This window comes from Felis catus, chromosome D4, assembly GCF_018350175.1.
Source record: "Felis catus isolate Fca126 chromosome D4, F.catus_Fca126_mat1.0, whole genome shotgun sequence".
Taxonomy (NCBI): domain Eukaryota; kingdom Metazoa; phylum Chordata; class Mammalia; order Carnivora; family Felidae; genus Felis; species Felis catus.
Genome location: NC_058380.1, coordinates 65,091,116 through 65,347,022, shown reverse-complemented (window position 1 = coordinate 65,347,022; position 255,907 = coordinate 65,091,116). Strand labels below are relative to the sequence as shown.

Genomic DNA, 255,907 nt, shown 5'->3' with positions numbered 1-255,907 from the left:
GGTAGTAAGTAATCATCGATCCTTTATTGTCTTTCAAATCACATTTGCACTGTTTAGATTTTATATTTATTTTATAAGCATGTGTTATGTAACTCCTATGATTGTTACTCTATGAAAAATCTCTGGAATGTTTTTTTACATACATTTATATCAAGTTGGAGATACAGGCATTTGAAGTATATAGGGGAAGAGAACAAAGACAGGATAGGGGCAATGTTAAGTGAGTGCAAAAGAGCAAATTGTTAAGTGCCAAGTTTCTATGTTTGAAGCTGGACAGGACAAAATTGTACCCTCTATAAGTATACTTGAAAATACTGTTCTGATCTGAGATATATGGAAGAGCTAGATAAAGAAAAGTGAATGTTACATTACTGTTTTTAAACCTACTTCTTGACTTCCATTCGCCTTCCCATTTAAGACCCTGCTATTTACATTTAATTTTTCCCAATATGTAGACCACGAATCTTTATGTGCTTAGGATAAATTATAATGAACTGAAAGCTGATATCACTGCCCCTTGAAATCAGAAGCCATGCTCTTCTGGTATTCTGTACACTCTCTTCCCAGTTAATGATGATTTATGGTGATAATTATAATAAATTGTACCTCTAATGCATCTTACAGCTTATAAAGCAAGTTTACATACACTATTAAGGTTATTTCCACAACATTCTCATGAGATAGGTTCAGAAGTTTTAATAAAAAGATTCCCATATCATAGATAGAGACATTGAGGCAGAAAGAAGTAAAATAATTCAATTATACTTGTAGTTATTCATAGCTGTGAACAAACCACCTTGAAATGGTGGCTTAAAATAATGACACTCATTTAGTTTGCTCATCTGAGGGATGACTAGGCTTAGCTAGTCAATCCTCACTTGGGGTCATGCAGTGGTAGTTAGGTGATCACTGGGGCTGAGGTCACCTTAAAACTTTTACTCACATATTTGATGCCTGGGCTGGGAAGACTCAAACATCCAGCATGAGAAGTGTTGGGGGCTGCTGAGGCCTAGCTCTCTCTGTGGTCTGTAAACAGTCTCTCCACTTTGGATGTGGGCCACCCCAGGAACGGTTGTGAGCTTAGCAAACATGCTTGTCTGCAGTGGAAGCAATCCCTGAAGGTGGTGACAGCTGAAGACTGTCTGCCAATAGGACATCCAGCAGCTGAGGCAACATGTTCTTCATTCAAGGAGAATTACCTCACTTTGGCTCCAAATCCAGTACTCTCCTATTATACCACACTGTCTCCACTAATATAACATCACTATCCTGGAGACAGTAATAAATGTTGTGAATTACTCATACAGTGAAAACACACAATCGCACTGGGACACTTCGTTACATAATTACACGCAACACTTTGCATGTGCATCTATTACCAGAACACACCATACCTTACTAATTTGTAGGTATCAATGAGATCACATGAGAGTTAGCACTCAAATCTTGCTCCCTTCGAGTTCCCACGTGCTCCTCAAACAATTCCAGCTCCTTTCCTTTCAGAGCAAACATCCTTGAACATATGTGGGAATACCCCTAGACGGGATATAAGGACTACAAGTCAGTCCAGGGAGCCGCTGGCTGTCAGCCTTTACTTACTGCTCCAGGCTGCACTACCAATGTTCTTAGCCCTAATTTCAGGCTTTCTGCAGTGGAGATTCATTGCTGTGATCCAACTGGTTAATCCTTTATCCAACTGGTTAATCAATGTTTCCATGCAAGTCAACGTCTCAAAATTTACTTACCCAAAATCAAACATTGATTTTGCCCACTGAAACCCCAGCACTCTGTGTTTCAGTAAACAGCATAATGGTTCTCCAAAACCTAGAAGTCATCCTGGATTCCGTTCTTTTGCATCCTGGGTGTAAACACCTGAAATTACATTATTTATTTACTCATCTATTTATTTTCTGTTTCTTCCTCCTAAAATTATAGCTCCATAAGAAAAGAAAATTCATTTCATTCCTATGTGTCCAGCACCTGCAAAAACTTAGGACTATGATAAATAAATTGGTAAAGAAGTTAACTTCTAATTAAATTCTTTTAACTAATTCAGGATTCCACAGCCACCACCAGCCTTACCAATTCTACGGAGATGCTGCCCCAAGAAGATGGATCTGCCCTAAGAAGAGATAGCTCTTGGTGGCCTTAGAATCAGGCCATCTCTATCACCACTATTTATTGAATACCAGCTACTCTTAAGATTTGCTGATGTCACAGCCAGGATCACTAACATGATGGAGATTTCCCAGCTTCTGGCCTCCAAAACTGTTTTGTCTTTATTTTAATGGCACCATGTCCAGTGGCCTATGGTGGCAAAAGCCAGCATTACTACCGCCACTACGCTAATGCCTCTGCACTGGTGAAGTATGTTATGTTCAGTTGTAAAGTGAAGCATTCCACAGCAGAGATGTTGGAGTCCCAAATCATTACTGAGTCTAGTGAAACAGACCTTTCAACTGACACACAGCCCCTTTTATTCTCCCTGGACCTATACACAATCATAGCTGGGTTAGGATGGATACAGATAAAAACTTAACACTGAAAGCAGCCAGATTCCTTTCAGACTAATTCCTGCCATTCTTAAAGAGAATTCTCTTGACTGAAGCCCTATTGTCCATTACAATAGCCTATTTCCAATTTAACGCAATCCATCCTTCATTCCCTCTCCCTCTTTCTCCTTTCTACTTTAACAAATATTCACAGAGCACCTATTCTATTAAATACTGGGGAAACAAAGATGAATTACAGTCTGCAATCCCAAGATACAGGTACCTCCTTGGAAAAGTGCAAAAAAAAATGGTTTCAGCTTCATGATAAATATATTTATGTTCAAGCCACAGTGGGTCACAAAGATAGGAGAGGTCAATTCTTGGTAATTAATAAGATCTCAAATCAGGAGGAGAAACAAGTTGTACCTGGAGATACGGTTAAATTTTCTTCTTTAAGGTGATGCTGGAATGTTGGAGGCAAAAGGAGAAGAGGGGATACAGGCAGTTGCAGCAGCACAGCCAAAGCCATGAAGAGGCAGCCTAACTCATGACATAAAGTATTCTGTCAGTCATGTATTGAAGTATTATATCAATTTGGACACCTGCAGACTTGTCTTTGTCTTCCATTAAAAAATGTATTGGGGTGCCTGGGTTGACGCAGTCAGTTAAGTGTCTGACTCTTGATTTCAGCTCAGGTCATGATCTCACAGCTGGTGAGACTAAGCCCCACATGAAACTGCTGGAGATTCTCTCCCTCTCTCTCTGCCACTCCTCTGCTCCTGCTCACTCTCTCTGTCAAATAAGTAAACATTAAAAAAGTATTATGTTTCAGATGTAAACAATTAACAGAGGGGAGAAGACATCCCTTTACTTTTCTTTTATGAATTTTCTTATTATAAAAGTACCATAATTCATACTGGGAATTCAGAAAATGTAGAAAAGTACATGATAACATTCTGGCATATTTTCTCCTAATTTAAATATATGTTTGTGTATTATACACATATTCTTCATATTAATATAAGTCATATTTTATAGACCTTGTCACTTTTTTCTGATCTGTAATGCACATATAAATCTAACTGCTCAAGAGGAAGTTGTGGTTTGGTGTGTGATGTAAATGCTTCCACTGAACTGATTGTCTTTCCCACGACATAATTACTTTTTGGGTGTGGCTTAGCAGGAAGCCAGTTCCTAAGGTAAAATTGTGTCAACATAATCAAGTTTTTGATTGATCTGATAGCTTGCTTTATAAAAAAGGAAAGAGAGGGGTGCCTGGGTGGCTCAGCTGGTAAAGTGTCCGACTCTTGATTTCAGCGCAGGTCATGATCTCAAGGTTTGTGGGATTGAGCCCCACATGGGGATCTGTGCTGACAGCACTGAGCCTGCTTGGGATTCTCTTTCTCCCTCTCTTTTTCCCCCTCCCCCACTTGCACTTGTGCTCTCTCGCTCAAAATAAATAAATAAACTTTAAGAAAATAAAGGGAGAAACACACAGCACATTGAAAAATATAGAGTACTCTATGTAAAACTATGTGTATACAACCAAATAAAATACACATGAAATATAAAAATATCTTTCCTATCGTAATGAAGCACAATCTACGTTTTCACTTAGAATAAGAGTTAGGCTTTATCTAGCACTGATAATTGGCAGATATTGTTCTCAGTTTCTAATGTATTACATCTAATCCTCAAAACTATTTCCCTGTATTTACAGATGGGGAAACTGAGGCTCGGGGAGATTAAATAATTTGCTCAAGACATTTTAATAAATGCCTAGACTGAAATCAAACCCAAGAGGATTATGATAATTATTATGGTGTTAAGTAAATACCCAATTTAGTTATCTATTCTCCTGTTAATGCTTCCTTCAGTTGGAGAGACAGACAATGATATTTTAATAGTTATCTCTGTTTGGTAGGATTTTGTGGTTTAGTTTTACTCTTTCTTTACTGTTAGAATAAGGAAAAATTAATATGACTATGGCTCTGCATGTTTCTAGCAGACACCCTCTTCCCATATTTAATTTTACCAGATGTCTGGGTGGCTCAGTCAGTCAAGAATCTGACTCTTGGTCTCAGCTCAAGTCTTGATCTCAAGCCTGTGAGCTCAAGCCCTGTGTTGGGCTCTGTGCTCGGTGTGAAGCCTACTAAAAAAAAAAAAAAAAAAAAAAATATATATATATATATATATATATATATACATTTATATATATATGTATATATATACGTGTGTGTGTGTGTGTACGTGTGTGTATACATATATATATGCATATATATGTGTATATATATGCGTGTATATATATATATACATATATATGCATATATATATATATATATATATATATATATAGGGTTTTTTGAGGATCTTTTTGAGGATCCCTTCTTGCTCTGAAATTCTGTGTCTTGTACGACTTGACAGGAGACAGAATACTGTATGCAGAGGGTCTATATAATACTGAGTCTAAAGTTCATGCTTATATATCATTTCTAGAAATATATCATAAAACCCAATTTTCTCTAGAAAATACAAAAAAAAAAAAAAGACACAAAAAACACCCACCTCAGAGGACAAACTAGAGAAACTGAAGGGAATCATTTTGGAAAAATGGTATAGTAGAAAAAACATTTTTTCTAAGAAGCAGGACTGAGTTACATTTCAGGATTTGCTACATTCCGGCTGTGTTGAGAAAATGCTTTCCCTCTGATTCCCAACTCTCCCTCTGATTCTCCTATCATCAATGAGGCAGTTAGGAAGTGAAGAGGTTAATGTCTTGCTGTAATATAAGGCAAACTCGATGCTACCTGGAACATCAGAATGAGAGCACTAGGCAAAAGAGGTTTATCACTTTCTGGGGGATGGAGGAAGGATGGGGAAATTTGCTCACTCCTGGATGGTCACACAATGCATACCAAAGGTGCCTCATTCCAAAGACAAAATGAGCTTTTTAATATAAATCTTTCTAGGAGAATCTGGGGGTGAAGGAGTAAGGATGTTTAGTGATTCCCAGGCTACACAATTCCATGAGTCTTGTCCTGTGAAATCTGTATGTTTATTTGCAGAGGACTCACTTGGAGATAGTCAATCTTTAATCACACATTCCCTCCGTATGGAAGCAGGGAGAGGTGCCCCTTTTCAAAATTCCTGATATCTTCCTCCCACAGAATGAAACCAACCTCTCTTGCTGCAAACCATGGTGGAGGAACGGATATAGTTCTTCCCTACTGTGTAATGATGATCCATGATCTTGATGAAGAAAGTGTCTGGCAGCTACGTAGCCAAGTATACCCTGAGGTCAAAGAGGAGAAAGGGATCACAGTATGTTACTTTATGACAAGAAAGCATGTAACTTACTTTAAGGAAAAAAATGTGGATAAAGGGAACTCTCATATGCAGTGAATGAGCTGTAAATTGGTAATGTCTAGTGAAGTTGAAGGTGTATATTCCCTACAACTCAGCATCTTCTTTTCTGGCAGAGAATTTCTTCCATGTGTATACGAAGAGAAATGTTCAAGATTTTACAGCAGCACAGCACTGGTTGAAAATGGAAAGAATTAGAAATAATTGAAATGTCCATCAATAAGAGAAACAATACATTGTGGGATACAGTCACAAAATAGAATGCTATAAACATATAACAGTCAAAATAAACAAACCAGAGCAACACATACGTTAATACAGGTGATGCTCACAAACATAATGTTAAGTAAAACAAAGCAATTTGCAAAATAATACCTGTAATAGGATATCATTTATATCAAGCTTAAAATTCTGCAAAATTAAATTATATGTCATTAGAGATAAATGCAAGTATGGAAATATTAGAAAACCTAACTATAAATGATAAACATTGAATTAATGAGACCAGATTACCTCTGAGAAGGAGCAAAGGTAATAGAAATACCAAGGATTTTAGAGAGAACCCTAACTACAACAAAAGCAAATATGGAATAATGTGAAAGTATGAAAAAACCAGGTCCTGAGCATATGATTTTTATGTTATTCAGTATTGTCTGACTTTTTGAACTACTTAATCTTGAAACATTAACTTAAAAATCTTAAACATTATATGTAGCACATTCAAGCTTGTGTATTTTTTAATGGGTATAAAAACCTGCCTTTGACATGTATAAAAGATGAGATGCCAATCAAATGTTAGAAACAATGAATTACCACCTCAGGATTCTGTAGAAACATATGAACCTGTAAAAGGAGATAAATTAGGGAAATTATGGGTTTCATTATGATAGAAGATTTTATTCTCTTATTGAATGAGAGAAATTTTATCCATTTGTAGGACTCATATTCCAGCTCTGAGTTTTACTACATATATAAACACAGGTATTTCAATGTTCTCTAATTTACCCATTTCTAAAATTGACATATTGGTTTGTTTGTTTTTTTTTTCAGATTATTGTTGCAAAGCTCTTTGACAAGAAAAGGTAGCTTCTAAAATCGTAAGTAAAGTCAGCATATTTGTTTGGCTACTAAACCCTATGTGTGCTTTATTTCAGCAAGTAAAACTCACAGGAATGCATTCTCACCATGTCTGTCTGAGACACATTGAGGCAGTGAAGTTCGAAGGTGTTATGTTCCTGTAGATTTCTATTATAGTAAAAATCCTTGAAGCATGAGAAGTGTGTAGCCATACTGATTTTCTCCCAGCGTGCGATGCAGAATTTATATACTCTATTTCACTCCCATAAAAGAAAATCTATTGCCAAAAATAATGGTCCTGCACAAATTATATATTGAAAATGATCAAATACCTCCTTTTAAAATTCCCACTTTTTATATGACATAAAAATATGAATTAGGAAACAAGAGTTTAAGGAAAAATGGTTAAAATTGTCATGCTTTTAGGATCAGTTTTTATTTTGCTAGGTATTTTACATAACTTGAATTAAATATAATTTTGAGACAATAATGTGTCTATTTAATTGCGTATTTTTATTAAAATATTTTTTCAACTTTTCAAAATTTATTAAAACATTTTTTCAAGTCTTCTAAATTATAGATTTCTATAATCCATTCATTTGGTACTTCTTGTAGACTTACCATGTGCAGGAGGTGGGGACCAAGATGTATAAGGAACACATAATTTAGCATGTGTTGAATTTATATATTCAAAGGATTTGCCAAGTACTTTTTACTCATATACCTTATTTTATAGTAGCTCTGAAATGTAGATATTCCCATTACACTGATTTTGGCAGCTCCTCCCATCAAGTAGAGTTAATTTCCCAGGACTTGAATGTGAACTTTCCTTTTGATTAGTTTTGGTCAATAGAATGCAGTAGAATCGACTGTCATTTCTGAGCTCCGCTCTAAGAAGTCTTCCACTTACTTTCTCTTGGCATTCTCACCTCCGTGTGGGAAAAGCTGAAGCTAGCTTCCTGGAGGATGAGAAATTGTGTGGAAAGAACCAGTTGTCCTGAGAGGTTATCCTAGATCATCTTATTGCCAGCCAACTACCAAACATGGAAAGGAACCCAACCAAGATCAGTAAAGTTGCACCCTTGATATAAGTCTCATTGCAGATGTAGAAATAAGCCCAGCTAGCCCATAAGCCACCTAGCTTACTCATAGATTTAAGAGAACTAGAACTATCAGTTAATTATAAGACTATAATTAATAATACTGGGGGTAGCTGGGTGGCTCAGTGGGTTAAGCGTCTGACTTTGGCTTGGGTCACGACCTCAGGGTTCATGATTTCAAGCGGGATCACTGCTGTCAGTGCAGATCTGCTTTGGATCTTCTGCCCCCGCCCCCTCTGCCCCTCTCCCACTTGCACTCTCTCAAAAATAAACATTTAAAAACTGCAATTAAAAATACTGACTATAGGGGCACCTGGGTGGCACAGTCGGTTAAGCCTCTGACTTCAGCCAGGTCACGATCTCATGGTCCGTGAGTTCGAGCCCCGCGTCAGGCTCTGGGCTGATGGCTCAGAGCCTGGAGCCTGTTTCCGATTCTGTGTCTCCCTCTCTCTCTGCCCCTCCCCCGTTCATGCTCTGTCTTTCTCTGTCCCAAAAATAAATAAACGTTGAAAAAAAAATTAAAAAAAAATACTGACGATATATTTGACAGTTGCTAAGAGTAAATCTTAAAAGTTCTCATTTTCTAAAAAAAAAAAAGCATTCAGAAATGCTCATTGTCTTAAGCCACTGGATTTTGGAGTGATTTGTTACATAGCAATAGTTAACTGAAACACTGATCTTTAAAAAGTGATATAATTTAGATTAGAGGTGAATATTTAATCACACCTGTAAAAGTTCAAAGCTCACGTTCTTTCCATACACTGCATGGGATATAAATAATGGAGAAGTGTTATCGGCTAAAGTAGTATGGCTATTCCAAAGAGGGAAGACTAACTTTGATTGACATGATTTAAAAACCTATTACAAGGAAGATATTCTTTGGATTGTGCCCTTAATAGTGGGAGAAGGAGGCTTGCAGTTGAAAATGAACTAAGATACAAAAGCAGGAAGGTGAAAATCATGTTCAAAGACTAGGCAATGAGGCTGTTACCCACAAAGCACAGTTGTCAGAAAAGAGCACTGGGAGATAAGGCTCCCAAAGTGGTTTTTATTTATACTAGTTCTTTTTTTCATTCATATGGAAAGAAGTTTTTATTAGTTTATAAGCAGAAATAATAACTGGTTGAGTGTTTTGATTACTTTGGTTAGAATTTCATCATGTTTTGAATTAAAATATACAAATGTCAAAGTGTTATTTATAATAAAAAATAGGTGTTTAGAGAAGAAAATATACTTTTAAATGACTTCAATATAAATGAAAGGTTATAGATGTTAGAGAGACAACATTGGATGTGAAATTCAGCTTAGCCATTTCCTGCTTGCACCTGGACAACACCCTTAACATCCCTGAGTCCTTTTTTCCTACCCTGCACAGTGGGGACAATGAATGTGTATTTCATAGGATTGTTGGGAAAATTAGATATAAGGTATATAGAAATATCTAGCATGTAGTCAGCATGTGGTACATAGCAGTTATTTTGACAAAATTTCATAATTTAAAAACATTTCAACATTTCATGTGTTAAAAAAAATCCCTGGGGTGCCTGGGTGGCTCAGTGGGTTAAGCATCCCACTCCTGATTTCAGCTCAGGTCGAGGTCTCATAGTTCGTGAGTTCAAGCCCCACAAGGAGCTCTGTGCTGCCAGTGCAGAGTCTGGTTGGGATTCTCTCTCTCTGCCTCGCTCTCGGCTCCTCCCCACCCCCCACCCCCGCTTGTGCATACATGTGCATGCTCTCTTTCTCTGCCAAAAATAAATAAAACTAAAAAAATTAAATCTTAAAAAAATAAATCCCCTTAGAATCAAAGTGTCAATAGTGATCTCAAAGATGGACACAATCATGAATAATTTCGGTGGTGCTCATAAGTGCAGGGATTCTTCTTATTTTGCTTCTGTAATTTTAGATTATATGTCAAACAGAAATACGTACACTATTATGCAATTATGGAGCCTGCAGAAACTCATCTTAATCCCTACTTCCTCTACAAGATGAAGTGCAAAATGATATATATCATGTTCCAACATCAGAAAATACTGAATTGGTGATTTTGTGGTAAGAATAAAGTGTAATATGAGTCCCTATCACACACACTTAAAGAATGAACCAGCAAATTGGAAAGGGGTAAATTAGGGGTGGGATCACTTTCCCTTCAGAGGATTATCAGCTGCCCTTGTAAACTTGTCATTGTCTTAAGAGTTCTTATATCAGGGGGCTACAATCTACAAAGGGATAATGAGTCCACACACCAACAATCGCATACAGAACAAAACTAATGTGACTATTTATTAAAGGAGTAAAATCCAGTGCTGTATCTTTTCACAACTATTAGCAAATATATGCGAGTTTATGTTGAAACCAGTGTGCTAATGCACACCACTGAGAGTATAAATTGTAGTCATTTTTTGAACACAAAGTAGCAAAAATCTTGAAAATTTTCAAGCTTTTTGACCTGCTGTTGCTATTGTTGACACTCGGTATTATTTTAAGGAAAAAGTATTATTTTAAGGAAAAAGTAAAAATCACATGCAAAAGTACTCATTGCTAACTTATTTATAACAGTGACAATCTGAAAGCAGTTTAATGGTTCAGTAAATACTAGGATATCAATTTGTAGACTAGAAACCATGCAGTAAAAAGTATTAATGTGGGGGTGCCTGGGTGGCTCAGTAGGTTAGGCATCCGACTTCTGCTCAGGTCATGATCTCATGGCTTGTGGGTTCGAGCCCTGTATCAGGCTCTGTGTTGACAACTCAGAGCCGGGAGCCTGCTTTGGATTCTGTGTCTCCCTTTCTCTCTGCCCCTCCTCTGCTTGTGCTCTCTCTCTCTCTCTCTCTCTCTCTCTCTCTCTCAAAAATAAATAAACATTAAAAAAAGTATTATTGTGAAGAAGAACAACATATAAAAATGTTTATAACATAATGTCAAGTGCAAAAAAAATTAAAAAAAATTAAAATGTACACTATCCTTCCAAACACACAAAATTGTTTTCCTTTGATCAAGAGAACACAAAATGTGAAAACACAGGATTTGTTAGTGAGGTGGGATTGTAAGAGATTTTCCTTTTTATTTATTTCTTCCATTATTAGTATAATGCCTTTAGTGCTACAAATAGAAGACAGAATTAGAAATTAATAAAATGGAACTAATTACTCCTATGTCAGATCTTAGAGGCACCTATAAGTTGATTCTTTACAGTTTACCAATATCAGTGTAATTTCCTATTTCCAGAAATGCTTCATCTCCTTTCTTCAACAGTTCAATTAAATGTTCTTGTAGCTGTAAATTGACATCAACCTGAAATAAATACCACAGGAATAATAGGCTTGAATTTATGTAGTCTGCACTGTGTAGAGTTTAGAATGAATGATGAAACAATTACTCACCTCAACGCTTCACTACATCTTGGATTGGGAAAAAGGAAAAAAAAAAGAATTCTTAAAAATGGTATTTTCAATATCTTTTGGCCATGTTTTGAAAAAATGAGAACACCCTTTTTTAGCTGTGTGAATTTTAGCTGATTACATCATTCACATTCCACATTAAGATATATAATTCTTTTCTTCTAAGCTTTTTAAAAGATTTATTTATTTTGAGAAAGAGAGAGAGCAGGGGAGGGGCAGAAAGAAAGGGACAGAGAGAATCCCAAGCAGGCTTCATGCTCTGCGCTGAGCCTCACAAATGTGAGATCATGACCCGAGCCAAAATCGAGAGTCAGATGCTTAACTGACTGAGCCACAGAGGCACCCTATAATTCTTTATATGAAATACAGAGCTCTTTCTTTTTCTATTCACATCACAGAAGGAACCATCATAATATTGAACATTTGAAAGCATCATCTTTGTGTGTTGAATGCTGACTTTTAGGAGATTTCTATCTGAAAGCTAGCACTAACTTCTAAAAGAGATATTACTTGCTTTGAGCTTCAATGATCTTATTTGTAAGCTGAGAGCAATTTCTCTTTTTCTTCTGCTTCTCAGGAAAAGTTATAACAAACGATAAATTAATGAAAAGAAGTGTCAATTCACTGGAAAACATAAAATAAAATTGTATTTGCTACCCCTTAGAGAGGTATTAATAAATATTGAAAACATTCTATTATAAAAAGAAAAAAATTATATTACTCTATTCTACATATCAATTCCTTGGTCATGCAATAAATATTAATTTGGGGCCTACAGTCCCTGTGCTAGATACATGCAATACGACCATAAAAATGGCAAAGATCTTGTTCTGCAGTCCAACAGGAAGGCAGAAAAGTGAATAGGTAGCAACAGTAGAATTTGACAAACTTTATGGTAGGGTAGTATGGTAGTGCTATGGATTGAATGTTTCTATGCTCTCAAAATTCCTATGTTGACTTCCTAATCACCAATGTGATGGTATTGAGAGGTAGGGCCTTTAGGAAGTAATTAGGTTTACATGAGGTCATAGGAGCGGAAACCCCACGATGGGAGATAGAACTAAGATGGAAATAGGTACCAAGAACTGGGGTTCCACTGGAATGAATACCTAGAAATGTAGATAGAAGTGTCTTTGGAAGTAGATAGTGGGCAGAGACTAGCAGAGTTTTGAGGTAAATGCTAGCAAAATCCAATATTGTTGTAAAAGGATTTTAAAAGGCAATTAAAATTGCCCTGGTGAGTGCTCACAATGGAAAGAGGAAAGCTATAGAGGAAGCTTCTATCTTCTTAAAAATACATTAATAATCATGTACAGAATATTGGTACAAATACAGATGGTAAAGGCCATTCTGATGAGGTCCCAGATGGAGATGAGGAACATGTTGCTGGACAATAGAGAAAAGGTAATCCCTATTATAAAGTAGCAAAGAACTCCACCGAATTATGTTTGTGTCCTAGTGTTTTCTGGAAGATAGAACTTACAAACAATAAGATTGTATTTTTAGCTGAGATTTCTAAGCTAAGTATTGAAGGAGTGGCTTGGGTCCTCCTGACTACTTATGTTAAAATATTACAGGCGAGAGATAAATTGAAGATGGAATTGGTTAGCAAAAAGAAATCAGAACATGCAGCTTTGTAAAATTCTCAGCCTGTTCATATTACAAAAAAAAAAAAAAAAAAGAGAGAGAGAGAGAACACCAAGGGTTTGTCATTTTTTTAAGGAGATTAAATATGGGCATGAGCCACAGATCTTATTAGTCATCTTAAGAAAAGAGTAGAAGGGGCGCCTGGGTGGTGCAGTCGATTAAGCGTCCGACTTCAGCCAGGTCACAATCTCGCGGTCCGTGAGTTCGAGCCCCGTGTCAGGCTCTGGGCTGATGGCTCAGAGCCTGGAGCCTGTTTCCAATTCTGTGTCTCCCTCTCTCTTTGCCCCTCCCCCGTTCATGCTCTGTCTCTCTCTGTCCCCCAAAAAATAAATAAATGTTGAAAAAAAAATTAAAAAAAAAAGAAAAGAGTAGAAATAGAACAGGGATGACATGGGGCGCCTGGGTGACTCAGTCGGTTAAGCGTCCAACTTCAGCTCAAGTCATGATCTCGCGGTTTGATTTCGAGCCCCACGTCAGGTTCTGTGCTGACAGCTCAGAGCCCAGAGCCTGCTTTGGATTCCGTGTCTCCCTCTTTCTCTCTGCCCCTCCTGCACTCATGCTCTGTCTTTCCCTCTCTCTCAAAGATAAATAAACATTAAAAAAATTTTTTTTTAAAAAAGAACAGGGATGACATTATACCAGAGAAGACACTGCCAGTTTGAACTTAAGAGGACAGAGAAAGTGGGATGAAATGAAGGAAAGTTGCTGGACTTTTTAATCCCACAGAACTGGACCATAGAGCTATTTAGCTGTGAACTTGTGCTGTCCTTCAAAACAAACAAACAAACAAACAAAAGAGAGAGAGAGAGAGAGAGAGAGAGAGAGAGAGAGAGAGAGGACTCCAAGAGTGATCCAGAGATCATTAGGATGACCACCTCAACAGGCCAGATGGCCTCCAACCAAATTCTTGTTGCCATCCCAGTGGGTCTGGAGGGAAGAGCTTCAAACCAAAGAGGATTATTTTTGAGCCTTAAGGTTTAATGGAGTTTGCCTTACTGGGTTTTGGACTTAACTTGAAATCTGTCACTCCTTTATTCTTTCCCCTTTCTCCCTTTTGGAATGGGAACGTCTGGCCTATGTGTGTCCCATCATTGCTGGCATTTTGAAATGATTGCCTTCTATATATAGACCTTGTATCCTATGACCTTGTTAAACTCACTCAATTATTTGAGCTACTTTTGTGGATTCTTTGGAATTTTCTAAATAAACCAACATGTCTTCTGTGCATACATTTTTTCTATCTAGGCTACCAGTCTTTTCTATATCTTGCTTTATTGCACTAGTCAGAACTTCTAGTTTTGTGTTGATTAGGGGTAGTAAGAGTACATCCTTGTCTTCTCAATCTTAGAGGAAAAGCACTCAGTCTCTCACCATTAAGTATAATAGTAACTACAGGTTTAGATTTCGATGTTGTTTATCCTGTTAAGGAAATTCTTCTCTTTTTTAAGGTTATTTATTCATTTCGAGAGAAAAAGACAGAGAACAAGTGGGAGAGGGGCAGAGAGAAGGAGAGAGAGAATCCCAGGCAGTCTCTGCACTGTCAGCACAGAGCCCAATAGAGGGCTCAAACTCACAAACCATGAGATCATGACCTGAGCCAAAGTCGGATGCTTAACCAACTGAGCCACCCAGGAAATTCCTTTCTATTCCAGTTTTTTTTTTAAGATTTTATTTTTAAACAATCTCTATACCCAACATGGGGCTTGAACTCACAATCCCAGGATGTTCCAGAAAATTCCTTTCTATTCCAGTTTTATTTTTTTAAAGATTTTATTTTTAAATAATCTCTATACCCAACATGGGGCTTGAACTCACAATCCCAAGATTAAGTCATACACTCTACTGACTAAACCAGCCAGGCGCCCCTATTCCTAGATTCTTATAGAATGTTAAAGTTTGGCAAGTGCTTTTTCTACTGAGATAATCATGTAGGTTTTCTTAGTCTATTTATATGGCCGCTTAATTGCACGTGATGTCTTATCCTTTTTATATGTTTATGGGTATTTTACATATTGTTAGATTTGCTAATGTTTTGTAGTCTTCTGATAGCAGGTCTGATACTAGAATTTGTGCTGGGGCACAAATTTTTTTTTAATTTCTTGAGAGTCCAGTAATATTTTAAAGAGCATATATACATACAATATCTATCTTGTTTAGTATTTAGAAGTCCCTTCAGAATGAAGTCTCCTGATCAGTTGAGTCAGAAGTACACACCCTGCCACGTTTTGATAAGAAAACTGAGAATAAAGATGATATATAATCTGCTCACAATCCTCTAACTAGGAAGTATTATACATAGGATAATATTTTTGTATCTGCACCAAAGTCCACATTGTCTTCATAAAACCATCTTCCCATCTTCTGTTGGGTACATATAATGGGAAATATGAAGCCTTATGACATTCTTCATTCTTGCATGTGTTTTCACATTATCTTATTTGCAGGAAACCACTTGTTGATTTTATTAGGAAATCAGAATATTTTGTCTGAGCACTCAACCATAGCTTTTACTATTACCTCTGCTTACTCTTTCTTTCATACTAACCACATTTAGATTTGCAACAGCAAGAGTTTCTACTTCTCTGTCAGGATTCCATGGCTGCTGTATTCTGGTTGTAGTCATTTTTGTAGTCATTCATGTGCTCAGCAACTAGAGAATCTAGTTTTGGTTTCCTCAAACCTATCCTGAAACCACTAGTACTTTCCTGTAATTGGCGTACATTAACATTAAAGATATGATTTGAAGGCTAGGATGAAAGATTTTTAGGCAGAGATTTTTTTCTCCTCATACCCATTTTGTCATTCAAACATCTGAGCATGTTGCATTATTGTGTGCTATTTTTTTTTAAGTAATAAAAATCCACACCTAATTTGACATGATTTCTTTGGCAGTTAATAAGAACACATTATACAGTTTAATGAATCTGCAAACTAAATAATGGTTGTAGTGGGTGTGAAAATAGGGATATTTAAATGCATAAGGAAATTTAGCACACATCCCAGTGGCCATGTAAATAGACTTCTGATTCTTTTATAAATTGCAAATACTTTCTTGTGCAGAAACACACTGAAAAATATAGTCCTGCATCCATACATAGAGCTCATTATCATACCTCAGAATGCTTACTGCATGTCTATTATCCACTTCAAAGCCCCATTAAAACAGCCACTCTGTTTCAGCAGCAGCTAAACAAGTCAAAAACTAAGCCTCATTTGTCACTATTTATCCCCAGAGATTAAAGACAGCTGTATTGATGAGGTGTATTTAAGATTACATCTTCAGTTATTTTGATAAAAAGCTTTCAAATATGACCTTGTGTCATAAAAAATCAGTATTCAAAAGCTCATTATCAGCATAAATTCTAGAATAGACAGAGCCAAGAGGAATGTACATGAAAAAAAATGATTGTGGGTAATGGACATTTGGTAGATTATACTGTTAACTTGCTATAAGAAACGTAAGCCTTTTGGTGTAATAGTTATTTATTGTTATTTACAATGTACGTGTGCACGGATATCTAACATGTTCAATGCTTTACATGAAAATAAAATAATTAACAAGATAATACATTGCTGAGAAATAGAAATTGGGCTCCAGCTTAGGACCAAGTAAAGAAAACATAACACAGAGGCTACTGACATTCAGAATGTGTCATACAACGCATTTTGAAACCTGTGGTTTTAAAAGACTGTGATAGTCTCTTCTCTTCATTTGGCTCCATCTACCCTTTATTTGGAAACCATGGACCATTGCTGTGAGGCCTATAAATGAGCAGATGGGAGCAATAGAGACGCAAATCAGAATGTGTTAGATTAAGCTTCTAGAATGAATATGAAGAGTGACAGTCATATGGAGATCAAATAATTTTTTGAATGCACTATGCCTGACCTTTGGATGAATGACATGAGGTGAACTGTATGATGTCTATTTAGATGAGCATAGATCTAACCCCGTGTGTGCACATGTGCTTTCCCATGTTTAAATATAAAAATGTATCACTATCTTGATCCATTCCTCTGTATCTTTATGCAAATATAATTATTGGGAATTCAATGCACATATTTTCCAGCAATATAAAAAACTTTATCAGAATGAGTGTTGAAAGAACCTTCCTAAAAAAAAGGTGCATGTCACTGTTTAACCGGTGTATTTAAGCATTTCTTTCTCTTTATTTATTTTTTAAATTTGGAAGAAAGTTACCATCTTGCCTTTTCTTTTTATTTATTTATTTATTTATTTATTTATTTATTTATTCATTTAAATATATGAAGTTTATTGTCAAATTGGTTTCCATACAACACTCAGTGCTCATCCCAAAAGGTGCCCTCCTCAATACCCATCACCCACCCTCCCCACCCTCCCACCCCCCCATCAACCCTCAGTTTGTTCTCAGTTTTTAAGAGTCTCTTATGCTTTGGCTCTCTTCCACTCTAAACTCTTTTTTTTTTCCTTCCCCTCCCCCATGGGTTTCTGTTAAGTTTCTCAGGATCCACATAAGAGTGAAACCATATGGTATCTGTCTTCCTCTGTATGGCTTATTTCACTTAGCATAACACTCTCCAGTTCCATCCATGTTGCTACAAAGGGCCATATTTCATTCTTTCTCATTGCCATGTAGTACTCCATTGTGTATATAAACCACCATTTCTTTATCCATTCATCAGCTGATGGACATTTAGGCTCTTTCCATAATTTGGCTATTGTTGAGAGTGCTGCTACAAACATTGGGGTACAAGTGCCCCTATGCATCAGTACTCCTGTATCCCTTGAGTAAATTCCTAGCAGTGCTATTGCTGGGTCATAGGGTAGGTCTATTTTTAATTTTTTGAGGAACCTCCACACTGGTTTCCACAGTGGCTGCACCAACAGTGCAAGAGAGTTCCCGTTTCTCCACATCCTCACCAGCATCTATAGTCTCCTGATTTGTTCATTTTGGCCACTCTGACTGGCGTGAGGTGATATCTGAGTGTGGTTTTGATTTGTATTTCCCTGATGAGGAGCGACATTGAGCATCTTTTCATGTGCCTGTTGGCCATCCGGATGTCTTCTTTAGAGAAGTGTCTATTCATTTTTTCTGCCCATTTCTTCACTGGGTTATTTGTTTTTTGGGTGTGGAGTTTGGTGAGCTCTTTATAGATTTTGGATACTAGCCCTTTGTCCGATATGTCATTTGCAAATATCTTTTCCCATTCCTTTGGTTGCCTTTTAGTTTTGTTGGCTTGTTTGTTTCCTTTGCTGTGCAGAAGCTTTTTATCTTCATAAGGTCCCAGTAGTTCATTTTTGCTTTTAATTCCCTTGCCTTTAGGGATGTGTCAAGTAAGAAATTGCTGCGGCTGAGGTCAGAGAGGTCTTTTCCTGCTTTCTCTCCTAGAGTTTTGATGGTTTCCGTCTCATATTCAGGTCCTTTATCCATTTTGAGTTTATTTTTGTGAATGGTGTGAGAAAGTGGTCTAGTTTCAACCTTCTGCATGTTGCTGTCCAGTTCTCCCAGCACCATTTGTTAAAGAGGCTGTCTTTTTTCCTTTGGATGTTCTTTCCTGCTTTGTCAAAGATTAGTTGGCCATACGTTTGTGGGTCTAGTTCTGGGGTTTCTATTCTATTCCATTGGTCTATGTGTCTGTTTTTGTGCCAATACCATGCTGTCTTGATGATTACAGCTTTGTAGTAGAGGCTAAAGTCTGGGATTGTGATGCCTCCTGCTTTGGTCTTCTTCAAAATTACTTTGGCTATTCGGGGCCTTCTGTGGTTCCATATGAATTTTAGGATTGCTTGTTCTAGTTTCGAAAACAATGCTGGTGCAATTTTGATTGGGATTGCATTGAATGGGTAGATAGCTTTGGGTAGGATTGACATTTTGACAATATTTATTCTTCCAATCCATGAGCACGGAATGTTTTTCCATTTCTTTATATCTTCTTCAATTTCCTTCATAAGCTTTCTATAGTTTTCAGCATACAGATCTTGTACATATTTCGTTAGATTTATTCCTAGGTATTTTATGCTTCTTGGTGCAATTGTGAATGGGATCAGTTTCTTTATTTGTCTTCCTGTTGCTTCATTATTAGTGTATAAGAATGCAACTGATTTCTGTACATTGATTTTGTATCCTGAAACTTTGCTAAATTCATGTATCAGTTGTAGCAGACTTCTGGTGGAGTCTATTGGATTTTCCATGTATGATATCATGTCATCTGCAAAAAGTGAAAGCTTAACTTCATCTTTGCCAATTTTGATGCCTTTGATTTCCTTTTGTTGTCTGATTACTGATGCTAGAACTTCCAACACTATGTTAAACAGCAGCGGTGAGAATGGACATCCCTGTTGTGTTCCTGATTTCAGGGAAAAAGCTCTCAGTTTTTCCCCATTGAGGATGATGTTAGCTGTGGGCTTTTCATAAATGGCTTTTATGATCTTTAAGTATGTTCCTTCTATCCCGACTTTCTCAAGGGTTTTTATTAAGAAACGTTGCTGGATTTTGTCAAATGCCTTTTCTGCATTGATTGACAGGATCATATGGTTCTTATCTTTTCTTTTGTTAATGTGATGTATCACGTTGATTGATTTGCGAATGTTGAACCAGCCCTGCATCCCAGGAATGAATCCCACTTGATCATGGTGAATAATTCTTTTTATATGCTGTTGAATAAGATTTGCTAGTATCTTATTGAGAATTTTTGCATCCATATTCATCAGGGATATTGGCCTGTAGTTCTCTTTTTTTACTGGGTCTCTGTCTGGTTTAGGAATCAAAGTGATACTGGCTTCATAGAATGAGTCTGGAAGTTTTCCTTCCCTTTCTATTTCTTGGAATAGCTTGAGAAGGATAGGTATTATCTCTGCTTTAAACGTCTGGTAGAACTCCCCTGGGAAGCCATCTGGTCCTGGACTCTTATTTGTTGGGAGATTTTTGATGACTGATTCAATTTCTTCGCTGGTTATGGGTCTGTGCAAGCTTTCTATTTCCTCCTGATTGAGTTTTGGAAGAGTGTGGGTGTTTAGGAATTTGTCCATTTCTTCCAGGTTGTCCAATTTGTTGGCATACAATTTTTCATAGTATTCCCTGATAATTGCTTGTATCTCTGAGGGATTGGTTGTAATAATTCCATTTTCATTCATGATTTTATCTATTTGGGTCATCTCCCTTTTCTTTTTGAGAAGCCTGGCTAGAGGTTTATCAATTTTGTTTATTTTTTCAAAAAACCAACTCTTGGTTTCGTTGATCTGCTCTACAGTTTTTTTAGAATCGATATTGTTTATTTCTGCTCTGATCTTTAGTATTTCTCTTCTTCTGCTGGGTTTAGGCTGCCTTTGCTGTTCTGCTTCTAGTACCTTTAGGTGTGCTGTTAGATTTTGTATTTGGGATTTTTCTTGTTTCTTGAGATAGGCCTGGATTGCAATGTATTTTCCTCTCAGGACTGCCTTTGCTGCATCCCAAAGCGTTTGGATTGTTGTATTTTCATTTTCATTTGTTATCATGTATTTTTTAATTTCTGCTCGAATTGCCTGGTTGACCCATTCATTCTTTAGTAGGATGTTCTTTAACCTTCATGCTTTTGGAGGTTTTCCAGACTTTTTTCTGTGGTTGATTTCAAGCTTCATAGCATTGTGGTATGAAAGTATGCATGGTATGATTTCAATTCTTGTATACTTATGAAGGGCTTTTTTGTGACTCAGTATGTGATCTATCTTGGAGAATGTTCCATGTGCACTCGAGAAGAAACTATATTCTGTTGCTTTGGGATGCGGAGTTCTAAATATATCTGTCAAGTCCATCTGATCCAATGTATCATTCAGGGCCCTTGTTTCTTTATTGACAGTGTGTCTACATGATCTATCCATTTCTGTAAGTGGACTGTTAAAGTCCCCTGCAATTACCACATTCTTATCAATAAGGTTGCTTATGTTTCTGAGTAATTGTTTTATATATTTGGGGGCTCCCGTATTCGGCACATAGACATTTATAATTGTTAGCTCTTCCTGATGGATAGACCCTGTGATTATTATATAATGCCCTTCTTCATCTCTTGTTACAGCCTTTAATTTAAAGTCTAGTTTGTCTGATATAAATATGGCTACTCCAGCTTTCTGGAGCCACTTCCAGTGGCATGATAAATAGTTCTCCATCCCCTCACTCTCAATCTGAAGGTGTCCTCAGGTCTAAAATGAGTCTCTTGGGGCGCCTGGGTGGCGCAGTCGGTTAAACGTCCGACTTCAGCCAGGTCACGATCTCGCGGTCCATGAGTTCGAGCCCCGCGTCAGGCTCTGGGCTGATGGCTCGGAGCCTGGAGCCTGTTTCCGATTCTGTGTCTCCCTCTCTCTCTGCCCTTCCCCCGTTCATGCTCTGTCTCTCTCTGTCCCAAAAATAAATAAACATTGAAAAATAAAATAAAATAAAATGAGTCTCTTGTAGACAGCAAACAGATCGGTCTTGTTTCTTTATGCATTCTGATACCCTATGTCTTTTGGTTGGCGCATTTAATCCATTTACATTCAGTGTTATTATAGAAAGATATGGGTTTAGAGTCATTGTGATGTCCATAGGTTTCATGCTTGTAGCGATGTCTCTGGTACTTTGTCTCACAGGATCCCCCTTGGATCTCTTGTAGGGCTGGTTTAATGGTGATGAATTCCTTCAGTTTTTGTTTGTTTCGGAAGACCTTTATCTCTCCTAAATGACAGACTTGCTGGATAAAGGATTCTCGGCTGCATATTTTTTCTGTCTAGCACCCTGAAAATCTCGTGCCAATTCTTTCTGGCCTGCCAAGTTTCAAAAGAGAGATCAGTCACGAGTCTTATAGGTCTCCCTTTATATGTGAGGGCACGTTTACCCCTTGCTGCTTTCAGAATTTTCTCTTTATCCTTGTATTTTGCCAGTTTCACTATGATATGTCATGCGGAAGATTGATTCAAGTTACGTCTGAAGGGAGTTCTCTGTGTCTCTTGGATTTCAATGTCTTTTTCCTTCTCCAGATCCGGGAAGTTCTCAGCTATTATTTCTTCAAGTACCCCTTCAGCACCTTTCCCTCTCTCTTCCTCCTCTGGAATACCAATTATGCGTATATTATTTCTGTTTAGTGCATCACTTAGTTCTCTAATTTTCCCCTCATACTCCTGGATATTTTTATCTCTGTTTTTCTCAGATTCTTCTTTTTCCATAATTTTATCTTCTAGTTCACCTGTTCTCTCCTCTGCCTCTTCATTCTGAGCCGTAGTTGTCTCCATTTTATTTTGCAGTTCATTGACAGCATTTTTTAGCTCCTCCTGGCTGTTTTTCAGTCCCTTGATCTCTGTAGCAAGAGATTCTCTGCTGTCCTTTATACTGTTTTCAAGCCCAGCGATTAATTTTATGACTATTATTCTAAATTCACTTTCTGTTATATTGTTTAAATCGTTTTTGATCAGTTCGTTAGCTGTTGTTATTTCCCGGACGTTTTTCTGAGGGGAATTCTTCCATTTCATCATTTTGGATAGTCCCTGGAGTGGTGCAAGACTGCAGGGCACTTCCCCTGTGCTGTCTTGAATAACTTGCATTGCTGAGCGGGGCCGCAGTCAGACCTGATATCTGCCCTCAGCCCACCGCTGGGGCCACAGTCAGACTGGTGTGTGCCTTCTCTTCCCCTCTCCTAGGGGCGGGATTCACTGTGGGGTGGCATGGCCGTCTGGGCTACTTGCACACTGCCAGTCTTGTGGTGCTGGGGATCTGGCGTATTAGCTGGGGTGGATCGGTAGGGTGCACAGGGGCGGGAGGGGTAGGCTCAGCTCGCTTTTCCTTCAGAGATCCGCTTCGGGAGGGGCCCCTCTTCCGTGGGCCTCTCGTCTGCGCTTGGCCCCGGAGCCTCCATTCTGCTAGTCTTCTGGTGGTTTTCTGGGTTATTTAGGCAGGTGTAGGTGGAATCTAAGTGATCAGCAGGACGCGTGGTGAGCCCAGCGTCCTCTTATGCTGCCATCTTCCCAGGATCCTCAAGATCAGTTTTGATGGCAAAATGTAGGAAGAACAGCATTTCACAAATTTACTTCATCTTCTAACATATTTTCATTTAACCTCCATATATATCCTTGTGAAATCTCATTCTATGTCCATTTAGAGTCAGCAACTCTTTATCAGTTCTTACTGGGTAGTGGAATATAGTGATCAGATGTCCGAGTTTGGTTCATAGAACAGCACTGGATTAATGGCCTCCATTTTTTGGTCAGGGCGGGCCTGCCTTGCAAAGGACCATCAGGTGCAGCCGACTCCTCCCCCCATCTTGCTTTTTCTTGATTTCCGGATGCAGCAGGTGTTGGTTGTCTATAAACCATCATCCTTATCCACACACCTTTTTCTCCTTTCATTTAAAAAAGCCTGGTTTATGTCATGGGTAACATGCTAAGTTCATAAAACTAAGCATGAATAATCTACACTATCATTTCCCTATGTTAGTGGATGGTGAAGGAGTGAACACCTGACCTGGTTCTGGTCAATAATGTGCTTGGAAGAGTACAGTCCCTACAAGGGAATCTGCCCCCTGATAAAAGGAGAGAAAGCAAGGTGTCTCTTTCCTGCCTCAAAGGGATTTTGTGGGGACCTGATGCCATGTTGGAGCAATGTTATTATCATGTCCCCTCCGTGCTAGTGCAGTGGATGGATTGGAGGGAAGAAGATGCATTAATGAGTAAAAAGTTATTCTGGGAGTGTTAACCAAAGAAATGGCAGTGGAGAGAGAGTGGATGGAATAGGTTCCAGAGTTATCTGAGAAGTAGAATGGACAGGAATTGGTGATGGATTTGATATGAGTGAGAGAGCAGGAGTTGTTGAAGAGGACATGAGATTTCTGGCTTGGAAACCCAGGAGTGGTAGTTCTATTAACCAGGAAGATAAAATGTAAGATTTAATAAGCCTTTAAATGTCAAGGTAGTGTTCTCCAGAAAATAGTTAAGTAAGGATCCCAGCTCAGGTTAGATTATAAGGATTAGAGCTAGAGTTATAAATTTGGAATTGTTGGTTTATAAGTATTAGTAAAAGTCGTGGATATAAATGAAGTCAAAAGAAATGGGAATCTTCCTTAAATTATTGTTCATTATAATTCCTTCCTGCTTGTTATTTATTTTCTATCTTTGTGTGTCAACAATCCTAATCCATTTCTCATATATCCAACTGCCACTGAATATCTTTTTACTTGTCAACTTATAGGCACAGAATATCTAAACAGAACATCTAAAATCAAACTTGCACCTTTACCAAATTTAATCCCTCTTTTCTATTTTTTTATCTCCAAGAAAAATAAAAACATCCTCCCAATCACAGAATTTGTGAGTCACTTAGAATTCTACTTTTTAGTTACTCCATATTTAATCATTCTACTTCCTTAGTGTATCTTCAGCTTATTACTCTTTCTCCATTTCATTGACTAGTTTAGCTAATAAACATAGCATTTGTTGGCTGTATTATGGAAACAGTCACCAAATCAACTTACTTCTAATTTCGGCCCTTCCTCCATCCCAATGGTTGTTGGAGTGGAAAGCTTAAAGTGCAAAGCTAATTGTGGAATCTCTCTGCCTAAAATCTCTCAGTGGCCATTAATGTCATTCAGGATAAAATTTAAATTTCTTAGCTTGACATACCAGACACTTCACTATCTTCTACCTCACTGCACACTCACCTTTCCTCCCTTTAGTTTTCCCTATATGTACTATTCGTTTTTTAATGCTGCCAAAGAATTAGTACAAATTTAAGGGTACCTGGGCAGTTCAGTCAGTTAAGCATCCAACTGTGGCTCAGGTTATTATCTCATAGTTCATGAGTTCCAGCCCTGCATTGGGCTCTCTATTGTCTGCACAGAACCCGCTTTAGATCCCGTGTCCCCTCTCTCTCTCTGCCCCTACCCCACTCACGCCCTCTCTCTCTCAAAATAAACACACATAAAAAAAAAATTACTACAAATGCAGTGGCTTAAAACAACACAAATTCATTGTCTTACAATTTCTCTCTGTCGCCCTCTCTCTGCCTCCCCCCACTCTGCTAGCTCATGCTCTCTCTCTCTCAAAAATAAATATTAAAAAAAATACTACATATTTAGTGGCTTAAAACAATACATATTTATTGTCTTACAATTTCTGAAGGTCAGAAGTCCAAAATGGGTCAGTAGGGCACATTTCTTCTGGAGGCTCAAGGGAATCCATTTCCTTGACTTTTCTAGCTCCTAGATGCCACCTGCATTCCTGGGTTTATGACCCATTCCTCCATGTTCAAACCCAGGAGTGTGCTTTCCTCAAATCTTGATTCTCTCTGACTTCTGCTTCTGGTCATCTTCTCTGATCTTCCCTTTTCTACACCCCCCCCTTTTTTTTTTTACCTTTTAATCACCTTGTGATTAGATTGGATCCACCTGAATAACTCAGGATACTCCCCTCATCTGAAGATCCTTAAGTTAATCACACCTGCAAAGTCCCTTCTGCCATGTAAGGTATATTCTGGTGATTAAGATATGGAGGTGACAGCCAACAGACACATGAAAATATGCTCATCATCACTTATCATCAGGGAAATACAAATCAAAACTACAATGAGATACTACCTATGAGAATGGCTACAATCAACAACGCAAGAAACAACAGGTATTGGCAAGGATGTGGAGAAAGAGGAACCCTCTTACATTGTTCATGGGAATGTAGACTGTGGAAAACAGTATGGAGGGTCCTCAAAAAGTTAAAAAGAGAACTATGTTATGATCCAGCAATTGCATTACTGGGTAGTTACCCAAAGAATACAAGAACAGTAATTCAAAGATATATGTGCACCCCTATGTTTGTAGCAGCATTATTTACAATAGCCAAAATGTGAAAGTAGCCCAAGTGTCCACTGATTGAAGAATGAAAAAGATGATGTGATATATATATATATATATATATATATATATATACACACACACACATATACATATACACAATGGAATATTATTCAGCCATGAAAAAGAATGAAATCTTGCCATTTGCAAAAAGCTAGAGTTTATAATGAATATACTCCACATATACTCATATATATACTTGTGAAGCTGGAGTATATGATGCTAAGTGAAACAGCTCAGTCAGAAAGACAAATACCATGATTCCACGAATGTGAAACTTACGAAACAAAACAAACAAGCAAAGGAAAAAAAATAATACAGAAAAAGACAAAGCAAGAAACAGACTCTTAATTATGGGGAACAAACTGATGGTTGGGAGGAGGGGATGGGTTAAATATGGGATGGGGATTAAGGTGTGCATTCATTGTGATGAGCACAGGGTGATGTATGGAACTGTTGAATCACTATATTGTACACTTGAAATTAATATAACACTATATGTTAATAAACTGGAATTAAAATAAAAACGTAAATAAATTTAAAAAATAAATATAAGATAGGTATGACAATATTCTGCTACCACAATTACACCTGACAGTAGCTAGAAACTGTGTTATTGCCTTTTTCCTGGAATGCCATTCCCCTCACTCCTGTTTCACCTAACACCTAATTTCAGGTGTTTCTAAGAAAGAATGCTCAACTTCAGGTTTCAATTCCCTTTCCTTATGAAAACCACAAGCAATAAGGAGAATAAGAGACAGAAATACATACTCTAAACACATAGTCTAGATAATTTCTCTAACTCTAAGGTCAAACGTAGGAACATGGAAATGGGAGTGGAGTAGCACCTGATGTAACAGAATGAAAAATTTCAAATCTAAGAGTTTGCAGAGAGATACCGTGAGAACAAGATTACTGCTTTCTCCATAGCATTCTGGAAAGGCGTAAAGAATCAGAAGCATCACTTACCACTTACAAAAGGTCAGGAAGGATGAAGTGGGTAGGGTAAATGAAAATGTTTATGAAAATGTTATGAAGAACTTCCTCTACACCCTGTAGGAGACAAGAAAATATTGTTACTGAAGAAACAGATCCAGGGAGTCTCTGAATCAGTGTAGGAGTCTCAGTGTGGATCTAACAGAGAAGAGTTTAAGCCAAGCAGAACACCTAAATTGTCTTACTCAGTTGTTTAGTTGATGCTGAAGCTAATTTGGGCACAGACACAACCGATCAGCCCTGTGTAAGCCTCACACTCCTCTAATTTCACCAGTGTCCCAGTCAGTAATTATCCTCAGCATGTCTGTTTCCCACCCATCTTTGGTTTGTAAGTTTTCTTTGTAGAATTAAAAAAAAATGTGACCAAAGAGAAATTGGTATGAATAACTCTTCATAGAAGAACTCATTCACTGAATCTATATACCAAAGGGTAGTGTTATATACAATCATACCATAGAGTTAAAAACAAAAACTAAAAGCATCGCACTGATTACTAGGAAATACACTAAAGACATGTTTTTTCAAATTCTTTTTGAAAACAATTTCATGTGAAGTAGATACATAAAGACAGCTTCTGGCTAAAGTAGAGACAGAACCATAACTGGAGGGAGGAAAACAGCCACACCATATTCATAAGAGATGCCTTTTAGCACTTGTAATTATTAAGATAAAAAGACATTAGAGATTGCAGTGTGAAAGAGGAAATGGAAACATCAATGGTCAGACAATGAAGACACTTGCAGCAAGTCATCAAAGGGCGGTAACATTTTACGTGTTTCATTCTTCACCAACTAAAGGCACAGCATTCCATCAAAGGATTGCTTTTCATAGTTTTGGCCGCCCCCTGCTGTGCTGTAGTCCACCAGGGGACTCCGCAGCAGCTGGCTTAAATAAAATCCACTCAGTGCTTTTCCTTTCTTTTCACACAACTCTATAAAATCTGGAATTGCTTGATGTCTAGATTTACCACTGGGCTTTGACATTTTTATCTGATGATGTTGCATCATCACTGGTGAATCCACTGTTGGCAAACCTCATTAATTGGGTGGAAGCATAATCGGTGACAAATCGAAATTATTGAAAATTTAAAAACCCACTTGTTTTACTTTCGAGGAAACTAGATGATAGAATATGAAAATGCAGTTTAAGAGAATGCTTTAGGGAAACAGTTTCAATGAAGAAATAAAAACTATTGTAATTAGCTTATTACCCCAGGTATTTACATGTAAATGATGTTTCTAAAGTATTCGAGGTTGCTTAAAATTTCTTCCTTGAATTAGTTATAAACTTTACGCATTCTGTTCACAATGGTTTTCCTCTATTAATTTGCTTAATAAACCATTTCTTCATCATTAGCACAAAGGTAAACGGCAATGTAATTAAGAAAATTTCCAAATTATGGTGCTCTATATAAGTGGATTTCATTTTGCCAAGGTGAAGCAGGTGTAAACTTGATGTCAGAAATGGACATGGGCTATGACTAAACATATATTACGTCTGTCTGATCTCCAAGAACGAGCATATGTATCAGTTTCTAGCCAAGAGATAATCTTGCTTGTAAGACTGCTTAGAACACAAAATCAAAAGACAGTGTCCACATCTAAAGCCTTTGTATCTCACAGTTCCACCCAGTGTGGGAGGAAAATCCTCTGACATATTAGGGCAGAAGAGTGAGTCCCAGGGAAAGCAGACTCCTGAGTTTAGTAGTGATGTTAAGGGCACTATTGAGTGAGTGCGAGCTGCCAAGTAGAATCAGCTCCTGTAACGATGCTCTCAGTTTAAAGAAGTAAATGCAAGGCTGCAAGAGAAATAACTTCTCAGCACAGAAGCCTACAGGCCCTTGAGGATAGATGATGCCAGAAAAATGTGAGATTATCATGCCTACTGGAGTATATTAATACTATAAATACAGATAATTTCCTGAGGAAAAAGATCCTTGAAAAGATGCTGCATATCACGTTAAAACAGCAGACACAGAGTGGTAAGCAAGCTTAGATTGCCGCCCTTCTCCCTTCCTCAGGGTACTGAAACAAGACTGGGATGTCTCACAGGTATGTTGGATTCAAACGGGTCCCACACTAAATACATTAATTTTTTCCTCATGCTCCCTTCTCTTTCCAGATTCTCCATCTTCATTAAAGTTAGAGATAGGCATCCAGTAGCTCAAGAGCTGAATGATAAGGTTGATTCTTTCACTCAATGAATATTTATTAAACAGCTAAGTGCTGGGCACTGTTCTAAGTATTTAGGATACATTAGTGAGCAAAACAGACAAACATCCCTGCCTTCTTGGATCTTACATGCTAGTGAAGGTGAGTAGTATGGACAGTAAGCAATAAATATAACAAACAAATAATTTGTATCGTGTATTAATGATTGCTGTAGAAAACCAGTACATCAAATAAGTGGGGAGGAGTCAGGATTGTGGTAAGGAATGGCAGGAAGGGTGGGAGGCAATTTTAAATTGGGAGGTCAGGGTAGACTGAAATTGAACAAAACTCAACTATACTTTCTTCTGCTTCTCTTTCTCACCATACCTAGCAGAGTTAAATTCTACCCATCCTTCAATGCCCCTGTTTAGAAGTCATCTTCTCTGTGATGTCTCCCTGATTCCCTCAATATTCCTTAAACATGCTCTCCTTGACATTCCCACATGTGGCTGTACTGTTGCTCACCCCATCCGTCTCTGAGGAGCAGAAAGGTCCTATGCCTGTGCATGGGTGCAGTCTGACAGGTTCCCACCTCCAGTGCTTGCATCTCTGACTCTCTGCCTTAGGGCTTTCTCCAGTGCCAGTGCTCAGAAAGCAAGGAAGCCCAGAAGTGCTGGGAATTTAACACCTCCCTGGGATAATCCTCACACAAGGAGAGAAGAGAGTGGGTAGGTAACTATGCCAGCTTCCCTATCTGCTAGCAGAGTAATTTTGAAGTGCATTCCACACAATTCCTCAGAGGCTCCCAGTGAGATTAAGCACTAGTAGCTCGTAGTATTTGTTTATTAATGCACCATTTACAGATGTTTTGCCCTTCCCTGTCTCCCTTTGCATTCTTTCACTTGTGCTTTCTGTGCTCACTTTATAAATAACCTATCCAACCCAATCCTTCAGGGGAATCTAAATTCAGATACCTTAGCATTTCAGGTTTGAACTCCTATGGTCTTACTGGATTTTTCTTTATATTACTTGTGAACATTTGCCTCTTTTACTAACTTGTGAGTTCCTCAACTTATATCCTAAAAATTCTTTATTGCTAAACATAGCTTTTGACCTTAAATCCAAAATATTGGGTTACCTATATATTTGGTAAAGTTGGCCTGGCTTTAGTTAATCAATTACCTGAATTCAAATCCTGGCTCTATTATTTGACAACTATATTTGTGGGCACTATTCTGTGCCTCAAATTTCTCATTCGTAAACTGGAGATAAAAAAACCTAAGTCATAGGATTGGGATTCATAGGATTGGGATTCTCAGGATGAAATAAGAAAATGCACCCAAAGTTCCTAACATAGTGCCTGGCACATATTAGGCACTCATTCAGTGTTAAGTTCTTTCCTGTCCCCTGCCTTTATCTCTCTTACTAAATTCAGTATTTTAAAATAAAGGAACTGGTGTCTTTTAAGACTGATTTTGACCTAAGCATATGTAATGCTAAGTATAATGCATTAATTGCGAACAAACAAACTGAAACATATATAGTAGAATTTCAAGTCTCTTTAAAATATTAACATGCTAAATCAGAGGCATTTCATCTGAGTAAGATGCGGAACCATAAACTGATACATGTTTCTGTATTTTCTCCTGTCCCTTTTAATTCAATAAAGAAGTTGGCACCATGTATGGCAAGATTCCATTTATCTCTTTAAAGTGTCTGATATATATTGTAGAAATATACTGCCAATAAAAGAATCACTTTGGCCAATTAGTTACCTAGGCAGGTATGTGCAAAAGAAGTACTACGTTATTTGTAGCAAGTTTCTGCAATCAAAAAATGCGTTAATCATTAGATACTCATTTTTTTCCTATTCTGCATTTTACGATAGTGATTTGAGGGCAGAGACCCAAGTATTCTAAGTGTGGTGCCTTGCAAATTATAAGAAAATATTACTTAACTCACTAATAACTACAGATAGTGCAATATTTTCAGAATTTCAATTTAAGAAATATTTCCTGCGTATGGAAAATCCTGTGTCAGGTGTTTAAAGTTTACAGAGAAGAATAAGAGTAGGGGGAAGATTTAGGATTGTACGTAATAGGATGGGGTCAAACTTGGGGGATGAAAGATGTATGAACTCACTGCAACATAGGTTCAAAAGAGAGAAAGATAAGGACCATTTCAGCAATCAAGAAATGTTCTTGAGGAGATAATATCTGAGATGAACTGCTCTAAGGACATTAGTATGCAGAAATGAACAGAGGGTATTTCTGAAATGTGGGGCAGCCTACACAAAGACTGGTCAAAGGAAATAAAAAATATTTTCAAAAAGAGACTGTAGTCTTTCAATGTGGTTTAAAAAATGAAGTGTATTGGAATAGGTTGTAGTAAGTAGGGGTGGGAGAGGGGAGACAGGCCATAAGGTGAAGGGTCATGAAAATGAGAGAGAGAGAGAGAGAGAGAGAGACAGACAGACAGATTTGCATCAAATGGGAATGCAAGTAACTGAAAATGCTGTCATAACTCATTTGAACAATAAACAAAATATATTACCTCACACAATCAGAAGACTACCTTCCTTTTGGATACAGGGTACCCCAGGTTTGGTTGATTCAGTATCTCAATGATTTAATCAAAGAATCAAGTTGTTTTCATCTTTCTGCTGAAGCCAGGACATCAGCTTTGTCTCCTGCCAGCCACCTCATCATCACAAGTTGCCCACTGTGGCTCCAGGCATCAAATATCCAGACAAGATATCAGCCAGCAGAAGAATAAGAACTGTCTTTATATGTGTATAGAAACATCTTTCAGAAATCGCTCTCCCTGAAGCAGCTACCTCTCACATTTCACAGGCTAAAATTCATCACATGCTCCTTCCTAAAGCAATTACTAACAAAAGGAATGGAATGTTCATGTTGGCTCAGATGATTCAATTTATATCACTGAATTATGTTGATGGAGTGGATGTCAGAAAAAACAGTTTTTCTTCCAGAAAGAAGAAAGGCATGACACTCCCCAGGAAGTTAAGGTGACCACATATCCTGCTTTGCTTGTTGAATTCTGGTTCATACCTGCTGTCCCAATGTAATTAATGACAGTGCCCTTTCACTTTCAAAGTGTCCTGTTTGGACAATAAATTATATGGTCACTGCAGCTAAAATAAATCATTTTAGACATTTGAAGATTTGAGTACGAGAGCTATAATGTAGAGTGATTAATTAGTAAATAATGTGATAAAAAAAAAAAAAAAGCACTCGCAGGTGAAGACCAAGACAGTAGTTAAAAGATGACTAAAATACCTCAAACAAAAAATTCTGAACTGGTGTGCTGGCAATGGGAATGAAAAGAAAGAGACAAAGCGTCCTTACAGAAGTAATAATTTAATATTGGCATCTGTTGATGTAAGACATTACAGTAAGGGAGTAGAATAAAAGGTGAAAAGCTTTAAATACTGAAATTCACATTACTGAGAGGATACATTGTTCTAATGGAGGCAGTAAAGCCAGAAAGACTTGTTTCAGTGGGTAGAATGATGAGTTCAGTTTTGATACGCTGAATTTAGTTCTGTGGGAAAATTAGGTGGAAGAATAAGGAGGTATATTAGGGCTAGCTTCTGTGATAATTTAATTAGAAATCTAATTTTTTTTTTTTTTGGTGGGCTCTCATGGACTGGAAGCGTATTACTCAGCAAAAGTAAACAAATACACAAAGAACTTTAATTCATCATTTACTCAGTAAATAATTACTAAGCGCCAGGCACAGTTCTAAGAGTTGAGGAGTGAGCAGTAAACAAAACAGATCAAATCTTTGACCTCTTGGAGTTTATATTCTAATGGAGAGAATCATGACAAACACACAAATGTAGTATTATGACACAGTGTGATAAAGGTTATAAAAGAAAAATAAAAGTATTGGGGTTGATCGTGGAAGTCTTTTCTAATAAGGTGACATTTGAGTAAAGAGCTGGAAGAAATGAGCCCTACAACTTGTTGGGACGAGCACTGGGTGTTGTATGGAAACCAATTTGACAATAAATTATATTAAAAAAAAAAAAAGGAATGAGCCCTACAGATATCCAGGAAATGAATGTTCTAGTCTGAGAGGACAGCAGGTATAAAAGTTTTTATTGAAGTGTTCTTAGAACCTGCAGGAACATCAGTGGGACCAGTGTGTCTGGAGCCTAGAGAATGAGGGAGACGGTGGAAGATAACTAGGTCAGATAGACAGCTAGGGGCCAGGTTGATATGGCCTAACGGGTCCTAGTGATCACTTTGAATTTTCCACTGAATGAGGCAGAAAGCCAAGAGGATTTTTAATGCTGGTGAGTGGAGAATAGATTGCTGTCAGGCAAGGGTGGAGTGGGGATACTAGTGAGGAGGTTATTGCAAAAATTTTGATAAGAAATTATAGTGCTTTAAATAGGAAAGCAGCAGGCAAGATGGTAAAAAGTAGTCAGATTCAGGATATACTTTGAAGGTGGGATTAAAAAACAGATTCGCTGATGGATTAGATATGAGGTGTCAAAGCAAGAGAATAATCAAGTAACTCCAAGGTTTTGGCCAGAGACATGGGGAAGACTTTTGGAGGAGCATGTGTGAAAGAGAGGTGGTAAATCAAATATTCATTTTCAAAATATTAAGTTTGAGGTGCTTATTTAGACACTGGAATGAAGATGTTAACAAGGCAGTTAGATAGATGAAATGTGAGGTTCAGCAGAGCAATCAAAGCTAGAGATAAAAATGTTGGAGAAATTTTTATCAAATAAGGAGACGACATTTAAAACCATGGGTCTGGATAAAATCCCCTGGAAAATGAGTATAGATTAAAAAAAAATTAAAAAACAAAACAAAACAACCTGGAATAGGTCTGAACTGATAACCCTGGGGCATTCCAATGTTGAAAGATCAGGAATATGCTTTTGCAAGGCAGGAGAAGAACTAAAGGAGCAATGTCCCAGAGTTGACACCGTGACCATAAATGTTTAACAAAAAGCTATCTAAAATTAAAAGCCCTGATATCTAATGCTTACCAATTTCTGTGGCATAACTTCTACCATGGCCAACTTTACGCTATGTATTATTATTCAACAATAGGCTTGCAAAATTCCAAACAATTAACAGTTGTCTCTTGCAAAACAAACTCCAGTATACCCCTGCCAGAAAGCAAAGTAAGATGTTTTAAGAAAGAGGGACTGAAAAGCTGTGCCAAATGTTGTCGGTAGAACGAGTAAGAAGAAGATTCAGAAACAACCAATGGATTGGCAACATGGATGAATTTGTTGTTTCTGATGAATTTGTTGTTTTTTTTTTCATTCTTTTTTTTTAAATATATGAAATTTATTGTCAAATTAGTTTCCATACAACACCCAGTGCTCATCCCAACAGGTGCCTTCCTCAATACCCATCACCCACCCTCCCCTCCCTCCCACCCCCCATCAGCCCTCAGTTTGTTCTGTTTTTAAGAGTCTCTTATGCTTTGGCTCTCTCCCACTCTAACCTCTTTTTTTTTTTTTCCTTCCCCTCCCCCATGGGTTCCTGATGAATTTGACCAATGAATATGACAGACAAAAAAGTTGCTTTCAAGAGTGTTTTTCCTACTTAGTAATGTGGGTAATGTTTAAATTTTCTCAGAAAGCAGTTTGAGAACGTGAAGCATTTAACTACATAAACAGTGAGGGAGAACATTCCAAGGAGAGAAAGGCCCCATAACAGGAATGATTTTCATGGCTTCATGAATTGAGAGAACACCTATGTGTTGCAGTATAGTGGGTAAGGCAGGAAATGGCCAGAGATTAGCTGGAGATGTAAATAAGATCAAAATGTTACTTGTAGGCTATCAAAAGCAATTTATATTCATTATAAATAATATGGAATTATGTAGAAGGGTTCTAAGCAGAGGAGTCTCATAATCTGATTGGGATTTTACAAAAGATTACTGGCCAGTGTATAAATAATGCATTGGGAATTAGGGGAAAAATAAGAAAGTGTAGTGTCCCAGTAGGAGACTTGTTACAGTTGTTCAGGTGGAAGGAAGATAATGGTGACCTGGTGTCAGATGCTGGCAGGAAAGAAGGAAAGGAAGGGATACAATTTCAAGGTATATAAATCCTTTGTTGATAAACATAAACAAGAAGGCGGCATTAAAAATGTTTAGATTTGTGGCTTGGGCACTTGGGTAGGATGTCATGCCACTTACTGAAATTAAAGGGAAAAATAAATCTTAAAAGAAAAAAACACATGTATTTCATTTTTTGTATGTTAAATGGATTTAGCTTCATGAGGTTTGAGATGAGAAGAAAGATTTGGGTCACTGATATACACTGGGGACTTGTTGGCACATGTATGATATTCAAAGTCCTAGAAATGAATGAGATCACCCAGTGAAAGAGAGTAGAGAGAAAGGGAAGTTGTAGCATGGAGGAACATCTCTGAGAAGGAGAATGCAGAGAGAGGAGAAAAGTTAGAGTGAAGTGGTATTGTAGATTCCAAGAAAGAAAAGTAATTTGTGAGGGGACGGTCCATGGTTGAAGGTCCAGTGAGAGCAGAAAGCATGGGGGTCACTGGACACCTTGACAAGAATAATTTTAGAGAAATGGTGGGGACGGCAGCTAAATAGCAGGGGATTGAAGAGTGACCCTCTGGGAGAAGTATGGACAGTTTGTGTTGACAACCCTTGTAAGAAGTTTGGCTAGGAAAGTAAGCAGAAAAATGGGGACCAGGTAAAGAGGATGTAAGGAGATATTGTTTAAAGATGTGTGCTGGGGGTCGACCTTTGTATGCCAGCAGGAATAATTTATTACAGAGGGAAAGACTGATGATGTGGAAGACGGGGGGAATAATCAGGAAGCTCAGCCCTTTCAAAGTGAGTGGCAAAGGGACATGGAGTGAAGGAATGACTTCAGCTGGGTAGGGAGCTTCTCCCTCACAACTGAAGGGTAGAAATAGAGAAGTGCAGTGTCAGACAAGTTTGTTGACTTAGTGATAGGAAGAGGGGGTGCTTCCCATATCATGGCTTCTGTTTATCTGTGATTTATCAGGCAAGGTCAGCATAATAAAGTGGTGGTGGGAGGGGGCGTGCAAAGTAATAAAAAGTGATTATTTGACTAAAGAATAGAAAAATAAGCTTCTTGGAGAAACAGAGTAGCATTGCATGTTGTACATGAGTATCTAATAAAGGCTGGTGATCACAATGTGAATTTAAAGGGACGCTAATTACATCAATTTCCTCAGTAGTGTGATTTTCTCGATAATTCTATTATGTTGTGATTAGAAACTGAAATTATGTCACGTATGTACATATCATAAAAATGAAATTTATAATGTTGAAGTGGATAAAAGTTATCAGTTTCCCTTCAACTGGCACTTATTAATAAGCACATGCTACATGTCATGCAGTGAAGATTCAAGGACAAAAGTCATGGTCCCTGCTGTGAGAAACCCACAATACAGTAGTGCCGTAGGCAATTACAGAAGAACTACGGTCCACTCACATCAGCATGTAAGAACATACTGGTCTAGGACACATCAATACAGGTTTATATTGAGTGTATGTGAGGTCTCCCAGCTTAAAGCGTTCATAATAACCCTATGATTAAAAAACAAAAAGCAGGGCTGCCTGGGTGGCTCAGTCCGTTAAGCATCCAGCTCTTGATTTCAGCTCAGGTCATGATCTCACAGTCTGTGGGATCGAGCCCCGCAACAGGCTCTGTGCTGGCAGCATGGAGCCTGCTTGGGATTATCTCTCCCCACCCCCTCTGCCTCTCCCTGCTCACACACTCTCTCTCTCAAAATAAATAAATAAACTTAAAAACTCCAAAAAGCAGTATTATCTGGTATTTTGTCAATCATAGGATTATACAAACTAGCATTTTTGATGTTCTCTTCCCTTCCAGAAACACAAATATTGGCCATACTTATCTAAAATAATTGCCAGAACAGCCTGGTATCCTATATCCTGCATGAGTCAGAATCTCTGAAGGTAAATTGCACGTGTCCTGAAAAATTAAATACTAATTCTGTTATATGTACGCATTCTGCCTCAAATAATAAGTGCTAGATACTGTGCTGAGCACTAACACACTATCTCATTTTAGCATCAAATATACAACAAAAAAAGTAGATGTCATTACTAATATTTTTTCAGGTAAGGAAATTTGGTCTAAGAGAAGTAGTAAACTAGGCTTTACATCTAATCTGTCTACCTCAGTCTGTACTTTTATCACCTTTTTAATTCGATTTTTGATAAATATTTTAAGGATTGTTTTAAATGTTTAAACGTTCTTTACTTAGATCCTCCCCCCACCTCCTGCCCCCATGCCAAGCAAGGCAAACATTCTCTCTTTTTTAAAGATTTTATTGTTTTATTTTATTTTATTTGCTATTCATCTCTGAATAAATTTCTACTGTGCTCTTCATCCTCATCAAAATGTGCTTAAACTGTGTCCTCCCTTAGAATTTCTGAGGGCAGACATCACGTGTTAATCCTTCATTTATCTCTTAGTTCAGTTCCTGGCACACAGTTAGGGTTCAGAAATACATGTTTATCTGAACTAAAGATGGGGTTTGATACCACAGTGGGAGCTTGAGTGGTCATGGCTCCAGGCTTAGAGCACAATGACATCTTTAAGCTGTGACCAAAAGCCTCAGCAATGCCTGGTGATTTGTGGAGAGGGATGCTGTGGACACACACATTGTCTCCAGGATATTCTAATGACAGTGAGCATTTCATGTTAGAAAATGGTGAGCTCGATGCATATAGGTTTTTCTCTGACTAACATTCAGAGTCAGGACCTTCTGAGGAGCAGGGGTCAGGTAAAGTAAGGCAGAAGCTCTTTTGTGCTTGTATAGCCTGGTGATTCCACCACTATTCCGGCTCTTATCTCCATCATAGTTTCAGAAGGAGAGACAGAGACAGACACAGACAGAGAAAGAGACTGAGGTTCACAGCCTCCTGTTATTGCCTAGGTCTAGAGCCTTCAGGAAGTAAGTTGTGTGAATTTCACATTCCTTATAGTGTGTTTTCCTTCCAAGGTTAATAAGAGATTTAAATGACAAAATATTTATGTACATTGTGAGAAAACCTGGCCTTCTTCCCATTATGTAGAAAATGTTGAATAATTGATAGCTGTTGACATTGTGACATTTTTAGACTGACCTCTTTGAAGCCAGGAGTTATGCCATGTCTATCTTTATGGCCCTGATGACAAAGCCAAGTCCAGCTTAGAGGAGTGAATTGAGAAAGAATTAATAAAAGTAATAGCATTTTTCTATTCTTTTGTCTAAAGGCCCTTGACCTTTAGGAAGCTGAGGTCATACATCAGCAGATTTTTCTGATCACCTATTGAAATCATTGAGACAAACTCTACAGGAAATATAGTTAAGCAATTACTAGACACACATTTGTATTTTTAATTATTAATCACATACTTTATTTGAATTGACTCTTTTATTTACCACTTTGTCTAAGTGATAGTAAACATAATCATTCTCATTATAAACTAATTTGAAAGGTAATTTTCCAATTAATAAATATATACCAATGCAAATTGTGTTTCCCTGATAAAATAATTATAATAGCTGCCAACAACTCTGGAAAGAAAACAAAGGCATTTATTTGTTAGTGGCAACACCTAATGAAAGATTTGATGGGCTAAACTAGAAAAATTGACAGGCGCAATTCCCCCCACAAGAACAATTTGTTACTGATGATGAAACTGAGAAATAACCAGAATGAAGGTTGTGAGATTCACAGTGAAAGCCCTCAGGGTAAAATTAATTTCTTTATAACACAGTTTAAAGGCACACACAAGGAAATTGCTTGTGCCAGATGGGATAGGAAAGGCATTGTGAATAAAAATGAGCATCTCTTTTCTGCTTACAAATATTTAAATTAAGATGATACCAGCATGTCTAGTTAATGGAATAACAATATTGATGGTTGCACAACTTTCTAAAGATTTTCTTGTTCTTTTTAAATGGACTTGTCCACGCACCGAAATATTTTAAGCAATATATTAAACCTGGCTCTTGTTACCAGAGCACATGCTATTCTCTTTGAATGATTGTTGCAGGCAGAACAGGAAGAAACAATGGCTAAGGGGCTGGATTTAGAGTCAGAGAACCCAAGCAGCTCTTGTTCAGGCTCTGACATGGAGTGGAAGGAGGCTAGGCAAGTCACAGTCCTCCAAGGGACAGTTTCCTCCATTAGTAGGAAGGGAAGGTGTTCCCATCCTCATTCATCAACCAAGTTCCATGAGGATTAAATGAGACAGATAACAAAGGCAAACATCTCCTGAAACCCATAAAGCATTATGTGTGTAGACTCTGATTTTGTGGCTTATTTTTCTGGAAATGGTCTGGAAATGATCTCCAGTGTTCAGATCCTGTATCTGATCTGAACTGTTGGTTGACAGCTGCTAGCTTTCTTCCTGTTATAATCTCATGCATTTTTATACATAACATTTTAAATCTAATCATTGAGGATTTATCTGATGGTGAGCTCTCTCTGCTCTAAAGCACCTCTAATAGTTACTTAGTATTTCTCGTATACCACCATTTATCTTCCTATTCATGTGCCCTCTCCACTTGGCTGTGACATCAACTCTTGAATATTAACACTCCTACTACTAATAGCTTACACTTATTGTTTACTATATGCCAGGCACTGTGCTAAGCATTTTAAGTAGATGATGACATTTAACAAGTAGCAGAAAATGCATCCTATTTTTCAGCAGGGTCGCATCATACATCTGCTATTTAATGTGAATTAACATTTCACACTCATCAGCTCCCATTCTCCAAAAAATGAGAGATGAAAGCTATAGAAATTTAAATTTATATGAACATTTTCCTTCCATTTCACTCAGTTAGCCTATGCCCCAGAGTGAGAGGGGAGAGGTGAATATGCTCTTTCCCCAGCTGAAGTCACTTCTCACACAGCCTTCACAGTGTGAGCACCTAGCTGTCGATTATAATGACTAAAGACTGTGAATGTAGTCTATATACTTTAGCGGATACTAACCTAAGGGAATTTCCAATGCCAGAGCAGAAACTGGTTGTATTAGACTTCTTAAGAGAAGACGTGTCAGTCTCCAATGTGAAACTTCCCAAGGAATTTTCAAGGCTAATTTGACAGTATGCAGTTTTTGCCATATATGTTGACTTATCAATGAAGTGAGAGAGAAGAGCCTCAGAAGTTAAAGAAAGGGCTTTTAAATTTCAAGCAGAAAGGAGGAAAATATGTGAAATGGTTAGTAGTATGGAAGAGTAAGGGAGTATATAAATTAAGGAAATGTTGTAGAGTTGTCCAGAAATGGTAAAAATCGGCTATGCATTTGTGATTTTGACTTCAAAGTGTGACAAATGAGTCTGTGGACATACCAACTTGAATGTGCCCAATCTTGTCTGATCTTGGAAGCTAAGCAGACTCTAGCCTGGTTAGTACTTGGATGGGAGACTGCCTGGGAAGTTCAGGTGCTGAAGGCTTTAAAAAAAGTGTGACAAATGAGCATGATTATGCTTTTTCTCCCAATACAATTAGCAACTAAAGTACAGAGGAAGAAGTAGGTAGAAAATTGTGATTAATAGAAGGTGGAGAGGGGGAAAGGGATGTATGGGTATATACAAGAGGGTTATTTTAATGCTAGGCATGGAATCTGAGCTGGGTAAAAAGAAAGTGAGGACATGGATTGAGAGAGTGAATAATGAAAAAAAATAGTGGGGTGAATGTACTGAAAGTCCCAGTGTAGTCAAATAATCTTGGATTAACCACAAATTTGCTATGCTCATCAGCTCTTTTTTCTTTTTCAATTAATGGTGCCATCTTCTTCCAATCTTGGAAGGAAGAATCCTAGGACCAATACTCTATTTCTACATCTTACTCAACCCCTTCCACCTCATGATACTCACTTAATAACCAAAAACAGTAGCTTCAATATTCTGATGTTTCATATCTGTATTATCTAGAAGACTCATAGCTTCTCTCTGCCTTGTATAAGCCATTGCCACCCTATCCCTTTCTACCACCTACATTATTTCCAGGATGACTTGGTGACAGGAAAATTATGCCATGGCTTCCAACAGATTTTGGGGTTAAGAGAACATAAAGGCCTTCATGACCTGGCCTTTGCCCATGTTTCATCACCACATTCCCTCTCCCAGTTGCATTGCCACACACCCATTCGTTGCTCCAGCCACACCTGCAGTTTCCACAATCAGTCCATAATTTTTTTCTGTTTCTCTCTGGCCTTTTCCATGAAACTACATCTAACAGCCTCAGTCTTCAACACATGTCTACTAGGATGAATTCCTTGAACAAAACTTTTGGAATGTAATTATTTGTTAATCACCTTCCATTTCAAAAGGTGACATATGATTTTCTAGTCTCTTAAAGTAGATTATAAGGATTCTGAGATAGGCATTGCATATTGTATGTAATATTCTATTCCTTATAGCACCTAACGTAGTTTTAAATACAAAGGAAGTACTAAAAAGTGCTTGCTGGAAAAAATACATAAATAATTGAATACATGAATAAATGAAAAAACTTCTTTGAAGCAAACCTCCACTTTTAAAATATTTTTTAAATTTAAATTCAAGTTAGTTAACATACAGTGCAGTGTTAGTTTCAGAAGTAGAACCCAGTGATTCTTCACTTACATATAACACCCAGTGCTCATCCCAGAAAGTGCCCTCCTTAATGCCTATCACCCATTTAGCCCACACCCCCACCCATAACCCTTCCAGTAACCCTGTTTGTTCTCTGTATTTAAGAGCCTCTTATGCTTTGCCTCCCTCTCTGCTTTTATCTTATTTTGTTTTCCTTCCCTTCTCCTCTGTTCACCTGTTTTGTTTCTTAAATTCCACATATGAGGGGCGCCTGGGTGGCGCAGTCAGTTAAGCGTCCTACTTCAGCCAGGTCACGATCTCGCGGTCCATGAGTTTGAGCCCCGCATTGGGCTCTGGGCTGATGGCTCAGAGCCTGGAGCCTGTTTCCGATTCTGTGTCTCCCTCTCTCTCTGTCCCTCCCCCGTTCATGCTCTGTCTCTCTCTGTCCCAAAAATAAATAAACGTTGAAAAAAAAATTAAAAAAAAAATTCCACATATGAGTGAAATCATGTTACTTATCTTTATCTGACTGACTTATTTTGCTTAGTATAATGCATCCTAGTTCCATCTACATTGTTGCAAATGGCAAGATTTCATCCTTTCTGATAGCCAAGTAATATTTCATTGTATACATGTACCACATCTTCATCCATTTGTCAGTTGATGGACATTTGGGTTCTTTCCATACTTGGCTATTGTTGATAGTGCTGCTATAAACATTGGGGTGCATATGCCCCTTTGAATCAGCATTTTTGTATCTTTTGGATAAGTATCTAGTAGTGCAATTGCTGAGTCATAGGGTAGTTCTATTTTTAATTTTTTGAGGAACTTCCATACTGTTTTCCAGAGTGGCTGCAACAGTTTGCATTCCCACCAGTAGGGCAAATGGGTTCCCTTTTCTCTGCACCCTCACCAACATCTCTTAGTTCCAGAGTTGTTCATTTTAGCCATTCTTTCAGGTGTGAGGTAGTATTCATTGTGGTTTTGATCTGTATTTCTCTGATGATGAGTGATGTTGAGCATCTTTTCATATGTCTGTAGCCATCTGGATGTCTTCCTTGGAAACCTGTCTATTCGTGTCTTCTGCCCATTTTTTACTGGATTATTTGTTTTTTTTTTGGGGGGGGGTGTTGAATTTGATACGTTCTTTATAGATTTGGGACACTAACTCTTTATCTGTTATGTCATTTGCAAATATCTTCTCTATTTCATCAGTTGCCTTTTAGTTTTGTTGATTGTTTCCTTAGCTGTGCAGAAGCTTTTTATCTTGATGAGGTCCCAGTAGTATATTTTTTGCTTTTGTTTCCTTTGCCTCTGGAGACATGTCAAGTAAGAAGTTGCAGCGGCCAAGGTCAAAGAGGTTGCTGCCTGTTTTCTCCTCTAGGATTTGGATGGTTTCGTGTCCTACCTTTAGGTCTTTCCTTCATTTTGAGTTTATTTTTGTGTATGTTATAAAAAAGTGGTCTGGTTTCATTCTTCTGCATGCCACTGTCCAGTTTTCCAGGCACCATTTGCTGCAAAGACTATCTTTTTTCCATTGGGTATTCTTTCCTGCTTTGTCAAAGATGATTTGGCCATACATTTGTGGGTCCACGTCTGGGTTCTTTATCCTGTTCCATTGATCCATGTGTCTGTTTTTTGAAGCAAAGCTCCACTTTTGTGATTTGACAGTGATTATTTTCCTCTCATGAGTAAAAATATGAATTATGGCTCAGCAGAAGGACATTTTATTTTATTATTTTAAAATTTTCTTTAACTTTATTTATTTTCAGAGAGAGAGAGAGAGCAGTGGAGGGGCAGAGAGAGAGAGGGAGAAAGAGATAATCCTAAGCAGGCTCCACACTGCCAGTACAGAGCCCCATGTGCAGCTAGAACTCACAAACTGTGACATCACGACCTGAGTTGAAATCAGGAGTTGGATGCTTAACAGACTGAGCCACCCTGGCACCCCAGAAGAGCATTCTAAATATCTTGTGAACTTGCATGATATTTCACCATAAATAGTCTGGAGAGAAAGTCTTCTTAAAATACTTGAAAAACTATAGATTTGGAAGTTCAGATTCACTTTGATAGTTTGCTGTTTTTTGGATATTATTTCATTGATATTGGAGAGGATGACTTCGTTAATTCATTCATAAAATATTACTGAATGTTAATAATAAACTAGACATATGGGAAATGCTGCAGATTACAATGGTTAGCCAAAACAGACAGTCATGCTCCAATGAAATGTACAATCTTGTAGAGAAGACAAATTTAATATTTAACTATTCACACAAATAAATGCAATTTGTAAATGTTATAACCCTATGAAGAAGAAGAACATGGTCCTGTAAACACTCATAAAGGAGAGTTGAATTAGTGTGGCTGTAGAGGAAGTTGGTTTGTTTGTTTGTTTTTAACTTTTTAAACATTTATTTATTTTTGAGAGACAGAGATAGAGCATGAGCAAGGGAGGGGCAGACAGAGAGGGAGACACAGAATCTAAAGCAGGCTCCAGGCTCTGAGCTGTCAGCACCAAGCCTGATGCAGGGCTCAAACTCATGAACCATGAGATCATGACCTGAGTTGAAGTCAGACGCTTAACCGACTGAGCCACCCAGGCGCCCCAAAGAAGTGGTTCTTGAACAGGGATATTCTTTGCCTCCCTGAAGCCTCAGTTTCTTCATCTCTAGAGTGGAAATAGAGAACTGCCATGGAGTTTGAATAAAATAATAACTATGAAAGGGCTCTACAACTATATATCGTTATTTCCATTGCATTTATACCTAATCTAGATATCATTTTTCTTCTTTTCCAAAAAAGAGGAAGACTTTCTTGTAATAAAAGTTCAAAGCCTCAGAAAGCCTTTGTTTTGTTCAGTGAATTATTTTATTTTTACTTTTTGAAGTAAAATAAATATACCGCCTACGCTTTTCAAGCCTTCAGGTTTTTTTAACCTCTCGCTTCAAATTTTCCAGAGATTGATCGCAGATCATCATTGCATAAATTCTGATCAGATAAATCAGCAGAAATAGGTAGCAAATCAATGGATTCAGTAAACATTGGCACATCCTGTCCCATCTTAGATAATACCTGTTTAGGGGCCAGAAGAAGGTTATGTCGAGCCTCTCTGTCACCACCTTACCTCATAACTGGGGCTTCTTGGGCATCTTGCTCTGTTTCATTGTAGTTTCCCTCAGAGTCTCGAGCATGGAAGCATGGCTAGCTGGGCTCTTACATGAGAACTCAGAGCTGCAAGGGTTCATGTCCTGAAAGAAAGAGAAAGCCAGGCAGAAACTTTTCATAGCCTAGCCTTGCAAGTCATGTAACAGTCTAGTCATCCAAATTTGATTATGCATTCCAATGTTGGTAAATACTACATAAGTATAATTCTTGGTGTTATTTTTTCTTCAACATAAGTTATTTTAGAGTCATTCCCAATAGAAGGAATAGCTTTATTTCCTTAATTCTAAATGGGGGCATACGCATTACAAATGACATTTTCTTCTTAGTTATATTTTTGCATATAGTGTCACAAAAAGAAACAACTTAATTACATTTAATACTACACTTAATAATTGATCTTTTTTGAAAGAATACATGAAATTTGGATGCTTTTGCTAATCACACCAAAAGATTCTCCTGAAAATTAAAATTAGCTTTGTAGGAGGAAGAAAATACTAAGGATATGAGCAGACATAGTAAATTGACTGAACAGTATAAGAGCCTCAGATTAACTTTTAAAATCTCAAAGTAATTCCTTTCTACAACTAAAGAAAAATTTCAAAATTTCATGGGAAGATGCAGATTATCTTCCAAAATATTACTTAATGATTAAACATAGAAAAATATGACTTCAGAAGAATGGGGACATATTCGTTTATTATAACTTCAAAAAAACCTAATTTTTGTGATCCCAGAAAATACGATTAAATGATGAGTTTTGGTAGAAATGAGCACTAATTGTGTGTAGAAATATCAATTCTTTCCTTTTTACTTAGTTACAGAAACTCCAATTTGAAACTTGAAATAATGTTTACATTCCAGGGACTCGTTTACATCTAGGTATGGCCACGGGACTAAGCAAAACATGCAACTTTAGGAAAACTTGGCTAATGGAAGAAGGCATGCTTTTCCTTGTCCAGTACTCCCAAAGAACGGTTAGAATATGAACTTGGTGAGGGAGCCTCTGAACAGCCACCCCGATGCATGTGGCGCCATATTACCAGGGGCAGGTCGATGCGAGTGAATGAGCTAGGGTTGCTGATGGTTGTGGGACCCCCAACGCTAGAGCTGTCCTGCCTGCGCAAGCTTTCATGTGCGAGAGAAATAAATATCTACTTTGTTTAAGCCACTGTTATTTTGGTTTTTTCAGTTATCTTCAGCAAAACCTATTCCTGATAATAAAGATGTTCTTTAAGCACATGTTTAAGCATATGTTCTCTCTCTCTCTCTCTCTCTCTCTCCTCCCTGCTTCTCAGGTGGAAACACTCTTCGATCTCTACCTTAACTCTCTTATTTATCTCATCTTTTTTTTTCTTTTGCCTGTTTCCCCTCCTTCCCTTAAATATCAATAATAGTAATAAATGTATTTTTGTTGTTGTTGAATCATCCCATTACAAGAAGAATTAAAAGATACAGGTTTTATGTTTCCTGTGCTTACTTTTTAAAGCCAGGATATATCATATTTTATATTTTTCCTGAAAACAAATACAAAAAACACCTCATCACATGAAATCTTTTCTTGGCTGTGATATTCCACTGAAGGTTTTTACCTTCCAGTGAGTCAGTGTTTCATGATTGACCAATGTTTTCCCATCCTGGCTAAGGTCACACAAAGGCTACATTTAATGCCTCAAAAGTTTCAACAAATCAATGTTTCCTTACGTTTATGATTTAAAACTCCCTGCCTCAAGGGTCTGTTCTGGAGTGGGAAGCTCTTAAATGTAAGTCATGGCCTGGGAGTGAAACTCTGTTAAAAACAAACATAAAACTCTTCACAGCTGGGAGTTGCCCTTTCATTTTTAGAAATTCATTCTTGTTTCCATAATGTAATAAAGACTTAGCCTCTGATCTCTGGTCATATCTCACAGGTTTTTGCTAAAAAGTGGCTGGCAGAAAATCCACTCTTTATAATTTCAGCTACATTAAATTGTCATTTTAAGGTATTCAAAATGCAATAAACAGAATGTAATAAACTGGAGTACTTAACATCCATCCCTACTGAACACTTAGCCATTATCCTAGAACTAGCCCAGATTCCTGTTTTGCATCTCTATTAAAAGACTACTTCAAACACACAGTCAGGTAATGTACTAAATCTAATTGTACAGGGACCTCTTTAGAGAACAGAATTTGATGCTATCTCTGAATTTTCTAAAATTTGGTTTTTTTCTTTTTCCCCAATAATTAATTTGGTGTAAAGTCACATTTAACATTTTTTGTAGATGTGACTGAAACTCCTTTGATATCTTTAGAAAAGATTAAAAAGCAATGTATGTTTCACTCTTCTGGGCTTTTTTAAAAATGGCTATGGATTTTAGTTTGTGAGGACTCTGGCTATAACCAAGAAATCTGTTTAATTATATAAAAACAAGGTTTAATTCTATGACATGACTCTGAGATTCTGCCTTTATATATATATAGATCTATCTATATCTATATCTATATCTATATCTATATCTATATCTATCTATATCTATATCTATATATCTCATACCCCATCACTTAACCCTTAAACATAGCTATTATACAAAATGTTATACTAAATCTTCTCTTATTTTTGGATGTTGCAGGACAAACTAGCCTTAATTGCTGTACCTGTAAAATGGGAGATTAAAAAAAAAAAGTGTGTGCTGTTCTGAAAGTTAAATAATGTACAATGCACTATGAAATGCAGTGTAAGATCATTGAAGGCTTATCGCGATCTCCCCTGCTTCCAGTGTCTGCATGATACCTGAGGTATTGGGATTTCATATAACTCTATCCCAAATATTTTCTGTAGGAAAATCAAAGGCGATTTACTTTGTAAATATTGAAAATCCTAAATAAATCTATTTCCTTCAGGCTTCCTTTTTATTATTGTGACTCCTTCTGCTGGCTGCCTTTCTTGATCCCATGGTCTTTGTTCATTTTGTCCAAAGACAGTGGTGGCAATAATAGGATAATTAGAATTATGGATTCTTGGTATTTTTCCCTGATCAAATGAGTAGGAAATAGAGTGCAAAAATGCAAAGACAAAAACAAACTAAAACCCCCCATGAGATAAGGCTGTTATAAAATCACAATCCAGGGGCGTCTGGGTGGCTCAGTTGGTTAAGGATCCAATTGTTGGTTTTGGCTCAAGTCATGATCTTGTGGTTCCTGAGTTCAAGCCCCACATTGGGCTCTGCACTAACAGTGTGGAGCCTGTTTGGGATTCTATCTCTCCCTCTCTCTCTGCTCCTCCCCTGCTCGTCCTCACTCTTTCTATCAAAATAAATAAACTTAAAAAAAAAAAGATCAGCATCCAGTTATCAAGCAAATCTTCCATTGAATCAATTAACAGAATTTGCATTACTGACTGCTAGATGATGAGGAAATATCACCCACTCAATCACAGTCTAGCACCTGATGGAGCACAAGTTTCTTTATATTTTTTTCTCTTGGCTTACTCCAAGGAGAGAAGGGGCAGAAGGAAGAGAGGATGCAGGAAAGTATGGAACTCTGTCCTAAATTTTCTTCTTTTCTATACTCTCTCCCTAGGTGATAGCATTTATTACTATGACTTTTAAAGCTGTGTACATGCCATTGACTCCAGAATGTATATCTTTACTTCAGATCTGAAACTCAGGCTTATTTATCCAATGAACTACCTGGCATCTCCTCTGAGAGGTCTTATAGACATGCCAAGATGAGGATGCCCCAAATGAAACCTATCACCACTTTCCTACTCTATTCTAACAATTCCCCTCAATCTTCTTATCGAGTTAAATATCATAATCCACTTAGATGTTCGTGCCAAAAACCTGAGAACCATTTTTAAACATTCTACTCTCTTATCATGTTCATTCTGTTTGTCAATTCTATCTTCAAAATACATCCAGAACCTGGCCCCCACTTGCCACCTTTGCAGATATCATCTCCATCCTTTCTCACGCAGAGTACTGCATAGTCTCTTACCTGTTTTTTCTCTTGCCCACCTTCCTTTTCTCCACATACAGTTTATTCTATACATGGAAGCCAAAGTGATATTTCAAAAATGCAAATCAGGGTGCCTGGGTGGCTCAGTTGCTTAAGCATCTGACTCTTGACTTCAGCTCAGGTTATGATCTCACGGTCATGAGATTGAGCCTTGTGTCAGGCTCCACACTGGCATGGAGCCTGCATAAGATTCTCTCTCTCCCTCTCCCTCTGCACCTTCACCCTGTGCATGTGTGTGCTCTCTCTCTCAATAAATACATATATACATACATACACACATACATACATACATACATAAAATAAAGTGGTGCCTGGGTGGCTCAGTCGGTTAAGCATCCAACTCTTGGTTTCAGCTCAGGTCATGATCTTATGGTTAGTGAGCTTGAGTCCTGCATTGGGCTCCATGCTGATAGTGTGGAGCCTGCTTGGGATTCTCTCTTCTTCCTTTCTCTCTGCCCCTCCTACGTGTGTTCTCTCTCTCCCAAAATAAATAAATAAACTTAGAAAAAATAAAGAAAATAAAAGATGCAAATCAGATTATTTTGCCCTGATTAAAACCTCCCCACAACCATGTCTTCAACTTAGTGTTATACTGTTTTTACTCTTGCTCATTATATTTCTGCCATCCTGGTCTTTCCTATTCTTCAAATGCATCAAGTGCTCTCCTACTTTGGGACCTCTGTTCTCTGCCTGGAATGTTCTCCACAGCCCACTCTTCACCTGGCTGGCTGGATTTACCCTTCCAGTCTCTGTTTACATGTTGTTTTTTCAGAGACACTTCCACTAACTATGGTGTTATTTTCTCTCATGATAGCCTTTACTTTCCCTAAGAGATTTACAAAAGTTCAGAGCCAAGATCATGACAGTTAGAGGCAATGTTGGACCACTTGTAAGCTTATTAATTCCAGGATACCCTTACCCCTTTGCCTCTCCTTTTTCCTGCTGGGACACAGGCAGGTTGTACTCTCACTGTTCTTCTTCCTGTGTCAAGCTATGGACTAAGATAGCTTCATGAATTATTTAATTTTGTTTGAGAATGTTCTTTCATTAGATACAAAATCTATTCTATTACCTAATGTTTCTTCCCTAGTTATGCCTTCTGAATGCTCCAAGCAAATGCTCTCGGGTGTTTGTGTTTTCTAAGACAGAATATCTATTTCTCAGGTTTAAGACAAATGGAAACTTAAAAAAGAAACTAAACTCCTGCATTATCAAAATCAAAGTGGTTGCCTGTGGGACAGGCATTTTGACCCTATTTATTCGAATCTGTTTGTCTGCCCTCCACATCATTCAATGAAAGACTTAAGGTGTACTACAACAATAATTCTATGAAATTATAATGAAATAGAAAAAATTAGAGGGGTGGGAAAGAAAAGACAAATATGCCTACAGTGAAGGCCTAAATATTTCCTGCAGTTGTATTCCAAGTTGGGTTCTGAGTTTTTTTGGAAGAAAAGATGAGAGACTACATGTGTTACATATTTCTTATGATCAGAGAGAAGAAAACAAAATTATGTGGTTCCTTAGAATAATCAAAGCTTTTTCTTGCCCTAATTTCATGTTCCTGTTTCTAATAATGACCTTATTGCTGAAAGCCCCACATAAAAAAACAAAAAAATATATAACCATAAAACAACAATAACAACAGTAATAACAGCAATAAAACCAATGCAGTGGCATTGATTCTATAGAAGGCTAAGGTAATGAGTTTAAAAAAATATAAGCTGGTGAAAATGATTCATTTCTCCAGGTCACACACAAAGACATATTCAATTATTGCATTCGGTGGTAGTAAACTTTTGACCAACTCTCAGCAATCTATGATGTGTGCAATGGGAGTGCTTAATAAATGCTGAGCCAAGCTTTCAAAGCTCCCAGGCTCCTCCTGGATTGTAAGTATTGCACTTTTGAAGGCTGCTATCTAATAATCTGGTACTTCATTGTGCTTAGTCTGATTCAGTATTGATTAAGTTTTCAGCCCTTTTGAGTTCACCACTCTTTTCTGTCAGTTGAAGATGATTGCCTCCATTTCTGTGCCTTTTCCTGGGAAATGTATCCCTTTCAAAATGCTGCCTGAACCAATTTCTTAGTATTTGAAGGCAGATCAAAGGTATGCTATAATGAAAAAGGGATCATCTACAACACAATTTCTTTAAGTCAAACAAGAACATGTGGATTTATAGATTTCAGGTGGAGAAAACCAATAAGTGAAATTTGCCATAGAAAAATTATACCCGAAGCCATAACAAAAATTCAGTTGCTGTTATAATCCATGATCAGAAATTACATTAATCTCTGTACTCAACTTCTTGCCTCTTACACTGAAGTAAGGAAAAGAACAAAACAACTACATTACTTTTATTCTAGTTGTAGGATCATTGGATTTGAAATTGGTACAGTCAGATTTTAGAAGAGTCAGTTTCTCTAAATAGCTGTGGTTTCTTAGGTAAATATATTTAAAATATTCACTATGAACCTAATTTATACAAAAAATAACCAAAGAGATTGGACTAGATCACTGGTTCTCAGCTCTATCAGGGCCAGCATCCCTTTTATAACAAATATTTCAATGCCTTCTTTGTTATCCTGAAATGAAGTTTATGTATAATATAATCTACTACAGATATAATTGCCCGCAAAATAGGTATAATACCCTAACTATAGAGATGAATTTAAAAGAAAGTAACTCATCAGGGCGCCCGGGTGGCTCAGCTGGTTGGGTGACTGGTTTGGCTTAGGTCCTGATCTCACAGTTTCCAACAGTGCAAGAGGGTTCCCATTTCTCCACATCCTCACCAGCATCTATAGTCTCCTGATTTGTTCATTTTAGCCACTCTGACTGGCATGAGGTGATATCTGAGTGTGGTTTTGATTTGTATTTCCCTGATGAGGAGCGACGTTGAGCATCTTTTCATGTGCCTGTTGGCTATCTGGATGTCTTCTTTAGAGAAGTGTCTATTCATGTTTTCTGCCCATTTCTTCACTGGATTATTTGTTTCTCGGGTGTGGAGTTTGGTGAGTTCTTTATAGATTTTGGATACTAGCCCTTTGTCTGATATGTCATTGCAAATATCTTTTCCCATTCCTGATGGAATGGAGTCATTTTTAAACTCTGCCAGCTCTGAGAGAGATTTTGTATCAGCAGTTCAGTGAGAGCTTAACTACCTTCCTCCTCCCCAGCCCCAGACTGCTTCTCTTTCCTCTCTCTGCTCTGAACTCAGAAGGCCAGGAAAAGGAATAGTGGCTGCTCTTTAAGTCTGCTGAGTCTTCAGGGTGACTGTTAGTGACATATGGTTCCTTTCCTGAGTAATGTAAGTGGGTTGGGGCACCTGGGTGGCTCAGTCTTTTAAATGTCTGACTACGGCTCAGGTCATGATCTCACAGTTCATGGGTTCGAGCCCCATGTCGGGCTCTGTGCTGACAGCTCAGAGCCTGGAGCCTGCTTCCGATTCTGTGTCTCCCTCTCTCTCTACCTCTCTCCCACATGTCTCTCTGTCTCTCTGCCTCTCAAACATAAAGCAAACTAATAAAAAAAATTTTAAAAGAAAGTAACTCATAACAAAATAGTATGTATGTTTCAGTAGGCAAATGTTCAGTTATGGCCTTACAGAAGGACATATTGAAGTGGTCAGAGAACTGCACTTCCTTATGATGAATGTTTGGATTTATTTCATGCCAGGTGGTCTGGAAACATTCCACAGAAGAAATATAGGAAAATAAGAGACAAGAGTGCACATTTAAATAAGAAAAATAGTGTCAGAGTCAAATAAAAAAGATCAGACTTATTTGTATATGGTAGGAAAAGGAGAGAAATAACCTTAACTGAAAACAAGCTAACATGCCAAGACAAAGTGGCGATGGAGGAGTAGATACAAGGAGGGCACATATTATAATTGCAAGTGAAGTGCATCCTATTTTCAAGTGTAATATCCAAATAATTATTTTGTGACATGGGAAAAGGTAGCAATAGAAAAAAACAGTTATGCCTTATGTTGAAATCTTTCCATGGGTCTGTAATACTTGAAGGGACCTTAGAAACTGTATCTTTTGACACGTGGTGGGGAATGGACTGGGAAAGTAAACAGTAATGAAGAGGATGTCGAGGAGATGTGTAATAGACCTCTGAGAACAATATTAGAATAAGATAAAAAACCAGCTGAGGCACCTGGGTGGCTCAGTTGGTTGAGCATCCAACTCTTGATTTCGGCTCAGGTCATGCTCTCAGGCTTGTGGGTTTGAGCCCTGCTTCGGCTCCCTGCTGACCGTGGAGCCTGCTTAAGATTCTGTCTGTCTGTCTGTCTGTCTTTCTCTCTCTCTGCCCTTCTCCCCTGCTCATGCTCTTTCTCTCTCAAATAAAAACTGAAATAAAAAAACAAAAGATTAAAAACCAACTTGCATACTCAAAACAAATTAATGATTTTAATATGTAATTTTTACATCTGTGTTATAATAGGTTGGCTGTTTTATATCTGTGCTGCTCTAGGGTGTTTATAAATATTTTGAAATAACATATTAGTGAAATATGGAGAAATCTGTGGTTTCTGAGCTCTTTACTGATTTAATAATATTTAGTTCTAAGTTTGTTATAAGAAGTTTCAAATCTCCTTTGTTACATATTTACATGCAAAAGCTGTAGGTGCAGGCTGGTAGAGGTTTGTGGTATGGGTGCTGTCATTGGCATTGGTGATGACTAATTTAGGTGATAGGATTTTCTGAAATCCTCTCTGAAAGCCTAAACACAACAAAATTTAAATCTCTTAAGTTATATGGTAGCTGCAGTACTAAAATATTCAGTGTATATTAAAACCATGCAACAACTGCTATTTAAAAAAATCTTTTTAATGTATGTTTATTTATTTATTTATTTATTTATTTATTTATTTTTTGAGAGAGAGACAGACAGCAAGCAGGGGAGGGGCAGAGAGAGAGGAAGACACAGAATCTGAAGGAGGCTCTAGGCTCTGAGTTGTCAATACAGAGCCCGATGCGGGACTCCAACCCACAAACCGTGAGATCATGACCCCAGCTGAAGTCAGATGCTCAACTGACTGAGCCACCCAGATGCCCCCCCAAAATAGCCATTTATATGTAAAATAAATCTAGTTTCCTGACTCAGAACTATAAATAGATTTCCTACCTAGAAGACTACCCATCTAGACCTATAGGTCTCGAAGTGTGGTCCCTGGACCAGCAGCATCAGCATCGCCTAGGAATTTGTTAGAAATGCACATTCTCTGGCCCCATTCTAAGGCACACTGAATCAAAATTGGGGGTGAGGGGTGGGGACCACCACTCTGTGCTTTAATAGGCCCTCCAAGTGATGCAGGCTGAAGTTTGAGAACCACTGATCTTCAAAGGATATTTGCAAATCACCTAGGATGTGAGGTGAGTCTTCATTTTGGGTAGCTGTCCCACACATTACAGGGCATCTCTGACTCCCACACACTACATACGAGTCAGATTCTCAGTAACTGCAACAATCAAAACATACACCCACAAATTTCTCAAATGTTCCCCAGAAAGCGCTACTATTCCTATTGAGAACCCCTGGGTTAGATAATGGCTGTAGTCCTGGCCTATGATTCCATTACTTTCATGGAGGCAGCAGGAACCTAAAAGACAACACAAGTCAGAGCTAATAAGCTCACGACTCAAAACAGTTAGTGAGATTGCAATAGGACATGGATCCAGAGGCTGGACTTGTGCTCATATGGAGGTACTGCTGGGTCTCATTCTTCGAGGTACTTTTAAATCGTCACTTAGCAGGCAGGAGCAGAAGGGCAAAAAATTAAGCAGAAATAAATTCTGGCTCTAAATGTCCCAGATTCTTGGTTCATCTACTTCAGATTTCTCCTGAAGGTCCTAGAATATGGCTGGTTCACACTACTAGTTAGTTACAATTGAGCAGACCTCTAATTTGCATGATAGGGATTTGAGGGGCCCAAGAGGAAGGATCTGTCAGCCCTTAATGCTTTGTCAGTTTTCTGTGAACCCAAACTACAGAATACCTCAATCCTGCCTAATGTAAGAACTTTAGAGAGTTTTTTAGTGAGACCCATGACAAATACTGAAAGACCCAATCAAGATCTCATAAGCATTCCATTATTAGCAGAAATTTAAACTAGCAATTACCACAAACAGAGCTTAAGATAGCTAAAAGTAGTATATATTGAGAATCAGAACTATGTCCCAGACTATGTTTATCATATTAGTCAGGGTATAGATTTACAATTGGAGTTTGAGGTATAATATTAATGAAAGCCCAATTTGAATTCTTGATAAATAACAGAAATAAGTGGCATTTGTAGTTTCAATGATTAGTCCATACTTAGTTTCTTTATACAATTTCTTCTTAATTTTAGTTAATTTCCTCCTCTCTGCAGTCAAATGCTCTACCCTGGAGCTATACCTCCCATCCCCTCTGGAAAATTAACAAAGGACGAAACACAGTCTTGTGACTTTAATGCTAATCAAACAATTTGCTGATAAGAGCAGTCTAGCTTTAAGATAAATTGCTGGTGTGACAGCTCTCTAATTGATCAACTGACCTCTTGACAGAATCCATGGAAGAAAGATACCCTCCTTCAAATATGTGATCAGAGTTTCCATGCCATTTCCTGAAGCCTTCGCTTTATGAATGTTCAATAAATTTGTGTGCAAATTCTGAAATCAATGTCAGTTTTCCTTTTCTTTTGCCTCTCCTTTTTAGTGTTTATCAATATTGACAATTCCCATTTAAAGTGCAAACTCCTCAATTAACCAAAAATCTTGTTTTGCATAAATGATCTAAACTCAGGGTCCTGTGTCTTTTTTTATGCAATCACAAGAACTGAGCAGCTAACTGGGATAATCTCAATGCTAGTGGTTGTTGATACAAAGATAAGGAGGACACAGCAAGATTAGAAATAAGACAAAACCACCAGTGTAATGACATCTAAGTGCAGAGCATAGATGAAGCACATAGGAGGATGATTTTGATTCATTTTGAGTGATAATCAGTGAAGAGGCGACATTTATGTATGGATGAAGAACAAATGTATTTTACCCAGATGAGAAAGGAATAAATATACTAAAATTAAGAAGTAGCAGAGCATATTATATGATTAACCTTCCATATCATTGCCAGATTGATGTAACCTGAGTGTTTTTTCCCAGTGTTAAATATTTTTTGAAATTCTGATTTTTAGTAACTGACAGTAATTCACAATATATCATCATTTACTTGATTGCGAGTCTCTATTTAAATGTTTAGGATGTTTCGATTTTTTCATTTTATAAAATCTGTGTATGGCTTTGTTAAAGTTCTGCTTACAATAATCTCACCTTGGAAAGTGAGAAAAAGAAAACACGTTGGTGTAAAGAACTGCATATAGAATATTGTGTATTATCATGACACATTGGAAAAGAGCTAATATCACACAGAATATGTGTTGTGAGAGGATATACAGAGACCGAGTTATTTTCTATCCAATATTCAATTTTATAGTGGGTAAGGCTATTTATAACAAATATAAATATATTTGCTTTCTTACAACTAATTTACTCTTTGTTGTACAGTGACACAATTACGAAGTCCACAGACTTTGGATGACAAAATAGGGAGATTAGGTGTCATGTTTATAATTAAATTTAATCTCTATTTAAAGCTACTGTTTAACCTGATGTCAGAGAAACTTGATTTGGGCAATTCTAGCTAAACCAGTGAATTCAGGTTTGTTCTTAGTCATTTCAGTGTGATTCCCTCAAATGGATATTTCCTCCCTTCCACTTCTTCCTGCAATTGCATCCCAATGCAGGGGGAATGTTGGGTGTAGGGTAAGGCAACTACATGGCATCAGGATAACAGAACACATGACCTGCATCCATGAAATGCAGATGCCATTTCCATTCCTTCATCTAGTAACTGCTGTGGTGTTCATGTTTGCATTTGGGAGTACTCTGCATCTAGGAAACCTCATAGAAGGTCTACAGCTGTCTATTCCCAGATAACTTCCTTGTTAATCTCAGGGGCTGGAAGGTATGAGGCCTCCCTGGGGCCATGGGGAATAAGCGGGGCTGCTTTAGGTAATTTAGTACCGAAATCCTAGGCAACCAGCTCTACTGTGCCTATCTTATGGTAGGCTGGGAAACTCCTGCTATGGTCTCTCAAGGTTCCATCTTGATTACAATTACTGTTATTTTTGAAGGGGATCGTCTAGCTCTCCTCTATGACTGGGTCACCAAACATGTTGAGGGTCTCCTGCCACCCTGTCTTGTAATGCCAACTGGATGTGAGTTCAGAATTCCATCTTAGAGACTTCCTTCAGCACCATCTGTTTGGCTGCTCTTCAGCTCATCTTCCACCCACAGTCCAGAAGGATTCTCATTTTTAAAAATGTCTTCTTAGGTAAGAAATATAGTTCAACAACCACTCTCTCATTTTAGTCCTTACCTTGATCATACCTACAAAGATTCTATCTCCAAACAAGGTTACATTCTAAGGTTATGAGTGTACATTAATTTTATTTTTATTTTTTATTTTTATTTTTATTTATTTTTATTTTTATTCTTTATATAGAGAAAAAGCACAAGTGGGGGAGAGGGGCAGAAGGAGAGAGAGAGAGAGAGAGAGAGAGAGAGAGAGAGAGAGAGAGAGAGAAACTTAAACAGTTCTATGTTCAGCACAGAGCCCAACATGACCCTGGGATCATGACTTGAGCCAAAATCAAGAGTTGGATGCTCAACCAAGTAAGCCATCCTAATGCCCTTGATTTTATTTTTAGAGCACACTATTTAACTATACTACAGTTGATATAGAGAGTTACAGTGTATGGGGGAAAAAAGGAAACAATATTACAACTTTCAGAGTCTAAATGTATACATGTATGTATCACAAAAATAAAGTACCTTTCCCTGAAAAGTATCTTCTGGCTCAATTAAGGTCTGGATTTGACTTATTAAATAATATAAACAATCAAAAATCATATGGAAAGGGAGAAATAGGGTGCGGGACATAAGTGGGATTACTAGGCAACACATCTTACACATGCTCATAATACATATGTATTCTGCCTTAGATAACTGGCATTTGTAAATTTCATTTGTTCCCTTTCATGTTTGTATGCAACTCTAGGGAAAAGAGCCCACCTCATTCATCTTTGCCTAGAATGAAATTTTACACTCTTGAAGTTCTCAAAAAAATATGCCTTTGAAATTTGTACTAACAAGACCAGAATATACTAGAACACGTGTAATACAGCCTTGAATTTATGTTAAAATAGAAAAGATATATACACTGATGGTTTCAACTATAGAGAAATCTGCTTCCATCAGCTTAATTTGAAATGCCTTCATTATTATTTTCTTAATTCCCATTACAGAAAGCAGAGAGGTAGAACAAGTTTTGACACTGACTGATACAAAGGCTCAATGATTTCATTAAGGGTTTATGTTCTTTCTTTCCACTCTGTTATCTACAGGGCAACTGCATCTTAAGGCTGATTACCCTTGTGGTTGGCAGATAACTGCCAGGAGCAATTGATAAAGGCTTCTTAGGAACTTCTCTCAGCCGTCTCTTCTTACAGGCAAGGTAACTTGTCCCCAAAGAAATGAACTATCTGACTCAGAGTAACAATGACACAAAGCTGCTCATGTAAAGCAATGATTCTACCCATGATTAATTTGGAAAACAAGCTCATTCACCAATGTATCATCACATGACCAACCTAAGTCCTCCAGCAAACCAAACAAAAACAACGAAACACATTTTCGGGGAACAAACCTGAAGGAGCAACAAGTTGGTTTATTGTTTTGTTTGTTTCCACAGCAGCATCCATTCATCTATGCACATCTATGATTCTATATGAGTACTTCATTTCTTTCTTTAATGAAGAAAGCACCATAAAGAGGTAAAGAGAAATAGAACAGAAGTCAAGAGACAGCACCCAGTCTCAGTGAGGCCTTCTTTTATTTGTGTGACATTGGGCAAGTCAGGCAGATCTTTAATGTGACCTTATAATATGTCCCGTTTCCTACTTTGTTTTTCCTCATGCCACGTTTCCTTTGGTTTACTTTTAAGCTATTTCACTTAACTCTCCTCCATTCTTGGAAAAGGTTAACATCTTTCCAAACTGAAGCCTTCCTGAAGGCCTGCCTAGCCCAGTCTTCCTTGTATTTTTGCCCAGATAACTCCCAATCATCTCTGTGGTGTCACCTTCAATGTCCCTTCTTCAGAGAAGGCTTTCCTGACCTTCTCATCTAAATTAAACCATCTTGTTGTTATCTTTGCTCACACCCTTTTATTTTCTTCATATAATTTGTCATAATTAACAATATAACATATTTAAGCCCTGTCTCCTCTACTAGATTTAAGACTCATGGGGATAGAATCTATATCCACTATATTGATAAGCTATACCCTTAGTGCCTTTCCTATCCAACACACCCAGGTAATTCTCAATAAGACTTGATAAATAGGGCACATGGGTGGCTCAGTTGATTGAATGTCCAACTCTTGATTTGGCTCAGGTCATGATCCCAGGGACATGGGATTGTGGAGCTTGCATGGGATTCTCTCTCTCTCTCTCTCTCTCTCTCTCTCTCTCTTTCTCCCTCTGTCCCTCTCTCCAACTCTCTCTCTCACTCTAAAAAAAGAAAAAAGAAAAGAGAAAAGAGAAAGAAAAAATTCATAAATAAACTATCAAGGTCTTGATTTCCTCCTCTGTAAATCATGAATAATCATCACAGGACTGTTATAACCAATATGAATTAATATATATTTGGCCAATAGCAATCTGGTATAAGGTATTATTTAAATAAAACTAGCTTTCATTAGTAATAAGTGAGTGTGTCTCAACATAAAAGTTTACAGAGACTTTTTATAAACATGCTTTGCTACCATTACAAATACATTTTAAAAATAGCCTGGACAATGTGTGATTCAAAGCTTTGGATTTGAAGTAGGCCTGCTAAAACATGCCAATTTCCTGGGGGAATGTTATCAGTCTTCCAGTTGTGGTCCTGATGGAGAATGCTGCAGTTGGAAGAAATGGTTTGCAAAAACAAGAGAATGCTAGTTGAACTGTGACGGGTGGACTTATCATGTGGGGCAGGAATCAAGGTTATCTGCATCCAGGAAACAGATGGCATTCCAATTCAACAGTGCAAACCCATGGGCTGCTCATGAAAGAAATGAATTCAGGAGATTATAAAGTCAAACCATTTACTTTTGAGGGGAAATTATTGGCTGAGTTTCCAATAATTTGGCTTGTCATCCCCAACATCTGTTGCCTTTGCTGTTACACCACTTTGCTCCTGATGACAAATTGAACAAGATCACAGTAGTGCATGATAACTAATAAACATCTTCATGGGTAAAATCAGTCAACATTAAATGCAGGACAGAGGCATCACAGAATGCAGCTCCCTAGTAGAAGCTTCTCCATTTTTACCTTCTTTGCAGAATTCTTGTACTCCTCATGGATCCCTTATTTTAACCATCCCTCCCAGAAAAGACCTTAATTCTCATACCTTGCTTGGGAAAGTAGCCCTCAAAAAAACACATGTATAATATAACTGCAAGGCTAGCTGATGCATGTCTTGTGAATTATTATCACAGATAGATAGAATTATCTATCACAGTCCTATCTGTAATGAAACAAACAAACAAAAAAAAAACTACACTGAAAAGAATAGAAAATGATTTCGTTCTGCCTTCTGCTTGGCCCATCTGCTGTTATTTTTTTCTCCCTACTGGCAAAATGTTAGACAATATTTCAACTTCCCATCTCATAGGCACTCGCACAACAGAATAGATACACTATATTAATGTTCCATTTATTTTTTAACTCTGTATACTATTTTGTTTTCCCCCTAGTTAATAGCAAGGCTAAGTAGATCACCATGCTTTCATCTCCTAGTAAAAGTCATATTACATATCTAGCTTTCCTTTATGCCATGTAGTGGATAAATAGTAGTTCAATGATACTACTGCTCCACGGGTGAAAAAAATGTATAGACTTGTGGTGGATTCTGGGTTAAGGACAAAGGCTCAGGAATAAAATCTAGAATATGTGCCAGTGACTGAAGTAAGCTTTTAAAATAATTAACTCCTGTATGAAACAGACCTTCAGTGACATGAGTTCATAATTTCCTGCAAAGGATAGACCTGGTACTGAAAATAAAACCTGCATTTTGGTAATATCAAAAAAACTCCGACCTCCGTCCCAACATGTATTTATTATTGATTCATTAATTGAATCTTTTATTTAACCTGAATGACCTGAGGCCTCATCAGCTTTGGGTAAGTGTAAGGTTGCATGAACTTTAACACTAACTTTCTCATGACTCCTAGTTCAATTTGCACAATGGCAGAACCTCCGTCTGCTTGATTCTTCTGGAATAAACACAACTATTTCTGAGAAGCCCCAAAAGGGAGTTTATATGAGTTCTGAATAAATTTTTTCATGTTCTTCTGCTATGATATATTTGCCAAAGTTCTGATGACCAAAAACCTCTTGAGAGGAGGCCCTCTGCACCTGTATGACCACTGAGACTTTAGGTAAGAGTGAAGATTTTGCTGGGTGCCATAATTTCCCCTATTACTTGGTCATAACAGAGATTTTTCATGGGTCACTGCTCCAAACCCTCTCATCCTACAGACTATGGTAGGGTAGGACAATTACTCTGCATCTACTTCTGTCAAATTCTGCTCTGGGGACCTCTAAAATAGCACTTATTCTCTAAAGTTTTACAACATTACTTCTTGTAATCCCTTTAGCTTTTTCCAGTTGTTGCTCTTTCCATCCACATCAGACCTAGCTCTTAGGCTGGATCACAACAGGTGTATCCTGTCTTCCACTTTCTCATTTTATCTCTCCAAACATCAGTGTAAAAAAAAAAAGTAAATGTAAGAACCTCTTCTTTCTTTTTATTTGTCAATCTACCCCCAAACAAAATTGAACATGCATATCAATACTAGTAAGTTGATTCCCAGGTGTCAGTAACACGCTGTTCTGCCAAGAGCCAGTCTGAGTCCCAGTTTTACTCAGAAGAAAAAGGTTTTGAGCCATGAGCTAGGGCTAGATTAAGCACTTGGTCAGAAAAAAATAAAAAAATAAAAATGAGACTCGGTCCCTGCCTTCTTCAATGAGCTCATAGTTTGGGAAATAGCATACAATGATAACAAGTAATAGAAAACAATGTCATAGATGCAATAATAAAAAAAGAACTAGGGATTGTTGGGGACATACATGGGAATGACTAGTTTGGTAGGGTACAGCATTTGGAGAAAAGATACTTGGAGGAATTGACAAGGGGAATTTCATAGAGTTGGTGGGTGTATTAAAAGGCTGACTTGAATCCCACTAGGTTAAGAAAAAGATTAAGTGCACTCAGCAATACAATGAGTAAAGTCAAAGCATCCTCAAATGCTCACAGATCTCACTGGGAAATTTGTACAAAGTTTTGTGTGGCTGGGGTGTAATGCATACAAAACTTTGTACAAAGTTTTATATGGCTGGGATTGAAAGAAGTCTGCAGTAAGTTATTGAAAGGATTTTGATTGCCAGATTGAGGTGTATGGCACCTGTTAGATGATGAGTGGTTATGACCTTAAACAAGGGTCTGACACATAACTGTGTGTTAAGTTATAACTCTGGAAGAACTTTGCAAAATGGATCGGGGCAGGGAGAAACTGTTGGCATGAAGTTGAGTTTGGATGCCTTTGAAACAATCCATGCAAAAAATTAAAAGAGCCTGAATTTAGGATGCAAATGGGACAGAGACGGAAAGTTTTGAGATGTTTTAGAGTTTGGATATGAGAAAGAATGAGAGGGAGAAGTCACTGCTGCTTTTGAAATTTCCAATATGGGATATCAGGAGAAACATTCTATGAAGACCTGTTTAGCAAATAGAATAATGGCCCCTCTATGATGCCACCATCCTAATCTCTAGAAACTATAAATATGTTACCTGGTAAAAGGGACTCTGCAGATGTCACTAAATCAAGAATTTTGCAATGAGGAGATTATCCTGGATTACTCACGTAGGTTCATTGTAGTAACAAGGGTCCTGTTAATAGGGAAGAAAGATAATTGGGAGCAGGGAGAGGGGGTGTGATGATGGAAGTAGAGTCAGAGTGATGTGCTTTAGAGATGGAAGAAGAGACACTAAGGTGAGGATGGCAGGTGGCCCTTAGGAACTAGGAAAAGTAAGGAAACAGATCATCCCTGAGAGCCTCAGAGGGAATGCAGCTCTGAAGACACCTTGACTGTAACCCAGTGGGACGCATGTCTGACTTCTGAAATTTAGGACCAAAAGATAATTTTTGTTGCTTTAAGCCATGAAGGTTTTGGCTACAGTCTGATATGTCCAGATGATCTCTGTGCACATTATTGGGAGAACTTCAATATTTTTCCTCAGTGGAACAGACATAAAACTCTTCAGCATCATTAATATTTTTATTTGTGTCTCAGATCCTTTTAGGAAGAGATGGGAGTGTTCCACATAGAGTCAATCGCCTGTGCAAAGGCCCACATTCTAAAGGCCCAAGAAGGAATCTCTGCTGAGGGTACTTTTTAGTTGCTTTTTGCCAACATTGTTGGCATTCATCATGTCTGTTCACTAGTTCTACCCGTCTGAGAGAAGTTAAAGCCCCATTGTAGGCAATGGCTACCACTTCTGTTCCTGGGTCATTTGACTGTAATTCCTATACCTTCTCTGTAACCCTTGCTCTGATGATCCATTCTGGACCCTCTTTTCTTTAAATCAGCAATACTGATTTTGTCTCTTGCAAGCTGTGTGAACTTGGTCAATACATAAATCTCTATAAAGTATCTGGGTCAGTTACTTATCCATAAAATGGGAATAATACTCACAACCTCACTAGGTCAGGATTTGAGATTGCCTTTTGACTTACTGATGCAAGGCAGTAACAGGTTAGAGACACCTAACCTCAGGATACACATAAGAGCCAGCTTCTTCTAACCTCCTTGCCAAAGGGACCCAGTCTACATGGCTTCTTATCGCTATTTATTCTCCCCACAGGGTTTCATATTTGACTGGAGTTTAAGACCCATATTTCTTCCAGATGTATGAGTGGGCGGACACTAAGGGGATGAAGTGAGTTTCTGTTATAAGGTTCTGGGTACAGTTGGTGTTTGAAAGACTTCCTAAGGACAGGTCGTATCATAAATCACAGCTAATTACAGGGGCTGAAACAGATGGCACCAGAGTTCAAAGCCTATATATTTTCAGATGTTTCAATTCACTTGTGGATGGGTACGAATTTTCTGGATACACCCTTTCACCTTCCTTTTTATTCCCTCTTCCTATTTCAACCGCCCCATCCCGCAAACTGACTTAAAGATCTAAGTAGGCGAATGATATGATTTGTACAGAAGATTTTCTTCTCCCCCCCTCCAAATTAATGACATAGTGGCAATATATAGTATAAGGAATATCAACATTTTTGTATCAACATAGAGGAAAATGGACTCAACTAATATCTACTGAGTACTTGATATATGACAGACACTGTGCTAGGTATTTTATATACTTTCTTGGTTAGAACTCCTATCAACTTTAAGATATTGATGTTAATGTCTCCATTTTACACATGATTAACTGATAATTTGATACTTAATGAGACTTGTATAGTGCCAAGGTGCACACAGCTAGCAAGTGATAGTGTTGAGATTAGAATTTAGGTCTATTTTAGAATACCACTTGATTTCACTAATATGTGGGATCTGAAAAAACAAATAAATAGGGGCATGTAGGTGGCTCCGTTGGTTAAGCACCTGACTCTTGATTTCAGCTCAAGTCATGATCTCATGCTTTGTGGCAGTGAGCCCCGCATCTGGCTCTGTCTGGCCATGCAGAGCCTGCTTAGGATTCTCTCTCTCTCTCTCTCTCTCTCTCTCTCTCTCTGCCCCTCCTGTGCACTCTCACTCTCTCTCTCTCTCTCTCAAAATAAATAAATAAACTTAAAAAAATAAACAAACAAAAAGCAAAACCAGAGCTATAAACAGAAGAAACTGTCAGTTGCCAGAGGAGATGGAGTGGGGGAATGGGCAAAATGAGTGAAGGGGAGGGGGGAGATGCAGGCTTCCAGTTATGGAATGAGTAAGTTATGGGAATAAAAGGCGTAGCATAGAGAATATAGTCAATGATATTGTAATAGTGTTGTATGGTGACAGATGGTAGCTACACTTGTGATGAGCATAGCATAACATATAGAGAAGCTGAATCACCTGAAACTCATGTAACGTCGTCTGTCAACTATACAAAAAAATAAAAACAATTTTTAAAAAAGGATTTTGGTCTGCTTAATTCCAAAGTTGATGTTCTTCTCTTTGCCCCATGCAGAGAATTAAGAGCACTGGGAATTATTTTATAAGCTGTCATATGGGGTCTAGTGCCAGAAATCCTAGAAGCAGAAGTGGGAAGATCCGGATGTGTACAAAATTGTCTGTGGACTAGCTGTAGGAATTTGGATGAGTTGTTTTTTCATCTCTTTGCCATTCATTACTCCTGGTGCCATCACATGCGTGATGGAGAGTGGCAATAGCACTTGACTAAAAACGAGGTGTTTCCAGTTTGGGTTCCAGCTCTGCAATTAATTAGCTGTGTGGTTTGGAGGATTTCATTTAACCAATCTAAATCTCAGTTTTCATTTGTTTGTGTTATTGTTTTTTAATATCTAAAATGAGAGGAATGTGGACAGCTTAATTCCTTCATGTCTGAAATTTTATTACATAAGGGTTTTCGTTTCAATAACGATCGTTTCACCCAGACAGCTAGTGGGAGCAACTCTAACAGTTCACTACTACACACACAAACTTCTTTGAGCAATGAGATACTATCCTGGATAGCCTGGGCTCCAACCAGATATATTTGCAGAACATCCTTTAGCTTGAAACAGAAGTGTACTGCTCAACCATCTGTCACAATTAAGAAAAGGTTTGAAATGTTTTCTATGTGTTTGACTAATCATGTTTTAGGGCCCTGAGGGTACTTTACAAATTACATGCCTTCCCTTCTTTTTGGCGTCATTAAAAATCTGGGATCTGTTTCCAAAATTTACCGCTCTCTCTCTCTCTCTCTCTCTCTCTCTCTCTCTCTCTCTCTTATTATTTTCTCTGTTCTATTTTTTCTAAGAAACTAGTTCAGTCTCAAGTGAAACAAAGTAAGCAAATATGCTTCAAGATAAAGTTTATTCTATAGCAAAGTAAGCATTTGCAATTTGCATTCATTGGACAATAACCTGACTGGTATCAGCCCTGAGGAGTTAAGCCATTAAGATCCATCTACTAAGTGGAATCTCTGGTTTCTCCCACTAAGAAAAAAATGATACGATATGATGCTGTTCAACCCCTTAATCAAAAATGACCTACCCATGTGGCCAGTACTAAGAAGAAAGTACAGTTGACCCTTGAAAAACATAGGTTTGAATGGTGCTGGTCCACTTATATGCTTATATACTTATATATACTTGTATACTTACATGATTTTTTTATACAGCACTATAAATGTATTTTCTCTTCCTTACGATTTTAATAAAATTTTCTGTTTTCAAGCTTTATTGTAAGAATATAGTATATAATGCACATAAGATACAAAATATCTGTTAAACAATTATTTATGTTATCAGAAATGCTTCCAATCAACAGTAGGCTATTAGTTAGGCTTTTGGGGAGTCAAAAATTATACAGATTTTTGACTGTGCAGGGGGGTCACCGTCCCTAACCCCTGTGTTGTTCAAAGGTGAACTGTATTTCATGGGGTGGTGGGGGGAAGTTCTGGAAACTTCATGCCCCATTCTACCTTTCAACTCTGTTATCTCTTACTTTGTCTCTGTGTTTCATCCCATACTTTCACTCAAGGAGGTAAGATGTAGGAATTAGCACTTGGACTCTGTTCCATTTATACTTCATAATTTGCCCCGTTCTCTCTCCTAGTCAAGGGAATGCTCCTTTTTTTTCTGTAGTGGGAGAGATGAAGTCTTCTTATAAGGTGCTACTCTTAGAAACATTCTCAACTGCTTCTGTCAGATTTATTGCCATGGAATGGTGAGGTTCTTTCTTCCCACCTCTATCTCATATGTGTCCATCTTCTGTGTCCACAATTTCTGCACTTGTAACAGGGAAGCTTACATATTTCCTGGGAGGCAGGCTATTTATCAGATGATCCTCACATCACTATTACTGATAAATAATGATCTAAGATGGGATCCCACTCATAGACGGCTTGTTCTTTGGGTCCTTTCCACTGTACTTCTACAACCTCTAGAGCAGTCTTTTTCAATCTTCTTATCCTGGAGGAACTACTGAAATAATTGTGGGTTCTCTGGGAACCTCTACATAAAAATTATTATAGCAGTCATTCACGGTGCCTTAGGATTATCAGGAAGTAGATGTAATAATCTTATAATAGTTGCCAGTGTTCTTTTGAGCACAGAATGATATTTTCCTGTGGATCTATTTATTTGGTCAAATTATTAGACAATTTTTTTATAGTTCCCCTTCTCCACACAAGAAATAAACTTCATGCAAGTCAGTAGTGTTGATAAAGAAAAGTTTGAGTGTTCCCTTTCTTAAATTTCTTACTTGATTTTAGGGGTGCCTGGGTGACTCCGTCAGTTAAGCATCCGACTCTTGACTTTAGCTCAGGTCATGATTTCAGAGTTTGTTGAGTTCAAGCCCCACATCCAGCTGCTGATAGCACACAGCCTGCTTGAGATTCTCTCTCTCTCCTTCTCTCTGCTCCTCCCCTGCTGGTGCTCTCTCTCTCTCTCTCTCTCTCTCAAAATAAATAAATAAACTTTAAATAAAAATTTCTTACTTGGTTTTTAAAAATTTTATCCTTGGACCTAAAAGTCTTTGCATAAAATTTTATTTTTATTTATTATTTTAAAATAATTTATTTTAATGTTTATTTATTTTTGACAGACAGAGCATGAGTGAGGGAGAGGCAGATAGAGAGGGAGACACAGAATCAGAAGCAGGCTCCAGGCTCTGAGCTGTCAGCAAAGAGCCTGACATGGAGCTTGAACTCAACGAACCATGAGATCATGACCTGAATTGAAGTTAGACACTTAACTGACTGAGTCACCAAGGCACCCCCAATTTTTATTATTCAAGCTACTAATCAGGTCTTTCTCCATTTAAACCAAGAATGACTCTATAGCCAAACTTCTTGGGGATGGGGGGTGGTGAGGGAGAAACCAACCAGACTGTTAAACTTAGCTTAGCTTTTTTCTTAAGTTTTCAAGGATCTGAAGACTCTTTAGGTAACCATAATAAACTTCTGTTAAATAAGGGTCAATAACCTCTTTCCATAAAGGGCAGATGATAGATATTTTAGGCTTTGGAAGCCATGTTGCAACTATTCTGTTGCAACTATTCAATTCTGCTGCTGAAAGCAAAAGCAGCCATGGAAAGTACATACGGGAATGGATATGGCTGTCTTCCAATAAAACTTTATTGGTGAAAACATTTCATATAGTCCAAATTTAGCCTGTGGGCTATAGTTTGCCTGTGTTAAGTAAATATCTTTTTTTTTTTTTTTTAAATTTTTTTTTCAACTTTTATTTATTTTTGGGGCAGAGAGAGAGAGAGAGAGCATGAATGGGGGAGGGGCAGAGAGAGAGGGAGACACAGAATCGGAAGCAGGCTCCAGGCTCCGAGCCATCAGCCCAGAGCCTGACGCGGGGCTCGAACTCACAGACCGCGAGATCGTGACCTGGCTGAAGTCGGACGCTCAACCGACTGCGCCACCCAGGCGCCCCGAATATCTTAAGTGAAAATGGGATTTACTTCCTCTAAAGGTAGGCTCAGTAAATTTAATTTAAATAAAGATATGTGTTACTTTAAGTAATGTGGGTTACAATATGAAAATTTGTTCACAATATTGAATACAGTAAATTTATTAAAACCATAAGACAATATAATACAATAAAATATATATCCTGAAACAATTTCATGCAAGCCTTTGATAATTTTTAACTGAGGGACATATCATGTCCACTTTAATCCTAGTTCTATTTTATTTTTTTTTTTAATTTTTTTTTCAACGTTTATTTATTTTTGGGACAGAGAGAGACAGAGCATGAACAGGCGAGGGGCAGAGAGAGAGGGAGACACAGAATCGGAAACAGGCTCCAGGCTCTGAGCCATCAGCCCAGAGCCCGACGCGGGGCTCGAACTCACGGACCGTGAGATCGTGACCTGGCTGAAGTCAGACGCCCAACCGACTGCGCCACCCAGGCGCCCCAATCCTAGTTCTATTTTAATTCTAGCAGTTGCAAAATTATTATACACATGTGTTGGTTTATTGCTCTTTTACAGATTTATATATACATAAAGGCATTATTTTTGAAACTAGAAATAAAGAATCATTTTATCTTTTAATGTGGAATCTGTGTTTCATTTTCACTGCACAAATTCTCCATTCTGGATGAAGCTTGAGATAAGCACACACAAATTTCATGTTCAACAGAAATATAATTTCTGTCCTCGCTCTTAATGATTGCTAACTGAATAAGCTTGCTCACTCATTCAAAACTGGAAAACTTCAGTACAGTGTTCATTGCTTTCCAATGAATCGCAGGGTACTCTTTATTCACAGAAACCTAGAAGTGATCTAAGGTCAGTGAATAAATATCACCTTGAGTATTAAATCAGTCTGTGGCTCACAGAGTTCTTTTCTTCAAAGTTCTCAGGCTGGGCAGGAGGTTCAGAGAAAGGGTCATTCCCAGTCATATGTATGTGTTAAAGGGAGAAAAAAAGAAAAACTGCTAATTTTTCTATTCTGCAGTTTTCCTAAGTGGTTTTCAATATAACTTGATTCCCTTCCTATATTCTCAAATTCTGGCAGCAGTGGAAACATTAAAAGACTTTCTTTTGAAACATGAAATTCTTTCCCCCCAAAATTCAGTTTCCTTTTAAGTCCAAGAATCTTTCAGTTGTGTCCAACCAGTTCACATGAAGAAAAATAGCTCTTAAGCAGGCTAGTTTCTGTAGCATTCTTCTCCTTCAAACCACTCAGCAAAATCCAGCTACTACTCTTTTTTAATCCTAGTACTCCTACAATATATAATTTAGTTCAAACACCATATTGAGAATTCTTCTCTGCTAAGCTGCCAGATTTCTGCATTTAGAAGAAATTTATATGCTCTTTATTCAGGTTTGCACAGGTTTTAAAACATTTTCAAGTAAACTTCTTGTTGCTTAATAAAGCTAATTACTTTTGTAGCATCAACCAGAATGTAATTTACTTCATCTTCGCCTCTTGCAAAGAAATCAGTGCGTGGATACAATGTTAGAATTTTCTTTTTTAGCAATTACAGAAAGAAACCTTCTCACAGAGCCAACCATTGATGGGGCACCATCAGGACGGAAGGCAATGTAATTTCTCTAAGACACATCTTTATTTTTCTCCAAGTAGAAAAAAAAAAGTTAAATATATCTTTACCTCTGTTTGTTCTGGGCAACTTACTGCAGCAGTAAAATCTTTCTTAAAATTTTCCATCATTTGCAAATTTTACAAATGCTATAGCATTTATAGGTGATACTTGTTTCTTCATCAACCTGGACAGAAAAGCTCTTGTTTTTCAGTTTATTACACAAAATTCCATTTGATATTATGTGACACATCATCTCTGTATTGACATATTTTTTCAAGGGTGAAATCTTTTCAATTTCTCCTGCTGAATCTTATTTTACTCACTATAGACAGGCATTTTTCTCACCAACTGTGTAACTTTTTTTCTTCCAGGCAATGTTTTGTTGCTCAGTAACTTGATTTTGAGCCTCTTCAATGAGTATGACAAAAGCTTTTCTTGACAAAAGCTTTACTCTGTTTTGAGACTCTAATCATCACCTTTCCTTTCCAAATGGAGGTGATTTGCAGTTAAGTGTCTTTCCAAGATTTCTGGAGGCAGTGCAGCACTTTAACTTGCCTGCCATAGGGGCACCTGGTTGACTCAGCCAGTGGAGCAAGAGACTCTGATCTCAGGGTTGTAGTTTTGAGCCCCAGGTTGGGAGTAGATATTACTTAAAAAATAAAAAAATAAATCTTTAACTTGCCTGCCATAAACAACATGCAACAGATCAAGACAGCTTGGATTATCAGGTCATGTAAAGTCCATGGAAAACTAGCCTCACTGGTAAGAGAAGAATTTACTCTTTGTCTCCCTGTACCAATGCAGTGAAACAACCAAGAAGATTAGAATTCTTCATAACTAACTGGATGGGAATTGTTCATAGGCCTAACTCTAGAACCTTCCTTTTCCATCTCACATCCTGTCTTCAAAGATGCTCCACACTGGACAATCAGACTTGCTTGTAAAACACAAATATTAATAAAATATAAAACAAAAGGGCATATGAAATAACTAAGTGAGACATTTCAGAAATAAAAACCTTGTAATCATAATGCAACTTTAACTTACACAATCCATGTTTTGCAATATTTCTGAAAACAGCAAAGCAACAGCAGGACAGTTAGGTTGTGGCACATAAAAATTCCTTTTTTATAATGAAAAATATCCTCTGATTGTCTGTTACATCAGGTGATTTGTTACAGACTTGTGGGAGGCATGCATGGTCATCAGTATAGGAAAAATTTAAAAGAGTTAGGGGAGTGGACATGCCAGAGTGGATATATCATGTGTGGCCAGAAGATCCATCAGTTTTGATGGGAAGCTTTAGGAAACACATCATTCACTAAGGCCTTCGGAGATGAGCACAAGCTTGGTTTGTTAATATAATGCAGATGATGAGGTCCCAAAGCTGCAGCAAGGAGATTGCAATTATTGTAATGATGGACAAGTTCAGAAGGGCAGCTGAGTATGCTTAGAGATGATTAATAGAATACGGTATCCCCAGCAGTAACATAGATTAGCAGCCAACAAGAGTGTTGCTTAATATATGCAATCAAAAGAAGGTAAGGATGCATATTCAAGAGACTGTGGATGGGCCACTTTAATCGAAAGTCATGATCTTTTGCCAAATTCTTAACTTGAGCCAGTTTTCAGAGCTAGAACATTATGACTAAAGAGGTGGTTAGTCCCTTCCTGGGGAGGAAGGACCAGGCAACCCCATGGCAGATTTAGACTATAATGTTTTCCCTTAAAACACCTATAGTCATTTATGCAGATCACTGTGTTTCAGGGATAGAATAATATGATAACATGATAACTGCAGCTTCAAAGCGTTATCAAGGATCTTATTAGAGGGAGAGCCTACAGTGAACAAGTAATAAATAGAGTCTTGTTAAAGGTAGATTTGCAGCAGAACTATTGGTCCTGTGAGTCCACCCAATATTACTGGTCTTGTAAAGATAGAACACTTGATCGTAGGGCACCAAGTGACCATGCATCTAGAACTCTACATGAAGAGCTGGATTCTGTCACACTTACCAGGTCAATAAAGTCATATAAGCCCAATAATAGTCCACTGTAAAATGGAAATGGCCACCTCTCAGGTCCTTGAATATATATAATTGGAATTGACCTATTCAGTGGTTGATGAAAGCCCCACCATTTCCCTCCCCACCAAAATATAACTAATCAATACAATATGGCACTCCAGGGGGACAGGAGAGATTAGTTCTATTCTTAAGGATATAAAGGTGGTAGTCATTATTATATCACCATTAAATTTTGAAGTCTTGTCCCTCCAGAAAATATATATATTCTGGAGAATGACTTTATTTTATTATTTAAAAAGATTTTTTTTTCTAAATTTTTTTTTCAACGTTTACTTATTTTTGGGACAGAGAGAGACAGAGCATGAACGGGCAAGGGGCAGAGAGAGAGGGAGACACAGAATCGGAAACAGGCTCCAGGCTCTGAGCCATCAGCCCAGAGCCCAACGCGGGGCTCTAACTGTGACCATTGTGGGGACAGATGCAGCAACTCTAGCTTGAGAAGGATAGGATCACTTTGGGAATGTGGATTACAGTGACACCCTGATTTAAGTCACTGACACAAGCAGAGAATGGATATCTAGAATGGATAGTGGAGGAGGGATGCCAACTACTGTACTTTGTCCCATTAATCTCTGGCTTCTAAGTTTCTCCACAGAAAGAGGTCAATTGGAACCTGAACATGTATGGAAAAGTAGATTCGTGCGGCATAAGAGGTGGAATGTGGCAGCCACGGAGGTGTGCTGCTCAGATTTCAAGAGAGAATTTGCTGGTCAGCTGCGAGGATACTGCACTGCAGTGTTTGAACCAAGGCCATGTTCTTCCCAGGCAGCCCATAATGAACGACTGAGTGTGGCTGGGTAGCAGGGTTTGATAATTTAGGTCCAACGAGAGACTTTTTGGGATATCTTTGTATGCCAGTAACCTGTTCAGCTGCTTGACTTTGTCCACAAACTGCACTGTCATCTTAAAATCTGCCAACCTGATTTCCTTTCTTTCCTTACCCTCTCACAGATGTCAGATCAGCATTCCAGTGTAAAGGCTTCCCCTGCCTACTTCTGTTCTTTCTTCATCTTTCATAGGAATTTCCCCCAGTACTTCTCTTTCATTTCTAACTCTGTCTTGGCAGCTACACCTGGAAGATCCAACCAACACAGCTTCCGGGAAGGTGGGTTTTAGAAGGATGAAGCCTGTCATCGGCTCCTCAATTCAATACCATGCTCATCAATTACCATCAGCCTCTTTTATCTCGTGTCAAACACCGAGAATAGACTCAATCAAGTGAACACAATCCTTCTGCGTGCTGCCATTTGGGTTAAAAGACATCTGATGAGATCACAAGCAAGGCTGCATGTTGGCTGTTGTCTACCACTCTAAGTGCTAGCGTTCCACAGAGCACTAAGTTCCAAAAACCATGTATCACTTATTTTTCTCACAGTCTCTCAAGGAACCCCTAGTGGCGTCATGTGGAAACCTAGGTTTCTGAAGAACCCCGCTTAAGAAACTCTGCTCTAGAAGTTTTGTCCTCATTCTCCTACCCATGTTCCCCTCATTCTTCCTATGATCACTCATCTCCTATTTAAGTTGCCATTTTTCCTCCCCTCTGCTGTCTGTCAGTTTGAACCTTACATGGTTTCTGTGAGGAGGGAAAGCATCCCGGAAAGTAAGCCTATGAGCTTTTAATTTTTACTTCTGTTTTGGAGTATACTGAAGGAGAGAAAATGACACCCAATCGTCTATTTAGAAGAGGAGAAAAAACAAACAAAAACACCCCACAATATTAACACTGTGGTATATAACCATGCCACATGTCTTTTTAGCAAAGAACTTTGAAGGCCTAAAAACATTAAGACAGCCCTCAATTAAGACATTGAATTTAAGTAAACAAGACTTTATAACCCTCCCAAACTTTTATCAACTCCCTCTCCCTGCCCAAATTCACATGAATCTGTCTTATTATTTTTTTTTTTTTCCCTGACAGGTAGGGGATGTTTTATCCTATAGAAAAAGAACCACAACTGTTTATTTGGTTGATTCTTCCACAGTCCCTACTTCCTAGTTTGCTGATTTAATGTAAAGTGTAGTTCTAGTCTGCAGTGTTTTCCATTTGTGTTATACCAATTTATGATTTAAATTATTACAAATTATCAAATATTTCTATCAGTGAGTTGAGGAAAAGCAAAAAGCACATGCTGGCAGACAAACAGGTGAATATTTTGAGGACAGCAATAGATACCAGTGGAAACAGTCTTGTGATCGGGTTAGAAGACTGTCAGTTCACAATGTGCTTCACGGGACCACACATTTCTCACCAGCTTCAAGATATTTCTATGTCAGAATGATGACCAGGCAGATCTGAGTATCAGATCTGAAGTGGAGGGTATTAAAGATCTTTTCTCATTACTTTTGTTCTCCTTTAGCTGGTATATCCCAGGAAATAGGTGTTTCACAAAACTTATTTCCCATTAATTGTAATAATCCCTTTTAAGTGACAGTTCACTTTTAATCTTATTTTTAGTGGAAATATATCAAAACAGCATTACACATTTTTCTGGCTTTCTAAACTATTTGCATTTGAATGTTTAAACTTTGGGTAAGATGACGTGGGGGTCCCTATCAATTGTGGAAGCAACTTACCATCCTGCATCATGCTCACTACCCTCAAGTTCCTGAAACACAACCGGCAAGGGAGGTTTCTCACCTCAAATATACCTTTTATTTATGGACAGAGGTTCTGTTCTGAGTTTCTGCCATTTTCAATGCCTTGGTGGGTTAGGGTAAAGAACATGAAAGAAACCCTAAATCCTCCTTTTACTTCTCATCTGAGGTCAATTCCTGAGGTCTGCAAAACTGGCAAGCCTTCTGAGTGAACTTGGTCTTTTCTCAGGGCGAGATGCCCTAGGGAAATGTGAATCCCTAGGAAGTTGACATTTCCCTCTTCTGAGATTTTCTTAAGGAAATCTCAGTCCCTCATATAAATATTTTAGTTCCAACCTTTCAGTTCTATAAGCAGGCAGGAACATGTCTGACTGAACTCTGGGCTGAAACAGCTAGGCTACACATGGGATTCTTGGCTTAAATGCATTCATAAATAAAGAGTCTCGAGAGACTGTTCGTTTTCACTTACATTCTTTTTCTTTCAAACTATATATGCGCCATGCATTTGAGTGGTTTTCAGAACAAAAGGCATAATGGTCCTTGGGCAGCTAGAACAAAATAGTTGTGAGGGCTCAAAAATGGCAGCCAGGACAGCCATGCGGATTTTCGAACACTTATAGAGGTATTTCTACCATATTTAGTCTTTCTTCACCCCAGCTAAGAATTACTCATGCATGGGCACTGGAAGCACATGCTTTGTTGAAAATAACTGGGTTGAATACACCATAGTTTTATATTCAGGAGCCCTGGGATCTTGTCCTGGTTCTGCTGCTCATTAGCTTTATTAGACCTAATTATTTTACATTTATCATTTTACATTTATCATCCTCACGTTTCTTACCTGTAAGAGACATTAATGTATAACAACCAAATTTTGTTGAAGATTATATGATAACGATGTATGTGAAACTTTGATTATTATAGATTGTTATAAAAATGTCAAGTTGGGGGTGCCTGAGTGGCTCAGTCAGTTAAGCATCCAACTTTGGCTCAGGTCATGATCTCACATGAGATCAAGCCCTGCATGGGGATCTGTGCTGTCAGTGCAGAGCCTGCTTTAGACCCTTGGTCCTCCTCTCTCTCTCTGCCCCTCCCTTGCTCACACACTCTCTCTCTCAAAAATAACTAAACACAAAAAAATCATTAAAGAAAATTAAAGTTGTATGACTAGCAGGGAGAAGGGGAGTGGAGGTTTGTAGGAAAGGTAGCAGGAGGAAACACCCATGGCCATTTTGTCTAGCCATCTTTCTAAAGCCTTCTCATGAGACAGGGGATTACTAAACTGTTCAAAGCCTGAGACATTCACTGAAATGACATTTGAATGAAATGACATTTGAATGAAATGACATTTGAATGAAAATGAAATGAAACTAAATGACATTCATTTTATTGTGGTGTGGGGTTACTATATATAAAATATAGGATCTCAAGTAATACATCCTCTCTTATCCTCCCCGAACTTATTTGGGTGGTGTCCCTGGCAAGGCTTCCTTCAGCAGGCCCAGCTGTCATCTGGTTCTCCACGTTCTGTGACTGAGGTAGGTAAAATGGGTACCATCCTCAGGCATAATTACGGACCCTAGGCGAGGAGTATAGAGAAAAAAGCCTATGCTAATGAACTCCAGGAGAGCACTTTTAGCAAAGGAGATAAACTACATAAATAGTTACAACATCACTAACCTAAAGTGGTAAGAAAGTGCAAACTGTATTTTCCTGCAATCAGGTCTAGAAAGCTCAGGAAGGTTTCCAGGATGGTGTGATGCTTGAGTTGAGTCTTAGAAGACAAGCACCAGTAAGGGGGAGAGAATTAGATGCTGTTCTAGGTACAGGGAGAAGCGTGAGTAAATGCGTAGGGTTGTGTAAGTAAAAAATTTAATTAGTAGCTTGAAATTGTTGGAGCCAACAGTGCAAGGAAGGAAGTAACGAGAGACACAGCCAGCACACAGGGCAGAGGATGCATAATGAAGGGTGTAGCCCACCTTAGAAACTTCAGTTTTATCCTGGAGTCGAAAGGGAACTACTGAAGAGGGTTTTGTGTCGGTTTTTTTTTAATGTTTATTTATTATTTTGAGAGAGAGAGAGAGAGCGTGGGGTGAGGGGCAGAGAGAGAGGGAGACAGAGGATCTGAAGCAGGGTCTGTGCTGATGCAGGGATCAAACTCATGAACCGTGAGATCATGACCAGAGCCGCAATCAAGAGTAGGATGCTTTACTGACTGAACCACCAAGGCGCCCCCTATTGAAGAGTTTTGAATAGATAACGTGGCACAGTCATATTTGCATTTTTGAAAACAAATGTTCAAAAAAAATTTTTAAAGAAACCAAGTCATGCACTTGGTAAATTTGAGGGGAATGTGACTGGAAACCTGTTAGGAGGCTCTTTGAGTAATAATTTAGGTCAAACATTGAATTTAGGAATTTAGCATTATAAACATACATAAAAGTATCTGTAATGTATATATTGCATATAAATATAATAATTATTATATATTATCATAGGTGTAATTACTTTATGTGATCATATATCACATTATATGTTTATGATCTGCATATTAAATGTATTATATAATGCATGATGTGTTACAATATGTATCATATATAATCTGTATTATATGTTTGTGATATATGCATTATATTGTAACATATTCCATAATACTACCTATATTATGATATATAAATATATAAAAGTTATATTTATATCATTTTTAGGCAGAGGCTTATTTTCTCCCATTATGCATATAGAGAGTGTTTTCAAATAGAGTTCCTTTGGAAGCTGGATCAAGAAATCTGGATAGACTAAAAAATGGCTAAAGGGACAGTCATAAAGTTTTGGGAACACTACAGAGATATTTTTAACATATTTAGTCATCATGTCACCCACTTGAAAACCATTCATGCACAGGCACTTGAAGTATTCTTTTTTTTTTTTAATTTTTTTTTCAACGTTTATTTATTTTTGGGATGGAGAGAGACAGAGCATGAACGGGGGAGGGGCAGAGAGAGAGGGAGACACAGAATTGGAAACAGGCTCCAGGCTCTGAGCCATCAGCCCAGAGCCTGACGCGGGGCTCGAACTCACGGACTGTGAGATCGTGACCTGGCTGAAGTCGGATACTTAACTGACTGCGCCACCCAGGTGCCCCGCAGTATTCTTGGTTGCAAATTGCTAGGTTGAAAATATTATAGCATTTTATACCAAAATCTTTCTCATTGTTATTGACATCTTAGAATATGATGATTTTTTATTATGATGATAAACAACAGTTTACTTTTCTTCTACTAGAGAAAATGAATTGAAACCTGCAGGACAGTATTAGCATGGGTTTGTTCACAAGTTTCTCTAAAGTGAATTCTTCAATTAAATGATTAATAATTTCAATTGCTACTCATCCAAGAAACATCATGCTTGACTACACTTTTTTTTTTTAATTTTTTTTTTCAACGTTTATTTATTTTTGGGACAGAGAGAGACAGAGCATGAACAGGGGAGGGGCAGAAAGAGAGGGAGACACAGAATCGGAAACAGAATCAGAAACAGAATCGGAAACAGGCTCCAGGCTCTGAGCCATCAGCCCAGAGCCTGACGCGGGGCTCGAACTCACGGACCGCAAGATCGTGACCTGGCTGAAGCCGGACGCTTAACCGACTGCGCCACCCAGGCGCCCCTTGACTACACTTTTAGTATGACATAGTCATTACTTATGACTAGGGATTTCTCCTTCACGAAACAAAATTTATGATGTTTACTCAGGTGTACTCCAGCATGCAGGTAAAGTCAGCAAAGGTACCAAGGTAAGTGAGAAAGTCAAGTAGCTACTGTTTTCAAAGTGTCCCCCTGGGCACCTGATACATACTTTCCGAGTTGTAATGTTTCACATTTTCCTTGTAAGTGATAACCTCAACCTGCCTCCATGCTTTTCTATATGTCATTGTATCATATTAACTGAAAAAAATTTGAATATGATTGTAAAAAGGGTAACACAAGTGTCCCATCTTCAGAATAGATGGGTATTAAACAGTAATTCTGGGAATGATTTAGTGGAGAGACATGATGCTATACTGATCTGGAATCGACTCCTAGCTCAACTACTTCTTGGCAATGTGACCTAGGGCAAGAATTTAGTCTGCAAGGACATTGATTTCCTCCTACAAACTGTGAGTAATAAAACTTACCTCACAGAGTTATTTTGATAAAAGTATTTAAAGTGTCTCACTTGGCAAATAACAGACATTCTACAATTATTACTATCTTTTTATTCTTTGCTGTCACTTTCTGATAATTGGTATTTTTTCCCCTTTCATCACTGGCTACTCTTCCTCAATTTTCTTTGTCATCTCTTCCTTGCTAACTGCTGGAGTACTAGAAATATGTGATCTGGGACAACCTTTGTTTTCTATCTATAGTGCTACATGGCCTCACTCAGTTCCAGGAACATTCTCAGTATGCTTATGACTTCCAAATCTTTATCTCCAGCCATGGCTTCCTCCAGTCAATCTGGACTGCCTACTTGAAATCACTACATGGATGCCTAATAGGCATTTTCCATAGTAAATAAATATTATGTTGTTATTACTATAAATGTTATTACTATAGTTATAGATGCTGAAGACATATCAATAGGAAAAACAAATGGAATTCCTCTCCATACATTTATGCTCTGGAAATACTATATCAAAATAAATAAATTATATGGTATGATAGTAATAAGTGCTATGGAGAAAAATAAAACAAGTGAAATAGATTATTTTTTTTTTACTGCTTCATGGATTATCCCATATTTAGTACCTTAGAACAATGCATATTTGTTATCTCCCAGTTTCTGAAAGTCAGGAATACAGGCATTGTTTAGCTGGGCAGTTCTGGCTTAGGGTCTTTTATGAGATTTCACTGGAGATATTCATCAGGCCTATAGTCATCCAAAGACTCATTTGAGACTAGAGGATCCGTTTCCAAGATGGTTTTTTCATGTGCCTTCCGACAGGAGGTTCCACTCCTAGAGAGCCTACTTCAAGAAAGTGGGGACCTTCTGAATCATAATGCATGTACAAGGTCCAGAGCAACATTCTTCATAATATCCAACTGTTCATCAAAGTAAATGGTATATTACTTGGGGTTCCACAGAGAAACAGAATCAATAGGATATGTATATGTATATGCAGATGTATATGTATATGTATGAGGAGATTTACTATAGGAATTGGTTCCCGTAATTTGGAGCCTGAGAAGTCCCACCATCTGCCATCTGCAAGCTGGAAAACCAGGAAAGCTTGTAGCATGGTCCAAGTCCAAAGGCCTGAGAATCAGGAACACTAATGTCCAGGGCAGAATATGGATGTTCCAGCTCAAACAGAGAGTAAATTCTCCCTTCCTCTGCTTTTTTGTTCTAGTCTGTCCCTCAGTGGATTAGATCATGCTCACTGCATTGGTGAGGGCAATCTTTACTTAGTCTACATATTCAAATGCTAATCTCTTCCAGAAACATCCTTACAGAGACACCCAGAAACAATGTTTTCCTGCTACCTGAGGATCCCTTAGCTCAGTCAAGTTGACACATAAAATTAACCACCACAAATGGATAATTTTGGCATATTTATAAATAGATTTCTTTAAAGCAGTGAAAAATGAGCCAGCTTTAGCTACGTGCAACAACATAGAGGAGTCTCACTCTTGGGTTAAAAGAGGAAAATGCAAAAATATATACAGTATTGATTTATATTTAGTTCAAAACCAGGCAAAAAATCTACATTTTTTAGGGCTGCATTCATGGGTGGTAAAATTTAAAGAAAAATCAAGGTCATGACTTTCACCAGAATCAGGATGATAATCACTTTGATAATCAGAAACTATTAGCCAGAGATTGAGAATTTTAATCCAGAATGAGCACATGGGAATATTTGGGGATTCTAGTAATTTTATAATTCTTTTTCTAATGTTTATTTTATTTATTTTGAGAGAGACAGGCAGAAAGAGAAGGAGAGAGAGAATCCCAAGTAGGTTCTGCACTGTCAGCGCAGAGCCCGATGTGGGCTTGAACTCATGAACTGTGAGATCATGACCTGAGCTGAAATCAAGAGTCAGATGCTTCACCGACTGAGCCACCCAGGTGCCCCTTTTATGATTCTTAATCTAGACGGTGATTAACAGACATATGCTTATAATTTTTATTATACTCTACATGTTTAAGTCACTTATCTATATGGGCTTTATATTTTACAATTAAAAGGAAAAAAGATTGTGCGGTCACAGTAGGCCACAGTAGGCCACTCAGTGATATACAAAAGAGATATGAAAAAGGTAAAGAAGAGAGTTCTCTTCAAAAAAAAAAAAAAAAAAAGAAAGGAGGAAGAAAAATTATGCAATGGACTATTCTGGACCTTTAAAGGGGAATATTTGTTCCCAGTTCCTGACATCTCCCTCTATGTGGAAGGACCTTCATTAGGGTGCTGCTCCTGGCAAGTATCTACTCTCCATTATTCTTTCCCTGAGGGGGCAGTTAGAGGGATGGAGAGGGAAATGACATACCTAGTTGATGAGTTTTGGAGAAAAACTAGAGCATTAACAGCTCAGGCACTTTCTCTTTTTTTTTTTTTTTTTCTTTTGTGAGTGAGCTAATTGCTGGGAACACATGTTAGTTTCTGTTCCTCTAAATATAGGTACCATCTAGTGAGGTCTACTCTGAATCTAACCATAAATGGGTCAATAAGGTTTTCCCATTCAGGAGTTAAGTATGAGGAAGCTTACTTGCTCACAAAAGAAGCCACATTCTCAAATTTCTGCCTTGTTAGTAACAAACATAAGTAATTTGATATTCATCTGCTGACTTCTGGCCTTATTCTTTTGATTGATATAAAACCTAAGTGGGTGGAAAATAACCTTATTTATCCCCCTGTGCCTTTCTACAGTCTTGGGCTATTGTCAGCTCATTTTAATGAGGACTTTATCTAGCTCCTAAATTTGTCCTGCTCTAGTACTGTGAATGGTATTATGGCACTCCTTGTGACTTAGAGGTTTAAAAGTAATTTTATCTTCCTTGTTGTTTTCCAGATCAAGACTAAAATAGGGCTTTTATGATCAGCTTACAGTTATGGACCCATTTTGGAAGCAGGCCCTCAAGATGTCATGACAACAATGCCAATCAATAAGCAAAGCTAATTCGAGGATGTACACATGAGAAAAACAATATAGGAGTAAAAGCTAATAGCACAAAAAACATGGAACAAAGCTACATAAACATAAGCTAATATATAAACTAATAAGCATCTCCCTTCTGATGTGCCTTTGCTGCATGAAACAAAGTAAGATTAGAACACAGATGTCTTCAATTTCAATGAGCCAAGAGGCATATTGTATCTATTTTCGAAGCATAGGGTAAGACAAAGAGCATGTACGGTACAATGAAAACTCTAACAGCTCAATAAAATAATTATTGTTTATAATAAAAATATTATTAACAGTAATATGTGTAAGGTCTCTATGAATTGGTAGCTGTTACTGCTAGCTATTAAGAGTACTGCTGGTGTCGGGAATCAGAGTGAGAAAGAGGGGGATTATGAAAACCCCAAAGAAAAGTCTAAGATCTATTTGTTTCCATATGTATCTTCCTCATTACCTCATCCTCCTTCCAGATTTACTTAATTCCTTCCTGTCTGCCCAACTATTGAAGGAATCTGTGGTCTGCAGGGACAATAAAGACTGTTTCCTTACAGTTGAGTCTATGACTGCTCTTTAAGAAACTGACATTTGTAGTAAAAACGAATAAATAAAATAGAGAAAAGGGGGTGTATTTTGGCAGCTGTGAAGTAAAGAGGCCCATGAGGCCTAAGGAAAATTCTAAGCTCTCATGAGAGATCAACATAATATTCTAAATTCAAATTGAAGAGAAGCATAGCCAATGTGGGGTTCAGGATGTGACCAGAAAAAGATGACTTAGCTGTCTTTCACCAGGCTTTTTACTAGGTGCCATTATCTTGGTGAATTTGTCCAAGTCCAGGCTATGATCATCAGCTTTGCAGTCTTAGAAATCTGAAAGGTTTTTTTTGTTTGTTTGTTTCCAACACAAGTGGAATCACAGTAATTAAGCTCATCAAAATGATGTAGAAAATCGGAATATTAATATGTTAATTTAAAAAGAAGAGTGAAACTTTTACATAAAGTAGCACTCTTTTTACTGGCATTTCTAGAAAGTGGTTATTAAGTACACAGGCAAGTTAAAGTCTGAAGAATGCTTGGTGAGTACAGAAACAGAACAAGCCCCCCATTATCCCACATGTTCACCTCTTCAGTAAACTTCAGATCTGGGTTCACAGATACTCTTCTTTCCTTCTTTTTTTTAAATTTTGTTTAATTTTTATTCATTTTTGAGAGACAGAGGGAGGCAGAGCATGAGCAGGGAAGGGGCAGAGAGAAGGAGACACAGAATCTGAAGCAGGCTCCAGGTTCTGAGCTGTCAGCACAGAGCCCGACACGGGGCTCAAACTCATGAACTGCGAGATCACGACCTGAGCCAAAGTTGGACACTCAACCGACTGAGTCGCCCAGGCACTCCACACTCTTCTTTCCTTTATCAGAGAAGCCATAGTGGAGTTCTTTAAAAAATGCAAAATAGTACAATTTGTCCCTGTGTAAAACTCTTCAACTGCTTGCTATCACAGACAGAAACCCTAAGCCTTTTGCATTGCCTGAAAGTCTCTGTATATCATGACCCCAGTTTACCCCTAGAGAATTTAATCAGAGATGCTTAACTTTTAGAGCAATATTTCCAGGCTTACAAACACAATTAATGAAATTCCTGTCAGAAAAATTATTTTTATTGGGACTTTGGAAGTATCTACCTCATATTCCTCTTTTCTTCCCAGAAGTTTGTTTTTATAACTTATTTTTAATAATGTGGTGTTAAATTAATTAATTAAGGAGGCCACTGACTGCTATGGCTCTAATGCCATGGCTGTCTATGTAAGCAAATCAAAATCAAAGCCTGTAAGTGACTCAAGATTATGAAAGCAAACCACTAACTAAGGACACTCAATCCCAAACAGTCAACTAGGCTTAAGTTATAGCCAATCACATTTTTTCCTTTCTTTCCTTCTCCACTTTTTCTGTGTAGGTGTTTTCCCTGGTAGGGAAAACCTCCTGGTAGGGGTGGGAGCAGGGCGGAACATCCCTAACCACTTCAGTTTAGCACTGCCTGGTTGAAAGTGATACATGCTCAAATAAACTCTCCAAAGTTTTTTTTTTTTTTTTTTCAACGTTTATTTATTTTTGGGACAGAGAGAGACAGAGCATGAATGGCGGAGGGGCAGAGAGAGAGGGAGACACAGAATCGGAAACAGGCTCCAGGCTCTGAGCCATCAGCACAGAGCCCGACGCGGGGCTTGAACTCTTGGACCGCGAGATCGTGACCTGGCTGAAGTCGGACGCTCAACCGACTGCGCCACCCAGGCGCCCCAACTCTCCAAAGTTTTTAATATGCCTCAGTTTATCTTTTAACAACAGGTTTATTTTTGGTGAAACATCTTACTTTGAAAATCAACTGTTACCAAAATGGGCATTATCTCGATCAATGATTTATTACAACATCTAACGTCAGTCACAGGGATTTAGGAAGTGTCAGAGGACCTTGCTTATTCATTCATTTAAGAGTCATAAAGCACCCTCTAACTATCCTACTGTCTTGGGTGTGGAGCAAGAAAGCAACAACAAATTAGATTTCCTGCTTTTTCATAGGGCTTAATATTAGGTGGAGGGGGATATAGATATCAGACAGACCCAAGATGCATGCAGAAAATTAAAAGAGGGTAGAAGGATACAGAATGATTATATTGTAAGGAATGGAAGAGAAACCTTAGCCACTGTAACTGGACAAATACAATCCAAAAGGAGATTTATATAGATAGTTAACATATGAAAAATTTCCTGTGGCTTAGAGTAGAACTTAATAATTTATATGCAAAATCATTACTAGGAACATGAGCTCTGTTTATCTAAATACTAATATGTTACATTTGGATGGGACCTCAGATTCTATATTGCCCGATAGGATTCCAAGTGAATTCTTTTGTGTATTGGAAAGGACTTGCAAGAGGGAACAAGCTGGTTCAGATAACTATGCACATTTTAAGGTACTTTAAATTCTTGAGAACTCTCAAGAATGCTTAAATGTGGTTCATAGGAACAAACTACTTGCTATTAAATACTTTAGTGGATCTGATTATCTTCTTTAGCAAACAGTTCTGCTACTCTCAGCCAGCTGTTTCACCAGATAAACTATGAGGATTGCTAAAAGGCCACGGGGGTATTTCGGAAAGTATGGTTAACTTGAGACATCTCTTTTAGGAAGATACATTAAAACCTGTACCTGAACTATTATGAAATGTCAAGCTACTTAGGTGATGAAAAAAAATATTCAGAAGACATCATTCCAGTTTAATCTTTTTTGAAGATTTGGGAAGGGTAGGTGAGCCAAAAGCCAACATAGTGATTATTTCATAGAAAAATGAAGTATGACAGTAGATACTGACCATGAAAAATATTGTTGAACAGCTTTATTCTCCAGTTTTGATTTCCAGAAAATATATTCATGACAATTAAATTTATCTCCTAAAGCAATTAGAAAGAGAATCCAGGGGCACCTGGGTGGCTCAGTCGGTTGGGCATCCGACTTTGGCTCAGATCATGATCTCTCAGTTCATGGGTTCGAGCCCCATGTCAAGCTCTGTGCTGAGAGCTCAGAGCCTGGAGCCTGCTTCGGATTCTGTGTCTCCCTCTCTCTCTGTGCCTCCCCGGCTCATGCTTTGCCTCAATCTCTCAAAAATAAAATAAACATAAAAAAAAAAGAGAATCTGGCAAGACAAAATCCTCAACATTTGGAAAAAGAGAGCAAGAAAGAGGCATGACTTTGGAAATTTGGTCTGTAATAAAATTTACCTCAGTAGTTCTATCAGGAAAAATTGTAAAATGGTAGTACCCTTAAAAAGTTCAGAATTAGAAATACCAAATACTGGCAGTGTTTAAATGTTTTAAGATGGCAACTGTTAACATGGAGTTATTTTTGGGGGCGACTGGGTAGCTCAGTTGATTAAGTGTCCGAGTCTTGGTTTCAGGCTCATGGCTTCATGTGGGGCCTGCTTGAGATTCTCTCTCTCTCTCTCTCTCTCTCTCTCTCTCTCTCTCTCTCTCTCATCTCTCTCTCTCATCCCCTGCTCACACTCTCTGTCTCTCTGTCTTCTCAAGATAAATAAATAAACTTAAAAAAAAGATAGAATTATTTTTAATGGCTTTGGAAAGGAAACTAGCTATATGGCAAAAAAACTGTACTTAAATCTTTTCTCTATATTTACCATGTCTATATATCCCTGGTAAGTTATTTTCTTTATCACTTTTTTTCTATCTTTCTCTGTCTGTCTGTCTCTATATATGTATGTATCATACATATGTACACATATGTACATATAAATATATACTTAGGTTTATATGTACATACTTATGTATATGTATATACTTACATATTTATTAACTAAGGTATATACTGAAAGTTACTATATGTTATCTTATTTCATCTCTATGGCAATGAGCCAATGACATAGGTAGTATCAATATTCATATTTTTCAGACCAGGAAACTGATGATTACAGTTGCTATGAATCTTCCGTCAGGTCATGCATTAACATATTAAGTCTGTCTGAGACTAAAACTTGAGACTCTAACCCCTGTGTACTACAGACTCAGTAGGTCATTACAACATTAAATGGAATTATATATGGGACAATGCCTAACATAATTTAAGCACCCAATATATATATAGCAGTTATGAATCTTGGTATGGATCCTCACCTTTGCAAGAAAAATAGCATTTATTTCCTTTCAAAGAAAATAATTAGCATTTTAACCCTCATCCTGTCTTGCCAGCCAAAATTTCAGTCTAATTCATTAATTGGATTCAACCTTCTGGTGTTGTACTAAGGTCTCTGCATCCTATGCTGTGCCAAGGAAATGGAACAAGCCCCTCTTTTTTTTTTTTTGTTTTTTGATTTGGTCCATATCTATTACTGCTGAGAAGCTCCTTGTTCCTCCTATCACTCCTGCTTACAATCCAGTAGTTCTGATATGTCTGAGGCATGGAAATCTTTGATGAGACTGTGAGTATTCTACTGCCATAGTTCATTCATTTAATATTTATTAAGTGTCCTTTGAGTATCAAGCACCATCCTTGATGTTGAGGAAAAAGCAGCAATAAGACAAATAGATTTTCTATTCCCTGACTGAAGTCCAGCCTCACTTGGTATGTCATGTAATCATACACCCTGTAGAGTCTTGCCATCTCTTAATGGGATGCTACCAAGTGGCATACAGGTTCCAGCCAGAGGCAAATCTACCATGAAGCTAAAGAAGCTTGGACTTAGAGATCCTCATTTTCACAGCCCTTCCAATTCTAAGATGGGCCTTAAGAATGTTTATACAAGGTTTGGGTGCCTGGGTGGGTCAGTTGGTTGAGTGTCCATCTGACTCTTGATTTTGGCTCAGGTCATGATCTCACAGTTTATAAGCTCGAGCCCTGAGTCAGGGCTGATATCATCTGCACTGATAGTTTGGAGCCTGTTTGGGATTCATTCTCTCTCTCTCTCTCTCTCCCTCTCTCTCTCTGTCCCTTCCCCACTCACATGCACACACATGTGCCCATGCACGCTCTCTCTCTCTCAAATAAATAAACTATGTTTATACAAGGTGGTTTCTGTTTTCGTTGGTTTGTTTTAAAAACTAAAGATACTTTAGCTGCAAACAGATGGTTGTCTGACTTCTCTGTATTTTTATGGTCTGGGAAATTAAGATCACTATTAACAATGTTAGATGTGCTAATATTATGGTGGTTATATGAAAAATTTGTTCTTATTTATTAAAGTTGTGTACTGAGTATTTATAGGCAAAAGGACACAAAGTACAGAATATTCCTCCCAAAAGGTAAAAAGAGGATACAATAAAAAAGAAAAACTAACATAATATTTGTAATTGTTGAAGCTGAGTGATGGATACACAGGGGTTCCTTATATTGTTTCCTTCATTTTTGTATATATACATTGCCAAAGTAAAGAGTTAAAAATGCCAGAACCCAGGATAAATCTGGATATGATATGATTTTTTATGTGTTTTTCATTTAACTTAGTAGGTCATTTTATGTGTAGTTTCTAGTTTTTTTTATTCATTTTTTTTTCCTCAGAAGTTCTTAGACTGTATCTTGGTTTTGCTCTTGCTATTAATCTTTTCAAGAGTAGTGCACTTAATTCATAGGTTGGATCTGTGATTCTGTTCGAAGTGTTTATCGCATTGTCATATATTTATCTCTATGTCTTTTTTTATTTTAATTTTTTACATTTATTTATTTTTGAGAAACAGAGTGAGACAAAGCGTGAGTGGGGGAGGGGCAGAGAGAGAAGGAGACACAATCTGACGCAGACTCCAGGCTCTGAGCAAGCGGTGAGTACACAGCCTGATGCGGGGCTCGAATCCACAAACTGTGAGATCATGACCTGAGCTGAAGTCGGATGCTCAACTGACTGAGTCACCCAGAAGCCCCAATCTCTATGTCTTTTTACCTTGCATTCTTAGAGTTTTTCAAGTTTATTTGCCATATTATTGACTTTATTTTCTGCAGGTCAAGTCTATTACTTACTGCACCCCATTGCAGAATGAAATTTTAATTTAATGAGTTTGTTTTGTTTCTTAGTCTATAATTCTCTCTATTGACTCTTACCATATAGCTCTCTGTTCTTCTTTCATAAGGCAATATGTCCAATTTTATTTATTATCTTCTGGCAATTTTTTTTAAGCTTCATTTATTTATTTTGAGAAAGAGACAGAGCACAAGCAGGGGAGGGGCAGAGAAACAGGAAGAGAGAGAATCCCAAGCAGGCTCCACACTGTCAGTGCAGAGCCAGACGCAGGGCTCGAACTGACAAACCACAAGATTATGACCTGAGCTGAAATCAAGAGTCACATGCTCAACCAACTAAGTCACCCAAGAGCCCCTGGCAACTTTTCAAATAAACCAGGTAACTTATTGTCTCTTTATTTTAGAAGCTGAAAGAGATGTGTATGAAATGGTCTTTTTCCTTAGGCTGCAGTATTTCTTCAGAGACTTCATGGGTGCACTGGTACATTGATCTCTAAGAGAAGGAAATATTTCCCAAATATTTAACTTTTTCCACTATTATGAGGATACCTTGAAATATCTCTGGCAACACTATCTATGGTATGTCACTTTGGAAAATGTTGGCTAAACATTTTTGAAACTTTTCTTTTCTGTCTATAATCAGTAGGAAGAGGGTAAATTCATACCTTGTGTCTTGTATATGTCTTCACCATTACTCAGTTCAGTGAAATATTACTTTATATCTGTGAAGGACCAAGCCTTGTGTGGCTCTGGAGATACAAAGGCTAATACTTCTTCCCAAAGAGGACTCTGGGATAATAAACACATAAATGTAGGTGTTCTGGTGACAGAAAGGAAGGTGTATATAACTCTCACTAATAGCAATGAACTAAAAGCTACAAAAAAAATCCATTAACAGAAAGAAGCCTTCCAGGAGTAGTAGCTCAATTACTAAGTGGTTTGTTTTTAAAAATAAAGGCCATGTGTTTTCTTTATAAGCTAAGGTTTTTGTTTTGTTTTGTTTTTGTTTCTGCTTTTTGGTGTTGGTTTTGGTATTTGGGATAATCCTGAGGAAAAAGAAAACTAATCTTATTTTGCCAAAATGTTTCAAAACCTTTTAACATGTATTAAAGTGAATGGTTTCTGAATTTAGAAAAAAAGAGATTATTCTGGTTCAATACTAAACCTCTTTAAGATTTACTGAGAGGGTGTTTAATATTAGAACAACTGTTTTGGTTCATTAAATATTTTTAAGAGGTTCTAAACTCTAATCAGTGAGAATTCACTCAAGCTTCTAACTGCAAAAGCAGGCTCTTTTTAAGTAACATGACAACTTTAAAATCTTACCATTTTAAAACTCTTCTTCACACAATTTGTCATAGGTACCCCAGAAGTTCTGGATTTTGCTAATGAGATAATGCTTATAAATAGAAGGCTATAAACTCTATAGGGTATAAAGATTAATACAAATGAGTTTTCTAAGTCTAAATTTGGTTTAAAGTTAAGATCTTAGGGATTATTTTATAATGTTACCAAAAAGGCTAGTATTTGTTGCAACCTTTATGGTTTAGTGTTTCCTACTGTTCTATTTCATAATCATTCCTCTGCTAGTACCTCCAACAATGATGAGAAAATCCCACATCATGTTAATATCCCTAATATATAATGAGATACTACATATCTGCAAGGAAATGTGGAGTGGTCTTCTAGAAAAATGGATAAAGGAAATAGAAAGTACACAAACGTACAACACGAATTGTTGATATGTGCGTAAAACACAGAGAAACCAAGGGTCAACAACAGCAATAACAACAAAACATCTATACAAAACAATAAGGATGGAAGAAAGCATCAAATTGGGAAATCATTTTAAAAATAACAGACATCTTTTTGGTGAGAGAAAATACGAATTCAGGTACTCTGCTACTGAATTTGAGAACTGGCACAGGTTTTCTGGAAGAGAGAGATAAAAAGTACGGAAAAAACCTTCAAAAGCATTTATCTTTTCTGAGTCATTAGTGCTTCTCTGGGAATTCATTCTCAGGAAAATCTACCCATGGTGCTTGAGCATAATATCTTTGTATGACCCTTATTACGGTTTGGCTTTATGTCACTCAGTATTCCCATATTACAGGTGAGAAAGACAAAACCCAGAGAGGATGACACATAAAAATTCCCACAATGAGTCAGTGACAAGCCTGGATCAGATCTTTTAGATTGCAACTTCACAATTATTGCTCAGGCTGAACATATTTAATTCAATACTTTTTTTGGTACCTTTTCCATGCTACATTCAATGTTTGTTTCTGGATGTGTAACATAATGTCTGTTGAGCATTACCTAAGCACTAACTTCTTCATCTGTGGATCACCTCATTTTATTCTTGGAACAAACCTTTGGTGTCCTGGTTTTTTCAATGAGGAAGCTGAGTAATTCTCCAAAACATTGAATAGCTGAATGAACAAACCCACCTGAACAATCTTACTCCAGAGTTCTCTCTCTTAACTATTACATTGATCTCTCTCCCCAAGACATAGCACTCATAGATCCTGTTCTCAAAGAACTCACAGGGTACTTGTAGGGAGACAGATCTGTTATGGTTTAGAACACATGACAAAAATACTATGGGAATAGAAGAGGAGACTAACGTAACTATGCTTTTGGTCCTCATGGTGCTGATAGGTGGTGGGTAATTAGGTCCTTAATACTATTGTCTTTTTAAGACCAATTTGTATTTGCAACTTCAGATAATCAAATCCACTGTCTGAGAAGACTGTAACAAGAGATATATATTTTTTTACTCTTTGATTAATTAAAAATTCTATGCATCTTTAATCCCTCTATAACAAAGAAAGCAAAAGCATAAAAATTCATAGAAAAATAGTGACATTAAATGCATTAAAACATTAACAGGGTCTCTTTCCACTGCCACCAACAAAAGGATTGTTTCATTGTCTTTTTCATGTCTCTCTATAGTTGCTTTGCTTTTATAATCAGACAAATATATATTAGTTTGTTTTTAATTCACATAATGATATGATGATCAGTGTCAAAAACTTAATTGGCAACCTCTTGGTGGTTGTCACATCGTCCAGCAGGTATTTTATACAGTTGTTTAAAGGCAGAGGGCAGGAAGGCACCATGTGAACTTTCAGTGATTTTTCCAAATTCCAGCCTAGCTTCCAGCCTCATGCATTGGGTAAATGTGGGTGCTCTCATACTGGTCCTTCTGGGAAGGCTTAGTCAAAACTTAAGGGTCTGGTAGGGGTGCCTGGGTGGCTCAGTTGGTTAAGCAGCCATCTTCGGCTCAGGTCATGATCTCGTAGTTTGTGGGTTAAAGCCATGCGTTGGGTTCTGTGCTGAAAATTCAGAACCTGGAGGCTGCTTTGGATTCTCTGTCTCTGTCTCTCTCTGTCTCCCTATCTCTCAGCCCCTCCCCTGCCTGTACTTTGTGACTCTCTGTTTCTCAAAAATAAATAAAAATTAAAAAAAATTTTTTTAAAGAGTCCAGTGCCGGGACTGGTCACAGAAACAGGATGGTAGCCATGAAGCTAAAGTGTTGGTTGTCACACCAAATGAAAAACTACATACAATTGCATTTGAAAACATAATTATTATATAAATAAGAGACATATTTTCAAGCTTTTAAAGTATGAAAAGGAGTCTTATTAGCAGAAAAATCACCAAAGAAATAATGCCATCCAGAGTGTTCCTGGTGCTGATTCCAGCCACAGTATAACCACTGTTAGCCAGTCATTCACAGATGCTCTCTTGAAGGTAAATTTTGAGTGGAGTAATTTTCAAGCTCTAACACAAAGAGCAAACATCGGTTGAGTGTCCTTTACACCAAGTGCTTAAGGGAAGGACTCATTTGAGCCTCACAACAAATTTTGGTTTCATCACCACAAATGTGGGGTCAGAGGCTTAGATGGGGTAAGTAACTTGTTCAGGGCCACATTTTTGTGAGCTGTAAAGCCAGGAATTAAACCCAAGCAGCAGCTGAGCCCTTTGTCATTACCAAATGATCTAGGGCACTGAAGAAATAAAATAGTAAATACTGGGAATTTGATAATCACTGTCCCATGTTTTCTACTTCTACTCCCATCCACCTAGCCTATGACAACTCCTCCAATAGCCTGCATAACATATTTTTAAGATGCTAATTAATATACATTTTCATTTAAATATTACGGGGTAACTTGGCAGAATTAAGCGTATCCTGCAGTCCTAAAGTTAGAATTAAGATTTTCTGGTGTGGATAAAAGAGATAAGTGAGCAAACAGTATATATTCCTTTATCCCCTCTCTATTATACAGTGTTTTGAATAGGCATATGTGATTTTGCAGTTTTTTTCAAATATTCCCCCAAATACAGTAGTTCACAAATTCTGTACCTCTCTATTCATCCACTTCCAACTCAGAAAATTTGATAATTCCCCCTGTGTATTGTCCCTTAAATCCAAATGTGTCTACTATAATTTTAAAGAAAATAATGCTGCACTATTACCTCCATAGTGTCCCCTACTCTAGGAGCAGAGTGGGTTGAAGAGAACAAAGCCCATTTTATAATTCTGGTCATCCCACTAATTATTAATATGAATATGTCATTAAGGCACAGGGTCAAGACAAGAATCTTTATCCCATCTTTGGTAGGTGGAATATTTATGGAACAGTATAAATGTGGAAGAATCCCCTAGAAGTCATAGGTGTCCCTACTGGGGGGATGCAAGACTACTTTTAAGAAATAACTGGTGGAAAGTTAAAAAGAGGAATTCAGAGAGAAAATGATGAACAACATGGAACAGTGGAAATACTGGAGAATTTGTAGTTCAAAGACCAGATTAAAGGTCTATCTCTGTCTTATATAAGCTGTATTACCTTGGGAAGTTAAATAAAAGTTGGTTTTCTCACCTAACCCCATAGGGATATTTTGAAGATTAAATGAGTTTATGCAGAATGCTTGTACACGCTAGAACGCAGTAGGCAGCAAATATATGAGTTTTCATAGCCACTCTTAGATTACTAATGTTGGGATAATGCTATTTACCACACAGGGTGATCATGAGAGTTAAAGGAGTTTCTAGGCAGATGGGAGTTCACCTTTCTATACCACTCAAGCTCCTGGATGTATCTCTTTGTTCTTGGTTAAGCTTTCGTAAAAACATGATAAAACCCCATTGCAGAATTTATGCATCCCCACAAGGCATTCTATCTAGCCACTCCAATGCATTTTCCATCTTTTGTAATAAACAAGTTTTATTTTTATAATCTGACCCAAAGAATAATAATAAATGTTGCTTTGAGGCATAAAGAAATCATAGTTCTTGGGAAATTTGGCCACAAGGGGGAAGTAGAAGAATTTGTTCAGGAAATTTAGCAGTGTTTTTCTTTGTTTAATTCCTCCTCCTTTCCCCCTTCACTTCCTCAGTTCTGTTTGGCATCTTGTATTTATCTTGCAGGCTTCCTGATTCTAAAAATATCCTCACAGGCTCTATACTTGGAAAGTTTATCAAAGTCAACCACCTTTTGATATCAGAGTGATGTCTGCGGGATGAGGTAAATGGTGCCTTGCTGGCAATAATGCCTTCGATTCCTGGTCTGTCCTTATGGATTGTAAAGCAATAATTGCTCACTGCAGCACTGTCCCCATGCAGTTAATCACTGAGAGGAATTATCCGTGGTCACAGTATAGATGGCTGTGTAAGAGCCAGTACAACAACACCTACATGGGAAGAGGTGATTTTCAGGTCCTACTTTCTTGGTGAATTACTCATTTAGATTGCCAGCTTTTAGCTTATAGGATTTTTCTGGAATCTACCTGTTTTGTTGCTCTTTCTTTCCAATAACTAGAGACTCTTTTAAAAAGAAAAAAAAAAAAGTACTCCCTTTGTCTGTACTTGATTAAAATCCAAGCTTTAGGCTACACAGATTTAATCAATTGTTTCCAAGGTTACTTATTTTGTTTAATAAGCATGTGTTGTGGGCCATGTATATCATACAGTCCTCTAAGCACTGGTTACGGCATCAAATAAGGCAAGGACTCTGCTCCTAAGGAGAAGAATGTGACAGGTTTTTTTTTTCTTCCTGCTAACATTCAAGTTGTATGGATATCTTGATATTCTAAAACCTTCTGGGTTCTCATTTCCTACAGAACTGAGTCCAAATATCATGAAATATAAGGCTGTATAGCTTAGGTTCCTTGAAGGAAGATGGTGCACCCATTTACAAGTTTACAAAGGCAGCCATTTACAAATGTGTATGGGGGGAGGGTAAAGAGAAATTCCCAACTGATGGCAAACCTTAGCCTCTATTCCTGAACTAGGTGAGAGCTGCAGCCTCAGGAGAGGGTCACTCATAGAAGATGAACACTTTGGAAATTAAATAGCTGGGATTCAGCCTGGCAAGTAGGGAGCTAAGAAAACAAATGTCTCAATATGTGCTTCATAACCTCCCATCTGGTGCATCCTCTAGCAGAACCCAAAAGGAAGTCAGATTGGTAAGGGAACATGGCAAATATAGTCCCCAAAGTTTGGCCTCTTGGAACCCAGAGCAGGATAGATTAGGAAGGAAAATGCATCAAGAAGGGAGGAAAAAATATCTAGCACAAAGGCCACTCCTGATCTACCCCAACTTAACTTGCCATTTATTATGGTTCTATCCCTCTATTTCTGTCCACATTTGCTACTACTCCAATTCCTATAAATTTAGACAATTTTGAAATTAACAATTCTCTTTAACAGTAACAATTAAAAATTAAATTAATAAATATTTTTGGAGTGTACACGATGTACCAGACATATTTCTAGCATATAGAAAGGTCTCGAGTCTTCAAGAGCTTATGTTTGAGTGACATCATCACCAAGCGGGTACAGTACAGTGTGTGATCAGAGAAAGACACATCAGGGTAACTAATGTAATTAGGGGAATTCAGAGAGATTTTCCAAATATAATAATGGCTAAGCTTATTTGTGGAAGATAACAAAAGAAAAAAGAGACTTGAAAAGTATGTTCCAGACAGAAACAAAGGTGTGAACAAAAAACCTGGACATAAGAGCAAACACAGTCTTTTTTTGTGGAACTGCAGACAGGTCATACTGGTAGTGTGCTGAAGGGATAGATGAGGTATGAAAGGTGAGCAGAGGCAGAACACAAAGCCCTTGAAGATGTGTTAGAGAGTCAGGGACTTTGGGTAATTGGGAGGCACTGAATAAATTCTGCTTTCTGTACAAATCTGCCATGAACTGTTTGAGAGTGTTTCCTAAGAAAGGACTCTCTTGGAGGGAAAACCAAAATTTCTCCAATATGTCCATGTTCTGAAGTCCTTTGGTCTATCCTCGCTCCCTGTGTGGTTCCATTAACAGTTTACCGGGACTAAAGCAACTAGGGTTAAAAATGGTCCAAATGCTGCATTGGTGCTTTTTTGCCATTACCAGTGGGTCACCTCTAATTCAGCATTACTGGGCTTTAAGCACTGTGACAAGAAAGGCCTCCTTGGTATATGCCACTGCCTAGGGCAGCAGGTATCAGAGCATCACATGTGGTGGTAAAGTCTCCATTGTCTGTACCCACCACCCCTACTGCCCTTCTCCTGCCCCAGAGCTGGAATCAGACTGCCTACATTTCAACTGGGCCTCTGACTTAAATTAGTTTTATAACATCACTTCTAATTTCTCTAAAGCTCACTTTCCTCATCTGTGAAATCTTGAGAATTTTAACTTTTGTATTGAAAATTCAGTGAGACAATTAAAAAATAAAAGAATTGTATAACTTGTAAGTACACTGCTGCCCGAGGCTCCTGTGGTCTGGCTTACAGGCAGGAGCCTCTGGTTCTTAGTACAAGGATAGAAAGAACCTCCGTGGACTGATGTCCAAAGTGGTGGGACAAGGCTGGGAGGTTGGCAGGGGAGGGAGGTAGGGCAACTTCAGGTACTGATTAGGTGGTAGGGTAAAACCCCAGGGGACCAGCATTGGATTAAGTCTGGTTGCATTATATGATGATTCCACTCCCTGACAAATACCACAACTCACTGTTTTTTAGTATTTTAGCAGATGAGACTGTCCTTGGGGAGCCAGGAAGCCAGGGTAGTCTGTGGTTTCCAGGTGATAGGAGAAGAGAATCTATGTGGCTTGTTTCCCTGACGCATGGATATTGACCAACATCTTGAAGCCCATGCTTCTGTTTCTTCCTTTCTTTTTTTTTTTTTAAGTTTATTTTTGCGACAGAGAGAGAGAGAGAGAGAGAGAGAGAGAGAGAGAAGGCAGGAGGGGCAGAGAGAAAGGAAGACAGAATCTCAATCAGGCTCTGCAATGTAAGCACAAGAGCCCAATGTGGGGCTTGAACTCAAGGAACTGTGAGATCATGACCTGAGCAGAAATCAAGAGTGTGGATGCTTAACCGAATGAGCCACCCAGGCGCCCCCATGCTTCTGTTTCTGCAGACAAAAGCTGAGTAACTCACAACCCGTCGTGAAACTCTCAGGAGGTCTGAGCACAGATCCTTGCTTTCCTCTTTGGTGCTAAAGCTAAAAAGGTGGACAGCTAGGTTCAGCGGCAAGATTAAATGACATTTAGCATGCATTATAGACCCCACACTGATCTTGAATATTTTATACCTGGTACCAAAGACAGTTTGGGATGCCAGCATCTCAGGAGAAAGTCTGATTACTTTTCTGAATTGGAAGCAAGAGGATTAATATCATCACTTGAGAACTGGGGTTGAGGCTGGGGGAGGGGTGGCAAAAGCAGATAAATGGTAGGCTAAGAGGAGTAAGGGAACAGCAGCCCTAGGATCCAGAGGACTGGGGAGCCATGGACACATAGGCAGGTCAAACAAGCACAAAGGAAAGTGGTCTGGGTGAAAGCCAGACTGAAACGCTCTTTCACTTCCACATACCTTTCATAAGCTCTCTGGGAATTGATGACCATGCAAGCTGACACTTTTCATGTGACTAGAGTCAGGATCCCTGCTTGAATCTTGGTCCTGTGTGGGTGAGCAAGTAATTTAACTTCTTTAACACTCATTTTCCTGACCTGTAAATATAATCATATTTAGGACTCAGCTACCTATAAAGGTTTTATGAAGTTCAGATGATATTTATCTAATACCTTTTATGAATATATGCTGTAATAATCTAGGACATGTATATGGAAACTATATATACATATATATATGTATGTATATATACAACTATATATACATCAAATATATGCTTGCCAATTTTAATTTTTAAAGATGATTTATTAACTGGAAAGTGTTATAAAATTATAATATAATCTTGCTTTCGTCTTTTTTTTCCTATTTAAAAAAATTGTGTATTCCACCAAATGTTTACTTTTATCATAATAATTTCAAATAAGGTATCCTAAATTTTCATTCTTCATTTTGTGGTTTCATGATTGCATAGATTTGGTCTCTTTCTAATGTATTCTGTAAGTGTTGAATTTCCCTTCCCTGTGTTAAAATCCAAACAGAAGGGGAAATGAGGCAGTAAAGCTCAGGTACATGTGAATCACAACAATTTTCTTAAATTCTGGCTGTACAGAATATAGTTTTCATTTCTGATTAATCCTGACAGTCTTCTTCATCTGCCAGTGCATAAACTTGAAATCGTATTCTACAGATATTCCAGATGCATGTTTATGCTCATTCATTCTTTCATTTGTTCACTTGATAGATATCTACTTACTTTACCCCTTATGAGCTTGGCACTGAGCTGGTTGCTGGAAATACAAGAATCAGACATAGTTTCTGGACACAAAGAGCCTATGTTCTAGTGGGGGAGATACTGATGAGGAAGAAGGAAGTTGTGATACAGAATGATATCAGAAATGGAAACTCAGGACAATTCGGGAGCATAATTTCTCACTCTCATTAACATTTTGGTTTTCCTTTTTTTTTTTTTTTTTTTTTTTTTTTTTTGGAGAGCAGAACCCTAACAGTTGGACTGCAATTGAAAATTTCTTAAGAATGCCACAATCTGCTTGACATAGAAAGAAATGCCTTATATGTACAAGGTACTATGTATACAGACATATAAAAATCTTTAACATCAGAAGTCAAGACAGAATTGACAATTTGTTTCAGACATTGTACTACCAACATATTTTTCTTGAGTCATAATTTGGGGCTTTTGTTTGTTTATTCCTTATTTGTGTGAAATGTCTTTCTGTCCCTCCTCTCCTCAAGGAATATCTTTGGGGTTCTCATTTTTGAGTCATTTAGAGAAAACAATCACAATTTACTTTTCAGGATGACTTCAGAGAAGGCAAAAGAAGTAGTATTAACTACTGAGACAAAACAGTGTCCTTGGTATTCCTTGTAAAGTGCCTTATAATAACTAATTTGTATATCTAATACCTTTCTTATATATACCATTAGCTCAGTGACACTTTAGATATTTCATTCATTAATTTTTTCCTGTTTCATTTATTCATTCATCAAAATTTATTGGCATACTCTGTGGCTCTATGTTCTGCAAGGAAAATAAAAAATATATATATACACACACACACACACACACACACACACACACACACTCATACACACACACCTTCAGGTAATTTATAGTCTAGAGAAATAAACAGACAAGTTCACTAAAGAGAGCATTTCTAGATGGTTACTGTTGGTCCTGGCATCCTTACTTATAGATATTTTAAAAAATAACTCCACATCCAACTAATTTTGAGAATTTTTGGCTCAAACCAGGAAATAAAACTTTACGTTTGCTAAGTGCTAAATGAACTAAATGACTCATAATAATAATAATTAGTAATAATAATAATAGTAATAATAATAAGGTAACGAGAGAAGATTCAGAACTTCAGAGACAGACATTAGTCAAATGAATCTGTCAAAAACTGCACTCAATATACCATAATCAGATATTACATATGAGAAGTAAAGATTTATCTTCTGCTTTAGGAAACTGAGGATTAAAAAAAAAATTGTCTGCAGGCAAGCCAATTCGCAACTTTTCTTTTCTCAGTTGAAGCCAGGACAGTCAGGCTCCCCTATCTCTAATAGAAATATTGTAGAAATAATTTTTTTTTGAATACAGGACTGTACAATATCTCACAGTTTTGTTTCTTACTGTGTTGTTAATCACATAAATTATTTCTTGAAATGGAATTGCCCAAACCCTGAGGTACCATGTTCTTCTAGTTTCAATTTTGTGGTATAGCTTTATAGTTGAGAAAGGAGCTATGTGGCAGATGGCCAAAAAGTCACCAGGGCCTGTAAAGTTCAATTGTTCAAGAGTCCCCTGGCACAGCAGCTTAAAAGAGGAAAATAGGCTTATACAGAAAATAAAAGAAACTGATAGAAATACCACATCCCTTGTGTTCCAAAAGAGGTGCCTATTCAACTCTACAATATGTGGATGTCCTCTGAGCCCTGTCAATGTCGAACTCCTTCCCTTTCTCACTTCAAGACTCCTAAGTATTTCAAAACATTATATAAGTTAAAACACAACCCCAAAACAAAACAAAACTTCTATGAATTTATGATATTATGATTTCTGAGAAATACAAATTTGGTCTGCTCTTAGGTCCTGGCTCCTAAAACCACTGGAATTTCCTGTGATAAGAGCAATAAAAGTGTCTTTTGTTATGTTAATAAGGTGAGTTTTGGAAAGCTGTTAGGTAACTTCTGGATGGGGGGGGGGTGTGCGGTGCTGGTTGTCAGAGAAACCACCTTTGTGATTTAGAACATTGGAATATTCAGGTACCTGGACCCCACATCCATTCCCAATCTCCTCCAAGGGAAGGGAGAGAAGTGGAGATGGAGTTAAATGGTCAACGGCCAATGATGTCATCAATCATACCTTTGTAAATGAGTCCTCCATAAACCCCCAAATGACAAGGTTTTAGAGAGCTTCTGCGCTGGTGAACACATGGAGGTTTGGGAAGAGTGGTTCGCTCAGAGTGTGGAAGTTCCTCACCCTTGCCCCAGTAAACAGATTTTCTGAGCTCTCTGAGCCATTCCACCAAATTAACTGAGCCAAAGGAAGGGGTCATAGAAACCTCTGGTTTATCGCCCATTGGTCAGGAGTAGAGGTAACAACCTGGACTTGCAAGTGCCATTTGAAGTGGGGAGGCAGGTGACTCTTGTAGGACTGAACCCTTAGTGGATACTATCTCTGGGTAGATAATGTCAGAATTATGTGAAATTGTAGGATGCCTCGCTGGTGTCCAGAGAATTCCTTAAGGGGTGGGGAGAACCTCCCACTCATGAACTGGAATTGGAAAATGAGCATTTCTAGAATACAAATTACTTAATACCTTTGAAAGCATGCACATTCCTGTAATAAAATACTCCCCAGACTGGGTGTAGTTTACCTCTCTCTAGTGAAATACTCACTCTGTGTTGGTTGCTGCTATCATAGCACTAATTATTGGTATGGTTCTGAAGGGAACAGGTGCGTGAGAGAGGAACAGAATTAGTTACATTTATGTTAGAATTGTTAAATTATTCCATTTATGGGGTTTTTCTGTTTTACTTATTTAATGTCTAGATGTCTTTAAGAGGCTTATAAGTGAAAAAAACCATAAGCTAGTTTTCAGACCATGTTGATGACACCTGGTATCCTGATACAACTCCCAGCGCAGAAAAATCACAAATAATCTTATAGTCACCCAGGAAATTTCTACATACAATTTCAAACTCCTTTTTTACTAGAAAACTCACTCAAATTATGGAAAATGTCTTTATAATAATAATTACAAATATTTTTCAAATGATAACAATGTTTTCAAGCAGTTGTAAAAATAAGCAGGTTTACCTCAACCTCTTCACAAGTTGTTCTTATGTCTGTAATATATTAAAATGTGCTGGTTTGGGAGATCTCTATGGGAAGTATTTGGTTACCCCTTTTTGACTCAAAACAGATTTGGCCATATTTGCAGCATAGCACTTTTCTAGATGTACTTCTAAATATGATATTTCTTTCCAAAATGATTTTGAAAGTGATCTTGAAGACAGTGTCAGACAATTTTTCATTTGCTTGTTTGATTGTTCTTTTTATTGTTTTGCTCCTAGTCAAGACATTTCTCTTTTTAGCTCCCAAACTTCTGATGATTTTCCTTCAAAATTTGCATGATTGGCTTTTAAATGTTGCTGAAAGGGAGTTTCGTGCAGTAATTGTTCAGTTTTTTTTTCACACAACAGTTACCGAAATTTAGACTAATTTGCATCTCCCCAATAATAAAGCCCATACTTTAAATAAACATCTAAGTACATCCCATGGTTTTTATATTCATGACTGCTGCTTAGTACTGAGTCACTAATTGTGGCTGAGCAGTGCTATCATCTTTGTTACTTGTTTCTTTGGGAAGCCTCAGGGACTGCACCCAAGTGCCAAGTTTCCTAATTGGTTGCTACAAATAGTTTTCTACTTTGCAAGTTTTCATGATGAAAACATGAGCTTGGCTGCCTGAGAATAGTAAGGTGCTGCTGAATTTGTATGTACGAGTATGTGGTGAAACTTCCCGAAATACAGAACACAAATTTATTTTATCCCCAATTCTAAGCAAAATGTTAACTTCTTGAAAGTACACCGTGCTTATCCTGTGCCTTCGTTTATGGCCCAGCACACCATGTGTTATGTGCTGAGTATAAATTGCCAGGGAGCCTAGCCTGGTTTACCTTCCTGCCCCCCTCTGGCTTTAACCACAGGAAGTTCTCAAACTGCTACTTAAAGTTTACTTATTTACTTTGAGAGAGAGAGAGAGAGAGTGAGAGAGAGCGAGCAAGCATGAGCGGGACAGGGGCAGAGAGAGAGGGAGAGAAAGAGAATCCCAAGCAGGCTCCATACTGTCAGTGCAGAACCCGACATGGGGCTCAAACTCACGAACTGTGAGATCATGACCTGAGCCGAAACCAAGAGTCAGACACTCAACTGTCTGAGCCACCCGAGTGCCCCTCAAATTGCAATTTAAGTGATTTTTTTTCTTAAATATGACTCACATGTCACTCTGCTGCTTAAAATACTTACAAGGGGTTCTGATGTCTCTGTTCACCTCCATAATATAAGTCAAAACTCTGAAACCCAGTTTACCAAGTTTTTGAGAATCTATCATGAAATGGTTCACATCAGCCTCTGCAGCCTCAGAAGTTACCATTTATTTCCTCATGGACATTCTACACTTTTCTTAGTTCCCTGAACTTGTTGTATTCTTTTCTTTTGGATCTTTGTCTGTGTTGTTCCCACTGGACAAATCACTGCCCCAGAACTTCACACTCTTTTCCTTTCTTACTTAATTCCTCTTTATCTTTCAGGCCTGGAAAGGCTTTTCCAATTTCCCAAGTTTAGGTCAGTTTCTCTCAGATATGAATGTACGAAAGACATAATCTCAACCTCCCTATTATACTCCTTGTAGTATATTTTAATTGTCTGGTTTTTGTTCCTCCAGTGATCTTCCAAAGGCAGAGATGAGCTCTGTCTTTTTTTCTGCTCTATTTTTAGTCATTAACATAGTGCCTTGCACATGATTGAGATTCAGTAAGTATGAGCTGAAGTAACAAATGCCCACTATAATAGGTAACCATCACTCAAGAGTCAACCAAGAGTCAACTTTATAAGATGCAAATCTCACCCAAGGCTTTAACTTTTGCAATGTGCTTTCCATTCTATAATCTGTCCCTCTTCCTCTCCTGCCACCTAGGTAGGACCAAATTGTACATATATCATTAGAAATTCATGATAGGACTTTGATATGAGGTAGATTAGACAGGAGGTATTCATCTTTTCCGATAGGCATGCACATTCCACAAGGGGCTTTTATGGCACTTCTTACCTGATATTGTTGTAATCATACTTTCTCCAATAGTCTGTAAGCATTTTAAGGGCACCAAGCTTGTCTGGTGTTCAGTGTTAAGCCCCAAGTCTGGCATATAGTAATAGAGTTTAGCATATAGTACATTTAACAAATGAAAAAATCGATTTCATTATATGGGAAACTGGGTCTCAAAAACGTAGAATAAGATGTTTGAAGCTCACAACTACTAAATTGTGGAGGCGTAGAAGGCTGGAAATCAGAGTGTTGGCTCAGAATTTGACTAGAATCAGAATTTTGTATTCTCTCAAATTATTTAATAGTAATCTGACACTCCTTATTTTAAGTTACACCAGACTGTCAAGAACTATGCCATAACTTCCATGGCTCTGTTTGATAAAAGAGGAAACTATGGCAGAGAACAGTAGATTCCAATCACTTTAAAGGAAATGGCTGAGGACAAAGTGATAATGTAGAAGAGAGACAAAGAACCAGCTAGTCTCCTTCCTGAGTTTGGACCATGGGTTCAGCTTCACTATGGTGGACACTTTTATTCCATCTCTCTTTCTCCCTTCTAAACTAAATACTGAGGTAAAACATGTTCCAAACAGATAAACACAGATCACAATTATATAGCTCAATGAATTATCATAAAAAGAATACTCAATGTGATCACCGCTCTGGTGAAGAAATTGAAGAATGATAGTAACAGCACCCATTGTGTTCCCTTCTCAACAACCTCCCCTTTCTCCCATTCTACTTTCCAACCTGTTGTTTTAGATATGTTGCTAGGACATAAGGTATAGAAGGAAAAATATCACCATCTCTTGTAAGACTCTCACAATCTAATAGAAGAGGCAGTTTTATTCAACAGATATAAGAGAATGCACTAAGAGGCTAGCAATGTGAGCAAAGTATTATGGAAACTCAAAAGAGGGAAACTTCTGTTAGCTGAGGTGGGGCAAATAAGTCTTTACAGAGGAGGTGATAATTAAAGAGAGTTCTGAAAATTGGTTTCCTAGATTAGCAAAGGGAGAGAAGTACATTATCCTAACCAGAGGGAAACAACATCACGGTGAGAGCAAAGGGATTGGCTTTTTGAATAAAGGCTGGTAGTCTGATGTGATGTGGTTAGGGCAACAGGTTTCAAACTTGGTTGTGTATCAGATAAAATCCGCGAGGCTGTTTACAGGCCACACTCTAGATCTATAGGGTCGTGTACTCCAGAGTTATAGGGATGAGACCTACATGTGTGGAATATTTACAAAACTTCATAATTATTTTGGTTTGCAAACAAGGTTGTCAATAAATGGACTGGAGGATACAGAGTATCTTAAAGAATGTGAAGTACTGTGTATATGGATGGTCAGAGTAGATTATGGAGAATTGTGAATGCCAACCTACGTATTTTGGCTGAAGTCTTTAGTGTTTGTTTTCTGAACTTCCCTAAATAAGAATTCCAGGCAGCCTAGTAAAAAGCTTTCTTGGCCCCTATAAGAACTGACAAGGGAGAGGGCCTGGAGATTAATTTTCCTTCCCCCCACACTGCCCCCTCCCTCCCTTTCTCTCCTTTCCTTCTTTCCTTTCTTCTTCTGTCCTTCCTTCTTCTCTTATCCCCTTCCTTCCTTCTTTTTCTTTCTTTCCAGAGAATTCAGGTGACTTTCATGATTACTCAAACTGGGGAACTTTTTTCAGCCAGTTGGAAGACATTTAGATTTCAGTGGAGTCAGACCTGCCATAGAGATCACCTTGGTACAAATGTTCTGGTTGAAGAAAGAGACTTATGTAGGGGAGAGAAGACAGAGGCTTGTTATATAATTAAGGGGCTACCTGAGTAGCAGGAACCTTGGTTCCTAATGTAAGACTGTGTCCAATATGTAATTGTTGCTGAGAAATACATGTTAAATGAAAGAATGAATTATTAACTCATTACTTTGGCAGGTATGTGCTATTTTCAAGGGCATTTTAGTAGGTAAAATAAACAGGAGTTGGTGAACAAATTGAATGTGGAGCTGGGAAGAAGGAACACTGAGCATTATTTGGGGATTTCTAGCATGAAATTGTTGGTGGGTGATTATGCCACTCACTGGGCAGGATCAAGTATTATGTTTTAGATTCAAACTTGAGGAAAAGACTGTTTTCTTAAAAAAAAAAAAAGTTACCAGCAAATGACTGTTTGAACATCGCAGAACCTGTTATACTTCCTTTCCCCTCTTTATACTTCTATCCAATCATGGCAACAACACCCCCAACAGAAATCTCAACTCACACAAGTGATGCATACTGGCATGGAGTACGGGTTATGCATTTAAGGTCCATGCCTTAGACTGACAAAGCCAGTTTTCACACCTGTCAGATCCCCTCCCCTTTGCTCCTTTCTTCCTCTTTCCTCAGAGTGACTATTTTTTCCTCCATAACAGCTTTAATACGAGAGAGTGAGAGAGAGAGAGAGAGAGAGAGAGAGAGAGAGAGAGAGCTCACATGCATGAATGAAATGACGGCTGTCTGACTTTGTTACAATATCTGCTGCAAAATCCTGTGTGAGTGGTATAACTTGGAACTAGGGTTTGAACCAGAAGGGCGAAACTCTAATTGAATCTAATCTTCAAATAACCAGAGTAATAAAAGAGAAATAGAGGTGGAACTTCATCGCAGTTCAATTTGAGAACTCTTGTAGCTGCTCAATTTGAGAACTCCACATAACAATTACCTGTATATTAACAGATCATAGGTGAGTCTCGATTTTTCACCTCAGTGAACATTTTTCTGGCAATAAAACAAGCAGTACTTTCTTTCCTTATTACGGTAAAACTGCCACTGGGCTTCATTTAATAAGAATTAACTGTGAATAAATTACGGCATCAAATTATGCACCATGACATGACTTGGTGTGAAAAATCTAGGCAGCTGCAAGCCTCCTCGAAGTTAATTCAAGCTGAGCTCAGTAGAAAAACCGTTAATTACTTCCTGGAACCTGTAGATCTATTTTCAGTTCCTGGTGCCATTGGGATCACAGTTTAGATGAATTACCAGCAAATTCTAATGAAAGGCAGCAGCGAGAATGGGCCACAGAAATGGGGGTCAATTTTTTTTTTATTCTTGGATTTGCCTCTGGCTTTTATTACTAAGTGTCTCTACAAATTGGTTTGAGAAATCACAGCTGGATTTAGAAGACTCTACATTTTATATTTGGAAGGAAACACAGAATCATCTAGTTTTATCTCCTACAGAGAACAAACTTCCCTTCCCTGTCATTTCTAGAGATGGTCAGCCTCTACTTACAATAGCTCTGTGACCAAGGCTCATTACCTCCCAAAGCAGCTCATTCTTCTGATGGAACAAAGTTTTAGAAATTGTAGTCAAAATCTAGCTGGTTTTAATAGTTTTCCTAGATCTAGTTCTGTGCATTGGAACAGTTTCCCAAATTTGCCTGATTAATATCACCTGTTGCACTTGCTAAACCTGCAGATTGCCTAGCTTTTTCCCTGGGAAATTCTGAACCAAAAAGTCTGAGTTTGGGCTTAGGAATCAGCATTTGATCATCAGAGGATTATTGCTTTCAGATACATCCAAGAAATACTCCTCTAACCAATTCTTAGACACGAATGTGCATGTAAGAATCACCTGGGATCTTGTTAAAATCCAGATTCTCATTTAATGAATCTGGCACGAGATCTGTGATTCTGCATTTCTAATGAGTTCCCAGATGAGCAACACTGTTGGTCAGCGAGCCACGTGTTGAATGTCCAGACTTGTATCTCCAATCTAAAAGCTCTTGATTACATTATTTCTCATACAGTCTGGATATCCACAGAATTTAACTACTTGGACTAAGGACTGAGGCTACTCATATCAATATGATTTAACTTGCTCAGGAATTTTTTTAAATGTTTATTTTGGGGGGGGGGAGAGAGAGAGAGAGAGAGAGAGAGAGAGAGAGAGAATGAATGAATATGAGTAGAGGAGGGGCAGAGAGAGGGGGAGAGAGAATATCCCAAGTAGGCTCCACACTGACAATACATAGCCCAACAAAGGGCTGGATCTTATGAACCATGAGATCCTGACAGGAGCCAAAATCAAGAGCCAGAGGCTTAACTGACTGAGCCACCTAGGCACCCCATGCTCAGGAAATTTTTAACCAGGAAAATTAACCTGCAACTATATATATATATATATATATATATATATATATATATATATATTTTTTTTTTTTTTTTTTTTTTTTCCCTCCTTGAAGATATTTTTACAAACCAAACTATTCAGGTAAATGATTTGGACAAAAGTTCATCACCTAGATACAACTTGCTTATCGGAGCAATTGTTTGATCATCAAGGCTTGCTTTAAGATCCTGACTTGCTGGTATAGCAATACTAAAGGATAAATCATAAGCTTTTCCCAGTCCCAGTTAGTTTCCATCTTGACAGACCTTAACATACACTTTATCAGAGACTCCAAATTTCAAGACTTTCCCAAACTTCTTCCTTTTAAGACAATTTTGAAACTATCAAGATGGTGCTCTCCTTGGCTTCAGTAAGTTTAATAAATTCAGTTTTGTTGGGTTAACAGGTTTCTCTGGTGGTCTTTATGAGGAAGCTGACACCGTTTATTCATAAAGGCTTTAAAGTATTCCTAGTGGTGAGCTTTTGATATCTTGATCTATAAGTCCTATGAAGATGCTGAATACTTGTTCCAAGCTTATTTAATGATTGATATGAACTTCTGCAGTCTTTCAGGAGAAGAAAAGAAATAGAAAAAGAAAGAAAAGAGGTATTGAGGAAGATGATAGAAAAGAAAGGATCAAGAAAAGGAGATATAGGTGGATGGAGAGGAAAACAGAGATGATAAAAGGAAACAAGAACACGAGAGGAAAAACACTACGGGAAGTATGAAACGACAAAGAGGAATGAGGGAAAAAAATACGACTAACTACCTTTTCCCTCCTTGTTCTTTTTTCATCATGGAAAATAGGTTGTGATTTCTTGCTGTTGTCTGTCAGCAAGATTTTAGCTACAAACGTGGACAAGGAAAAGACAATGAGAATATTTGGGTGTAGGGGGTGATAAAAAGACACGATTGGTCACTTCACTCATTCTGCAGACAAGGAGCACTCCTTCCTTCCTTCCTTCCGGAGATGGTTCCTCCCACCCAAAACTGCTGAGCAATGCTTGGGACTTGCCTAGGTTGGGACCTCTATAATCTGACACTGTGGGGGGCCGGGCCCTGGTGCCAGGCTGAGACCGGGTGGAGCAACGTTCCCTGTTGACTCAAGCCAACCCGGTGGTTCCTCCTCCCATTCCCCCACTTTCAAGGGCATACGAAAGCCTTGTCAAGGCTGAGAAAGTTAATTCCTGAAGCCTGTGGTCTGCAGGTGTTGGCAGTAATGCTACCTCCCTTTTTCTACCCCGAGTCAGATAGAAACAAACATGGGAACTGTGTTTTGCTAGCAATCTATCAACAAGGTCTTGTGACCCATTCAGAAAGTTCACAAGGTATACAGAACTAAATGTTTTGGCTGGCAGTGATCATGTGAAACCTGTTTATTCTTAGAATGACCTGATCCATAAGAGTCTTATATTATAAAAGATTGTGTACAGCAACAATAAAGCCATCACTTGGGCCATCAGCCCAGGGGACCCTCCTGTTCCCAAACTTTCTCTTCTCTCTTTTTTTCTTGCATTCCTCTACCCTCAGGACCCTGACCTCGGTGATTGTCGCGCCGGTCGCGACATGACACATAATGAATTTTAACTAATACTTATCAATGTATCCCACAATTAATTGAGGTTCATTCTTTATGATGTTTCCTAGCCAACTTAGACGGGTTTCTAGTTTTTGTTTCACTAGTGAATATTTACCTATTTAGATCCATACTGCTGAATCTATTCATCATCTTTTTAGAAATAGAGGTATTTACCACTTTCTAGTTCTTTTATACATTGCTCTTTAATAGAGAGATCTTAAAAATTATTCGTTATTTTTAAATAACATTTTCAAATGTCTTAAACTCTAGAAGTGTACTCTAACTAATCATGCATAAGTTAGATGCTTCTAAAAATTAAATTTATGCAGGAGTCTGTTGCCCAAAATGTTTTGTTAGGAAGTATAAATGGCATGAATAGATATAAACAACTTTGAAAATAAAATTTTTCTAAAGAAGAGTTTAGGCTTTTCTGTAAATTTCTATAACACAGCATAATATTCCACTTCTGGGTCTTTTATTTTTCTGGATACAGGACAGTCACACATTCATTCTCCATTGACTGAGACTGTGTTCTCTCATTCTTCCTAAGCCATTACTCCCCCTTACAGAATCCAGGGTGAATTCTTTTTTTTTTTTTTAAGTTTATTTATTTTGAGAAAGAGTGAGAGAGCACAAGCAGGGAAGGGACAGAGAGAGATGGGAGAGAAAATCTGATAGTGCAGAGCCTGATGCGGGCTCAAACTCTGAAACTGAGAGATCATGACCTGAGCCAAAATCAAGAGTAGGATGCCTACCCGACTGAGCAACACAGGAACCCTCAGGGTGAATTCTTATAACATCTTAAAACTGGTTCTTTTCCTTTAAAATGTTTTACTTTTGGGGGTGCCTGGGTGATTCAGTTGGTTGAGCTTCTGACTTCAGTTCAGTTCATGATCTCACGGCTTGTGAGTTTGAGCCCTACATTGAGCTCTGGTGCTGACGTCTCAGAGCCTGGAGCCTGCTTCAGATTCTGTGTCTCCCTCTCTCTCTCCCTGACCCTCTCCCACTCATGCTCTGTATCTGTCTCTCTCTCTCCCTCTCTCAAAAATAAGTAAACATTAAAAAATAAATAAAATGTTTTATTTGTTGAATATGGAGCATATGATGGAAGTGAAGAAATCAGTTTCAGTAGAAAACCAGTTTGTTAACCTAAGCAAACTTGGTGTAACAACTTCATAAGACATAGAAGCCACAAATTAGCTTCTCCCATTGCATGAATTTTACACTAAATGAGCCTTTATAAAGCAACCAAGAGTATCTTAAACTTTAGGCCTGAGCTGCGTTATTGATGTTAGGAACTCTTCCAAGAACGGAAAGCCAGTAACCGAATGGATGTGAACTGGCACTAGTTTATATGGATTTGAGAGTGCAACCAAGACAGGGTGCAAGCACAAGGTGAGGAAGAAGTAAATGGTGGTATAAATCTAGGATCATAAACCCCAGGGACACTGGCCAAACTCAAATCCAAGCCAGGCAGACATCTGTTCCAAAAAAAATTCTATTTTAAATAGGGCAGACATTTTGTGTGGCATTACAGCTTTGAGAGCAACAGAGGGGACATTGGTAAGGAGCATGAATAATGACCACAAGCTGAGGCCAGAGACTCAGTATTCCCAGCCTATCAGAGGGAGTTTAGTCTGTAGTCACTTACACAGAGACACTGCACAGCATTAGTGTAGGTCAAGAAGTTTCAGCATGATGATCTTACAGACACCTGGAGTTTTGAACACCTCCAGAAACTCATTCATCAGGCATGGATGTCAGCTGTGAACTATTTCTGAATTCCACTTGCTAAGAAGAAAAATATTAATATATTTTTGGCTAGTTTTCACACTGGTTGGAGTTTAGCTGGCAGGTGTGCAGAGATCATTCCTGAAATGGGGTTAAATAAGTCATAACTAATACTGAGATATGTGTGGAATGTGGGGTAGAGAGTGGTGAGTCATAAAGAGAAGGTAACTTCCCTCTTAGGGTATTCTGATGGACAGACTTTCACTCCCTCCTCATTGTTTATAATTCTAGGTTATAAGAGGAACCTGGTAGCAACAGTCAAATGTTCTTTGTCCTTGTCGTAAACTGGACTATGATCAGAGCATTCATTTATGGTATTTTATTAAATTATTCCAACACTGTGTGAACTAGGTATTATCAGTTTTCATAGATGACCAAAAACACTGAGGCACAGAGAGGTAAACGCCTTTCCTTTGGCTGACTCCAAGTTCTGCACTCTTCTTCTACACATCGTATTTTGGAGACATTCTTTTTATATCTCCTGTAGAACACAAAGCATCTGCAGAGATTGACTTCAGAAATTATGCCTACTAATTTAGAGTAATCCACGATAATTAGGCAAATCAAGCTCAAATAACAGTCCTTCATTCTTACGTATTGATACCCTGAGGAAAGATATTTTCTGAGACTACTTCCATAAACCTGGCCAATGACAGTATATACCATTGCCAAACAGGATAGCCTGATGCTGTCATAGGATTCCATGCTGATCATAAATAAGTTATATGCAGTAATTTGTATTTTTATCAGTTAAGTGCCATCCTCCTAGATGAACAAACAACAGCAGTCACATTCTCTTCAATCATTATAGCTGCTTGTGTTGCTGTGTTTTTCATAATTCTGACTATAGGTCTTAATCCAGCACTAACACTTAGCAGACCATAGCAATATCTCTTCTGTGCTCTGTTTAATGTCCAAACATTAAAATTTTATGAATGACTGCAAATAGATAACAAGTGCCAAAGCAGGCCCCAGTTGCTATTGTTCAGCAGTGTTTGCTCTGCAGCAGTTTTCTGAGCTCTGCAAACATATCTTCCATCTGGCAGCTGGCTATGTTTTCAATTTTTTCTCGGTTTAAAACCCTTTGGCAATGCCATTTCATACATTTTGCTACTGAGGCTAAGTGAATAGCCTCAACCTCTTCTGAAGAAGTCCTGGTAATTAGTATCATTGATAAAGTACAGAGAAATTATCAGAATATATTTGAATATTCCTTGCTCCTTCAGAATCTATGAAAAAGCCTTCAAATGCAATCGTGTATGTTTGGCTAACAAATTACTTTTTTTTCTCTTTGTTAAGTGTACACAGACATCTTCTACCTTTCCCAGTCTTACAGTTTAGGTGTCTCTGGTTAATCTGCATCTCCAGACTCAACTAAAATCTGAGGTCAAGTTGGTCAAGTCAGCCCCTCTATTTCATCATTTACTCAGACCTGGAATTTGTGTTTTTTTGCAGACTTAGTGTAGAGTGTGCCATAGATGAAATTCTAATCCATTTGAGCTGTCCGTGTTGCAGTTATCTCCCATTCCTGGTTCCACATAGCACACTAACTCATTTCACAGACGGACTTCTGTGTTAGATTACCCATTTACCTGAAAACCAATCTATTTGTTTATGGTATTTACACCTGACCATCTCATTCCAGATGACTCCCCCCCCAAAAAAAAGTCCTGTGTGCATATCTACTATAATTGATTCAAGTAGCATTTTGATAGTGCTTTAAAAAGAGTTGGTGTAGCTTACCAAGAATTACATGGAATTGATGTCAAAACCTAGGTCCTTGCTCCATTTCTATCTCCAACAGTTTTGTTTTAAGCAACCACTTAGCTAATCCTGGATCTCAGTTTCCACATCTGTAAAATCGGGAATGTGGGTCTTCAGAGCCTGTTTGAAAGAGGTGGAGAAATGCATCTACTCAGATAACACTAAAGAATGAAAGAACAGTCCTCTTGTAATTGAGAAAATTGTCCTCCTTAACTCCTGTGCTGAAATTCACAAAGGAAATGAATTATACAGTGAAAAAAAAATTGCTTGGCCAAATCAGCTGAATTTAATCACTTGGTAGGTAGGTGGATTGCCCTGAATTCTATGTTAATTAGATGATTCCCTGGGTGTCCTTCAATTCCAGTAAGTCAATAATTCACTTATATTTGTTAGGAAAATACAGTCAAATAATCAGTTGATGTAGTTTATGAATTAGTAAATGACTGGTTTTATAATCAAGCTGTTTTCATACAATTAATGCAATCATCAATGTGGAGTCTCGGAGTTTTTTCCTTTTTTTTTTTTTTCATACCATTCTAGCTTCAAAGAGCCATTAGATCATTCAAAATTCCTGCTGGAGAGCAAAGACAATCTCCAGCTAAACATCTCCTGCTATTGAGTGACAAAATAAATCCTCTCCGTGTGGCTAAAATGAACAAATCAGGAGACTATAGATGCTGGAGAGGATGTGGAGAAACGGGAACCCTCTTGCACTGTTGGTGAGAATGCAAACTGGTGTAGCCGCTCTGGAAAACAGTGTGGAGGTTCCTCAAAACATTAAAAATAGATCTACCCTATGACTCAGCAATAGCACTGCTAGGAATTTACCCAAGGGATACAGGAGTGCTGACGCATAGGGGCACTTGTACCCCCAATGTTTATAGCAGCACTCTCAACAATAGCCAAATTATGGAAAGAACCTAAATGTCCATCAACTGATGAATGGATACAGAAATTGTGGTTTATATACACAATGGAATACTACTTGGCAATGAGAAAGAATGAAACATGGCCTTTTGTAGCAACAAAAGCAACAGTTTGGATGGAACTGGAGAGTGTTATGCTAAGTGAAATAAGTCATACAGAGGAAGACAGATACCATATGTTTTCACTCTTATGTGGATCCTGAGAAACTTAACAGAAGACCATGGGTGAGGGGAAGGAAAAAGAAAAAAGAGAGGGAGAGAGCCAAACCATAAGAGACTCTTAAAAACTGAGAACAAACTGAGGGTTGATGGGGGGTGGGAGGGAGGGGATGGTGGGTGATGGGCATTGAGGAGAGCACCTGTTGGGATGAGCACTGGGTGTTGTATGGAAACCAATTTGACAATAAATTTCATATTAAAAAAAAAAAGAAATCCTGTCTGTCATGTAGGAAACATTAATTAGGGTCTCATTTGTCACAAGCATTATAAATAGAGGAGTAAACCAAGCATTGGTTTAGGGGACAAACAAATTTAAAAAGCAAAAGCACCATAAGAAGATTAATGCAAATATTTTTCATCTTAACCAGATTCTTCCCGCAATTTGTAAAACCTAGTACAAAAGGATTTTGTTGAATCAATCTGGGTTCATCATGCTACTACAAAGGTTCACATACTACTACAAATGGAATCTACAGAAAGTTATTTAATAAGCTTCATTTTATGGGGCACCTGGGTGGCTCAGTAGGTTAAGAGTCCGACTCTGCTCAGGTCATGATCTTACGGCTTGTAAATTCAAGCCCTGGGCGGGGCTCTGCCTGGACCTTGCTTCAGATTCTGTGTCTCCCTCTCTCTCTGCCCCTTCCCCACTCATGCTCTGTCTCTTTCTCTCTCAAAAATAAACATTAAAAAAAGGCCCCACTTTATTTAGCAGTGCCAAATCTTCCCATGATTAAAGTGTTGTAGGTCTAATCCTTTCAAAAAGATAAATTCTTATTATAGAAAATGTGGAAAATATTACAATGTATAAAGAAGAAATAATAATCTGCCCAACTTCAGTGAATATTATATGGGGACTTTTCTTCTGGTATTCTGTATATATGTGTGTGGATATGCATGCATCTTGCAAAATAGGTATATGATAGGAACAAAGTTTTGAATCAAGCTAGTTTTAGTTAACTATATGTTCTGAGCATTTTCCTACTGAATTAAATATTTCACAAAAGCTAAGAATATTATATTAGATTTTATCACATGGATATACCAAAGTTTTTACACACTTTCCTAAAAGAGACTTTACTGTTTCATCATAATGGTGTTAACCAACGTATATGTATATGAGATAGTATGAAAGGTATACTATTCAAAATACATGCATTACATGTATTAACATATGTATTAGCACATTTAATTCTCAAAAGAAACATATGAGATAGGTATTATTTATCTTTTTTTTATGGATAAGAAACTGAGTTGTCAAAAGTTAATAATTAGAGCACCTACCTCACCTGCCTCCTAATAAATATGCTAATGACATACCTTCCAGCAGATCCATTGATATCTGCTAGCAGAGGCGGCTTTATTATGGAATGCTTTTAGCAGGGTCTATACAATCTGTCTAGAATTGTTTGTGATAAACAAACCTATCTTTATAGGGAATAGGTCCCTGGAATATGTCATATATGCTGTGTAAATGACTACAAAATTGAGTGACTGAATGAGTAGGGAATGACTGAAACAGTCCCCTTTCTTGTAACCGACATGACTATAAACTATTCTTAGAGGCACAATGTGACAAGAAAGGACCTGGGGAACTGTACTGATGGTCTCAAACCTCTCCTTGCTATCCTTATGCCTGGTGATTATTTATACACTTGAAACTGTTATCTCCATGTGGAATAAGATTTTTTTTTAATTCATTTGATTCTGATTTTTTTTTAATTTATTTTTGAGACAGAGAGAGGCAGAGCATGAAAGGAGGAGGGTCCCAGAGAGAGGGAGACACAGAATCCGAAGCAAGCTCCAGGCCCTGAGCTGTCAGCACAGAGCTGATGCGGGTCTTGAACTCACGGACCGTGAGATCATGACCTGAGCCGAAGTCAGCCGCTTAACCGACTGAGCCACCCAGGTGCCCCTGAATCTGATTTTGATAATCTCATCTTTTGTGCAATATATTTTTGAGACTTTTGATATTTAAGGTACCTCAAGAGACAATTATCTATATTTCATAAGCACAATTTTGTAAATTCCAAATAATTTTCATAGATATTTATGTAGTGGAAAATCTTGTCTCCCTCCAGAACAATGGTAAAGCCGCTTACTGTCCATGTAATTAGGTTCCAGTTCCTCTCTTCTATTGCAATCTATCACATATGGGAATGTCACCTGGCCCTCCTCACTTTCCCCTGTGGAAACCGGGGCTTGGAGGACAGGCACAAGAAAATAATGACATAGTGGCTACATTATCTTCTGCCGACCTCCGTATAAATATTGTAGGCTAAATTTTTAGCTTGCAAGGAACATAAAATCTCTAAAACTCTTCATAGTTTTTTTCTGGGTCAAATTTCCCTTCATTGGTACCTTGTGGTATCAACTAACAAGGTCATTAATAGTGGATAGAGTGTGTATATATTACTCACTTCTAACAATATTGGCTACTATCATAAAGTCAACTTTCTCAACTTTGTTAATTGACAGTTTAAAGAAGGCATCTCTTTGCTTGGATATGTACATTTTGATCATTACTGAAGAAGTATTACATGGTGTTATAATTACCTTCATTTGTTTATTCCTAAAATAGACTCTCAACCTTGAGAGCCAAAGACATGGTCTAAAGTATTCTTTATTTCTCATGGTCTAACTCACTGCCCAGCATCTATTGGGTAATCAGAAAATGTTTAGAATTGAATGAAGAAAATAATGTATTGCTTTAATGGCTGCCAAGACCTTTTCTGGTTCTTAATCTTTATTCTCTAGATTAACTACTCCTTTTATTTAATTTTCTTGAAGTTTCAACATTTTCCTTAAAAATTGACTAGTTTTTTTGAGAGTCATTTCCCATTAGCAATCTGCTCCCTTTCTTCTCAGTAACCCTTCTTTTCTTCGGCTGTCTGTTGAAGTAATCCTTTGTTTCTAACTTTACAAAAGAGAAAATTGATCATTTATAAGTCGTTTTACTCTGACAGCCTTGAAGAAGGAATCTTCTATTTTCTAGTCATCTGTTTCTTAAAGCCTAACAAACGTTAGTCTTCAGCTCAACACACTCATCTTCTTATCTAGCATCTGTCTCTTCCATTAGCTTTGATGTTTTTTTGTTTACCCTTTCTGACCAATTTACTTCCGTAATCTATGAATGGAGAAATTTTATTTGCTTCAGTGATTTTTATCCCAGCAGAGTTGAAAGCTTATTTTCTGTAGGGTGATGTTTGCAGTGATTTCTGAAATTCTCATTCACATATGCCAGATTGGCTTGCTTCTTCAAATCTCTTTTTGAAAAATAAATATTACAAATATATTGAACTGATTTAAAATTGTGCATCTATATTTATATACATCTATATGTATTAGTCTCATATAAATTAAATATTGTATTTTGGTGCAAACTTTCTGGACAATAAATTGCCCATTTAAATCAGTAATCTTAAAAAATGAAAAATATACCTCTTCTCAAATTATCCTAAGGGCATCATCTGAAATATAGTAAAAAAATAAAGCTTTATGCTCAGATATGGTCATTGTAGCATTATTTCTACAGACTAAAACTTTCAGAAACCTTAAATATCTAGCATTAAGGAAATGAAATAATTAAAAATAATGTTTAGAAGAATCTTAATTAACATTGAAAAATATGTACTTATGTGAAAAAGCAGAAGTTTTGAAGAAACTACTTTGAAATGTTAGCAGTGACTGTATTTGGGAGATGAAACTAGTTTAGTTACAAGTGCCTGGGTGGCTCAGTTTGTTGAGTGGCTGACTTCAGTTCAGGTCATGATCCTATGGTCCATGAGTTAGAGCCCGTGCCGGGCTCTGTGCTGACATATCAGAGCCTGGAGCCTGCTTTGGATTCTGTCTCTCCCTCTCTTCCCTTCCCTTGCTCTGTCTCTCAAAAATAAATAAACACTTAAAATAAAACTAGTTTAATTTTTTTAAGCAATGTGTTCTCAAAGACTTGTTTCTCTGTAAAACAGGAATAATAAATGTAACTTTCTGATAATTTTTTTTTGCAAGGCTTAGAGAGGCAGTGGATGCAAACTGCTTATTACAATATATCATACATATTAAACATATCATTAAAAATAGCTGTTATTATTTCTTGCAGTAATCATTCGTTAAAACTGTTTCTTAATATCTGTCATTGAGAACAGTCAGGCTTGTAGTATCTGTCAGAATTTCATCCTTGATAGGCATGTAACCATTGCCACCATCTGAATGTGTCATCTCAACATGGCAAACAGGGAAAGGCTTGGAAGGCAGTGCTCACCTATCATTTGCAAAAAACTGAGTCCCATAAACTTCTCTACTAGACTGTAACTTGTATGAAATTTGTGGGTTAGAGTGCTTATTATTAACCAATTATTAAACTTGTATATGTATGGGATTGATTTAGATGTTAAATGGCTTATGAAACTTACCAACTATGTTAGATTAGAACTGATAATGTACCCATGTCTTCTAATTGTCCCTTTTCTGCATGCGACTATTTTACCAGATAACCATAGTGAATGTATTCCTTCAGAGATTAATCTATAGAGTGTAGTTTTAGTAAAGGCACATGCTCCCATCTGGCTCAAAATCAATATAGGACTTTTATCCAAAATATACAAAGAGTACTGAAACTCCACAATCAGAAAATGAACAAGCTATTTAGAAAATGGGCAAGCTATAAACAACACCATGCCCACATATTTTGTAATCTAGATGAAATAGACCAATTCCTTGAAAGACACAATCTACCTTAACTCACACAAAAAGAAATAAACAATCTAAATAGATCTTTGTCAATGAAAGAAATTGAATCAATCATTAATATCCTTATACAATAGAAAGCACAAAACCCAGATGGGTTCACTGGTGAACTCTAACAAACATTTAAAGAAAGAAATTATGCCAGTTTTTTACAATCTCTTTCAAAAGACAAAAGCAGAAGGAGTACTTCCTAACTTGTTCTAGGAGGCCATAAATATACTAATATGTTTAAATAACCAAACAAAGACATTATAAGAAGAGAAAACTATATACAAATATCTCTCATGAAAAATGGATGCAAAAATTCTCAATATTAGCAAATCAAATCCAACAACGTATAAAAAGAATTATACACCATAATTAAGTAGGATTTATCCCAGGCATTAAAAGTTATTTCAACATTCAAAAATCAATTTATGTGACCCAACAATCAATAAGAAATATCACATCATCATATCAATAGATGCAGAAAAAGAATTTGACAAATTCCAACACCTATTCATGATTTAAAACTCCCAGTAAACTAGGAATAGAGGAAACTTCCTCAACTTGATAAAGAATATAATATCTATAAAAACTTATAACACCACACTTATTGATGAGAAACTTGAATATTTCCCAATAAAATAAAGAACAAGACAAGCATGTCCCCTCTCACTACTGCTCTTTAACACTGTACTGGAAGTCCTAGAAAATGCAATCAGACAAGAGGAGGAAATAAAAGTAAATAGACAAAGAAGGATGGCATCATTGTCAATGTAGGAAATTCCAAACAAATCAGCAGGAAAAAAAACCTTCCTGGAATAATAAGCAATCATAGCAATGTTTCTATATGGTTAACATATGAAAGTCAACTACTTTTATTATATACTAGCAATAAACAAGTGGAATTTCAAATTACAAATCACTGTCATGGACATTACCATTGACATTAGCACTCCAAAAAAAATAAAATAATTAAGTATAAATCTAATAAAATATGTACACAATCTATGTAAAGAAAACTATAACACATTGATGAAATAAATCAATAACTAAATAAATAGATATTTAGCATTCATGAATAGGAAGACTATTCCAAGATTTCAGTACTTCCCAAATTGATCTACAGACTAAATGCAATCCCAATCAAAATCTTAGCAAGTTATTTTGTGGACATCGACAAACTGATTCTAAAGTTATATATGGAGAAGGAACCCCTCCCGCCACCCCCAGAATAGCCAATACAATACTGAAGGGGAAGAACAAAGATGGAGAACTGACATTACCCAACTGTAAGATGTACTATAAAAGTACAGAAATCAAGACAGTGTGGTATTGGTGAAAGAACAGATTAATGGAAGAGAATAGAGAGCTCAGAAATAAACGTATGCAAATATGGTAAACTGATCTCTGATAAAGGAGCAAAGGCACTACAATGAAGTAAAGATAGTCTTTTAGTGCTGGAACAACTGGACAGCTACTTGCAAATAATGAGCTCAGAAACAGACCTTACACCTTTCATAAAAATGAATTCAAAATGTGTCATAGACTTAAAACACCTATAAAAGAAAATAGAAAATCTAAATGATGCTGAGCTTGGCAATAACGTTTTAGATACAACAAATTCATGATCCAAGAAGAAAAAATTGATAAGCTGAACTTCACTAAAACCACACATTTCTGATGAGAGACACTGTCAAGAGAATAAAAAGACATGCCACAGCCTGGGTGAAAATATTCACAAAAGAGACTTCTAATAAAGGATTACTATCCTAAATGTATAAAGAACTCTTAAAACTCAACAAGATTATGAGCAACCCAATTGAAAAATGAGCCAAAGACATTAATAGACACCTCCCCAAGGAAGATATACAGATGGTAAATAAGCCTATGAACACATGTTCTACATAATATGCCTTCAGGGAAATGCCAAGGAAAATAACAATGAGATACTATATACCTCTTAGAAGGGCCAAAATCCAGAACACTGACACCACCAAATGGTGTGATATGCAGCAGCAGGAACTCTTATTCATTGCTGGTGGTAATGCAAAGTGATACAGCCATGTTTAGAAGACATTTTGATGGTTTCTTACAAAAAGAAACATATTCTTACCATGTGTTCCAGCAATTATACTCCTTGATATTCACTCAGAGAAGTTGAAAACTTAAGTCCACACAAAAACTTGCACATGGTTGTTTATAGCAGCTTTATTTGTCATTGCTGAAACTTAGAAGTAACCAAGATGCTCTTCAGTAGATGAATGGATAAATAAACTGTGGTATATCCAGACAATGGAATATCATTCAGTGTTACAAAGAAATGAGCTATCCAGCTGTTAAAAAACATGGAGAAATCTTAAATGCATATTACTAAGTGAAAGAAGCTAATATGCATTGGGGGGCAGTGAAACCATTATGTATAATATTATAATGGTGGAAACATGTCATTAAACATTTGTCAAACTCATAAATCATATGGAACTCCCCATGAAGCAATTTAAAAAAAACCTCATAGAATGTATAATTCCAAGATTGAATCCTAAAATAAACTATGGACTTTGGGCGATAATGATGTGTTAATGCAAGATCATAGATTATAACAAATGTACCACTTTGGTGGGGGATGGTGACAATAGGAGAGGCTGTGACTGTGTTTGGGCAGAGGGTATATGGGAACTCTCTATTTTCTGTTCAATTTTGCTGTGAGCCTACAACTGCTTTAAAAAATAAAGTTTATTTCAAAAAAACCCTTAAAAGTGTTCCAGTTTTTCTGACTGTGATGTGGCTTTTCACCTTGGATACAATATTGGCGTTTTTATTTTCATTGTCATGCTCATGCTTACTGTTACGACTAATAAAATGCAACGGAAAAAAAGGAAAATCAATTACCCATGACTCTTTCTACCCTAAAGTAGCAGGTATTTTTCTTTTCTTTTCTGCTTATTGTTTTCATGTACTATTTGCAAATAGCTTATTTTACACAGTTGATGTCAAATATAAATTATAATCTATGGACTTTTTTGGCACTTGAAATTGTATTACAAATAGTTGTCTCCTCTTTGTCTTCATAATCATCATTTTTCATAGCTGTGTATTATCCCATTATGTTAATTCACCACAATTTAATAAGCCTTTCCCTATTGTTGAACATTTACTACTCTATTATAGAAAATGCTGTACTGAATATTCTTTGGGCATATACATTCTTTCTTTTGTTGTATAATTCCTTTGGGAGAAATTTCCAAATGTGGAATTACTATAGCAAAAGTCATGAAAATCTTTGCTTTTTGCTACATATTACCATATTCCTTTCTGAAGTAGTCTATACTGAAATAAGTAGAGTGTGAATGCATTAACTACACTTTTTTTTGCATTAGATACTATAACCTCTAATGAAGATTTATTAGTTATTGTGGAAATGTTTTAAATTGATTTAAGCATTTTATTAAAAATATAGCTTTAATTATAACGTCTATATAGGAATGTCAGTATTACCATATTTCCTGATAGTAATCCTACACTCATTTATGTCTGAACATCAGCCTTACAAAGGAGAAGAAATAAATATTGAGACAAGTTGAATAATGATTGGCAATTACACCTTATATACAAAAGTACCTGGTTTTGAAAATTTGAAAACAGTACTACTTTTGAAATTGTTTATTTATTTTTATTTTTATTTTCTGAGAGAACATGCATGTGTGCACAAATGGGGGAGGGGCAGAGGGAGAGAGAATCCTAAGCAGGCTCTACACCCAGCACAGAGCCCAATGGGGGGCTTGATACCACAACCATGAAATCATGACCCGAGTGGAAATCAAGAGTTGCACGCTAAACTGACTGAGCCAAGTAGGTGCCCTTGAAGTAATTTAAACACTTTGGTAACTGTTAGAATAACAGATCTGTTTAGGAGAACTTTTCATAAATATTACAAACTTTAAGACAATCTCTGTTTAATCAAGTAAATTACAGATCCACAAGTTTGAATTTAAAATTACTAAGTGTGACAGATGAGGACAGTAGCAGACCTTCACCTTTTCTTAATCATGGATTCTACTTTTTCATTGTTCCAATGTAGACATGGTTTTGAGAATGCAGATTGAACAGACTGAAGCAACACCGGATACATTCAGTATTTAAAGTTCAGTCAAATACCAAGGGCCCAGAGGTTTTTTCCTGCATTAAAATAGCAAATCTTACTAGTTAGAAAACCAGAAGAAAATAGAGTACCTCACCATCTAACCCACACAATTACTTCAATTACTTGATGTTTCCAGGGAAAGCACTGTCTTTCACAGTGGTTTTATAGATTAAATGACTCTAAAGTCCATTTTTTACTATGCTTGATACTACTGAGTTGAAAAAAACTCATTTGGTCAACATTAAATTAATATATTTCCACCCATGTACGAAATTCCTTTTTTTAATTTATTTAAATTCAAGTGAGTTGACATATAGTGTAATAATAGTTTCAGGAGTAGAATTTAGTGATTCATCACTTAAATGTAACACCCAGTACTCATTCCAACAAGTGCCCTCATTAATTTCCATCACCCATTTAGCTCATCCCCAAACCCAACACCCTTCTAGCAACCCACAGTTTGTTCTCTGTCTTTAAGAGTCTGTTATGGTTTGCCTTCATCTCTGTTTTTATCTTATTTTTCCTTCCCTTCCTCTATGTTCATCTGTTTTGTTTCCTAAATTTCACATATGAGTGAAATCATATATTTGTCTTTATCTGACTTATTTCCTTTAGCATAGTACATTCTAGTTCCATCCATGTTGTTGCAAATAGCAAGATTTCATTATTGTTGACTGCCAAGTAATATTCCAGTGTGTGTGTGTGTGTGTGTGTGTGTGTGTGTGTGTGTGCGTGCGCGTGCACACACACACACACACACACACACACACACACACACACACTTTCTTTACTCATTCATCAGTTGATGGACATTTAGGGCTCTTTCCATAATTTGGCTACTGTTGATGGCACTGCTATAAAAATTGGGGTGCATGTGCCTCTTCAAATAAGCATTTTTGTATTCTCCTTTGGATAAATACCTCATAGCGCAATTGCAGGGTCATAGGGTAGTTCTATTTTTAATTTTTTGAGGAACCTTATACTATTTTCCAGAGTGGCTGCACCAGTTTGCATTCCCACCAGCAGTGCAAAAGTGTTCTCCTTTCTCTGCATCCTTGCCAACATCTGTTGTTTCCTGAGTTGTTCATTTCAGCCATTCTGACAGGTGTGAGGTGGTAAGTCATCGTGGTGTTGATCTGTATTTCTCTGATGATGAGTGATGTTGAGCATCTTTTCACGTGTCTGTTAGTCATCTGGATGTCTTCTTTGGAAAAGTGTCTCTTCATGTCTTCTGCCCATTTCTTCATCGGATTTTTGTGGGGGTGGGGCTGAGTTTGACAATTTCTTTATATATTTTGGATACTAACCCCTTACCTGATATGTCATTTGCAAATATCTTCTCCCATTTTACAGATTGCCTTTATTTTTGTCAATTGTTTCCTTCACTGTGCAGAAGCTTTTTATCTTGATGAGATCCCAATAGTTCATGTTTGTTTTTGTTTCCCTTGCCTCCAGAGACATGGCTAGTAAGAATTTGCTGCAACTGAGGTCAGAGAGGTTGCTTCCAGTTTTCTCCTATAGTATTATGATGATTTCCTATCTTACATTTAGGTCTTTCACCCATTTTGAATTTATTTTTTGTGTATGGTATAAGAAAGTGGTCCACATTCATTCCTCTGCATGTCACTGTCCAGTTTTCCCAACACAATCTGCTGAAGAGACTGTCTTTTTTCCATTGGATATTATTTCCTGCTTTGTCAAAGATGAGTTGGCCATACATTTGTGGGTCTATTTCTGGGTTCTCTGCTCTGTTCCATTGATCTTTGTGTCTGTTTTTGTGCCAGTACCACACTGTCTTGATAATTATAGTTTTGTAATACAGCTTGAAGTCTGGAATTGTGATGCCTCTGGTTTTGGTTTTCTTTTTCAACATTACTTTGGCTATGTGAGGGTCTTTTCTGGATCCATACAAATTTTAGAATTATTTGCTCTAGCTCTGTGAAAGATGCTGGTGTTATTTTGATAGGGATTGCATTGAATGTGTAGATTGTTTGTGGTAGTATAGACATTTTTACAATATTTGTTCTTTGAATCCATGAGCATGGAATGTTTTTCCATTCCTTGTATCTTCTTCAATTTCTTTCTATAGTTTTCAGTGTACAGATCTTTTACAACTCTTTGGTTAGGGTTATTCTTAGGTATTTTATGGTTTTTGGTGCAATTGTAAATGGGATCAATTCCTTGATTTCTCTTTCTACTGCTTCACTATAGGTATATAGAAATGCAACCGATTTCTATACTGTGACATTGGTGATTTCATGGACCAGTTCTAGAAGTTTTTTGGTGGATCTTGGGTTTTCTATGTAGAGTATAATGTCATCTGCAAAGAGTGAAAGTTTGACTTCTTCCTTGCCAAAGGCTTCCTTTTCCTTGAAAGCCTTTTCTTTCTCTTTTCTGATTGCTGAGGCTAGGCCTTTCAGTACTATGTTGAACCACAGTGGTGAGAGTGGACATCTCTGTCATGTTCCTGACTTTAGGTGGAAAGCTCTCATTTTTTCCCCTTGAGGATGATGTTAGCGGTGGGTCTTTTGTATATGGCCTTTATGATCTTGAGGTACGTTCCTTCTATCTCAACTTTCTTGAGGGTTTCTATCAGGAAAAGATGCTGTATGTTGTCAAATGCTTTTTCTACATCTATTGAGAGGAATATGCCATTCTTATCTTTTCTTTTATTAATGTGATGTATCATGTTGATTGATTTGCAGATATTGAACCACCCCTGTTGCCCAGGAATAAATGCCACTTGAGCATGGTGAATAATTCTTTTGATGTGTTGTTGAGTTCAGTTTGATAGTATCTGGTTGAGAGTTCTGCATTCAGGACTGCATTCAGGAGGTCTGTAATCCTCCTTTTTAGTAGGATCTTTGTTTGGTTTTGGAATCAAGGTAATGCCTGCCTCATAGAATGAGTATGGGAATTTTCCTTCCATTTCTGTTTTTTGGAACAGCTTCAAAAGAATAGGTATTAACTCTTCTTCAAATGTTTGATAGAATATCCCTGGGAATCCATCAGCCCTGGAGTCTTGTTTGTTGGGAGATTTTTGATTACTGATTCAATTTATTTACTGGTTATGGGTCTGTTCAAAATTTCTATTTCTTCGTGTTTCAATTTTGATAGCTTGCAAGTTTCAGAAATGTATCCGTTTCTTCCAGATTGCCCAATTTGTTGGCATATAATTGCTCATAATACTCTCTTATTATTGTTTGTATTACTGCAGTGTTGGTTGTGATCTCTACTCTTTCATTAATTAATTAATTAATTAGTTTACTTATTTATTTAATTTATTATTTTATTTATTTGGGTCCTTTGTCTTTTTGATAAATATGGCTAGATCCTAGTTTCTTTGATCCATTATACTGTTGTTTTTTTAAAAATTTCAATATCATTGATTTCTAATCTTTATTATTTACCATCTTCTGCTGGTTTTGGGCTCTATTTGCTATTCTTTTTCCAGCTCCTTTAGGTATAAGGTTATGTTGTGTATTTGAGACATTGCTTCCTTCTTCAGGAAAGCCTGGATTGCTACATACTTTCCTCTTATGACCGCTTTTGCTGCATTCAAAAAGGTTTGGACTGTCGTGTTTTCATTTTCTTTGGATTCCATGAACTTTTTAATTTCCTCTTTAATTTCTTGGTTAAACCATTTATTCTTTAGTAGGATGTTCTTTAATATCCAAGTATTTGTGTTCTTTCTAAATTTTTTCTTGTGATTGATTTTAAGTTTCATAGCATTGTGGTCGAATATATGCATGGTATGATTTTGATCTTTTTCTATTTATTGAAGGCTGACTTGTGACCCAGTATGTGGTCTATTCTGGAGAATGTTTCATGTGTGCTCAAGAAGAATATGTATTCTGCTGCTTTAGGGTGAAATGTTCTCAATATATCTATCTGTTAAGTCCATCTTTACCAGTGTGTCATCCAAAGCCATTGTTTCCTTGCTGATTTTCTGCTTAGATGATCTATCCATTGCTGCAAGTGGGGTGTGAAAGCCCCCCACTATTATTGTATTATTATCAATGAGTTTCTTTACGTTTGTGATTAAGTGATTTATATATTTGGGTGTTTTTGAGTTGGGGGCACAAATATTTACAACTGTTAGATCTTCTTGGTAGATAGACCCCTTCATTATGATATAGTGCCCATGTTCATTTCTTGTTACAGTTTTTGTTTTAGAATCTAGTTTGTATTATATAAGACGGCTACTCTGACTTTCTTTTGATATCCATTAGCATGATAGACTGTTCTCCATCCCCTTACTTTCAATCTGCAGGTGTCTTTAGGTCTAAAATGAATCTCTTGTAGGTAGCATATAGATGTTTTGTTTTGTTTTGTTTTGTTTTTTATCCGTTCTGATACCCTATATCTTTTGATTGGAACATTTAGTCCATTTACATTCAGAATTATTAATGAAAGATATGAATTTAGTGCCATTGTATTGGTATTTCTGGTGATGTTCTCCGTTCCTTTTTGGTCTTTGTTGCTTTGGTCTTTTTTGTTTTCTTTTGTTTTTTCTCCAAAGAGTCCCGGTTAAAATTTCTTGCAGGCTGTTTTAGTGGCCACAAACTCCTTTAGTTTTTGTTTGGGAAACTATCTCTCCTTCTATTCTGAATGAGACCTTTACTGGATAAAGAATTCTTGGCTGCTTATTTTTTCAATTCAGCACATTGAATATATTCTGCCACTTCTTTCTGGCCTACCGAGATTCTGTGGACAGATCCACTGATCTGTCTTCCCTTGTGGGTTAACGAGGTTTTTTTTGCCTTGATGTTTTCATGATTCTTTCCTTGTCTGTGTGTTGTGTGAATTTGACTATGCTATGCCTTGGTGATGGTCAGTTTGTTGAACCTAATGGAAGTTTACTATACTTCTTGAATTTTGACATCTGTGTTCTCCAGATTAGGGAAGTTTTCAGATATAACTTGCTCACATAAACCTTCTTTCATTTGGGAAATTTCTAAATAGAGTCTCCAAGTAAATGCTCAGAAACATTGGTCTGGCCTGTACCTTTCTTTTTTTTTTTAATTTTTTTTAACGTTTATTTATTTTTGAGACAGAGAGAGACAGAGCATGAACGGGGGAGGGTCAGAGAGAGAGAGGGAGACACAGAATCTGAAACAGGCTCCGGGCTCTGAGCAGTCAGCACAGAGCCCAACGCAGGGCTCGAACTCACATACCGCGAGATTGTGACCTGAGCCAAAGTTGGACGCTTAACCGACTGAGCCACCCAGGCGCCCCTGGCCTGTACCTTTCTAACAAATGTATGGATTTCATAATAAATTAAATTGGAATTTCTTTTCACTGTCTAAGATTTAGTTGGTGGCTGCCTTAAGGCATCAGCAATTTATAAGTTGTTTTAGATGTTGTTTTTTTTTTTTCCTGGGCTAAGCAGTATTAAATTTCTATAGAGATATTGCTCTGAGATTGGTAGGTGAAACTGAATTTGTGGTGACACAAATAGGAAAATTCAACTATTTTACTCTTCGTAGGGTTACCAATGTCCACAGTGAATATTTGTGTAGGAAAGCACAAATATATGAAATCGATTAACACATTTTCCCAGGGAAATCAGTTTTTTGCATAGATAATTTATACTTAAGGATTCAGAAAACTTATTAAGATAAATCATCAGGGAGAAAGATTATATACTGTGTCCAAAGTAATAAGTATGTTTCATTAACATATATTTGACCAGCAGCAAGTCTAGAATTAAAGATAAAACTATTAACTTAAAACTGAAATGAGTTTTTTATTTCAATTTCATACGTAAAATCACATTAAAAAGCACAATACATATGTGTACTACATATGGTATTGCAAATTGGAAACCATTTTGAAAACAGACACATTATGCCAAAAATATGTGATATCTTTTTGTAGAGGAAATTTCCTTTACTCTTTTAAGTCTCTGATAATAAAATTGGACAGTTCATTTTAATTTGGCCGAACTACCAGAGTAAAACTGTTTAAAATGTTTGTTACATTTATATCATATACTGATGGTTTAAAAAAAGCCTAGTTGTTTTATTTTTTTTCTTGCCTCTATAGTGTTCTTTTCATGGAAACATTGAATACAATTATTTTGGTCAAACCCAGTTATATACACATACACGTGCAAACATACACACATTTTTAAAATATTTAAATAAGATTGTTAATTATTTTGTGATAGGTGTTTGGTAAGAAAGTTATACTTTTTTACTCTTCCTATTTATTACTATAGTGAAGAAATACTGGCATTCATAAACGTGCTTGTTAAGCCAGGATTCAGTGCAAATAGAGTGAGTTACTGATTTTAATGATTTAAAGGGTTCAATCTCTAGCACAGGGATTTCTTTCCCATGTGAACATATCCACGTTCGTGATCTTAAACTTTTTGTCATCAGCTAACACTGTGCTCTGATATGTGGATAATTTTGTAGCTTGGGGAAGCACTTGGGCAAAATGAAATATATAGTGTAGAGATCAATGCTCCAGTTCTGTCTCTACTTTGAGTAATTTCCTCCTCCTCCTCCTCCTCCTCTTCTTCTGTTTGGTAATCAGGTAACTAAAGAATGATGATTTACTCTCTCTTGTTTCAAATTCTTGTTTCACTATGTATTAATTACTTAAGTTAAGTTAATTAATTACTTAAGTCAGCATTCTTGAATCTCCATTTTATCAATAGTAAAATAGAGATGTTAATAATAATACCTATTATGTATTAAATGATATTAATAATAGTACGTTCACTGCTTGTTGAAATTTTTAAATGAATTAATGAATGTGATATGTTTAGAGGTAGTACCTCAAATATAGCAAGCTTTCTATGAGTGTTACTTATTATCACTGTCACTATAATTAATAATTTAATATTACTCAAATAGTAACATTTTCTTTCCACAAAAAAACACAGTATCTGGCTTACTTCCTGGTCTTTCCTTCTTCCCTCTCCTGAACTCTGCATTGTGTTAGAAGCTGTAAGTGTACTTAACAGAAAAATATCATTTTGGAGTTGAATAGAAAATATTATTCAAGTATGAAACAAGGGATTGAGGTTACAGCTGAAGATAAATCTTTAAAATGTTTTGAAAATTAACTCTGATGATCAAAAGAATGCAGTATTTCCATGTGAGGTTAAACAAATGAACTAGATCTTAAATATTTTAAAATGAATTCTTAAAGAAGACATGATCTAAGACCATATATTATGGGTTTAGCTTTTCTTCAGTGGGGCTGAGTTTGAACCTATCTTCAGACTTAAGAATAAGATTCATCACTTTTCTTTAAAGGAGTCAGTGAAGTTAAGATGGAAGGGTCAGGCTTTCAAATCAGACAATCCCTGATCAAAGCTGTTACGCCAGCTCTGGTGCTCAGTAATTGAGCGACTCTGAGAAAATTACTGAACTTTCGGGTGCCTTGGATTTTCAAAAGATGAAATATAAATGGCAAATGCTTATTTGAAATAATGCTAATACTAAATTCTTGTAATAATATAATATAATAAATAATAGGCAATATATAATCATATATAAATACATAATTATATTAAATATAAATATATAAATTATATATAATCCACATATAATATATATAAATATATAAGAATTAGGGAAGGCATATAATAAGGCTCATCTTCTAAATCTAATTCATTAATAAATGTTTTATGGAGTGCATTATGAAGCCATTAGTTTTCTTTATAGAAAGCAACTCTGGAAGGGGATGGTTGACAGCATACATAGAAAAATGCATAGAAAAATTTTACATAGAAAAATACAGTATACAAAGACAAACTTTATCATTTAAGGTTTTAAGTCTGAGAGATTTGTAACTGCTTCCTGGAATTCTGTATTGAGAAAGATATTGAAAATATGTTCAGAATCAACATAAGTGTAGACCATAATCAATTATTCCCCCAAATCAAATATTTTTAAAACACCCCAGTACTGGGCTGACCTGCTAAGCTGCTCTATTTGAATATAATCATTACACCATAAGTAGTACAAAAACAAAGAAAATTATACCTAGGTGCATCAAAGACAAACCACTAAAAAGCAAAGACAAACACAAGATTTAGATTGTATACATAGAGAGATAATAAATAGGACTTTAATTTCTCAGGGGAAACAACAGTTCAGAAGACAGAATTTTATATCCTATGAAATATCTTTTAAGAACAAAGGTAAAATAAAGACATTTTTAGATAAATTAAAACTAACAATGTCGCCAGCAGACCTATATTATGAGAAATGTTAAAGTTTTTCAGGCCACAGAGAAATGATACCAGATAGAAATTTGCTCTTCAGGAAAGACTAGTACCAGGAATGATAAATATATGGGCTAAAATAAAAGATTAGTTTATTAGTTTATTTATTTATAATACATATGATCATTAAAACAACATTGTAACATGCTGCATGGTTAGTAACATATGTAGATGTAATACACATAAAAAACACAGCTCAACGTGGGTAATTTCAAGGTTCTTACATTTTATATTAAGAGTATGTGAACTCTAATTACTTTGGGAGACATTACAGAAAGAAACCTCTAAATATTAATACCAAGAGATATAGCAAAGAGTCAAAATATAAATTAAAAGAGAATGTTAAAAAAATTCAATGAACATGAAGAAAGGTCAAAAACGAGCAACAGAGGGACAAGAAACAGAGATTATAAATAGAAAATAATTAACAGAATGGGGTAAACATAATCATATCTATAATTACATAAATTTACCCATATATATAATTACATAAATGTAAATCAACTAATTACTATAACTAATATGCATATATAAGTGAAAAGGAAAAAAATCTCAGCAAGACCTAAATATATGCTGTTTAGAAGTGATGCATTTAATGGGGGACATGTGTGGCTCAGCTGGTTAAGTGTCCAACTCTTGGTTTCAGCTTGGGTCATGACATCACAGTTGGTAAGTTCAAGTCCCGCATCGGGCTCTATACTGGCAGTGTGCAGCCTGGTTGGGATTCTCTCTTCTTCTCTCTCTCTCTCTGTCCACCCCCCACACTCATGCTCACTCTCTCTCTCTCTCTCTCCTTCTCAAAATAAATAAACTTAAAAAAGGAAGTGATGCACTTAAAATATAAAGACACACAGAGAATGAATTAAAAGGATGCAAAAAGAAATACCAAGTAAATAATAAGGATAATATCAGATGATGAAGATAAAATCTATTACCTGAGATTAAAAGAGATATTTCAAAATGATAAATGCATTAAATCTGCAGAAAATCATTAAAAAATGTGTCTGCTTCTAATAGCAGAGTTTCAAAATACACAAAGTAAAAATTGACAGATATAAAGAGAAAAATAAATAAATCCAAACATATATTTTGGGATATTGATACCACTCTTTCAGTAATTGATAGAACACCCAGACAAAATATCAGTAAAGGCATAGAACATCTTTAGCCATCTTGACCAAATGGACTATAGAACACTACATTTAACAGTTGCCAAATGCACATTTTTAAGAAGGCCACAGTGTATGTTCAACAAGATAGGACATATGCTAAGCCATAAACACAATCTCAGTAAGTTACAAAAGATTGAAATCTGGGAGAATTTATCTGTGATCACAATGGACTTAAAATTAAAATCAGTAACAATGTTTTATCTAGAAAAATCTTTTCCCAAATATTTGGAAATTTGAAAAATTCAAGAAAAGCCATGGTAAAAGGAGAAATCAAAAAGGTGATTTTTTTGAACGACAATGAAAATATAACCATTTGTAAGATTCAGCTAAATCAGTGCTTGGAAGGAAATTTTTATCTTTCATAGTTTATAATAGAAAAGAAGGAAGATACAAAGTAAGTGATTAAAGCAGGGCTTGATAAACAGCTGGTGGGTCAAATCCTGGTAGATACTTTTTTATGGCCCATCAAATAGAATTGTTTTATATTTTTAAATGGATACATTTTATACAGTCAGATATGTTTATATAGAATATCTTCAATATGCATATGTATAAAAATACATGTCTATAAAATATCCTCAATCTGCAAAGCTCAAACTATTTACCCTTTGGCTCTTTACCAAAAACGTTTACTTACTCAACCCTGACCAAAAGTTCTATTTTAAGAAACTAGAAAAAGAAAGGCTAAGTAACCCAAAGTAGAACAGAAATAATAAACATGAGAACAGACATCTGTGAAATATAAAACAGTACAGACAACACAGTATTTGGCTCTTTGAAAAGATCAACAAAATTCATAAGGCTGTACTCAGATTGATCAAGAAAAATGGGAAAGTGCAGAAATTGCCAATATGAGACATTAAACAGTGGATATTAGCAGAGATCTATTTTTTTTTAATTTTTTTCAACGTTTTTATTTATTTTTGGGACAGAGAGAGACAGAGCATGAACGGGGGAGGGGCAGAGAGAGAGGGAGACACAGAATCGGAAACAGGCTCCAGGCTCTGAGCCATCAGCCCAGAGCCCGACGCGGGGCTCGAACTCACGGACCGCGAGATCGTGACCTGGCTGAAGTCGGACGCTTAACCGACTGCACCACCCAGGCGCCCCAGCAGAGATCTAATAGATATTAAAAGATTCAAAAGGTAACCTTATGAACAACTTTATGCTAACAAATTTAACAATTAGGGTAAACCGAATGAATACGTTGTAAGGCACAACTTATCATAATTGACACAAGATGGATTAGAAAAACTAAATGGCTCTGCATCTATTAAAATAGTGGCACTTGTAACTAAACAAAGGGCACATACACAGAGAGTGGTGTGAGGGGAGAGGGGAAGGAGGAGGGGAGAAAGGGGAGAGAGAAAGAAACTCCAGGACTAGATGGAGCTTGCTTCCTTGATGAATTCTTCTGTCCCCAAATGGCCCATATCCTGCTGTCTTCACAGAGACCAAAAAGGTAGAAAGGAGGCCAGAAGGAAACAGATTTGCACACAAGGGAAGGAAAAAAAATGACCTTTAAGTGATTTTATTTATATTTAGCTTTAATCCAAGGTTAGTGGTGAGATTATAGATTACCAAGGTAAAAAGCCCATAGGGGCCAGCAGGCAACATAGCATGTGTGCATTAAGCTAGATATAAGAACAAAAATGATGGGAGATTCTAGCAGCCTGGAGAAGGCATTGTCTTCATAACACATTTAAAGTTGCTCTTTGTTTTTGCCTTTTTAGCATAGCTCACTTTGACTAAGTCTGGTTGGCTGTCAGTTTGTTGCCTATACTTTAGTCACATTGTATAAATTTTTGCCTTTTTGAATTGTTCCATTTTATGTATTTATAAATATGCAGTAATGCTAATTTCTAAGAGAAGATAAAAGGTTACTGCATCTACATCAAATAAATCTTAGTGAAAAAAACTTGAGCAAAAGCACATGTGAAAAGTTAAAGAATGAGTCATGGTGCACATAAAAATACAAAGAGCACTGACATATATATTACTGAGCATTTGTTTAACTTTTGACAAGTAACAAAACACAGGGCCACCAGATACATTATTTCATAATCTTGAAAGCAACTCTGAATGAGGCATCGTTATTTATTTATTTATTTATTTATTTTTAATTTTTTTTTAAGTTTGTTTATTTTGAGAGACAGAGAGAGCAGAGGACGGGCAGAGAGAGAGAGGAAGACAGAGAATCTCAGGCAGCCTCTGTGCTGTCAGCATGGAGCCCAATGTAGGGCTTGAATTCAGAAACCATGAGATCATGACCTGAGCTGAAACCAAGAGTCAGATGTTTAACTGGCTGAGCCACCCAGGTACCCCTAATTAATTTATATTTTATATTCTAATTTCTTATGAAAAGAATTTACAATTGCTAAGATTATATAAATAAAGCAAAATTTAAAAATATTTAAGCAGGAGATGAGACCTTAAGTCTTGGAAATACAATAGATTTGAAGATGAATTTGTAATAAGTTTACACACATCTGCTAAAGATGGACATTAATTTTTCTCTAAACTAATGTACCACTATTAATAATACAACTCATAGTGCACATAAGATAAAAACCCATCCTGATGTTTAGGATGAATCTATTTCTGGAAGAAAAACCAAAAATGAATTTCTCTTATGGGTCTCCATAGAGGGCATATGGATAATCTTATAAAAAGTGTTATCAACTGATCAGTGCATGTTGTGATAACCATAATAGGCTTTTTTTTTAATGAGAGACAGAGAGCACATGGAGAAACCGGCAGAGGAAGAGAGAGAGAGAGAGAGAGAGAGAGAGAGAGAGAGAGAAGAGAGAGAGAGAAAGAGAGAGAATCTTAATCCATGTTTAGTGTGGAGCCCGATGCAGGGCTCAATCCCACAACCCTGGGATCATGACCTGAGCTGAAATCAAGAGTTAGAGGCCCAACCAACTGAGCCACCCAGGTGCCCCGTAACAAGGCTATTTTTATGAAGTTCCTTATAATATAAACTGATGTCATGAAGTAACATCACTTTCAGAAGGGACTGAGAGGAGTTTACATATCCCTATTCAGAGAAGTAGAAATGGAAAGAATAGATTAGGCTCTTGCAAAAAGAGGGAACTGAGCTGAGACTTTAACAATCATAACATTTCACTATTATATATAACCTGCAGAAATTCTTTCCAAGTTATCCATTATAATCCACATTTTTCAGGTGATAAAAACTGTATTACAGACAACACTGCTTGACCATAATGATAAATCTAATCATTGGGAGAGCCAAGATTTAAAGGGGGTCTAGCCAGATCCAAAGCACAAATTCTTTCCATTATACCTTGTCCATTAGGTAGATGAGGCAGATACAATTAACTGGATGAAGAATATTGCACCTATTTTATTATTTAAATTTTTTTTAATGTTTATTTATTTTTGAGAGAAAGAGAGAAAGTGAGAGAGACAGAGCACAAATGGGGAAGGAGCAGAGAGAGAGGGAGACACAGAATCTGAAACAGACTCCACACTCTGAGGTGTCAGCACAGAGCCCGACATGGGCCCGAACTCACAAACTGTGAGATCATGACCTGAGCTGAAGTCGGACACTTAACAAACTGAGCCATCCAGGTGCCCTTCAACTATTTTATTATTTAAAAGTATAACTATGATTTGAATTCTCAAGGATGAATCATGAGCTGTTTCTCTACACAAAACTCTCAATTCTCAAGTATTAAAAATAATTCTAAAATTGTTTATTTTTATTTTTAGCAGTAGCTTTCAGAGCATTTATATCCCTATAAACACATATTCCTATAAGTCCTATGTTCAGTGACCGCTGTTGGTCAGGAGGAAGATATTGCACTGAAGCTAACTGGTATCTCCCTTACAGAAGTTCATAATGTTGCAGCCTAATGGCACTAAAGTTGAAAGTTTTGTGATCGCATAGCCTGAGGGTATCAGAAGTGATATATGATACACCAACCTTATTAATACTATATATTTTTTTTAAATTTAGGGTTAAAAAAAACAAGCAAGAGTCTTCTGCCATTTGAAAGCAAATAGGCTTTTATCTATTATTAATTCACATAAGAAAAACAGCTATGATGGCAAAGGCCAGACACTTATACACAGGCTATAAATATGGATGAATAATTCATTTTTCTATTAATGTTAAATTTATAGTCTAATGATTTCACTCTGTTTTTTCTTTTCCTAGAAGGACATGCACCAAGCAAAATACTGCACTGTCAACAGTCAGAACATGAAGCACTTCAGGAAGCAAAGTGAGATTTACTATACACATATTTTTCTTGTTGGATTGGTCTCCTATTCATAGACTCCATATTATGACTCACTAGAAGGTTCTGGAAAATCATATCTTTTCTAGAGATAACCTTAGGCATGAGGAGGTATTTGCCTTTCCATCAGGCAACACGTGGTTTGAGAGCTGCCAGAAGGCCCTCGTGCCTCATGTTACTGGGTCTGTAATCCAGGGCATTTTCTTCTGAAATCCCTTATTAAAATTCAAATGCATTTTCCCAGCTCTCAACTTCTCACTCCAAGTCGGACAAGAAAACTGATAGTCAAACTTAAAATTTATTTTCTACACTAGGAAGTCCTTCGCTGTTTCTTCTGAGATTATCTAATTTTAAGACTCTGAGAGGGATTCATTCCAATCAAAATGTTATTCTTGAAACTAGTTTTCACTGACCAGCCCCTGTAATCCGGAATGAAAAGGTCAATCAGACGGATGCTATCTCCCTTGTTGCCCGGTGGATGCATGCCTGTACCAAACACAGAAATGTGTACCTCATACACACTCAGCTTGCTTAAGGCAGATTACACATCATCTGTTGGAGAATTGCCTAACACACCCACAAAATCAAAACCAAGAAATAACAATTACCTCTCAACTGCACAGATGCTCCACACATTTAAATCCATCTTTTCTTCTCCACTCCAAAGTACTTCTGATGCTGAGCATCATAAGTTATATTCATATTACAATATCAATCATTCTGATTCTCATTCTTCATGATACAAACTGGGTAAGTTGGCACAATGGACAGTAGGAATATTTCTGGAATTTATTTTTATATCATGAAGCTAACAGTACCCTAACTATAAGCAGAAATTGTTCTAAATTACATATATAATTGACATACAGTTACATATATAATTGACATACAGTTACATATAATTATATGTATAATATGTGGCTCTGAATTACCACATATATACCAACAAACCCAAACTGACTATATCGCTGATTCAAATTCCTTTTAGCCAAAATAAAAAATGTTCTGGTTATTCCAGAGGCCGGAAAGTTGGAATGGAAAGAAATGGCGCTTAAATTAGAATACTTATCTGTAGGTATGAGTAGGTTAGAATATCCTACTTTGCAATTTACAAAAAATATGTGATCATATGAACCTAAAGTTAGAGCCCTCCCAAAGGTCCCTTTATTTGAGGGTGCTCGAGGTTAAAGCTTCATTAGCTTTTTAGGAAATAGACACCTGTGTCCTGTAATAACATTTCGGATAAAGGGGAGTCAGGAAAGTTTGATGCTGTGCCCCTCAGATGCACAATACAGCAAGGACAAAGGTGTACCTGCAGTTTTCAAAAAGAATCCCAAATTATTACAAAGGGTGGCTAGATACTAAAAAATCAGTTAGTATGATGGCAGTGATAATGAAGCTGTTAATGAAATACCTAGAATGGAAAGCTCCATATCTTTTCTCAAAATATAACTACACTAGAAATCATTAAATTTCTTAAATCAATTTAGTTCATTCAATACTTAATTCATTTTCAGTAAAGTCTCTTTTCAAAAGCATAAAGCCTTTCAAGGAATGGTCTACACTATTATTAAATAATATAAGTATCAGCTTAAGCTTTATATGGCCATCTTTCACATCCTTTTTACAAGGCAGTTTTTATCTATGCTTCTTAATCTCTTAAGAGAAAGTAACTTTTAAAATCATTTCAGTTAATTGTTTAATAAGATATGTAAAATGCTTCTGAAGAATATTGTCTTTTACACAGTTCCATTGTATCAATGCACAATTAACTACTGAAAATATCTCTAATTCCAAAGCTACTGTATATTCATGAGGTTGAATTTGTGTCTAGGAGGAGTGGTGAATGAAAGAATCAGTGAATTAGAAGTTAGGAAGGGACTGGTAAAGTTCATTAACCACACTATTCTGTCTGTAGTCATATTTCACATGATGCCAGATAAAATTCATATGAACCACCTGAAAAGAGGACTCCATTTACCTTCATAATTTTATAGTGCCTTTTCCTATGTTCCTATTACGTGTCAATTACTAAAGCTCTCAAAAATGAACAGGACTCTACTAGGTTTTCAATTCATTTTGAGCAGTGCCATGTTTTATTCACGATTGTATTCCTTGAGCCTAGAACAGGATCTGATAATCAAATACTCATTACAAGTGTTGCTGGAGTTATATAGAAGCTGGTTTTAGAAGAACTAGATAGAAACTTTTGTCTAGTAAAATTTCTTGATGACAAGTGTGGTAGTGGCATGATAGTTTTAAGAATATTGCCAGGAGGGAGCCAATGAGCCATTTGAGCAAAACTTTTCTGGGGTAGATGGTGCTTAAACTGAGGAGAAATAATGAAATCAAAGAAGAGAGGACACCCAACATTAAGGCAGGAGAATGGACCTAACAGGAAGGGATAACTAGGGGAATTTGTGTACAGGTAAAAGGAATGGTCCGGGGGGACTCTGAAGAATAAGGAAAAAAAGTATATTTTTAAGGGCAGTGTCTAATACAGTGTAGTGCTGCAACTGGGTAGCATGCATGGGAAGAGAAAGGAAGAAAAGAAATGGAGAATTCAATGGAAGAAGAAAATCAGAACAGGAGGCACTAAAAAGAGACAAGGTCCTCCTACTCCCACAGAATCCTTTGAGGAAGATACTGACTTTCCTTTTTCGTGTAGGATAGGGTTTACACCAACTTAAAATAACAAGAACAGGCTGATTCCAGCAAACTGTTGGACCTGAGGTTATTCCACGTGTTGAAACAGGGGTTAGAAATACTTAGAATTAATTGAACTGAGGACCTTGCTTCTGCCTTGAAAGAGCCTCAAGGCTATTGTCTGAGAGATGCCCATGGGCAGTTTGATAAATTCTGCAGCAGAGGTGTAATCAACACGCACTGAGAACACAGACAGAAGGGTGTTACACTCTATTGCTGCAGAGACACATTAGGAAGAAATACAGATGTGGCAACACAAGGGTGGGGTCAAAGGATATTCCAGAATTTCTTAGGAGAGAAAGTGGGATAAGAAACAGAGGGTGCAAAATCATGGAAATACAAAAGGTGCACTGGGACTGGAGGCAGAGAAAAAACTGAAAAGGAAGACAGGTCCCTGCCCGGAGGGCTGTCCATGCCCTTTGAGGAGGCAGGAAGTGGCTTCTGCGTAAACAAGGGAATTCCACTAGAATTTTGTTTTTGTGTTTGTTTTTGTTTTGTTTTGACCATGAAAGTGACATACACATCAATATCTATCTGTTTTGTTTCACTAGCATATTTTTAAGACTTCCCTTAGGGAAAAACAAAATAAAACATTTAGAATATCGGATGACGTTAAGTAAGAAGGCAGAGTTTGAAAAGATGACTAATGACAACTGTCTGTATTCAGCTAGAAAAATGAAATTCCCCTTATTTCCATTTCTTGCTTATTTTCCTTAAAAGGCACTGGATGCATCTTTTGCAAAGAAAGCATGCTGTACTCTGACCAAATGTTCATATTTCTTTCCAGGGTTTTACCTGTTTTATATCAATGTTTCATTCACAAAAAGACACAATGACAGATTATTTTCACTTGTCCATCCATTCCTGGAGCTACAGGCAGATCTATATTCCACTTTCTGCTCTAGCAAATGAAATAAAGATGCAGGAAACAGCATCTGAGGAGAATGTTATGGGAAATCTATAATGCTGATAAAACTTACAGGTTTGGCAGAAATCAGACAATTGAGAATTTTTATTTTGTTATTATTTTCCCTGGCAAAACTTAACTTAGTTATTGCAAAACTAGTAGAAACCTAGTGAATTCAAACAAAGAGAATGAAATGATACAAGTTTTATTGAATTCTGTCTAGCTAGTCAGGTTTAAGAAATACTTTTTTTTGTTCTTCTAGGAAGTGATTTTGGAGCACACTGAAAGAGTATACACATCTTTAACATATTTTTTTTAATTTTTTTCAACGTTTTTTATTTATTTTTGGGACAGAGAGAGACAGAGCATGAACGGGGGAGGGGCAGAGAGAGAGGGAGACACAGAATCGGAAACAGGCTCCAGGCTCCGAGCCATCAGCCCAGAGCCCGACGCGGGGCTCGAACCCACGGACCGCGAGATCGTGACCTGGCTGAAGTCGGACGCTCAACTGACTGCGCCACCCAGGCGCCCCAACATTTTTTTTAAAGTAGTACATCACAGATTTTATCTGTGGGTACAAAATCAAATTCATTATGACTCATCTCCACTACCATCTCTTCTTCTATGATGCCCTACTTGGATCCTACTCTAGTCCCTGGAGTTCTATATTGTTGACCTGGTAATCCAGGTTTATTGACAGGACAGAGACTCTTGGAATTTTTATTGGAAGTTGAAAAGTCTGCTGAGGGGTAACAGGATGAAGACACAGAAATTTTGTCTGAGTCACTGTACCTGTTTTAGATAGTAGAAAACAGAGTACATGAGTCTGAATGTGTCATACCTTGTGTGGATTCATAATGGAAACCTCAAGTGAGAGGATTAAAATACCTGAGTGAAAATCACCTAACCTTATAGCTAAAGGAGCTATAAAAAGAACAACAAACAAAACCTAAAACCAACAGAAGGAAAGAAACACTAAAAGAGCAGAAATAAATTATATAGAAACGAAAAAACACAATAGAACAGATCAATGAAACCAGGAGCTGGTTCTTTGGAAAAAAATCAATAAAATTGATACTTCCAGCCAGACTTATCAAGAAAAAGAGAGGACTCAAATAAATAAAATCACATATAGAGAGGAGAAATTACAACCAACACCACAGAAATACAAACAATTATAAGAGATATTATGAAAAACTATATGCCAACAAATTGGACAACTGAGAAGAAATGGATACATTCCTAGAAACATATAACTACCAAAACCGCAATAGAAAGAAATAGAAAATTTGAGCAGACTAAAAACCAGCAAAGAAATTGAATCAGTAATCAAAAAACTCCCCCAAAACAAAAGCCCAGGACCACATGGGTTCACGAGAGGTGAATTCTACAAAACTTTTTTCTTTAATTTTTTTTTTTCAACGTTTATTTATTTTTGGGACAGAGAGAGACAGAGCATGAACGGGGGAGGGGCAGAGAGAGAGGGAGACACAGAATCGGAAACAGGCTCCAGGCTCTGAGCCATCAGCCCAGAGCCCGACACGGGGCTCGAACTCACGGACCGCGAGATCGTGACCTGGCTGAAGTCGGACGCTTAACCGACTGCGCCACCCAGGCGCCCCTTTTCTTTAATTTTTTAAATGTTTTTATTTATTTTTTGAGAGAGAGATAGAGTGAGTGCGAGAGGGGTAGAGAGAGAGAGGGAGACACAGAATCTGAAGCAGGCTCTAGGTAGGCTCTGAGCTGTCAGCACAGAGCCCAACGTGAGGCTCTAACTGACGAGCCATGAGATCATGACCTGAACTGAAGTTGGACACTTAACTGACTGAGCCACCCAGGCACCCCTCTATCAAATATTTAAAGAAGAGTTAATATCCATTCTTCTCAAACTATTCCAAATAATAGAAGAGGAAGGAAAACTTCCAAATTCATTCTATGAGGCCAGCACTACCCTGTTACCCAAACTAGATAAAGACACCACAAAAGAAGAGAACTACAGGCCAACATCTCTAATGAACATAGATGTGAAAAAAAATTCTCAACAAAATACTTGCAAACTGAGTTCAACAACACACTAAAAAAAAAAAAAATCATTCAACACAATCAAGTGAGATTTATTCCCAGGATGCAAGTGTGGTTCAATATTTGCAAATCAATCAATGTGATACATCACATCGACAAGAGAAAGGATAATAACCATATGATCATTTCTTTTTTTTTAAGCTTTAAAAAAATTTTTTTAAGTTTATGTATTTTTTGAAAGAGAGCGAGCAGGGGAGGGACAGAGAGAGAGGGAGAGAGAGAATCCCAAGCAGGCTCTGCACTGTCAGCACAGAGCCTGATGCGGGGCTCAAACTCATGAACCATGAGATCATGACCTGAGATGAAATCAAGAGTCTGACATTTAACCAACTGAGCCACCCAGACACCCCATTATGATCATTTCAATTGACACAGAAAAGGTGCATTTGACAAAGTACAACATCCATTCATGATAAAAGCCCTCAACAATGTAGATTTAGAGGGAACATACCTCAACATAATAAAGGCCATAAATGAAAAGCCCACAGCTAATATCATACTTAATGGAGAAACATTGAGAGCTTTTTCTGTAAGGTCAGGAATAAGACAAGGATGTCTACTCTAACCGCTTTTATTCAACATAGTACTGGAAGTCTTAGACACAGCAATTAGACAATGAAAAGAAATAAAAGGCATCCAAACTGGTAAGGAAGAAGTAAAAATTTCACTATTTGCAGAAAGCCCAAAAGATTCCATCAAAAATACTGCTAGAAGAATAAGTGAATTCAGTAAAGTCACAGGATGCAAAATAAAGGTACATTACTCTCTTGCATTTCTATACACCAATAATTAAACAGCAAAAAGAGAAATTAAGAAATTAATACAATTTACAATTTCACCCCAAATAATAAGATACCTATGAATGAATCTAACCAAAGAGGTGAAAGATCTGTACTCTGAAAACTATAAAACACTGATGAAAGAAACTGAAGATTACACATAGAAATGGAAAAATATTCCATGATCATGGATTGGAAAAACAAATATTATTAAAATGTCTATACTACCCCAAGCAACCTACACATTTAATGCAATCCCTATCAAAATACTAACAGCATTTTTCACAGAGCTAGAAAAAAACAATCCTAAAATTTGTATGGAACCACAAAAGACACCAGATAGCCAAAGCGATCTTGAAAAAGAAAAGCAAAGCTGGAGACATCACAATTCCAGACTTCAAGTTATATTACAAAGCTGTAGTGATCAAACCAGTATGGTACTGGCACAAAAACAGCACATAGATCAATGGAACAGAATTAAAAAACCCCAAAATACTAATCAAAACAATATGGTACTGCCACAAAAACAGACAGAAAAATCAATGGAACACAATAGAAAACCCAAAAATGAACCCACAACTATATGGCCAATTAATCTTTGACAAAGCAGGAAAGAATATCCAATGGGAAAAAGACAGTCTCTTCAACAAATGGTGTTTGGAAAACTGGATAACAACATGCAAGAGAAAAAATAAATGGACTATTTACAGCACACACAAAAATAAATTCAAAATGGATTAAAGACCTAAATGTGAGACCTGAAACCATAAGAGTCCTAGAAAAGAATACAGGCAATAACTTCTTTGACATCAGCCATAGCAACTTCTTTCTAGAAGTTTCCCTCATGAGGCAAGGGAAACAAAAGCAAAAATAAACTGCAGACTACATAAAAATAAAAAGCTTCTGCACAGCAAAGGAAACAAATCAACAAAATTAAAACCTATGGAATGAGGGAAGATATTTGGAAATGACATATCTGCTAATATATAAAGAACTTATACAACTCAACACCAAAAACCAAATAATCCAATTTAAAAATGGGCAAAAGATATGCAGACATCTCTCCAAAGAAGACATCCAGATGGCCAACAGACACTGAGAAGATGCTCATCATCACTTATCATCAGGGATATGCAAATCAAAACTACAATGAGACAACACAAGAAACAAAAGGTGTCAGCAAGGATGTGGCAAAACAGGAAGACTCATGCACTGTTGGTGGGAATGCAAACTGGTGTAGCCAGTGTGGAAAACAGTATGGAGGTTCCCCAAACAGTTAAAAAGAAAACTACCTTATGATCCAGCAATTGTACTAGTGGGTACTTACCCAAAGAATACAAGAACACTAATTCAAAGGGATACGTGCCTTTCAATGTTTATAGCAGCATTATTTACAAAGCCAAGATATGGAAACAGCCCAAGTGTCCAACGATTAATGAATGGATAAAGAAGAAGTGGTATGTGTGTGTGTGTGTGTGTGTGTGTGTGTGTGTGTGTGTATACATACATATATATGTATATATTATATATACATATATATTATACATATATTATACATATTATTATACATATATTATACATATATTATGTATACATATACATACATATATTATATTATACATATATTATACATATAATATACATATATATGAATATTATATATATAGGAATATTATTCAGCCATGAAAAAGAATGAAATCTTGCCATTTGCAATGATATGGATAGAGCTAGAGAGTATGATGCTAAGTGAAATATGTCGGTCAGAGAAAGACAAGTACCATATGATTTCACTCATATGTGGAATTTAAGGAACAAAACAAACAAGCAAAGGAAAAAAAATTAGAGAGAGAGAGGGGGAGAGAGAGAGAGACAAACCAAGAAACAGATCTTAACTATGCCAAACAAACTGATGGCTACCAGAGCGGAGTGGGGGGAATAGGTGATGGGGATTAAGGAGTACTCTTGCTGGGACGCCTGGGTGGCTCAGTCGGTTGAGCGTCCGACTTCGGCTCAGGTCACGATCTCGCGGTCCGGGAGTTCCAGCCCCGCGTCAGGCTCTGGGCTGATGGCTCAGAGCCTGGAGCCTGCTTCCGATTCTGTGTCTCCCTCTCTCTCTGCCCCTCCCCCGTTCATGCTCTGTCTCTCTCTGTCTCAAAAATAAATAAACGTTAAAAATTTTTTTTTAAAAAAAAGGAGTACTCTTGTTGTGATAAGCACAGTTTGATGTATGGAAGTGTTGAATTACTAATTTGTACACCTGCAACCAATATAACTCTGTATGTTATACATATACATCTGGAATTAAAAACTTAAAAAATAAAATAAAATACCTGAATGAGAATATTTAGGGGGAAAATGAAGTTGGAAAATGAGAGCCCAGTATTTAGCAATATTGATACCAACACTCTAATAATAATAATAATAAAAACAACAACAACAACAACAACAAAAATAAGTTCAGGGGATAAAGCCCATTGTTCAGATATGTGTGTCTACATACAGCGACAAGAGGTTAGGGTTGTCCTAAAACTGCAGGAAAGGCAGAAGTAAAGCTAGACACTGGGTACAACACTTTGCAAGAAGTTAAGAGGCCAAATAACCCTCTAGATTTCTCCTGTCCTCCTCTTTCTCTATGACAATGTTCTTTCCTGCCACAAATTTGCCTTCACACGTGGAAAGCTCTATGCAGCTGAAATCTTCAGGGCCTCACCACCTATTTCTTGGGAAAAGCTGACATTTGCTTAATCTAATGTCATGTTACAAAATCCAAAAAGAGAGTTAACTTGAGTTAGGTACCCAGCACCAAGCTAATCATGTAGATGGGGATGGGGACAGAGGGAGAAGGGGATGCTTTTAAGAATATGTAACCTTTCAGATCTCATGTTTCGTTCTGGAGGAACAGCACTTCTCTGCAGAAGACAGGGTTTCCAAAAGAAAAAGAAAGGATCGACGGGCAAACAGAACTACTCGAGCAAACACATAGCAGGCTGTGGCATCTTTAACATCAACATAGATGCTCTTAACCTCTGTCATTGACTTCCACAGGACAAACATCTAAAACTTGTGTTGGAATCAGCATCAGTGGGTGCCAGCAGACATCAATAATACAGCTCATTCTTTTTGAATCATTATTGACAGGCACAGCATCACAGTGAGCTAGATCAGAGGAGGAGGAAAACAGTACATGCTATTTTAATAAACAAGAAGATTAAAGGGGAAACCCTGAACCACAGTGGGGTGTATTTGAGTGAGGATGATTCCTATAGAGCAGAGAGTGATGAAGCCACTATGGTGGTAAGATACCCTTATTTATGATTTAGGTTGCTATGGCCTGGGAAATACAGATTCTGTTTATATTTATAGGCTGTATATGAGTGCCTCATCTATCAGATGTGCATCCTAGGACTGTGCACAGATGCCCAGTAGAGGAACTATAGTGCTGGACTGTGGTATGGATTATTTCCACCTCAAAACTGTGTATTTCTTATATACCCATCTGCTGCACATGCCTTACAAGATCAATTATTCAGTTTTAGAGTGAAGTCACGGACTGAGTCAATTCAAAACACAAGGGCATAACAACACAGGAACAGTGACTAGAGGAACTGGTTACCTGAGTGTGGGTGTCTACAGTGTCATAAAACTCTCAGGCATAATCCAGCACCTTCGGTGCTGGTGGGAGAAAGCACTATAGCAGGGGATAAAGGTGGAATCAGTACTTGAGACCTAAGAAATTTATGAGTCCATCTCACCATGACCCAATTTGAGCTGTTGGATTGCACGGTGTGTTAGCACTGCGTGTGGCAAGGCAGAACTTACAGTTCTAGAGTACAAGGCAATACTTATCTGGATGTTACTCAGTTTAAAGCACTTAAACTAGAAATTAGGATGAAGGACTGGAGCATAACTTGAGCCTTATAATTAAAGCAACAAAAGGAAAAGGAGAAAGTTCTGACTTAGAGGGCAAGAAAGATCTCAGAAATTACCTGTGGGGGAGATTAGTCTCAAATTTCATTGTTACTGAGGCTATTTTAAAGAGCAACATGGTAAGCCATCAACCTGGGCTGGCACACTGGATTCTGACTCTCAGGGGGCATTAGATCTAAGCCACAAGAGACCAGACCAAGAAGGTAAGAATGAGAAATTGAGAATGGTGATCTACTTCTTGCATATGTCAGGGTTAGCACAGAAACTGCAACAGGGAAGAGTTTATAGGCAAGTGGGGGCATTAGCAGACTGAGCTATGGAGAACTAACACAGACACAAAGAGAAACAAGACAAAATTGACACCTTTTGAAATGAAAGGAAGCTGTTGTTTAATGCTTACTCCCTTTCTTAAATTTTTAATTGCTCAACTGAAATAAGTTTAGACATTGCTCAACAACCATTTGGTCTGATTAGATTTTAGAAGAGGAACATTATCTAATTCCATAGGGATATACGTACATGCCATAAGAAGAGATGAATTTTGACCTATGAATCTTTCATAGAAGATGTGAGTTAGGTTCTAGGAGATCAGAGTTTACTTTCCCCTTAGAGTAACAGATTGCTGGTTCTGTACTGCAGTGTTGTCCTGGAAGCATGAGAGAAGAAGCACTTAGAAACATGTGGTGCCCTTTGTGGGCAGCTCCCCTTGGTATGGTGCAAGAGTTGCATTCAATCAAGCTGTCAGAACAATGACAGCTGTGAGAAGGGGCCCATAAAGCTATTCATCAAGCTTTGAAACAGCTAGCACTTTACTTGTCTGGAGTTATTTACTAGTGGTTGATGATGATACAGTTGAGTGAGGCAGAGGCTTAAGAGGCATCTTGGCTCTCTATTTTGGTGAGAAGGTCATTTTGAAAGGGAGAATTTTAAGGTCTTCAGTATATCCAAGTCAGGCCTTTTATTAATATGGTAAAACATCAATAAAACAGTGAAAAGCATTTTTAGAAAGAGTGTGGGTTTTGATGTTATAAAAACTTGGATTCTGTATCAGTGTTCAATCAGAAAAGCAAAATCACTAGAACATATAAATCATTCTGTTTTTTTTTAATCATTTAATACCATGAGAAAAACCAGTAAAAGCACATCTTAAACTCTGCTACTAATTAGATGTGTATCTTTGGGTAAAACACTTAAAATATCCATCCTGACTCATCATCTATAAATATTGTGATTTGACAAGATATTTTTTCATTTTAGTGTTTCTTTTCTAACTATATGTGAGTCTCTCTGTGTATTAATTTTATCTTTCCACTAGGGTTGTGAAATCCCTGTGGGTCAGAAACAATCCTTCTGAATCTCCTATTGAATACAGACTAGCTATCTACTAAAAAAAAGAGATCTTTGAATAGAAATTTCTGGAAAAATAATGGATAGATAAATCAACTCTCAGTTATGTAGACTAATAAATAGTATTTGATTAGTGCAATGATGTTTAAATACGTTGTTCCAAGTGGCTACAGTATAGGTATCTCGGAGAACTGTGCTTCCATTAGTACGTTTTGAAACAAAAAACCTTTCACTTGGAAACTTGAGTTTTAGTCCAAAGCAGTGTGAATTTTCATTTAAATGTATAAAATCTATGACCCAAGCTTCTCAGAGTTTTAATTAGAAAAAAATCTATCATAGCCTTCAAATTTTGTTTCAGCTAGTGAGAATAAAATATTGTGCACTTCTTTTAGCTGATAGCCATCTGCTACAGAAACATTCAAATGTCAGCTCATCAGAATTTAAAAGGACTTCCTGAACAGAAGTTCAATGAAATTTAAGAAACTTTAATGGAACTTCTGTTGCAAAATGAGGCCGTCTTGGCTTTAGGCTAATCCCCAAAACACACCTACAAATCCATCTCCCAAAATGTCTGCCACAGAGAAGGAGCTGGATCAGTTTTACAATTTTTATGGCAAAGGTTAAAATAAGTAATTTCCACAACAGCTGTCGACATACAGTCTGTCTTTGGAGGCTGCTTCCCCTGGAGAATTTTGTTTCTTCAAATGTCATAATTAGAATTTCATCTCCAGTGACTACTCAAGGAAATCTGGCAGCAGGAGACAGCATGGGTCACGGTTTAATTACGAATGCATCCTTCCTGTCTGAAGGGCCAGGAGCTTGTTGCTAGTCATGTCACAGGAACCCCTACGCACTGTGAATAATTAAGTGCACTTTTCAGTGGATTGCAGTTGTTCCCTTCAAATTCAGCAAGACTTATCCGAGCATTAACAGATTTCCCTGCTCCCTGTTTCAAAACCCGATGGGGTACAAAGAAGTAGATTTCCAAGCAATTTAGAGCAGTGAGTTGTGTTCACATACTTGCATTTACCTATGACGGATGTGTATCAACAGGAGAGCACTTTAATGTATTCATTTATTCATTTTCTTTCTTTTATCAAACAAAAAATTTATTGAATATCTGCTTTGGTGTTGAGCATTAAACTTACCATTGGGGAAACAAAGTTGAACACTATCTTTTTCCATAATGGAGACATACCTGAAATTGTTAATAAATCACCATTAAGTGAGTGATATAGTAGAGTTATATACATGGTGCTTTGGGGACACCAAGAAAGAAGTAATTAATTCTAGTTGGAGAGATCCGCAAAGACATGACAGGGAGGTGCTCTCTCAGCTGAGCTATAAAGGGTAAACAAGAAGGAATTTGATAGATTGATAATGGAGGGAAAGGAATTCTTGACGGAGAAAACTGCAGTAGAAACAAAGATAGTTGGAGGCACTGGTAGTGGGTTCAGTGAAGAGTTAATGCAGAAGAAGTTTGAATAAGTAGAAGATGGACATACAGCACAAGATCATTTTAATGCAGCAAACATACAGATATTATGAACAAGATATTTATCTTTACAAAAGGGTTATAGGTATATGACACATATTGATCTCCTTAGCTCTCCAAACAGCTAAACAGGATTTTGGAGTTTCTTTGTCCTTTTATCCCAAATGTCTGAAAAAAATCTATCATTTTCCTTTTTTTTAAATGAAACTTAAAAGATTGGTATATCCATATGATAAAATACTTTTTTGATGAAATACTACTTAATAAAAATAAATGAACTACTGAGACATGCAAGAAAATGAATGAATCCCAAAAGCATTTTGCTAAGTGAAAGAAGCCAGAGAGAAAAACTATATAATGTGTGATTCCATTTATATAAAATTCTAGAACAGGCAACACTGTAGGGATAGACAGAATATTGGCAGTTTCCAAGAGCCAGGGGTTGGGCAGAAGTTACTGACAAAAAAAAACGGGATACAAAGGCACTTTTTGGGGTTATGGGAAAGTCTATTTCATGGTTGTGGTGGGGGTTACAAGATAGTAAACAGTTCTCGAACTCATGAAATTATACAGTGAAAATTGGTGAGTTTTATTGCTTGTAAATTATAGCTCAATAAAGTTGATAACAAAGGTGAGGTACATCAGAGAGTGGGTTGGAATGAGTTAACTTCAGGAGTACTAAAGCCCAATAAGCCAGAAGCAATAGCTTTTCTAATAAAAATATCAAGGTTGGAATACCACTGAATGGATCTCCTCGAGCATCTAAAGATGGAGAACATGTTAGCTGATATTCAGCAGAATAAGAAATTGTGGGATGTAGGGGTAATTGACTTCAATGTAATTTTTGGACTTTAAATTACAAGTACAGTAATAAGTAATAATTTTATAAAGCACTTGTTATCTGCCAGGGATATTTCTAAAAAGCCTTATAAATATTAATTGATTTAAGTTTCACAACTCTGTAAGTCTTATCATATTCCCATTTGTCAGATGAAAAACCTGAGGCAAAGGAAAGTTAGTGAACTTTCCCAGGATCACAAACTAAGTAACTTTAAGAACTGAGATTTGAACTCAGATAATCTGGTTTGGAGTCTGTGCACTTAACCACAGAGGCATTATGTTTGAACTTAAATTTTCCCAGAAATTTAATAATAAGAGGGGCTTATGTTCAACCTTGGTTGCTGTATTTTGATGGTGCTGTATTTTGTTATTAGAGAATGTTAATATTGCCATTTTACATTGCTGCAAGGTGCCTGATTACCCTTATAAGGCAGTGTAGGGAGAAGGGAGTGAACATGTAGCTTCAAATACAGTGTAGCATTGGAATGAATTAATTAAGTAGGCTGTTCTCACCCATTTCAATGCCTTCTAGGGAGCAAAATCTATTCTGACCATCAGAGGTACAAAGGATGCCCACAAAAAAAAAAAAACAATAGTTGATATGGAAGGAGTGGCTACATGAAGATGGAAATGAGGCTGTCCTTTTCCCTCCCAAGGAAGATCACGAGATTCTTATATGATCACAGGTGTCATGGATAAACTCAATGGATTTGATGAAGAAGAAGCACTGGAGAGTATTAGGGGGATGTGTTATTATCTACTACACATGTTTTGCATGCATTGGAACTTACACTGCAGAAGCTCTTCCAGAATAAGGTATCAGATTATCAGGTGACACTGATGGTCCATATTTCCTAACTGAGTGGAGATAATTTGTAAGCACTGGGAACCTGGCCTCTCTTCTTCATTTTTTTCATTTTACACTAGTACTAGGAAGAAATCCTCAGTAGTTAGGTCTGCCCTGAAAACCAAAGTTTTCCTCAGTTCAAGTGCCACAAGATCTAGGCTGGGAGGGTCAGCAGAGAGCATGAGCAAACCAATCTCATCATAAACCTCAGTCACAACCTCTTACCTAGCTCTTATCAATAACAAAACTCCTCTGTTGATATCCATAGTTCTTAATCTGCATCTATTTCTGAACTGGGTCAGAATGAGATAGCAAAGAAAGGGGTGTTATTAAAGGACCCAAACAACAGCAACAGTGCTGCTGAGTTTCTTTTTTTGATTCATAGTGAAGGCAGAATGAAGGACAATACTGGGAATAAGGGCAACATGGAAATCAAGCAAGACAATATGGGAAAGAAAACTAGAGCAAATCTAAAGTCTTTCCATCTCTCATATAGCCAATCTTCATCCAGGGTACATAACTTTCTTCTGCTCTTCCTCCCACCATGGCTCACCTTCCAACCTACTCCACCACTGCTAAACAACAAGGATGACAACAAGACCTTTGCAGAATTTTTGAGAAAGAGAGAGAGAGAGTGGGCATGCATGAGGGAGCGGCAGAGAGGGAGGGAGGGAGAGAATCTCAAGCAGGTTCCATGCCCAGTGTGAAGCCTGACATGGGGCTCAATCTCACAAATGTCAGATCATGACCTGAGCTGAAATCAAGAGTTGGACGCTTAGTTGACTGAGCCACTCAGGTGCCCCTGCAACAAGATCTTCTATCTACCAGTAATTTTTCCATAGTTTGTGTTTGTTTTATTAAAGCCTGGTGCCCAAAGACCACCAAGAACACACCTATAGTCACACAAATGTTAGGTTTCTTAACTTGCTGCAGCAAGGAAAACTGTATCCTATGAGGAAAATAATCTCAGTGAAATGGAATTAGAATCGTCTTATATGGGGTTGGGTTTATACTAGGTGATGTGGGAGTCTGTTTTTTATTGGACTGTTAGAAAATGGAGGCTATTTATTAGCCATACACAAATGGATTAAACACCTTAATGTGAAACCTGAAACCATAAAACTCCTTAAAGAAAACATTGGCAGTTATCTCTTGGACATAAGCTTATCAACATTTTTCTAGATATGTCTCCTCAGGCAAAGGAAGCAAAAGCAAATATAAACTATTGAGACCACACCAAAACAAAAAACTTTTGCACAATGAGGGAAACTTCCAACAAAACAATAAAGCAACCCACTGAATGGGAGAAGATACTTGCAAATGATACACCCAATAAGGGTTAATATCTAAAATACATAAAGAACTTATACAACTCAACACCAAACACCAAATAATCTGATTTAAAAATGGGCAGAGGGGAGCGCCTGGGTGGCTCAGTCAGTTAAACATCTGATTCAGGTCATGATCTCACAATCTTGAGATCAAGCCTCATATCAGGTTCCATGCTAGGCTTAAGATCCTCTCTCTCCCTCTCCCACTGCCCCTCCCCCCGCCTTTCTCTCTCTCACTCACTCAAGGGAAAAAAAAAAAAAGGGCAGGTGACCTGAATAGACACTTTTCTAAAGAAGACATACAGATGGCCAACAGACAAATGAAAAGATGTTCAATTTCACTAGTTATTAGGGAAATGAAAATCAAACCACAATGGGATACCACCTTACACCTGTCAGAATAGCTAATATCAAATAGACAAGAAATAAAAAGTGTTGATGAGGATATGAAGAAAAGGGAACCATCTTGCACTGTTGTTGGAAATGTAAATTGATGTAAATTTACATTTACATAATCCAGTAATTTCTCTACTGAGTACTTACTCAAAGGAAACAAAAACACTAATTTGAAAAGACATATGAACCCCTACATTTATTGCAGCATTATCTACAATGGCCAAGATACTGAAGCAACCTAAGTGTCCACTGATAGGTAAATGGATAAAGATGAACAATGGAATACTACTAAGCCATAAAAAGAATGAGATCTTGACATTTGCGACAACATGGACAGACCTAGAGAGTATTATGCTAAGTGAAATTAGTAAGAGAAAGACAAATAGCATATGATTTCACTTGTATGTGGAATCTAAAAAATAAAACAAATGAATAAACAAAAAAACAACAAAAAACAAACAGAAACAGAATCACAAATACAGAGAACAAAATGGTGGTTGCCAAAGCTGGGAAGGTTGAGTCAAAATAGATGGTAGGGGATTAAGTGGTACAAACTTCCAGTTATAAAACAAGTAAGTCATGGGTATAGCATGGGGAATATAAATCCACAAATTGTAATAATGTTGTATGGTGACAGATGGTTAACTGTTCTTATCACGGTGAACATAGATTAATATATGGAACTGTTGAATCACTATGTTGTACACCTAGAAGTAATATAACATTGTGTGTCAACTATACTTCAACTTTAGAAAAAAAGAAAATGGAGGCTATGTGGCTACTGAGAACATTAATAATTTTAATTCAGCAGAGGGGAGGGATAAAGCAGGGCTGTCATTGGTAAAGGAGCATTAGTCACTCACACTGGCTTTGAGAGAATGTGGTTGCATATTGTCCTTATTTTTGTCTTGTTCCATCAGGGTCACAAAGTAACCTTATCTAATGGTGATAGTTTATGAAATGATTTATATTCAGGAAGCAACATTACAACCAGGCAGCTAACAGTAGTCAACCGTAGGACTGACTACTTTTTTTTTTTCTCCTTTATTCTCAGTTTCTTATATCCATTAACTCACTTCTCTTTTCTGAGGCCACTTTAAAGTTTGTTTTCAAGAGCAGAAAAAAAGCAATCTGTGTTAGTTACCACCTTTACCAACCAGGACTGAAATTTAGAGTAGAAATTCTGAGAGAAATAAAGAGAAAAAAATTACTTTTCAAGAAAACTTTTATGAAAAAGAAATGGAAGTGTACTCATTGTGTGTGTGCATGAGACCAATTTACTGGAACCATGTACAGATACCATTCATACAAATGTTTATAGCTGCATTACAGTTATAGTCACTAATAAGACCAAATTATTTGAGGTAAGCAAACATGTTAGAAAAGTTTCATGTATAGTTTGGTTATGTTAAGCTGGCTGCAATTATGCTTTTAAAGACATAAAAATAATGCAAGGAAAAAATTATATAAAAGGTGTCAGTAGACTGAGGTATTTTAATTTACTTTTTCATACATGGAATATTAACAGTTGAGGAAAGTATTATATTTTAAGCATAGCATAGTATAACTAAGCCTCAAATGAAAATTACATTAGGTTTATTTTTAATAGCAAATTGAGAGTGCTGAAGATTGCTTTCTACATGTAACATGAGCCTAATGTAGAATTTTCAGTGATTTACTAATTTTCTTTTAAGAGAAATTTTTTAAAATATAAACTTCTCATTGGCTTTCTGGTTTGAGGTTTTTATTTATCTACTTTTTAAAAGTATATTGTTATAGTTCCTACAGAAATAGTTATGGATGTAATCTGCTTCTTAAAAGTAAACTTTGGCCATTTTCCAGTTTTCTCATTCATTAGCTAATCTATACATGCATGCCTATCTATCCATGAATAGATGTTTCAGGGAAGGAAGCAATGGTGAAGAAACTGCCCAAATTTCACTACGTTTGATTAGGGTGTTTCCTTCCTCCATGTATTTCTCAGTCAGAGAGACTCAACTGTCCACTGAACAATGTTGTCCTTATTCCTCATATCACCTCATCTGGAGAAATGAGTTATGGATACCACAATGGAAGAATTGGTAAAAATAGTGGAGAAAAGGAAGGCAATGAGAAGAGAAGACTAATATCAGAGTCTTTTTCCCTGTTCTATCCAGGCACAATTGTGACTAGAAATTACTTTTGAAATATATAGGCTGAAACCTCTGAACCCTCTTTTCCAGTTGAAATGACAAAATTGGTACACTACTATTAACTGAACTCCAGACTTTATTTGGATTTTACCAGATATTCCATTAATGTCTACTTTATGTTCAGGATCTAATCTAGGTACCACAATGCATGTTTGCCAGTCTCCTCTGGGAAGGAATTTGTCTTTCCTTGCTTTAATGACTTTCACAATGTTGAGGATTAGTACTAGTACAGTTTTGGTCGGTGGTTGCTCTTCCAGGTTGAATCCTGTGTTCCTTTAACATATTCTTTTATTTTTTTGAGCACTTCTGGTACTACAAGATGATCTTCATTCATCTTTTATCTTCCCTGGCCCAGTACTAGAGTGAGCCATTTTCCAAGCAACACTCGTTTCTTTTACTGGAGGATTGTATTTAGAACCCGAAATATGGGCATTGAGGATGCTCTCTGCCATTGGCATCATCTCTAGGCCCTCTCAGTGTACAGAGTTAGCTAATTTTTGTTATTCATTTTGTTTGCTAAAAATTGGAATCACATAATGTTCACATAATCTTGTGTAAACTTTTTCTGTAGCTAAGTTTTATTTGCTTACTATTAAATATAATGAATTCATATGGTTTAACATTCCAATCTCTTTTCTCAACTACACATACCATTTCCCTTAGAGACAACCCATATTATGAATATCTTATATCACTCCCAGTGATATTCTGTGCATACATATATGTATTCTTCTCCTAATACACTTACATACAGAGGTAGAATACTATATGTATTGTCCTATGCCTTGACTTTTTTCCCAACCAACAATATATCTTAGAGAGTTTTACAGAACAGTTTATGAAGAACTTCTTCAATCACTTTAATGGCTGCACTGATTATCACTTATGGATATATGTACTATAATTTATTTGAGTGATCTCTATTAATAAATACTTATGTTGCTTCTATTCTTTTATTATTACAATCAATGCCAAAATATAAAATATTGTACACATGTAATTTCTTATATGCTGAAAAATATATGTAAAATAAAATCTTTAAAAAGAGAATTGCTGAGGGGCGCCTGGATGGCTCAGTCTGTTGAGTATCTGACTTCGGCTCAGGTCATGATCTCAGGGTTTGTGAGTTTGAGCCCCGCGTCCAGCTGTGCGCTGACAGCTCGGAGCCTGTAGCCTGCTTTGGATTCTGTGTCTCCCTCTCTGTCCGCCCCTCCCCTGCCTATGCTCTGTCACTGTCTCAGTCTCTCAAAAACAAATAAACGTTAAAAAAATTAAAAAAAAAAAAAGAAATAGAATTGCTGGGTCAAACGGCAGGTATACTTAACATACTTATAAATACTATTGTTTTCCACAAATGTTCACCAATTTATATGATTTCAATGATCTTTGGAGAATTTGTTTCTCTACCCTGTCACTGATATATGAGTGTGTTTTTAAACATTTTTATTTTTGCCAAACTAAAAATAACTGCATCTCAGTGTAGTTCTTATTTGCATTTCTCTTTTTTAATGTTTATTTAGAGAGAGAGAGAGAGAGAGAGAGAGAGAGAGAGAGAGAGAGAAAGTGCTGGGAAGGGCAGAAAGAAAGAGAGAGAGAGAGAGAGAGAGAGAGAGAGAGAGAGAGAGAGAAAAGGAGAGAAAGAGAATTCCAAGCAGGCTACATGTTGTCAGCGCAGAGCCCAACACGGAGCTCGATCTCACAAACTGTGAGATCATGACCTGAGCCAAAACCAAAAGTTGGATGCTTAACCAACTGAGCCACACAGAGGCCCCTGCATTTCTCTTAATATAATAAAGATTTTCATATGTTTAAAATGCATATGTATATTATTCTCCTTAAGCTTAACATATCTTTTGATCTTCCTCTTGTAGGTTGTTTACATCTTGTTGACATGAAGTTCTTTACATAATAGAAAAATTATCCATTGTCTCCAAAAATATTTTCAAATATTTTCCCCAGTTTGTAATTTATGCTTTTGAAGTGCTTATGTTGGGCTTTCCAATGGAGTAACTATATATTTTATACAGATCATTGAATTTTATATATTCAATTTAATGATTCTGAATTTTATGTCATATTTGCAAAAGTCTTACCATTCTAAGAATACTTTAAAATTTTCCAATGGTTATAGTATTTTCATATTTTTCTTATTGATTTCATGAAATATCATTAATAAGTTTTAAAGTAAATAAACATGGATTTGATGTTAAAATTATTTTAATATATGCAGTTTTTCATTATGGGATATATTATACTTTGCTTGAAAAGTATACTTTGCTTGAAAGACTCTTAGGCTTTCATTTTTGTTTTGATTGGATTTTTGCAATCAATTTTAAAATCATATAGCATCCCCAAAATATCCCCAATTATATTTTCAAGGGGCATGGATGCTATACAAGTTTCCCACTACAGTGTATATACAAACAAATGTATATGTAATCATATTCATTAGAACAAACATATTCATATGAGTCTACTATGTGCCAGGCACTGTGTTGAACTCTAGAAGCACTATACAAAGAAGTATGCTAATACCTTAATTTAAGTATGATATAGAATTAGGTTTGAGCCCATACCTTTCCTTCTCATCCCCCAACAATGAGTGGCTTATGTTTTGCGATTTTTTTTTCTTTTTGAGAGACAGACAGTGCACGTGTGTGAGCAGGGCACAAGCAGAGGGGAGAGAGAAAATCTTAAGCAGGTTTCATGCCCAGTACAGAGCCCAATGCGGGGCTTTATCTCAAGACAATGAAAACAAGAGTCTGACACTGAACCAAATCAGCCAACCAGGCACCCCTGTTTTGTGAATTTTTAAGAAGAACTAAATAGCAAAGTTCTTATACTTGGATCCCAGTCAATGAAGGTGTTGTTTAGAAACTTCTGAGAATATATTCATTTCTTGATTTGTAAGATGTTATTTCCAGAAGCTGGCTATATAAAAAGTGTCAAACACAGTGTGGCCAATTACTAGGCCAACTTTATAGAGCTGACAAAAGATGATAAATGGATTAAAAATTGCTTCAAGGTATTAGCACACATATGTAATACACAGCATCAGGCTGACTAAAGGAAGAGGAGTAAAAGTAGGCCTTTTTAAATTTTTTTTTCAACATTTATTTATTTTTGGGACAGAGAGAGACAGAGTGTGAACAGGGGAGGGGCAGAGAGAGAGGGAGACACAGAATCGGAAACAGGCTCCAGGCTCTGAGCCATCAGCCCAGAGCCTGACGCGGGGCTCGAACTCACGGACCGCAAGATCGTGACCTGGCTGAAGTCGGACGCTTAACCGACTGCGCCAACCAGGTGCCCCAAAAGTAGGCTTTTTTTAGACAGCCTTTCCATCAGGCGCTTTCTTGCTCACAAGTGCACAATACTCTAGATATATCTTCATTGACCCATGCATCACTATAATTAAAAACATGATATCTCAAAGGATACTATCAAGAAAGTGAAAAGACAGCACATAGACTGAGAGAGATATTTGCAAATTATATGTCTGAAAAGGGACTCACATGAAGAATACATAAAGATACTTGGGGCGGCTCTGTTGGTTAAACATCTGACTCTTCTTGGTTTTAGCTCAGGTCATTATCTCTCGATTCATAAGTTCAAGCCTCACATCAGGCTGTGCGCTGACAGTGCAGAGCCTGATTGGGATTCTCTCTCTCTCTCCCTCTTTGCACTTCCCGCTCTCTCTCAAAATAAATAAATAAATAAATAAATAAATAAATAAATAAATAAATAAATAAATAACTTACTTTAAAAAAAGAATACATAAAGAACAGTTACAATTCCACAATAAAAAGGCAACCCAGTTAAAAAATGGGCAAAGTGGGGCACCTGGGTGGCTCAGTTGGTTAAGCGTCCGACTTCGGCTCAGGTCATGATCTCGCGGTCCGTGAGTTCGAGCCCCGCGTCGGGCTCTGTGCTGCCAACTCAGAGCCTGGAGCCTGTTTCAGATTCTGTGTCTCCCTCTCTCTGACCCTCCCCCATTCATGCTCTGTCTCTCTCTGTCTCAAAAATAAACATTAAAAAAAATTTTTTTTAAAAATGGGCAAAATATTTCAAGACATTTCTCCAAATAAGATCTACAATGGCCACTAAGCATATGAAAAGGTGCTGAACATTATTTTCTGGGAAAAATGCAAATCAAAATCACAATGAGATGTTACTTCACACTAACTACAATGGCTAAAAATTTGTATAAATTCAAAAAGATACAATAACAAGCATTGATGAGATATGGCAAATTGGAGCCCTCATATATTGCCAGTGGCACTGTAAAATGTTCCAACCACTTTGGAGAATAGTTTAGCAGTTCTGCAAAATTTTAAAACTTGTTACCATATGACCCAGAAATTCCACTCCTTGGTATATGCCCAAGAGAACTGAAAATGTATGTCCACATAAAAACTTGTACACAAACATTCACAGCAGCACTATTCATAATAGCCAAAAAGTAGAAACAATTCAAATGCTCATGAGCTGATGCATAGATAAACAAAACCATAGAGGCAAAAGTAGATTCATGATTGCCAGATGCTGGGAGAAGGGAGGAATGAGGAGTACCTGCTAATGGGTATGGTTTTCCTTTTTGGTCATGAAAATTTACTCCAATGCTTCTAAGAGTTAAATAATTTTAGTTCTTATAAGCTTCTGCTTGAGATGGCCATTTAAGCTACATCTTCCTCCCTTTCCCCATCACATTCTATGCTGTATCGACAGGGACTACCTTGATTTTAATATCCGGTTTCTGAAAATAGGTTGTATGTTAGTATTGGTATGAATGTTTAATTTGGTAAAATTTTTACCTTACTCAAAAGCCATAATTAAACTATTAAAAATTATAATCAAAGACCCCTTAAAATATATAGGTATGTATATATATATATATATATATATATATATATATATATATAGGCTTGTGCATGTATATATGTACACACATATATATACTGGACTGTTTTTCTGGAGGACTTTGACTATTACATTATGTTTTTAGAGGAAAAAAGATTTTAGGGGCGCCTGGGTGGCTCAGTCGGTTAAGCGGCCGACTTCGGCTCAGGTCATGATCTTGCGGTCCGTGAGTTCGAGCCCCGCATCGGGCTCTGTGCTGACAGGTCAGAGCCTGGAGCCTGTTTCAGATTCTGTGTCTCCCTCTCTCTCTGATCCTCCCCTGTTCATGCTCTGTCTCTCTCTGTCTCAAAAATAAATAAATGTTAAAAAATTTTTTTTAAAGATTTTAAATTATTTTTACTAGGCTTATATTCAATCCACTTAAAAGCCTCTGGTTTCCTGAAATGTGCTTTAACACAATGCTACAACCATTATTAGCATATGTGGAGATTGTTGCCAAGCAAGATTAGCTGGTTGTCCTTGCTTACTCAGGTTTCGAATTAACTTAAAGAATTTGCTATGTTTCAGGTACTCATTCTCAGTTCTACTTGATGAGAAAAATCAAACTTGGATTTGAAAAAGTATGGACAGAATTCAGGGAGAAGAACTTACCCTAAAACAATATCATCTCCCTAGACTTCTTTGTAAACCCAGGACTTTAACAGACAAAGGACTTAAATGGACAGTCGTGTCCTCCATCAGTGCAGTCTCTCTGGACTGAGAAATCTTCAAAGATGGCCAAGCACAACCCATAATTACTAAGGAAGAAAAGCAAGTTATTTACGATAATATAAATAAATTATATTTAGGAAATTATAGGTGGCTAAGGGCTCTCTCTATCTCATAGTTACAGATAACTGTCTTTCTCCTCACCCACCCACATGCCATTCCTTTTCAGAGCTGATTGAGCACTGTCAACCCTTCCCTCTCACAGATGTTTAATGAGTATTTATGTGCCAGCAATCTTTTAAGTATAGTATCATAGTGAAAAATAGAGGTGTCTGCCCTATTGTAAGTGACAGATAATACATAAACATGAGAAAACATAATGAAAAGTGATACTAAAATCAGGATGATATGATGTGGTGACTAGAAAGCATTATTATATTGTCTTCCTCATATTGGAGGTCTTAGTTGGGTACAGGTGCAACATACACACACTAACATTGACAATGTCTGTGTCGGTGTAGTTTCTAGGGAAGGCCTCAAGCATTTTCTTTTGCTAAAACACAAATAAAAATAGGAATTAACTCTTATATGTGACAACAAAAAAAGGTCTTCCAAATTCAAATGCACTTAATTATTCGGTTGTTTGCTTATCTATGTATTGTGTGTGTGTGTGTGTGTGTGTGTGTGTGTGTGTGTGTGTGTACGTCTGCATGTTAAAAGCTTTAACATTAGCAATTTTATACAAAGACTTGTAAGGGTATTAAAATAAATGCTTTTGTGGTAGGATTGGTAGATGATGCAAAGCATGTTGTTTTTTCTTCTCCAAACCAACTATGCAGAATGAACATTTGTTTTCTTCAATGCCAATCTGCTTTCCTACTAATGGAATTGCAGTGGCCTTCTCCAGTAATTGTATAGCAGATCAAGAGTACTGAGGGCATTAAACTCCAACAATAAACTATTCTATCATTATTTATTTTTCTGGTTCTAAGATTGAACTCTCAGTCCAGAGGTAGTAGAACTATCACTGGAACGTGGACTAGCTTCAGACCAAATAGATTTGCTATTATGAAGGTTATCCCATCTCCAAATAGCTGCTCGGCTCTGGTGAAGTTTTCCACATTAAATGGTACATTATCAGTACACAGTAAACTTGGCACAATTCGTGGGGATACAATATATTTTTTGCACAGGGACAGGTAACATGTTTAGTAAGCCTAGAATGCCCACAAGATTTGTGCAAGATGGGTTTACTGGAAGAATCCAGTTACCCCTTTTCTTTGAAGCTCTTTATGAAGACAGCATGAGGACCAAAGTGTAGGTCTGTTTCCTTATCTCTTCTTTAGTGGCCTGTTTTTAAGTTAAATGAAAAAATTTCTTGGCTTCCTCTGCAATATAAATTTTATCAATCGTGGTCACCTGTGTGCCTGATATTGTAAATGAAATAAATTGTCAGCCATGCTGAAAAAAGAATCATCAAAACAAAAGGTATATTCATATGAAGACTGGTGAGTTATGGCTTAAGGATTTTAGCAACTTAGAAATTTGAACAGCTGTTGTTATTTGCACAAGAATGATTTTCTTCAGATAATTCAGCACACCCTTTATTTCTTAATTCTGTAATTATGACAGCAATAATATCTCCAATGTCTGGATTTACTATAGTGACTGTCTTTACCTAGGATTTATTACTATAAATGATTATTGTGATTGCATTGTGGAATGCTGCCCATGATGTTTTCATTGTAAATATCCTATATTACCTCTTCAGGGAGACGATTTATTTCTTGAAATAATGGATTGGATATGATTAACAATAAATGATAATGCTTGAGAGTACCAGCCCAGAGCATAAGCTACTGTGTGAATAGGTAGAGGGTCCAAAATCTACCCTTGACCTCTATCTTGGGTGATGAAGATTAGGCCACAGAATAGAGCTATAATCAGTCAGGAATAGCAGAGGGATCCTTGAGGGGGGCTGACAGATGCACCAACATCTAGTGTGTTCTTTGTTTTACTTCTGGATGGCACTGTTCACCCAGGCAGAAAGAGACAGCACTTCAGTAGGAAAAGTAAGGTGAACTCTACCACCCTTCTTTGTCTTTCTGATGATATGTTCTTCTTTTACACATGAGTATCATTTTCTACTCAGCACTATTTTAGCATGTCACAAAAGACTTCATTTAACCTAGGGAAGTCTGTTGTCTTTAGTGGCCTATTTTTATACATTCAGTAGTATTCATTTATTACATTGTCTTTTGATATATTTGATGTCTTACAAGTCATCAAAATGAACTTGCATTGCCATTGAGTACATAATGCAATCACTATGACCTCCTCATCACTGCCATTTTATAGATTTCTTTTTTTTAATATTTATTTATTTTTGAGAGAGAGAGAGAGAGAGAGAGAGAGAGAGAGAGAGAGAGAGATAGCATGCACACGCAAGTGGGGCAGAGGCAGAGAGAAAGGGAGACAGAAGATCCAAAGCAGGCTTTGTGCTGAGAGTAGACAGTCTGATACAGGGCTTGAACTCACAAACTGTGAGATTATGACCTGAGCTGAAGTCGGACACTTAACCAACTGAGCCACTCAGAAGCCCCTTATAGATTCCTAAAGAAGTTATGGAAAAATCCAGAAGTAGGTGCAAACAGGAGGTAGTGGCAGAGAGTTGAAGACTGAGACAGCATCAAGTTCTATATTGGTCACTTGTTAGATTTCTGGTATTAATGTCCAGGGGGGAATCCTATTCTAAGGAAAGGAGAAATTTATGCCTGACAGAATGCTTTTATGAATTACAAAGTATTCTTTTACATAAGAATTTTTAAAAAATAAAATTGTTTTCCCAGTACATCAGTTATTTATTTATTTTTATTCATTTGTGTAGTTTTTTTTTTAATTGAGGGAAAATTTACCTACAATGAAATGCATAGAACTTAGGTGTGTAAGTCAGTGAGTTTTGACACATCTGTACATTCAAGCGACTGGCATCTCCATAAAAATTTAGAACATTTTCATCACTCCAGAAATATCCTTCATGCCCTTTTTAGTCAACTCTTCTCCCCATAGCCAACCATGTTTCTAGTTTTTATTATCATATACTAGTTTATCTTGTTCTTGAACCTTATATAAATGGAATCATACAGCATATACTCTTCTGTGCCTTCTTTAACTCAATGTGATATTTCTGAGAAGAATCCATATTGCAGGATGTATCTATAATTCACTTATCTTTATTGCTAATTATTTTTCCATTATATGAATATTCCAAGTTTGATTATCCTATCCTGATGGGAAACATCCTGTGATTTTAATTTTTGGACTATATGAATAAGGCACCTATAAACCTTCATGTACAAGTTATTTCTGTACATATGTATTTTTATTTCTCATGTATACAGAATCTCAAAATATCCAAAATTTCCAGTAAGCAAATCACAATTGAATGAGAGAAGACACTTGACAGACACTAACATCAAGATGAATCAGACGTGGGAATTACCTAATATGAGTTTGGAAGTAGCTATAGTTGAAATGGTTTAAAATTCAGTTCAAAAAATTATCTTGCAACAAATGAAAAAACTGAAAATCTCAGAAAATAAATAGAATTTATAAAAAAGAAAGAAATGGAAATTACAGACCTGAACATTACCATAATGAAAATAAAACGTCAATGGATGAGTTCCATAGCAGAGTGGAGATGACTTACAAAAAATCACTCAACCACACAAGGTGAATATAGCCCAGATCTTAGGATCTGCGGTTTGCTCTTGGCTGATTCTTATAATTGCTTCCCCAGGCAGAGCTTCACTTTATCAAAAGCCATGAGGTGTTAGAATTTAATTAACCAGCATCTCAGCTGCATTTAGTGTCCACAAATTGGCAAAGTACTTGGTCAGAAAACTCTAAATCCAGTTATCTATTATTTTACCCTCAGTTTTCCCTTGAAGAAAGCCTGTTTCTGATTCAAAATATATGATCTCTAAGCAGTCACTTTGAGTTAGAATTTCCTTTCAAGTTTAGATAAATAAATCAGTACAAATCATAAACAGGGATTCCCTCATTTCAATACTCAAGGAAAGAGTTATGTGTGGAGAGAGTAACTTTGTATTCTATATTATATGAAAAAAAAACGCTGGCACCAGGAGATACACCTATAAGCCTGCTAACTTCATCTGGTGGTAGGTATAAGACTGCTAGTGTGGGAGAAATATGCCCACTTTGGGTGACTGTATCTGGCACTGAGTGGTGATGAATGTTTGATAGGGCTTATGATTATAACAGGTGCTTGTTGGAGTGCCTGGGGTGGCTCAGTTGGTTAAGTGCCGACTTCAGTTCAGGACATGATCTCCTGGTTCAGGAGTTCAAGCCCCACGTGGGGCTCTGTGCTGACAGCTCACAGTCTGGAGCCTGCTTCTCTCTGCCCGTTCCCCCACTTACACTCTGTCTCTCTCTCAAAAATAAATAAACATTAAAAGAAAGTATAATAGGATGCTTGCTCTCTCTCCTTTATTTTGGAAAGTAGACATTATTTTTAGTTTTATTTTATTTTGAGACAGAGAGAGAGAGAGAGAGAGAGAGAGAGAGAGCGAGAGCGAGCGAGCATGCACACAGGGTAGGGGCAGAGAAAGAGAGAGAGAGACCCAAGTAAGTTCCTCACTGTCAGTGCAGAGCCTGAAGCAGGACTCAAACCACCCTCCACCCCAACTATGAAATCATGAGTCGTAAGCTTAACTGACTGAGCCACCCAGGCGCCCCGAGAATAGACATTAAATTTTAGATGTTGTGTTAGAGACTCGTTCCTGAAGCTGCCTTCCGTGCAGAACTATTCCTCAGAAAAGTTTAGTTTGTTTTATGTCAGAGAGTGATTCAAACTGAGTTTTTTTCTCCTAATGATGGACTTTATCAGCCAGCACAGGGTTTTGACTTTACCTGAATCTCTAGCTGATATATGGCTTAAAAAATGTGTATGTGTAGAGCCACAATTGAGGATGCTTTATTTTTCCAAGTAGCAGTAACTTTACAATATCTATCTAAACTCCATAAGATGGAATTTGATGTGGGTACTTAGACACTTCTTATGATGTTTTATTTCCTTTGAAGATTTGGAAAGAAACTGACTTTTGAAAAATACTGTTATGAAGAAGGGAAATGGAAAATCATGTGACAGTGGCCTTATTCTAAAGCTTAAATTTTATTTCTTTGTTCTAAAGATTAATTTTTTCCTAAATGATTATTTTTATTATAATTCTAAAACATCAAAAGCAATTAAACATGCCAATTTAACAGAAATCAATTAATTATATATGTAGTCTACTTTTTATTGATATATTTGTCTATACTAATGTCAATACTACTGTCTACATTTCTGCAGCCTTATAGTAAGTATAGAACTTATATACATTATGAATTTTCATATATATATTCCAGAAATATATATATATATGTGTTTATTGTTTATTCATTTATTTTGAGAGAAAGAGGGAGAGCGTGGGAAGGGCAGAGAGAGAGAGAGAATCCCAATCAGGCTCCACGCTGTCAGCACCGAGCCTGACACAGGGCTTGATCCCATGAACCATGAGATCATGACCTAAGCTGAAATCAAGAGTCAGATGCCTAACCAACTGGGTCACCCAGGTGGCCCTAATTCCGTATATATTTTAGAATGAACTTGTCAATTTCTTAAAAAAAAATGTACTGTAATTTTGTTTGGGGCATTTCATTTTGAAATCACTTATTTTTAACAATATTAAGTCCTTCATTCCGTGAGCATGGTACATTTATACATTTTTTTTACATTTATGTAACTACATTTATGTCTTATTAAAGTTCTCTCAGAATTTCTGTGGATTCAGTGAATAGGTATTGTGTATCTTTTGTTAGGAGTATCATGTATTTCATGTTTTTAGATGCTGTATTAAATAACTTTGACTTTTTCAATTTTAAATGCTAATTGTTTTAAATGTAGAAATACATTTAATTATTATTGATTACTATTTTATCCCTTGACTTCTTGAAGTTGACTTATTCTAGTAGGCTTTTAATGTCTATTCCTTAGGATTTTCTGTGTAAATGATCATGACATCTGGTATAAAGATAATTTTACTTCTTCCTTCCCAATCTTTATGACTTTTCTTTCTTTTACTTTTCTTATTAGAATAGCTAGGACTAGAAGATATCCTAAATATCCTTTTATTGATCATGGTCTTAGCAGGAAAACATTCAATATTTTATATTAAGTAAATTATAAATGTCAGTTTTCAGATAATGTACTGTTCTGAATTTCCATTTGGTTATTTGATAGTTTCTATTTCTAATGTGATGTACCCTACCTTTTCAATCATTACATTCTTTTTCTTTTTAAATATTTGAACATATTTATAAAAGGTACTGCAAGGTTACTTTCTGCTAATTACAACTTCTGGAATCATGATAGGAACAGTTTCTACTGACCAATGTTCTTCACTTTTTTTTTTTTTGCTTTATTTTTGGTATGTATACTAATTTTTTGTATGATATACTGGGTGTTAGAAATAATATATTGCTGTGAGCTTAAATTATGTTGACTTATTTAAATAGGTATTAGATTTCCTGGTAGGGAAATAAATTAGTAATGGATCCTCTTGATCTTGTACGCTTGGATTTATTCCTCATTATGGCAGGTCTGTTTCAGTAATATCCTTAGCTTTCAGGACATTTTTCTAACATACTTTTTTCTAAAATTAAGGACTTATTTTTTTAAACTTTTTTTTTTAACATTTATTTATTTTTGAGAGACAGAGAGGCAGAGCATGAGCAGGGGAGGGGGAGAGAGAGAGAGATACAGAATCTGAAGCAGGCTTGAGGCTCTGAGCTGTTTGTTAGCACAGAGCCCAATGCGGGACTCGAACTCACGAACTGCAAGACCATGACCTGAGCCGAAGTCGTATGCTCAACCGACTGAGCCACCCAGGCACCCCTAAAATTGAGGACTTATTTTTAAAGAATGGCCTTTGTTTAGTCTCAGCTGAAAGCCTGAGTTCCTCAGTGAGGTTATTTCACTATGACTGAACTGTGATTTCAACGTGTCTCAGAACCCACAACCTCTGATAACCCCATTTACCTCACAGCCCCACAACTGTGAATACACGGAGTTCCCTGATAGGTAATGAAGCCTAATGATGTGTACAGGCAGGCCAACCATTGGTCAAGGATATTTCAAAATCACCCATTTTGTCCTCCTTGCAACCCCCATGCAAATCCCTCTTCTGTAGCTTCAAACTCTACCAATTTCAGTTATTTTAATCTCTTTATTTTCAATGAAATGCAGGGTTTCAGTTGGACTTGATTCCCTAAATCATAGTTTGGAAAGTTACCTCACACAGAAGAAGATAAACCTGGGATTGACTTTATACAACTCCCTTCTCTGAAAGACGACTATCCTACCATATCTATTGTCCCATGTTTAAAAACCATTGCCTCATATATTTTGTCCAGTTTTATAGTTGTTTGTGGAAGGAGGGTAACAACTGCCAGTTACTCCATCATGGCTAGAAGCAGACTCCCTCTTAACTCCTCTGTTAATTTATTTTTACAGAGTTATATAATGAAAAGTAAAGAGGAGAGAAAAAAATGTAAAGTACTGAACCCTCATGCGTTTAAACAAAAAACAATTAATTGTGCTATGAATCACAGCAGCATTACATCATTGTTATATCTTAATAAAGACAGACATTACCCACAGGAATGCTCCAGACTTTTTATCTCTGAGATGTTCCATCTAAGAATCAATAGATCTAAAAATTCATGAATAGCCCTAGATCTAAAGGAAATTAACCAATGAGCCTCCTTCAGCAAAGTTCTCAAGTGGGTCAAGCGGGCTAAAATATGATATAAATGTTAAAATGATTCAAAAAATATTACAAATAAACGTTTTTTTTTTTTTCTGTAAAACTAATGATCCTCTAGCAGGGTTGGCTGTAAGAAAAAGGAAGAGACAGCAGAGAGTGCATAACACACTATAAATGATTAGATAGTTCTGGGAGTTCTTATAAACAAACAGAGGGAAAAAAAAGAAAAAATAGACAAAGAAAGGGAAAAGAAAAAAAAGGAAAAAGGGAAGAGAGGAAAACCAGAAGAGAGAGGAGAGAAAGAAAGAGATTTTTATAGCCATGTATTTAAACTAGGATTTTGACCCCTCTTTAAAATAATCAATTCTTACCCATATTGTTCCTAAAATTTGGTTACTTGTTATTTCCCATAACTAGCTTGGATTTTTGCCTAGTCATTAATCTTAGCTCCATAAGTGAAATCTATTGATTCTATTAACCTGCCACATTGGCTACATTTTGCAAATATGGTGCTTTCAAAAGCCTCCCTTCCCAGGAGAACTGGTGACATATCAAAACTGTCCCAAGAGATTTGGATGCTAGTTTATTTTATAGTGACATTTAGCCATTCTGACAAGTGCTTAATTATTATATGTTCCTCCATAAAGGTTGTCTCTGACAATATGTGTAAATCAAATAAATTAAAGCACTATAAGTTATTAGTTTTCCATTCTGGTTGACATCTGTGATATTCGTTAATAAATAATTTAGTACATTTATAGACAATGATGAAGAGAGCATCATCACTGCTGGGATTATTTTCTCCCAAAGGATATACTAGACAGCTGCTTACCTCTAATAAAGTTAAATCTAAGACTGTGAACTTACACTTTGTCCTACAATTATAATAGTTTGAATATACCATATTAGTTTATAAAATGCACATGCAAAATATATTGCTATGCAGTCTGGTACAGAGGAAGGCCCATTATTGCCATAAGGAGTGACATATTTAAGTCCCAGGCTCTCTTGTGTCTTGTAAATTCTTTCTCCTATGTGGATCTGTTTCCTCATCTATAAAGCCAATGTTAAATTTATCTAGATAAATTGTAAATGTCTCTGTAATCCTAGAATTCTGAAATTTTGTGTTTTGTTAAATCTTTACTGGGAATCTAATGGATAGTGATTTTCTTATCTTGTTAACACTAAGCCTTTCCTACACCCCACCTGTCCTCCATACCTTGAGTATCTGACTCAACTCTACTGTTTACAGTTTATTTATTTATTTTGAGAGAGAGAGAGAGAGAGAGAGAGAGAGAGAGAGAGAGAGAGAGAGAGAGAGAATCCTAAGCAGGTTCCACACTCAGTGCCAGCTAACACAGGGCTCAATCCCATGACCCTTGTATCATGACCTGAGTCAAAATCAAGAGTCCAGTGCTTAACTGACTAAGCCACTCAGGTGCCCATGACTCAACTCTATTAATTGTGAAATCATATTGCAGTTACTTGAAGTGTATCTAATTTTTAGCATAGAAAATGAAGTCAGGTTGATTCTTATATCATCTAAAAGTGAACCAACTTCCTCTCCAAGAAAACACCAAATGGCAGATGATGCTGGTAGTGTGGATGATCCGGGAGGCCCTGGAATAGGAGGCCCTGGTGGCTTTGATCCTTTGGGGAATAAAGTCCCTAGATACAAGTGCAAATTTTTGGAACTACTGAATATCACTTACATGAGAACCTAGTCCTTAGCATTTGAGCAATGCTTCAGTCCTCTGAGGGTACACCTTCAGAGTAAAGGTTCTCAAGGATAATATATTTTGCCCTCTTTTCAAATTGCTTTTCTACATTACCTTGGATGACCTTCCCTAACAATCTTCAAATGTATGGCTCTACCTTCCTGGCATGTAAGATTTATTTTCTTTATTATTTTGACACATAGATGTTTGAATTTGGGAGGACAAGAGATTTGGAACGTTTTGCCGATTTTGAAAAGTCTGAGAAAATATAATTATTGGGATGCTACTAATCATGTAATGTCAAAATAGGAAGTATAATGCCACTTCCCAACTCTCTAGGGAATGGAGGCAGGGGGAGCATATTTGAGAGAAGGGGGTATGTATCTGCTTAATGGCAGAATGGTGTGTTTCAACTTGCTATGCCACTGTAAGCAGGTTGGTTGATAGCTGAATACAGTTACCATAAAACTCAATCCATTGACACACTTCTGCTCGATTAATAAACCAGAGGGGCAGGGTCTAGAAAAGTGCACCTTCTTTAAATAATGGATATTATGAGGACCAAGAATCACAATTACTGAATATACTATATACCTCACGAGTGGAACTATTATAAGAATACATGAACAGAAGAGGAACAAAGTAGCACTGAGGATTTGGTATCTCTACTCAGAACATTATAATAGCATCCTCTTCACTATTTCATATCTTTTTCCAATAAATACAAGTATTTCCTAACAAGACAAATCTCCACTATGAATTGTCTCTCAAATACCTCATATCCCTCCCCATCCATACTCCCCTCAAAAGAAAATATATCTGTCCCTATCCCTCCATACCCATATACCCATATTAGAATAATACTTTTCTTTGAATGGTTTCACAATCTCTTTAATCCAAATTAGTTTTTAATATGATTACCTATGGGAAATCTATTATGATTGTAGAGTATAAACAAATTATTTTCTTTTTTTTTAAATTTTTTTTTTCAACGTTTATTTATTTTTGGGACAGAGAGAGACAGAGCATGAATGGGGGAGGGGCAGAGAGACAGGGAGACACAGAATCGGAAACAGGCTCCAGGCTCTGAGCCATCAGCCCAGAGCCCGACGCGGGGCTCGAACTCACGGACCGCGAGATTGTGACCTGGCTGAAGTCGGACGCTTAACCGACTGCGCCACCCAGGCGCCCCAACAAATTATTTTCTTTACATATCACATACTTGCTTGTTAAAACATCTATTACAATGAAAGACTACACTACACAAACTATTTTTTTTAATTAAAAAAAAATTTTTATTAAGCTTATTTATTTTTGACAGAAACAGAGTGTGAGCATGAGCTGGGGAGGGGCAGAGAGAGAGGGAGACGCAGAATCTGAAGCAGGCTCCAGGCTCCAAGCTGCCAGCACAGAGCCCGTCGCGGGGCTTGAACTCACGAACCATGAGATCATGACCTAGGCCGAAGTCGGACACTTAACCGACTGAGCCATCCAGGCACCCCTCTAATTGTTTATTATTAGAAGGGTAATGACTTAGGATTATTGTTTATCAACTGTTTTACACTTCCAACATCTTTAAGTTATCAGAAAAATTAAACTTTGAATTTTAGAGGTACATGTTTGAATGCACAATTATGTCTGTTGACTTTATCATAAATTACTTACTGGCTCACAAAAAAATTACTGACCTAAGAGGTAAAAGATCTGTACACTGAAAACTATAGAAAGTAATAGAAAGAAAGAAATTAAAGACACAAATAAATAAAAAAACATTCCATGCTCATGGATTAGAAGAACAAATATTGTTAAAATGTCTATACTATCCAAAGTGATCAAAAAGAATGAAATATCCAAAGCAATATACACATTCAATGAAATCCTTATCAAAATAACACCAACATTCTTCACAGGGCTAGATCAAACAATTCTAAACTTTGTATAGCCACCAGAAAAGACCCCAAACAGCCAGTGTAATGTTGAAAAAGAAAACCAAAACTGGAGGCATCACGATTCTGGATTCAAGCTCTATTTCAAAGCTGTAATCAACAAGACAGTAAGGTACTGGCACAAAAACAGACACAGATCAATGGAACAGAACAGAGAACCCAGAAATGGACCCACAAATGTATGGTGAACTCATCTTTGACAAAGCAGGAAAGAATATACAATGGAAAAAAGAGTCTCTTCAGCAAATGGTGTTGGGAAAACTGGACAGCAACATGCAGAGGAATGAACCTGGACCACTTTATTACATCATACACAAACATAAATTGAAAATGGGTGAAAGACCTAAATGTAAGATAGAAAATCATCAAAATACTATAGGAGAAAACTGGCAGCAACCTCTTTGACCTTGGTCACAGCAACTTCTTTCTTACTAGATGTGTCTCCATATCTAGACAAGGGAAACAAAAGCAAACATAAACTATTGGGACCTATTCAAAATAAAAAGCTTCTTCACAGTGAAAGAAACAATTGACCAAACTAAATGGCAATAGAAAGAATGGGAGAAGATATTTGTAAACGGCATATCAAGTAAGTATCCAAAATCTATAAAGAACTTGTCAAACTCAACTCCCCAAAAACAATCAAGTGAAGAAATGGGCAGAAAACATGAAGAGACACTTTCCAAAGAAGAAATCCAAATGGCTAACAGACACATGAAAAGATACTCAACATCACTAATCAGCAGAGACATACAGATCAAAACCACAAGGAGATCCCACCTCACACCTGTCAGAATGGCTAAAATGGACAACTTAGGAAGCAACAGATGTTGGCAAGGATGTGGAGAAAGGGGAATGCTTTTGCAATATTGGTGGGAATGCAAACCAGTAGAGCCACTCTGGAAAAGAGTATGGAGGTTCCTTGAAAAGTTGAAAATAGAACTTCCCTATGACCCAGAAACTGCACTGCTAGGTATTTATTCAAAGGAGGATACAAAAATGCTGATATGAAGAGGCACATGCACCCCAATGTTGATGGCAGTGCCATCAACAATAGCCAAATTATGGAAAGAGCCCGAATGTCCATCGACTGATGAATGAATAAAGAAGATGTCATATATATATATAATGGAATATTACTCGGTTATCAAAAAGAATGAAATCTTGCCATATGCAACAATATGGATGGAACAAAACAAAATAAGTCAGAGAAAGACAAATTATCATATCATTTCACTCATGTGAAATTTAAGAAACAAAACAGATGAACATAGGGGAAGGGAAGGAAAAATAAGATAAAAACAGAGAGGGAGGCAAACCATAAGAGACTCTTAAATACAGAGAACTGAGAGTTGCTGGAGGGGGTTTGGGTGGAGGGAAGGGCTAAATGGGTGATGGGCATTAAGGAGGGCACTTGTTGGCATGAGCACTGGTTTTGTGTAAGTGATGAGTCACTGGGTTATACACCTGAAACAAATACTACACTGTATATTAACTAACTTGAATTTAAATAAATAAATTTTAAAAAAAGAAAAAAAATTACTGACAATAACTTTCCATTATGCACCTGAATTAATAAGAAAACTTACATCGAAATATTGCTGGTAATTTGTCCTTATTAATAGGAACTACAGAAAAGCCTCCAGAATTTCAGATTGGTTCAAGGGATATGAAATTCAATGTTTAGCTGCCAAGCAGATAGTGTTAATGTATGAAGCTGGCCTTGTGAATTAATGCTGGGTACTTGCAAACTGGAAGTTATGGGTCATCACAAGGAGACAGCCACTCTGCAGATCCTAAGAATGGTGTCATATCATGCATAAATGCTATCCCAACATTGTCAGACCTAATTTTTCAAGAGAAGCCCAAAATTTCAATTTGAGGAGAAATTTCTATTTTGTAAACATAAGCTTAATTCTTAAAACTGCATGGGCCAAAGACAGTATGTTTTTCAGGTCAAATCAGGCTATTTGAGATGTTCAGTTCAATGACATCAGACTTGATATCCAATATATCCATCTCATAATTGTAATAGATTTGTAAGTTGCTCAGGATATTAGCACAGGAATTTGGGTAATAATGGAAATGGGAAATAATGTCAAAGTTTGTCTCTATAACTCTTCATAATATATAATATATAATTAATAATATATAACGCTTATTTATGCTTTCATGCACCATCCACCCTCCATCACAAACCTTTAAATTTGGTACCAAGTTTAGCTGGTTTTAGTGCCATTCTCTTTTGAGGTATACTTTGTATAGTTATGTTCTGATTCACTGTTTTGATTTATATTGTATTCTTATGAGATAACTTTACTTCCATGTTCTTGGAGGATGAAATGGGAGAGATTCTACTCATCAACTACAAGTGCAAGAGCTTTCTGGCAATAAAAGCATTGCAAGAGTCATTCAGCTAATATTAATTACGTGAAAAGCAAAGTTTTTCAATTTATGTACCAAGAGAGGTTCTATTCTCAAACTTGAAGGATCATTCTCTAACTGGGCTAATTAGTGAGGATATTGTTGCTGATTTCTTCTTCTGAAAAGTACTGAATAAAACTGGCACAAATTTGCAGTCTAGCCACACCATACCTACATGTGCAACAGACAAGGACTCCATGTAATTGTGATAGCAAATGGTCCTAGATTTTCTGTCTATGTAGACCCATAGGAAAAGACTAAAACTCTTAGCTGAGATTTTGGGATATTTCCTAATCACATAAGCTCTAATAACCACACTGTATATTGGGGGCAATAAATTGGTTTGTTTGTTTGTTTGTTTGTTTGTTTGAAGGTCCTTTTGATAGAGACATTCTAGGAGGCAGTGGGGGTTAGATTTTCATCCATGTGTGTCATGGTGTTTTGTTCCCTTTGCATGTCCTAGCCCCCTTTTCCTGGGAAAGTTAGATTTAATCTCTATTCTGCTGAGTTATGATCACACTGGTTCAAACCTTGGTGACTGATTTATACATGGGTACTAGACCCTCTAGCAGTTATCCCATGACTCCAAAGTTTTCTCCCCTGGTACTGATTTGCTGATTTCCAGTTTAAAGAGACTGCCTATCTCTCAGTCTAATACAATTAGCCGTGACTTTGTTTCATCTGCTCTTGCTCCTCAACATCATTATGTTTGATGTTTCTGTTATCTTCCCTGGGTGGTCTGGCTCATTTTTGCTTAGGGAAAACAAGATTCATGAGGTTATATTTAATATTCCAATTGTGCATTAACTTCTTTACATGTCCCTGAGGAGTCAATATCTCCTCCCAGTTCCCTTGTGTACTGAATCCCTTATGCTCCAACTATATATATGTACATATGTTAGGATGGTAAGACAAATACACTCTAAATAGTACTGCATTTCCCCCCACAGGGACTTGTAAAATACTACATGTTTCTTATTAAGCTGATTTTCTATTCATTCAAAAACATTTATTTCATGTGCTTACTGCGTATGGTGGAAAAAGAAAAATAAGATTCATTCTTACCTTTAAGTGGTTTATAATCTCATGGTGAGGTATTCATGTTTATGAGAAACTATAATAAAGTTAGACCAAAAAGTGCCTGAAGAAGTATGACAAAAATGCTAGTGGGCACACAGTGATTAATTCTGATTTGGGGAACTGGGAGAAATCTAACAGTTTATTGTGGAAGGAATTTCAACATTAACCTGACAAGATTATTTCTGAAGGGAGTTTTCCTCCTGTATAAACCCTGGAAGTCATGCTTTCCAAAAGTAAACAAGCTGACATCATTAGATATGGAAGATGCCTTCCCTCAATGTTCCCATTAACAGTAATGGACAATTCAAAATCCAATTCTTTCACATTGAGTCATTACTATTAATGAGACAAAATGAAATGACATGCCAGATATTCCTCATGGAAATATAGAAAAGGTGAAAATGAGAAATATGATCTGAGATATTAATTTGTAAGACTGAAAGTAATAAAACAGAGTACATTCTCTATAATTTATCAGAAAACTTAGCGCTTAGATTTTCTATTGTCTCTTTTTCTTGTGAAATTTAGGCTTTCATCTTCTCTCACTTACCATTAAATTCTCCCTCTAAGGTATTCTGATTAGGTAGCTTTAAGGCTACAAGGTATGATGAGATAAAGAAATGATTTTATCTTACTTTATCTTGCATTTATTAATTGTGCTCTCAAGAGGCTCTATTTTAAAATCAGTATAGCTAGAACAATATTAGAAGACAGTTAACATTTTCAGTATATTTATGCTAGAAAACAGTGTGTTTTAAATTTTTGTTTAATGTTTACTTAATTTTGAGAGAGAGAGTGTGAGCAGGGGAGGGACGGAGAGAGGAAGACACAACATCCGAAGCACACTCCGGGCTCTGAGCCATCATCGCACAGAGCCCGATGGGGGGGGGGGGCTGGAACCCACAAACTGCGAGATCATGACCTGAGCCGAAGTCGGACGCTTAACCAACTGAGTCACCCAGGTGCCCCCAAAACAGTGTGTTTTAGAGTCCACTTGGACTCCACCGAAATTATTTTCCTCTCAGATCCAGGTCTAGATAAACAATTTTTTCCCCTCCATTATTGCTCTGACCTTTTAATTACTAGTCCGAATATAATCTGGGGTTTGTTGCTACCAAAATGAGCAGGAGGAAAATATAGCTTAACCCTGACCCACATCCTACTGTGGCCATCAAATATTTTTAGTCTGAAGCCTATGTTCTCTTGGTTGCTTACACTGTAGGAGATTCCTATATCCTCTGGTAAGAATATCAGGTCATTTAGAAGTATTCCTTTTCTACCCAGTACCTCTGGAAAAATACATCCAGAATAGCTAATGTTCTCTTTAAATCCTTGCAACCGTTCTTAACAAGAGCTAATGGAAATTATGTTCATTTTAAAAATACATCTATAGCTAAGATTCATATTACTCTCACTGGTTATTAGTTGTGCTCTATGTTTTCTTTTCCTTTTCTTTTTAAAAAAGTTGTTGCTTCTGGTTCAGTTCCCCCTTCTTTTCCCCTTCCTCATCAGATCTCTAATGGACCTCTAACATCTTAAACTCAATGGGCCTTTTGCAAGTCTGATTTAACAGCATCAGTCCTGTTCATGTTCCATCTTTATTGTTCCTGGATTTAAGGCTGCTTCCACCTGCAGGAAAACCTTGTATCACTTCTGTGATTAAAGGTATACAAGCATAAAATGGCTTCCTTGATCCTCCTCATTAATTTTTTTCTTTCAGTAATTTCAGCTCTTATCTTTATAATTTCCATTCCTCCACTTTAATGTGCTGTTCTTTTCTATCTTCTACTGATACTTAGAAAATTTGGGGCACCTGGGTGGCTCAGTCGGTTAAGTGCCCAACTCTCGATTACGGCTCAGTTCATGATCTTGTGGTTCTTGAGTTCAGGCTCTGTGCTGATAGCTCTGAGCTTGGAGCCTACTTTCGATTCTGTGTCTCCCTCTCTTTCAGCTCCTCCCCCACTTGCACTCAGTGTCTATCTCTCTCAAAAAGCCAAGAGCACACTGTATACACTGTATGTTAGCTAACCTGACAATAATTTATATTAAAAAAAAACTATAACTATATATTGAAAAAATAAATAAACAAATAAATATTATAAAAAAGAAAATTTCTGTTCAGGCTTTGTTCTCTGCTATATCAGAGTTGCAGGCTATACATTCTGCATTTAAGCACAAATCTAACTACATCCCACATAATTTATTTGCTATATTTTCATCATTGTGTATTTACAAATATTTTCCAATTTCCATTGTGATCTTTTGTTTGTTATATGGGTTAAATATATATGTGTTAAATATGTATGTATTTCTTAACTTAATGTCAATATTTTCCCTGTCTTAGCATCATAGTTTGTATACTTGTTAATTATTTTTCAATGTCTATTTATTTTTGAGAGAGAGAGAGACAGAGTGTGAGCCAGGGAGGGGGCAGAGAGAGAGGGAGACACGGAATCTGAAGCAGGCTCCAGGGTCTGAACTGTCAGCACAGAGCCCAACGCGGGGCTCGAACCCACGAACTGTGAGATCATGACCTGAGCTGAAGTCGGACGCTTAACCGACTGAGCCACCCAGGCACCCCAACTTGTTATTTTTAAGGATACTCTACAGATTACAACATGCATTTCTGATTCATTAAAGTTTAATGTGTATTAACATGTCTACTTTTCCTGACCAAGACTTTCAGAACATTTTAATGCTGTTTGTCTCTCTGACTTAATGCTATTATTATATTTTGCCATATATTTTCATACATTTGAATTATAAACATATATAAACACAAAATTTTTATGACTTTTAAATATAAATATTTATTTATATTTACATTTATTGTTACTTTATGCTCTTTCTTGCATCTCTAAACTTGCATCTGTGGATTACTCTTCTGGCTTTAGAATATCTTTTACCTTCTTTTTAGCACAAATCTGGTTGTGACAAATAATCTGTTTCTCTTTGTCTGAAAACATTTCATTTTGCTTTTGTTTAAAAGGGCACGGTACTTTTGGGGCACCTGCGTGGCACAGTTAAGCTCCCAACTTTTGATCTGGGCTCAGTCACGGTCTCACAGTTTGTGAGCTCAAGCCCCAAGTCACTGACTGTACAGAGCCTGCTTGGGATTCTCTCTATCCCTCTCTCTCTCTGCCCCTCCCCTATTCATGCTCTCTCTCTCTCAAAATAAAATAAACTTAAAAAATAAAGGGCATGTTACTTTCTCTGACTTATTTCACTTAAGACAATACATTCTAGTTCCATCTATGTTGCTGCAAATGGCAAGATTTCATTCTTTTTGATCACTGAGTAATATTCCATTGTACATATATATCACACCTTCTTTATCCATTTGTCAGTTGTTGGACATTTGGGCTCTTTCCATAATTTGGCTATTTTTGATAATGCTGCTACAAACATTGGGGTGCATGCGCCCCCTCAAATCAATATTTTTGTATCCTTTGGATAAATACCTATTAGTGCCATTGCTGGGTTGTAGGGTAGTTCTATTTTTAATTTTTTGAGGAACCTCCATACTGTTTTCCAGAGTCAGTTGCACCAGTATGCATTCCCACCAACAGTATAAAAGGCTTCCCTTTTCACATATCATATGATTTCACTCATTAGGTGGAATTTAAGAAACATAACAGATGAACATAGGGGAAGGGAAGGAAAAATAAAATATGATAAAAACAGAGAGGGAGGCAAACCATCTTAAAGAGACTCTTTTTTTTTTCTAATTTTTTTTATTTTATTTTTTTATATGACATTTATTGACAAATTGGTTTCCATACAACACCCAGTGCTCATCCCAAAAGGTGCCCTTCTCAATACCCATCACCCACCCTCTCCTCCCTCCCACCCCCCATCAACCCTCAGTTTGTTCTCCGTTTTTAAGAGTCTCTTATGCTTTGGCTCTCTCCCACTCTAACCTGTTTTTTTTTTTCCTTCCCCTCCCCCACGGGTTCCTGTTAAGTTTCTCAGGATCCACATAAGAGTGAAACCATATGGTATCTGTCTTTCTCTGTATGGCTTATTTCACTTAGCATAACACTCTCCAGTTCCATCCACGTTGCTACAAAAGGCCATATTTCATTTTTTCTCATTGCCACGTAATATTCCATTGTGTATATAAACCACAATTTCTTTATCCATTCATCAGTTGATGGACATTTAGGCTCTTTCCATAATTTGGCTATTGTTGAGAGTGCTGCTATGAACATTGGGGTACAAGTGCCCCTATGCATCAGTACTCCTGTATCCCTTGGATAAATTCCTAGCAGTGCTATTGCTGGATCATAGGGTAGGTCTATTTTTAATTTTCTGAGGAACCTCCACACTACTTTCCAGAGCGGCTGCACCAATTTGCATTCCCACCAACAGTGCAAGAGGGTTCCCGTTTCTCCACATCCTCTCCAGCATCTATAGTCTCCTGATTTGTTCGTTTTGGCCACTCTGACTGGCGTGAGGTGATACCTGAGTGTGGTTTTGATTTGTATTTCCCTGATAAGGAGCGACGCTGAACATCTTTTCATGTGCCTGTTGGCCATCGGATGTCTTCTTTAGAGAAGTGTCTATTCATGTTTTCTGCCCATTTCTTCACTGGGTTATTTGTTTTTCGGGTGTGGAGTTTGGTGAGCTCTTTATAGATTTTGGATACTAGCCCTTTGTCTGATATGTCATTTGCGAATATCTTTTCCCATTCCGTTGGTTGCCTTTTAGTTTTGTTGGTTGTTTCCTTTGCTGTGCAGAAGCTTTTTATCTTCATAAGGTCCCAGTAATTCACTTTTGCTTTTAATTCCCTTGCCTTTGGGGATGTGTCGAGTAAGAGATTGCTACAGCTGAGGTCAGAGAGGTCTTTTCCTGCTTTCTCCTCTAAGGTTTTGATGGTTTCCTGTCTCACATTTAGGTCCTTTATCCATTTTGAGTTTATTTTTGTGAATGGTGTGAGAAAGTGGTCTAGTTTCAACCTTCTGCATGTTGCTGTCCACTTCTCCCAGCACCATTTGTTAAAGAGGCTGTCTGTTTTCCATTGGATGTTCTTTCCTGCTTTGTCAAAGATGAGTTGGCCATACGTTTGTGGGTCTAGTTCTGGGGTTTCTATTCTATTCCATTGGTCTATGTGTCTATTTTTGTGCCAATACCATGCTGTCTTGATGATGACAGCTTTGTAGTAGAGGCTAAAGTCTGGGATTGTGATGCCTCCTGCTTTGGTCTTCTTCTTCAAAATTCCTTTGGCTATTCGGGGCCTTATGTGGTTCCATATGAATTTTAGGATTGCTTGTTCTAGTTTCGAGAAGAATGTTGGTGCAATTTTGATTGGGATTGCATTGAATGTGTAGATAGCTTTGGGTAGTATTGACATTTTGACAATATTTATTCTTCCAATCCATGAGCAGGGAATGTCTTTCCATTTCTTTAAATCTTCTTCAATTTCCTTCATAAGCTTTCTATAGTTTTCAGCATACAGATCCTTTACATCTTTGGTTAGATTTATTCCTAGGTATTTTATGCTTCTTGGTGCAATTGTGAATGGGATCAGTTTCTTTATTTGTCTTTCTGTTGCTTCATTGTTAGTGTATAAGAATGCAACTGATTTCTGTACATTGATTTTGTATCCTGCAACTTTGCTGAATTCATGTATCAGTTCTAGCAGACTTTTGGTGGAGTCTATCGGATTTTCCATGTATAATATCATGTCATCTGCAAAAAGCGAACGCTTGACTTCATCTTTGCCAATTTTGATGCCTTTGATTTCCTTTTGTTGTCTGATTGCTGATGCTAGAACTTCCAGCACTATGTTAAACAGCAGCGGTGAGAGTGGGCATCCTTGTCGTGTTCCTGATTTCAGGGAAAAAGATCTCAGTTTTTCCCCGTTGAGGATGATGTTAGCTGTGGGCTTTTCATAAATGGCTTTTATGATCTTTAAGTATGTTCCTTCTATCCCGACTTTCTCAAGGGTTTTTATTAAGAAAGGGTGCTGGATTTTGTCAAAGGCCTTTTCTGCATCGATTGACAGGATCATATGGTTCTTCTCTTTTTTTTTGTTAATATGATGTATCACGTTGATTGATTTGCGAATGTTGAACCAGCCCTGCATCCCAGGAATGAATCCCACTTGATCATGGTGAAGAATTCTTTTTATATGCTGTTGAATTCGATTTGCTAGTATCTTATTGAGAATTTTTGCATCCATATTCATCAGGGATATTGGCCTGTAGTTCTCTTTTTTTACTGGGTCTCTGTCTGGTTTAGGAATCAAAGTAATACTGGCTTCCTAGAATGAGTCTGGAAGTTTTCCTTCCCTTTCTATTTCTTGGAATAGCTTGAGAAGGATAGGTATTATCTCTGCTTTAAACGTCTGGTAGAACTCCCCTGGGAAGCCATCTGGTCCTGGACTCTTATTTGTTGGGAGATTTTTGATAACCGATTCAATTTCTTCGCTGCTTATGGGTCTGTTCAAGCTTTCTATTTCCTCCTGATTGAGTTTTGGAAGAGTGTGGGTGTTCAGGAATTTGTCCATTTCTTCCAGGTTGTCCAATTTGTTGGCATATAATTTTTCATAGTATTCCCTGTTAACTGTTTGTATCTCTGAGGGATTGGTTGTAATAATTCCATTTTCATTCATGATTTTATCTATTTGGGTCATCTCCCTTTTCTTTTTGAGAAGCCTGGCTAGAGGTTTGTCAATTTTGTTTATTTTTTCAAAAAAACAACTCTTGGTTTCGTTGATCTGCTCTACAGTTTTTTTAGATTCTATATTGTTTATTTCTGCTCTGATCTTTAGTATTTCTCTTCTTCTGCTGGGTTTAGGCTGCCTTTGCTGTTCGGCTTCTGTTTCCTTTAGGTGTGCTGTTAGATTTTGTATTTGGGATTTTTCTTGTTTCTTGAGATAGGCCTGGATTGCAATGTATTTTCCTCTCAGGACTGCCTTTGCTGCGTCCCAAAGCATTTGGATTGTTGTATTTTCATTTTCGTTTGTTTCCATATATTTTTTAATTTCTTCTCTAATTTCCTGGTTGACCCACTCATTCGTTAGTAGGGTGTTCTTTAACCTCCATGCCTTTGGAGGTTTTCCAGACTTTTTTCTGTGGTTGATTCCAAGCTTCATAGCATTGTGGTCTGAAAGTATGCATGGTATAATTTCAATTCTTGTAAACTTACGAAGGGCTGTTTTGTGACCCAGTATATGATCTATCTTGGAGAATGTTCCATGTGCACTCGAGAAGAAAGTATACTCTGTTGCTTTGGGATGCAGAGTTATAAATATATCTGTCAAGTCCATCTGATCCAATGTCTCATTCAGGGCCCTTGTTTCTTTATTGACCGTGTGTCTAGGTGATCTATCCATTTCTGTAAGTGGGGTGTTAAAGTCCCCTGCGATTACCACATTCTTATCAATAAGGTTGCTTATGTTTATGAGTAATTGTTTTATATATTTGGGGGCTCCGGTACTCGGCGCATAGACATTTATAATTGTTAGCTCTTCCTGATGGATAGACCCTGTAACTATTATATAATGTCCTTCTTCATGTCTTGTTACAGCCTTTAATTTAAAGTCTAGTTTGTCTGATATAAGTATGGCTACTCCAGCTTTCTTTTGGCTTCCAGTCGCATGATAAATAGTTCTCCATCCCCTCACTCTCAATCTAAAGGTGTCCTCAGGTCTAAAATGAGTCTCTTGTAGACAGAAAATAGATGGGTCTTGTTTTTTTATCCATTCTGATACCCTATGTCTTTTGGTTGGCGCATTTAATCCATTTACATTAAGTGTTATTATAGAAAGATATGGGTTTAGAGTCATTGTGATGTCTGTATGTTTTATGCTTGTAGTGATGTCTCTGGGACTTTGTCTCACAGGGTCCCCCTTAGGATCTCTTATAGGGCTGGTTTAGTGGTGACAAATTCCTTCAGGTTTTGTTTGTTTGGGAAGACCTTTATCTCTCCTTCTATTCTAATGACAGACTTGCTGGATAAAGGATTCTCGGCTGCATATTTTTTCTGTCTAGCACCCTGAAAATCTCGTGCCAATTCTTTCTGGCCTGCCAAGTTTCAAAAGAGAGATCAGTCACGAGTCTTATAGGTCTCCCTTTATATGTGAGGGCACGTTTACCCCTTGCTGCTTTCAGAATTTTCTCTTTATCCTTGTATTTTGCCAGTTTCACTATGATATGTCGTGCAGAAGATCGATTCAAGTTACGTCTGAAGGGAGTTCTCTGTGCCTCTTGGATTTCAATGCCTTTTTCCTTCCCCAGTTCAGGGAAGTTCTCAGCTATAATTTTTTCAAGTACCCCTTCAGCACCTTTCCCTTTCTCTTCCTCCTCTGTTATACCAATTATGCGTATATTATTTCTTTTTAGTGTATCACTTAGTTCTCTAATTTTCCCCTCATCCTCCTGGATTTTTTTATCTCTCTTTTTCTCAGCTTCCTCTTTTTCCATAACTTTATCTTCTAGTTCACCTATTCTCTCCTCTGCCTCTTCAAGCCGAGCTGTGGTGGTTTCCATTTTGTTATGCATTTCGTTTAAAGCGTTTTTCAGCTCCTCGTGACTGTTCCTTAGTCCCTTGATCTCTGTAGCAAGAGATTCTCTGCTGTCCTGTATACTGTTTTCAAGCCCAGCGATTAATTTTATGAGTATTATTCTAAATTCACTTTCTGTTATATTATTTAAATCCTTTTTGATCAGCTCATTAGCTGTTGTTATTTCCTGGAGATTCTTCTGACGGGAATTCTTCCGCTTGGTCATTTTGGATAGTCCCTGGCGTGGTGAGGACCTGCAGGGCACTTCCCCTGTGCTGTGGTGTATAACTGGAGTTGGTGGGCGGGGCCGCAGTCAGACCTGATGTCTGCCCCCAGCCCACCGCTCGGGCCACAGTCAGACTGGTGTGTGCCTTCTCTTCCCCTCTCCTAGGGGCGGGATTCACTGTGGGGTGGCGTGGCCCGTTTGGGCTACTTGCACACTGCCAGGCTTGTGATGCTGGGGATCTGGCGTATTAGCTGGGGTGGGTAGGCAAGGTGCACGGGGGCAGGAGGGGCAGGCTTAGCTCGCTTCTCCTTAGGTGATCCACTTCAGGAGGGGCCCTGTGGCAGCGGGAGGGAGTCAGATCCGCTGCCGGAGGTTTGGCTCCGCAGAAGCACAGAGTTGGGTGTTTGCGCGGAGCGAGCAAGTTCCCTGGCAGGAACTGGTTCTCTTTGGGATTTGGCTGGGGGATGGGCGGGGGAGATGGCGCTGGCGAGCGCCTTTGTTCCCCACCAAACTGAGCTCTGTCGTCAGGGGGCTCAGCAGCTCTCCCTCCCTTTGTCCTCCAGCCTTCCCGCTTTCCGAGCAGAGCTGTTAACTTATGACCTCCCAGACGCTAAGTCCGCTTGCTGTGGGAACACAGTCCATCAGGCCCCTCTGCTTTTGCAAGCCAGACTCGGGGGCTCTGCTTGGCCGGTGAGCCGCCCCTCCGCCCCAGCTCCCTGCCGCCAGTCCGTGGAGTGCGCACTGCCTCTCCGCCCTTCCTACCCTCTTCCGTGGGCCTCTCGTCTGCGTTTGGCTCCGGCGACTCCGTTCTGCCAATCCTCTGGAGGTTTTCTGGGTTATTTAGGCAGGTGTAGGTGGAATCTAAGTGATCTGCAGGACGCGCGGTGAGCCCAGCGTCCTCCTAAGCTGCCATCTTGCCGCTTCTCCTAAAACTCCAAGAGACTCTTAACTATAGAGAACAAACTGAGGGTTGGTGGAGGGGCAGTGGGTTGGGGGATGGGCTAAATGGGTGATGGTCTTTACTGAAGGCACTTGTGAGAAGCAGTGGGTGTTATATGTAAGTGATGAATCACTGAATTCTATTCCTGAAACCAATACTACATGTTAACTAATTTGAATTTAAATAAAAACTTGGAAGAAAAACAAAAACAAAACAAACAAAAAACACAACAGGTTTGCATATTTTATCCTACTATAAAGCTGACACATTCAAGGTCAAAGAGAGCAGACTATGGGAATAAATGTTTGACCACTGCAAAATAATTAAATTAAACTACAAATAGTAAAAGGGTATATTACTAAGTATTCCCCCAAACTCTGAAGATGGTCTTCCAGTGAGTTCTGGGTTCCACTGCCACTCTGGCTGCTTTTAAGATTTTTCTCTTTTACCTCATAGTGCTCCCGGGAATTATGGCTTTATGTAGCTACTCAGTTTTACAAAGTGGTAATTACATCTTTAAATCCTGATTCTCTTCCTTTCTCTATTTTTGGGCATCCAATTCCACAGTACCATGAGAGTAGTCTATTTCTAAATTGAAGCTCTTTGATACCTAAATCCTGAACTCCAATTTTTGTCAACTTAACCTGTCAAAACTCTATTTGGTATTACATGCTTTCAGCTGTCTCCATAAGAGTTTATGCAGCAGATATTAGCCTACACCTGAATCGATAGAATACAGCTAGGAAAAAGTAGCCCTGATTTCTGAGCTCACATCTCTTAGTTTCTTTTTTTTTCTTGGATGTTGGCCCCTGAATTCTTCACAGTCTTATTAGTTCTCCCGTACTTCCAGATGGATGTTCTTTCCATATTTTTCTGGTTTTTCCAGATAATATCAAAGGAAGGTTTGGGATGAGTTATCTATTTGCCATGATTGGAAACACTCTTTTCAATTGATATATGACATACACTAATCTTGAATGTTAATAATCATGACTTTTTGACACATTTACACCTGTCTAGTCATTATCCAAGGAATATACAGAATATATAGACTATTTCTAGTACTCTATTTCTAACACTCTCTTGCATCTGTCCTGAAGACACCCATCAGATGACTACAACTCTGACATTTATAATCATTAGATAACTTTGCCTGTTTTGAAGTTAATATAAGTGGAATGTTACTGACAATACACTTATGTATCTAGCTTTTTTCAAAACATAATATCTATGAACATAATACCTATGTTTTTATATGTAGTAGTCCATTTTTCATATCTGTATAGTATTTTCACTGAATGAATATACCACAATATATCTATTCTTCTTTTCATGGGCATCCAGTTTTAGCTACTTTGAATAAAGTTGCTACGAGCATTTTGTATGTTTTTTGGTGGCCAGATGTACTCTTTTATCTTGTGAATACATCAACAGTGAACCTGCTGAGTTGTAGGGAAGGCAAATATTCAGAGTTAGCAAAAACTCCCAGTTTTTAAAATGGTTTTATCATTTTACATTTTCATGAGCAGTGTCTGGTATTTCTTTCTCATATAGGCTACATTTTATTTTTAAAAAATAATTTTTCACTTTCTTACTGTTCTTCATTTTCTTTGGGTACATACCCTTCTCACTGTCTAACAAAGCTGAATGCGGAATTTATACAATGTTTTTGCCACTCTGTTCAGTTTCCTCCCCTAATAGTAACTTCCGGTCTTTCACTTCACATTTCCTAAGACAAGGGTCAGCTTGGTTCAGCCTCCCTCTTCTTCCACTTTGCCAGAGGGTACTGCTACATTGGGCCAAGTGGATTTTCTTTTTTTTTTTCTTTTCTTGCCTTTTCTTTTCTTTTCTTTTCTTTTCTTTTCTTTTCTTGCTTTTCTTGGGTTTCAACTTCAACAAATGAGCTCTCAAGCTAAGGGAGCAAGTTTTGTTTACATATACAGTTGCTATTTCAAAGAGTTGGAGGGGGTAGTTGATACTGTTTATTTTGCTGTTTGCCCCCAACATATATCCATTCTTCACAATAGGAGAGAATCAAAAATCTCAGGTTAATATTCTATAGTCAGTTTACCTCCATCTTCTCTTCCCATCTCTATACATCTCTAATTATTACTGATACCAATTTGACTATAATTGTTATAAATAACAATAATAGAGAACACTGTGAATTTTAAATTTTGTTGTGATGAAGAGAATGAAACATTTGTATGTATTTTGGGTGTTTAATGAAGCTGTTTCTCTGTTTGGATAGTCTTGGTACTAGTTTTCTAACATTTTCTACAAATCCCTAAAAAATGTTGATCGATACCTTTCTGGTGAAGGACACATTTCCAGGATTTACAAAGAGATGAAAAACCCCACCTCTGTGAAGCATTGATTTTTACTTTGGCCCATTCATTCCAAATACATCCACCAAGTACGATGTCAGTTTATATATTTCAATATTTAATAGTTTTCTGAAGTCTCTGGTGTGTACACACATTCTATTAAAACCCTGTCGACTATTTACTTTCTCCAATCATTCATATGGGCTTTTTCTTGCCAAATGTTAATGTGACATCTGCTGTACCTAATTCCAGTAAATATCAGGAATTTTTATGCATACAAACGGTTTATCATACATACACCATCAATTTGTTCTGAGACATGTCACTTGTGCAAATAGCCTAGGGGTTTTATTTATTAAGATTTACATCGAGTGAAAACTAAACACTTTAATTCAAAGATCTTGGATTTTCCATCCAGATGTTTATAATCTCTCATGCTATTTACTGACCTTGCCAAATTAAGGTTGTGAATTAATTAGTTGTATTCATAAATTCATAAAGAGATGGAATTACTATAAAAGGTTGATAATATATGATATCAGATTTTCATAAAATAAGGAGGCAATATAAATTCAATTCAGAAGGAGCAAAACATAATAAAAAAAAGTAAGATCCTATTTAAAAGTGGTAATGGACACATAAAACCAACCAGACTTTCATGCTTAGTTTAATGAATTTATGTACTTCAATCACATAAACAAAAAATATCCTATTACATAAATATTGGAATTTGATGACAGATTTTTTTCTAAAAATGTTTTGTTTTCAGCTTCAAGGGAAAGTATCTTTTTCTTATTTTCATTCAACTATCTATTCAACTGCTTATTCATCAAGCAAATATTTTTTTATCACTTCCCTAAACCTCTAACCTCCTCAAATCAACCTCTCTCCCTCATAGCCTTATGTACCTCTTACTCATAAAAAGTATAACAGCTATAACATTGCATTATTGGTGGGATGATTTGGTAATTTTGTGAATTATAATGAGATTTTTGAACTCTAGGTAAGTAAGGTCTTTGTTCCTTTTTGCTCACCATTGTATGTCCAGAGCCTAAAAGAATGTTTCATAGAGTAAGTGATCAATCAATAAATGTAAGAGGTGCTGTATATTAATTAGAATTTCAAGAAAATCAAGAGATTGTGTTTGCCTAAATGCACAACTGGAACCAGGAATACAAAAGGAAGGGTTATGCATGATACAGATTAGGAGAAAATTCTGTTTTATGAGAAATAGTAGAAAGCCCCTTAGGAAGGGGTAGAAGCAGATGATATTATATGGCAGATTTTAATATTAGGTAAAGATTTTCATTTGTAGGACAAATAAAGCCCAAGAAAATTAATTTAAAAAATACTGCAGGACTGAAGTTAACACCATGGTGAACCTCAGAGGGAACTAACTCTTCACGGCTTGATCCAGTGCCCTACATTAGACATGAAGATGTATCCTGTGTTCTCTCCATTCATTATTGCCACAGGTCCAAGGAGCTTATTCTGGTCGTGTTCAGTAACTACTTGTTGCCTAAAATAAAATAGTTCCCTGACATTTTAAATTTGTTCATTGAAAGCCTTGAATTGTTAAAGGAGACCATAGGAGTGTAAGAGTTTTGGTTAGCTCATTTCAACCCTCTCTGTATCTGTTTCATTAAAATAATTCTTATAGAAATTACTCTCCTATTAAAAGCTCTCTTTCTCTCTCTCTCTCTCTCTCTCTCTCTCTCTCTCTCTCTCTATGTATGTAGGAATACATAATTCCTACATACAGGTATACATGTATTTATGTATGTGTGTATATATACAGAGATTTATACACGTATTTTTTTAAAAAAAGAGTTAACCAGAAGGATGGTTCAAGATGTACAGTAATCTCTCTCTTTCCTGAGACTCCACTGCAGTGACCACAATGAAAGAATGGGAATCATAAACAACAACAGGGAAGAAGATGGATGAAAAACTGTGGGGATATCTATCTTTATGGCTCCCAGCATACTGAACTCCTTCCTTAAAGTTTGATTATTTCCCACAATTAGAAATCTGTCTTCCTAAGGTAAAATCAGAGATCTTCTATCTCTAGAAAACCTTGCATTCCCTCTATCAGAATCTACATCTTTATTTTTTTCTTCTCATACTTTCCTCCTCCCCACTCCTGTACTGCCTTCTTATTTCCAACCCCAATTCTATTTCTTGCTGACTTATATTTGCTGGAACATTTCCTCCAGTAGAACAGCCTAAGGAAGGGAAGCTTGGGTGAAATTTAGCTTTTTCCTCATTTTTAAATATTTAAAAACTCTATTATAAATATGATGTAAATATAGTTACTCTACTTAAATGTTGGACATTGGCTTTTGATGGAATTTTTCTTATTTTTTAGGTGCATAAGGCTAGCTCACATTGCAGCCTGACTGGATGACTGAGAGTATTACTTATATTTATATAAATTTATATTTTGCTTCATTTACTTATCCTCTCTCTGTCTTTCCCACTCTGTCTCTCTCCTGCGTGTGTGTGTGTGTGTGTGTGTGTGTGTGTGTGTGTGTGTGTATGTATGTGTGTGTACCACAGAGTTTATCTGAAGGGAATTTTTAAAGAGTTCTTAATTTTTTCCTTACCCACTGACCTTTCAGGTTTTCTTTTTTTGGGGAAAACTGTAGTAATTCACATTTTCCTACCATATTGTCAATTTTCTACAGCTTTTCAACGTTTTGAGGAAAGAATGTCATAGAGTACCATCATAAAAACAAAAGGTCTCATATAATCTTACAGTTATTTTTTATTTGCTAATCCATACTTTCTTTAATTTATTAATTGGATTTTCCAGGTCAAATCTTTCTTTGTGATTCATCTCCCTAAAAACAACAAATAAGATTGTATACTCAGATTTTCTAAATAAGATAGAATTATCAAACACAGATTACTAAGAATAGTTAAGGTTATATACTTTTGCTTCTTATTTTTATATGCTACGGAAAGTTTCTTGGGTCATATTTCTTAAATATGCTCATTGTTTTCCTCTTTAAGAAGGTGTAAGAAGAATGCGTGTGGGTACAAGATGTGTTCTTTTCATGAGCTTCACACGTCTTAAAATGCTTGTGCTTTATAGTCAATTCTCAATTACCAAGTCCCAATTTTCTCTGTGAAATAAGTCAGTGACTTTGGGTAGAAGTTATACTGAATATAGACAGTTGAGACAAAGAGCATTCATGACAGAGAAATTCAACTGTGCATGCTTTTATTTTATTTATATTTTTTTTCCTAAGGAAAAGAGTGTTTTTCCCTAAAGCAGCAGCTACCAAACTTTTTGGTCTTCAGGCCCCTAAAATTTTTCTTTTATGTGGGATTTAATGTGAATGACCACTATCAAAATTACACCCTCAGAAATTTAAATAAATAAAACTTTAAAATATATATGCTGAATTCATTCGAAAATAGTCAAAGTGAACTCATTTCGTGTTAACAAAGCAACATTTTTATGAAGAAATAACACTTTTCCAAAGCAAAAATATAATTATGATTAGAGTGACATTTTTGCAAATCTCTTAAATGTCTTACTTGATAGATAGCTGGGTTCTTAGGTCAGCTTCTATATTCCGTGTTCCAAATATCACATGTTCTACAGCCTCTAGGAAGCTGCACAGTATACTCCCGAGAAGAGAGCAGAAGGCAAATAACACCTTCATGTTACAATGAAAATAGTTTTTTTTAACTGTTTTCTTTTTAATTTTTTAAATGTTTTTATTTATTTTTGAGACAGAGAGAGAGAGAGCATGAGCAGGGGAGGGGCAGAGAGAGAGGAAGACGCAGAATCCAAAGCAGGCTCCAGGCTCTGTGCTGTCAGCACAGAGCCCAACGCAGGGCTCGAACTCACAGACTGTGAGATCATGACCTGAGCTGAAGTTGGACGCTTAACCGACTGAGCCACCCAGGCACCCCACAATGAAAACAGTTTTGATCTCAGACCTATTGAGAGAGAATAGCTGTTCTAAAGTGAAATGTCAGTCTGTTCCAGAATACCAAAAAGCACAATGAAGGTCAATATGCAACTGAATTGTATTTTGCCTTGGTTCAGAATACTTGAATTTACAAGTAGGTCACAAAATACATTAAAATTTTAGCAACATTTGCTTAAGTCTTGATGGGCTGGCTTCCTTGGCCTACTAATTGATGCCTTAACCTCTACTATGGATAAGTGTTCTTTTCTCTCTCTCTTTTTTTTTTTTTAGTTTATTTATTTATTTTGAGAGAGAGAGAAAGCACAAGTCGGGGACAGGCAAAGAGAGAAGAAGAGAGAGAATCACAAGAAGGCTCCACACCGGCAGTGCAGAGCCTGGTGCGGGGCTTGAACCCATGAACCGTGAGATCATGACCTGAAGTTGGCACTTAACCAACTGAGCCACCCGGGTGCTCCTAAGGTGTTCACTACCTTCTGTGTAATCTGCTTAGATAGAAGCAGTTCTGCTTCCTAGTAGAATAATTTTCTGTGCTTTATGTTACTGTTGTTATATCCATGATGGTAAAGGACCGGGGAAATAAAACCATCAAGAACTAAGGTTCTTCACTTATGGAAGAGCTGAGATACCTTATAATAGTGTTACCTTGTATATGTATTTTGAAATATTTTATTGTCAACTTGATACAATAGGAAACCAAGTAGTTTCTCAGTCACTTGCCACTCTTAATCAGCCACGTAAACAAATCTGTGAAAGTATTTTTTATTTTGCATTCCCAAAATAATACTCTAGATTTTGAAAACAAATAAAACATTTTAGGATTATCTATTACATGCAAAAATAACTTTGCAATTTCTCAGAAAGCTTCTGGAAAATCACAAATATGTGTTTCTTTACTTCAAACAAAAAAGGGAGATGTCAGAAATAATTAGGTTTGTCTCTGAGGATAGTACGTTATAGTGGAGAAGTTTCTACTTGTTCTAGGAAAGAACAGAAATCCTTGCCAATCCCTTTCCTCTGTGGTCATGTTGTTGTTTCAGAGGATTAGGGATGAAATAGACTATACTTTTTGCTAACCTACCTCCACTATCTTTATTTAGGGATGGTTACTCTAAGGGGATGTTTTTTGAACAACTTTACGATTCACGATACATTTTACATTTTGATGCAACACACACACTCATAAATGCCCACAGCTGAAACAAATATTTTAAGAAATAATACTAACCTATACATTTGAGATGTACTTCTATTCCAGTCCATTCTATATGCTATCGATTTGATTCAATTTAAATTCTTTTTTTTTTCTTAAACAAAAACTGGTTACAAGCCACAAAATTGATTTCACAATCCACTATTGGGTTATGAACTCTAGTTTGAAAAACACTTCACCAAAGAACCTATTTGTTGATAATCTTACCTTTGCCTGCCATGCAAATTTTCATATTTTCTTTGTTTTCTTTTTTAACAATGAAAAGGTGGGGACAGTATATCAGCAACCAGTCAGTGACATCAAGTCATACCTGTGATTTGTCTTTTCTTTTCCCTTACTATAGAGTGATAAAAACAACTACATGATAAATCATGAGAAACGGCACTGAAAATCTGGATCTAATCTGGACCAACAAATCCAAGGTATTGTTTACTTTTCCTTTTCTTCTGGGCAACTCAGAGTAAAAGGAAGTTATATGCTAACCTAATTTCAGACACTATGCTTCCTTCTCTGGCAAATGAATCCATTAAAATCTAGGAAGTACCTGCTGACCTGTGCACATTGCTATTCAATGCTGACTCAATATTTTCAGGGAGAGAGTGGAATAAAAGCTTGTATTTTAATAATATCTACTAATGTGTCCTAGCAGCTGTTTTATTTTTGCTGACATGGTAGAGAAAACAGTACCTCATCCTTGGAAAGGATAAGTTTCTGCTGGAGGATTGTACAATTCTGAGTGAACCTGAACTTTAAGCATTTCTCAGAGCATGCCGAGACCAGCATGAAGTGCTCTCCTTTTCTCTCCTGCTACAGGTTTCAGCATCTAGGTCTATCTTCTTTTTCTTCATTGGTACCCCCACCCACTGTATCATGTGAAATTCCCCAAAGTGACTGCCTGAAGATTATTAATAATAAGTTTTACGAGAAGACAGGCTGAGCATAACACATTAAAGATAAAAATATGGCAGCATGACAATAATGTGGGGACGTTCAGCAGTTTGTATAGTCATTATCATAGCTCTCTTTTAAAAAATGTGTATTTTTGAGAAAAAGTGAGTGGGGGAGGGGAAGAGAAGGAGAAAGAGACAGAGAATACCAAGCAAGCTTCCCCAGCCTGACATGCGGCTCAAACTCAAGAACAGTGAGATCATGACCTGAGCTGAAATGAAGAGTCAGATGCTTAACCGACTGAGCCACCCAGACACCCCGATTATTCTAGCTTCCTTAATGGGAATGGGAAGTTTACAAATAGGCTTAAGGTCTTCCTTTCTATTTTGAAGGATAGAATACACCCAACCTTCTCACTTAGATCCTGGCTATTTTCTGGATTGCTCATTCATATTTTATTTATTCATCCCGAAATATCACTTGCAATGGATTCACAGGTTTCATTTTGTATCCATTCAAGTATCCAATTCCATTAAGTAGTTTGTATTTCTGGGGACCACCAGTGTATTTCCCACATGACTGAACCCTATATATATTTTCTATATATTCATGAAATGTCTCATTACTATCTTTACTCACAATCATATATTTATATTATCTTTGTACTTTTGGTAACCACAAAGTTGAAAGCTAACGATTTCCTCAAATACATTTTTCTTCAAATATGATGTAAGTGTAAAAACAATATATAAGCTCAACAGAAAAGGGGCATTTCTATTTGAGGTTTCCTCAAAAAGAGTTTTGGAGTCTATCACTACACAGCCAGCTCATCCCCAATATGTATCCCTGTGGAACTCCTAAGACTTCACAGCTAACATAAAACCCACAAACTCATACACATGAACACACACATACCAATGTGTCTAAACAAATGCATCCCACTGCTTCTATTTGACATTATAAGCTTTTTTTAAAAAAGGAAGGAAAATGAGACATGTTGATTTCTGATCAAATATTTAATCACTATTGCTAAATTGAAAAATTACTATTAAGTCACTACTAAATTAAAAGCACATGAATAAAAATTTTATGGATCCACAAGGGACAATGAGTATGGGAGAGAGAGCTGCAGATGAAATATTTCTGCAAATTTTTAGGAGACAAAAACCAGATGGAGAAGTGATAGCTGACCCTGGAAATCGAAAGAAGGAAGGAAGGAAGGAAGGAAGGAAGGAAGGAAGGAAGGAAGGAAGGAAGGAAGGAAAGAAAGAAAGAAAGAAAGAAAGAAAGAAAGAAAGAAAGAAAGAGAGAAAGAAAAGAAAGAAAGAAAAGCTACTGCTTAAGAACCTGAAGAGGCTTTACCTCAGAATGATAGTAAAACTATTAAATGCTCTGTACAGCATGGACTCCCACCAGTAGATTTATTGTTGTATCTGGACTAGGTGAGCAAATACCAACCCGGAAAAAACAATGAAAATAAGCATCATCAATAAGTTCTGTTTATGGCAGCACCCACTGCCTTTGGCAGAGAGGTGTGAAATATGGGCCAGAAAACTGGGGAACCAATTGGAAGTTTGTCTAGAGAGTGGTTACTTAATGTGGCACTTAGTATGGTATCTATATAGATAGCATTCACTATGTGCTAAGTATAATTCTTGGTGCTTTACAGAAAATATTGTTTTACTTCTATAATAAACCTAAAAGTAGAGTATTAACATTATCCCCTTTACAGATAAGAAAACTGAGGCACAGATAGGTTAACTTGCTTACGGTGGCCCATAGAGTAAGTGGTGGTGCTAGGATTCAAACCCAAGCAGTCTGTCTCCATTCTCTTAATGACTGAGATGTTGCCTCCTACTTTTTTTTCCTTCAGAGAATTTGAATGGAAAAGGCTATTCCTAAGGGAATTTAAGCACAGCGGAAAGTAGAGCCAAAGGAAGGAGCTGAAAACAAAGGAATTAAATTAATTTCTTTACTCTGAATTGTGTGGCCTTTCAGACTCACTTTGTTCTCAGGGTAACAGCATATTATCTTCTCCCACCCCAATATGAACACACCTACTGACAGGAGATTGGAGGACATGTGTCCTAAGAAACAAACACCTTAAGAGGAAAGATCTTCACTTGCTGAATTGGGGGTGGGGGTGGTGTCTCATGGTGAAAAATGTCTACTTAATATCTGTTTACCCTAAAGCCCATCAATGAACAAGCCTCACCTTATCAATCTTTATTGGGTTATTCCTAAATTAAAAGGACCAGAAAAGGTTCAGTAAGAATTTGAGGCATAATTACAACATGAAAAAGATACTACCAATCCTACTAATTGTTATAATTATTCAGAGATAGATGAAACCAGAAACAAAAATCAGTAATATCCTCAAAGTGATGTTGCATCTACAAACACAATCTAAATTATATGACAAAGGTATTGGGAAAAAAAACCACACAACAACAAGAAACAGCTCTTGAATACAAAAATGTATGAGAAGTTTTAAGATTTCAACAGATAGACTGAACTATAAATTAAGGTCTCAGAAAGTAGAACACAACAGGAAAGTGATCAAACAGAAGACCAAAACCTAAGAACAACTTTCCTGAACTCTGACTGCTTCCATTTGTTAACCTACATATGCTCTTGGATTTTCTTTGTGGATCAACACATGCATGAAAATAATTTCAGTATAATCTTATGCTTTCTAAATCCTCTTCTCACTTTTGTTTTCTGTTCTATTGCTTAGGCTGAAGCCTAAGTACAATTTTGAATAGTGAGAACAGTAAGATAAACCCTTACCATCTTTCTTATTTTAACAGTAATGTTTTCAAAGTTTCACCACTGTTTACTAACATTTGTGATATATTATTTGATTAAAATTAAGAAAATCATGTTATATTCTTACTTTCCAGAAAATTTTATAATAAAAGACTGCTAAATTTTATAAAATGCTGGGAATTTCCTCTGTTAAGTATATTAAGATGGTGAATTATATAAGCAAATTTTCTAATACTGGAAAATTCTTTCAGTCTTGGGATAAGCTCTGCTTATTCATATTCTAAATGTTAGAATTATTTACTTTTATAAATATATTGATGGATTTGGTTTGATATTTACAGTGCTCAATTTTATTTGAGATTTTTCATATTTATTTTGATAAATGAAATTATCTACAAATTTTCTCTAACTTTGCTGTGTTTGTTTGATCTTGTTATCAAATATATGGTAGAATTATGAACTGTGTGGGGTATTACCATTAGTAGTAGTAATAGTAGCAACACAACATAAGATTTACTCTTAGAAAATTTTAAGTGTACAGTACAGTATGGTGAGCTGTAGGTACTATGCTATAGAGTAGATCTCTAGAACTTATCTTGCACAGCTGAAACTGTACTCTTTGACCATTTCCCCTCCCCCTACCCACCCATTCTATTCTCTGCTTCTATGAATCTATTTTAGATTCCACATTTAAGTAAAATCATACAGTATTTGCCTTTCTCTGTCTGGCTTATTTCACTTCACTTATGTCCTCCAGGATTATTAATGCTGCTATAAACACATGCTATAAGTGCATGTGCCCTTTGAACAAGCATTTTTGTATCCTTTAGATAAATACCTAGTGGTGCAATTGCTGGGTTGTAGGGTAGCTCTATTTTTAATTTTTTAGAGGAACCTCCATACTGTTTTCCAGAGTGGCTGCACCAGTTTGCAGTCCCACCAGCAGTGCACAAGTGTTCCCCTTTCTCTGCATCCTTGCATGGCTTAAATTTTTAAAAAATTATTAACGGTCGTTTTCTGGCCTAGAATATGGTCCAACGTGGTGGATATTTCATGTACACTTGAAAACAATACATATTGGCTTTTGTTCAGTGGAGGATTCTATAAATATCAATTATGTCAAATTGGTTGATAGTGTTTTTCAGGTCTTCCATATCCTTATAGATTTTCCATCTGTATTCATTCTATTCATTACTGAGAGGAGCATTGTATTTCCCATCATAATTGTGGATACATCTACTTCTCCTTTCTATTCCATTAATTTTATTTCATGTGTTTTATAGTTGTGCTAGTAAATGAATTCACATTTGAGATTAGTATTCTTCTTGTTAAAATGATTCCTTATTTTTACGTAAATGTTTTCTTTTTTCCCTGGTAATGTTCCTTGTTCTAAAGCCTACTTTGATACTAAGATAGCCACTTTTCCTTCCTTTTTTTTATTAAAAAATTTTTTTAATGTTTATTTATTTTTGAGAGAGAGAGAGACAGAGTGCCAGCAGGGGAGGGACAAAGAGAAAGAGAGGGAGACACAGAATCTGAAGTGGGTTCCAGGCTCTGAGCTGTCGGCACAGAGCCCAACGCAGGGCTCAAATTCACCAACCATGAGATCATGACCTGAGCTGAAGTCAGATGCTTAACTGACTGAGCCACCCAGATGCCCCACTTCCTTTTGATAAATGTTTACTTGGGATATATTTTTTCATTGTACTTTTAGTCTATCACTGTTTTCCTTCAGATGGTATATAGATGTTTTCTAAAAAATTCTATGAACAATCTTTTGTCTTTTTGCCATTATCTTTTGTCTTTTAATTGATATGTTTAGACTATTTATATTCAATTGAATTATTGATATGTTCAGATCAAATCTTACATTTAGTTAGTTGTTTCTATTTGTTCTACGTCTCCTTTTTCTTTTCTCTTTCTCTGCTGGCTTTTCAATTAAATATTTTCTGGGATTCTATTTTGTTTCCATTACTGGTTTAATATTTGTACTTCTTTAAAAGACTAGGTTTGCAGGAAAAAAAAATGAAAAAACAAATAAAAAAAATAAAAGACTAGGTTTGCAATATTTATCTTTAATCACCATCTACCTTCAAATAATGTTAAACTACTTCATAAATAGTATAAACCTCATACAACATACTTGTAATTCCTCCTTCCCATCCTGTCTTCTCTTATCTACATTTTACTTTCACACCTGCTATAAACCCAAGATACACTGGCATTAATATTGCTTTATACTATTTTAGTAAAAGAGAGAAATATACTTTACATGTATCTTCATTTTACTATTTCTGGAGATATATATGTATACATTTAGATCTTAGCTGATGTGTAATACATTGTTTCTGCTTAAAGAACTTCCTTTAACATACATTATATTGAAGGTCTGCTAATAATAAAATTTCTTTGCTTTTGTCTAAAAATGTTCTTATTTGACCTCCATTTTTGAATGATACTTTTGCTCTGTATAGGATTCTGGGTTGACAATTTTTTTTTTCTTCTTTCAAACCTTTAAATATGTCACTCTACTGTCTTCTGGCTTACATAATTTCTAACACAATAATTCTTATTCTAGTTCTTCTGTATGCAATGTGCCTTTTTCCTTTGGCTGTCTTCAAGATTTTCTCTTTATTTTTTTTCAGCAGTTTAAATATGATAGGTATGTTTTTAATATATTTTTTTTAAGTTTTCATTCATTTATTTTGAGAGGTGAGGAGGGGCAGAGAAAGAGGCAGAGAGAGACAGAGAATTCCAGGCAGGCTCCGCACTGAGAACACAGCTCTGAGAGCAGAGCACTGAGAGCACAGAGCACAGAGCCTGATATGGGACTTAAACTCGTGAACCATGAGATCATGACCTGAACCAAAACCAAGAGCCAAACACTCAACCAACTGAGCCACCCAGGCACCCCAATAGGTATGTTTTTAGAGGGGAGTATTTGTCCTGTTTGGTGGTTCTCTGACCTTATTGGATCTGTGGTTTAATTTCTTTATCCATAGTTAAATTTGTTGTTGTTTTCTCTTCCTTTTTTTGAGATTCCAAGTAAATGTTTGTTAAACCATTTGATGTTGTTCCATAGCTCTTGGTTTCTTTGTTTTTGTTTTTTTGTGTTTTTAAATTGCTTAGGCTATATGTCTAATCCACTTATGAACCCATGACATGCATTTTTACCTCTATTATCATGCTTTTTATCTTTAGAATACCCATTTGTTTCTTTCTAATGGAGTCCCTCTCTCTGCTGAAACTTCCCATATATTCATGTAATAACATTTACTTTTTCCAGAAAAAAATTTGCCATATTAATCACAGCTAATTTGAATTTATTCTCTGATAATTCCTATCTATAACTGGACCATTTTGGGGAGTCTGGTTCTATTGATGACCCTGCCTTTGACAATGAGCTGTTTTTCTTCTTTTTCTCATGACTTTTATTGAACTCCTATCATTAAGGGCAGAACAAATTCTAAAATACATAGTATTTATGCCTGGAAATGCACATACCTCTTCTTTTGCTAGTGTTTTATATGTGGAGTTAATCTACTCAGAAGTTGAACTGGGTTTTGTTTTGTTTTGTTTAAACTGTTACTATGAATACCTTCAAGCAGCACTGACTTCAATTTCTTAATGCTCTTTCCCAGCATTTGAACTTTAGCAATTTGTTAAATATTTTAGGTGAGGTATTCTTGTCTGCTTGTGTGGTGCTTGACTTGACATCTCTTCCTTGTAGTTTGCTGCAGGGAAGCCACTGCTTTTTGTCTCTTTCGGGGACTTGGACTCTTCCTAGACTTCAGGCCACTAGGCTGTCTTGAGACCTCAGCTGTCTAATGAATTCAAGAATAGTTATTATTTTGTAGATTATCTGGCTTTTTCCTATTGTTAAGGTGAGAACGACACTATTTCTAATTTCCTATATTGTTAAGTGGGTGTGGAACTACTCTATCCGATATCCTCTGAGACCCCTAAACCAAAACCAAAATCAAAACCAGTATTCTTGGTTCAGTTCAGGAGTCAGTGGGCTGTGGTCAACTTGGCTCAGTTAGAGGTAAAGCCATCCCTGCTTCTTTCCAGTTTTCTGTAAGCCTACATGGAAGAATTTTTACTCTTCCTCCAGGTCATTTTAATGAGATCATTTGTAGTTTCTCATCAGACACTGGGCGTTTTGAATCCTTATCATTTCACAAGGTTAGAATTTCTAACTACTTTTGCCTACTTCTGAATCTGGAGATTGATGGTTCTTTGGCCTCAACACTGGTTCGACACCTATCTAAAATAGCCAGTGAAATAGTACCTCTGGGGAAGCACAACGTTCTAAGTAAAGAAAACCATCTTGGTTTTGGAAGACCCGGATTCACAGTCTGTCTCCACTAGTGGTAAGATGTAGAAAGTACTTTCTTCACATAATTTGAAATAATGGACATGCATGTTAGTTGGCTGGATTTAGATCAGTCTTGAAAGTTAAGGATGATGCTTTTGAGATGTTATACAGTATCTGTGAGTCAACAAGGATTAAAGATAAACTAGATGTAATCAAATAAATAGTATTTCAAAACAATATTCCCATTTACTTACAAAACCTTTTGATCTGCCCTCATAGTCTTGAAAATCATTCGGATTAGTATCTTCTTTTTAACAAAGAGGCTATCGAGAAAGAATAATAAGTGACAACTACTAAGAGAAAGACCTGGGGTACAAACACAAGTGTTTCCGACTCTCCTTCCATGTGTTTCTTCTATTCTGCACTGATGTCTCCTTAAAAGAGTTACCATATATTGGTATACAGAATATAGCCTCACTTAGATGGCTCCAGGAAGAACAGGAAACCCCTTCAATCACTACAAAATAATTCAGTGCTTTCTGACATAGTGTAAGAGATTTTCTCTCCTGATTGTTTAGCTTAAAAATTTGCTGAATTGACAGAGGAATGATGGAAATAGCTGATATGAATGCTTTTAAAAAATGGATGGTGAAAAAAGGAAAGTGGAAGTGTTGGCTGACTGTAGCAAGAGAATAGAACCCAGGAATGCTGGTTAAAAAAATCGATTATCCCAGCAGGGTTACTGAAGCTGAGCATACAAAGGGCTAGTTGATAATGAGAGCCTGCTGCTTTGGATAACACTGACATCTGAGGGTTTGCAGTTACCCATAAGCAGTATGTAATCCTATATTCTGTCTCAAGAAATAAGCCTTGCATGTCTCCTTGCTATATCTTCAGGAAGCAGGACTTGAGGGGCATTGGCAAAATAGGCTTGTTTTTCAACAGCTTTAATTTCGCTCCCCGACTTCTTAGAAAGTGTAAATTTCTGCAGAGTACCACTGCGCCCATTTTGTTTCTGCCAGCTCTTTCTCACTGGATTCCCTCCATTTTCCTGGTCACTTCCCACATTTACTCACAAGGCCTGAAGCAACTTAAAAGCAATGGGTCAAGCCTCGGTGAGCAAAAGGAGATGCATTTCCCTAAAAACTTCATTCTATAAACATTTTACCCTTTGAGAAAAACTATGTTGTTGTTGGAAATATGTATTTTAACTTGAGTTTCTGGTTTGCTAGCCTTCTTTCTAAATAATTCATTATAAATTATAAGATTTTTTTAATAAGTTAGGTATCAATGTATATTTAACTTTTTTGGTTGTAGGAAAAAAAATCAAGAGCAAAGTGTATCAGTACCGAAATGCTAAGAGTTTGAGGAATTTAAAAAAATAATCTTGTGTTTAGAGTTTCAAAGTCTTTTCACATGTTATCTTATTTTAACATATGTGGGGATTGATGAAGTTCATTTCAGCAACCTGTTTTTCAAACAACTAATTATTGTACAAGTGGAATAAAATCCCTTTCTCTAGTCTTATGTTCTATTGGGCCCAGATAGTTCTTATTTCTAATTCCTTGACCTAATTTTACTCTATAACAAGAGAGAATCTTATTTCTTCATTTTAAATTTAAGGCTAGTATTATATGGAAGCAAATCAGGTCAAATAGAAGAAGAAAAATAATTCAGTAATGTGACTCTAAAGATGCCTATATATAAAAAATTTGAGTTTAAATAAACCATTCCTCCCACTCCCATATAATCACAGATGATTTGTCCCCATGTGTATAAAACTAGACATTTCATAAAGGTGACTGCATCTTCCACATTTGTCCTGTTCAAGTACAGGGTATTATTTACAATTTTTTAGAAGGTACTTATATAAGACATTCAGGCTCAGCAATCTAGGTTTTTGATTTATCTGAAAGGCAACAAAAGGTAGTTAAATTGGTTTTTCCTTGGGCATGCTTTACCTCCTACCAGTCCACTCAGGTTAGAAATAATAGCTTTATGTAGCTCTCAGAACTTGGGTCAGACTCTTCTGACACTTTGCGTATAGATGTGCCCAAAGGCATACGGTCCCACATGTGAAGTCCGCTATAATACATTATGATAATAGCAAAAGTTGTATCTACACCTTCACTTTTCTAGCAGGAAGCATTTATATTTGCGCATAATATTCTCATGAGGTTTGATAGGGAACATGATGAGAATACCTTTCTACATTTTTATTAATGACTTCACTCTTCAGAATATCTGAAAGCAAGAAGTTCAAGCTTTTCTGACCTAAAGCAGCAGCACAGCACACCAGCTAAGGTAACAGCTTTCAGTAAGGGATGAAACCTCAGAGACATCTTTGATGTCAGCTTATTCACTCAGGTACAGATAATATTGCTCATGGCACTCTTCGTATCTTAGGTTATATTATCGAGGCCCACAGTTCATACTGCAAAAAATGATTTGCTAAAATATCTTTGATCATTTTTTACATATTTCCAGTTTTGGAGAAATGCTTTTCTTCCATCATTTGTCCTAGTTTTAGATAAAGATCTTACCGCTCAATTCATTAATGATTTCTCAAGTTACTTGTTAACTTTGGGAAGCTTTCAATGCCATTACTTCAGAAAGCCTTGGGGATTTCAGTTTCCTAAACAAGAAGAAAATATTCCATTTTGTCACTGAAGATTTTTATTACTTTAAATCTCTATTATCCATGAAGAGGTGATCCAAAAATTGACACAAGAAACCACAGCTGTTCTTGCACTTGCACCCCATGCCTGACTCTCGTATTTAGGTTAGCTGAATGCTGCAGCAAGCACAATGGGAGGGAGTAAATGGTGTGAGAATACATTAAAATATGGGATATTTACTTGAAATTGTCAGTAACAAGAAATTAAAATAATTTGGACAGCTCTTGGATCAAAAAAAGGGAAACCTTGAGAGCTGTTAATGTTAATTCATCTGCTCTGAAAAATCCAAGATAATAGCAGATACATAATTATAAAACTTTTGTTTGATATAAGAAATTGCTTATCCTTTAAATGTAATGATATGTTCAAAGTGATAAATACAGTAATTTAATGTCGTTTACTGAAGGTATTCAAACAGATGATAATGAAATTTGGTATGACCAATGAATCACAACACTTCAACATTTGCCAATTTATATGGTGGGCAGAAAATTCCTCTCAGAGAGGAGGTACAGTATCAATAACCAAAAAGTGAAATGCTGCATTATATTTAGATGATAATTTTTAAAGCATTTCTAAATACGTCGGTGATGTGACCCTGAAACCAGCCTTCTAAGGTAGGTAAATGTCATAAGAATATGAATGCAATGGTATGATGCCTTTCCCAAATGGAAGTTAAGATTGCCCTTTAAAAATGAAATTGGGGAGAATACAAATGTAATGCATGAAATCATTCTGCTTTGGAAATGACATAATCCATGAGGCTGCCTGTGACTGTATTATCAAAGACTTCAGAAAATACTAAAAATTTAATCAAGGATGTCTTGTCTGCACACGTTAGGATGCATCACTGCAATGTCATCTTAACAAAGCAAGGCTCTGTGATTACAGGGTGAAGGGGTCTGCAAGAAGTTTGCAAAGGCAGGGTCCAATGAGCAGAAAATCACAGTATATTTGCACCATTATGCTTGGAGGAGGTTTCCCTGATGAACCAGCACAAATATTTATTTGTGGGTCTCTCCTTGAGTAAGATTGGATGCATCAAGCTAACATTATTTGATGCCACAGGCAGTTAAAGTCCTCCAACTTATATCTCTTGCTCTGTTTCCATGCTAACAAGATGACATCCTATTTCGATAATAAATGTGCTTAACCTGTGCAGTTCCAGTGGGAAGGGAAGGTACTTATCAGGCACATAGATCATTTAGGTCTACTTAGAAATGATAAAAGTGTGATGCATTTTGGTAAGGTGGCAATGTAAACTCATTTTGGTTACTTGGCAGTGAAAACTCTTCTACTTAGATCTCATTCTCCCACTCCAGAGTCCTATTAAAACGAGTACTTACTGTAAAAGATTAAAAGGAAAACAAGCATCACTAGAAAGTGGGAGCACTGCCATGAACATGTTACAAACTTCATATATTCATGCTACTCTAATTTATTACATGCTCATTGGAGGCCAGGTATTCTCTAAGTGCTTGGGATATATCAGTCAGTGAAAGACACAAAGATCCTTACCTTTATATACTTTACATTTTAATTGGAGGATTCAGAAAATAATGGTAAACACAAAATAGGTAAATAATATATTAGAGAGTCCTTTGGCAAAAGAAAAACTCAAGCAGGGTAAGGGGTGTTGTGAATCTTGGGAGTAAGAAGAAAATTTCTGGTATTCAATAGGGAGGCCAATCCAAAATCATCCAATAGGTGGATGATTTCATTGAGAAGCTGAAAACTGAGCAGAAACGTAAGAGGACAGGGCATTAGGCAAACCAATAACTAGGAGAACTGCATACCTGCCAGAGGGAACAACTAGACTGGAGGTTCTAGGTGAGTATGACTTGAAGGTTTTCTCATATATTAATACCATGGCTCAGATTGGGTGCAAACAAGAGAACAGACTGACGGCGTTACTTCCCTTGCCCACCCATGACTCACAGTGTCACAGAAGAGGCAACAACAGTGACATCAGAGGAGGATCTCCTATCTTCAGCCCCAAAAACCTCTTTGAAACAGATTTACTCAAAGAAGGCAGAGAACAGAATATTTCTTACTTCTGTTTAGTAAGAGTTCAATAATAATTGATCAGTTCGTGGATCTATTCAATTAAGCATTTATGGAAAAAAGACAACCTTAAAATCAATAAGACTTGCATTGAGATGACTTCTGCTACAAACATGGTGATGTTAGCCTGTGCTTTCTTCCACTTGATCCACCTTCCAGAATGTGACCAAATGATCAAAGAAATATGAGGACATTTATGTCAGCCTGGAAACCATAAAGAGTTTTTGAGGAATTTCTGAAAAACTTACAACAAGCAAGACTGGTGTAAAGCAAGCATCATTCAACCCATATGATTCACCAAACTGGAAAATTAATATGAGGTTTGAAGCAGCAAGAGCTGAGGGTCAAGGCTGACTGAGGGGCAGCTGATGGATAGCACATAACTTGAATGTTTCCATGTACAGTCTCAACTTACATGGCATAGAGACATAGAAGTTTACTAACACTATCTGCTATAATACATCTGGAAGATATAGACAAGTGTGACCAATTAAAAACAACAGTGCAGTAAAGAATACTTCAATAGAGGGCACAAATACTACAGTGAGACTCTCTCCTCCTTCTAAATATGGATCTTTGGTGAACATAAATAGATTATAATCCTTGGTTTGTTATATACTGACATCACTGAGCAAAGGTCTTTTTATACATATTTATTTTTAGTAATATAATGAGTATCCTCAAACTCATCACCCAAGCCAAAAACTTAAGAATACTTACTTCTGCTTATGTAGGCCTCCTCTAGTTTGTCTCCCTGCCTCTCTCTAGAGCTGATAACTATATTAAATTTTATGCTTGCCTCTTTTTTTGCTTTAAAAAAGTGATCACATATATAGGTATAGCTAATCAATATATTTAATTTTGCTTGATTTAAAACAATTTTAGTGTTTTTATTAATTTTTGAGAGAGAAGGAAAGAGAGACAGAGCTTGAGCAGGGGAAGGGCAGAGAGGGAGGGAGACACGGAATCTGAAGCACGCTCCAGGCTCTGAGCTGTTAGCACAGAGCCTGCTACAGGGTTTGAACTTGTGAACTGTGCGACCATGACCTGAGCCGAAGTCGGACACTTAACTGACCGAGCCATCCAGGTGCCCCACAATTTTGCTTGGTTTTTAATTTCATAACAGGGAATCATGTAAATATAGTCTTCTGGGTCTTGCTCTTTTGACTTACTAAGTTATGAAGATTTGACCATAGCTTTGTACTGAGCATGGATGTGAAGCTTCTTTGGAAGTTCTGCAGCTGCCTTAGCACAACTCAGTTCTCTGATACAGGGGAGCAATCACTGGATGATCTCTTGGGGTCTCCCTACAACCTCTGCATCAGCTTCTGCTTTTGATGGTATCATACCATCCATGGGTTCATCTTTCTGGGTGTTCCTGTATCAGCATGACTCCCTCCTGGGTGACTGCTTTTGTTAAAAATCCAGAAATGGTAAAAATTAAATCCAGAGCAATAACATAGTATTAAGTGAGAGTTTACTGGGCACAAAAGAACAATCTGCAAACTGAGAGTCTTCAAATCCAAAACCAATATGAACCTCAGAGGCTGACATAACAGGATGTCTTATAAAGTGAAAAAGAGGAAGTTGTTTAACCTTTATAATGACTGGTTGTAACAATGAGGGTTTTCTAGACAGCAGGGAATTAATTAAAAGTGATTATCTTATACTACTTCAGGAAGATGACTTAAGTTTCTTTTATAAGTATCAGAGGCATTTATAAGAAATAACCGAAGTTAAGTTTTGCTTATGATTATGAAATAAGCTAGATTTAATTTTGCTTACATGGCTTAAATGGTTTTATCTGCTTGAGGAAGTTTCAGGCCAGATGTCCATTTTATTTTACTTTAACACTATAAGTATAACTCAAGCCAGGCTACTTTCCTCAGGGGGCACTTTGTCCATATAAACTTCCAAATGTTGGGAGTTCCACTCCCAGCTGCCTCCACCAAGACCCTTCCTCTTCTCTTGTCCTGTTTGCCTTTATGTAACTGCTCCAGCCAGGCTTTGCCTGAAGAATTCCCAGGAGGGACAGAGGGAAGTTCTCGAAGTTCAGGGACTGCATGCTTCCAAATTCCAAGAAATGTGGGTTTTGCTCACCCAAGGGCCTTCACTCATCCCCCTCTGCTATAGCAGTGAGTGCCTAAATGCTTCTGCAGTTTATCAGGCACTGAGTGGGGATTTGGATCAGTTCCCCTTCTTGCAGGCACTCCGGTCTCTCTAAAAGCCCTATCCACTTGGCTTGAAGAGTAGGAAAGCAGCTCTCTCTCCTCTTACAAGGAGAAGTAAGGGGAAATGCTACAGCACCCCCACCAAAGGCAACTCATTGCTCAGAAGAATAATTTCCTTTAAACTCTTGCTATTTGTATGATATGGAAGACTGAGCTGAGATTTGCTTTGCAGCTTTTCTTTTTCTTTCCTTCGAAGGTAGGAATATTAGCTAATATTAGCTAAGTTGGAAAATATATCAACACTGGCTAGATATCAACTGTTGACATTGCTTATCATGGGGGGTGGATTCAAGGTATGTAGGATAAGACTATTATTTTTGCTTTGTGTTACTTGCTTGCTTTGTTACGTCTTGTAGTTTAAAAAACTATTTTGGGTAAACATGCAAATCAAATAGACTTAGTGGAAAATTATTGACAGAGGCGGTAGCAAACCTACAAATGAACTATTTCTAAGGGGTTGTTTTCAGGGAGTCCACCTGATGAGATGATTATCTCTGTCTTTGGAATCAGTGGTAGGCTTTCAAGTTTCAAACAATCACTTGAAAAGCAGAAAACTCTGTATTTTTGTTTTAATTTTTATTTGAGAGAAAGAGAGAGACAGCACAAGTTGGGGAGGGGCAGAGAGAGAGAGGGACAAGAATTTGAAGCAGGTCCCAAGCTCTGAGCTGTCAGCACAGAGCCCAGATGCGGGGCTGGAACTCATGATTTGAACCGAAGTCGGACACCTAACTGAATGAGCCACCCAGGTGCCCCAGCTCTCTGTATTTTGATTCTACAAGACAAATAAGTCCTCTTCCAGACACTTAACAAAACAATCATGAAAGGAGATTAGAGAACATTCTAATATAAAAAAGGAATCAATAATCAGGGATATCAAGTTAAAACAGTGAAACATTCTGAAATGTTCACTATTGATATGTATGTTTCGGACATGTATGTTTCAGATGAGTAACTCATTTTGAACATTATTTGAGTAGAAAAACAAGGTATTACTTTTTGAATTTGTAAAACTAAACAAAAACATTTAAATAAATATGACTTTACTGATAAAAAGTATTTTTATAGAGTGTTTAGAGATTGAAAGTAGAATTATTTTTTCTCCTTAAATTTAATCTCACCTTCTTCCTTTGTCCATATTACTCTAAGGCATATCTGCTCATGCCACTCTCTAGCTTAAAAATACTCAAATCCTGCCATTTGCCTGCTAGAAAAAATTAACATTTCTTACTGTGATGCACAGAGTCCTTCATTATTAGGCATAAGATCCCTACTCATTTTAATTTCAGAGCACTCCTCATGTACTCTACATTTTATTATCATTGAACAATTTGCTGTTGTCTGAGCTTATCATAGCCTTTTATATATCTATTCCTTTGCTCATTTTATTCTTACTAGCTGAAATCCTGAAATGATCTTCTGCCCATGAACTACAAATTATTCTATACCCAACCCATATGTCATCTCTGCAAGGGCTCTTCTAAAAGTCTGGATGGCTAGCCACTCCATTCTCTTATAATTATTCACTTATGTCAGTTACCTCTATCTACTGTAACAATTTATTCAACTCTCTATCCCAAACTTCTCAGAGTTCTTTTTTTTTTAAATGTTTTTATTTATTTTTGAGACAGAGAGAGACAGAGCATGAGCAGGAGAGGGACAGAGATAGAGACACAGAATGTGAAGCAGGCTCCAGGCTCTGAGCTGTCAGCACAGAGCCCGACGTGGGGCTCAAACTCACAGACTGTGAGATCATGACCTGAGCCGAAGTCAGACACTTAACCGACTGAGCCACCTAGGCGCCCCTCAGAGTTCTTGAATATCTACTCAATACATATTTTTCAGTTTTAATACATAAATATTAAAAAATTAAACCCTAGATTTAACTGAATATTCTAAAGTGGTTCAATGATCATAATTTAATGTTATAGTTTACTTAGTAAGTCCAAGATCATTTTGTACTCTATTTCCCTATGTGGTAAATTCTAATGTAGTAGTTAATTTCATGGTAAAAAGCATTCAACAGTCTGCATATATACATAAGATTTTTGTATACAGCTACATAAAATCTGATTTTTAGTAAAAGATAAGACTCTTTTTTTTTTCAAATTAAAAGTATAAACTGTTTAAACCTCAGTTTAAAAGTTTCACTTTGGAGATTTTTGTCACTCTTCCCAGGGCTAAAAAGATACCATACTCTCTCAGAAAGGTGACTAGGAAGAATATGAATATGCTTTTCCCTCTTAAAAAAAAGTATTATTTTTAGCAATGTCAGCTACTTACTGTACTCCAAGACTTGTATAGCTCTCTTCTTACTCTTATTTTCAAGTGTGAAAGGAGAGTTGTCTCCATCCTGTGAACGAGTACACTTATTTGTGAAGCTCTGATATTAATCTTGTCTTACCCCAGGAGTGGCTGCCTTAGCCAGATCTGCTGATTTATTATCATAGATCGCTGCAAAGGTGATTATAGCAGGATGGTAAATTACTAGGAATTCAGTTTATTGCTCTGGGTTACCCCTGCAGCTTTGCAATTGCTTCACCCAAGGTTGACTGAACTTTCCCAGCTTATTTTTTTCTTCAGTGGCACTATGTCTCTTGCCCCTGTAGTTTTTCTATGTGGTGATGTGATAAGTACAACTGTTTCAGGCCAAACAGCACATTCTGGCTTACAGTCATCAGGACATTAAAGGAACACTGAAATTCAGATAAACTGCGATAGGCCCAGGCTGAGGGAACCACTGTGCTCTCAGGTTTGTGAAGTTTGCATTGATGTGTTCTCTACCAGAGCATTGTAAGCCTCAGCTGGTTGCTAGTGCCAGATGCTGTTGCTAAGGCAGCTTGCCAATCTCTTTCCTCTAGACCTGCTTGTTTTCCCAGAGTTGTCTTGGTAGGCTATATAAATATTTCAACAATGAAAAAGCATGCAGGAGGGAATTCTGAGAAAGATTATGGTATAATGGATGACAGAGAAGAAACTGATCTAAACAACCAGAAAGAAATGTACAACAAACAAAACAGAACAAAACCCTTCACCAGGGCTGAAATTATGGAATGGTGCCAAACACATGCTCCAGATAATTTAGACTGAGCCAAATCAAAGGAAGTCACCAGGAGAAAATGCACATTTCCCCTTTTTAGAGAGTAGTGCAATATTGCAGGAAATTATGGGAAGACCTTTTAGAAAACCCATAAAATATACACTAATTTGGAGGAATGAAGGCCTTGGTGACAGGGCTATGTGATAAAATGTGTGGCTATTTCTTTCTTTGACCTAGATCTTTAATTATGATGTGAGATTATTCTAATATAATTAAAAGATAAAGGAGATAAGGTTGGACCATGAAAAAGATGGAAAACAGCCTACAAGGAGCCATTGTTTTAAAGATAAGTACCAGCAAAGATAGCTAAAGTGGGAAAGGTGACAAAGCATGCAGAATCATTTAGTTCAGTTATTTATTAACCTAATTCCTCGGCAATTTTAATGCAAATGGGCAATCCAGAAAGAGCAGAACCCTCACCCACTAGGCAAAGTTTACCAATACCCCCAACCACCCCAAATCAAAATAGTGACAATTACAGAACAAACTAAATATAACGAAGCAAAAAAAAATTTTTTTAGTTGAAACTAACCAACTTTCCTCAGATTGCTGTGTAACTGAACATAGAATATACAACGTATGCTTTATACAAATTCTCAGACATAAATCACAGGGAGGGATTACAAGATTCACCTATACTATTTAAGGGGAAATAGGGAGACACTAGGATTGCTTAGGTGTGTTCTCACTGAAACATGAAATCACCATTAAAACAAACACATAAAGTTATACAAAATACCTGAATCAATTTAAATGAAATAAATCTAGACTGCATAACATTTCACAGTCCTAGAGTTGAGTCCATGGCATAGTTCTAGACTCCAAATATTATCTGGAATGGACTATATGTGAATCCAACCCCCTACCTAGTTCCATTTAGGTTCTCTCTACTTTCCCATGTCCCCTTCTCTGTCACTGGCAGCAAGATATTTAAGGACTGAACCTGGGACACCCCTCCCAGCCCCAACAGTCTACTTCCTCACCACAGAAAATTTCACACTCACTATTAAATTACTTCTTTTTCTTACATTACTGCTACTTTCATTTCCTACTTACAGACCCCGTTCTTTTATTTTAAGCTGAAGAGAAAAATCAGTTTTCAAGGTATTTTATTTGTTTTTATTTTGGCTTCCCTTTGGTAGTTCTTTCAAACCTAGTGATTAGAACCTGGAGTCTTTTTTTTTTTAATGTTTGTTTATTCTTGAGAGAGAGAGAGACAGGCATGAGTGGGGCAGGGGCAGAGAGAGAGAAGACATAGAATCTGAAGCAGACTCCAGGCTCTGAGAAGTCAGCACAGAGCTCAACGTGGGGCTCGAACTCATGAATGGTGAGATCATGACCTGAGCTGAAGTCTGACGCTTAAACAACTGAGCCACCCAGGTGCCCTTGGAGTCTTTTTTTTTAATCATTCATATGTTGGGTAATGGTTGATGATAGAATATAAAACATCTCACTTATTGACTTGCTATTGATCTGCCACAAATTAATAATCCACATATTATTTTGACAAACATGCAAAAAGGTGGCTTCAAAAGCATACATTGGATGATTTACTTCAGGAAATATACTATCACTAGAACATTTGAGGCGGCATAAACTTGTATCATTCAGGAAATTAAAGCATAAAGTTCTGTAAAATAAGAGATAAAAATATGCTAATAATAGAGTGAGATGAAAAAGCTTCTGGCATGTCTGAGGAATAAATTTAAACGAGAAGAGACTATCAATATAAAACCTAAAACTAAATTAGAAGCAGTATAATATAAAGTTGAAACTGTTCAAAACATAATAATTGATGTGGAGCATAGCTAAAAGAAAATGTTCTAGAATATAGAGAAAAGGAACAGAGATGAAAATGGTCAGAAAAAATAATTTATATATAATTCATATTGATATTAGTACAATTAAACACAGATATAGCTGAAAAAATAATTAAAAATTAGAGGAAAACAATTTCTAAGGGAAGACTCACGTCTACACATAAAACTATTTACGACAGATACACATAATGAAAAGTAACCAAGTGAATATATATTTTGGAAAAAAGTATTAAACTTTAAAGACAAAGAATCATATGAACATCAGAGTTAAAAAAAAAACATGTCAAATGCCATATAAAACTCAGATAAGTTTTAGATGTAGCCTCTTCAATATTAGAAATCAAAATACAGTGTAATAATTTGTACCAACTTTTGAGGAGAAAAATTGTGCTATAAGAATTCTCAACCACTCACAAGGGCACACATGTGAAGGTAACAATTGTATTATCCAATATGCCAGGCATAATATATTGGTATGTCATCCAATTACCTTACTTAAATTAAAAAAAAAGAGAGAGACAGTTGGACACAATAATCACAGTATTGAAAAATCACAAAACATTTGATGATATATTCTAGTTTGTTAGATATTATTTTGTTTATAAACTTATTTGAAGAAGAAGAAAACTTGGGGAGTCTGGGTGGCTCAGTCGGTTGAGTGTCCGACTTTGGCTCAGGTCATGATCTCACGGTTGGTGGGTTCGAGCCTGGCGTCAGGCTCTGTGCTGACAGCTCAGAGCCTGGATCCTGTTTCAGATTCTGAGCCTCTCTCTCTCTCTGCCCCTCCCCCACTCGCACTCTGTCTCCCACTGTCTCAAAAATAAACATTAAAAAAATTTTAAAAAGGAAGAAGAAAACTTAAAATAATATGACAGAGAGAAGACCCAAAATTTCATAAACATAAAAAAATGAAGAAACCTATTATTACAAAAAGATTCTCAGATTTGGGATTGTAAATATTCTCTGTAGCATTAACCTTAAATGGCACATTAGACCAAATGTATCAAATAGATATATACATAATATTCCACCAAAAACAGCAGAATATACATTCTTCTCAAGTGTGCAGGAAACATTCTCCAGGTTAGATTACATGGTAGGCCATAAAATAAGTCTCAATAAACTCAAGAAGACTGAAACCATATCAAGCATCGTCTCTGACTACAGTGTTATGAAACTAGAATTACAAAGTGAAAACCAGAAAAAAAACGTGGAGACTAAAGATCATGCTACTAAACAACCAATGGATCACTGGCAATATCAAAGAAGAAATAAAAAAATACCTAGAGACAAATGAAAACAGAAGTATAACATGCCAAAATCTATGGGATGCAGCAAAAGCAGTTCTGAGAGGGAAGTTCTTAGCAATACAGACTTAACATAAGAAATAAGAAAAATCTCAAATAAACTATCTAAATTTATACCTAAAGGATGTAAGAAAAGAACAAATGAAACCCAAAGTAATAGGATAAAGTAAATAATAATGATGAGAGTGAAAATAAGTGAAACAGAGACTTAAAAAAAGAAGCTAAGAGCTGGTTCTTCATAGGATAAACAAAATTGACTAACAAAACTAGACTAACAAAGAAAAAGAGGGCTCAAATAAACAAAATCAGAAATGAAAGAGACATTACAACTGATAACAGAAATACAAAGGATTACACGAGATAGTACAAATTGGACAATCTAGAAGAAATAGACAAATTCCTAGAATTGTACAATCTTCTAAGAATGAATCATGGAGAAATCTGAATAGACTGATTACTGGTAAGGAGACTGAAACAGGAATCAAAAATTTCTGAACAAACAAATGTCCACGACCAGACAGCTACACTAGTGAATTCTACGCAACATTCAAAGAAAATTTAATATGTATCTTTCTCAAACTCTTCCCAAAAATTAAAGTCTCCTCTTCCAAATTCTTTTTATGAGGCTAGCATTATCTTGATACCAAAATCAGATAAGAACAGCACATACACACAAAGAAATTATTGGCCAATAATAAACACAGATGTAAAAATACTCAACAAAATATTAGCAAACCAAATTCAACAATACATTAAAAAGATCATTCACTATGATCAAATGGGATTTATTTCAGGAATGCAAAGACAGTTAAATATCCACAAATCAACATGATATACCACATTAACAAAAGGAGGAAGGGCGCCTGGGTGGTTCAGTCAGTTAAGTGTCTGACTTTGGCTCAGGTCATGATCTTGCGGGTTCATGGGTTTGAGCCCCACATCAGGCTCTGTGCTGATAGCACAGAGCCTGTTGCCTGCTTCAGATTCAGACTAAGCCACACCTTCCCCATTCACTCTCTGCTCCTTCCCACTCCCTCTCTGTCTCTCTCAAAAATAAACATTAAAAAAATTAATAATAAAAAAGGAAGATAAAAATCATAGGATCATCTCTATAGATGCAGAAAGAGCATTTGACAAAATTCAACATCCATTTATGATAAAAACTGTTAACAAAGTGGGTATAGAGGGGACATAACACAATATAATAAAGGCTATATATGACAAATCCACAGATAACATCATATTCAATGATGACTTTTTCCTCTAAAATCAGGAACAAGACAAGCATGCCCACTCTTGCCACTTTTATTCAACATAATATTGGAAGAGCTAACCACAGGAATTAGGCAAGAAACTGAAATAAAAGGCATCCAAACCAGAAATAAAGAAGTAAAACTGTCACTATTTGCCAATGACATGATACCTTATATAGAAAACCCTAGAGACTCCACCCAAAAGCTACTAAAATAAATGAATTCAATAAAGTTGCAGGGAACAAAATTAATCTACAGAAACCAGAGGCATTTCTATACATTAAAAATGAACTACCAGAAAGAGAAATTAAGAAAACCACCCATCCCAGGGAACCTGGGTGGCTCAGTAGTTGGAGTGGCTTACTCTTGATTTTGGCTCAGGTCATGATCCCAGGGTCATGGGATTGAGACCTGTGCCAGGCTCCATGCTGACACAAAAAGTCCCAAATAGACAAAGAAATCTTTAAAAAGAAGAACAAAGTTGGAGGTATCACATTCTCTGACTTCAAACTTTATTACAAAGCTATAGCAGTCAAAACAGTATAGTACTTGGGTGGCTCAGTTGGTTAGGTGGCCAACTGTTGATTTCAGCTCAGGTTATGATCTCAGGGTCCTGAGATTGAGCCCCATCTCAGGTTCCACACTGGGTGTGGAGTCTGCTTAAGATGCTCTCTCCCCCTTCCCCCCTCCCTTGCTTATTCTCGCTTTCTCTCAAAACAAAAAAAACAAAAACAAAAAAGCAAAACAACAACAACAAAAACCCAGTGTAGTTGGCATAATAACAGACACACAGATAAGTGAACAGAATTGAGAGCCTACAAATAAACCCACACATAGACAGACAATTAATTTATGATACAGGAGCCAAAAACATAAAGAGAAAGACAGTCTTTTCAAATCTTGGTGTTGAGAAAACTGGAAAGCCACATGAAAAGGAATAAAACTAGATACCATACACAAAAATTAACTCAAAATGGATGAAAGACTTAAATGTAATACCTGAAACTATGAAATTCCTAGAAGAAAAGAGAAGAAGTAAATTCTTTGACATTGTTTTTAGCATGGTTTTGTGAATCTAACTCTAAAGGTAAGAGAAACAAATTCAAAAATAAATAAATGGCACTACATCAAACTAAAAGCTTCTGCATAGTGAAGAAAACCATTATCAAGACAAAAAGGAAACCAACTGAATGGGAGGAGATATTGCAAATCACATATCTGACAAGGGGTTAATATCCAAAATACGTAAAGAACTCATATAACTTAACAAGAAAAACAAACAACCTGATTAAAAAATGGGCAGAGGATCTGAATACACATCTTTCCAAAAAAGACATATGGAAGGCAAACAGGCACATGAAAAGATGTTCAACAACACAAATTATTAGGGAAATGCAAATCAAAACTACAGTAAGATATCACCTCACACAAGTTTGATTGCCTATCATCAAAAAGACAAGAAATAAAAAGTGTTGGAGAGGATGTGGAGAAAGGGAACCTTTGTACACTATTGGTGGGAATTTAAATTGGTTGCAGCCACTATGGAAAAAAGTATGGAGATTCCTCAAAAAGTTAAGAAAAATGTTACCATACATTCTAGCTGTTCCACTTCTGGATATTTATCCACAGACTATGAAACAATAATTTGAAAAGATACATTCACCTCAATGCTCATAGCAGCAATATTTATAATAGCCAAGATATAAAAACAATCTAAGTGTCTCATCAGTGGATAAATGGATAAAGAAGATGTGGCATGCACGCGTGTGTGCGCGCACGCACACACACACACACACACACACACACAAAGAATGCTAGTCAGCTATAAAAAGAATGAAATATCGTGATTTTTGACAACATGATGGACCTTGAGCATACTGTGTTAAGTGAAATAATTCAGAAGGAAATACAAAAATGGTATTTTATTCATATGTGGAATCTAAAAGAAACAGAAATGAAAACAAAACAAATGAACAAACAAAATAAATAAAAACAAACTCATAGACACAAAGAGCAGATTGGTGGATACCAGAAGGGAAGTGAGGTTTTAGGGTGGGGGAAATGGATATAGGGGACCAAATGATCACTTTTTAATGGATACAGATGATTATAATGTTGTAAGCTTGAAATTTATATATGGTCATATGCCAATTTTATCTCAATTAAAAAAAGAATTTCCATAATATGTGTCATTTATCAGAGATTCACATAAAATAAGTGATTGGGAGATGATGGGTGTGGTAGGCTGAATAATGTCCCTCCTTCCTTCAAAGATGTCCACACTCTAATCCCCCAGAAACTGTAAGTATATTACTTCACATGGCAAAGGGGACTTTTCAGATGTGGTTAAGAGTATGGACCTTGAGATGGAGAGATTATCCTGGATTATCTCAGTGGGACCAATTGAATCATATAAATCCTTGAAAGTAGGGAATCTTTCAGGGCTGTAAACAGAGGGAGATGTGCCTGTGGAAGAAGGGTCAGAGAGATGACATATTGCTAGTTTTGAAGATGTGGCAAGAGAGTCATAAGAAAAGGAATATTGATGGTTTAGAAGCTGACAAAGGCAAGGAAATGGATTACCCTCTAGAAACCATCTTCCTTCTCTAGCCTCATACCTCAACTCTTGGCTGCTGACCAAGGTGCTGAAAATCAAAATCTCTATACATTAAAGATTCCAATTGTAACTGGGCCTTTAATGTTGTCTCTAACTCATTTCCACGTACCTAATAAGTTTTATCTCCCATTCTCCACACTGATATGTCAAATCTTACCAGTTTTCTTGTAGTGGATACTCTGGATTTTGTCTGCGTCACATCTATTCCTCAATTTTCTGAGCATACTGCATTGAGTTTCAACTAGAAAACTTTCCTTCCACATTCAGACAATACCACTGGTTTTGGTCTGACCCACTTCAGAGTTTCAGATATGGGCACATGACCCAGGCTTGGCTAATCAATACATTCTGTAGCACTGTCAGTTACTAATGTAGGGAAGAACCCATTACTCAAGCTGGCCCAGTGAAAAGTCAACCCTAATAATTTTGCTAAAACTACTGAAAAGATGTACCACTGCTTTCTGGTATAGTTGCTAGTCTGATACAATATAAACCTAGGGACTGCAGGTGTCATTCACAGAGAAAATCAGAATGAAAATGTGGCCAATGCAAAGACGAAGCTGAAACAAGAAGTGGAGAAAGAGAGAGCTCTAATAACATCTTTTGTGTACCCCTTGAATGATATGTGATCAAAGTCATATCAACTTTGTAATTCCCAGTTAAGTTAGCCATGCATATCTTTTTTCTTCTTTACTTTGAATTAGCTTTCTCTCACTTACTGCGAAGAGTTAAAAGAAAAGCCCTCCTGGAATATCAAAGCATACTAACTACATAGAATTTGACTCAAGAATCAGAGCTACAATAAGTAATATACGGTAAGGGACTTATTAATAGTGATTATACCTTTATGTGATTCAACTGTTGGATCTGGGGTGGAAATATCTGGAAGGTTTGCTTCTGAGTCTGGTAAGAAGTCACTGTACTCTAGGTCAGTAATTGAAAATAAAGCTGGATGGGAAGAGGCAGACAGACAGCAAGGACAAACTGTTAAGTCCTCAGCAAAAACTGGAACGCATGTCTGTCTCTCATCATTTCCAACAGGAAATTATAACCTTCACCAGAGTTGTGCATGCACTTCTCGTAGATCTTGGAGAAACTGAAGGAAGAGATATGAGATCCAGTAGGAGATGAAGGAGTTGCAGGCTGGCCACTGACCAACTAAGATAAACTAGCAAATGAATTACAGTTTATACAAGCTGCAACAGGAGCCTCAGTTCTGACACCAACCTTCAGGGCACAATAGCAGCTCTTTACTCTTCACCTTTCAAATATCACACAACTTTCTCTTGAAGCTGACCTTAATTAAAAACCTTAAAGTAAAGAAACTATGGAAAGTTAATTACAGCTTAGTTAACCTGACACTAACAAATCCAAATCCACTACACCACCTCTTCTCACTATCCATAGCAAAATATATCTTCTACTTTAGACAGTAAAGATAAGACATTAGACGGAAGTTGACAAAAATGTCCTGTCATCACATCTATGAAACTACCTGTATGCAAAGCCATGCATAATTCCTCCCTTCATATTTCCTGCTCTTTATTCTTTAACTTGTACTCTGTATTCCATTTATTCTTACCTTCTTGGGGACCTCATCACATTAATTCTTTTCCAACACTTTCAAAGGGATTCTCTTCATCTAATGGAATTCTATACTGTGGAAAACCTTCCATGGAATGCTACTTCAGGTCTAATAATTGCATAAAGGTATAATGGTGCCATTAAAAACAATGAGATAGATTAGTATGCACTAAACATGAAAAGGCTGTCCAGTGTATATATTTAGTGTAAAAACAATATGTATGTAAATAGGCATGCTATGCTTATTACACACACAGTTTTAAACATTTATCCCCAAAACATTATAAGGTGGGGGAGGGGTGAGTTTCAGAAAGATACACATAACATTAAAACATTCACACTTGGAATTTGGGGTTAGGGAAGAACTGTGAGTTTTTATTTTTATTTTATATACTTTAGTACTCTTTTAGTTTTGTTTTACAACTATTATTTAATTCTGTAAATAAAAATAACAAAAACTAGGACAAATTTATATTTTGGAAAAGTCTCCCAATTTTTAAAATTCAAAGCTAGCCTACAACTGAAATCAACTTGGCAAAATCATAAAATAACAATCAGGATAAAATGTAAAAGCTAGGTTTCACATATAAATTTATCCATGAGTTTTTTTGGGGGGGGCCAGCAGAGAGTGAAAGAGATAACTGGGAGATAGTTCATTCAAGACATACAATAGAGAATTAGCAATTGTGAAAAACCAATAATGAGAATGCAGATACAAATATATAAAAAAGAAAAAAAATACAAATACTTGAGGAAATTGGTCAACACTATAAATAATAAAAACCTACAAATACATGTGTGTATTTGGATTTACATATATGCTGCTCACAATTCACTTTTTGTGTATATGTGGTTGTATTATATTGGCTGGAGCCACTGGGTTTTCTGGAGAACAATCTGGAAATTATTACTATGTAAAAATTAAGTTTTAATTTTCTTTAAAAAAGTAAGTCAGTAGGGGTGCCTGTTTGGCTCAATTGGTTAAGTGTCTGACTTCGGCTCAGGTCATGAATTCATGGTTTGTGGGTTTGAGCCCTGCATTGGGCTCTGTGCTGACAGCTGAGAGCCTGGAGCCTACTTCAGATTCTATGTCTCCCTTTCTCTCTGTCCTTCCCTGGCTCATGCTCTGTCTCTCTCTCAAAACTAAATAAACATTAAAAAATAGTAATAAAAAAGCCATTAGAGGAATAATTTTAAATTTTCTTACTTAAAAAATGATAAATTCTTATCTATTTGATAAATTCTTGCTAAATTTCCTTGGGATATATATTTTACTAACTTAGGTGAAATGTAGAGCTACAGGGCAAAACACATTCATGGAACTCTTGTTTTTATTAAACTGTCTTTATATGATGAAATTGTTTAGAGATATGAACTTTTTTTTCCTTTTGGCTAAAAAAACAAAGAAAATCAAATTAACATTTTTACTAAGTATTTCTTATGCTTATTTCTCAAAATATTTATATATTGTTAATAGTTTTTCTTAGTATTGCTTATTCAAAATGATGCTATGTTAGTAAAGTGATTTTATACAGAAATATCTTCTACCTTTTTCTCAATGACCACACTGATTTCTCTATGAAAAATGTTTTTATATGAGTATATGAATATATTTTAATATACATGAATATATTTTTATATGGAATTTATGTGAAATTTAATTAAATTTTATATTCTTGAACATAATTCTTTTATGGCAAACATAAAAATATATCTTTTATTTATTAATCATAAGACCACATCTTTTAGCATACAACTGAAATGGAAAATGAAGTCCCTTTGATTCATTATATGCACACAACTTGCTGATCAAACATTTGAATCTGTTATATTTATTGATTTCACTTTTCCTTGAATATACTTATGACAGATCTAAAAACAACAAGCAAATAAATTAACAATAGTGAATGCAAAAGGCATGCTCTGGAGAAATTTTTACTTTTCTTTGGTCTATGTCTGCTCAGAGAGGTTTGTGGTAATTGCATCAATTCTTAATGTTTATGTTAAGTTGTGCTCTGTGGGGGCTTATAAGATTGTTAGTCAAAACTACATATTGCCTAAGAAAAACCCAATGGGATAGGAAATCTCTTGTCCTTGATTTTATAGAATATTGTTGTTGAATCATATGTCTTAGGATATTCAGTGGTCATAAGAATAGTTAAAATTATTTTTATAATTTACTTCTGAATAAATGAGTTTGTGTTACTGTTTTTTTCTGTTATATACCTTACTTATTTGAACACATAGTGAATGCCTTTGGACTATGCATGCTGACTTGAAGTAAGGAGTCTGCATCTTTTAATAAATCCTGTATTGTTAAAATTTCTAATTAAAAGTTTCCTCTGAAAGGAAACATATAACCTGTTCATTTGATGCAGATAATTTCTTGAAAAATACCAGGTGGTTGGTGAAGCTGAGCGATGTGACTCTTTAGTTGCTTCTGTCCCAGGTAATGGATCCTATGCACATGGGATTCCCATTTCCTTAGTTCTTTCAGAGTCAGTGTAAGATCAGCTTTGTTGTGACCTCTGTTTCCATGACAGAAGAGTTATATCATCAAACTCTGGACCTCTGAATCCCAACTCCATTCACTATTAATCGCTATCCTTTTCCACAGTCAGGATTTATGTATGCCAGAGGACTGTTTCCTCACTATATACTTTAGTAACACAAATTTTGAGAGCAAATTTCCATTCATCATACCTTTCTTCCCTTTCTCTGACTAGGTTTGCTTTCTTTCCAACCTGAGGAAAATGATAGTGGTCCAATAATAGTGGAGTTGTTTCTATGCGGGCTGCTGGTGTGGGTAAGGCTTCGAGGTCAGTGCTGACTAGCATCTCTCAGAACCATGTCTACATTGTCTATGACATAATCTATGTATATAATTTCACGGGTCATTCTTAGAAAGTTAATCAACATGTCCAGACCTTAAATTTGTCATCTATTATTAGATAATGGGGGATAAACTGCACTTTGGAAGACTGTAAAATTCAAGTGAAAAAAATTCGTGTGAAATTATTTTGGAAATCTTGAGAGCAAACTGATGCCAGTGATAATATCAGATGATCTGAGAATTAGGATGCTATTAAGTAATAATAAAAAAGAATTTTAATGCCTTTAAGTCAGAAATGAACTCTATCTTTGACCAAATAACCAAGATAGATTGTCATCTATCTATAATGTCTTATGCATTTATATTACCTGCTTGCCTGCTGAAAGCATTTGAATTAACATCTCCTGATGCAAGCTTTAAAACTGAATTATAATTATGATATAGAACCTAAAATACACTTTCCAAACAGTAAGTTTACAGTTTATGCAAATTATTTCTATGTAATCAGAAGTTCTATTATCAGACTGCATGCCATTTAATGTTTTATAGAATGGTAAATACTCAATTTTATCTTGTGTTTGCTAAAAACTGTCACTAAAGATATAAAAGATAGTAATGTATATAATTTGGGCGTCATAATCACTTTGAGAAATAATTCTAATCACCCCTTTAATATGTAGAAATCTCAGTTTGATAAAATTTTTGTAGATAGTTTTGTTCCTTGGCAATAAGTATAAAACCTATGATATGAACTATGGTGTTCATGGAATATTTTGTGATATCTTGGGATCTATTTATGGAATGATGTGATATCTTGAGATCAAAAATATTTGCTCTTTGAGATTGTCATTTTATTATAAGAAAGCAGTAAATAAGCTCCGTATAGCCCAAAATTTCATAGCTGTTTGGAGGGAAAGAAATCTGGTGCTGCCTGGAGTCTGTTTTTTTTTAAGATATACATTTATTTGAACATATAATTAAATTCCTATATAAGTACATTCTTATGATTTGTGTTTTTCATGGATAAAGGAAAAGAGAAATTTAATTTTGTGTCTCTATGTGGAGTTATTGTATCAGAATAAACTTTGTTTTATTCATTTGATTTGCGTGCAGCTACTATCAGAGATTGCTATTTAAATCATACTTGGTTATTAATAAAACTAGATTGCCTTCCTCATGCTTTTTCTTCACAACACATTTTCAATGGTTATCTACTCTCATTTTACTTTGGTTTTGGGTAAAATCATATGAACATGCTTGAAATATGACTATCTGGAAAAACATGACAAAATGGCTACCTGGAAAAAATGAGAAAGGGCCTTAAAAATGGAGTCAACCTAAAACTCCTGGAATTAATAATGAAAACAGAAGCTTGGATCCAGGAGTAAAAGCATCAAATTGGAATCATTTACAGTCCCCATACACAGCAGCAGGGGTTAAAAGGATTTTGGGATAATCAAGGAAGATGGCCACTTGAGGCAGTATCAGGAGACACTTGGATAAAGCTGCATGAGACATCAAGTCCCACATAGTGGGAGTCTGTCTAGAGGCTATAGCATGGGGTCCCTACTCAGAACGGAAGGGAACTTCCCCAGGGGCAAGGATATCAGAGGGGAATTTACGAGTCTAGGTGATGTCACTCTGCAGCATGGCAGGGAATGTTTGGGCCAAAGAATTCTGAAGAAAAAATCTGCTGTTGGACTATATTTTAAATAACTGGTTGGGTAAAAAGTTTGGCACTGGTGGATATTTGAGCTGATGGGTCTTGGTACACGGTAAAGAAATACTCAAGCAGGGCTCCTGGGCGGCTCAGTTGATTAAGCGTCTGACTCTTGGTTTCGGCTCAGGTCAAGATATATCAGTTTGTGAGTTCAAGCCCTGCTTTGGGCTCCACAGACAGTGCAGGGCCTGCTTGGAATTCTCTCTCCCTCTCTCTCTCTCTCTGCCCTTCACCTGCTTGCTCTCTCTCTCTCTCTCAAAACAAATAAATAAACAATTGAACAAAAGAAACAAACAAGCTACGGTCCAATACACAGAGACCAAATTTGGCTCACCTATTAGAATAAAATAGGACAGAAACATTTGCTCTATAAAGGCATCTCTATGTATACAAAAAGTACTGGATACTTTTGGGTCAAGAAGGCTAAGAACACTTTAAAATGTTCCCTTTTTAAAAATAAAATGTTCCCTTCTTGCATTAAACTCATAATAATTTTGTATTTAAATACATGTATACATATTCATTTTTGAAATCAAGAAAGAGAAATCATTATCTGAGACAGAAGGCCTAAGTTAGTAAATGGGGACAGATGGTACATAACATAGGGCAAGCTAGGAACACAGTCTTTGGGCATGAGGTCTTGAAACACATGTAGGTCAGGGCCTTAAGCCAAGAACTACATATAGGTTGAGGACAGATGTGGACTCCCATCCTGAAGTACAGAGAAAGAGTGCACTGAATAGGGCCTAAAATATCTCTTTCCACTCTCTGGATGGGTACCAGAAATGAACTACCAACTCTGGTCAGAACGGAGGTGGATTTGTTTCTATGAGACGAGAAACTAGTCTAAACATAATTGCACTCTTAGGCCCACAATTAAACTCTGAGCCAAGCTAGTGATTCAGATCCCAGCTTCCTTTAGGGCCATTATAAGAGCAATTGCTATCCTGAGGTGTTTCCTGTGGTATGTGTGTGTGTGTGTATGCACACAATAATATTTCCTAGTATTTTCTTTGTTAATTTATAAATCATTTAGTAGTAAATATAGGAGGCCTATATTGTATATATTGCCTGTCATAAATTGTACATCTCCCCTCTCACCCCCATAATTCTGCCTTTTGCTGTTTCAGGGTAGAAGCTCTTACTTCGATCATCCTTCTTAATGTAACTTCCTTACATTTTTCCTAGACGGCAATTAATTCCTCAAATTATTCTTATCTTCATTTCTCATGCTATCAGTAGAGATTCTCTGGTCATTTAAGGATAACACTGCCACACACATCACTACAAACTTTGTGTTTGAAGACTTGGACCCAGTCCTTGCACCCATCAGCTAGATACCTTCGAATTCTGTATTCTGTGGCAGGAAAGGGGTTTTCAAGTAAAATATTCTTTATTCTTTACATTTCTCATATCCTATCTTTATTTATGATTCTCCCACCTACAGAATTGTGGAATTATCCTTGGGGTACACAATCTTTGTTTACGTATCCAAAGGGCTCTGTATTGTTTACTTAGAAGATGAATAGCAAGCTACCCACTGGGTTATTCCCTAAACTGTCCACATTAGGTACAGCATTTTCTAGAATTTAAGTGGAAACTCTCCATAGCTCTCAGTAGTGATGCATATTTTCCCTTATTTTTACATCTCCATGCTCATTTCTGTCACATTACTAAGGATCAGATGGGTAGGGAGCTAGAAAGAATGCAACACCTGTAATTATTTGACATCTTTATCTTGAATAGTTTATATTCCATAATCCCATATTTACCAAACTTACTAATTATGGAATTAATCAGAGCATATAAACTATTAAGTAGGAGAATCAATTTAAAACTACTAACCACTTTCACACCTTAAAGAAAAAACATCAAAAAAAAATCTTGTTCTACTATAAATACATTGAAGTTAACATTACTTCCTATAAGTCCTTGTTTGCATAGTGAATATTCATTGACAATTTTATAGAAAGTTCAAACTATTTAAACATTTGAGAAGACTATTTTGATGACACATTGAAAATTACCTTTATGATAGTACTATTTTTTGCTTCTCCCTCCTGTGGGAGGATTACACATCACTGTCTCATAGTTGTCAGGCTTGACCATTTCACCTACCAGGCTCTGCCTGGATAGAGGATTATATAACCCTTCCCACACCCCCACAGCAGACTTGGCCAAGTGATCTTCTGTGGCTAATGCATTCTGAATACATATACCATAAATACCAACTTTAAAAGCCAGCATAGGGTTCATCATCTCTTTTTTTCCTGTCTGCCATGAGACTGGCAGTGTTTTAGCTAGAGGTTGCCTCACCAGTCTTTGTCCTAAAAGGAAGACAATATGGGGCAGAACCATAGCCAAGCCTACCCACGGGTAGGGTATGTGAAGAATAAACATGTGTTCTGTCAGTCTTTGAGACCTCAGATCATTTATTAGCAACTAAGGCTAAGCTAAGAGAGAAAATGCTCAAGAAGAATTGTTATCAATTTGACTCTAAAAAGCAGGATGTTTATGATGATTAAATTTTGTGTGTCAACTTGGCTAGGCTGTAGTTCCAGTTGCTTGGTCAAACAGTATTCTGGATATTGTGTTACTGCTGTGAAAGTATCCTACAGATTTGTTTAACATTTATAATCTGTTGTCTTCAAGCAAAGGAAATAGCTTTTGATGATGAGGTGGGCCTCATCCAATCAGTTGAAGGCTTGAGGTTTCCTGGAGAAGGAATTATGACCAACACTGCAACACAGAAATCCTATGTGGATTTCTAGTCTCCCAACCTATCCTACAGTATTTGAATTTGCCCACCTTCACAATCATATAAGCCAATTTCCTAAAATAAATATTTTTATACACACACCACTCTATTGGTTTTATTATTGGTTTTATTTCTCTCGAGAACCCTGACTGATATATTCAGTATCTACAATTGTGCATTGTACTCAAACCACTATTATGAATTGACTCAAAGAAACACAGATGATAGATATAGAAAACTATAAGGAAATAATGAGATAAACTCTGAGTAAATAGCTTTCTACATTAATTTAACTTCTAAGTCTGTATAGCATTTTTTAATACTATAATTGTCTTTTCAGAGCATGAAGAAATACAGAAAACCATCTAATGGTTTATAATGTAAATCTGGTAGAAAAAGCCTGAAAAAAAAACTAAATACAATACTAAACTATAGTATAGATGGTTGTTAATTATGATAGTAAATGAGAAAATTCTAAATAAGCCAACAGGAAATCATATCCAAAATTATAGCAAAATAATTTACATAGCAAGGTCAATTTATCATGGAAAGAAGTTTAAATATTAGGAAAATGTCTCTTTTAGACTATCTTTTCTATCTCCAATGATTGAGACAATTTTCACTTACCCTTGTGTCTTATCCTTGCTCACACTGTCACTGGTTTCCCAACAGACTGGACGGGTGACATTCGTCAAGGACGTATGATTCCTTGCAGTGAGATTAGTATGCTTTAGGGCCGTACAAAATTGTCTGTTTCAAGGCAGGAAAACAAAAATTTACTTGGAAGGCAACTGTACCACTTTGTTCTGCATATGTATATCTTAGTTTTCCGGGTGAATTAACTAATCTTCCTCTCTCCAGGAACCATCCTGGTAGGTTTCCACAGAAAACAAGTGTAGCCCATCTGCTTCAGTGACTTCCTCACTTTCACAAAGTAGTATAATTCATAAAACAATTCAAATTCTCTTGTCTACTAGATGTAAAGCTGACTATGGGTTATTATATAAAATAGTGTTTATCAGGTCAGTGGGATAAGTTACTTGACTACACAATCCCATGGATAAGTTCTTAGTTACAGGAATAAATGGCAACTAATGCTGATGCCTCTGTGGATACTGACGATGACACCATGAGAATTACACTTACTATTTATTTAGAGCTTACTATATGCCACGTACATTTATTAAAACTTTTAATTTTCAAAATGACCCTACTTACGGGGAAGGTATTGTTATATCCATTTTACATCCAAAGAAAATAAATACAGAGATGTCAGGCAACTCACCCATTATTACATAGATCCAGTCATCAATGTCCCCTGGTTTCTATGTTGGATTTCTAGTGTCCTTAGAAGCAGGAACAAGAAACTGCTTCATTTTTTCTTCTTCTTCTTCTTCTCCTTCTTCTTTTTAATTTGTGAAACAAATTTAGCTAAAGAATATCGAGAATAAAAGCCAGAAAGAGAAACTGTTTTTTTCCTAGGTGTTGAAAACTTTGAGACAGCCAAGTAACTGCAACGGTCCGAGGCACTGCAAGCAGCTGCAGGCACATTTCCGGGTGGAAGCCTGATCTCGAGGGATTTTGGGAGCCGGCTGGCCTGGGAGGCCTGGGATGAGAAACACCTGGGTGCCCTGGCGCTGAGGCTCCTCCTCCCAGACTCTTCCTAAGGAGTTCGGCTCACGCCACCTGTCAACGCAATCCCGTGCAATCGTACATACATATAAAATACATAATATTAAAATAAATAAATACTTACATTATTTACATGTATATTTATTTATGGTTGCTTTCTTTCATACAATCTTGGCTTCAACACATGTCACCTTGCATGAGAACCCTCTATATTTCATTAAATTGGAGTGATTTGAATGAGAGTAAGACCCATATATCTAATGCAGTCTGGCATTTTGGTTGTTATTCTTTATTTTCTCTTTTATTCTCTTTTATATTCTCTTTCCATATTTTCTCTTTTATTCTCTGGAAAAAGGTCAGTCAAGTATGTATCGTTTCTCATGTTGGAACAGTACTGCAGTATTTAGCGATTATGGTCCCTACTCTCTGAGTATTCTGTTAATCATCCTGCTTTGTTTCTGATATATTTACCTCTGTGAGTTTCCTTCCTGGAAGAAATTCTCATGTACAACACAGATTGAGAGACACAGGTTGATGAAAGTAAACATAAAACTCTACAGAAGCTTATATACCTTTTTTATTTTCATGTTCACACAGGCCCAGCATTGTACATGGGGAGTTAGTTATTAGAGGCCACATTTCCTGACCAAAATTATAACTAATGATCTGATAGAAAAATGTTTTGGAGTTGGCAAATTTGGAAAAGTGTGAAGAGTTTTATATAATTATTTTAAAACACATGCTTTATAATACTTTTAATAACTAATCTTCATTAAAATATATGTAATTGCACGAAATGGAGACAACTTGTGAAAATACATGGCACGAAAATAAAGGACTCTACCAAGTTCTAAATGCCCCTATCTCCCGTCCTATCTGGGGGAACTCCATTTTCAGATGACTGAAATCTTCACTATCCATAATATTCTTTACGAACCTTCATATTATTTTAGGGCTTAAAGAAACCTAGAAACATTTCTGAGAGTCCAAAACTTCATTTCACAGACAACTGAAAAAAAGCCCAGAGAGAATTTGGTGACTCATCCAAAGCCCACAGTGAAAGAGCTAAGGCTGGAATCCAAATGCCTGACTCTTGCTCTTTTAGATCTTGTTACGCCTTTGTAAGCTCTGTGATCTGATCTCAGACAAACAGTTTCGCATTTGAACCTTAGTTTCCTGATCTGTAAAATGTGGGTAATAATCATAGTGTCCTAGTCAATATTACTAACTGGAAATTCAAAACTTCGACAAATATGGAGGTGAGTAAGAAATTATGGATAAAGTAAATAATACAAGTTTCATGATGTAAGCAGTTTTCATTCTTAAATGGAGGAACCAAGATGCCCAGAAAGAAATCTGAGGATAATACTTGAAGACAACTCAGAGGACTGACTACCCACAGGCCTGCTCTACATGATCCTGAGATCTCAGTTTGGCATTTCCCACTTTACTTGGCATACTCTTTATTTTTGAGAATATTTTATTCATTACTCTACGTATAAACACCAAAGCCTCTCCTCAATTGCCAAATGGAGTCAAACCACTGATGATTTCATGTACTTTAAAGATATTTTAAAGATAGAGATAATTATCTCTTTAAAGACAATATAACAGGATGGTTTGTCATTTCATAGTGAGTTTGTCTTTTCCATCCATTGTATAGCACATTCATTTTTCTTTACCTGATGCATAATGAGTTCATTAGTAACAACCCAAAGATATTTTCTCTTATAAATGTGAAATAATCAATTATTTCAATATAATCTCAATGAGAAATGATATATTCATTAATGTGTCAGTGGATAAGTCCTTGATGATTTTCATTTTTCCATTCTTTATTTTTTAAGTTTGTTTATTTATTTATTTATGTATTTATTTATTTACTTAAGTAATCTCTACACCCAGTGTGGGGCTTGAACTCATGATCCCAAGATCAAGAGTCACATGCTCTTTCAACTAATGCAGGCACTCCACAGTTCTCTATTCTTAATATTTTCACAGAGGAGTGTATTTTATAGAAAAGTTTATGTTGTCATTCTATTTACTAATGATACATTTAAAGGACTCAGGTCACAGGTGAGGATTATGAGACAAGTGTGATAAGATTACCTGAACTGGCTCTTTCTGAGAAAGAGAAAGTTGTAATTTTCATTTTGTCTAGTTATTTTATTTAGTAATAGCAGAAGAACTTATTTTGAGCTCAAAGCAAATAATGCAATAAAACAGATAATGCTTATTAATATAAAAGTATAACAGAAGTAAGCATAAATTATATGATATACATCTGCATTTTACATCAATATATAAAATGTTTCTTAATATAGTAGCAGCTTTCCAACATGGTGATAACTTCCAATACTGCCCCCAAGAAACTATTAGAGAATTTTTTGGGCAAATTCAGTTAAGGGTATTATTTTTCTTCTTATCTGGTGTATACATTTATGTTTCTTGATTTTGCATTACACGCTGATACTCTTTTGTGTAACGTGGTGGTTATTTTAATTTGCTTTCCTCATCTGCACCAGAATAGCCTCTTCTTTTGATGAAGATTGATATATTTAGGCAGATCAGTCTCAGGGTTTCTAGCAACTACTGTTCAAATGTCAGATTTTAGTTAGGCACAGAACATTTAGTACATTTCTATAACATGAGCTACTATTGTACTGTACTCAATAGGCTGCTATTAAATCCTTCTAGCACTAAAACCTAAAAAATAGTCATGCCTATTCTTTGTATGTTTCATGTTGTTGCATAGCACGTCTGCTGGAGGGATGTACTATACCAATAGTAGGGTAGTGGGTGGGGTTACATCAACTGCCTTGCAATTTTTGAACTTTCATATCAACTGCCAGGGCTATATAACCTTAAAGGTTGTACAGAAGGTATTACCTCAATGTAAGTTCTAGCTTAGCACTCTCAGTCCTCTCTTCTGGGACATTTCTGTCTTGCTCTTTATTTGTGTGTTGTCCTCATATCTTTTTCTTTTTCTTTTTCTTTTTTTTTCAGTTTGCAAATTGTCATATCTAATCTAACTCTTTCACGGATTTATTTATTTATTTATTTATTTATTTATTTATTTATTTATTTATTTATTTATGTAGGCTCCACGTCCATCACAGGGCTTGAACTCACAACCCTGAGACTAAGAGTCACATACTCTACTGACTGAGCCAGCCAGGCACTCTTCTTTCACTGAACTGTTAATTTCAAGAAATATAAAGCGTTCAGATTTTTTTTTTTACAAACCTGCCTGTTCATTTCCCTTATATCAATTCCTTTTTTATCCACTAAATTTTGAAATACTTATTTCATAGTCTCAGATTTTCTTTCAATTTACTTTTATTCATGTATCTGGAGAATATCGGTTAGGATGAATTATTTCTATTTTTGGTGTGCCCCTCATTGAGAAATCATTTTTTAATTTGTTTTGTTTTGTTTTACTATTGTTTTTGAGAAAGGGAGAGTGTGAGTGGGAGAGCGGGTTAGAGAGAGAGAGAGAGAGAGAATCTTAAGTAGGCTTCACACTCAGTGTGGAGCCTGATGTGGGACTTGATCTCACGACCATGAGATCATGACCTGAGCCAAAATCAAGAGTCCAATGCTAAACTGCCTGGGCCACTCAGGTGCCCCAAGAAATCATTCTTTTTTTAAAAAAAGTTTTACATTTTTATTCTTGCTGGGATCCTTAATGTTTGCATTGATTCAAAAGTTTATTTATTTATTTATTTATTTATTTATTTATTTATTTATTTTTTTATTTCACTGGTGGATTATTGAGAAGTTTGTTGCTTTCTTTCCAAAATATAGGGATACTAGCTATCTTTGATGGCAGAATCAGGCGCCTCCCAGAGGGTCCCAGGAGTTCGTACTGGTCTACGTTAGGAATCCAGGCTGGTTGGGGCGATTAGGTGCCCTCTGTGGGAGTTGTTTTTATGTTAATTTCTTAGTTTGGAAATTCCTAAATAATTTAGTTAATCTAAATATGACCATTAAACTTGTTTTTAGGTGCAGGCTATTCCCAGTTCCTGCACCCCAACCCAGGCATTTTTAAGTAAATGGCTTATCATTTCCCTGGCTTGTAAGTGAGCTGTCGATTTAGTTCTGTCAGTGAACAGGCAGACCTTTTAAGATTCTGGATTTTTGTGGGATTTTCAGTCACAGCTCCTTGCTTCAAATGGTTCCATGTCCTCAGATGAGTGTTAAGACCTCATGCTCTTGTTGGGCCGTCTTCTAACTAAATCCCCCCTGAGATGCTACTTCATCTTGCTTTCATTTTCATTTTTGGCAACCATAACAACAAAAATACACAATGAGTTCCAAAAGAAAAGATTAAAAAAAGAATTTCTTCTCTCTCTTTTAAAACTCAAGTTACTTATTTCTCTTTGTTTTTATTGTTGTCTCTGCATTCTATCCAATATTTCTTTGTGTTAGAGGGTGAAGGGGACCATGTTAATTTAATCTGCCCTGTTGCTTGATCCAAAAGTCAGTAGAAAAGTGAGTGGGGGTTCATAGAACATAGAAACAAAAACCGTATAGAAACTCTCATCTAATTAAACAAGGATATCTCTGCATATACTCCATCCTAAGTGCACTACTCGTTCTGAATTTCCTAACCACAACCAAGATTACTTAAAAAAATCCACATATTTTGAGAAACATAAAATATAAGGAGTCGGGATAATAGTAGTTCTTTCTACCCATAGCCCTGCTTACCAGTGGGTTGTGGAAATTGTTTAATTGTTGGTTTTAAAGCTGGGGACTGAATCAATAAATGTCTATGTAGAGATGCCTTGCATCTCCATGCAGGAGCACTTTTTCTGTTTCTTTAATTGTTTTTATACCTCATTTCTTTTTCTTATCTGATGTCACTGACTAGCATATTCAGTACACTGCTGAATACATTCCTCTGCTTAAAGTTCTTCAACTGCACTTCATTGTGTGGGGTAGGTGAAGCAGTCTATCACAATGACTGAGTTTAGCCACAGTTTTAATTATGGAAAACTCACTTACCAGCTGTGTGAATCTAGACAGTTGAGTATGGTGAGCAGAAAGATTCCTTCCAAGAGGGGTGATGAGATACAAATGGATCTTTAACATACAATCCAGCAATTTCACTTCTGGGTATATATAGAAAAAAACAAAAATAAAGGAGCTGGAGTGGGTAATGCTTAGTAGATCCAAACAAGAGAAACAAAGAGAACTCTTAGATGTTTGAACGACTAGAGGGACTTGGGAAAGTGCATTAACATACTAGTGTGAAATCAATCACCCCAAAAAGTTGTACTTTAAAAGCACCAGCAGCCATTTATTATCTCATGGTTTCTGTGGATCAGGAATTTAGACAGATATGCTGTGGAGGCTTATTTCTGCTTCACAGTGTCTGGAGCCTTAGCTGTCAGACTTGAAGGCTGCCAATAGGGAGAAATGGGATGGGAAGAGGGACATAGTGGGCCCTCTCTAGGTGGGCTCTCTCTAGGGCCCACTGAATGTCTTCAAAACATAGTGACTTCCTTCCGTTAGAATAAGTGATCCAAGAGGAGAACAAAGCAGAGCTATCCTTTTAACCACTAGCTATATTGACACTCAGAAGCTATTCACCCTAGCCTCAGAAGTCACATAGCAGAACCTCTGTCACATTCTATTATTCTATATTCTATTATTAAGGGAGTCACTACTTGTAGCCTACATTCAAGGGGAGAGGAATCAGCTTTAGCTATTGTTGGGAGGAATACCAATGAACCTATGGAAATATTTTTAAATGTTTAAAATGGTTACAGATAGGAACATAAGAAAGAAGAAATTTGTGAGTCTGTTTGCTATGTGGTATGCATTAAAGAGCCCCCCTTGGAGTTCTATAACATATTTAGCAAAAAATGCATTCCTTAACATAGGAATTTAAGGGGTATCTAGATTCTTTTTTTTATTTTTATAAATTTTTTTTAACGTTTATTTATTTTTGAGACAGAGAGAGATAGAGCGTGAACGGGGGAGGGTCAGAGAGAGAGGGAGACACAGAATCTGAAACAGGCTCCAGGCTCTGAGCAGTCAGCACAGAGACTGACGTGGGGCTCAGACTCACGGACAGCAAGATCATGACCTGAGCCGAAGTCGGACGCTCAACCGAGCCACCCAGGCGCTAGGGGTATCTATATTCTATACGCAAAGATAAACCCTGCATAATAGTGAGTTCAGCCTCAGATAGCGTCAGTCTAAGTTGCAACTGTCTTATGTGATTGTCTTTCAGGATTTGTTACTGAACCCCAAGTTCAGCTGTCCATTGCTCCAAAGGCCAATACTCAAGAGTGTTGCCTAAAAAGGTACATAAACTTTATTCAAGAGGCCAGTCATCTGGAGAGAAGGAGGACTCTTGTCCAAAAGCCAAATCCAAGTTTCTGCAGCGCCAACAGAGTTTTAAAGGGACATGGCATTGGTGATCAGTGAGGGGGTGCAGTGGCCTGCAACATTTCCTGATCCTGTGTAAATTTAGTAGTGGCTATTTACAGCTTTCAGTGTGTGAGGGTTATGTAAAAGGTTTAATTCCTGCTCTGTGATGTGCAAGGGCTTTCTATTGTCCTCCTGGAAAAAAATGTAAGATTTATAGATATACAATGAGGGTTAGTAAATCAATCATATGAACTTAAGAATACCTATTAAAGATCACCATGCTAATTATGAAGATCAAGGTGGCCTCAGATTCAGGTTTTACCACAAGATCTAGCTTCATCTCTCTTTGCTGATCACCTTACCCTCTATGAGTAGTCAAAATTTCATAGTCAAACACCAAACAAAATAAAACACACTTTCCCTTCCTTGCCTGTGAATTTATGCATGTGTTTCTCTTTATATAGAATTTTTCCCAATTTTCTTCACCTAGTTAACTGTTACTTACCCTTTAACTGTTATCCCAGATGTTAATGTCCTCTCGTAAACCCTTCCTCTGTCTTAGGTCATGTTCCCAGGTAAACAACTCCAATCTGGAAAGTTGCTTGTGGAGGTTTATTGCAGAATATTGTCAGGATCAATATCTTAAAAAGTGTGGGGAAACTAGGCTGGGCACAAATTGCACTGTGATCCCATTTTTATCAGAGGTTTCTGATAATCTTAATGAAAGTTGTAATGGCTAGAGATTGATGCAAAGAGGTCAGCCAGGTCTTGGTATCCTTCTACTCCACATTGAACTGATGCAGGGAAGGGGGTGTAAATTTAGACAAGAAAGCTCTCTTTGCCATTTGAAATTCTCAAAAATTGTCTCAGCTGTGAGCTGTCCCTTGCAAATGTAGGGACGAAGGGCAAGATGGGCCACTTTAGTATGAATACTTTGAATTAAAAAAAAAAAACAGAAGATACAATAAAAGCTCCCTTCTTGGTCCATAACTGTCTAAATTCACATGGAAAGGAGAGCCTATACCTGGAAGGAAGCTATTAACAGAGTCTTCCCTTTACTTAAAAAACTTACCTGCAAAACATCTCCTTTCACCTTTGTGCTAATGGCCTTCCTCTCCTTATATCCTCAGGCCCTACCTCTCCTTAGCTCATATAAGCTTCATGTTGCCTCATTATCTTTGGAATTTCATGTTTGTGGATTCCCCACATGAATGCCTATTAAGCTTGATTTTCTCCTGTTAATCTAGCTCATATCAATTTGATTCTAAGTCCAACTAGAAGGACCTTGAAGGGCATAAGAAGGTCTTCTTGACACCAACACTCCCAGAAGATGGGTGAACAATCGTCTCAGTCTTGAAGGGTGGGTCTGAGTGGGACACCTTCCCAGCCTCTACCCATTTGGGCAACTTGTGCCTCCTTATAACATTTTATATTTCCCCCTCACAAACTCTTACACTATTTATAAATTGCTGGCTTATTTCATTTCACTGTAAGCTTTCAGAACCATTCCTAGCATCTATACCAGCCTCTTGCACATGAAGGTATGTGGTAAATATTGCTCAAACAGTGGATGAAGAAAGTCATGTTGGAGCAGAGATTGAGAGGAATAAGAGGATTTTGCCAGGTGAACAAGAAAGGGAGGACACACTTGGCAGAGAAAATAGCACGTAGTCTCAGAGTCACGAAAGGAAGACATATTCAGAAAACGATAAATAAAATCGGTTAGTGGGGCTGAGACAAAATGAGAAGTGAAGAAATAGACAGCAAGGCTGAAGAGTTGGGCAAAGGTCAGAACATGAACGGTCTGGTAAACTAGGTAAAAGGATTTTATATTTGCCCTGTAACATCTCCATTGAAAATAGCTTTTTGAAAAAGTGCCAGTAATCACATCTTCATAAATAACACTGCTTCTGTTCCTTCTATTTACCTATGTTTTCTCTCTATGCTATTAGTATTCACTACATGCACACACAGAAGATCAGATGTAGGGCAATGGATGTCAATCCAATGCTACTACCCCATTTTGGTAGCAAGCATACATAATAATATATCTTGTATTTTTCATGAACTTTAGTGGAATTATTTGGGTCAGTTCACACTGACATGAACTTGTTATTCCAACCAAATGTCAACGTGATGTTGGAATGCTAATTTATTTAAGCAGATCCATGTCAATGTCACCCTGAAACAAAAGCACTTCTATTACCATGCCAACAAAAGTTGTCAAAACAACAAGGAAAACAATAACAAAACCTCCAACCTGCCTCTGAATTAAAGTTCCTCTGCAGATGTTTATTTGGATCAGGTGTTAGAAATTTGTCAATTGACTAGACGCCATTCGATCAGCAATGACTTTAGGGGTATTACACTCAAACATTCAAATTAAAAAAATTTTTATTTGATAAACCAGTAGAATCTTACCCCCAGAGTACCTATTTGTATTAAAATAATCGCTACATGCACATAAAATTTGCATAAAAATATGATCAAAATGACAAATCTTTGAGCAAATGCACAGCTTCCAGCAGAAATAAACCATGTTCAAGAAACAGAATATATTGTGATTTCCTTGTTGAATTTAAAAATGCAACCTTAGTAATTGATTGAAAGTCAGGACATTTTAGGGCTGTAGAGGACTTTAAGAATAGTTCAATCCATCCCATATTTTAAAGATGTGGAAAGTGAGGCCTTGAAATATAAAATGTCTCATTCAAGGCCATGCAAGTTCATAACAAATCCAGTAATAGATTCTGAATTCTGAATCCAATTGTCTTCACCTCTTTCCACATTGTTACCTAGCTTTCATTTGTAAATAGTTAAGTGAATAAGAGCTCATTCAAAGGGTACATTGCCATTTTTAGCTGGTTTAGTTTAGCTGCAGCCTATATTAAAATAAAATTATGGCAATTAGGCATTGCACACTCTTGATGCAATCGCTGAAGCAAAACTGCTAATCCACAGTTGACACAGGTCAATGTCAATTAGAATAACGCTAGTTTTCGATATGACACATTTCAGAGTGTGCCAAGTAGAAAGTAAATTGGTAATGCTAAGCATGCAAGTATGTTTTACAGGCAGCTGATTTAATTTAATCAGGGTGCAGAAGCCATGAGACCTTTATTTAAATACAGAGATTTAAAATCCTCTTGCCTTCATTCCCCAAATCTTCAAACTATTCTGTAATGTTTGACTGTCATACTTTTAAAAATTATGCTTGCTTAATCTAGGAATGAATAGCTTCCTCTATCCCAGGTCAAATTCACTTAGCTCTAAAGGTCAGTAATTTTAACCATTGTAACTATAATGTATGAAAAATGTTTAACCACAAATCAAACACCTAGAACATAAGTGAATGTACTTGCTAATAAGTGTGAGTTATGGAAGGTAACTGAAGTTAGCAGAAGCAATGGCCTTTAATTAGCATAAACAGCAGGTTTCTGTCTAATACTCTTAGAACTTTGAGAGACTATAGATCTATGGGTGACACACTAGCTGTAAGGACATACGATAAAGGTGAAGACTGTTCCCTGGAGCATACAGTGATTTTACCAAATTATATGTATAATGTTTGGTATTATGTAACATGTGCAGCACAGACCCGCTGTTATCCTCATGATGTGGTACAAGGTGATATAAAAGGGCTAGTACTCCAACAGGTTTCCAATGAGTGTTTTAGGAGAAAATTGAATTTCAAAAAACTTAAGGTTTGTTTTCAGGTCTTTATGTGTGGGAATGCCTACTCAAATGTATATGAAATGAATGGCAATCTTTGAAAGTAATATCTGAATACATGAGTGTAACATCTGAATGAGTGAGGCTATAGACCAAGTCACTGAAAATCTAAATGAGTGTGCACGGTCTGTTAGACTCAAGAATTCATTGTACTGTGTCAGGAATAACTTGTGTAAACTCTTTAATTGGTGAGCAGCTTCCTAATTCCTCATCTAACCAAGACTCCTGATGAAATAACCTATATTCTAATATCTTACATGTTAGAACTTCACTGATGAGGACTTAGAGACAAAAACACAAGTTATCAAAGTATGGCCTAGGGTGAAAATAGCATATGATACATGGTAAAAGTGTATACTTTTTAATCTTCTTTAATGGACTTTGAGTTTTGAGTTGATTGCTTTCATTTTCTGGGAAATGGCTTACAATAATGTTTGGTTTGTTAAATCCAAAGAAAATAAAAGCAAAGAGCAAGGCTGACCTTTAAATGACATTTCTTAAGGAAGACTTGATAGTGTTTGTTCCTATTCACACTCAGTTACTTCAGCTTACTTATTCTTAGATCTAGCACTTAATATTTAGAATCTTTTATAATAATTGTAGTAGAGCTTGAAAAGCCTTTTGATTTACCCAAAGCAAAAAAAATGTAATTAAGCCACTTGTGATTTGAAGCCTTTCACTTTGTGGTTTGTATGTGTGTGTTTTAATTATTGTCTGTTTTCTGTCCTTTATGGTCATTATATTCTGAAAGTTCATTACATTATTGGAATTGATACTTGTTTTGATTGATGCTGAGCAGAATATAGTCACTCACACCTTATGGACTTTTCTGTGTCCCCACTCTTTTATTCATTTAGTTAAAAAAACATTTAGGGACACATGGGTGGGTCAGTCGGTTAAGCATCCAACTCTTGATTTCAGCTCAAGTCATGATCTCACGGTTTGTGAGATTGAGCCCCACTTTAGGCTCCACGCTATCAGTGAAGAGCCTGCTTGGGATTCTCTCTCCTTCTTTCTCTGTCCTTCCCCTGCTCATGTGCATGTGCTCTCTCTCTCTCTCTCTCTCAAAATAAACACACCGAAAAAACCCATTATTGCATGACACTACTGTTTAGGAGATGAAAATTCCCTAGTGAATAAGACAGATCCTGCCCCTGCCCTCTTGGAATTAAGAGACTGGTAGTGGTCCAAAGAGGCAATTACAACAAAGAGTGGTGAGTTGTGTAATGTGGAAAATAGGGTGCATTAGGAGGCTGCAGGATGTGATGTCTAAGTGAGTCTAATTATTGTATAGGTTTCCCTGTGAAGAAGAATACAGAAATAAAGTAAAATTCAGGGGATCTGAGGGTTAAGAAAGTATCTCTGAGATAAAAGAAACTTAAGAATCCTACCCAGATTACTGTCCCCAGGCACAAATTGATGAGATGTATGGGGCTTATCATCGATGATCGAATTCCATTAAATTTTAACTAAGTTGATACAAACCAACACTTGTATTCCCAAATCAAATGATTCTGATATTATAGCCATTATTGTATTTATAATTGTCATTAGTTCATAGTAACTCTAATTCCAGAGTGCTCATGGATCTGACAACAGATTGTACAGAGAGTCACTAGAATTTTATAGTAATAGGAAAAATATAATAACACGATTATTCCAAAAACTCTTGCCAAGTAAGAATCCTTGAGCGGAGCTACATCAAGATGTACAAGATAAGACCAAAGAGATATGGGCTCCATGGTTTAAACTGACCCTTGCTTACAGGCTGATTTCCCGGGGAGTTTCTCCCAGTTCCCACTTGTAATATATACCATAACACTTTTCACCCTGATGCTAATTTTTTCCTGCTGTGTCTGGACAAAAATGGCTCTACTTATCAGTTCAGCTCTTACCTCTGCATCTCTCTTACAGCATTCTTCCATTTTAACCTATTCAGCTGTCTAAGCTGGTAGATCTTCCCTGAACACAGAGCTCAGCTGGCTACCTTCTGAGGATAGCTATGCCTGTTAGCTGGGATCTATGAAAGTTACTTGCACGTCTCCACGGTCCCAACCTTTGATTATTTTGCTTCACTGAATTAAGTCACATGTGCATATTTTTAGCCTTATCTCACATTCCTCTCCTACTTGGAATTACTTTTCCAAGCTCCATTTTTCCTTATCCATGTCTTGTGTTGTTTCCATTTTCTGAAATCTGTCAACTCTCTATGTTGAAATGTTACCGATCTTTCAAGAGAAATCTCACTTGGGCCTTCTCTAGGAAAGTTTTCTTTATCTCCTCAATTAAGTTAATTAACCTTTAAGCAAATATTTATCATATGCACATATATCTTTGCTTTATATCCACATTTATGTATTTTATTCATATTCTGGGGCTCAAAATCATCAAAATACATCTAAGAGCATTCAAAGCATTTATAGTGATAAATCTTTTTTTTTGAATGGTTAACATAACTCTCCATTTAACCTCATTTTTTTGATGCATTGTAGTTTGCAACTGTAGTTGAAGGGGTGTGAAAAGGTTGTGCTGGTTTAAACACATTCATTGTCCTAATTCTGTACAAGTATTCCTGCCCTTTCTGCCTTCTCCCTACAGATTATATTTCTTTTTTATTCATTCAGGTACTTATTATGCACTCCCAGTTACTAATCTCACACACACATAGATTTATGAGGTCTTCCTATAGTAAAGAGAACCCAACTCACATTTAAGAGGCACCAATTTTGAGCCTGTTTTAAATTCAGACAATGCTTGAACCAGTCTGAGAAAACATATAATTCATCTAAGTTACATGTCTTTCATGAATACAAATCTTCTTACCCATGGACATGAATCAGTTTTAAAATTTCCACTTCTGATTCTCAAATGATTAGTTGGATTGATCCAAAGATACGTTTGGAGATGTTTGTTGAAAATATTCATGTAAAATTAATATAAAGTTAATTTTACTTCTTTAATGATTTTATTTTAAATTTGATTTTAGATTTAATGATTTACTTCTTTAATGATGTTACCAAATACAGAGTTTTGGTATATATTTTTTTGTTGTTTTTTGGGGGGTGGTGGTGGGAGGGATTAGCTTTGCATCTGTTTATCTGTTTATTCCCTCTAGTTCTTCTCCTGGTCCTCTTGGCTTCAGGGCCAACCAGGGGAGTGATGCAGGGGGAGATGCTGCTCTCATTTAGAATAGCACATTCTGTCATTGAAGTATCCTGACTGCATATCCTGTCCACAAACTAGTGTTCCCTCCAGTTAAAGGGAACAATGGCATTCCAACTGCTCCACATTGTTGACTGACTGAAACCTCCTCAGAAAAGGTTCATCACAATCTTTCTTATCAGAGGGATCCATCTCTGAGAATTGTCTCAGTAAACATTTTTTCCCCCAGGGTGCTTATAGATGCACTTATTTTTATGAACTAGTTTGAAATGCTTTAACCAGGACTGCATGGATAAAGTGTGGGTGAGCTATACAAACATGATCTGAAGTTTGGCTAATACTTTGTCATACCAAGAACTTCACATTTGATGAATTTTCTAAAGTATGTTTTCAGTGAAATCACAACAACTGTAGTTGAAAGGGTATAGATATGGTCTAGAGATGAAGATCCCAGGGTCTTAGCTCTTGTACTGTGTCTCTGCAAATATGTGACTATAGATCATAGTCTTAGGTAGTTTTAAAAACCCACTTGATCATGAGGAAAGTTTTATGTATTTTTTTCTCCATGACTAAGTATTGGGTAAATAACCTTTTTATAAAATTAAGGGATAGCTGGCTCTTCTAATTTTGTTAATCGGAGTGGAACAACCACCAACCTCACTTCCTACCTTACACAATAAGAAATTGCTACTCCTGATCTTAAAATGGATTTCTGACAAATTCATATCTTCTGTCCAAGCAAATACTTTCAGATGATCTTTTAATTTTTATTCTCTGTAGCCTAATGCGAAAGTAATTGTTTCTTAGGACTCGAATGCCAGATTGATTGGGCTTTACCTAGAAGTATTAAAAAAAAAAAGATTCCTTATGGAGTCTCCATATCAACATTAATAGAGAAAGTCTTCATGAAATCTATATATAAATGGCATCTAAGGGCTAAATGGTGGTGGTAGATGGGGAAAATTCAGCAGAAATATTTCTCCTGTCATATTCATGTGGTCAGAGTTCATATTACTTGTATATTACTTTTTTTTAACTTTACTTAAAAAAAAAGAATTATCATGATATAAAATAGTGGTTTTCAAACTTTAATGTGCTAAAGAATCATCCAGGATGTTTACTGAAAATGTTGATTTCTATGTTTTAAACTTATATATATTTTTACTTAATACTTCTTGGGTTGGGTTCAGGAAAGTATGTTTGAATACTCACTTCAGTTGATAATTCTGGGTGTATATATAGAGAAAAGGCTGTCCTAAGCCCTTGAATCAGTATTCATGTAGTGGCAAAAGAGTGGGTTTCCTTACCTTCTTTCTGGGGGACAGGTTTGGTCTCTTTTAGGCATTAAATAATAATTTTTCTAACACTTGTGATTCTTTATTCATCTATAATGATCATGAATTTAGTAGAATTTCCTTCAAGAGTCTAGTGGGAGAATTGTCATTATTATTTCTCAATATTTTGATGAGATTTCATCTATTTATATGTGTTCATTAGTATATATTTGTGGAAATTTTGGAAAGACTGAGTCAAGGATGGCTAATCAGATGCTATTTTAATCAGATTCTGATCTCTGTTCCTTTGAAGGTTCTTTCAAGATCACTTTAGGAAAAGACATGACTTATAATCTGAATGGACTATTAATGAAGGTCTCTTTGCACCTCTTTATAAAGTTGCAGCAAATCATTCAACCCTTTTCTGAAAGTCAACCTTCATGCTGAGGAAATGATTGATTTCCATTGCTTCATCAGGGAGGTTTGAAGCCTGGAATAAGGAATTGCTCAACTCAAGTGTTTTGGAGGCAGCCACATATTTATTCCCATAACTTTCTTTTACACCACATCATCACTCAGTGATGTCAGCCATGCTCTGAAGTATTTCTCTGATGACTCCTGAGAGCAAGTGTCTAGTAGGAAGGGAATTTGAATTGACTTAATGCACAACCTCAAAGCTATGTGGATGTTTCAATGTTTTAATCTATTGTCAATGAAGGGAAAGCTTAAACACTATATGTGGCCTCATCCCACAATTTCTAATATATTTAATCAACATTGCATTAATTTATTCATCAATCACTTAATTCTTGTTAAGGCAAAAACTATTCTTTCAATGTAAATTGAAGATCATTCATTAATGAAATCTGCTATATGGTTAAACATATATCCTTTGGCAGTTCTTAAATGCTTTGACCAAATATTGATCCATGAATTAAAGGAATAAAATCTTTCTTGAAGGAAATAAGATTTCAAACATAAGATAAGCATAGAATGACAATAAGTAAATAAGAGCATTGCACAGATTTAGAAAATTTTTTGATGTAATTTTTCTATGAAATCATGTTCAACCTAATAAATTAAACATATTTTAATAATGTCCTCAACTATGGAAAGATATTCATTTTTTACAAAATTTAACTCAAGGAATAGGAGATTAATTTTCCTTCCCCACAAAAGAAAAATGTTTAGGATTCTAGTGAATTATGGGATTTTTCTTGAAGTCCACTGATGTACTGACTCCAAAAATAATTAGCTTGATCTTTGCTACCTTAAAGCTATTTCCCCTCTTTCAAATGAATATACAGTCAATGAAGAGTTTTATAATAGACCAATCTCAGGTGCTAAAGACCTGTTCAGGACAATAACATATATACTTAATTATCTTCCCAAATATTCAATATTCTTTCATGTTGCAGCAAGATATGTTGTGTTTCCTCCTATATTTACTGTCAAAGTTTTAAGCAGACCATGGCACATGCTAACAATTTCACATCCCAGAACGTGGATTACTTCCCTCCCAGAAATTTTGGAACTTTGATGCCTTCTGAAGTTTTATTTTATTTTTTAAAAGTTTTTACTTAAATTCCAATCAGCATAAATAAATTGTGTAGAAACTAAAAACAAAACAAAACAAAAAAACACACAAAAAACAATAGAACAACAGATCAATGAAACCAGGAGCTGGTTCTTTTAAAAATTAATAAAATTGATAAACCTCTAGCCAGATTTATCAAAAAAGGAAAGAGAAAGGATTCAAATAAATAAAATCACAAATGAGAGAGGATAAATAACCACCAACATCAGAGAAATACAATTATAAGAGAATATTATGAAAAACTGTATCTCAACAAATTGGACAACTTAGAAGAAATGGATAAATTTCTACAAACATATAAACTACCAAAATCAAAACAGGAAGAAATAGAAAGCTTGAATAGACCTATAACCAACAAAGCAGCATTATTGACAATAGTCTCCTCAAGTTTGTGTTTTTTTTTAATTTTTTATAATGTTATTTATTTTTGAGAGACAGACACAGAGCATGAGTGGGGGAGGGGCAGAGAGAGAGGGAGACACAGAATCCAAAGCAGGCTCCAGGCTTTGAGCTGTCAGTACGGATCCCAACACGTGGCTTGAACCCATGAACCTTGAGATCCTGACCTGAGCCGAAGTCAGTGCTTAACCAACTGAGCCACTCAGGTGCCCCATTTCCTGAAGTTTTAATGAACTCTATACATATATTTTTCTAGTTGCAGATTATATGTATACTAAGTAGCATTTTTCAGTCATTTTGGGTATTACTTCATCTGAATATGGTCTACCTCATGTCATTTTCTTGCTATTTATATGATTGAGACATTTATAGATTTAATTTTGTTATATAACTTGTAATATTAGATCTAAAATCTTTATTGGTGAATTATAATTTTATTAATCCCAAACAGCTTTCTAAAAGCATTATTCTATTCATTGCAAACAATCCAGGCAGAGGTTTTCTTTCTCATAAATATATATATATATACGTATATATATATGAGGAAAACATATACGTGTGCATATTTTAAAGGTATCATATTGTTCCCCTTAGCAATCTCTGTGTTTCCATCACCCATTTACTTGTTCATATGTGTAGGGGGTCGTCGTTTATTAACATGCTATTTAAAAAAATTTAAATGATACATAGGAATGTATACTGTTAAGAAATAAATGGCATCAATATATAATATTTGCATTTAATGAATGGTTCGGTGCTTTCAGTCATAAGTATCTACTTTGTTAATATTGTAAGTTAACAGAAATAAATATACATAGCAAAAAAAGATAGGAGAGATTTACACCAACATTTCCAGCTGAAGAAAATACAGATCATTTTACTTTCTTAATTTTGTTTATATGTATTTTCTTAATTTCTACCATGAGCATGTGTAGCTTTCATAAGTCAGCACCCTAAGGATGCTGTGGCTGTTCTGTAGTTGTGCTTATTTTGGGACATTCAGAGAATGCAGAAATCTAGTATTTCAAAGGATTCTTTACTTGGGATCCTTGTAGAGACCACAAAAGAATCTGTAGAGGATGAGTTTTAAAACATAAAAACAAGAGGCTCCTAATGATAGAGAACATCAGGGTTGACAGAAGGACATGGGTGGGATATGATCTGGAAGGGTAATGGGTACTGAGGAGGGCACTTGTTGGGATGAGCACTGGGTATTGTATGTCAGTGATGAATCACTGAATTCTACCCCTGAAACAATATTTCACTGTATATTAACTAAAATTTAAGTAAAAATAATAAAAAATAAAATGCCCTAGCTAAGAACAACAACAAAAAACAAACAACACTTGACATAGTATTGTTCTATGAAATAGATGAACCATGAAAGACATATGAAAGGTCTTAATATCCGTCTCCAGCTCCTCCTTACTGACATCACCTATATGCTGCATATGGAGTGGTTTTTGTTCATTCTGCAATCTGTGTCTTTAGCATATGCCTATCTCTAAGTTTCCTTTCTAAGTTTCCTGCTTATTATATTAGCAGCCAAGAGAGTCCTTGGATATTGCTAAAGCAAAGTGTTAAGGTACCATATTATATATAAGTTGCTTTCTAGAAAAGGACTCATTTCCCTGTAAATGGCATATTCAGTCGGCTTGCATTTCAAGTTAATAGAAACGGCTGAGTGATACTGCAGCTCTCTTTCTCTGTGACACTGAGAATCATTTCTTGGAATCTGAGCGTCATATGTAGCTTCATAGTATTTTATGTCTTTTTGACAGCAGCGGCTTAGGTGTTTATTTACTTCATACTCAATATTGTGCATGCTACCTAAGCACCACATAACTATGCATGAAAGAAAAGAAACCATTGTTTCTGTGGAATAGAGAGCTCATTGCTTTTTCACTTTCTCTTTCACAGAACACTTTTGCAACTAAAAAAATATTTTAATTCACTTGTTTAATTCTTCATATTAATTAATTTTTTGAGTCGTTGTATTTCTAGGGGTGTAAGGAAACATTTGAAATGGAGTAAGGTGAGCCTCACTGCTTTAAAAGGTATACTAAGAAGGACAAGGGACACTCCTGAATCTTTCAGACCTAATTTCCAGTGTAGCTTATTTTTTGGCAGCTGGGCTGTCATTTAGAGTTTTCCCAGGCAGAGTTGTTTATTTAAATTATATAGTTTATGTGTAAACCTGCTATTATTTTTCTAGAGGAGATATTTAACTAGATGTGACTTGAATAACATAAATTTGTGGCAGCGAACCTCATTCTGTTTGGCTGAAATTCTTATTCTTTCATTTAAAATTTTTTATCCCACTGAACTTTAACCTAAAGATTAGTGCTGTATGACCAACATACTTAGCTCCATGAAGAAGGTTTGGTTGAGTGCCAAGTGGTGATATTGGGTTTATCTTTGCAAGAAGATATGCAACAATGTGGCTACAAAAGCATGATGCAAGGAGATTCTTTTCTATTGTATAATGAGTTGAATATCTGCAGATTCACTTGGACACTCGGTGGGTTTAAATTGATTATTATGTGAGAGAGGCTGTTAAAGGAATAGATAAGGTGACCTGGATCAGACAGTTCTTTTATAAAAAGCCAACTTGTAAACTATAGGATCAGAGGTCCGTTACCTCCTGCTGTGATATCAATGTGCATCAGGGGTTAATGCAATCTTCTAACAATCTAAAAGCCAGATTGATCTTTGTCTTTTAAATGTCTACCGGGGCTTCCAAGTTATGAGGGGAGAGCTGAAGGGCAACAACAATATATTTTCATGAGAAGAGTGAATGTGACTGATTGCTAGCACGCCACCAGCAGAAGAACAAAGGTGAAAAGGAAAGTGACTCAGAGGTACATCCCATTTCAGGAGTCTGTCTGCAGAACAATGACTCATTTAGTTTAACTGACTTCCTTACATTTACTCTGTGTACAAGTCTTACTGCTAGGGAAAATGTAATCCACAAAAGCGAATCCACATATATTTTTAATTTCCAATAAGAGAACTCATGGTTGGGGAAAGATTGATGTACACACTAATGTGTGAACAATTGGAGGAGATTGAAATTTACCACAAACTCTAAGTGACATTTAAAGCAAATCATGGGAAACCCCCTAGGTCTTTTTTAACTCTAAAATGTGCTAGAAAGTTTAAAGAGTTCCTAAATTTACAATCAGACAGTCTTGTGTCTGATTTCAAATGGCTGTGTGTGTATGTGTGTGTTTTGTATGTGTATGTGTGTGCTTTACTTGACAATATTTATAACTTACTAATAAAGTCAAATATAAGAAAATTCATTCTAAAATGGAGATGTTTAAAGATGTTAATGTGCTTGAACTAAATAATGTCTGTATATAAATGTGTGTTGTGAATTTATAAACTCATACCAACATTTTAGTTTCAAGGACAAATGTCAAATTTTATTATGTACCTAGCTGTACATTTAGATAAAATGACATTTAAAAATGTACTTTGAAGAGAATAGTTATCTCTTTTTGTGGCCTTATGACACAAATAATATATAAAGACTGGGATTCAGTAACATTTCCATTTTGCTCCCTTTGTATAGCAATCAGCACTCTATGAGAGTATCTACCACAGTCTGCTGTAAATAATTGTATCTTTCTGGGGCGCCTGGGTGGCTCAGTCGGTTAAGCGTCCGACTTCGGCTCAGGTCATGATCTCCCGGTCTGTGAGTTCGAGCCCCGTGCCGGGCTCTGTGAAGATCATGAAGGATATTTTTTGTAATTAAATCCATCCATAAAATGTAAAAAAAAAACTAATTTGGATAGTAAATCTTTAGTACCTATTCAGATGGTTTTAAAGTATGGGACAACTCCAGAAATGTGCTTAACTCTAAACAGCATCCTAAAGATACACTTAGTGAACACCTTCTTCAAGTCAAAACTGTATTAAAGACTGAGAAACAATGGTGAATAATGCTTAACCTGACTTACAGTTTACCTTCAATTATAGAAGACAGGAATGTAAGCAGACAATCACAACAAAGTACAGTGAATACAAGGTATTTTAGACTCACATAGAAAAGGCATCAGCTGATTATGGGAGTTCTTGATAAAAGTGGGAAGTTGGGGAAAGAATTCCTGACAGAAACAGCAGCATACACAAAAATTTAGAACCCAGAGAAAAGAATGCTTTAAGAGGGATACTACTTATGGTTTCAAATATTTTGAGTCTGAAGAGACTGAGTAGAGAATCATGCAAGATGAAATTGGAGACGAAAATGCTTCAATGACAAGGGTCATAGAAGCAATGTTAAGGAATTCCAAACTAATCAAAGAGTAACAATAAGGTTGCTGCTTTATGAAGAACTCTTCTGATAGCAAAATGGAAGGGGGTAGATTGAAGGATGTGAGACTGGAGGCAAAGAAGTTAGAAGGCTGTTGTAGTGATCCAGGTGACTATTGACGGTTACCTGAAACAAGGTGGCATTCATGGAGGTAGAGGTAAAAGAATGGATTTGAGAAACATTAAGGAGAAATGTCAAGTATTGTGGCACATATTCAAAGGAATATTATTGGCTGAGAAAGCCAGGAACTGTAGGAGATTAAAAATGTTCCAGCTATGTTAATAAGCTTTACTGTTGCCAGAGCTGAGGGTAGAGGAAAGTCACTCTCGATGCTTATGTGTCAACTGTGACAAATGGGAGCGGAATAGCAAACTGCATGTTTATCATTGTGACTGCTGAAGGTAATGCCTGCTAAGCGGTTAATATTATAGACACCAGAGAATGGTGAGTTGCAGATTGTACTTGGCATATGGTAGACATTAGCTCATTAAAATATTCAGACTAGCAGATGTACACATTTCAGGATGCTAAGGAAAATATTAATTTTAAGAATTAAAAACTCCTGAGACTTTGGAAGTTTTAAAGTTCTTCGTTCTCAAAGTTCTCTAATGGGCAAATTGGAGGCATTTTGTTAGCTGTCTGTTCAGACACTCCTGATTACAGCTGAAATGTGCTCAAACTCTGCTACTAAGGTAAACCTGGGGAGAAGAGAATGAAGAGAGAAACATGCTATAAAATCCCTATAATTACACTTTATGTAAGCATTTGAAATGAAGACACACTACTGCAAGGTCTAAAGATAGAAGACATTTCACATAAAAGATTTAAAACAGTTTTAGGGGCGACTGGGTGGCTCAGTCGGTTAAGCGTCTGACTTCGGCTCAGGTCATGACCTCACGGTCCGTGAGTTCGAGTCCTGCGTCGGGCTCTGTGCTGACAGCTCAGAGCCTGGAGCCTGCTTCGGATTCTGTGTCTCCCTCTCTCTCTGACCCTCCCCTGTTCATGCTCTGTCTCTCTCTGTCTCAAAAATAAATAAACATTAAAAAAAATTTAAAAAAACAGTTTTAAAATATGAAACTATAGACATATCTAAAGCTATTGTTTGATTCTCTATTTAAAGGGGATGACAACATCTTATCAATTCCACAATCTATGACTGAATGACTTTTTTATTGTAACTTTCCTTTTCAGAAAATAAAGCTCAAAGTTATCAGGCAAAATCCTAAAGTACTACTCAAAGAAAAGCCATAGAATTTGACATAGAGAATAAGAATCGGTTTCATGTAATTATTTTTATTTAAATTTAAAATGCAAAAAAACCCTCCTCCACCCCTCCTTTTTTTTTTTTTTTTTTTTTGGTGGGAGTTGAATAGACAAGAAAGGAAGAATGAAGGAAAGGTTGGAAAAGAAAATAAAGAATGAAAAAGAAAGTAAGGAATAAACAAAGGAAGTAAAGGACATTTCCTTTTACACTGAATAAATGGAAAAGGCAAGCAATCATTTGAACTCATTTTATTTATAAAAGGGAATTCATATTTTAGCATATTTATTCAATCAAAGCTAATAGAGTTTATGAAAATGGTGAATACTCAAAGGGTTTGAGTATACATGAGGACTGAACACTTGCGTTTAACTCACTTACACCAAATATATATATATATATATATATATATAGCCATTTATATGGAATTGGATGAACCGTCTGTCATATTTATCTGTCATTTTTAAGAAGCATGTGTGTGTTTGCATGTGTGTGTGTGCATGCATTCACAATAAGTCTAGGAATAGTATTTTCTTCAATCAATAGACAGCAATTTTGAGGCATCCATCCCTGAAATCAAATAGCAGATGAAGCTGATTGTCAGAAACGACTACAATCCAAAAATGTGCCCTTGAGAGAACTATATACAACACTACCGGGATTGGTAGTGTAAACCATGTAGCTAGAAAACAAGCCTTTTGCATAACCGAAGGAAAATCGACTAAGAGGGACTCTAGCATTCTGGAAGAGCATCGAACACTGTAATAAAAATTGTACTGTTGTCAGCAGCATAGGCATCATTCACGCTGAGAAAATATATTCTAACGGTTAGGCTGATAAACCTTTACTTTCCTCTGTAAACATAAACAGATGATCAAGAATCACCAAATATTTGAGGAAAACAGAAACAATAAATAGAACCAACTCCAAGGGTAAACAGAAGGACATTTTGAAATAAGGACAACTAATATCATCAGAAAAGAAATTTATGGATAAGACAGGAACAGATTGTTGAGGAAAAAATAAGCAATTAGCTCTCTTTTTGATATTTAAAACCATATTTACTGAAAGAAACCTCACCTTAATAGATGGGATGACGAGTATAATGGAAATATTGAAAATTGAATTAGGGGAATATTGAACCAAGGAATTTTTTCCAAAGACAGTTATAAAGACACAAAGAAAAAAAAAAGGAACCATAAAATAGTTCCAGGAATTCCAATAGCCATCAAATAGGAGAACCAGAAAGGGAGAACAAAGAAAAAGTGGGAATGGATGGGTGAAGAAATGGTTAATAAAATAAGTAAAGTAATAAAATTTCCCAGAACTGAAGATTTAAGTCTTTTATGTAAGAGCCCTTTAAATGCAAGTGAAATAATAATATGCAATAACACATTTAAAAGTCTTATTTTAGAAATATCCTGGCAAAATTCATTCTTCTAATAATTTATTTTTTTAAATGTTTATTTTTCAGGATGGGGGATGGGCAGAGAGAGGAAGACAGAGAATCCCAAGCAGGCTCTGCACTATGAGTGCAGAGCCCAGTGTGGGGGCTTGATCTCATGAACAGTGATCACGACCTGAGCCAAAATTGAGTTGGACACTTAACCAACTGAGCCACCCAGGCACCCCATTCTTTTAATATTTTAATATCAATATTTATTTTAAAAATTAAAAAAACCCTAGATATCTTCCTTAACACTTTATTCAAATCCTACTATTCTTTTTAGAAGTAATTATGTTTAACAGTTTGGTATATTTCCTTCCTGAATTTCTCTTATAATATATGAGATGCACAAATATGTATGCGTGCGCACATACACACATATGTGTCACACTCTACATTTTATTTTAGAAATTCAAACCCATTAAAAATTTCAAAAGATATTAAATTCAGCAGAAGTAATTCAAATGAATAAAACAAATACAAAATGATGTCCAGCCTTACTATCATCAGAAAAATGCAAATTAAAATGAATGACAAAAAAAAAGTTTGTAATATCTTGTGTTGGCAAGAGGGGGATAATCAAGCATAGCTGAACACAGCTAGTTGGAAATAAATCAGGTACAGGCCATTAGAGAGAAATTTGGCAGTATACGTCAACAAAGATGCATATACGTTGACTCAGAAATACCACGTCTATGAATGTATTTACAAAGGTACTATTTACCCCCGTGGAAATATATACATTAATATATATAATACATTAATACCTAATCACAAAGTTGTTTGAGAATTCTTGAAAAGTCAAAAAATGAATTTGGAAAAGCATACATGTCCATCAAAAGTGGAAAGCTTAGGGGCACCTGTGTGGCTCAGGCAGTTAAGCGTCTGACTTAGGCTCAGGTCATGATCTTGCCATTCATCAGTATGAGTCCCATATCAGGCTCTGTGCTGACAACTCAGAGCCTGGAGCCTGCTTTGGAATCTGTGTCTCTCCCTCGCCCCTCTTCCGCTGGCTCTCTCTTTTTCTCTCTCTGTCAAAAATAAGTAAACATTAAAAAAAATTTTTTAAGTGGAAAGTTTAAGAAAATATATTGATACATACTATGGAATGATGTCTACCTATTCAAATAAACTAACTAGATATACAATCTAAATAACTTAAAGATTCACTGTTAAGTGACAAAAGCTAGTTGCGGAGCAATACGAATACCCATGTATATGTAAACTCACAGAAACAATTAAAAAAAAAACGCACACCTAATAGGTAGCAGTGTTCACTCAGAGAATGAAGTGGGGTTGGGAAATTAAAAGCCAAAAGGGGTATCTGGTAACTAGGACCTGGAGATTATTTGTTAGTCCTTCATAGAATTACAATAGGAATTTCAGTTATTTGCTTGCACTGGGTACATAAGTCTCTTACCAGAAAGGCTGATGTCAAAGTAATGAAAAGGAGAATCGTCCCCTTACTGAAAAATTCAATGACAGGCCAATTATGTGCACCTGTCTATCTATTTCTGTCTCTCTTTCTCTTATCTGTCTATCTATCCATCATTTATCATCTTTCTTCCTTTTCCTTTCTTAATTATTCATTCAGTTATAAATCCTAGATAATTTGGGTTAATTTAATTTATTTGAATAGCAGTATAGAGATAAAGCTTTCCATCAGAATGCTTCCTAAGAGGATAATTACACTGATTTTATTACTAGAAAATGCAAAATGAATTAGGAAAATGTGAGGATGTCTCATCACACATACACAATATCCTGTTTCTTCAAATATTTGCTTTAAGGTATGCTATGTATTTTTCCTCATGTTCTCTATATCTGAAATCCTCTTCCCTTATCCCAGATTTTCAAAAGCTTTGTTTCTCTTCTGAGTTTAACTCAAATATCACTTTTACTCCAAGTCACACTTTAAAACTTTCTCCTTATTGTTTGTTCTCATGGCGAGCTTATATCCTAAATTAGGGTGCTCATCAAATTCAGCCTTATTGAAATAGGTAAAATATGCTGAACATTTGTTATGTTTCATTCACTGTGTTAAGCACTTCTCCTATATCATCTCTCTTAATCCTCAAGACTCCTAGGAAATATGGGTTTAGAAGTTTTGTCACAGTATCAAGTAACTTTCCCCCCTTTTTTACTAATCTAGGAAAATATAAATGTTCTCTTCATCTAGCATTTAGCGTGTAGCTAAAGTCGAGCCCACAGGACATTCATGAAAACCTTGTAGATATTCCCAATGTTCACATAGTGGCCTACAAATGTTCCTCTCAGATTATGATCTGACAGATTAGCTAATGTAGTCAGCTTGAGGGTATGTTAGGGAGCTGTAGGCTAGAGCAGTGTCAGCCAGGAAACTCCATTTCTGTATTATTATTTCACTGTCCATGAAACCTTGGTGGTCAGTGGCCCATTTCATATTTGAGGTTCCTTTTTGTCTGGCCTAACAGGGGTGAATTGGAACTGTGCCTAGTCTATATATAGAGTGGGCCTGATGCCCACCCTGTCATAAAGAAACCCTTCCATTTTAAGGAGAGTATCCATAATGTTGGCTTATTTTTTTGTAAGCATTGCATGGGTTCACCATGTCTGTTGATGAATTTTTAGGTTGTTTCTACCTTTCCGCTTTTATGAATAATATTGTTAAGAGCATTTGTGTACAAGTTTCTGTGAGGGTATATATTTTCATTTCTCCTGGGATATACCTAGGAGTGAATTGCTTGGTCATATGATATCCTATGTTTAATCATTTGAGAAACTGCCAGGTTATTTTCCAAAGTGGCTGCACCATTTTACATCCCTACTAACAGTGTGTAAGTGTCCTGATTTCTGCACATATTCACCAACACCTGTAACCTGACTTTTTGATTTTTAGGTTTGAAATGGTATCTCACTGTGGTTTTGAATTACATTTTCCTGATGATAAGTGATATTGACCATCTTTCCATGTGCTTATTAGACATTTATATATATTCTTTGGATAAATGTTTATTCATATCTTATGCTCATTTTACAAAAATAGGTTGTCTTTTTATTATTGAGTTGTAAAGTGTTTTTTATGTATTCTAGACATAAGTTGCTTAAAATATATGATTTCCAAATACTTCTCCCATTCTGTGGGTCTTTTCACTTTCTTGGTGCACAGAAGCTTTTAATTTTGATGAAGTCCAATTTATTTATTTTTTTCTTTTGTTGCTTGTGTTTTGGTATAATATCAAAATTCCTTTCCTGGGGTGCCTGGCTGGCTCTGTCAGTAGAGGATGCGACTCTTGATCTTGAGGTTGTGAGATTGAGCCACACACTGGGTATGGAAATTATTTAAAAATAAAATCTTTTCAAAAATTCTTTCCCAAATCTAAAGTCATGAAAACTTACTCCTATGGGGTTTTGTTTTGTTTTGTTTTTTTGCTCTTACTTTAGGTCTTTGGTCAATAGTGAGTTAATTTTTGTATATGGTATGAGGTAAAAATCCAACTTCATTCTTTGGTACAAATTTAGTTTACCTCTAAGTACAATATTGAATAGAAGTGGCAAGAGCAAACATCTTTGTCTTACTCATGAAATTAGAAGGAAAGCATCGCTCTTTCACCATTAACTAAAATGTTAGCTATGCATTTTTCATAGACATCCTTTATCAGGTTGAGGAAGTTCCCCTCTATTTCTAGTTTGTTGAGTATTTTTATAATAAAAGGTGTTGAATTTGGCCAAATGTTTTCTCTTCATCTTTTAAAATGGTCATGCGATATTCATTTTCTATTATACTGATAGAATGTATTGTACGAATTTATTTTCAGACGTAAAACCAACATTGCACCCCTGAGGTAAATTCCACCTGGTCATGGTGTAGAATTCTCCATATGCTGATGGATTTGGCTCACTAGAATTTGTGCGGATTT

The 255,907-nt window shown here is 36.7% G+C and overlaps 1 long non-coding RNA gene across 1 annotated transcript; it reads right to left on the bottom strand.

Moving 5' to 3' along the window:
- Nucleotides 1–26,356: 26,356 nt before the first annotated feature.
- LOC123381559 lies at nucleotides 26,357–234,154 on the bottom strand. The gene is made up of 7 exons (XR_006588698.1): nucleotides 233,445–234,154; nucleotides 228,088–228,488; nucleotides 227,430–227,552; nucleotides 112,576–112,716; nucleotides 97,422–97,558; nucleotides 44,784–44,907; nucleotides 26,357–26,958 (listed from the first exon to the last, which is right to left on the bottom strand). It is a non-coding gene; the product is annotated as an uncharacterized LOC123381559 (long non-coding RNA).
- Between the last annotated feature and the right edge of the window lie 21,753 nt (nucleotides 234,155–255,907).